This window comes from Emydura macquarii, unplaced genomic scaffold (assembly GCF_026122565.2).
Source record: "Emydura macquarii macquarii isolate MOO-44397 ecotype Brisbane River unplaced genomic scaffold, CSIRO-AGI_Emac_v2 contig_2417, whole genome shotgun sequence".
In the NCBI taxonomy this organism is placed as follows: domain Eukaryota; kingdom Metazoa; phylum Chordata; order Testudines; family Chelidae; genus Emydura; species Emydura macquarii.
The window spans coordinates 570,472-779,993 of record NW_027132554.1 but is presented as its reverse complement, the minus strand read 5'-3'; the positions used below and the strand labels follow the sequence as shown (position 1 = coordinate 779,993).

General features: G+C 51.1%; 3 protein-coding genes and 1 long non-coding RNA gene across 4 annotated transcripts; 3 read left to right on the top strand and 1 right to left on the bottom strand.

Moving 5' to 3' along the window:
• Positions 1-13,235: 13,235 nt before the first annotated feature.
• NPDC1 (neural proliferation, differentiation and control 1) lies at positions 13,236-121,408 on the top strand. The gene is made up of 9 exons (XM_067561476.1): positions 13,236-13,598; positions 75,867-76,010; positions 110,706-110,801; positions 112,064-112,240; positions 112,711-112,777; positions 114,312-114,396; positions 114,685-114,764; positions 115,091-115,187; positions 118,603-121,408. The coding sequence occupies exons 1-9, from the start codon at positions 13,496-13,498 to the stop codon at positions 118,678-118,680; spliced, it is 927 nt and encodes a 308-aa protein (XP_067417577.1). The 5' UTR covers positions 13,236-13,495; the 3' UTR covers positions 118,681-121,408.
• A 14,401-nt stretch (positions 121,409-135,809) lies between these two features.
• On the top strand, positions 135,810-153,923 carry LOC137161968 (POU domain, class 5, transcription factor 3-like). Its single transcript, XM_067561465.1, has 5 exons — positions 135,810-136,978; positions 143,369-143,483; positions 144,135-144,265; positions 150,767-150,931; positions 151,965-153,923. Exons 1-5 carry the CDS (start codon positions 136,379-136,381, stop codon positions 152,220-152,222), a joined length of 1,269 nt encoding a protein of 422 aa, XP_067417566.1. The 5' UTR covers positions 135,810-136,378; the 3' UTR covers positions 152,223-153,923.
• An 11,824-nt stretch (positions 153,924-165,747) lies between these two features.
• On the top strand, positions 165,748-180,813 carry LOC137161989 (uncharacterized). Its single transcript, XR_010922233.1, has 2 exons — positions 165,748-165,848; positions 180,249-180,813. It is a non-coding gene; the product is annotated as an uncharacterized lncRNA (long non-coding RNA).
• Positions 168,561-169,859, bottom strand: FUT7 (fucosyltransferase 7). The gene has a single exon (XM_067561423.1). The coding sequence runs from the start codon at positions 169,857-169,859 to the stop codon at positions 168,561-168,563; it is 1,299 nt and encodes a 432-aa protein (XP_067417524.1).
• Positions 180,814-209,522: the final 28,709 nt, after the last annotated feature.

The following is a 209,522-nucleotide window of genomic DNA, read 5'->3' as shown; positions in this document are numbered from 1 at the left end:
AAATGAATGTTATGAACAAATGCAAGAGAACCAGACAGAGAAACTAGATTAGCCCAAACAAAAAGGGCCTGCTGATATGGATCAAGGACTGTTGAAATCATGTTTGGTAAAAACAGATGATGTGGAGCTGGAAATGAATGAACCAAAATTGGCATGGTGGATTTTAGTCCTAACTGGTGGACAAAATAATGAGGGAATGAACTATGCTGCTCACTTTTCCCCTTTTTGGGTTAAACAGGGACTTGAAAAAAGTCTTGTCTCTCCTCTCATCTTGGATCCCAGCTTGTCTCATCTCATCTTCCCTGCCCCCAAGACAAAAGGAGCAGACGAGACTGAAGACTTTCTTCCTGAGAGGAAAGTCATTAGGCCTTGTGCTTTTGTTCAAGAAACTTTGTTTTTTCATTTGTGAGTCCTGAAAATCCTCAGCCCATCCGTGGAGATACCAAATTACCAGTCCTGCAGAGGCAGATAAGATCCTGTTCTGTCTCCCTTCCTTTTATGTTATTTCTGTCCCCTTCCTTCCTCCTACCCTCCCCTTCTCTCAAATCTTTACTAATCACAGTCACAAAGGTGACTACAGAAGAGTTCTGGCTATGTTTGATGCATACTTTATACCTCAGAGAAATGGGTTTTATTTTCACCAGAGAATTCAAAAACCTGGGGAATCTTCTGAATCTGTTATAAGAGCTTTGTGTGCCTTGGCAGAAATCTGATTTTTTGTGACTGTGAAACATGAAAATATCAGAGATAGACTTGTTATTGTGCTTACAGTCTCTCCCAGAACTTTAGTTAAATACAGACTTAATTCTACATGCAGCTAGCCAGATAACAAAACAAACCAAGCTAGTGAAGCAGCAAAACAAAGGCAAGAGCAACTTGTAAAACCAGAAACTAGGAAGCAGTAAAGATACACAACATAATTGCTAAAAGTAATTATCATAAGACCCCTGAGACTATGAGCGTTAAGTCCCAGACTAAATAGAAAACCTTTCTAACTAAATGGACAAGATTTGGAAATATTCATAGTCCAAGAGATGTGTGTCCAGCCAAAAGTGCAAGATGTAATAAATGCACAAAATATGGACAGTTTGGAGCTGTTTGCCACACTAAGGAAGTCAGGGAACTGATTATTACAGACAGTCAGGAACCGTTGTTTGTGGGATCTACCACATGTGATGCACAGAGCCTGTCTGAAAAGTGAAACTCAATATATATGGCAAAACAATTGACTTTAAAATTGACTCAGGAGCAGACATGATCATCTCAGAAGGAACTTACAATCACCTTCATTCCATCCTGGAGGTGAAATCACCTGAATCAGACCTGACTAACCTTGAATGCCCTATACACATAATCCTATACACTAATACCCCAATACCCAGCTCATACCCTCTTCCCCTCCTTTCCTGACCTTTTTTTAAAAATCTAAAATTACCATCTTCTCCATATTCCTCCCCTATGTTGGAGGCTCAGTACAATTTGAGTTGCTTGACCACTGTCCTACAGGCCTAGCATAGCTTCAGTTGCTTGCTTGGCTATTCTGACCCCTGTAGCATGACATCTTCCAGTTGGCAGAGACTGAATAACACTATAGATGTCTCAGTTTCTGCATAGCAGGCACATAATAAGACAAAATACAGATACTGTATTGCTTGCAGCTGCACATAGATAACGGTGATGGGAACAAGAAGTTATCCTTGAACGTCTGGGGGTACACTGTTTTATTGCCAAGGGGCATGCTTTTACTCCGCCCCTCCTATTATCAGATGTTGTTTTGACGACCACAATTATTGTGGTGAGAATGGAATGTAGTTAAGGGTGGAAACCCAATGTAAGTAATTAGCATATATGATAATGAGAGAGAGATAATTAGGTGAAGGTTGTTTATGGAAGGGTATAAGTAGTCACCACTTAGACAAAGGGGGGGCGCTCCATCAACACCTGACTCCGCCGGAGGTGCTGCTGATTGGACCAGAGGATCCACTGACTCCCTGACGGGGCCCCTGAAGAAAGCCATTCCTATATACAGCCTTCTGAGTAACTGCTTAGCTCTCCAGGCTTAGCGAGTATGATATATTGTAGTTAATTTTAGGCTTTGTATCTAACTAGTATATTTATAGAAAACCTTGCACATTAAACCTTATTGATTTGCAAATCGGGCGTACCATGTCTCACTGGTATCCACACTGATCGCAAAGTGTCCAGAATCAACACCCTAACCATACTATTTTTACTTACATTAACTAAAGTTTTAAAACAAACTGTCCAAAACTGAGGCAAGGGTCAGTCACTATCTTGCTGGAAGGCTGTGTGTGAGAAAGACCATCTTAAACAAACCTTTGAACCAAAACTTGCTAGATTAAGTTCTAGACTTTTAGATGTATGTTTTTTCTTTTATTTCCTGAAACCAATTCTAACTATCAATTATATTTGAATTCACTTAATAGTCTATCTTTTGTTAATAAATTTGTTTTATTTTTTAATCTAAACCAGTGCTGTGTTTTAAAGTGAACTGTTTGGTAACTTCAGTTAAAGTAGCAAACTCTTGAATATTAACGCTTTACAGGAGTAATAGATCTTAGTAGCTGAACTGCCCAGGAGAGAGCTGGACAGTGCAGAATACACATTGTTGGGAAAATTTGGAACTGAGAGGAGGTGGGGTCACGCTGAAAGTAGTAACCAAGGCTGTTGAAAGCCAGAGTGTGACTAATGTGTTGCTGACAGGCTGCTGGGGTCAGAGCTCCTGGACCAGGGCTGCAGCTATATACAGCCACTCAGGGTGTGACGTGCATGCTGGTAGGCTGTTTTTGAGTGGCCCAGCTTGGGAGCTACAACAACACAGCATTGTGAGGCACTCAAGGTTGCGGGGCAAGTGGTGACACAACCCCTCACTGGTCTGGATTGCACCCCAAGATGTGACAGTTTGCTAATGATGTAGGTGCATGTGTAATGCATGTCTCCTTTGATGGTTGGGTGCACAAGTTATGGGTATGTGCTTGTGTGATTGGTGTGCGTGTATGTGATGGTTATATGCATCTGTGATGGCTGTGCGTGCATGTGAAGCATGTACATGTGTGTGCATCTGTGATGAGTGTGCATGTGTGATGGGTGTGTGTGCATGTGTGATAGCTGTGTGCGAGTGTAATGGCTTTTGCATGTGTGATAGTGTTGTGCCTATATGACAGGTGTTTGCATTTGATGGTTGTTCTCACATTTCATGGGTGTCCATGGGTGTAATGGTTGTATTTGTGTGTGGTGGGTGTTCATGTGTGATGGGTGCCCATAGTGTATGCATGTAATGGCTGTGCACCTGTGACGGTGTTTGTGTGAGTGATAGTGTGCATGTGTGTGATGGGGTGTGCACATGAAGTGTGTGCATACACATCTATCATTTATGCACACCCATAACATGCACAAACACTTCATTTGTATGATGGGTATGTATGTGTGATGAGTCTGCATTTGTATCATGGGTAGGCGTGTGTAAGAATTCCACACACTCAGGTCCAAGACACTCAGTTTTATTAATTAAAACCTTTATTTGACCCAAAAACATACTTTAATAGTAAATGTAACCACAAGGTAAGAAATGACAGATGTACAGTATAAGATAACGATCAGCTACATTCTTCTAAGGCGTAGGTAGATCAAAATGGATTTCTCCTATGAACTCTGGCTATGCCTTACAATCTCCCATATATTATACACATATACAAATAACATATTTATTAGTTCTCTTCCAATCACCATTAAGTATTGTGAATATTAAGTATGTTAGCTATACAGTATGCATGTGTGAACTTTAATTGGCATAACTTGCTGTCCTTGCTATTTTCATGTTGTCATTTCTCTTTACCAATGACTATGCACTAATTGTGTGTATTTAGCCAGGTCACTTTGACCTGTTCTCTGCCTACAAGCTTTTAGGAACTTTCCATTCTTCTTCTACTTGCATTTTCCCTAATTGCCTTCTGGCAGCACATTTTGTCGATATGTTATCTTTCAATTTAAGTGCAGCCTGTGTTAAAAACACCCCTCTTTGTCCTATACCGCAGTTTTAAACATGTTTACTCAATAACAAGATCACTTTAGGCAATGTTTCACATTTAGCTCAGGGGTCTCTAGGCCATGGACAGCCTTACTGTTTGTCCAGACTTATGCATCAGACATGACTGTTCTATCAATTCTCAGTAATGTGTGTGCGTGTAATGAGTGTTTGCATATAATGTGGGGTGCATGTGAGGGTGCTGGGTGCTTACAACTGAGGACAATGTGTGTGTGCTGGGTGCACGCACACAGCCATCACGTTTGTACACCCATAATGTTCATAAACACCCACCACTCAATCACACATCCAGCATATGCACACACAAACACAATACACACGCATCCATCACACATGCACACGCATCCATCATATGCAGAGAGCCCTGAGGCTCCTGCATACCCATGACTCATATGCACCCATTACATGCTCACATTCCCATCACCCACATGTGCGCTTCCATCACACACAGATACACAATTGCAAGTGCACAGTCATCACACACAAGCATCCATCAGGTGCATGGGCCCCTCAAAAACGAGCATGTCTCACGTGTGAACCCAAACATGCACAGCCATCACATACGTGCACCCATCACAAACTTGTACAACCTTCAAACATGCACCCAGCCATGGCATGTGTACACATCCATTATATGATTGCATATATGCCTCACAAACGTGCACAGCTGTCACAGTTGCATGCACCCAACAAAAGCGTGAACACATCACGTGACGCACATCCCATGCATACTTTCTGCCCCCATCACAATCACATGCATCCATCATTCACAAGTACATCCATCACCCATGCACGCATTCAGCATGCACATGCATACCCACCACATGCATGTGCACCTGCTATGCAACAGATTCTATCACATTCACACACGTGTGTTCACCACTCGCACCCATCGCACGTACGTGCACACCTAACAGCCACATGAGGAAGCATCGCATGCATGCATCCCCATCAGGAATATTATAAGTGTTTGTTAAGGTTTATTTGGGATTGTTAGGAGTTAGTTATTATGGGATGTTTGTAAGGGGTCATTAGGATTTATGAGATGTTGTTGGAATTATTAGGGTTTGCTAGGTGGCGTTAATTGTCAGCAAGGTGTTAGCGATTGGAAGGGGTTATGTGTTTATTGGGATTGTTCGTGGTTACTGGGTGTTACCCACTCACAGAGTCTGATAAACCCTAGCAGGGCATCTGCATTGATCCCTAATAAATCCAACCAACCCCTGACAGCATCAAATAATGCCTAACTTCTTCTAACAACGCCTGGCATCCCCTACAAATTCCTAAAATCCTAACCATGCCTTATAACCCCAAAACAACCCTGACAATCACTAACGATCCCTGACAACGAACAGCATGATCACTGACATCCACTGACAGCAGCTGTCAAGCCCTAGCAAAACCCAGCAAACTAACAACTCCAGTAACACCTCACAGCCCTTACTAACAATTAACAAAAGCTGGCAAATCCTAACGACCCCTAACACTTTATATGCCAAACAATGCCTAGTAATGCTTCCTACCAATTAACTCCTAATAACCCTGACATATCCCCAATCACACCAAATCAGTCCTAATGACATCACCAACTAATCCCCACCACCACATAACATCCCATAATAACTCCTGACATCTCTTACTAATCCCTAACAATGCTGAGCAGAAAATTAGTGGTTATTAGGAGTTGCTAGATGTTAAACATCCCAAACAAGTCCTTGGTAATGCCTAATAACCCTAGGTCAAAAAGTGCAACTCCTAATAACCCTAAACAACTGCTAAAAACAGGACCCACTTGTAGGGGGCATTAGCCCTTCTTGCCATAGTTTGACTTACTGGATGGTTTCTGACTTGTAGATGTCAATCTGGCTTTAATAAGTCCAAGCGTGACCTGAGATTTTGGCCCATAAACAGCACTGCAGGTGTTTGGTTTGCCATGGCAAGTACCACGTTTTGACATGCTAGCAAGACACATGCTAGCTCTCTGGGCACGGCAGAAGCTAAGTCAGTGGCCCATGAGATTCTTCATCTGAGGTTCCAGGGTTCAAGCCCTGGGCGGGTGGTAGACTTTTAATTTGCATTCTACATGAGGAGCTAAATGAATCCCTGTGCTATCCTGGTTGACCCGCTGTTTCCCAGAAGCCCACGCAGTTTCCCGGAAAAGGCTTGTTTCTCTTGGTAAGCCATTAGGAAGTGGGTTAGCAGCCCAGGTACATGACAATGCGATCTCTGGCTGTTCCACAGCATTCTGGGGCCAGTTCCTAAGAAAGCAAAGGGGAAGAGAGGAGAGAAGTAAAGAGGGGGAGGAGAAAGAGTCACAAGAGAGAGAAGTGGATCAGCTGGAGAGACTCAGTGAGCGCAAGGGACAGTTCTGCCATCTGAGGGCTGAGAGTCACAGGTGTCCCGAGACAAAGGCATTAGAAGGTCCCATGGAGAAATGGTCAGCACTTGGCTCTGAATCCTGTGATCTGAATTCCAGCATCAGTGCTGCATTGGTTTGCTGGCAAGGGCTGAGATCCCTATGGCTCCACCTGCCATCTTCAGTTACACAGGAGTTTTTGTTTTGTTTCCTGCCTGGTTACTCATGCCCGCCACGGAAATGTATTTGGTCCAGCTGGCTTCACTGGAGGGCCACAATAGCTTGGGGCCCTAGAACTTGATAGCACAGTTCGAGTTGCATGCAGCCGTATTGGCTGACCTGATGACTACATTTCTCGCTGCGTCACTGGATGTGTGCATGCTTTTGCCCTTGTGTTTTCCTACACACTTTTTCCCACATCATGCTTAAAAGAAGGACTCACAGGGCAAGGCTTAATAGTCAAGGAAACGCAGAAGGACCAAGAGTCCCACGCTGGAGACTTTTCTACTCTGGCCACCTTGATGAGGTCCTGACACCCCTCAGGGCACCCATGCTGCCAATACCCAGCCGTTCCCAGCCAACTTAAGGGCACCCATGGCAGTGGTGCCTGGCCTCCCCCTCCTCCACTGGCCTCTAGGCACATGGGGCAGTGAAAACCAGCCCCACACCACCATCGACACCTCTGCCAGCCTCAGGGCCCCCATGGCAGCAGCGTCCCCCCCCTTTCCCCCAGCCCTCCCTGCCAGCCTCAAGGCAACTATGGGGTTGTTGCCTGGACACCCACCATCCCCCCGTCTACCCAGAACAGCCATGGGGTGGTGCCTGTAGGACTTGCAGGAGCGGTAGGCATAGCTAGCCATGTGAACCAGGGTAGGCCTGGCCTTGGCAGAACAGTAACACAGCAGGTACTGGCTACCCAAGTAAGCACATTCCTGACCAGGGCAGAGGCCCAAAGAACACCCAGAGGTCTCAAGTAATTAAATGAACAAACTCCCAAGAGACTTCCCGGGCACACACCTAAACCTCGTCAGATAAGGCTGGGGTGACAGGATAATAGTGACCCATGGTATAGATACCCGGACACCCTCCCTCCTCCCCTCGTGGCTCCCAGAGCCTCCCATTGGCCTCAGGGCACCAGTGGCATCCAGCTGCCAGCTTCCGCTTGCCCCTCTCCTGCCATCCTGGGCAACAGCACCAACCTCCCTGCAGCCCCAACCACCCCATCGGGTCCAGGAATCTGGGGTAACCCCAGGGCATCTGGAACAGCAGAGCCTGCCTCCTCCCTCTGCAGCCCCTGACCCTCCCACCCTAACTGCCAGTGCCAGGGTCTGGTCCCCCTACCCCAGACAACTCCATTGCACCTGGGAAGGAGGCATCTACCCTCCCCCCAGGTGGCATCAGATCACCTGGCGTGGCAACACTTAGCCCCTCCACCTCCTGAACCCCCCCCCATGCCACTCGTCCTCTGAGCACCAAGGAAGGTGGTGCATGCCAGCCCACCTGGCCCCAGGGCAGCAGCACCCAGCTCCCCTGCTTCCCCAAACCATTCTCCCGACACCAGGGAGGCATAGCCCCCCATACCCTTCCCCACACACAGGGCAGAGGGTCCTGTCTCTCCAACTCCCAACCTGGGCCCAGGACTTCCAGCTCAGCAGTGCCCATCATCCCCCACCACATCCTCCAGTGCTACGGTCGGACAGCCCCAGATCAGCTGGGGCATCACAGCCTTATCCCATATGCCCCCACCCATCTGGCTGGGCCCAGGGCTTCCCCACAGGGGAGCAGCCAGCCCCTCCACCGCGTGGCCAGCCCTGGGGTGTTGACATCTGGCACCCCTGCCCGTCCACCCTCTCATCCAGTCCCATGACAGATGGCTGTGGTGTCCGTCTGTCCCAACCCCCCAGCTGGCCCAGGGCATCTGGGGCAGCAGTGACTAACCCTCCTCCACACACACACCCCAGCCAGCCCCACTGCACCTAGCTCCCATTTGCCTTCCCCAGCTGGTGGCACCAGTCACCCCCCCACACACTTTCCCCTCTGCTGGCCCCAGGGCACCCAGCGCTGTGGAGGCTGGCCCTCCCACTCTGCCTAGGCTAGGGTGACCATCCTTTCAAAATACAAAAACCAGACACATGCGGGAGCCCTGCCCCCCTCCATGGCCCCGCCTCCTGCTCCTTCTCTTCTCCCTTAGGCCACACCCTTTGGTCAGGCCAGATGGAGCTGGGCAGAGGTAAGAGCTGCTCAGGGAGCCCGGGCCACTGTGGGGAGCCCCAGACCCTCCACCTGCCCTAGGCGAGGGACTAGTGTGCCCATGGGCGGGTCTTGGCCCATGTCCCCACTCCCCAAGGGTGCATCACCCAGGGCAGGTAGATGGTCTGGGACTCCAGGGCTCCCCACAGCAGCCTGGGCTCCCTGGGCAGCTCTTACCATAGCCCAGCTCTGGCTTCTGGATCAGCCATGGGGCAACGCCGCACGGGGAAGAGGCGGAGGAGCAGGGGGCAGGCCTCATGGAGAGGGAGGGCCAAGGCTCACCTCAGCCCACCCACTGGGGAGAGGCTGGTGCTGCCCCTGAGCCTCAGCCAGGCACGGAGCAGCACTGCAGAGAATCCAGGACAAATGCTGTCCTGCAGTCATTCAAGCGGGGATTGGGACATAAACTCTGCATTTGGGGCTTTTCCAGCATTTTTGTTAGCATTGATTATTAGCCAGATGGAAATACACACCTGGATTACATCAGTAGCCAAACCAGTCACCCAGCTCTTATTGCCAATTATACAGAAACAACAGGTGCTTATTTAGTCTCAAATTCCTTTTTTTAAAAGTCGCACTTGCTGAATGTTTGAAAGCTACGAATAAAACCACACTGCCAAAATACCAACAAGTATACAATTCTCACAACCCAATATATTCTCCTTCCTCAGCACGGGGAGTGCAATGTGTGCAGGAAAGGAAATAGAAAACAGAAAAGGAAAGGGACTTCAAAATTCAAAAGGAGATCATGGAACATTTGAGCAACTCATGGGAGTGATCGTGGACACCCTTGCACAGGATCAAATTCACTTGATTCCATCCCCTAGTTGCTTATTGCTTTTCAGATAAGAGATATAGATGTTCCCGAGGTGATAAAGCCTGGCCAGGAGGTGGCAGAGTTACTCTGCGGAAAGGCAGCAGACATGCCCTACTGTAGCTGAACCATGGGGCCGACAGGAAATCCCACCAAATTTTGAGTGTCTTAAAAAAGGCAACAAACTTCAGCTCCCATGAGAATGGGATTAGAGGCAAGGACACAGAAGAACCCGCCCCAAGAAAGCGAATTCCAATGGGATTCTCCATCCCGCTTCTTCATTTTGTAGCTCATAAAGGTTTAATCTTTCTTCCTAAGGTTTGTGACCAGATCCTCAAAGACAGTTAGGTGCCTAACTCCCATTGTTTTCTTTGATTTCAATGGGAGTTAGGCTCCTAAATACCTTTGAGGATCTGGATCTTGGGCCCTTTTATCCCTTTGGTTGGTGAGAAATAAAATCAAGAAAATAAATACGGGGAAAGAAGAGAAGAAGGGTAAATTCATACGTCACCCTAGGTTCTCCAATTTGCACAATTTTGGTTTTTGTTACAATAGTTTACAGAAGTGCCCAGACATGCAAAGATTTATACCTTCTGCTAACACAGCTGCACAGATTTGGTTAGAGTTGGAAGTTTCCTGTTGAGCCTATTTCAGGGTTTTTCGATCTCCTACAAACAGAGCCCTCTCTGAGCAAATCCTGTGTGTGTACCTATGGAACCTCAGAATGTGGGGGAAAGATTGTACAAAGAATTTTTCTGTCTTCCTTGCCCGTTAAAGTTCATGATTAAGGACTTGTCTACACTCACAGTTATGCTGGCGTGTGAAAAAAACACCCCCCCCCCCCCCGACCAACGTAAATTTTGCTGGCATAAGTGCGAGTGTGGACAGTGCTACGTCGGTGGGAGACCCTCTCCGCCGACATAACGGCTGCCGCTCGTATAAGTGATTTTATTATGTTGGCAGAAGAGAGCTACACTAGCGCGTACACTGGCAAAACTTACATCGCTCGAGGGGGTGCTTTTTTTCCACACCCCAGAATGACAAAGTTTTGCCTGCATAACCGTGAATTTAGACAGGCCCTAAATAGATAAGAGCACTGTCACATTCCCTTGAGCCAGAGTTAGGGGATTTCATAATGTCTTGCTTACATGTCCTGTTTTAACAAAGCTCTTCGAGTCGCAATAGAAGATACTGGACACTGGTGAAAATCAGCGAAGTGGCAGGTGACTTCTCTGACGGATACTGGAGGCACTGCACTCAGCTGGAACCTCGCTTGTAATATGTTCTTTTAGACTTTCACCATTATAAAGAGGTCGCCCAGATGAATAACTAATGTAACTGCTTTTTAAAGCCGCTGTTCAGCATCATCAGAGGACTCCCAGGGAGACAACACTTAGTCCCAGAATATGTAAATGTTTAAAATATGAGTAGTTTGGTGACAGCAAAAACCTAATTTATCTGCCATCTGTCAAACAGATTCTCCAATACTGCATTGTGCAGTGGATTGACAAATTAGGATTTAGGGAAAATCATAAACTGAATATAGCTCCCCAGAAAGAGTGCTGCTAATGAAAGACTTCTTTTCCCCCTTACTAATGGCCACAGAGCTTGATATTTGGATTTAGGTTTTTTCCCTTTCTAGGCTTCTCATATCAACTTATTCTCATGTCCACTGCTGCCAGATGTGCTGTGAAGCCGTGTGAGAAGCAGTGCAGTACAGTGGCTAGAGTACTGGGCTGGAGACAAAGTATCACAGGAATTGCTATACTGGATCCAACCACCTACTCCCGTACCCTGTCTCTGACACTGGCCCGTACCAGATGCTTCAGAGGAGGATGCAAGAACGTCTGCTCTGAGGTGGACAATGATGGAATAAAAAGAAGAATGAGGGCTTTATACTTTCCAGATGTGTGGTTCATGTTATGTCATTACTAATGCATCTCTGGACATTTTCATCATCAGTGTAAATATCTCATCCTTTGCTGAATCATGCTAAGCTCTCAGCCTCAGTTCTACCTTATTGCCATGAGTTCCACGGGCTCATTGTGCATTTTCCTGCACCGCTTATTTGTTTTAAATCTGCTGCCTGGGTTCCATTTCCAGTGATGACACTGACTCCTTGGGCTGCTCACTGCCTTCCTCTGTGCCTCAGTTTCGCCATCTGTAAAAATGGGAATAAAAATAACCACCTTTGTAAAGTGCTTTGAGATCTAGAGATGAAAAACACAAGATAAAAGCCAACTGTTGTTATTAGCAGAGAAGCACAACAGGCTGTCACAACGTGGGCAAGCCGCCTTTGACCCATAGTGATCAGACACTTGCTCCCCCCACAGATCCCCCCGTCCACCTCGCAACAGATCCCCTTGATAACGCCCGCCCTGGGCTGATGAAAGAGAGAGGGCCTAGAGTGCGCACCCACCAGGCAGAAGGAAGAACTTGAGAAGCCTAGCTCCCACATAGTGGGAAGGTACCCTGGAGACCTCTGCCAAGGGGCCCTGAATCCCAGAAAGGGGGAGAGACAATGAGTCTGATCCTACTTGTATCTACATGGGGTGAATCAGGAATAACGTCCCTCATTATAATAGAGTTACCCTGGTGTGTGCAAGAAGACAATGAGCCCCTGAGATTCCTTCCTGAATTGGCCAGACAGCTTGAAGCTGATAAGGAGAAAAGATACTCACACCTCCCCACACACACTCCCTCCCTTCCTTCTTCTCCAGTCCATCTCAATGGGGAACTGGAGATGCCAATATTGCTCAGTGCACCAGGATCATGAGGAACCCGAACATTATGCATACTTAGATTGTCAGCGCCTTGCGGCAGGGGCTTTCTTTTTCTTCTGTGTTTGTACAGCACCTAGCACAATGAGGTCCTGGCCCATGACTGCTGCTCCTAGGTGCTACCACAATAATACAATACAATAAAAATAAGAATAATTAATGTGAGCAGGGTGAAACCTAGCTATGAGTTGAGTTAAAATCCCATTGAGCTTGACAGGTGTGAATTCACTCTTCAGTTGACATAGGTATCAGCAAAGCCCTGACAAAAAGGGTGTGTGAACCCACCCAGGAGCTTTTGGCTGAGCAGCATGTGTGTGCACACACCCAGGGAACAAAAAGAAACTGAAAACCAACAAGGACGCAGAGGCAAAACAAGAGAAAGCAAAGCAGTCACTTGTCAGCACGGGGTGACCCTGGGAAAAGCCAGAGAGCGCTTGTAGGCCTGTTGGCAAAAGAGGCACTCCTCCTGTACCCAGAGGAGCAGGACTTGGTGCACATCTTGTGACATAAACAAGGTGTCATCCAAGAAAATACCAGACTCCATCAATTTCTGCTTCCACCTGGAACATGCCCAGGGGCCTGAAATGTGACTAGTCACTTGGGTCGAAAACGGGTAAGGTTCATAATCCCTTATTCAATTAATAAGGTAATTTAACCTTTCTGGTGCAGGTTATCCCTTACTAACCCGGGCCCTGTTCTCCCCACTGGGCTGGGGGTGAATGGAAGCCAGTTCCCAGCACTTTCTGGTCCCCTGGGAGCAGAGAGGGGTCCGGCAGCCAGCACAGCACAGTCCCCTGGGCACTGGCCGCTGGGGAGTGCAGTGTCCTAGGGGAGCAGAGATCTGGGGGTAGGTGGGTGGTCCCAGGCAGTCGTGAGTTGGGGGGCAGGTGCCCAGGCCAGGAGGTCCCAGGTCAGAAATGAGCAGGAGACAGGTGCTCGGCGCAGCAGAAACACCTGTTCTCTTCCCCGCGCACCGGTGACCGGCGGCCAGGCCACCCGGGCGCGGTGGGTGGATCCGGTTTCCCAGCCCCCGGGCCGCGCATGCCGGGGCCAGCGGCGTGCGGGAGGCGCCGGGATTGGTCCGCCCCCGCTCCCCGCCCTCTCCTCCCCAGCCGGCGGCGGCGACGAAGACGACGACACGGCCCGGGCTCCCTCTCCGCCGCTCCAGCTGCAGCCGCCCCCGCGCCCGGCCGGCCCCTGCTGCCATGAGCCCCCGGCGCTGCTGAAGGATGGTGGCGGCCAGGAGAGCGCCTGGCCCCCGGCTCGGAGCCGTCCTCCTGGCCGGGGTGGTCCTCGGAGCCTGCCTGCTGCGGGCGGCCGCCAGCAAACCGGGTGAGGCGCCCGGCGCGGCGAGGGAGGCTTGGCGGGGCGCAGCGCAGCGTGTAACCGCGGGGAGCGGGGGGCCGGGGCCGGGCTGCGCCTCCTGGAGCAGCGGGAGGGTGGCGGGGGTCCTGGGGGGCCTGGCGCGGGCGGAGGGGCCGTTCTCCGGGAGGCTGCACTGACTGAATCCCAGCTCGGCTGCCCAGAGCTGCTGTCTTAACCCCTCCCTGCGCTCCGCTTCCACCGGCTCAGCCGCCCCGGGTGACCGAGCCTGGCGCCCGGAGCGGAGGAGGGCTGAGGAGCGGGTGTCTCTGAGTCACTCACCGTGGGGGAGCCCTCCGCAGGGGGGTTCATACCAGGGCAGCCAGGCTTGGAAGGGGAGGATGGTAGGGAGGGCTAGCGCCCTGAAACCCGGTCCTTCCCGGGGTGCTTCATTGTAAACCTGCTTGTAGCAGTGGGGATGGACCTCCAGGCCAAGGGCTCCTGGTGAGTGATGCACCAGCACTGGGCCAAAAACAAGGGGGGGGGGGGGGAACTCGTTTCTGGAATATCGGTGGCCCTTTCCTATAGGAGGAGAAAGGGGATGGTGACCAAGTCCTGGGTTTGGTTATTTCTTTCCCTAAAATCTTTAACTGCAAGCCAGTCACAATCTAAACCTAACCAATGTCAATCTAAAAATAAACCTTCCTGGGCCTGGCATTGGGTTCCTGGGGCAGAGGAGAGGCAATGGTGCTGCATAGATGGAGCGTAGTATGGCAGTGCAGTAGCTGCTTCAGACTGTGTGTGTGTGTGTGTGTGTGTGTGTGTGTGTACACAGAGAACCAGGAAATCTCAGGAGGATACAGATGTTTGCCTAGTTGGCTGTGTGTGACCGGGAAGACAAGGCTGTTAATGTACAGTATAAAGAATTGTGAGGTTAATACAAAACACCAGCTGTGTGAATTTTAATATGAATAGTTTAAGGCTTCAGAATGTTTGACCCGTGTTTGTCCAAGAGTCTCTCTAAGACTATTAAGATGTCCATGCAACGTGTTGTTGACAAGGTAAAACTCCTTTAAATCTGTGATTAGACTTCAGATTTAACCAGTGGCCCGAATGACATAATATTGCTGGCCTCCACACGGTTCTCATGGGGACAGAAGACCAGTCTTTTCTCTGAAGGTTAACTAAAAAATGTGTGACTTTACCAGTATAAACTTGTAGGACTTCTTAAAAATCAGGTTGGTTTACACAGAAAAACGGTATGCCCATTCCTGAGATAGGGAGCACGGTGTGCATAAGACATTGAGGGGTGGGGGGGAGAATGTTTGGTTTATACAGAAGTTTATTTGTATTTCATAAGCTTCCAGGGTTGGCTTTGTCAAAGTCACTTGTGTGCTTTAGGAGCATGAATTTACAATGAAAGGCAATGTGCTTCTAAATCGGGTAGGTGTTTATCCTCTCCCATGCTGCATATGGGTCTGTTTCGGACATCCTCAAGTTGAATCTGTGATTTGTGGACTCAGGCACTATGCAGCATGAAGAAGGGTGACAGAAGCTGGCCCTTGAGGGGTACGTCTACACAGCCCATGGCAGCGAGCCTCCAAGCCTGGGTCTACAGACTCAGGTTAGCGGGGCTTGTGCTAGTGCTCTACAAAAGAGCTGTGTAGACGGCGCTTTGGAGTTGCAGGTTGGGCTGGAACATGGGCTCTGAAGCCTACAGAGAGGGATGGGCTCCAGAACCCACGCTGCAACTTTAAAGCTCCGTCGACACAGCTAGTTTTAGTGCCAGCGCAAGTTCCCCAGCCCAAGTCTGTCCATCTGGCCTGGGAGGCTCACAGCTGTGGCTGGGTGCGTGTACACTGAGGATATGTCTATGCTGCAGTTAGACACCCACAGCTTGCCCATGCCAGCTGACTCAGGCTTGCAGAACTCAGACCTCAGGGCTGTTCAATTGAAGTGCAGCCAGAGCTTGGAGACTCTCCCACCTCTCAGGGTCCCATGGGCAGCATAGTTATACCCTGAAAAGCATTTAGCTCTTTGCCTTTCTCCACCCCCTTTTCTTATTGTGCAGAGGCCGGGACAGACGGCTGGCTCACCTTTCAGACAGTGCCTAATGGTGCATGGTGGGCTGGTGGTTATGAAGTGGGCTAATGTAGCGGTGGAGTGGCTAGTGACTTTCCCTAAGGGTTTTGATCCTATACATTTATCCTCGCATGCTGGACCTTACTCCTTCATGGAGTCCCATTGACTTGAATGGGATTCCTCAATGGAGGAAGTGTCCACCCATGCAGGGTCAGACCCTGCAGCCCTCCATCTGACCTTTGCATGAGTAGAGGGTAATGTCTGCAGAGGGAGAATAAACACACAGTAATCAGGTCTGAGTTACTTTTCACCGGCGTTATAAGCCGTGCCTGTGATAATTTAATAATAATAAGAGCTCTCTGGCAGTAACGTGTTCAGGTAGGCAGGACGTTGCTAGGAGTCACTGGCAATTAGTGCTGTTTGCTGCAAACTTTTACACTTGGTTGGTTCTGTTTGCTGAAATATTATAAGATAATTGTACCCATGGATCTATTTTCAGACTACTCGGAGAGTATTCATCCGGCACTGGGTCGCATCCTTGTTTCTGAATCAGCTGGAAGGAGCCCTGCAGCATACCTTCTAATGTAGCTTTGTTTAAAAAGCAGAGCTATTTTAACAATCCAGTCTTACCAAACTGTCATGCAAATGTACCAGCGCAGGCCCAAAAATTGCTCACTTACCCCCCCACACCGCCACCCCCATAGTTATGATGACTGATCATGAACAAAATATTTACTCTTAAAAAAAAATTACTCCCTAAAATTACTCATCTTGAGTGAATAGAATTTTGCCAGCTAAAATGATCAAAAGAGGTTTCCCCTATTTTCCTCTTGAAGAAATTAAGTGGGCTTTTTGCCCACCGTAGTAGTGGCAAGTCGGTGAAGGAGCTTGTTTTGTAGGATTCAAAGTTCATGCGTGTGCTGTGTTCTTTTGGAAAAAAACCCAGTGGCTGATTTCTAGGCTGTGGCACGGTGCATAGGAATAGAATAAAAATAGACAGGTGCAGAGCGTTTCAACGCACATACGCCAGTCCCCTGAGAGCTACTTCAATTCCAAGAGTTAATGTATTTGGTCTGTGGAAGTGATGATTTCTGTTGCTTCAGTAGGTTGCTTTTCAGTCAAATGGCAAACCTGTACATGGTGTTTGTAACTTCTGGCTAACATTAGTCATGAAAAGTCAACAAAAAGCCATGCCCTTGGTGTATGGGACACAGAACTTTTACAGTGGAATCAGGTCTGGTGTTAGCGGGTAGCAAGCAGGGCAATTCCCCGGGGTCCCACGCAGAGACAACATGGGGTGGGGGGCATGTGGAGTCACACGCCCCTCCAGATTTGCTGCTTGGCTTATACTGAGCATGCTTGCACGGATTGAGCTACCGTTGGCAGGCATGGGTCGTCTCTGGCCCCATGCTACAGGGGGCCCTGTAAAGCTAAGTCACGGCTTGGTCTTGGGCTTCAGTCCAGGGTGTTGGGGCTCAGGCTTCAGCATGGTGGGGGCCCTCTCCTTAGTTACTGCCCGGGGTCCCAGCAAGTCTAACGCTGGCCTGGAGTGGAAGGTAAGCAGTTTCTGTGTCATTATCAGTAGAAAGTCCCTGAAAGGCATTCTTATTATCCAGGGAGTGCTGGCCCACTGACATTTCACAGTGCCAGTGCACTCCTAGAGGACCTTCAGTGCTGTGACTTAAGTGACCCATAATGGTCCTGTCTAGTCTTTCTCTGCTGCAGGGATGGATGCTGTCCTGCAGAGAAGTGTGGGGGAGGCAGTGGTGGTATAGTTAAGTGTGGGTGGAGGGAGGGTGATGGGTTGGTAAAGGAGAGACTAGACAGAGTGGATCTTCAGATTTTTATCGTGTCCATGGATGATCCTTTTTAGCTTAGTTTGGAAAACTTACCAGACACCTGCTAGCCAGAGGACTTAGGCCCAGATTTGTAACAGTATTTAGGTGATGCTGTGCACAGCTCGCAATGCCTAGCTGATGTAGGAGCCTTGATCTCATTTTCAAAAGCAATCCTAAGAGCCTAAATCCCTTAAAATGATATTTAGGCTCCTAAATCAGTTAGGTGTTGCAAGGTTGAGTGCAGCAGTGCCTAAATCCTTTTAGAAATCTGGGCCTAACTCTATCAGTCAGAGGACGATAGGAAAAATGGGAGGGAAATGGGAGAGAGAATGCTGGAGGGTACATCTCCAGTGCCTTGGCTGCTACCATAACTTTCTCCCAGCAGCAGATGTAATTCCAACCTGTTTCTCTGTAGCCCACAGGTTTTGAAATAGTACTGAATAGTACTGAAACTGACCAGTGTTTGGTCAGTTTCAGTCTGGTGTTGTCAGAAAATGGAACAATGTTTAGAAACAGGGCAGCTTACTTCAGACTTGGGAAGATAGTGCTGCATTGGTTTACACTTAGGTCACAGCTGGAAGATTATTTTAAGCAATAAAGTCTTAATTTTTAAAATGAAAACGTCTGCTGAAGCAGATATATTAGATCTGCTCACTCCTGGGGGCAATGGTGTTTTTTTTCAAGTCCTGTTTGTTGAGAGGGGAGAGGTGACTGCTGATGATCTATTCATTTACAATGTTTTCTGGTGTTAAGACCTCTAGTAGGTTCTGCATAGGAGTCTTGTAGCTGCTAACTGGATGCAGTACCTGGCAAAGCAATTAAAGCACAGTTTCCACATTTCCCAGTAGAAACAATGCCAGGTCTAATATTGTATAAACTGCAGTCATTCCTGTAGAAACCCTTGGTGTTTCAAGGAAGTCCCATGATCTCACATAGTCTTGGCTAGATACAAATTTAGAGCACTGCAAAGCCATAAAGGTTCTTTTGGGGTTATGGGCTTTGAAGTAGAAACCTTTCCCTTCAAAGCTTTCTCGGAAGCAAATCTTCACATGGAATAAGCTGACTCAGCAGTGGAAGCTTCAGGCTTTTGGCATCTCGGCTTACTAGTGATGCTTGTGTCAGTAGTGACACTGAGGAAACAAGTTGGTGGTGAGGTTTTTCTTAGGAAGCTGTATTCAGTAAGGTTTTTAGCTGGAGCTTTGGTGCAGGTGGCAGAGGGACAGAGAACTGTACCCAGGACCTGACAAATCCATCTGCCTACTTGCCACCAGTGTGAGAGCAGTGTCCTTATATCCATCTATTTCTATAGAATTTAAGCTGTCTCTTACAACAAAGTTTCCAGCCTTCATGGCGTGGAAGAGAATGCGCCAAAGGTGAACCAACTGGAAACCTAGGTGGTGATGTCAGCTTCCAGGCTGCTCCAGTGCCTCCACATCTGCAGAGTTAAATTAACCAGATAGATCCATTTTGCTGCTTTTATTCTGCTGATGCTGTGGGCACCTTTCAGTTGCACTCTGCTGCTGATCAGGAAAGCTGAGCAGCAGCAAAGGCAGGTAGTGAAGATATTAACAGGGGACGAGGACCCAAAATTAGAGGCTGGAGGGTGCATAGAATAGTGGAGACTTGCTCTTCTCTTCTACAGCCCGTTCCCCAAACATTCAGGAGGTGCTTGGGAAATCTCAGAAGTCCTCCTAGCATGGGAAGGGTCGGAGGATAAATTGCTCCCCAGGACTTTGCAAGTGGTTCTCTGACTATCCTTCCTATCCCTGACCCCCGGCCCAAACATTTTTGTTGAGGCCTCTGGCTTGTAGGTTTTGTCTGACTAGCACGTGTCTGGAGCACTTTTTCAATCCCTGGCTGTACCCAAAAAGTGTTCTGCTCAACGTATTTCCCTCTCAAACGTGCCTAGCCAATGCTGTTCTCTGAACTGCTTTCTCTTAAATTACTCTCTCTTTTATGTTGTTTGTAAACTGTGTGGGGGTGAAAGGTACGCATGCATCTTTAAAGCTGCCTACCAAGGTGAATAGCAGATCTTCCTATATTCAGAAAAGCACTACTAAACATATATGGTGGGGGAAACGTACATTCCCTGTTTAGAGACAAGAACAAGTAGCTTAAAGGGGAATCTGTCCTCTCCTCAGATCAGCCACAGCCCATATGAAGGATACAGCCTCAAAATACGAATCCGAACACCCAGAGGCTTTCAGACGAAGTTGCAGATTTCCATGGCTTCTCTAGGCTTTGGGTTTTTTGTTTTTGTTTTTGTGTTTTTTTCTTTCCATTTGTCCATTATTTATTTATTAACTGTATGGTGCAAAGCAGTATTCCTTCTTGAGGACTACAGCCATGCCAGGTTTAAAGTTTTCTCACACACACATGACAATTTACATGGCCCAAGTGAATCAGTTCTTCTCTCCTGCAAGCTCAAACCTTCTCTAATATTATAACTGCTTCCATGCAGATAAGATTGTGACATTACACACTGAACTGCAGCGTCTTGGACTAGAAATGGAAAATCTGCACATTTTAATTAATGAAAGGGAAAAAGACTTGGGAAGAGTAATCTCTGCCTTGGTGTCGTGATCCTGATGTCTGAATCCACAGGATGGGAACTCAGGGTGTGAGGTAAAAATGACGAGAGTTCTGTAGCACTTTAAAGACTAACAAATTTAATTTCAGCAGGCATAAGCTTTCGTGGGCTACAGCTCACTTCCTCAGATGCAGTGGGTAGAAATAACACAGCAAATATTGGCACCATGTACAGGAGGCAACATATACATATCCAAAGGGTGTGAGGTGCCATTGGGCTTTTGAAGGTTTTGATTGCTATTGAGCTCTGCTGCTGCAGAGATGCATGCCATGAGATCACAGCCATAGGGGAAGGCGATGTGTCCTCTGGTTGAGAAGCTGTAAAGTATTGTCACGGATTCCAAATTATTGAACAACAGACGCTGAACTGCTTTTTAATAGCGCACAGTATGTGTGGAGGGACTTGTCTTCCAAACGGCAAAGCAGCAGAGTGCTCTGGGGTCCTTCACTTTCCTCAGAGAGTCTGTGATGGTTCGTTAGGGATTCAGTTAGCACAAACCACCCGCAAATGCAAGTGTCATAGGGCTGATTTATTTCAGGTACTTCTGCGTATTGAATTTGTTTTTCCTGGGTAGGTGACTTAAAACAATTTAGCTTCTAAACCAGGACTGGGAGCAGCACTCTGACATTTCATTCTTGGGCGAGGTTTCAGATAACAGGTGCCTCCCGTGTTTGTTTTAGGGCATGGCTGTCTGCCTTCAGTATCAGATTGGTTCTGTAAGAGGGGCAAGAAGTAAATGTGGTATGGGGATACAGGCAGAACTAAATGGGAACTGAATCCTACTTATGTGCTTCCAGATGTGCTGGAGAGGGGAAATTATCCCTGTTTTGGGACAGAGAATGGTTGTCCGCGATGGTTTGGTTCTCTCAGTGCAACATCAGTGAGAGTGAATGTTTTAATCTTTTATAGGCTAAATTAAGAGGTGTTTGGGCTGTTTTCCCGTAATGCTTTTGGCCCTAAAATTCCAGCCATCCCATAGGAAGAGTGTGTCTTGTTGACAGGAAATCGGTGTCACTCAGTGGAATGCACATTGTGATTCAGGGAAATATTGAAAGCCCAGGATTGCAGGTGCACAGTTTACTGGACTGTTCTTGTAAAGACACTTTGACTGAAATGCAAGAACCTCTCCCTGATGTTAAAGCACCCGGGGGGGGGGGGAGCATGGCCTTTATTCTCCTGTAATCCGTCCTCTTCCATCAGGTGTGTCACTTGTGTATATAGTGACAGGGGAGAGTCAGAAATTACTGCAGCTCTGAGCCATGCCCTCTGCCTCCTGGAATGTGCTACCCGGTTCAAGGAAATGGCTTACTCGTCTGTCATGTGGGAACTCTTCTGTGGGAGAGGAGAGAACTGAGCATTTTAAGAGGAAAGTCTTACAATAAACATGTCTTCCCATTTTTAGATTCTGGTTTCTGTTTTTCTGCTTTAATTTTCTTGGTAACTTGGTGCAAATTGCAAGGGACAAAGCTGCTAATGCCAGTCCCCTCCCCTCCCCCTTGATGCCTGAGGGGTGAAGGTGAGGTTCTGTTGCTGAGGAAGGTGGGGAGGAAGACGGGCCTTTATGTTTAATGCACTGGGCTGGGACTCAGGAGATCTGAGTTCAAGTTTCTAGCTGTGCCACAGACTCCCTTTGTGATCTGGGCAAGTCTCTTCTCTGTGCCTCTGTAAAATAGTAAATGTAAAACATTCCTTCCTTTCACCCATGCTTTGTGTGTCTTGTCTGCTTAGATTGAAAGGACTGTGAGGCGGGGACTGTTCCTCTCCCCTTCTCCACCTCACAGGGGGTTTGAGGATAAATACATAGTATGGTGGAGGGGGCCCTGTAAGTACCTCTGATAAATAGCGAGAAGATCCTAGGGACTGTTGTTTTCCCCAGTGAGAGGGTTGGGGGGATGACACAGCTGGCTGGTGTCAGTGGGAACTTATGGGAGCCCTGGTTGTTCCTGGCTGTTGGGGGGAGGGTGCAGAATTGGTGTCTGGGAGTGGGGAGACTCTGAAAACCTGAGACTCCTTTCTTAGAAGTGATCGCTCTGGCAAACTTCCACCCTACAGTAATCCTTGAACTTTGAAACTGTAGCCTGAGCACTGGATTCTGCCAGCCACTTACTGTGCTGTGCTGAAAGGGAAGAAGAAATGAAGGTTTGTGCCCCTTTTTGGCCGTGTCCTGACATGTGTATTTCTCAAACCAGACTTTTATCCTGTTTACATTAGAAATTCAGATGTTACCTGACCTGTTTCTCCGGTAAGGTCACGGCATCAGACATCCCGCAGGTGTAACTTGATTGACAGGGGAAGTGACTTTTTTAGAATGTCTTTGTTATTGGTAACATCTACTGAACTCAGAGTTCTGATGAACAGTTAGGAGAGACTCTCTCATTGGTGCACATTTTAAACCCTGCCCCTTCTGCCATGGTTGGGGGTTCACAATTCACACCCGTGCCATCGAGTAAGTCCTTTAAAAAGACCAGAAATGCCACATCTGGCTTTGTTGAAGTAAAAAGCATGCAGCAAGTGGGAAAGAACCTGCGGTGGGGAAAACCTTTCCAGAGCTCCTTTATACATGATGCAGAAGCAAAAAGGGCACAAAACCCAATTGGCCCTGCCCCCTTTAAAGGAGAAGAGGACCATGGATTAGTACTGACATCCGAAGTGTTTAAAAGACCGAGTTTGTAGCTCTGCTGTAATGCTGAGGAGTTCTAATACATTAAAAGATTGGGGGTAAATAAGGCTGAAAGATATTGCTCCTCTTGTCCTACGGAGAGCGCTTTATTGCTCATCCCACAATTTGTCAGTCTAGGGGCCTTTGCAATTACCCTGCTAGGTAATAAAGTGGTTTTCAGAAAGTAATTCACTGTGACTTGCAAGCTGAGCAAGCGTGAGTGAGAGCTGAGCTGAGCACTGAATGCCTAAGTGTAGGGGGCTGTTCTTAAGATGACTTCTTTAAATCCAAGAAGCAGCGTAGAGGAGAAACTCCAGTCACGCTTTGCTTTGCGAGGATGGAGTCAAAAGAGCTGGGGTTCTCCCTGTTTTCATTGGCCTCTTTAGTCTGCATGGTAAATTGATCGTGATCTAGGACTGTGAAATTGGAGTGATTTGAGAGTGGCTCTTAAGAGAGTGCATGTATCACACAGACAGACAGGCAGGCTCCAGGGTGTAATTACTGCCTTATAATTCACTGTTAACCCTGTGCTACTTCTGCCATTCTGGCTACAGTCCAGCAAGTGCCCTGGTGGGGAAGGGAGTAAGTGGGCATAGGTACAACTTAACTCTTCATTCCTTCTTGTACGTCACCTTGGATGTATGGCACCTCTTAACTAATACTGCCTGGATCCACAACAGGTGAATGGCACAGGCCGTGGGCACTGTACAGATGCTTTGAGGCAGCAAGTCTGGGACTAACCTAGTAACTATGTCACTGAAGTGGGAGCCAGGAGAGGACCTGGGTTCCATTTCTGGTTGGCCTTTGACCACTGGTGCACCTTGGCCAGGTCACTTCCCCTCTCTATGCCTCAGTTTCACTTCTTACCCTTTGTCTGTCTAGTGCGGTTAGATAGAGAGAGAGTCCCTGCCCCAAAGAGCTTGCAATACGCTTGTCCAGGGTTAGTCTTTTACATTTTTTTTAAAGTAATTCTTTTATTTGAACTTTTTATTAAGGCAAAATTACAATAAAATGTTGAGGTTCTACAGGGGACATAACTTGATCCTGGCTTCAGTAAATATTCAAAGAACCTGGCTAAAAATTCTGCTTTGCTGGCTAGGGAGCTGTCCTCCTCCGAGCACACTGACCACATTTCTAAATCCCTATCCTTTTTTTGGTGCTTCTCTCGTGTCCGTCCTGCTTGGTGTGAAAGTTTTCCCTTTACAAGGGCACTCTGTATTGTACTGTACCACAATTCTACAGGAAGAGAAAGTCACATGGTTCCATTAACGTGCAATAGAAAGTCTTGCTGCTAACAATAAAAAAAAGAGAAATTTGTTGTTTTGTTTAAAATGTGGATCCTTTACTGCATTAAGGAAGGGGCTCAAAAGTCAAGGGCACTTTTATTTTTTTCCCCCAAGATCAATGGGGAAAATATCTGAAAGCAAAGGAACCCCCACATCAAACCTCCTGTCCCCTCTCATCTTCATTTCCACCCAGTGGGAGCAAAATCCTGTCCCTTATAATATTTTACTTATTGTTTCATTGTGACGAGAAGGAAAGTGCTGCCGGGAATGAAAAGTCTCTGCTTTAAAACCAAGGAGTTAATGCCGGTTGAGAGCCAGCTGCTACCTGTTCTGCAGTCTCCTATTGCGTTTGCTCTCTCTGATCTGCTTTCAGTCTCACTCTACGCTGCAAAGTCGGCATCCTCCCCCGCTGTTTAGTCTCTCCCTTCAAGTGCTGTATGAAAGGGTTTGCTGACTCCAGTCTCTGCAAAAACATCCCTGTTAAAGGGCCGTCGCTCTGTATAGCACTGAAGGTCTGAAATGGAGTTTGAATAGGTTTAATTTAGCTGACAGATTTCCACTTCCCTGATGCTCTGGGATGCTTTTTGCAGATCATCCAGAGCTTCAGACTGTGTACTGAGTTATGCTCTGTATCCCTAACAGCACCAAGTGGAAGAATCAGTCTGAGAGGGAATCTTCCCTTCTCACTCCTTTTAACATGTTATAGGTACTTTTACATCTCCACCTCTCCATGGAAACTCTCTCTAAAACCCTGGGATTTCTCTTACATCCCAGTTGCTGCTGGCAGATCTTATTCTCACTCCCGATGTGGCTGCTATTTAGATGCAGAAAATGAAGAGGCAGCAATTAGACATGAGAGTGGATTCTAAGGCGGCTTTGTATATATAGTAATTGCAGGAAGAAGCCTTTCAAAATCTATTGCTGGAACCAGCCCCTTCTGTGGCAGATTTACAGAGCGCAGTATTCTTAAGAGGTAAGATCTCATTGGAATTGAAAGGCTAAAGGACAGGGCCCATGGTGTGTATGCAGCAATAAATGACTCCTTCAGCTGTAAGTTGGCAGAACTGTTTTTCCTCCGTAAGTTGGCTAAGAAATTTCCCAGCCTGTGGATTCTTTCCCTGTGGGGAATTCCTCCAAGCCACTGCCTCTTAGTTAGAAATACTTCCTGATGGTATGGGGAATGACGTGGGGGTGAATGGACTTATCTGCAGGGCACATTTGTGATATGGACTCTTATTTCTTTGTTTGTGTTTCAGAACAGCTGGTGGGCTGGTCTTCTGGTGGAAATTGTCCTACCTCCCTTGATTCAAAGGGAGCTATGACAATTAACCTCAGCGAAGGAACTGCCCTGTTGATTTCAAACTCTCACTGAAGGAACTGGTAGCTTGTATTCCCTACTGTAGAGGCCAGCTGTTGTTCCCGGCAAGGAGGCCTGTTTTCCCCTGGTGTGTTTATGAATCTTATTCTCATTAAGATACCGTGGTGACGAGAAGGGTGCCAGTGCCCGTGGAGAGCAGCTCCGCCTTGGTTATAAACAGGCGGGTTCTCCAGCTGCTAAAAGTTTTGTGCTGTGATCAGAAAAGGTGCCTCCCGCCGGACCAGCACTGCAGATATCTGCTGCCAAGTCACTGAAGAATGATCCTGGCTTCCTTCATCTCCTCTACTCCTTAAATCATCCTGACAGGGAGAGCCAGAAAATCATGCACTAGCCTCCGCAGGGAAAGCCCTCGCCTAGCGCGTGAGGCTAGACGGGACAAAGTCCTAGACAAAGACACTGTAAGGAACAGTCCTGTGCTGTTCTCTGGGGGTATTGAAATGGCCTCGTAAGCCATCTAGTCTACCTCTCATTGCACTGCTCTGGTGGAGGGTGAATGGCTTCGTGCAGGACTCTGTCTAGGTTCTTACCGAGTGCCTATCATCATAGAATCTGAGTGGCAGCTGGCAACCTGGAACATCCCTCTTTGTTCTAACGATGTAGCCTCCCTTTCTCCTCTCCTCTCCTCTGTGCCCACCTTTCTACCAGCTGGGTAAATTCTGAGTTAACAGCTGCTAGAGGGAGCATGGGTGGGTGGAATGAGTGAATTAGCAGCAGCAGCAGCAGCTGCTGGAGGGCGGGAGGGTAGGTGGAAATAAATGAGAAAACAAGTGAGAGGCTTCTAGTTCTCCTCCGCTCACTGCCTGGTCTGGGGGAGCGGGGAGCGTTGTCCCTGAGAGACTGAGCTCATCTTAGCATGCATCCGAGAACAAAGCTTCCTTTCCCCTCGGGGGACCTGCCGTGCATGAATGCTCCTTGGGTTGGTGGCTCGGGAGAGAGAAATGGACGACTCTTTGGATTTGTGGAGGTATTGGAGGTTTTGCTCTTCATTAGTAGCGAGGTTCTCTTGTGGCAGCCTCGCTGCACTAATCTATTTTGCTAACTGTCTGCTCTGGCCTGGCAGGTATTTCCTTGATCATTCCCCCTGGGCAGCTTTGTGTGCCTGGCTCTTGCCAAAATGTGGCCCTTTCTCAGCATCTCTGGTTGGGAAAAACCTCCCTTACTTCCGTCCAAGGATTCAGTGTGGAAACCAGTCTGCAGGGAAGGTTTGCCTAAAACAGCTCAACTTCTGGGTCATCAGAGCATTAGAAGAGTTAATCAGCTTATATGTCTCCTTTGTGCTTATTTAGTTACGGGGAGCATTTGGGATAGAGAGATTTAGCATTGGGCTCACTGTAAATGGGGAATCAAATACCAAGCCAGAGAACAACTACACATTGCAGAACTCTTCCTTCTCCCCTCTTGCGAATGTCCATGTGCATTAGCAGGGTTTGCTTTCTAACCCCAGGGGTTGAAATTGGGGCCAGCACACACGAAGGAACAAAGAGGCTCTCGTTTATTTGGTAGCCTCTCCAGCCTCTTGCTGAAGTTAAAGCCAAGACTTCTGGGGAGAGAGCAGAGTCTAGTCTGCTACTTAGTAGGTGTATGAACAGCTGCTTCCTCCATGGAGCCCTGATCTGGGTTGAGGCCTGCAATGACAGGATTTTATACAAGTGACTGTGATTTTTGGGAGCTCAACCTCCGGCATCTGAAAGAGCCTTGATCCCCCCCGAGGGTGGGTGCTCGGTACTTCAGGTCAGGCCTCTTTGACACGTCCCAAGTTGGGCACCCAAACGTCACTAGTGACTTCTGAAAATCATGCCGTAATATTTTAGCTGTTCAGAGGTTTTCTCCCCTTGTAGCAGTCAGAGGGAACTCTGCCACAAGCCTGGCCTCAGTGAGAAGAGTTTCTCCACTGTGGATCCACTTGCATTTGGTCCAGATACTTGGCTACCTACTGGCCCACCCAGGACACTGGTGGCCTCTGATTAATTCCGACCGTTGAATAGTTTCGGGTGCAAACCTACAGCACTTCCAGCCTTGTCTCCTACCTGCTCCCTTCTCTTGTGGCTCAGAAGAAGAGCTCAGAACCGTTTGGATGATGGAAGCAGCAGGCACGGCCCCAAACCAGCGTCCAATGTAGAATCGTATCTGAGAAGGCTTCACCGCTTCCAGAGATCTGACTGAACCAGACCAAACGTACTCTGGAAAATCACCTGCTGAGATGGCAGAGCAGCACTTGTCCCTGTGGACTCCGTTCTCTGTAATCAGCCTCTTGGGGCAGCAGCTTGTTAAAATGATCCCATCCCCCGCCCCGGTTTCTGGAGGGATGCATCTTTCCCGCCCTCGCTGCCACCACTGAAAGTGCCCCTGTGCGGAGGAGCTGGTGGAGTTTGCTCTGAGGTGCAAGCTGGGGTAGAGTCACGCACGTTTCTTTGCTCTTCCATCTCACCCAGTATAACCAAGGTTCTCGTGGCCGGGCCGGCCGGGAGCCGCCTACGTCTGAACAAAACGCCGGCGGCTCAGATTCTTGGCTACTGCCAACAAGTGCAGCTTGGAACCGGGCTGGGGGAGTGGCGTCAAGGTGGCCTTGTGCCCCCGAGGTTCTAGAGTGGCTGTGCCTCAGGCCTGTTCCCCACCGGGGCTCAGAGAAGCCTGTTCTAGGTCATGCTGCCGATAGCATCACATCTGATACCGCAGCTGGTGAGTGCCCAACTCCTTCCCCTCAGCCACGTTTCCTACGCCAGCAGCTGGGGTCCAGGGAGGTGCAGGAGTGACTATGCCAGATTCATGCCACTGAGAGGATCCTAAACTGGCTTTCGGGCTGCTCGGTGCGGATGGTCCGAAGTGGGGGTAGAACAATGAGTGCTGGCTGTGTCATGCCCTGGCCTGGGCCTGAGTGACACCGGCACTGGGCAGCTGCCAGGTGGTGATGGAGGCTGTTGCTGGTTAGCTTGCCGGGTGCTGGGGTTATGCAGTGGTTTCCAGAGAGATTTTCCCCACCTCCTTTGCCGTGGTTGCCTCTTCCATTTGCTCGCAGCCTCCCTTGCTTGACTGGGGGCTCCGGGCGCAGTCAGAACCTGTTGCTGTAGGAGCCTTGATTCTACCCTTACCTGTCAGAGACCAGCCCGTCACCCCCACTGAATTAGCTGCTTGGTTTTCAACGGGCCACGGGATTTTCTGAGTCCAGGGATGGACTTTTCAAGGGATGTCCTGTCCTTCCCCCAGCTTTAACGTTTCGGCTGAGGTACTCCTCCGCAGAAGCTGTTAGTCCATTTTGACTCCCAGATAATTCACCTACATGAGAGACACTGTCCCGCTTCCAGTGCAGTCGTGCTTACTGCAAACACAATCGAAATGCTAAATGGAGGCGACAGGCCTATAATTGGGAATTTCACAATGTGGTGGGAGCCGTAATGAGTGGAAATGGAGCATGTTAAATGTCAAAAATGTGTGTGGTAGTTGCTAGTCTCACACACTGGCTTATCCTTGGCAGGAACCTCCTTGCTGCGGGCTTAGCTCCCTGTACAGAAGGAATGGTGCAAACCTGAGCTATTGGCGCTTCTTGGGTGCACTGTATACGAGGGTGTTGGATGAACCAAATGTTTAACACGCCTGCCTCACTTGGACTGGCGCTGTGTGTTTTAACTCGCTCAGCGGCACGGCTTTCGGTTCATTTCAAAGTGCTAGCCTCTACCTCTGGAGCACGATCAGAGAGGAGTGAAAATCCGAATTTCCGTCCCATGGACACTTTTGCAATTTTCTCCCATCCCGAGTCCCAATGAAATTTCCAGCTATCGAAATCTTTCCTGGAATAAAGCGTTCCAGACACAGCTTCAGTTTGGAAATAGGGAAATGGGGCATTTTGACGACTTTGAGCTAAATGAACCGCGTCAACATTCCTGGATTGAAACGTTTTGAGTCTGTTCAACCTTAAGTTACGTTTGCCTGTGGGTGCTGCGGTGCCTTGTGGGAGTTGTCGTTCTGGTTCCTCGTGCCCTTGCTCTTCTGTTTCCGGGCTGGTCTCTCTGGCTGGACTACCCCTTAAAACGTAGCAGGGAGAGGACCGTAAACTTGGGGAAGGGTTATTTGGAGCTGGGGCTCGTGCTGCTCTGTAGAGAAGGGTTGAATGCAGCAGAGCTGAAGTCATGGAAGAAAGGCTAACTGGGGGCTGGAGCCAGCAAATACGCACTGGGTATAAAAGCAGTGTGAGGGGATGTGGAACAGGTTGTTTTGGAACCAAGTCTGTGCACCTGGAAGAGAGATGGAGCATGGGTCAGCTGTTTCAGTGTAGAGTGCGCTGAGCTTTCCACAGGAATGGCAGGAGTTCGGCATCCTAGAAAACCAGAGGCTGTCCCTTCCTCGCGCCCCCCCACCCCCCCAAAAAAAAAAAAAAAAAAGGAAATTCCACCCAAAAAACATTGGTTTTCCATTAAGATTTGTGTGTGTAATTGGAGAAAAGTACCAGTGACCACATCTGTAGGTAAATTACATTGCAAACTATGGGAGAGACAAGAGGCGTGGGGTAACATCTTTGATTGGACCGAGTTCTGTTGGTGGAAGAGACGTGCTTTCGATCTACGCAGAGCTCTCCTTCAGGTCACCAGCTAATGGAGGGCGGGGGCTCTTGCTGAGGTTCTCAGGCTGCTTTCCTCAGAAAAGTGCCAGGATGAAAAACGGGAAGAGAGTTTGCCTTTATTAAACCAATTCGTTCTTTAAACATAACGGAGCTATAGAGCAGGGGGGAAACGCTCTGGGGTATTTACCTCAGGAAGGCAACGCTTGAATAAAAACAGCCTTGATTCTCTCAGAGACTGCCTGGTATTTTAGAGCATCATCAATAATTCACTCCAGTGGGCTCACACGGTAACGAGCAGGCAGCTAGGATTAAACAGGGGCCTGCGGTGGTTTAGCAGAGAAAGGGCATGGCGCTGAGGGGCAGCGGTGAGGGTCCTATGTGGATCGCCTCGGTACCGCTGCGTGTGGGTTCGTCTTCCTACCTGCTCGCTTAAATTGTGTCAGAGACAAAGGCCCATACGTGCTGCATTGTTGTTGGGAATGGCTGTTAGTTGACACAGAGGGGAGAGGGGTGAATGAATCCGCTGGTGTAACCAGTGCGTTTCGCTAGGTTTGCTGGAAGGGGCTCGCAGTTTATCACTGAGCAGAAGCAGAATTGGGACGTGAGGAGAAACGCCACGTGCGGGATGTGCCGTGCATCCGTGTGAGGTGGGGTGGGGTGAGGGTCAACAGGAATGGTGCGAAGCACCTGTGCTCTTTGCTCAAAGGTGACTGTGGAGTCGAGGCCATTCCAGATGGGGAAAGCCCTCATGTCATTTAGCGAGTCCAGCCCTCTGCCAAGGCTCGAGTGTGCGCTAGTGCAGTGGTGTTCCAGCCTGTGGTCCGTGGACCCCTGGGGCTTTGCAGACTGTCTGATTTCCCAAGGGGCCCACACCTCCAGTCGAAATGTTTTAGGGGTCCGCATCTGAAAAAAGGGTGCAAGCCACTGTGCTCGTGCTTTGTCTAGACTCTAGCCCATTGTAAAAGTAAAATGGGCCAAATCCTCCTCCTGCTGTGACTGGGCGTTGGAGTGGTTTCAGCAGAGCTGCACTGACTGATGGCAGCTGAAGGTTGGGCCCACTGTGAATGTATTTCATGCTGTAAAATAGATTTAGACACCTGTGCTTTGAGACGTCAAAGGCTGGGCAGTGGCAGACCGAGGGGGTGGAGGGAGAACATGCCTCTGCGCCCCCTGCGCGTCATGAAGGGCCAGAGCCAATCTCCACTGCCACAATGAGTGCCAGAAAGCCCCCCAAGAAGGAGAAGGTAAGCAGTGTGTCGTCCCCCACCCCCTCGCAGGTACAAACCCCCCTCCCCGGGGCAGCTGGGGGTGGCACCGTCTGGTGGGAACCAAGGACCCCTCCTGCCCTACAGGGGGGGCACAGATACAGGCTTGGTCCCTGGGTGCCGGAGACCCACAGTACACCACTGAGGCTGAGGAAGGACTCTCTGCCCTCCTGTAACTTGACTCCGTATTTTCTTGTTTGTTAGTTATACGGCGTTAGCACATAGAAGTCCCAGTCATGGAGTAGGGCCCTATTGCGCTAGGCGCTGTACAAACACAGAACAAAAAGAAAGTCCCTGCCCCCGAAGAGCTGACAGTCTAAGTACATTTAGTTCTTCTGTGCACAGGGTATTCTGAGAATCCTGCCTCTCTTCTAACTGATGCTCTGGAGTTAATGCACCCTAAAATATGAAGGCTTATTCGCACTGTGTGTGAAAGTTGCTCTAGGAGGGTGTTGTACTGTGATCTGTTAAAGTCAGCTGTTACAGGTCAGCTCCCAAGAACTGTGGATTGACAAGTGTCTGTTTTGAGTGAAAAAAACATTGCATTGCCCAAAGCTATTAATGCAGATGACTCCACTGCCTATGGAACTCCTTCCTTGAAGCAGTGTATTCCTCTTGCTTTTATATATGCAGATGTGATCCTATTTAGTGGCATCAGGAAAGCAAATATAAACCCATTGGGGTTTTGGTGATGAATCTATAGTTTATTTCTTGGATTGGTTTTATGGAATCCTTATCACTTAGACAAGACTCCTCTAACTTCCATTGTCCTCCTGCCCTTCTGAAGCAAAAGAACAAAGAGGTAGATACATGAAATCCCATTGTTCACTAGTGATGTGATTCACTGGTTTGTGCTCCTGTTCTGAACCATCCCCTGCAGAAAGGGAATATTTGAAAGGTAGCAATGTTCTTGCCCTGAAGCCTAATGGGGAAGCTCCTTTATTGTAGTTACAGGTAATCTCCCAAGCTCTTTTCTTCATGTGCGAGCAAGTTTTTAGTCTTTTGAAGAAATTCTTGTGCTATTAGTTATTCAAGGCTCTGTGTAGAGGTAGCTTCTGGAGGGCAAGCTGTGTGAGCACCAGGAGCGTCCTCTCTACCATGGGCTCTAATCAGTCAATTCTTGAGGCAGAATTACTTCCTGGTCCTCTGCACGCAACCCTCCACTGGAGTTCTGCTACAGCTCTGCAGAGGGGTGATGCTGGTGTCAGAACTGGACACTGGTATCAGAAGAAGGGACAACACTATGCTCTTCTTTTCTTTTTCTCCCTTCCCCCTTGGCAAGTCATCTTGTTTAGCTTCCTGGTGATTCCAGTAGCTGCCTTTTCCCCTCTAAAGTTGAGCTGGAGTGAGCTTATCTGAAAAATCCCATGGTGTAGTGGTTTAATGTTGCTGGCTGTGCTGAATATCCTCTCAGGGGTACATTTCACCATCCAGATACCCAGTGCATGAAACAACCAACCATCCTGATGATAAATGCCAGTAGTTAATGGAAGCTTTCCCTGGAAAACTGCTCTCAAAGGAACCTCTTGTTTAGCAAGTTTAAATCAGTTTTCATTGCTATCTGATTTACAGTGTTGCTTTATCTTCTGCGGTCTCAAGTCCCCTATTCCCTAATGTCTTTCAACTGTAGACATACAAAACTAAGTTTATATATTACTAGCAGCCTGGCACTGCCTTGCTACCCCATACGCCTTCCACGAGTTTGATCGCAGCTCTGCCAGCATGCCTTTCCTGGAGGGCTTCTCTGTCGGGAATGGCCTGTAGGGATGCAGTGGCTGTCTGGTGGCTTTTGGGAGTGTCTGAGAGGAGGTCCCGTGAACTGCTGTCTTGTTCTTCCCCCGATGAGTGAATCTCTTGATCCTGGAAATGGAAATGACATAGCAGTTCTGCTGTGGGTGGCATCAGGGCCGGGCTATGGTTGTCTCATGTGCACCGGTCAGTTATCAAGCTACAGTCAGGAGACAAGTAGTGGGGTTTGGGTCTGTGACAGTCTGTACTCTCATGTTCATCCTTTTTACAAAACTATGATAAAAAAGGTGTATGAAGCATTCCTTGCGAGATATCATTTGAAAACTCATAACCTGCTGAACATTATTGTCCTGGCAAAAACGTGTGTGGCAACATTGTATGTGAAGTTATAAAATTCTGCTGCATGATTTTATTGAGACATGCTCCCAGTTTAGAAAAGCAGGCACAGATCAGTTCCTCAGAGACAAATGGCAAACTCATGCCTCAGCCAGGTGTCAACAGAATCAAATGGACCATCACCTGGTTAAGCAGCCATTCTTTGGCAGGAAGAAGGGTGTGAGTGAGAGATTTACATTTTGGCGATGGAACAGCTGGGGGTTCCTGTGGAAACAGACTGGCTGTTGCCTGAACTCCAGCTGGAGAGAATTCTCAAAGAGGAGGAAAAGATATAAAAATGAGGAGCAAAGGCCCCCAATCACTTCTCTCCCCTCATCTCGACTCATGGCATTAACAACGTTTGAAAGATGAAGGAAGCATCATTGAACTGGGGGAGCGGTCCTGGCTGAAGAAATCCCGCCAGACCTGTTGGAAGCATATGGTGAGAGAAACCTTTTGATTTAAGTTCACTAAGCTTGTTAAGTTAGATATTACAGTAGGACCTCGGAGTTATGAACACCAGAGTTACGAGCTGACCAGTCAACCACATGCCTCATTTGGAACTGGAAGTATGCAGTCAAGCCGCAGCAGAGACAGAGAGGGGGAGGGGAGAACTAACTACAATACAGCAAAAACGAACAAACAAAAAGGGCACATACTCAAATATTGTGTTAAACAAACTACTAAAAAAAAAAGGAAAGTTTAAAAAAACATTTGACAAGGTAAGGAAACTTTCTGTGCTTGTTTAATTTAAAAGCTTAATTTAAGCTAAAAGCAGCATTTTTCTTCTGCATAGTAAAGTTTCAAAGCTGTATTAAGTCAATATTCAGTTGTAAACTTTTGAAAGAACAACCATAAAGTTTTGTTCAGAGTTATGAACATTCCAGACTGAAACGACTTCCATTCCAGAGGTTTCCGTAACGCTGAGATTCTAGTAGTTTTGTGTTTAACCTTTTAATTTCTTTGTTACCAATTCTGACTTTTATGCCTCATCACTTGTAATCACTTACAATCCATCTTTCTGTAGTTAATAAACTTGTTTTATTGTTTTATCTAAACCAGCGTGTGTTTGGATTGAAGTGTTTGGAAACCTCCATTTGAAATAACAAGGTTTGTGCATATCATTTTCTATTAATGAAATGATGGACTTTCCATGAGTTTGTATGGTACGTGGGGTGCCGAGCAGTACAAGACACACATTTCTGGGAACAAGTCTGGGATTGGGAAGCTCCTGGTGTCACTCTGCAATATGATTCAGGAGTGCCTGGCTTGAAGAACTCCAGTAACTCAACTGGGAATCATTTGCATGCTAGAGTCTGCGTGTGAGCAGACCAGGAGTGATAGCTCTCACGGCACAGCAGTGTAAAAGGCACCCCAGGTTAGAGAACGGAGGGGACCCAGCTGTTCAGCAGTCCAGATTGTACCCTGGGTAGTGTTACAGGGTCCAGCTGGGTCAGGATATTGGGAAGTCAGGGTCAGATATCAAGTTAACAGACAGAAGGCAAGTAGCATAGTCAAGGTCAGGAGCCAGAGTTTAGGGTCTGCAGCAAGGTCAGGAGCGGAAGCAAGCAGGGGGTCTGCATCATTGCTCAGAGAGCTCTCCTTCATGGCTTCCTGGTTATATACCAGCATGAGCCAATCAGTGGGCTGTGAGGAGCTGCCACTCAGCCCCTGATGGACGGGTACTTCCTGGGCTTCACAGGGTCCTCCAGGAGCAATCTGACCTAAGCTGCCAAGGGCGATGCGGAAGCATCAGTAGCCCAGAGCCCCCATGGTCCCAGGCTCTAGTCCTGCAGGTGGTGATTCAAAGGGCGTATGTTCTGGAACAGCAAGAGCCTACATGGTCTTATTGCATTTCTAGAAGCGCCCAACACTGAGCCATTTTGGCCTCATTATCCAGGAGAATAAAACAGGGCTCGTCTCCTGAGAGCTCAGAAGGGAGAATATATCTTTAGTAGTCTAATTGTCACTAATACTAGTCACTACTTGGGAGTGAAAATCCCACCCTGACAGAGAAGTTGGAGGGGGACATGGGCATCCCTGCTGAAAATGGCAATGACTAGTAAAATATGTCCCCAACTGAGAATTAAACAGCGCTTAGAACAGGAGGCCAGAGAAACGGGTAAACGCTTGGTGGAAGGGTGGTCTTGTGGTTTAGGCACTGGACTGTGACACGGGAGACCTGGATTTTCAGTTCCCAGCTCGGCCACTGACTCCCTGTGTGACCTTGGACAAGCCACTTCCTCTCGCTGTGCCTCAGCTTCCCATCTGTACAACGAGGAGGAGGAGAATTCCTTTGTCCTGCTTACGTAGAGTGTCAGCTCTTTGGGGAAGGGACTGTCTTACTCTGTGCTGGTACAGCACATGGTGCCATGGAGTTTTGTTTGGGACCTCTCGATGCTACTGGAATTGCGTAACCGAGCTTTGCCTGAGAATATCTGTGGGCTTTCCAGCTTGTCCAGGGGCAGCATCGTCTCCCCATGAAGAGAGGCAGACAAAGGGATGGATAAAGCTTTGCTTTGTATTTGGAGAGCATGTTCATCTGCTGGGGATTATCCCCAGGCCATCCGCTACACTAGAAGCGGGAAGAAAAAGGGAACGGATTGCTGATTGTAAAGTGACCTTTCCTCATGGTGTGGCTCGGCCGTCATTTGCTTTGTGCCATGGTGATTTCCTTGGCTTCATTTCTGGGGATGGCAAGATTTCAATTAATAATTTACACTTAAAAAAGAAACAACCTAGGGTTGCTTCATTTTGCGTTTCAGAGCGGCTCACATCACTGCAAAATCCCTTTTAGTCGCATTCTTCTTCACAGCCATTTAGTCCCATGCAACCATGGTATCTGGAGGGATCCCTTCTTGTGCTTTGAACACGACTGAACGTCCTATCCCTAGATCACTCTTCAGACAGCCCCTGGTTCTCCCAACACTTGACTTTGCGTCGATTCTCTCCAGGCACATTAGGCAGTGGCTATTTGAAAGACCCTAAAGTGGTAGAGGGTGTGTCTAACAAGCTCATTTTGATCATTGTGACTTAGGATAAAAATAAATGAATGTTAAACTGCCGAGCAGACGGGGATTAGTAAGAAACTTTCCCTGGAGGCAGGTTATTCCATAACTGGCCATATAAACTTCTTGCACCTTTGTCTGAAGTGTCTGGGACTGACTGTCTTCAGATTCTGCCCTCAGTTACACGTGTGTCTGTCTGTCTTTATCCCACATGGTGAGCATGAGCCAAGAAGACCCCGTTTTGCCTCTGAGATCCCAGGCTGAGTTTGCAGGCCTGGCAGTTGGTGAGAACATCTTGTTGGTTATGAATGGTAGATGTGCTGGAGTCCGTGAGACACAACGCTACCAGTACAGAGTCATTTCTCAGAGTAGGACGTCACTTTTTGAAAATCAGCTCAGGTGAGAATGTTCCCGGCGGCTGCACTGGGAACTGGAGGAATCTGGGGATGGGCTGAGCTCCTGTAAGCTGTAACAAGAGATGGCAGCACCCAGACATTTTAAATCGAATGGAAAATGTTTGTCCGGGACATGTCTCTGGGCTGAGGCTCCTTTCGGAAGCAAGTAGGGCAGGCTGCGTGGGTCTGACCCCTTGATAGGACAATACCCTTAAAGCACTCTGCACCTTCCAGGTGCTGGGCAGGGAGAACGTAACCCTTCAACTATAGAACAAAAAATTTCCAAGAGGCATTTCTGCTTTTCCCTTCCATTCCGAGGGTCACCAGAGCAGGCCCCAGCACTGTTGCTGTGATGAGGATGAGTCAACCCTTACTGGGATTGCGCTCCTTGCATTTCTTCCTTGAATTATCTCCAGTGGTTTAGTCTCCAGACAGCTTTTACCCTCCCGGGCACAAAGAGCCATTTTAAAAGGAATCTGCCCCATCGCTCGACGGCTGCCAGAGAATAGCGTGAATAGCAGATTGCGTCAAAATGTTCGACACCTCTGGCAAGTGCATTTTGAGCATTTAACATTCTTAATTATTTTTAATAAAACAAAGGAAATCTTGAAACGAAATGTTCTATCGAAGGTTAAAACAAAGTGGTGGTGGTGGGGGGGAGTTTTGGAGTTTTTTAAGGTTTTTTTTTTTTTTCCAACTGCAACAATTTGCCAAAGTCAACATGAATTGAAAACATTCCTGGCCGACCCACAGCTGCGTCTTTCTTTGGCGTCCCCGAAACATTTTCACCCACTCTATTCACCAGCAGCGCCAAGTGAACGTGTTGGCGTAACCCATTGGTGAGAGCGTGACTGCTCCCCTGTCTGTGCCCGGTCCACAAAGGATGAGAGTCTGGTACAGCCTCAGCTGGGGAACCCTTGTGCTTTAGCTCACACTGTAGCAACGCATGCATTTTATCTCTGGAGGTCCCCGGTTCGGTCCCGGTGAGTTATCCAAAAGAGCAGCCATGACCCTGCCCCAGATTTCTTTGTACCCATGCCAGGGCTGTTGCGCTCTCGCATTGGCTTTGACTGTTGCATTGCTTGTTCCCATGGGTGAGCTTGCCCACTGCCTGTTGTTCACCCCCGCCTCCCCCCATGCCTGGAGCCCCCCTGCCCCCCCAGGCAGGAGTAGCGAACCTGTGTCTGATGGTGGAGCATGGCACCCACGCCGTGTGAGTGCTGGCTGACTCTGATCAGCAGCTTCTTTGCCACCGAGTCTCTCTCTCATCATCTGTCGTTGAACTAATGCCGCTCGACGCAGCGTTCCCCAAGGAGTCGATTCCGGGAGAAGCGTCCCATTTGGCAGTGTTTGGGTAGGAGAGGGGAGTGGTTCCTTCTCCTGTCCCAGCCACTGCTGTTCCTGTTCTTTGTGCTGCTTTCCTGTTTGCCATGACAGCTCGCAGATGTTGGGCTCCTGCATTTCCTGCTGCCCTTGGAGCCGCTAAACACACGTCACTAATGAAAGGAAGGAGTGAGGCTGGAATTTCCAATTTGCTGATGGGTTTTGTGTGTGGTGGCAGGAGAGGGGCGGGACAGATTCTGCATCTCTTGTATTCATCATTTTACTCATCTCATTTTTCCTCCCTTTGCTATTGGGTGACCGTCTCTCTCCTCCCTGTCTTTTAACCTGGATGGATCTCTGGAATGATGGCCCCTCACCCACTCTTTAAAAGTGACAGGCACACAGTGTTTTGAATTGTGTGCTGTCCTCCCCTTCCCCCCCAGTTTGCTGCAGACAAAGTGACGTGCTTTTTTGAGTGCTTCTTACTATGCCTGTCTCCAGAAGCAGCAGTGGGAATGGGATTTGTAAACTTATACAGATTCACGCTGCACACAGGGCCCCGAGAGCCAAAACAGTTGAAAGTGGAGGTAAATAAACAGCCTGTGACATACCCCCCCAAAAGTGGAGAAGTGACACAGACCTCAGAAGATATCTGTGGAAGGACTCCAGTGGCGATCCTTGGAAATGTATGTTTAAATGCCCTGAGTAGAGCTGGGATAAGAAGTTGATGAAGTCAATGGGAAACAGAGATGAGGAAGGCTCATTAGATAGAATTAAATCATGTGGGGTGTGTGACCCAAGCGATCCTGACTGGGTCACAGGCAGAGCTAGCTGGAGAATATTTGGCTATGTGAAAAATGTTAAAATTTGGGTGAGGGTTTTTTTCTTTGGAAAGGGCCCGAATTCCAGGGAGCGTCTTTCTTTTCTAACCAGCACCAATTTGTATCGATCAGATTAAAGAAATTGATAGCATAGTGCTCCTGCAGCGTAGTAATGGAAGTATTTTATTTAGAGGCCCTAATCCGAGACTGGCGTGTCACTCTGCTATGCACAGGACAAACGTTTAAAAAAAAAAAAAAAAAAGTCTGCTCCAGACTGGTTGCAGCCTTGGGTGAGTAAATTCAGTATAGAACGTGCTTTGGGAAATATTGCCAATTGTATAAAAATGATTTCTGGGCTACCTGTATTGGGATCGTCTCAGCCATTTCGCCAAGGAAAGCTTGCACGGCTTTTGTTGTTCATGAGTCAGCCTGAAAGCGGTAGAATGGCGTGGACGATTGTTCGTTTTCTCTTGCCATCCATGCACTTGCTCCTGTGACCCTGTAGATGGAAGGGCTGGCTTAGGAAGACCCAGTGTGCTGGATTCAGTCACGTGTTCCTAAACTCTAACGCAGGTGACCTACACAAGAGCTGGCAAAAAGCCATTGGCTCTGCCTGCTTTCAGTGTTTAAAGTGGAGGTGGCCTTCTATTTCTTTTGCTCCGTATTGAGATAGGATCTTGCAGGCGCCCAGCTAAAGGAACACACTGCTTCATCTCTTGAGAGAACTCAGTGAATTGCAACAAATCCATCTCCAACCATATGCTAGCAGTTACCCCTTCTCTCTGCAACGGTAAAACCACCGCTGTCACAGGTCTGGTCTACACCGGCCATGGATTTCAGCAGCAGATACACAATTTACTGTATGTAGCTTGTGTATCGCCCGTCGACTTCCTAACGTCTATTTACCGCGGCATCTCCACTGCGCCATGCCGACAGGAAATGCCTTCCTGTCGACGCAGCGCTACGCTTCTTGCTGGGGTGGATTTACAGAGTCGACTTCCAGGTTCGATTGAGCGAGTCCTCACTGCCGCTCAGTCGAACCTGCAAAATCGATCCTGCACTGCCGGCCGCATAGCCACAAACCTGCCTCGTTAATACAATTTGTCCCGCATTTCAAAGGCAGACTTACAATGGCGGGGAGAAGGGCATAGGTCTCAGACCTCTCTCTCTGTCTCTCTCTGTAACTGTGCCCCTGTCTGGGTTTGACAGCAAAGTCTCTTAATCTGAATAATGGCTGAGAGCAGTTAGGGCGGGGAGGGGTGCGCACGGGGAGGAATCTGATCTTTGTAACTCCATTAGGCTCTGCAGTTGTGATTTACAGGAGCTGTGTTTTCATCTGTCCTGGAGCCTTATGCTCTTCCTGCGAAGCCCGTTAATTCTGTTTCCTTAATGTGCTGGGCTAAATGCCAAGACAACCACCAGTAACTTTTCTATCCAATAAAAGGTTTTAGTGGCAATTATGTGAAATATTTCTTTTATCTGACCTAATGGGGTTCCCTGGCGGAGGCCTGGCTTGCATACTGACTGCTTTAGCGGGCCTGGTCCTTTAGAGGCATTTGAAAATGGGTCATCTTCGTCTCATGTTTTTAATTTCGCATTATTGTCATTCTTGCCTTCTGAAATGCGGTGAAGGCATTTGACTGGTCTGCAGGCGGGTGAAACTGCAGATACTGAAGCTGGGGAGGAGCACATAGGAGAACACGGCAGTCCTCTTAAAAACAAGCCAACCATATTTATGCAAATGAGGTTGCAGGAGACCAAACCCCCCAAGAATTGTTCAGCGCTGGGGTCTTAGTAGGGGGTCTTCCCCTCCCCCCTTGTGGCTCCTGCTCCCCCACCTGGGAAGGAGAGCTAAAAAGGTGAGGCTGGGAGGGGGCATGTGGAATGAGGGATTTGGGGATCTGTCTCAGAATGTTGGGCGAGTTGCTTCCCCAGCTCTGTGCCTCAGTTTCCCATCTGTAGAATGGGGATAGTGATACCGACCTCTTCTGTAAAGGGCTTTGAGATCTACTGATGAAAAGCACTACTGAAGAGCTGAATACTATTATTAGCTGCAACCTGCTTTCGGCCTATCCCACGCTGTCGTGGCTGTCTGCCATCAAGGGCTCATGGAGGGCCAACGCTCCATGTCAGGCCTCTGAAGGGTATGCAAGCCACTCTTTAGAAGTGTGTAATTTTGCCAGTAGCCTCTCCTCACACTCCCCTAGTAATTGGTCCAAGGCACCGTTCCTCTCTGGTCAACTGCCTGAAACACACATTACATTTCTGTGCCAAACGCTGCTGGGGGTCAGGAGATCAGTATAAAATACAATGCCAAATATTCAAGAGTGAGCTTGACTGGGTGTATTTTAACCCTTCTGTCTCCCCGGCATGTCCGGCGTGACTCAAATGTTCCAGAAAAGTTCCTTCCTGTTTGGGAGAAGATGACACCTGTGAAATATCAGGTGGACTGGTATAGGTGTTGATAGATAGGTTGGGTTTCTAAGAGAAAGCTAACGTCGGTCGAACTGTGGCGTTAGGCTGGTCTCCGATTAGCTGATGGTTTCTTCAAACTGAGTTGTCTAGAGGGTGGTGAGTGTGAGTGGCGCGTGCACCAGTTTGAGCAATGTAACATATGGAGAAAAAAAATCTGTTCCCCTTGCATGTGCCTGAAGGGTGCAGTCTTGGTACCCTTCACCAATGGTCTAGGCAATGTGCACAGCTGCCCTCTGAAGGCATGTGCACAAATCCTCCTGCAGCTGAAACTCCGCCTGGAAATTGCATAGTTCTCCTTTGGGATCATTCTCCACTTGCCCAGGGCTTTGACTTCTAAGCTTTCTCCTGTAGCTAAGTTCCTAGGTTGTCCATGTTGGAGGCAGCCTGGTTGCCTTTAGCATCTGTCCATCTCCCAGAGAGACTGCCTTGGTGTTGAACTAAGAAGGAGGTTGACGGGTTGACAATGGCCTGCCTTATTTTTCAAACTTAATAACATTTTGTCCCCGTCTGTGCTTCAACTCCAGTATCCTGGAGGCCTCTGCTTGTTGTAAGTGTCCATCAGCACCTGGAGACCCCAGTCACAGCCACTCATCCTCTTGATTAAATTGGAAGGGTGGCTTTTCATGTGTTACATGCTCTTAGATCCTAATTCTGGGGATCTCAGCCCTGAGTGTGAGAGACTTTTTCCCTCTATTCAGAGGGAAATACAGAATACTCGATTGGTGAATCATTTACTGTCAGATTAACTATCTAGTGATTCAAGTCAAAACAGCTGATCTTCATGGTTAGAAAATGGGGGTTAGGAGAGCTTACCACTGACGTTTTGGGCACACGGGGAAATCTTTTGCAGCATTAACAAAGTAGCTCAAAGAACTTCCTTGTGCAAAATTATACATTTTTCTTCAAGGATTTGTTTTGTAGGTCACTGAACTCTATTCTACCCTCCCTTGGTGGGAAAAGTCCTGCAGATTTTAACAGAGGTGAATCCAGTAAGGCACTAGGGATATTTAATAGGACTATTGAAATGACTGACGGCAGGGAGGCCAAGCGGTTAGGGCATTGGCATGGCACTCATGAGATCTGGATTCAGTTGTCTGCTCTTTCACTGGTCTGTTGGGTGGTGTTGGATAGGTCATGTCAACACTTTCTGCCTCAGTTTCCCCATCTGTAAAATGGGACTAATGACCTTCTTGGTAAAGTGCTTTGAGATCTATGGATGAAAACGGCTATATAAGAGCCAGGTGTTCTATTATTGGAACAGGTCAGAAAACAGAAAAATAAATTGTCAGAAAATTGCCATTAAAATGTGACTACCTTTTAGAACTGATGCTTGTAGGAGTATGGTATCCTTTCTACAGAATGTTAACCCCCCACCCCCATCCTAGTAAAACTCCATACAGGAGCAGAATGCCCTAGTCAATTCTACAGGACTTTTCTATTAGCACGGCAAAACAAATAACCTTCCTTTAATACGAAAGGGTCACTTTTTATATAACTTCTCAGCTGTTGGTTCTTCCATTGTTTCTTCCCCAATTAAAAAAAACAAACAAAAAGTGAGTCTCAAACTTCTTATCACTTCCATTTGGCAAAGAATTTTTCCCTTTGAATCACCAGCCAAGGTCACTGTTATTTATCTGCTTGCTTATATAACCGTCTCCCAGCTATTCTAGTAACAAATGTTTGTTCAGGTAATTTGGTTCTTCCCAGCTAACTCTGAGCAGTAACAAAGCCTGAACTATTGTGCGCCGTTGCACCCATATGAAGCAAAGCCCTGGATATTGGGACTGACCCTATAAAATTGGGACATCTGGTCACCCTAGTTCTTCTCCTTACTGAGCATGTTCTGCCCCCTCACCGCTCCCAGTGCTCACCAGACTGCAAATGCACTGTCTCCGTAGAACAATGGAGCATGATCCGGCCAAGGGCTCTGCAGATGCATAATGACTTTTCTTGGAATGGCAGCTCCTGGCTGGTCTGGGGTGGGGTCTGGCCTGCCACTGGTACTTGCAGCCGGGAGTGTGTGTCTCCAGTACTCCGTGACTTCCCTCTCCCACTGGCATCCAGGCAGCGTGGTGGAGGAAAAAGCCCCTGGTATCAGTGCAGAGATGACAAAAGCCAGATTAGAGGGGAGGGGAAAGGAGTATATTGGGGGACACAGTCTGGTGAGACTATGGGACTGGAGTGGAGAGAGGAAGTGACTGGGACTGGGAGCTGTGGGAAAGGGGGAGGCTGAAATTGCGAGCTGGTGAGGGAACTGGGAGGTGGGGGCTGGGAGCCAGTTGGCTGGGGGGAACTCCCATCTGCTCCCCATCTGTAAAATGTGGATAACACCCCCTCATCTCCCAGGGGTTTTGTGAAGATGGATTGATTCGTATCCGAGAAGCCCTGAGCCAGTGTAGTGACAACAGCCAGGAAAAGCCTGTGAGGAAAGGAATAATTGTGTCTTGGGAGCAGGGTCTGAGCAGTGTGCCGTAAAGTAGGCTTGAGGGCTGCACGTTGAACCGTGACGGTAGAACACCCTGTTGAATGGCTGCTCGTTAACTGAGCACTGTGCGTCCTGTGCCCTGAATGAGGCAGGAGTTCTGTGGGGAAAAAATAGCATGTGATAACACAATTAAAGACTGTGTCGTACATGCACACGCAAGGGGGGGCGAATGAAAGCGGTGCTGACAGCCTGGATTCTGTCGCTTCCGAAGTTTCGAGGGCTTGCCTTTGTAGCTTTCATCAAGTTGTTTTAATGCAGTGTCGTTTTTGGCGCATGAGTTGACTTTATCTTTGAAATCCTGATCCTACGCTGACGAGGGCTTCATAAACGTCCGACTGGCTAGATAAATGGCCTGATTTGCAGTTGTCTTTTGGCTGAAGTATCGCTTGCTTCACTGCGCAGAAAGAGGGAGGCCTGTGAAAGAGTCTGTTGCACGGTCTAATTTTTTTTTAAGTCAGTGTCGCAGTCGCGTTTTGGCAGGTTTGCAAATCAAAACCCCGCGAACGCCGCCCTGCAGAGAGCATCTACGCTACGATCATGATTTTTCACTTCACCTCAGCAGCTGCGGCCTGCACTGGCTTATGCTGCTTTGAAATGCAGCATTGGTGTAGCTGTGTCGGTCCCAGGACAGTAGAGAGACAAGGTGGATGAGGAAATGTCTCTTCCTGGACCAACTTCTGTTGGTGAATGAGACAAGCTTTCAAGAGCCACAGAGCAATTCTTCAGGTCAGAGAACGCTGCCCAGGCTGTTTCCCACAGATTATCAGAGTTTGTTCAAGCAAATGATAAACAAGGATGAAAATGGACAATGTGCTGCCAGGACATCAAGATGCCTTCTTTAATATACCCGAGTAATAACCTCATGCACACAATAGAGGGCCTGGGGATGTCTCATCGAGATGCCGACAGGGAAAGAAATGCTAATGTCTTAGAGTGTGGTGGAGTCTGACTGCACCTCAAGCTGTGAACAAGGAGAGAGAAGTCTGAATTGTGTGGCACTGACTGATTGTAAAGGGCTGCTCTGTCTCATCTCCTCTGCACATTTATACTGGAGCAAGGAGCGATCTTCTGTTTCCCAGTTTGCAGCCACGGCGCGTGGCTGGGTCCGTTCTTCGACCTAGAGCAGAGCTCCAGCACACAAGCTTATGAGGAACCCCTTTAAGGCTGTACCCACCTCCACAAAGAAATCATGGAGACATTGGTGCCGGCCACCACCTTGTTCCCTTGCAATGCCCAAATGGACTCATGCACCTCTCTGAAAGGATTCCATCTGTGGGCCGTTTCCTGCCCTCCAGGAGACTGGCTCGTAGCCTGGCTCTGATAGTTGAGTTGGGTGTTGAGAGCAGCATAAGAACGGCCATGCTGGGTCAGACCAATGGTCCATCTAGCCCAGTATCCTGTCTTCCGACAATGGCCAATGCCAGGTGCTTCAGAGGGAATAAACTGAACAGGTCATCATCAAGTGATCCATCCTGTCACCAGTTCCCAGGTTCTGGCAAACAGAGGCTAGGGACACTTCAGAGCATGGTTTTGCATTCCTGCCCATCCTGGCTGATAGCCATTGATGGACCTGTCCTCCATGAAATTACCTAGCTCTTTTTTTTAACCCTGTTACAGTCTTGGCCTTCATGATATCCTCTGGCAAGGAGTTCCACAGGTTGATTGTGTGTTGTGTGAAGAAATACTTCCTTTTGTTCGTTTTAGACCTGCTGCCTATTAATTTCATTTGGTGACCCCTAGATCTTGTGTTATGAGAAGGAGTAAATAACACTTCCTTATTCACTTTCTCCATATGATTTTATAGACTTTTATCATATCCTCCTTAGTACTCTCTCTTCCACGCTGAGAAGTCCCAGTCTGATTGATCTCTCCTCAGAGGGAAGCTGTTCCATACCCCTAATCATTTTGTTGCCCTTTTCTGTGCCTTTTCCAGTTCCAATATATCTTTGTTTGAGATGGGGGGCCGGACCTGCACTCAGTATTCAAGGTGTGGGAGTACTATGGATTTATAAAGAGGCAATATGATATTTTCTGTCGTCTTATCTCTCCCTTTCCTAATGATCCCCACAGTGTTAGTTTTTTTGACTGTCGCCGCACATTGAGTGGATGTTTTCAGAGAACTGTCCACAATGACTCCAAGATCTTTCCTGAGTGGTAACAGCTAATTGTAGAGCAGTGCGGTCTCATGATTCTGTTTTACACAGCCCTTCTGCATTGCCTTGTAGCTGTCCATATTTTTGCTGCAGGGATTTTAAACAGTTGTGTGGAGGGGAGATTGGAGAGAAATCCAGTGGAACTGCCCACGTTTCAAGCATTCGCTGTGCCTTCTGTAAGGTCAATAAGGGAGTGACCCAGAGCTTCCTCTCCACCTCTAATCGCTAGCATTTGCTTTTCCTTCAGACCATTAACCTCCTGTGAAACTAATCAGCAGAAAGCAATGGAGTGCCTTATCTGTACTTTACTCTGCTCCTCTGGGCTATATTTGTTGATCAAGACCTAATGTTTTTAAAAACAAATCCTGCTATAGAACAGTTTGCTGGGGTGAACCACGGAAAAGTAACTGCCTGTGGCCAGAGTAGCCCATGCACTTGGGACTGGTCTAAAGCCCATTGAAGTCTGGGTAGTGAAGTGCTTCCATGGACATCACTGGGCTTTGCATTGGACCCGACAGGCCCTGATGCATGAAAGCATTTAAGCACATTGACTTCAGTGGCCCTGAGCACATGCTTTCCTTGAAACACGTGCATCTGAGCTTTGATCCACTGGCGACTAAATGAGCAGTCTGAGGCTGAACTGGGAAAAGTTGGGTTTCTAGGATGTTTTTGGTTTGTTCCTCATGCAATTTTTTGTGTGCTGGAGGGATCTCTTCCTTTACTGCGTATCGGTGTGGAAGCACGAGTTACCAGGAGTGCTGCAAGCAGACTTCGAAAGCCTTTCAGGATGAAAGGAGCCAGAGCTACAGATTGGGCTTCACTACAGATTAACTCAGGAGATCAGGTGTGAGCAGCCACACTGCAAAGCTCTGCCCGAGTTACTGGGTCATGGCTGGTGCTGGGCTCCCCCAGGTGTGTTGCTAGGACTACCCAGGGGCATAGCCCCGTTTGTTTGTGCTGCAGTGAGTTGAGCTGCTCTCTGATTCCTTCCCAGTGAACTGTGGGAGAACTGATCTGTTCTGGGCACCTGGGGAACCGGTGGGAAGGTGTATTGGAAGGCTGTCAGAACTGGGGCGATTTAGCTGCATCCTCACTGCACAGCGGGTGGGTCACCAGCCCCAGTGAAAGCAGAACCCGGGCTTTCACCCGCACGCTCCACTTGACCAGCTAACACGGGCTGAGCACCACACGCTCAGGAGAGAGGGTTTTGTGTGTGGAAAGGGGAGGAGGGCAGGGAGGGAAAGGCAACACCCGGGTAAGAGCCTGGGCCAACTCTGCAGTGAAGAAAGACCCCAAGGGGCCCCTGACCTGGAGCTGGATGTGGGGTATGGTCTCCTCTAGATCTGCCAGGGCTTTTCTCTCATGAGCCATTGTGCTCTCTGCTGTTCCGGTTCTGCTCCGATTATTGTGAGATTTTTGGACTGGGATGTGCTGGGCAGATTTACCCCCAAACTCCCTCTTCCCCTCAGCTGCATTCTGCCCCTCAGTTGTTGAGATCATTTCCCTGTGATGACAGCTTCCTGTGCAGAAGGCAGGGCGTCTGTCCGAGCTGGAGTACCTCATCCAAAGCGTTTATTGCATCATTTTATCCGCGACAGCATTAACTATCGAGCGTGTCACAGGCTTTAAAAATGTAACCACCGGCTTGACAGTTCGACTGTTTGTTGTGGCCGAAGGGCTCGGCTCACATGGAAGGGGGACAAACGGCCTCCAAACGGTGCATTTAAAGCAAAGCTTGTTTTTGCAGACTGCACGCTGCATGTGGGGGCAGTGGTCGGTGACCGGGAGAGGCGATAAGCCCCCGAGTCAAGGAGTGGATTAGTCTTTTGTTTCCTCCGTTCCTTTTATGCGGTAACAGCTTCACGTCGCCCGCCTTGTGCTGTCCAACACAGCCTGTCAACGTGGCACTCGCAGGGCTGTTGGCGCAGGTCTCTGATCGTGCCAGCTTTGAGCCTGTTTGCTGACATTCTGTACCGCGACCAAGGGGCGTTAGTGACACACACTCCTTGGCTGCTGGGAATAGGAGCAGTTTTTCTTGACAGGCTGAAAGGTTCTGCTGCTGAGTAAACTAAACCTGTGCACACAGTGTGTCTCGCTGGGGCTTCGTGCAGAGTGTTGTGTCTTTTTATTCGGTTGCAGTCCTATCGATCTCTATTATGATTGCCCACACTGTAACAGACTCAATCGCTAGCACAGCATGTACCTTTCTGAGTCCATTTAGCGGCAGAAAATAGCTCTGATTATGTAGCTCCTAGTGATTTCCATTCATCTCCAAATAAATCTGTGGGTTTTTTTTAAAATCCTCTCCTCTGGCTGCTCAGAATCACCGAGGGCTGGTTATATTGACAGTGCCGGAGGGAGTGAGAACAGTGCTAACTCGGCAGAGCGGCGGGGGAAGGGATCTGATGTGAGCAGAGATGATCTTAGTGTGAGGGAGAGGGAAGTCTAGCGCCCGCCTGGAATCTGGGGCAGATGCTGAGCCCCGTTCTTTGAGAGCGATTAGAGGAGGCCCTGCAGGAATGGGAGCCGTCACAAGGAGAGTGGGGCCGCTCCTGGTGCAGCTTTCTGCCATCGGCATTGTTACAGTGGAGCACCATTGTTCAGCACCTAGGCTTTTCTGTGGTCGAGATCTTTAACTCTGGTGAAGTGGCGACCAATAAACTCAAGTTAATGACCACATTTCGACAAACCTTTGTTCCAGGACGTACCTGATTGTGGTTTACCCGAGGCTGACCCACATCCCATGTGGACTCGTGAAACATGTTCACTAACCTGGGTTAGCTGACAATCAGACAGCATGAGTGGAAAAACCTGAGGGGTGTGGCTGAAGCATTCTGGGCTGTAATATTTTACTGAGGGCTGGAACACACCCGCCTGCACCAAACTAACAAAGATGAGCATTACAAACCAAATCTGACACTCACACCGATTTAAATCCGGTTCCTGGTGTAGGTATTCCAATGCACGTCTGTTTGGAAGACTTTTTGGAATAAAAGAGGGTAAAGTCAGTCTAACTACAGTAGATTTGTCACCTACTTCAGCCCCTTTTATTCTGAAAATAATGTCCCCGCACGCAGACTTGCACTGGAATAACCGCACTGGTTTGAGGAATCCGAGTTAATCCGTGTGAGTTTCAGCCCGTAGACAATAACAACCTCTGCCCCTCCATGGTCCTCAGCTTGGGCGTGCTGCCTGTGGGCCTTGAGCAGGGTCTGGAGGAGTTCACCATCCTTGTGGATGGGTATTTACCCAGCGCGTCACTGTTGGTGCAGTTCTCACCCTCTGAAATCTCATTTTGTTCATGGTTGTGATTAAATCTGTTGTTGCTGTGAAAGCCACCTTGGCTGCAATACGGGGTGAGGGGACAGTCTTGCGTGCTCTCTCTCTGACTCACACGCAAAACGAACGTCTTGGTGAAATTCTGCAGGAAAAACAGGCCATTTAGGAGCCTACAGCCTCTAATCTAGTCTGTCCTATACCAGTAGGAAAGTCCCCATGGTAACCGGCCCTCTTTATCCTCTCGCCCTGTTCCCTGTTCCTGGGGGAAATGACATCTCTCTGACAACCCCTTCTCTGGCACAGGCCTGGTTTTTGTTGGCCAAGTGAATGCCTTTGGCAGGGTTTGCGTGCCTGGGCCAGGCCTCCCATTGGAGCCCCTCAGTGGTGACTGTCTCTGTTCAGGATCCAGTGCTCTTTTCCCCCACCGTCCCCTGCTCTTCTCACCTTTATCTTCTGCTGCCTTCCCCTGGCACCTGCATGGTAGTGAACGGCTCCCTATCCTACTTGCTCGATCAGCACCCCACCCTATCCCCCCCATCTGTGTTCTGTTTGTTTTCATGCACCTGGAGGTTTTCATGCACCTATGATTGCAAGAGCTGGCCCCACTGTCGCCTCTGAAAGCACAATAACAACTCAACCCAGCTTTGACACAGCACGGTGCCTCTGTACCTGGCCTGACCCTCCTTCCCAGGAGGAGGAATGGCCTTGAAACCAGGTCGCAGGGACCAGCGCCTGAGTTCTGCTGGGTGGGGCCGCCGGAATTCCCTTTGTACAATAGCAGGATGTGAGGCTCTGCCGGCAGCTTGGTACTGCACCCTGTAGCTTTATTATTCTTTCTTAGGCCTCCCTGGCTTTCATCAGCAGAAGCCAATGGCCGGTCTCCAAATCTGAGAGGCAGCTCCCTTTTCTCCAGGGCAGCCTACGCTGGCTGGGCTCCCAGTGGAAGAACCATAGGTTCACTCACCATTAGCTTCCAGGTGGGTGATGCCAGAGCTGCTGGTAGAGTGTGCATGTCACTGAAAGAGAAGGGCCTGCGGGGCAGAACATTCACATCCACAGTGCTCTTGTGGAGAGAGAAGGTTGTAAATGGAGGAGAAGACAGCAGGATAGACAAGACGCGTGTTAGGCCCAGAAAGGAGGTTGGCAAAGAGAGGGATTTATAGTTATAGGCTTAGAAGGGACTGCAAGGGTCATCTAGTCTGACCCCCTGCCAAGATGCAGGATTTATTGTATCTAAACCATCCAAGACAGATGGTTTCCAAAAGGAGTCTGGATAGCCTCCAGTGAAGGCGCTACCACATCCTCCCCTCCGCCCCAGGCCGTCTGTTCCGTTGTCCTACTGTTCTTACAGTTTTGGAAGTTTTTCCTGAGATTTAATCTAAATCTGCCATGCTGTAGTTTGAACCCCTTGCCTCTTGTCCTGCCCTCTGTAGGAAAAAAGAACATCTTTTCTCCATCTTTTTTGTGGCAGCCTTCCAAGTATTTGAAGGCCGCTTATCACGTCCCCCCTTAAGCTCCTCTTTTCCAAACTCAACATACCCAGTTCCTGCAGCCTTTGCTCACATGGCTTGCATTCCATCCTGCTGATCATCTTTGTCACTCGCCTCTGGATCCTTTCCAGTTTCTCTAAGCTCTTCTATACATCGGTGACCAAAATCGGACACAGTACGGTCCAGCAGAGGCCTAATCAGTGCCGAGTAGAGTGGTACTATCACCTCCCGTGACTCACATGCTCTACCTCTTAAAGTAGCCTAAATTAGCATTTGCTTTTTTTGCGCCAGCTTCGCATTGCTGACTCACGTTGAGGTTGTAATCCAGCACAACTCCCAGATCCTTCTCTGCAATGCTGCTGCCAAGCCAGTTACCCCCTGTTCTGTATTTGTGCATTTGATATTGCTTCCCTAAGTGAAGGGCCTTGGATTTGTCTTTGAATTTCATTTTGTTATAGCCCAGTGCTCCAGTTTGTCAAGATCCCTCTGAATTTTAGCTCTATCCTCCACCCTTGTGTCTTCTGCAAATTTGATCAGTATGCTCTATACCAGTGGTTCTCAACCAGGGATACAAGTACCACTGGGGGTACGCAGAGGTCTTCCAGGGGGTACATCGACTGATCTAGAGATCTGTTTAGTTTTACAACAGGCTACATAAAAAGCACGAGCGAAGTCAGTCCAAAATAAAACAGTGACCTATTTATATTGCTGTATATCCTATACAATGAAATGCAAGTACAATATTTACATTCCAGCTGATTTATTTTATAATTATATGTTAAAAATGAGAAAGTAAGCATTTTTTTCAGTAATCGCATGCTCTGACACTTTTGTATTTTTTTGTCTGATTTTGTAAACAAGCGGTTTTTAAATGAGGTGAAACTTGGGGGTATGCAAGACAAATCAGACTCCTGAAAGGGGTACAGTAGTCTGGAAAGGTTGAGAGCCACTGGTCTATACCTACATCCAGGTAATAAATAAAGATATTAAGCAACACCAGAGCTGGAACAGATCCCTATGTAAACTCACTGGAGATTTCCCTCCAATCTGACATCATTCCATTAATAGTTGCTCTTTGTTTGTGGTTGTTTAACCAACTATGTATCCACTTAATTGTAGTTCTGTTGAGCCCATGTTTCTCCACCTTACCTATCAGAATCTCATGTGAAACTATGTCATAAGGCTTGCTGAAGTTCAGGTATATTATGTCCAATGCATTCCTCCATCCACCAAACCAGCTACCCTGTCAAAGAAGGAAATCAAGCTGGTTTAGCATGATTTCTTCTTGGTAAATCCACGCTGGCTGCTAGTGATGACCTCTTCATCCTCCAGGTATTTGCAAGTTGAATGTTTTATACATTGCTCTAGCAGCTTCCCAGATATCAAAGTCAGGCTGACTAGTCTATAGTTCCCCGGTTCCTCCTCCTTCCCATTTTTCAAGATGGGCTCTCCTGTCATCCATGATTTTGTAAATATTATTGCCATTGGCTGTGCCATTTCTTCAGCTAATTCCTTCAGCACTCTCAGGTGAATAGCTTCTGGCCCTGATGATTTGAATTCATTCAGATTGGTCAGAAGATCTGACGTATCCCTTACTCATCCCGCTCTGCGTCCCTTCCCCTTTATTGGCTGTGGTAACTTCGCTAGTCGTCCAGTCACATGTTGTTTTTTGTGAGAAGACTGAAGCAAAGTAGGCACTGAGCAGCTCTGCCTTCCCATCGTCTTCCGTTATCAGCTCCCCTTCTACACCGAGCGGTGAACACACGCCGTCTTCCTTTTCTGTCTGAAGTATTTGAAGAACCCCTTGTTGTCTCTAACATTCCTTGCCAGCTGGAACTCATTCTGTGCCTTGGCTTTCCTGATTCCGTCCCTAGACACTCGTGCTACTCCCATGTATACTTCCTTGGTGACACGCCCCTCCTTCCGTTCCCTGTATGTTTCCCTTTTGGTTTTTCGAGAGCTAAAAAGCTCCTTGTACAGCCACATTGACCTCCTGTGGCTCTTTTTATCTTTCCTCTGCATCAGAGTAGCTGGATGCTGAGCCTCTAGTATTCCATCTTTTAGGAACTGCCAGCCTTCTTCGACTCCTTTTCTTCCTAATTGGTCTTTTCCATAGGATCTTGTCTATTATTTCTCTGGTTCAGTTGAAATCCACCTTTCGGAAGTCCAGTGTCCTTGTTTTGCTGTTCTCATGCCCTCCTTTCCATAGGATCTTGAATTCTATTAGATCATGATCGCTTAGAATCATAGAAGATTAGGGTTGGAAGGGACCTCAGGAGGTCACCTAGTCTAACCCCAGCTAAACCATCCCAGCCAGGGCTTTGTGAAGCCGCACCTTAAAAACCTCTAAGGGTGGAGATTCCACCACCTCCCTAAGTAACCCATTCCAGTGCTTCACAACTCTCCTAGTGAAAAATCTTTTCCTAATATCCAACCTAGACCTCCCCCACTGCAACTTGAGACTGTTGCTCCTACTTCTGTCATCTACTACCACTGAGAACAGCCTAGTTCCAGCTTCCCTGGAGCCCCCTTTCAAGTAGTTAAGTCTGCTATCAAATCCCCCCTCACTCTTCTCTTCTGCAGACTAAACAAGCCTAGTTCCCTCAGCCTCTCCTCATCAGTCTTGTGCTTCCTCCCAAGTTCCCGACACCTTCATGTTCACAAATAATTCATCCCTGTTGGTCAAAACCCAATCCAAAATGAACAACCCCCTTGTTGTTTCCACAACTTGCTGAATCAGAAACCTGTCCCCTATACATGCTAAGAATTTGCAGGATGTGTATTCTGTTTGGCTGCAATAGTCTTCCAGTGGATACCAGGGAAGTTAAAATCCCCATTAATACTAGCTCATGTGTGTTAGTTAATCTTATTACCAAGCTCGTAGAATGACTCATCCACGTTCTCTTCCTGATTTTCTGGTCTATAATAGACACCCTCCCACACACACCATAACATCACTACTGTTCTTTTCCCTTGTTATCCTCACCCAGAGACTCTCAGTAGGTCTGTCGACCTCGGAGCAAGTGTATACATTCTTGACATACAGTGCAACACCTCTTTCTTTTTTCCCCATACCTATCCTTTCAGAACAAGCTATAATCCCTCAATGCTGGTACTTCAGTCATGGGAGATGTCCACCAAGTCTCTTAAATGCCAGTTAAGTCATAATTGTCTGCATATACCATGACTTCCAATTCATCCTGCTTGTTCCCCATACTCCTTGCATTGGAATACAGGCATCAGAGAGATTTTGCAGCCTGCCCTGTTGCTTTTCTTCTTGCCTTTTTAATGCAGTTGTGATTTCTAGTCCCTTCTCCAGAAATTATCAGTGAAATCATCAGTGATTCAGCATTGTTCTGGGTGCCTTTATTCTGATTACACAAGGCTCCAGCCAGGTGCTGGGGAGGGTGTGTGCTTAAAATAATTGTAGCTGCAGAACAAATAATTCAAGCCTTTCAATACAGCTGCGGCAGAAACAGACCCTGCCACCGTTGCCAGAGATGCTTTGACTCAGTTTCTCATGGCACGTGGATACAGTCGCAGTCTCTGGGCTGCATCGGTATTGTTGAACTCTTGGGATATGAGTAATATCACACACCGCTGGCGGCAGCAGCAGTGTTACGGCTGAATGGTATAACACCCATGAAGGCGCCCCTCCGGTGGGGGAAGCCGTCCAAATGTGGAAGAGCCTTCAGTGGCATGGGTAGACGTACGTGGTGGAAGAGAATTTCTGGTAAAAGCCAGGGATGTCTGGCTCTCACCTGACAGCGGCCTGACCTGGCACTGGCTGACATGCCTTCCTTGTGCATTCTGTCCTCTTTCCTTTTTTCTGGCAGGGTCAACATGGAAATGAGCATCTAAAGCACGCTGGATCCAGGTGGGATGCTGTTTGGGGTAATGCAGGCTTGGGGTGGTCTTTCCTGATCCTATCACATGTCTTTTAATTTTACTTTAAAAGTCCAAGGCCATGGCTTAGTGCTTTAAGTAGCAGGTTTGAATAGCCAAGACTCCCTGGAACCACTAAATCTCATCCCGGCAGGTTTGCTCAGCCCATCATCTTGACGAGGAGGAGGATTTCCTTGTAGTTCTCACAGGTCTATCAGGGGAGGCTTGAAAAAGCACAACCAGCGTTTTCAAACATAGGGAGCTAAAGCTGGGCACCTGACCACCATATCTGGGCATTAACGTACATCGGCTGAGCGGCTGCCCTCGCTCGCTCCAGGAGCAGCATTGGGCATTTGTCACCTTGGAAAATCAGGGGGTGGCCTTGCTTTCGGCACCGGTGTGTCCTGTGTAGGCAAACGGCGTGTCCTGTTTGCTCTAGGTAGACCCCACTAATCGCCTCGCGCCCCTCATAAATGAGGGGTTTGCCTGGATATCCTTGAGTCAAAACATCTCCTCCTCACCCGCTTTCCAGTGGACTTCTGTACTTGACGCCTGCTCCTACAGTGCCCCCCACGCTCCAGAAAGTGGCTGAATTTCCGGAGCGTCCTTTTATGGGCACAGTTTGCCTTGCCCCTTGGGCTGCTTCGGAACGAAGGGCAGCCTAGCCGACTGCTTAACTCCAGGTAGTGGGGACGGTTGGGGAAAAGCCTCTTGTATTTTGAAGGGGGAGAACTGTATTATGTTGTTACTGGTCATCCGCACTTTCCCTGTTTGTTATATCCCCTCATTTCTGTCTTGCCCTTTTAGACAGCTCTTCAGGCAAGGAGAGCATCTTGCTCTGTCTGCACAGGGCCTGGCACGAGGTGGGCCCTACTGGATACAAGTAGTTGAGAAATGGAAATGAACCGTTGAGAAAAGGAATGGTCCCAATGGCAGACACCACGAAAGGACGACCCGACTGGCCAGCCCTGGTATCTGGATACTTGCCACAGAGCCCCTCTGTTACATGGCCGTCATCTTGCCCCCTCCACCAACCTGTAACAGGAGCCACTTTCACTGCCGTCTCAATACTCTTTGTTCTGAAGCAGATGCCTAGAACTAAGGCGATGTCTACGCTGCACAATTCAGTCGACCCACGTTAGGTCGGCTTACGGCTGCTGCAGCTGTTGCTGCGGTTTCTCATATCCTCCCTCTCCTGTCAGTGGTGCACGTCCTCCCGAGGAACGCTTGCACTGACTTAAGAGGGGCAGGGTGGGGGGCTAAGAGCTCAGGCTCTCTGTTTCCCATGGGCGGGAGCTCTGTACAGAGAGGAGAGCTGAGAGCCTGGGTGGTCGCCAGGCTCCAACTGGGAGCTCTGGAGGGAGCCCACAGCCTGGGTTCTCAGCACCAGGCAGCACCAGGCTCCAGCTGTCAGCACTACTGGGTCTCCCCTCCCCCCCCTCCAGCCCCCCTCAATTTCAAGAGAAGGACCTTAGGAGCAGTGAAATTGACAAGAATGTCAATTTCATGGCTCCTATGGTGCCTGTCTGTACCAGTGGTTCTCAGCCTAATTACCAGTGTGGGCCGCCTGTGCAGCTCTCTGTATTATGTGGGCGGCATCCACACAATACATATACTGCCTGCATGGCCCTGAAGATGTCACACGGGCTGCAGCTGTGCGCTGTTTGGGCCACAAGCCGGCCGTGGGTTCAGAACCGCTGGTCTACACGGACACTGCGTCGCCGGAACTATGTGGACCCAAGCCTTGTGCGTCTTGTTGAGGTGGATTTACTAGTTCAGCATAGCAGGCGGGTTACAAGGGCGGGAGGAATGCTGCCGTGTGTGCGCCTACATCGTTAGCTTGATGTAAGCTGCCTATGTGGACTTAACTTCGTAGCGGAGACATGCCTAACTCGGCTGTGATTATTGTTGCTGTCCTTGGGTCTTCAGTCCAAAAGACTCTTGAAAGTCAGTTGCTGTAACCATGTGGGTCCCAGTGCATTAGAGAGACAAGGTGGGAAGGGCGTAATGTCTTTTATTAGACCAACTTCTGTTGGTGAAAGAGACAAGCTTTGGAGCTACACAGAGCTCTTCCTCAGGTCTGGGAAAGGTGCTCAGTGTCACAGCTAAATACAAGGTCGAACAGATGGCGTAGCATAAGGAATTAGCACGTATTCTAAGGGACCATTCAAGGTGATGAGGCTGCTACTACTAACTAACTACTTATGATAAACTATCTGTTCAGCTGTGTATTTAGCTGTGACACTCTCAGAACCTTCCCCAGACCTGAAGAAGAGCTCTGTGCAGCTTGAAAGCTTCTCTCTCACCAACAGAAGTTGATCCAGTAAAAGATATTCCCTCACCCACCTTTTCCCCCTTGAAAATCAGGGCAGGAGACCTGCCCGGTGTCTTGGATGCAGGCTTGCATGGATATTCTGAGTCATCAGTTTGGCATTGACCAGTCAGGTGCTCAGATGCTGTCCACCCTCAGCGCGTTTATATGGGAGCATTTCCCAGACACTGCACAGTGAAATGTTATTCCATGCCTTGCTTTGCTGAGCAGGGACTGCTGTGATTCTGCATGGCTAAACTAGAAAAGCCGCTTAATATTCAGATGCTAAAACTCAAGCAGATGGGGTGTTAAGACCTAGATCTTTACTTCCAAAGCAAACAAATCTCTTCTCTTGTGACACATATTCGTGATGAGACCTGGACACGTTTGGTCATGGCTGGAATGGGTGGGACCCTTCCATTCACAGGCAGTGTTCCGCTAAGCTCCTGTTGCATATTTTAAATCTGTTTTATAAACAGGACTGGCTCACATGCACCTGATCTTAGAAAGCAGCAAATCCCTCATGAAGATGTCCTGGCTGCCAAGTAGTCTAGAGTTGAAAGGGAAGAGATCAAACTGGTGCGAAGATTTAGCTGTGTCCGTCTGCCTACCGAGCTTCCCTGGGCCTTCCCAAAGCATAATCCTCTCCCGGATAATCCCCTCTGAAGGCAGGCTTTGCTTTTTAGTTCCTGTTCCACATCCTTACTGCCTCCTGCAGAAATGTGGTGGTGAATGCACCAGCTGCTTTGGGAAGCGACTGTCCCTTTCGCTATACGATTCAGATCTCAGGGATTTTAAAAAACGAACTCAAAACATTTTACTGGGCAAAACGCATCTAGTGGCTGGAGCAAGGAGATTGTAAATTTGCTGGGGCAGGGACTGTGCCCGCCCTACTAAAACAGACCCCCCTGATCTCGTTGGGCGCGCTGGGTGTTGCTGCAGAAGATGTGGATGCTTGAATTCTGCTCTTGCCTCTGCCACTGACTAGTTTTGTGACCTAAGGCAAGAGAATTAACCTTCTCTGTGCCTCATGTTTTCATCTGTAGAAATGGGACCACCTGCCTAGCTCACAGGTGGGTTGAGAGTTAGTGAGCAGTCTGTACGGCGCTGAGATGAAAAGCCTTCCCGAAGGGCATGCGGTATGGATTTATCAGATGTCACTGAATCATTGAACACCAGCTGTGTAGCTACCTGTCTTGATTCACCTTTGTGTGTGTGCGCCTGAGCCGCTTCTGATCTCCACGCCCCTGATCACTCAGCCAGAGCCATTACGTTAGAAAAATGAGCATCCTGAGGAACTGTAGAACAGCGCTGGGCACAGGCCATTTATTTTTATGTCCTCTGAATGTCTTCCTCGAGTTCCTGGCTGAGACGGATGAGTGCGCTCATCTCATTTCCAGACCCACTTGCCTCAGGGAGGATTTGTGTCTAATAGCAAGCAGGTTGTTAGTGACTCAGAAATGTGTGTGTTCTCCTCCCCCAGTCAACAAAGCAATTTCTCTTGGTCGGTTCAGGAAAGCTGCAGAATAAGCCCGTAAGCAGGGGTGAGGAGAGCAACCTTTGCCTGTCTCTTAAGTTCTAATGGTTTATTTTAAAAAGCAATGGTCTAATCATCCTGACTCTCTTTGGCACCAGATATAAACATTACCATTAATCCGGGTGAACGCGGGTGCTGATAACGGGCAGGCCATAAGTACTTTTATACAATTTCTCACTGCAGATCAACATTAATTAACTTGCCCATTATCTTAGCATGACCATTTTGTCTGATACAGCTCAACAGCATTGAAATGACTGTTGCGTGTTCCCTTTAGTTAACTAACCGGATGTCATTCCGCCTTCCTCCTGCCACGGCGTATCTTAGTATCTACGTGCTATCTTGGTATCAAGGGTATATTGTTGTAAAACATTTATGTCATGCCATAAACTTGGATGGCTCTTTAGGGAACGCAGACGAGGCACACTGCCCACACCAAAGATCTTACAATCCAACAGAACCTAGATCATGCCCTTAGCATAATCAGAAATCGCTATCCTTCTCGTGAGCAATTGAATTTTGAAAGGTACACGGTCATCTTAAGTCACAATTGTCAATGCTCTTTTCTCATTGTGCTTTTGACACCACAGTGCATGCAGTTCTTGAGTGTATCCCCTGTTATGTAGTCAGTTTCCCAGTTGTGTTTTGTGAGGGTCTCCTAGGGGAACATGGGGGAGAGAGACGTTTAAGAAGGGAAAACAAGATCACATGATTACAAAAATTGGCAGGGCAATTTGGAAGCAGGTGTGGGGCTTGAAACCTCCTCACTCTAAAAAAGAAATTCAGCACAGCTTCAGAGTGACACTGCGTCTTCTGACTTGGGAGGGTTTGAATAGATTGTGTCATTTGCACTTTGGAAAAACTTTTCCCTGAGTCTCTCTCCGGTGTGATACTGAGAGGCTGGTTTGACACATGCAGCTGTTAGTACCAATCTGCTCTGTTACAGCATTACAGCTTCTTCTTTTAAACAGGGGTCTCCTTTTTCAGACTTCTAAAACTCTGCATTGTCTAGGAGGCGCTCTTGGGAATGATGAATTTGCTGCTGTGGGGAGGGGACCACGCAGAGTCTGAGCAACTCTGTGTGTTAGATAAAGAGCTCTTGGGACTGGCTTTACTGTGCTGGACTTTCTCTCGTTCTAACATACAGACAAACCCTGCACACCGGCGGTGCAATTCTGGGCCTATTGAAGTCAAAAGGAGTTTGGGGGCCAGGTTTTCACCCCAGCTGTTCAGGCTGGTGTTTGTACCAACAGAGATTTTCCATGATGTTGTAGACTGTGTTGATCGTGTCGGGGGAGATGTCTCATCTTGATTTGTTTTCTAGAGCACACTTCTATCAGTCGGGCTGTTCTTACAGCTTGCACCTTGTCTGAGTGTGTATAAATGGGAATCATATTTGCATTCCGATGTAGGTGAGCGTGTCCTAGTGCCGAGGGTCTGCCCTAGTAGATCTGCTGTAACCGGGACACATTACTTTGAGTGCATATTTGGTCATGCAACATTTAGTTGAAGATCGCAAGCAGGATTTCATCTCTCGTGGTACAACAGTCTCTCCCGTGCTTGTGCACTGGATTTTGGAGTCTGGTGGTGATAGTAATCATACTGAGTGCTTTTCACTCAGACACCTCAAAGCTGGGAGCAGGATGGGGAAACTAGTGGAGAAATGACTTGTCCAAGGAGCTGGGCGGAGCTGGGAAGAGAACCCAGCTCTCCAGAGTCCAAGGTCAGTGCCTTCCTGATGCTAAATCAGCCTCGCTGTTTAATTCAGTAATGTAGTGGGAAGGTCGTGTGTCGTGTCCCCCCCGGAGAAAGCAGTTCCAGATCATTCCTTTCTTCTCCCAGGGTAGACTTCCTCCTCTCCCCCACCCATACGACTCAATTTTCCTTCCCTCTCCTCGTCTGTGCTCTGAAATGGGAAGGAAGGAGGCCATGCCAGCTAGAGCCGGCTAATGTAATGGCCCCTGAGTTTTAACAGACTTACAAATCCTGGGCATGGAAACATCAGAGAGAAAACAATAATTACAGCAGCCAGCTTTTGTGTCGAGAAAAGTGCTAGAGCGATATGGTCATCAGCGCTCTATTACAGAGCGCGCATCTTTACGCTCCCCAGGACGTGGCGTTTCTGGTTTTATTAAACTGAGTGCGATCTCTGATTGCACATTTAACCAACCTGGAGGCTCACTTCTTCTGCAGGCCCTGTAAATGAAGGGGTGGGTAGGGTAGATGTGCAACCCCCTGCCAAGGAAATGCTCCGGGCAGCCCTGCTTGTATGACACTGGGATTCAGCAGCTGAAAATGCTTCCCCCTTTCTACAGTGGTCCTGTTGCCGTGCTCCCCAAAAGTGAGCTTGGAGCGTTGTGCTTGGTGCGCGAGGGCAAAAGCCTCTCCCCTTGTTCCTGGATTTTTCAGGGTGGCTCTAAATAAACCCTGCGCCTGTGCAGAGTCACAGCTGTTCCTCCAGCGACTAATATCCTGGTTGCCAAGGCACCTGTTCAATCATTACCTTGGCGTCATCCTGGCTGCAAATACGGCTGGGCTGATGAGCTGCTGGGGGGTTTTCTAAGGTGAAAAGCTGCCTCCAGCAAAACTGGGCTGGCGTCGGATGGAGGGGCCCCGTTTTCACTCCTTGTTCCCAGCAGGGGGGCTGTTTCCCCACTTGAGACACCTGCAATTGAGAGAAGAGGCTGTTAGTCATTGTCCCATCTTTCGGCTGCCACTGATGTCCCACCAGGGACCACTGCCTGCTCTTGCATTTCCTGCTGGTTCCGATGGCCCCCCCCCGTTACCTTCTTTTACTAGGCGGCTCCTTGCTCGGCACGTACATGGGGTATCTTCTTGCCTCGCTCGTGGCAGCTGCTAGGGCCGGACGAGGGGATCTTGCTGCTCTGTCCCTGCCTTCCTCCTCCATTTGAGGGCAACTGAAGCATTGCAGACTATCCCAGCTGTGCTGACTACAAAGGGAATAAAATAGCCTTGGCAGGCGCAGATCTGGCGCAGATTACATAGAGCCAGCCTCACCACCGCAGACTGCATGCACTAGATATATATGCCTTTAAAGGATTCTGGTTAAATGCTTCTCTAAGCCTGTGGCAGAAAGGCCCCACACCATCCTCTGCCATTCAACAGGCCCTCTGACAAAATCTCTAGTGGGGGAAAGAAAACCTCCCCTCTTACCCTTCTCTGGTGGTGTCCTCCAGTGGCCATCCAAAGACACTTGGTCAGGGGGGCGAGGCACTTATCCTCCCCTTCTTCTACATGCTGGTGATCAGTCACCAGAAAGCTGCAAGAAGCAACAGAGCCGGACACCTGCCACCTTGCTCGTGATCAGGGGTTGAGCCGTGGAACTCTGGAACCTTGAGTCGTTACAGCTTGAGCGATGGGACCAACCCTCCCGGGTGGGAGATCGGGTCAAACACGGAGCAGGACAGGCATGCGTTATCCTAGGGAATGCACGGGAGAGAAAACGCTGCGAAAGACGCTCCCCTGCCAAGGACCTGCAATAGCCCACGTCCTCAGTAGGATGAAATAACCTTTCCTGGGTTGCGGCAGGAATTCTTAATGGAGTGTTTGGGATTCAGCAATTTAAATGAACTTGGCAAATGTGACTGGGAGATGAGCAACGTCCTCTAAAGCCCTGTGACTTGGGGGATGACATCAGGCCTGTGCGGCCAGCCCTGGGAGAAAGTTTTAACAGGCGGGTTCTGAGCTCTGATTCCCCCCCATGATACTGCGAGCATGGCAGCAGTGTGCGGGATAGAGCCGAGCAATCTGGGAAGGAGAAATGCAGATATAGAGCAGTTCAGTGAGAAGGCATCGAGAGCAGTTTGAGAAGTAACATCTTTAAAGGACTCATTTCTTACTCAGATTCATGGAAACGTTTCGAAGTGCCGCTCCCTGTGCATTGTGGGTGCTGTTACAGAACGTGACAATGCATCGTAAGTACATCAGTGTATCTTTAAGATAACAAATCACCAGCATACCAGGCTTCTTCAAAACTCCAATCCCTCTGCCTTTCCGTTTTTATCCCCTCCCCGCAATCCCCACTGATGTCACATCCCATCTAACCCGTGGATTGTAAACTACCCTGCATGGCACAAGGGAACTATGAGCCGTGACTGGGGTTCACAGGTGCTACCATAATGAACATATATCCCTGCTGCAATATTATAATAAGACCGAGATCTTTTATAGCCCTTTTCCACAGTAGATCTCAGTGGCCTACAAAGCAGAACAGATGGAGAAACTGAGGCAAAGTGATTTGCTCAAGATCACCCAGCAGGCAAGAGGCAGAGTCAGGGATAGAACGCAGGTGTCTGAAGTGGATCCACGGCCTCTGTACATGAATATGCAAGTGTATTTTCTGTAACCAGCTCAGTCTGTGCTTTATTCCTCTGGGCAGCAGCGCCACACCCCTCAAGTGCCCCTGTTGGTCCATAGTTGCTTCATCTGCCAGTTTAATCATAATGGGTCTGACCCCAGGTTTTCCCCAAGGTAGAGGGGTCCGGGAGCAGCGTACACTGCGGTGTTTCTAAACAGGCCCATGACACTGTCTTTACGCTGGTGTCAGCATGTTGCCGTGGGAGGTCTCCTGTGTCAAGATGCGAGTTCCAGCCCCAGCATGCATCAGTTCATTTGAGAATCTTCTTATCTGCCTTGTCTCCCAGCTTGTACTTTTTCTCCCCGCCCCTCTTCCATTTCCTCCTCTGCCCCACCCATCCCCAGTCCACAGCAAACTTCACCACCATGGCCCTATAATGATCTGTCACCCAAACCGCCTAAGAACCTGCATAATCTCCTCAGCCAGGTTTCCAAGGCTGCACTAATCCATTTGCGCTTCCACCCACACTGGGGCATTCATGTTGGCAGCACAATGTTATATAAGGTGAGTTTTCACATCACCTGCAGACTAGTCTGGCTGGGATGCAGCTAGCTAGAAACAATGAGGAAAATAGACAAAAGCTAACTGGACCAGAAATGCTCAGTGAGTGAAATGGTGTGATCTACTAAAACAAAATGTGCTGTGTGACTTCACAATAGTCTTTCTCCTTGTATTTGGATTTATTCCCAGGTTCCCTGTGGTTGCTGTGCTTTTTCCCTCCCCCCCGTCCCAAAAATATGATGATTCCTGGACCGTTCTTGCTCATAAAAAAGAATGTGGGTTCCCACAATCAGTTTAGGTTTAATAAAGCTGTTCTTTGCTGGACATAGTAAAACATATTAAATTTAGCTCTCCTTGAATTTTATGCATGGTGATTGCTACGCCACAAATTCTAATTACCACGATAGTAACTGATTAACAAAATGTAATAGGATAATGTGAGTTTAAATAACAATTGATTAAACAGTGAATATGTAATTAGATCAATAAGTCTCTCTCCATCACTGTTAATCCTCATTAGATGGATTTGTGCAACAATTGTCTAGCTGTTTTAACATAGATAATGGTCTTATTATATCTCAGTTAAACGTTAAGCTTTATTTAAAGGGTTTCCCAAGACCTGTGGAACATGCTGGCTACACTGTTTGTTGTGCTCACAGCGGCCCTCTGCTGGAAATTTACTGGATGTTGAAAGTCTCCGGGCCAGATGTAGAGAATTAAGACAATATAACACAATCTTCCTCTTCTTGTTTTTCCAGTGCAGGATTTATTAGTGGAAACCTTTTTGCTTATCTATTCTCTCCCCTCCACCCCCACAACACACAGGAGGCTAGTGTGGAAACCGCAAGGATCCTTTAAAAATAATTAAACCTGGCAGCCCCATCTCATTTAGTTTCACTCCCCCTTTAATATCCTTCCTGCCTACAAATGCCTTAAATAATCCCTTTCCAAAGCCTCACTTCCAAAGCAAGTCTTGGCTGAGTCTCACATGGCTAACTTCTCCAGTGCCGAGCCGGATAGTGCACTGGACTGGGACTCGGGAGATCTGAATTTGGTTTTCAGCTCTGCCACCAGCCTGCTGGGCGACCCTGGGCGAGTCACGTCCCCTTTCTGCACCTCAGTGTCCCCATCTGTAAAATGGGGATAATGGTACTGACTTCCTTTGTAAAGCACTTGGAGATCTCCTGATGAAAAGTGCTAGGTACGAGGTAGGGATCATCATCAGATGATCCAGAGTCAGCAGAGCAGCTGCGTGGCACAGGTGGAAGCTTTTAGGGGGAGTGCTTTCTTGCAACAAAGGCTGGTGTCATTTCCCCTCTGGGTGTTTATACAGAGAATCATAAGAGCTGGTTTATAGTCCTGGCTCCATCACTGACTTGCTTGGGCAAAGCTCTTCGCACAGCTCAATTCCGCCTCTGTAAAATGAGGGGACTGTTGTTAATAATTTGTGATGTGTCGCTGTAGTTCCATAGCCCCTAAAAGCTCCAAGTCCTCATTGTGCTGGGCACTGGACAAACCCGGAACCAAAAAACTGTCCCTGATGATACTTGCCCTCTTGTGTAAAGTCCTTTGACGTCAACGGATTTAAAATGCTATTCAGGGCCGCAAACGAGGCTTAGTTTTTCATAATCATGAGCCTCTCCTTTTCTTTTAGTGCAGGGGGGAAAAAACGCTTTTATGCCATCTATTTCTGGCAGCCCCCTTCTTAAACACTGTCACCTCTCGGAGATGAGCTCCAGCGGATCGTATCGCATGAGTCACTTGGAAACAGGCAAAAAGCTTTTAATGTGCCTTAATGCCTCCTGTATCTCCAAGCGCAAACCCACTGAGTCTCTGGCGTTTCCCTGCTAAATCATTCACGTTTGTTTTCCTAAACACTAATTCCGCCTGATAGATTCTTAGTGCGGATCTCTGCCACCGCATCCACTGGGGGGGTGGAAACGGACTCCAAGCTGCTCCCAAGGGGCGGTGGTAATGGGAAGCCAGAGAAATTAATTTAAATTGCCAACTTTTCGCCCAGCGTTTCATGGCTGCTGTTGTTGGTTTGGTTTTTTACTAAGAGTGTAGCAGCATTTGCAAGAATCCAGCTCCTACTCTGTGACAAACACTGGGTGAGAAGGCGGTTGATGGAGCTGTGTGTTTGTGACAGATCATTGCTCACTGCTATCACATCCTTCTATTGCTGTGGAAACAGAGTTTTCATGAAAACTGCACGTCAGCCCCAGTGCCTGGCCTTTCTTGTAGCATGTTGCAGTGGTTTCTGCCCCAGTTGTCTGCAGTCTGTGGACTGCTGGTGATCCATGCCTGGTCACATAGTGCGAGCTTTCTTCCTTCTCTTACACCTGCTAAATAGTGTTGAAAGACTCTCAAATGCATCTCTCTCCAGGTCTTACTCCTCTGTGTAAGCTGGTACTGTAGCTGGCGCAGGGATGTTATGGGATCATGAATGGGAGGGCAAGCATCTATGAGAAAATCTTTCAAGAGGTGATGAGCGTTATGGGGAGATCTGGGAATCCCTGTGATAGGGAATCAATAGGCAGGGTAGCAATCTGATAGCTGGCCAGAGATATTCTGTCTTGCTGGTTGTCCTTGGATTTAAACCCACTGTCAGTAACGCACTCTAACCAAATTCATAGGCCAGGTCTACACTACAGACTTAAATCGGCATAATATCGCTGGAGGAGAGGAGTGTGAAACACATGAGCTTATAACAGCATCTGTAGCAGTGCATCCTGGGCTGATGCTCTGCATTCATGGCCTCTGGCCTTCTCCCCCTGTGGAGATGCTATGGGATGAGCTGCCCTGGTTTCCCCACCGTGCACTGGTGCAAGCTTGATTAGTCAGCAGGGTCCGTGTGGATGCACAAACACGGCTGAAACGAGTTGCAGAGTGGACAGCGGATCAGAGGGGAATATTGGCAAATGGCCTTCCAAGCATAACTGTAGCATAGCCGGGGCCAGCGAGGACTGTCCCCATGTTCGTTAGAACTGCTGCCAGACATGTCTTTCCTGCTGAATGTGAAGGCAACTGGTGCTTTGCTGAAACTGCAGGTCTTGGAGCCCTGTGAAGGGGAAGACTGAAGAGAGCTGGTTGCATTGGGGACAATTTAAGCAGCTTTCTGTGTGAGTAATGAAACCACCCTCAGCCAGCCAAACAAGTTGGCTGAGCACGTGTCAGCGGTCAGACATCTCCTGTGCAGAGGGGTCAGGTTGGACTGGGAAGCCCTTTGCACTTTTGAAACAGTTGCTTGTGGTTTGCTGCCTGCAAAACGCTTTCCATCTGTGAGTTGAGGCCCAAAGAGACCCTCCTTACTGAAGAAAAAGGCCTAGATTGCACACAGGACACTTTCATCTCCTGTTCTGGCTGCTTGTGCCTACCAGAAGGGTCTGTCCAGGGCTGTTCCAGGGAGGCGGGGACGTGCTCGAGAGGGTGGGGCCTGTTGGGAGCAGGGGTGTTGCAAGGCAAGCTGGTTGGAGAATGGGTTCTTTTTCCATGGAAAATTTAGACTCCCTGGCAAACAATCAAAAATGGAACATTTCTGTTCAGAAACGCTGCTGTGGTGTCTCATGCCTCTGTTCCCTTTCTATAGGCCAGGCTCCCCTGTTGGACTACATCTTCCATGATGCATCATGGCCTCACTTCTTGCTGAGCTGGAGCAATGCATCATGGGAAGTGTGGTCCAGCAAAGAAGCTCAGCCCCTAAGACACTGGAGGCTTGAGTGAGGCACCTGAACTACAACTCCCATGAGGCACTGCAGCAGAATTTCTGAACAGAATTTATTTTTAACAATTTATTTTTGTTTGGTTTCTGGGTGTCTTTAAACACTGTGTTGAAAAACTAAATGTTCTGTGGAATGCAGACGCCTTTCGCAGAAACCTTTGTCAGAAGAAGCAAATATTTCCATTTAAAAAAAAAAAAGTTTCAATCAGCCCCTGTTATGAGCAGTTTCCAGCTTTTAATCTCTCTCTCAGCCTGCCTGGAGTATCCAGTATCCAGTTGGCTGATTGGTGCAGCTGATTTTAGACTATGGAAAAACAACCCTTTTCCCTTCCCCGCTGAACCATTGTCTCATTACTACGCACTGTGTGAGGCGGACTATTTCTGCCACTATTTTTTTTCTCTGGATCTTTCTCCATATTTTACACAGCTGTGTGGGAGTCTGGCTAGGAAGGAGCCGTGCTGTTTGCTGTACTGATGTTTTGTCTGTGTGTGGATTAAACTTTTAAATACAGTATTCCCCTGTTGCTTCATGCCCTTTGCTTTAAGCCTGTTGTTGCTTTCTTTCTCTTAATAAGCAAATTATCAGGCTCCGGAAGCAGGGGTGACTTTTGTTTTCACCCTCCTAATGCTCTTAAACTCATTGCATTAAGCGCGTCAGCCTTTCTCTAGCCATGGCGTGCAGAATAATATTATGAGCAAATCACATCAAATTACTTCTCTATGTGGGGCTTTGGCAGAGTCTAGCTCGTGTGTCTAATAGGGCCTAACTGGAAGATGTTGAGAAAACATCGCCTGCAAAGTAACTGGTTCCAAGAAATGTGGCTCTGCTTTAGGTCTCAGAGGAAGGCACAGACTTTGTTGCTCATTGGCATCCCCTGCTGGCTGCCTCGGAAGGGGTGGGACGGTAATTGCCTCTGAGCCTTGCAGGCATGTCCTTTTCCTTTGTCACAGACTGGATGTTTTAATGGGCTATGGGGAGCTCTGGAAATTGATGACTCCAATAAGGGAAGCTCTGCTGTCTCATCAGTAGGAGGCAAAACGGTTGGCTCATTGCCCCAGGGAGCTGTCTGGTCACACTCCGGTGCAGAGGACCACCAGTTGGCTCAAACTGAAGTATGGGTATTCGAAGCAGGACTAGTTCTCCTCTGGGGCCTGCCGGCACAGAACGGGTGCAGCTGTTACTGGGCTAGGGTCCGAGGTGGGGCTGTATGCTACAGCCACTGGTAAAACAGACCAGCGTTCCTGTCTGGGTGCATTTCGCATGCACCCTTCACTGGGGCTTATAACGCTCCATGCACACAATAACGCTAGTTCTCATGAACATGCACAGGGGAAGCTCTGGTGATAGCTCCTGTTGTAAGCTGGATCGCTTGCAGGGTTGCCTTCCAGGAGACGCTGGGCTGCTGCTTTGCTGCCGGTGGTGGGGTTCCTGTGACCGTGTGATCAAAACCAAGCAAGAATTGGGGTCCTCCTTGTTTCTGGTGGCATGGAGTTCCGTGGGCCGGGGACCTTGCTGAGGACACCCTGCCCCAGGGGTCTCGCTCGGGGCCTTGCAAGCTGGAATTCAGTGTCACCAAGCCCGTGTCGTGTAGCGCACCACAAAGGAGTGAGCAAGAGCATGGCGGTGAACTGAGCGTGCGTGCCAATGCAGCCGTCATTTCGGACGCTCTCCCCAGCCTCGGGCATGAATTCTGCTAGCCTGGGCTGGGGGTTACCTGTGGAGCGAGCCAGTCCAGAATGCTTGTCTGTGCGTGGAAGAGAACAATGGTCTGAGGCTGTCCAGTTTCTCTAGTGGCTGCAGAACACACCAGAGTTCAGGGGTTGAGGCCAGAAGGGCTTGTGCTGCCTTCAGGATAACAAGCAAACTCGTGGGAGCGTTTCCTGTGGCAGAGCAGGGCTGGGCGCTCACTCGTGCTCAGAGCATGTGACTGTAACCCCAAGGAACCCTTGGAACCGTTGCTGTACCTGTTCTGGTGCAGATCTCACTAACGAATATCTTTAATCTGCAGTGACCTCCCACCAAGCCCCAGCTGCTATACTGAGACTCCTAAAATAGCCTACAGAATGACTTCTTAGTGCCAGGCAGCCTGGTCGTCTCGCCAGCTAAGCAGGCTCATGCTGGTCCATGCTTGGTGGGACCACTCCCGCCATCCAGGGGACAACGCCGGGTGCTGCACAAAGTGATGGTGATTAGTCACTAGGGATCAGTATTTAACCAATGCTCCAACACAGTGCTATGGGTGCTGTGTTGCTGGAAGGAGGTGAGGGGGGGCAGATGAGAATGGACATTAAAGATGGGGCTTGCAGGAGTAAGGGGGAGAAGTGCCATTTCTGGGACAAACTGTACTCCTGCTTCTGCAAATTCCCTCCACCGGTCCATTTGGATACAGTATTCTTCACCCTCTGTTCTACACTGTGGTGCGAGATTGCTGTGTCCCACCCCAGCAGTGGCTGCATTGTGTTGGTGGAAGGGACTGTGGGGCCAGGGGGATGTATATTCTGTGTATGGTTACCAGGAATAAAAGTAGCACTTGAACCATTACAAGGTGTGGTGTTGTTTTTAAATACTACAGTTTGATGGCTAGGAATCCCGGGAGCTCAATGCCGTCCCTCATCCTTCCCCCTGGCTATTTAAATAAGAGCCAGTGTATGGCAGGAAGAGATGCTCCCACTAGAGGGCAGCTCCCTGATGGGTCGTCACAAGCCCTTCTTACGAAGCAGTGATCAGACATGCCTGCCTCTGCCCTGTAAGCATGTCCTGGCGTTAGGGTGATGGTGCTCACAGGGTGGCAGAGAACTGTGTAATAGTCACACAGCTAGAATTAGAGACCACACAAGGTCAAGATCTCACTGAATGTCCCTTCTCCTCCTTAGTAAGTCATTCTTTTGGTACTTACAGGGGTGTTGCGTTGGGCCTAGATTCTAGCGACTTTCCTGTGTATGAGGATAGCGTGGCAAGCGTCGCCATTCATCGGCGCTCCGCACAACCTGCCGTTGCTGCATTAGAAAGCTCTGGGACGGCATCCCCAAGAGGAGGAGGAGGGTCTGTCCGTGCCATGTGTGAGATCAGCGATGCCCTGGGGGGTGACTCTTCTCACTTCAGTGGAATGTTTTGCCGGGTGAAACGTCCCAGCCTGCCTGCCAGTCAGGGTTACCTAGCATGCAGCGAGAGCTGTGTGATGGGGAACACTAGCTACCTGGGCCTGAATCGTCACCTGATTTTAGAGCCGGCTGGTGTCTGGGCTGTGGGTGGTGAATCGTCTTGGTGGCTTTGCAGAGGCAGGTGTCTGCCTGCTTTTTGCTCCAGCAGGGCCCGGGCTGGACTCTGGCACCAGCCACAGCTCTTGCTTAGCCCACTCTCCTAGTCACTCTGCTGACTGTGCAGGAGACGGTCTCCGTCAGAGAGTGAGCCAGATGTGCTGCATGTCGCCGAGCAGGGGAAGGCGTATGCCGGGGTGTTCCTGCTGTTGGCTAGCCGGCCCATCCCCTGCGAGCAGAGCAGAAATGCCACCGCGGCATCGGGTCTTGCTAGGGTTTGGGGCTCCGTTAACATTCCCCTCTTGATAGTTGGGGTTACCGTGACAGAAGTGAAGGCACCGTTGCGAGTTCTGCTGCGGGGTGGCCCTGTCTCTGCAGCGGGGGGCCTTCACTGACCATGAGAACAAGAACCAAAGAATCGACTGGGAGGAAGCAGCAGTCTCCTGGCTGCAGGCGGGCGAGGGGCAGCGCTGCCTGCTGGTCAGTGCATTGAGAGGCAATGAAATGTGGGGAGGGTGGAAGAGCCCCTGTGACGGGGACCGGCTGGCCGGGGGAATTGGATGGGAAGGTGGGAGAGTGGCACCCTAAATAAAGTGGATGCGAACCCCAGAGAGGCCTCTGCCGAGGTCCAGGTTGGCCTTGCCTGGTGTCCAGGGCGCTGGTTCTGCTGGGGGGAGGAGAGGGGGTGTGACAGGGTTTTCTCTCCCTCTCTCCTCCGCCAGATAGAAACCGAAACCAGAGCCGTGTCGAGCCCCCAGGACAGCAGCTTCTGTTTGTTCCCAGCCTCCTTTCTGTTGGTTTCGTGCTGCTTGTGACTAAGGGACATGCCACGGTGCCCAGCTGGCGCACACCAATCCCTTGTAGCCACAGAGCAGGGACGGGCACCGTGCAGTAGCTGAACAGCCAGGCCAATCTGATTCCCCGGCTGGACCAGGGAGAAAGCTCGAGCTGTGTCCTCCCCCTGCTCCCAGCCGCGAGCTGGCTGCTCTGTCACCTGCATCCCTCTGCCTTGCTTCCCTCGGCGATGCTGTGACTGGGTTTGCGAGGTACCCGTCCATCGCCCTGCGTGTCCAGTGGACTGCAGTGTTAGCGAGTGACTCCACGGGCGTGAGAGGGGCTCTGCCAGGAAAGGGACAGGGTCCCTGTTGTGCACAATGGTGCTTTGTTCCAGCTGCCTCGCCCACCCCACCCAGGAGGCGCCGCATTGTCCCCCATGAGGAGCAGGTTAAGCCCAGCCTGGAAGAATCGCCTGTTGTCATCCATTCCCACCCATGAATTACAGGACGATATCAGTCCGTGCCCGTGGAGCAAGGAGAAACGGCTCTTCCGGAGGTCTGGGTGGAAGCAGCGATGTCTGTGTTAATATGAAATAAAAATAACCTGAGGACGTTGTCCAGGGCTGGCACTAGAATGCTACACCCAGGGGTGGTGACGGCATAACCCGGGACACCTGGTCTGTGCGCCCAGCCCTGGCACCCAAAAAGCCGTTTCATGACTGTAGCATTCATTTGTTTACTTTGTTTTATTTCGGGCCCGCGGATGTAATAGAAAGTCAGAGCAGGAGGCCTGAGGCCTAGCATAACAGGCCACGGCGTAAGGCTTCAGCTAAAGGAATGGTCAAGTCTGTTATAAAGGCAAATTAGCAGGAGTCAGGCTGTGAACTTACAACCTCACAGAACCTGGCAAGAAGAAAGCTGATACTGCAAACACATATATTTCCAAATCGTTACTGAAGTCTGAAAATACATATCAGAGGCAGAAGGTACCAGGACATCCTAACACCAAAGAGATAACAAGGGCCACCTGACCCCCTGAAATGACACTTTGATGGATGGAAATGTCTTATACTCTGACAAATAGAGATGTTTTGCCCGAACCATCCAGTGCAAGGTAAGGGATGGTATCAGACTACGTCAAGAGGGTGGCAACTACCTGCGTCGAAGGGGCAGAACGAAACTTGTCTGTAACAGTGTATAACAGAGGGTGACAGAGGGAATGACGTCCGGTCTAGGGGTAACGGAGAATCCCGCCCTTTATTGTGCCGTTCCGTTGTAGCAGAGAACTCGTGTTTGAAGTGTACTTGAAGCACAATGAGAAGCAACCTATAGCTTACAACTGCAATAAACCTGGCCGGGTGCCTTCGTTGCTCAGCAGATCCATGGTCGTGTCCATTCACTCGATCGTGAGTGCCGTCTCGGTTACCTGCGCAGAGCTGGGACAGCACCTACACGGGGGGGGCACACGCACACAGCCTACACTGACAACAGTGTTACAAGCGGAGCTGGTCAGAAAATGGAATTTCCATCCCAGGGGAAATTCTGACACTTCAAAATCCTCCTTTTGTCCCAAACTGGGATGAAAATTCAAACTTTTCTGAAATTGACGGTGTAATGGAAATTCTGGAATATTTTGTTTCCGAAACATCCTTATCGGACTGTCGTGTGTCAATCATGTCAAAGCGTTATAACCTAGTACAAAATATTAAATCTCTATAGAATAAAAATTTAGTTTTGTTATTATATATTTATTAAACTTTTTTTTTAAACAAATTGAAAGTCCAAGTGAAATAAGGTCAAACCAAAATATTCCATCGTAACCCTCATAAAGGACGATTTTAGAGAACAACCTGCCCTCAGGTCAAGTTTCACCCTCCCCATAGCAGTTAGTGGTGGGTTTATGGCTGATGCAGGAGAGTTTAAACCCCCTTATTTTTATTTAACTTTTAAATTTAATTTTAACCTTCTCTAACGGAGCTCTGGATCTTCTCATTACCCATGTCATGTTGAAACCTACTTGAAAGGGGACGCCAGGAAACACTTTTATTGGCTGAGACCGTAGGAAGCACTTCAACTTCGGTCGCTCCTTGGTGCCGACTGGCTGGAAGGGCGATGCGAGAGGGCATCCAAAGGCCAGTTTCTCCTTTTTATTTTTTTGTTTCCTTTTGGGGATGTTGCTTTTTCTTTCTTGTGGTTTGCTGAAGCACTGGCAGTAAAAATGTCCCTGCTGTGACTTTGAGCCCAGAGACCTGGCCCCGCCCCAGGAAAGCAGTTCACCAGTCTACCTTGTGATACTGCTCGAGGCTGTTGGTGGTGACGGCTCAGAGCGGGGAAGCGTTGCACTGAAGCAGCACTGCAACTTCTGAGCTCTTTGGTGGTTTGATCAGCAGCAGGGAACCTGTTCGGGGAGTTGATATTTAGCCACCGACGTTTAGCAGCTTCTTAGTGTTGGGTTTTTTTTATGATGATCCATCAAAAGCAGGCATTGTTCTAGCAGACCAGGGATATACCTTGTGCTTGGCTTTTGTTTAAGCCCACGCCACAGTCTCCTGCCACGTGCGTCTTGCAACTTTATTTTAGGCTGTGTCTACACCATCACTTAGGTCGGCAAAACTTGCGTCGCTCAGGATGTGAAAAACACACACACACACACACACACACACACACACACACACACACACACACACACACACACACACACACACACACACACACACACACACACACACACACACACACACACACACACACACACACACACACACACACCCCCCCCCCCAACAGACATACATTCTGCTGGCATAAGCCGTAGTGTGCATGGTGCTGTGCTGGCAGGAGAGCTTCTCTTGCCGACATAGCTACTGTCGCCCATGGAAGTGGTTTGATTATGTCGACGGGAGAGCTCTCTCCCATCGGCAAAGAGCGGCTGCATGAGGGATCTTACAGCGGCGCCGCTGCGTGGATACAACTGTGCCGCTGGAAACTCGCTCGTGTAGACACAGCCTTCATCTCGATCTTGAACCGCATCTGCCGCACGCTCAGCAAGCTTGCCTGGTGTGTGGCCCTTGCCGGTCGCCGACCCGAGGAGCACAGAGCACAGGGAGCTGTCACCAGCAGCTGAGTCTTGTATTGAAGTGCAGCTAGCCTGGCGGTGGGGCTGCCCTCCTGGATGTAAGCGGGGGGGCACTGCCCGGCACAGGGTGGGGCAGGTGCCAGGAGCTCCCTGGTGTGCTGGTGGGAGGGCAGCTGAGATGGGCTCTAGGGGGAAATGGATTAATTAAGGTGGGAGCAGGGCAGGAGGAACACAGCTCCCTCCTCTCCATGGCTTGGGGGAGCAGCGCTCTGCTACCCCTCCTGGGCTGGGATGGTCAGAACTCCCCCTGCCGGCTGTCTGCTTTAATCCCCGGGGTGATATTCGATGTATCCAGGAGCCGTAAAACCAATACCGTCTATATCCCCCACCCTGGCCGCTGCAATACAACTCACCCCGCCCAGCAGAGAGACTTAGCTGAGGTGCTGGCGTCGCAAGAGGGTGAAATCGGTGGGTGCAGCTCCTACAGAGAGGGCTGACTGGTGGGGCAGCGTGGTCCCAGAGAGCTCGGTAATGGGGCAAGCCGGTGCGCCATGCTGTTAAAATCTGACGTCACCTATCGCCTGAGCCGGGCTGGGAAGTCAAATTAACCCAGAGGACCTGAGACCTCAGTGCTGTTCAATTAGGTAAAAAAAAAACCAGCCATCTGTGCGCAGATCCGGCAGGAGGCTTTTATTGCCACCTCTGGGCCGGCTCAAGTCATGATGTAATTGACAAGTAACAGCTGGTCTGGTGGCCTTGGTCTGTCCCTGGGGCGAGCTGTGCCTCTCCTAGAGAACAAGGCGCCAGAGCTCAGGGTGCGACTCGAGGGCAAGGTGCCCTAGGCTAGTCATCTCCTTAGCAGTTAAACCGCCTCGAAGAGATTGTTCATCAGGATTAAGCTCTTTGCAGCAACGGCTGGTAAATGGGAAGCACCAGCAGAAAGTTCTGCTGGAGCTGGATCGGGCGCTCAGCTACCGAAACGAGGAACGCAAGTTAGCCACGCACCAAGTCATTCTGTAGACGTTGAACTGGCCTCTGTAGGCAATGCCAGGCTGAAGGGTGAAAGCTAGTCTAATGGAAAGGCGTATCTGCAGAAGGGGGATGTGTGCGCTCCTCTGTAGCGCTCACCAGTGCATAGCCTCACGACCTCTCTCTATCCCCGTGTTCCCGTGGGAAAAATGAGGCATGGAGAGGCCTTGACCACAGATCTCGCAGAATCTCCTGATCCCAGTCCTGCGATTTACCCCCAAAATCGCTACACGTTCCAATGGGTCCTTTTTGGCTTTTTTCCCATTGCTGAGTCAAAGCCTTCTCCACGCCAAATCATGCCAGAACATGGTTCCGCTTTGGCCAGCTGGGTGGGTGAGGGCTGGACAGCACCAGACAAACTGGTCTCCCTCCCCATCTCTATTGCGGCGCAGGCTGAGTTTGTGGGTAGCTTTTCCCCCCCAATGGCTTGGGTGTGTTTGGAGCAGACAGTTACTTACAGTCCAGTGGTAGCTTGGATCCTGTTTCTCTTTTCTAGCAATGACAGCAATATCTCCATGGCCTTGTTCCACAAGCTCCGGACGGACCCAGCCGTTTTACCCCGTCCAAGGTACGTCTTGTGAAACTCAATCTCATGTGGATCTATTCTCTCTTCCTTTCCCTAGTGGAGTCCTGTCCGCGGAGCTTGGACTGCACGCTGCAGAGAAGGGAGCTCTGCCCCTCTGGTTCCCACACCTGCGGCCCCTGTCTCCAGCAGTTTGTGGAAGATGAACACGGAAGATGCGTCCAGAGGAAGTGGTCCTCCACCGGTAAGTGTGTGCGCTCAGCAACGGGCCTTCCTGCGGGCTCAGTGCAGACCCTTAGACTGTTTTTTGTGCTAGCCACTGCCTGCAAACTGCCCCAAGTTGCCTTGAAAACAGGGGTTTTTATGGGCTTGTGAAATCATAACTACTGTGCATCAGCGTATTGCCGAGGGGATGTACCATGCAGGTGCTGGCACTGCTGCATTAGTGCTCCTACACATGGCAGAGAGCTGCCTACGTGCTCCATGACAAAGTGCAGATCCCCCTCTGAGCCATCAGGGGCCATGCTGCTCAGCTCTGAATCTCCCCCTGTTTTGCTGCGTCACGTTACTTACCACAGCACAGAAACCTGCCTGTGAGATGATGCCAGCTCTGGTTGGTTGGACGCTGAGAGATAACTGGAGGTGTCTGCTAAACGGCAAGGCGCTGTTTGTCCTTGAACTGGGCGCAGTAGCGGTGAGCTGAAGTAGTCTGTTGGCCATAACTAGGAATGTCCCTGCGTCAATGGGAATTAGCCAGCAGCTCTGTCAAGAGTGACCAAGCCTCTTTGATGCTGAGGTTTCATTGTGTCGGGCATTTATATAAACGTAGAGCCACACTGCTGGTGTTGGTATCTTCCTCTGCATATGAGTAGAAGCTGGCTGGGTGTTGAATTCCCCAGCAAGATGCAAGCCAAGGCATTGCAGAGCCCTTGGAGAAGAATAGCAGTTTGGAAGCTGGCTCGTCTCTCTGATCCTGTCCACAGGGGAAAGATTGCACAAACTCAAATGAAATCCAAGAGCCTTGCGCATGCTGTTGCTGTCCTTTCATCTGGCCCACGGTGGAGCGTCACAGTGGTATTGGGCTGACTCACATGCTGACAGATGGAGGCGTCTTTCCTTTTTATCTTCTGTTGTAACAAGCCGTTAGTCAGTTGCTCTCTGCTCTGTCCCGCTGAGCGTTCTGCCGCCTCGCTCGTTGGGGGTTTGTGGGAAGAGCTGGGGGGGGTGGAGTAAAACAGGGTACATCTGCACTGCAAGCGTGGGGTGTGAGCGCAGCTCGTGGCGGTGTTCCCAGCTAGCTTGCTTGGAGTGGTGAAGCTGGGGGATAATGACCCAGGTTTCCCAGCAGGTTTGTGCAGCCTGCGCTGTCCCTGGAGTAGCTAGACTCCAGCTGGCGTGGCTGTGTCTGCAGTCACCCCCCGAGTCCCCCGATTGCTGTGTAGAAGAGCTTTCCAGTGAGCCGAGCATTTCCCTGTGGTCAGTGCAGCAAGGAGCAGCCTTCCAGATTGTGTGGAGCTGAGGGATCCAGTGAGCAGCAAGGTTCTGGGTATCAGTGACCCATCTTCCTTTGCTCCTGTAAGAGCACAAATCTTGTGCCAAACATGCTCGCCATTGAAGCTGCTAATTACCCTGGAGATGGGGGGCCCTGGGCCTCTGGCAGGTTAGGGGGGCCCTCCTCAGGAGGTCCCCGAGGGCATTAGGAAGGCCTGTTCATGGGAGGGGGGGGGGGAGGATTCTGGTGCTGGGCTTGGAGCGAGAGACTGGGCATCTGGTGCTTGACTTTGCCACTGGCTCGTGGTGTAACCTTGGGCCACTCGCTTACCCCCTGCCTGGCTCCCCAGCTGTGAACTGGGAACAACATCGTGCCCCTAGTAAGCCTCTTCCCTGTGCCAGTGACGAGAACTGAAGGGGCTCCAAAGACAGTCGCTTCCAGCCTTCAGCCCCAGGGGCCCTGGGCGTGGCACAGAGCAGGGAGAGAGAAGATAAGGACCTTCCTCTCATAGGCCAGTTATGAGCCTTTCTGTTGGGGTGGCAGTAGAGCCCTGAGTACCATGGGTTGGACACTCCCTCCACAACCCTCCATGTTTGGACAACGTACCCAGCGGGCTGGGAGAGCTCAGGACTGCTGCTTTGTAACCCCAGGGCAGTATTTCCTGTCGCAGGTGACGGTTACAAGAACGGTGGGTTGATGACAGTGAGAACATGCTGCCGGGGAGCTCTGCCCTAAGTTTCCTTCCTCAGCTGTTCCTTATTTATTGTGCATGAGGCCGTCACAGCTCTTGCATGCACACAGAGCTGCTCTTCATGGTGGTCTCTGCGCTGCCACAGCTTGGGGTTTATTCATTGAATATTGGGGGGAGGGGCATATTCTCCCTCTCTCCGACTGAGCTGCTTTGCCGATCCCTGCAGCTGTCGGCACGTTGCAAGAGGACCCAGTTGCTCAGCACTAGCTGTCAACCTGCATGATCCGGAGCAGTGCTTTCCTGTGCAGAAATGGGGTCTGCCCCGTGCAGAGCTCAGTCTGCTTGGCGTCTGACCGCTACTTCATTCCGTTCTGCATTCGATTGGTTTTAAAAGCTTGGCTATAGCTGACATGATCTTGTAAAAATGTATTTCCCACTGTGCCAGCTGTTACCTGTTCTTTTGCCTTCATACGCTCCCAGGAGGATGATTCTGGAGTGGTTTCCTTTGGATGATTTCAGGCTCTGGCTATCTCGCCTCTGCAGACACTGCACTTCTCTGCCCTAAAGCCTCCTGAGTTTAATCTCTCAAGCATAGACGCTTGCTACAGCCATGGAAGGGGTTTTCCCATCAGTGTACTAAATCTCCTTCTCCAGAGTTGGTAGCTAGGTCAATGGAAGAATTCTTCCATCAACCTACCTGTGTCTACCGCGCGGGCTTACCTTACTTTACTATGTCGCACAGGGAATGACATTTTTCACAGCCCCGAGCGATGTAGCTAGGTAGACCAGGGCTCAGTCATTGGTTCGTGCTACCTCTTTGGATGTTCTTCTTTGATGTTCTTCCCTACAGGGCGGTGCTGTTCTGCAGCTCTTGGAGTGGTTGTCTCTCAAGGTCATTGGACCCATCTCCCTGCTTTGCCTTCTCATCTCTCTCTGATTCATTTTGCACATTGATTGTTGGCCCGTTTGGGAAGCCAAGTGATGGCATCACATCCTGACGACAAAGGACCCTGAGCTCTTCACCTTTTGTCCATCATCCTGTCTGTGCAGCTTAAAAACAACCCTGTATATTATCCTGGCTAATTATTACTGGGCTCTTATCAAACATTTCCAGAGCCCATTAATCCAGTGCCTCCGGGGACCCGTGTACAGTCAGCTGTTTCCTGTCAGCGTCATGGGTGCAGAGAGAAGCATTGACATCAATTCTCTAATTAGATGGCGGATCAGGGGCACTGACGAGCCCACAGAGAAGGAATTGCAATGAAGGTGAGCAGTGGAGAGCCATGGCAAAGGCCTGAGTCTGATGGAGAGCAAGCAGAGGAGGTGGAGATGCATCTCCAAGCCCTGAAGAAAAGATCTAGTGTGAGGAAGGTTAATGGTGATGGGAAGAGAAGATGATGGAAGTGTAGCAGCCAGGGTGACTCGCTGTCTGCTGAAGGGGGGAGGGTGAGGGACTTATGGCCTCCTTTACTCATAGGTTGGAGATTTTGGCCGGGTGAAATATGGACGTAACTAGGACAATTGCTCGGCGCCCTGTGCTGGGATGGAATCCAGTTTAGTTTCTGTTTCTCTGCTATTCTTAATTCTCCACGTGCTGCAGAAATATCAGAGATGATGAGGGTCGGAAGGGACCTCAGGAGGTATCTAGTCCAACCCCCTGCTCAAAGCAGGGCCAACTCCAACTAAACCATCCTAGCCAGGGCTTTGTCAAGCCGGGCCTTAAACACGTCTAAGGATGGAGATTCCACCACCTCCCTACGTAACCCATTCCAGTGTTTCGTTTATCCATTGTAAAGGTGTCAGGGTTTGTAGTCCAATGGAAGCTGGCAGTTTCAGCAGCTGGTAACTGAATGTGCGATTCTAGGCGTGCTCTGTCTGGATTCCCGTCAGCTCTGTGGTGCCTGCTGTAACGTGGGGGAGTGACCTGCCCCTCAATGCTCTGTGGCGCAGGGCCCGGGATATCTGCAGGCCAGGCTTGCTTATGAGAATTGGCCAAGGTAGGCCTGGGCGATGCTGAGGGGCAGCACAGGTGTTGCTGAGGCCACAACCAGCCTGTTGGGTTTACAGCCAGTCCGCGAAGGTAACTCTCTCTTTGCACACCCTGTGTCCGGCTTTCTGGTTTGATTGGAACCCGGGGCCTGAAAGCCGGTTAGCAAAACAAGAAGAGCTCTCCAGGCCGGGAGACTTTGATTTTTCTCTCAAGGTCGAGCTGAGTTGGAGAAGCTCTCAGGAACACTGGGTGCCTTTAGCCCAGAACAACTTGTTTCTGAATGAGTTGAGCGTTGCAGCAGCTGTCTCGGGAGGTGGGGGAGGAGAAGATGTCCTGGGGCACTGCTGCTGGGTAAACCCTGCGGAGGTGGCTGGATTAGAGACGGCCTTGCTTTGAGCTCTCCCTGCTCAGAGCTCCATGAGTTGCAAGTTGAAAAGCCCGGCTGTCGAGGGGGCTCTCGGCAAAAAAAAAAACAACCAAACCAAAAACCCGCTGACTTGCAGCTGAAGGGATGTCTCTGCGCAAGTGCCAGGCTTGTGCCTTCGCTCTCGTGTCGGAACAGCCCCTTCCTACAGACTGGTTCTGGGTTGGGCCCAGCGGGACCGAGAAGGGACTGGTCGGTTGAATCCAAATGCATCCGTGTTCCATGCAGTCACCGGGCTCTGGGGTGACACGTAAAGTCCAGACCAGCGTTTGCGTCTGTTCAATGCAAAGTGATTATCAGCTACCCAACGCCGCTGCATTGAATTCATCTCAGCCGAGCCGGCCATTGGGGCCTGCCGCTCTGGAATCTGCCCTAGCTAGCACCCCACTGCTTGGGTGAGGGCGCACCCCAGTTACAACCAGAGAAATGCACCTAAGACCGGGTTGTATTGGTGCCACAGTGACCCCTAGTGGCCAAGACTAGTAATGCGTGAATGGATTTCCGTAAAGCATGGTGTCCCATGCCTATTACACCAGGAAAATGAACCCTATCGCGCACCCAGGTGCTGTTCAAAGGCCTTCACGTCTTACTGCACACGCATTCTGTGCCCCTGTGCCATGCTCTGGGGAAAGGCTGACCTGAGGCATTGCGAAGACTATAGCTGCTACCCTGTGTAAAGGAGGGCATGGGGATAGGCTGTAGTAACTACTGATTTAACTGCTTTAAACCCAGCAAAGACATGGCCTTCTACCCTCGTACGTGGGTGCAGCAGTACAGATGGCCAGCCGCCAGGAGAAGAACGGCATTCAGTGGATGCAGGTAGGATATTCAAGGGCATGTATGCCAGTCAAAGGTGCCAGTCCATAGACAGCTACTAATACGTATAAGCTGCCGTTGTAGCTATGCACAGGTGTATGAACAGTGGTTGTGTATTTCCATGGTCAAGTAACTGCTCCTGACAAACGTTTGCTACTCAAGAACTCACCCTAGAGTTTTATAGCACTGCTCTGCACAGCGGTGTGGAGCTTGGTGCTGAGTTGCAATCATTTCTGTGTAAGTTCGAACCTGCTTCGTTTGTGTTTTGCTGATCTGCATGCTCTCTGCCTCCCAGAAAATAGTGGCAGCATCTCCCTTTCTTAGCAACCAATGTTGAGAGGCTGGGACTTTCCAAAGCACTCGGCATGGACCTGGTACGGCTCGTATTGAAGTGAATTTAATTTCAGTGGGAGCAGAGTTGGCGCCAATGCGGAGCTTTCCAAAAGCTGAGTTCTGCTGGTGGGATTGCCTTTCATCAGAGCGGGTCAGGGGGGGTAAAGGACCAGTCACAGTGTGCCAAGCGGTGGGAGTCCAGGACCTCATGTGCAGATGCTGTCTCGTGCTGGCAACCAGAGCTGGTGGGTCCTAGCTTCAGCCCAGGGGTGCACAAGGGGTTTGTGTGTCACTAAGTCAAAGGAACAAGTGGGTAATTGGCCACTTACTCTGCTCTGAAATGGAGGCTCAGTTTAAAAGGAAAAAAAGCAATCTTCCGTCCCCCTGCACCCCCCGCATGCGGCACATGCTGCAGGGAGATCTTGCGGTACCCAGGCATCGCTGCTGTCGCAGAGAATCCTGCAGAGCACTTGCCAAGTACTGAACACGCAAGCAGCCTGTGTGCCAGCTGCGAGAAGTCCGTTTCATGGCGCCTCCCCCTTCGTTTCAGTTTTTGTTCGTTTCTGGTTCCCAGCTGATCTAATGGTGACAAGTGTGTGTTAACCAGGTGCTGCTGCAGTCTCTCCTCCACATTAATACCATCCAGCTCTTAGCTCGCACTTTTCACAGTAGATCTCAAAGCTCCTTTACATGGAAGATCAGTCTCTTTATACCCACTTTGCAGATGGAGACACTGAGGCACAGAGTGGCGCAGTGACCTTTTTTCCAAGGTCACTCGGCAGGTCAGTGACAGCTCTGGGAATCTCCTGAGTTCCAGTCCAGCACCCTGTCCACTGGATCACCCTGCTTCTCCTAACAGACACACAACGTGCAGAGCTAGGCTAGCCCAGCCCCCTGGCTGTGAGATTCAGATCAACTAAAATACCATGAAATCCAGTCGCGTCTCTCATGAGCCCCTGTATTGCCGTGGACAGCTCCACTGTAGCAAGTACTTGAGGCTGCAAATTATACCTCCTGTTGTGGCATGCCTGTAACTTGCCCAGAGAGCTGGGGAGGCTAGAACACCTGAAAGCACGATGCTGGGTTTCAGCCACTTGTCAGCGTGCTCATCTCATGTGAAACAAACTCTGCTGGCTCCTGGCTAGAGTCTCTTGGGCTCGTTATCCAAAGAGTAAATTGCATGAGTGAGGCAGCAAGAGAAAAAGAACAGCCGTTAAGACGTCTCTCCTGAGCCTTGCTTTCTGCCATGCAGTATCTGCTCCTTGGTTTCAGTGCACCTGCGAGGGAGAAGTACTGCGCTACAGAAGCGCTTCAGTATCACCTGCAAGGACTGTGGGATTTGCGCTCTCGTTTGCATCCATCAGGTGCAGCTCCAGAGAAGCACCTGCCTCCCCAGGCTTTTCACTCGCTAAGTGGAAAATGGCCTCGTTCGCAGCCTGGCCCTGATCTCTGAGCAGCGACAGGACGTTTCATGGCCAGGAGCTGAAAGGACCCAGACACGCCTGCCTGAGGCCGGTGCCGAAAACCCCACTTGATCTGCTATCCCACTGCAAACTGCTACAAAACCATACAATCTGCCTGCGCTGCCGTCCCCTCCTGGTCCCCAACAATGGGAAGGAGCGTTAACAAGACACCTGCTCCTGAACAGTCAGGCAGGAAGGTCAGGATGTGTAGGCCACTTTCCAGCCTCTGGTATTGACCATCAAGCCAGGTACTTTGTGCCTGGCCTGGTTCAGCAGACTCTAGACTTCAGCCTGGCCCACCATCTCCATACTCAGGGGCTGCTCTTTTGTTTCCCCTCCTCCTCTGAGTGCCCGTCGTCCATCCCTCATGCTCCTTTCTAGGCAGGTAAGCGCCCTGGCTCACGGAACTCATGGCCGCTCTGTAAATTGGCCAGCAGGAGGTGCCCAAGCGGCATTCGCCTTCCACAGGCGCTTAGCATAACCACGGTGCCTGTATCCCAAACCAGAGCTCCTCTGGAGCAGGCGCTGGCAGTTTTATTGCTGATCTTTGGTCTCCTGTGCTGGCACGAGGCAAAATGTTCATTGACACAAGGCTGCTTCCCAGCGTCTTCGTCCCCAAATTCTTCTCTCTGGCTTCCCTGCTTTGCCCTCCCACCCAGGGCTTTGCACTGCAGCAATTGTCCTCCCAGCTAGGGAGGCTGGGACACAGTCCCTGCATTCCCCTCCAGTGCCACTCTTGTTCTGCCTTAGCAGAGGTGATGGCTTAGTGTTTGCTGTTTGCCAACACCCCGGTGCTGCCCGCTCAAGGGAGCAAGGCACGTTGCTAGAGGCCTGAGCTCCAAGCAGATTCTGTTGACCCTAGTCTGTCGGGCTGGCCTCTTTGCTTATATGGAAGAAAAATCCTTTGTGCGGCTGATCCAGGTTAGTTCATCTTCCAGCACCAAGGTGGAAAGGGGCGAAATGGGGAGAAGTCAGGGTTCACCTGCAGCTAGTCACAAAGTTGGAAGGGGCCAGATCTCAGCTGAAGTAAATCAGCACCGCTCCATTGAAACCAGTGGTGTGCCTGTCCCTTTACTCCCGCCGAGGGTCCGGCTGCTAGTATGTTCTAGGGGGAAGCATCCTGCACCTTGCAGGATCTGGGGCCTTATTTATTTAATCTCCCTGCCATCTGCTCCCTGAACTCATGCGCTGAGCGGGAGAACCGGCCAATCTTCCGTGAGCTCCCAGGAATTGCTCCATCTTTTGTCTATTTAATGCCCCGGGTTATATTGTCACTGGAGATTAAAGTGCTGCATTAGCTTCGTTATTTTCCAAAGCCGCCGAATCAGCTGAGCCCCGGGTCTGGTGGGTTTTGTGGCGATTCTAGCTGCGCGCAGGTCACTGGCTGTTGGAAACAGAGGGAACCAGTGGAAAAACACCAGTTTCTAATGGATCAAGGGCATTTAAAGCTTCAAGTGGCGGCCTCCAGAATCCCCTGCAGGCTGCTCCTACCTAACTGTGGGGGCGAGCGTGCAGGGCAGCCCTTATGAGAGCTGGAGTCCTGGCCATTGAGGGGGAGACAACACATGGGAAATGGGGTGATGGGTGAGCATCCAGGCTTCACCTCCTCCTGGGCTGCTGTGCAGTGCCTCCTGCTGGGGGAGGTAAATCCTGCAGGCTGCCATGCTGCTGGCAGGAAAGCAGCTGGGATTCTCTGGCCATTTTACAGCGGATAGGGAAGAAAGGTGTAAGCCGCGGCCCATTGCTAAGCGAAAAGCTGCCACCCTTCAAAGCCCTAAACCCGTCCATTGTTTGTGATCCATGCCCAGTGCTCCCACTCCTAAGGGCTGTTGTCTCGTCTCTGTAGCCCCTCATCTCTGCAGCGCCAGGGGCTGGATGCTACTTGTCTGTGCTCCCTCCGCCTAAGATTTCGTGCAGCTGTAGCCCTCTCCGCCTGGTTGACCCCATCCACCACGTGTCTGCGCCGGTGGAAAGCCCTATGAAAGATGGCCAGGGCAGCAAGGCACCTCCAACTTGCTCCAAGGCCTTGCAAAAATATTTCAGAGCCCTCCTGCGGCAACCCAGTATAAATCTGCAGGAATTCCCTCGCCCTCCGCAGTCCATGTGGGCCTGGAGTGAAGCAGCTGTTGCTGTTGTCTGGAATTCTCCTCCTTGCTGTGGGTTTCATTGATTTGCAAAAGGCTTTTACTGCTTCTTCTGTTCTGTTGCCATTTGGGCTTACGTCTGGACGGCCGTGTGCAGGGACAGGGGCCCACTCTCAGCATAGGAAATTGCCCGTCGTATAAAGGCGGCCGGCCGAGCTGTTCTCGTTCATTAGAAGAGCAAGAGGGGACGCTCAATGGAATTAAACAGCAACAAATTACAAACCTGAGGTTTTTCTACTGCTCCATGTAATTAACGTGTGCTGCTCCCTGCTGTGAGGGGGGGACGACCAAGATCTTAGCAAAGTGAAGGAGGTGCTGCAACGCTTGCTTGAAGAATAATCATTGCCATTACACAGACCAGCCAAAAGACTAATGCGGAGTCAGTAATCTTCAAGGTTCAAGCCAGAGATGATTCGTTTGCTTGGGTCTGGAGGAAATTTTCCAGCCTTTTAGCCCTCGTATCCTGTGGAAAATATTCCCGAGCGAGGAGTTTTTCCCTTTGGGGTTGGTATTCGTGGCTTGGGCGGGGGGGGGGAAGGAAGTATCAAGTCAGTTTCTGTTGTTTGTACCACCCTGTAGATTCTCTCTCTTTGTTGGGAAACCGCCAACCCCAAAGCGTGTGGGGTTGCATGAGCAGTCACGTTTTCCCCAGCCCTGCTGCTGGGTGTGCAGACTGCTCTCCGGGGGCCTTGAGAAAGGGCTGAGTTATCCTCAGAGGCTTTGTTGTTTGCCTGCAGCGCTGCCCAGGCTGGGGATTGTGGAAGGGATGAGAGCTGGGTGCAGGTATAAAAAGCCGTGGAAGTCGGACGTGCGGCGTGGTGCGTTTCTAGCCCATCCGTCACTTGAGGCGACGTTAACATTTCAAATCCCTCGTGCAGGGATGCGACAGGCCCAGGAAATACTCACGGGAGCCTTTAGGAGATGACCTGGAGGCAGACGTGGAACTTTGAAGCTTGCTCCTGTGGCTTTGTCAGGTTGAAAATGGGGATTGTGGGAACTGAGCCCCTTTGTACCGGGGTTTCAAAGGAGAAAAGGGTGTTGGGGTGGGGAGGATGGTTCCTGCTGGGAGCTGTCCACCAGGCCTTGCTAGCCCTCTTGGACCCATGAATGGGCAGGTTTAGAAGTGCACTGAGACACGCCGGGAAAGCGGTGGTCTCTGCGGCAATTGGTCTGCACTGGGGTGACAGCTCTCTAGCTCCTTCACTCATCTGCCTCCTAATAATGCAAAGGGATGTGGTCACCCTTAACTCCCAGCCCGGTCTACACAGTGGCAGGTTCCTACCTGGCTGCTCCATTAACCTTCCCCCCATAGCAATGGAGCAGGCAGGCCCAGCAAAGACGACGAGCCACATAGTCACTGAGTTTCTCTCTGGGTGTGTTGTGTTGGTGGGTTCCCATTCCCCAAAGAGCTGGGGGTTTTGGCAGGATCCAGGGGGCTTTTCTCTTAAAATGCTGAATTGCCTTTTTGTGTGTGTGGTGCCTGTCACGTTTAATTTATTTTTGCTCCCTCTGCACCTTGAAACGTTCACTCCCAGGTGTTTCTCCTTGGTCTAACTGAACGGGCGCGGTAGGTGCTTCTGAACGCACATGGCGATGGGTGGCTTGCAGGGCTCTAGCTTTCTGTGATGGAAAGAATTAAGAAGACGGCCTGCCCTGAGCTGCGTTTCTCTCCTACAAACAAACTCTCTGACCTAGCCCAGCTGTGGAGACTGGAAGGCAGTCGTGGCATGTTTTGCCACCCGGATTATTAGTTGTGTCCCCCCGCATGTTAGCACGGCACAGATGGACAATGTGATGGCTCCCTTTGCTCTGGTTCCCACTTTCCCATAGGCCGGAGGCATTCTGTCTTTAGTGGCTGAAGGATTTCAGTGTGGCAGGTGTGATCAGCTCCATGTCTGCTCTAGAGACTCCAGTTCCGTTCATCTCATTCTGGCATGATGGCTTTTATCTCTTCAGGTGGTTGAATATAAAAGGCAGCTTGTCTTTGCATGGGAATCCCTGCAGTTCTGCATCTCGGAAACGAACCTAGTCAAGGTTACTTAGCCAGGGAACATGGTTTTTTGCCATGTCTTTTTAAAAGAACTGCATCACTACTTGTGGTGTAACATTTCCCCTAAGATCTCACTCCCTATACATTCAGAGAAACAGTACAAATTACCGGGACTTCTTTTGTGGTAGTGCTCGAGCCCCAGTCATAGACCAGGACCCCCTCTGGGCTACATGCTGGACAGACCCCAAACAAAAAGCCATCCCCTGCCCCAAAGATTCTAGTGGAAGTAATAAGTAATACTCTCTGTAATAGTGCAATCCTGTGCCACCCAAAAATGCTGGTTTCCCATGTTCAGACTTTAGTCAAGACTGGTGTAAGCTGAATAACTTGGGCGTAATAAAGCTACGCCGTCGTTAAAGCTGCAGCTGAGTGTCTGTTTCAAGTCTGATCTTTCGGTCACTCATAGACTCCACTGCCTGCTTCAAAAAACAGAGGCTAGATCGGAGTTAGGATTTCTCTCCCAAATGTAAAGGCGACCAGACAAGGAGATAAATCTTTTCAATCAGCCTCCACGGGTGACACTGCGCCGTTGTGAAGCAGGGGCAGAAGGACACAGGTAACGGGTTGTAGTACACAAATGCACTCGGGGCCGGGGGGAGAGACACCCAGTGACAATGATTTGGAAAAGTTCCACGGATTCTTTCTCTGCCACCAGCCAAGGGTAGAACGAGCCTCTGTTGACTCTCTCTGCCCTGACATGCAGCGCAGCAGATTCTCTCCCCTCCCGCCCCCATTCGTCCCTGCCTTGTCTGTTCTGAATCGGCCGTGAGATGCCGAGACCTGGCATAGGACAGGAGCGGGTCATGGCTGTAGAGGGAAGCGCAGTAACTATAAAGTGCATCTTAATATACAGCACGTCCGCCCTGCATAATTCAGGATGAGAGAGAACTTGGTTAGAAAGAACTTGCACTTATTGGTGGCCTGTAGGCGGCAGGTAGCACCTCCTTGTCGCTTTATCTCAACCCTCCCTTCCAGGGCCAATGGCTAAGGCTATGCCTTGGGAGACCTGGGTTCAAGTCCTTTCTCCGCTGCAGATTTTCTGTGTGACATTGGGCAAATCACTTAGAATCATAGAGTTGGATGGGACCTCAGGAGGTATCTAGTCCAACCCCCTGCTCAAAGCAGGACTAACTTCAGCTATATCATCCCAGCCAGGGCTTTGTCAAGCCACACCTTAAAAACCTCTAAGGATGGAGATTCCACCACCTCCCTAGGTAAACCATTCCTGTGCTTCACCACCCTCCTAGGGAAAATTTTTTTTCCTAAGATCCAACCTAGACCTTCCCCACTGCAACTTGAGACCGTTGCTCCTAGTTCTGTCACCTGCCACCACTGAGAACAGCCTAGCTCCATCCTCCCTGGAACCCCCTTTCAGGTAGTTAAAGGCTGCTATCAAATCCCCCTTCATTCTTCTCTTCTGCAGACTAAACAAGCCTAGTTCCCTCAGCCTCTCCTCATAAGTCTGGTGCTTCAGCCCCCTAATCATTTTTGTTGCCCTCCGCTGGACTCTTTCCAATTTGTCCACATCCTTTTTGTAGTGGGGGGCCCAAAAGTGGACACAATACTCCAGATGCAGCCTCACCAGTGCCGAATAGAGGGCAATAATCACTTCCCGTGATCTGCTGGCAATGCTCCTACTAATGCTTAGCTTGCTGTGCCTCGGTTTCCCATCTTCCCTACCTCGTTGGGGTGTGGGCAGGATAAATACATTAAATTGTGAGGTGCCCAGACACTATGGTGATGGGGTCACGTTCGTATCTTAGAGAGGTTGCCCATAACAGCCTTTCCTTGGAACAGGCGTGTCATCTTTGTGCGTCTCCACCAACCCCAACGTGATTCCCGTTGCTGCATGGCGACGTTTGCCTCCCTGTGCTGAGAGGTGCCAAGTTTGCACGCGCTCAAAGTGATGTGTTGCCCTCTGGCCTGGCTTTTGTTTTCCTGCATAGCAGCTTGCGCACGGTGCAAGGAAGAGTACGTCTTGTTCCATCCTCCCCCGCCAGCCCCGAGCAGTCCTCACCCGCGATGGCAGATGATTCTGTGTGGTGATCAAACGCTCTTCTCCTGTGTTTGTTTTTTTGGAGTAGTGCCAGCCTAAACACCTGGGGCAGGCAGCGTAATTGCATTTCCAGGCACAGTGAAGTGGAAATTTTCTCTGATCGATTTGCACTGGAATATGAAAACGGTCTCCAAGGGCAGAGTCCTACCCTGAGTTTTTGGGGGTTTTATGCAGCACCTTCTAGCCAAGTGTTGGTTGTGATGGATTGAGGTACCTGTCTCTCTTCAACGTGTAGAAACAGGGGCATGGAAAGGTCTGAGCGACTTGCCCATCGTGACAGAATTGGAAACAGAGCCCAAGATTTCTGTCCCCCTTTAACCATCAGACCACCGTGTGCTTTTGCAGGGGGGCCTCACGTGGGATTTGAACTTGGAATTTTACACAGCCGAAGTGGGATTTAAGCTACTTTGCCACTAAGCAAATTGGCTTTGCCCTAACCTTAAATCAATAAATAAAACACAGCCTGCGTCCCCGTGTGCCTCTCTGTGTTCCCCTAGTGCCGAGCCAGCGTGAATTGCCCTTGCAGAGACGGGGAAAGGCAGTGAGTGGCAGAGAGGCCAGAGCGTGAATGGGCACAGAGGGCATGTCTGCGCTGCAATAGACGCCCCCCAGGACTGAGTCTCAGAGCCCTGGTCAGCTGCGGCTTAAGATCTGGGGCTAGAAATTACAGTGGAGGCACTTGGACTGGAGCCTGGGTCCTGTGCACCTGTGAGAGGGGAGGGGCTCAGAGCCGGGCTGCAACCTGAGCTGGAACGCCCACGCTGCAATCTTTAGCCCCAGGAGCCAGAGTCAGCTGACGTGGGCCAGCCGTGGCCATGCCACGGGTCGCTTATTGCAGGGCAGGTGTATCTTGGTGATCTCCCTGCTCTCTAAGGGGGCCTCTAAGTCCAGGGCTGGGCAGTATGAGGCAGCTCTCATGGATGCTGCAACTCCACCCTTAACTGAAAGACCTCGGGGCACCGGGCTGGGAGTCAGAAGACCGGGGGTCTGTTCCCAGCTCTGCCGCTGACCTGCGGGGCCAAGCACTTCCTCTTCTCTGAGCCTCGCTTTCCCCATCTTTGTCAATCTTGTTTGTTTAGATTTAGTTCTTCAGAGCAGGGCCTGCCTCTTGTGCTGTATTTGTACAGCGCCTGGCACAACGGGTCCCTGATCTCAGCTGGGGCATCTGGGTGCTACCGTAGTGCATCTCAGAATTAAAGGCCTGTGTGATAGCAATAACCTGTCTCTGGTTTTCATCAGTCTGTAAAATCGAATTGAGAATTCTGTCCCTCCGGTGAAGTTCTCTAGGGTGGTTCAACCCCCAACCCCTAGACAAGATCTCATCCCCTGTTAGATCCCAGAGGGCGCTCGGAGGAAGGGCTGCAGGTCCCTGGTGTAATGTAAGGGGGTTTCCACGACGGTTCAGGAGAATGGAGGGTTTTGGTCTCCGGGGTTTTCAGGCCAGCACCACATCTGCAAAACGGCTGCTCAGAGTATTTCATGAAAAGAAGCCCGGCATTTGGAAGGCCGCGGCAGCTGGGCGGGAGGCGGCGGGTGGGATCACTCATGCCCTGTGCTCCGGTTTGAAGCTTGTATGGCTTTCACAGCCTTGTTTTTACAATCTACGGAGTCAGTTTTTCAGTAGAGACCGGGACTGTTCATCTCCATCGCCATAGCAACCCTGCTCTGTGGCTGGGTAGCAAACAGCCGTGCGGGGTGGGCTGCACTGCCCACGGGTTGGGAGCTCCCTGCAGCTGTTTAAATAACAAGTGAATCCTGACCTTCCGTCTCCGTCAGTGACGTCATGTGATGTCAGCAGTGATGGAGGTAGTGCCGTGTCAGCGTCTGCGTTCGCTGGTGCTGTGGGGGGGGGCAGGAGGGGCAGTGATGTGTCGGTGTATGCGCCTTGGGGCTGGGCGGGATGCAGCGCCGTGTCGCCAGGGGGATGCAGCGCCGTGTCGCCAGGGGGAGGGGGTGTGCAGCGCTGTACGATGCATCCTGCCAGGAGGACACACCAGTGCCCTCTCCTAGCTACAGCCGGCGTTGCCGACATGATTCCTAACTGTGCCAGTCACGGCCCATCTCCAGCCGTCTCTTCGGAGCCCCCAGCTCCTAGCTTCCCACGTGGGGTGGAAGAGAAAATAAATGATCCCCTTCCTCTGCCCCCCCCCCCACATCAGCTCACCTGCAGCTCTGCTCAGACCAGCTGGCACTTTACAGGGGTGCAAGGGGTTTAGGAGTCTAAATCCTATTGCGAGTCTATGGGCTTGGGGGCACCAAGCTCCCTTTAGGGCCCGTTGGGGCTCCCCGACCTTTCCCCGCCTCGTTGTCCTCCCTCGTCCTGCACTGGGGACGGTAGCCCTGGCAGTCCGCGCCACGCAGCCATTGCTCCCAGCCCAGCAGCGAGGCAGACTTTCTAAAGGACCGACACGGGGGATCCGGCTTTCCCTGGTGGAACCGAGAGCGCCCTGGGGGAGGCTGTCCTGTGGAGGTGACAGGTAACAGCCTTCCAGCAATATCCCTCCACTAGCCCATTCCACCGGGGATGAGACCAGGTTCCAAACCCGGGCTACTGAAGCAGAGTGCCCGGCTGAGTCAGTTCCTGAGAGCAAGGATCTGCTGATAGCTGAAACCCTCCGTTAGCCTCAGTCTACAGCCTCTGGATTTAGAAGCGGGCGGGGGGGGGGGGGGGACGATGACAACTGATGGTTACGAAGGGTTAACCATCCTGTGACACTGATCTTCGAATCCCAGCTGTCACTTCTCTCCCCAGGCTTGTCCCTGGGATTGGCTGCTGCTCCTGGCGGCAGAGTGCGGGAATGAGCAAGTGTTCCCCCTTCCAGCACCCACACATGCACGCACTGAGCCAAGAGCACAGAGAATAACACAACTGCCTGCACTGCAGAGCTGCTGCTGGTGCCTTCTCTCTGCTGCCGTAGAACCCTCCTGCTCCGAGGGCTGCGGACTTATTTTTTGTAAAGAATTCAAAGAAAAATAAAGATTCTGCTCAAGATGAAACTGAGTCAAGTTTTCCTCCCCGAGTGCTTGTGTGTCCTGGTGACGGTGAGCGTCAGTGCACCATTGAAGCCTGGATTCTACCACCACAAAGGTAAGGGGGGGGGAGGGTTCCTCTTTAGGGTACCGGGACTTCAGAGTGTGTGGCTGGGGGTGGGCACAGACACAGTCCTTTACTGAAGACAACTGGCAAGTCCGTGTTCTTTCCTAGATCAACGGATGCAGCAGTCACCGTGGATTCAAATTGCCACGGGAGGTACCAGCCAGCAGTTCCAAGTCACCGTTAGCTCATTAGGGCAGGAGATCATCTTTGTGTTCTGTGTCTGCCCAGCACCTAGCGCAGAAGGGTCCGGGTCTGTGGCTGGGCCACCAAGGTGTTACTGCAACAATTTTTTTTTTTTTTAAATAACAAAAGGTTTCCCTGGTCGCGGTGTTGGCTTTCTAAAGTTCACCCTGCCTGGGGTCTTCCATACGTCCAGGCTATTCAATGCAAAAGGAAAAGAATCATGACTTGGTGGGGGCTTCTGCCGTGCGGCTGAAGTCTGAACTCCCTGCTGCCCAGAAGGAAACGGGAGATTTAGTAGAGTAACTCTGGCAATAGTGTGTCAGTCTGATAAAGCTTTATCAGGTATCTCCATGGCTATACGCCCAAGCTGGGTCCAAGCCACTTCAGTTCAAACTGTTCGGATGTTTGTGCAGCTGTTAACTGAAAGCAACCGTTGTCACCTCCTAGCCGGCTGTTGTATTCAGAGCTTGGAAAACTCCAGTCACTAATGACCACCAATGAGGATAGACTTGGTGCTGCCTCCCTGCAGGGGGCTGGGCCAGATAAGAACATAAGAATGGCCATACCAGGTCAGACCATCTAGCCCAGGATCCTGTCTTTCGACAGTGGCCAGTGCCAGGTGTTTCAGAGGGAATGAACAGAATAGGGCAATAATCGAATGATCCATCCCCTGTCATCCACTCCCAGCTACTAGCAGATAGAGGCCTGGGATACCCAGGGCACAGTGTTGCATCCCTGCCTATCCTGGCTAATAGCCATTGATGGACCTATCCTCCATGAACTTATCCAGTTCTTTTCTGAACACCTTTATAGTTTTAACCTTCACAACATCCTCTGGCAAGGAGTTCCACAGGTTGACTGGGTTGTGTGAAGAAATACTTTATTTTGTTCGTTTTAAACCTGCTGCCTGTTCATTTCATTTGGTGACCCCTAGTTCTTATGTTATGAGCAGGAGTAAATAACATTTCCTTATTTACTTTCTCCACACCAGTCAAGATTTTAGAGACCTCTATCATGGCTCCCCTTAGTCGTCTTTTCCAAGCTGAAAAGTCCCAGTCTTATTAATCTCTCCTCATACAGAAACTGTTCCCTAATGTTTCCCTTCTCTGAACCTTTTCCAATTCCAATATATCTTTTTTGAGATGAGGCGACCAGATCTGTGCACAGTATTCAAGATGCAGGTGTACTTAGATTTATATATTTTCTGTCTGTTATCTACCCATTTCCTAATTGTTCCTAATACTCTAGTTAGCTTTTTTTGACTGCCACTACACATTGAGTGGATGTTTTCAGAGAACTATCCACAATGACTCCAACATCTTTCTTTAGTGGTGACAGCTAAGTTAGACCCCATCATTTTATATGTATAGTTGGGATTATGTTTTCCAATGTGCATTACTTTGCATTTATCAACATTGAATTTCATCTCCCATTTTGTTGCCCAGTTATGTTTGTTGACCCCCCTCAAAGAACTCTAATAGATTGGTGAGGTATGATTTTTCCTTTACAAAAGCCATGTTGACTCTTCCCCCAACAAATTGTGTTCACCTATGCGTCTGATAATTTTGTTCTTTACTTTAGTTTCAACCAATTTGCTTAGTACTGAAGTTAGGCTTATCAGCCTGTAATTACTGGGACCACCTCGAGAGCCTTTTTAAAAAATTGGTGTCACATTAACTATCCTCCAGTCAACTGGTACAGAAGCTGACTTAAATGATAGGTTACATACCACAGTGAGTAGTTCTGCAATTTCACATTTGAGTTCCTTCAGAACTCTTGAGTGAATACCATCTGGTCCTGGTGACTTATTACTGTTTAATTTATCAATTTGTTCCAAAACCTCCTTTAATGACACCTCAATCTGGGACAGTTCCTCAGATTTGTTACATGTGGGAATCTCCCTCACACCCTTTGCAGAGAAGACTGATGCAAATAATTCATGTAGCTTCTCTGCAATGGGCTCATCTTTTGTGAGTGTTCCTTAGCACCTCGATCTTCCAGTGGCCCCACTGATTGTTGAGCAGGCTTCTTACTTCCGATGTACTTAAAACATTTGTTGCTGTTTCTTTTTGAGTCTTTGGCTAATTGCTCTTCAAATTCTTTTTTGGCCTACCTAATTATACTTTTACACTTGACTTGCCAGAGTTTATGCTCCTTTCTATTTTCCTCGGTAGGATTTAATGTCCAGTTTTTAAAGGATGCCTTTTTGCCACCAACTGCTTCTTTTACTTTGTTGTTTAGCCACGATGGCACTTTTTTGGTCCTCTTACTGTGTTTCTTGGTTTGTTTGTTTTTTAATTTGGGGTGTACATTTAATTTGAGCCTTTTATGGTGTTCTTTAAAAGTTTCTGTGCAGTTTGTAGGCATTTCACTTTTGAGACTGGACCTTTTAATTTCTGTTTAGCTAGCATTCTCCTTGGGAGGATCTCTCACGGTCTCTTCCAGCCCTACCTTTCTGTGATTGCAGGGGAAGCTCTCTGAGCATGCAGTAGCTACTGAGTGGGTCAGGGGCAATTTTCTCAACTGGGGCCCTACTGCAATTAAGTGCATTAAAAGTGGCAGTTTGATATCATTGCTTGAAAACTTCAAGCACCAGCCAGTGTTAGAGATGTGATACCAGCCAGTGGTCTGGATAGGAGTCTGGCCCCCCTCCACAAAAAAAAAAAAGGCATGTTAATTAGCTGAGATGCCCCTTTATCCTGTGGATAGGGTAGATTTAGATGTCCAAATCCCATTTCATTGAGAGATGAGTGCCTAACTCCCTTTGGTTCCTTTGGAAATCCCACCCATGAGCCAGGGAAGGAAATCCCAAGAAACTCCGAAGAGGCTCCTTGAATTGAACATCCCTCTTGTGTCTAAAGTCTGTTGACTTGCCAGTGCCCCAAGCAGTATCCCAGATGGCTGGCAAGGAGGCGATTTCCCTTGCAGTGCGCTGTGCATTCGGTGGCGCTGGCTGCATAGTCCGTCTGTTTCCCCTCTGTGTTGATTGCTCTGTTTTTGTGTGCATCTGTGCCCGAATACGGGGAGAGAAACGCTGCCAGTAAAACCACAAAGAACAGCGAAGGGGAGGCTTGAGAGCCAGTGTAGCAGCTGGAAGTCCAGGCTGTTCCTTTAAAGACCACATGCAACCATCCGACTCCTGTTCTGCTCAGCCCTCATAAGAATGTCCTGCTGTCTTAGGTTTATAATGGCCATCTTCTTCCACTCATGACCAGGGAAGTCTGCTTGGAAGAACTCCATGGTCTATTAGCAAGAGCACATGGCCATGTAAAACCCTTGTACGGGGTGGGTGAACGCACCCAATGGAAGCTGCATAGGAAAGAGGCAAGCAAGGAGCAACTAAAACCTTGTAGAGGCTTATTTAAAAAACCGTAACGTCAGTCCAGCCGAGTTCTCTTACAGGGTCTGTTCCTGGAACAGGTGGAAAGGGTTGAATTGCAGGTGATCCTGAGTCCCAGTTAGTCAAATATTTGTCACTAAGCTCTAAATGCATTGATAAAATATTTCAGAGGTACTTTAATATCGCATGAAATTAACCCAGTGGCATGAGAAGTGTGTGTGTGTGTGTGTGTGTGTGTGTGTGTGTGTGTGTGTGTGTGTGTGTGTGTGTGTGTGTGTGTGTGTGTGTGTGTGTGTGTGTGTGTGTGTGTGGCAGGCTCGTAGCAATGTTTCCACAGAAGCTGTTTTTAATTCCAAAGGGAAATTGTTTGAACTGTTTTCAATATTACTTATTTATAATCTCATCTATGACTCACGTCCTTGTAACATACAAGTGCCCTGCACACAATATATTTAGTATTAACATCCCTTCTCCCCCATCCAGCATTGTTACCCCATTCTAAAAGGGAGGGAATTTAGGTGCAGAGAGGTGGTGGCTTATCAGAGCTCCCACAGTCCGAAATCAAACCCATGTCTCCTGACTCCTTGTTCTGTGCCATAACTACAAGCCAATTCTTCCTCCTGTAACGCCGACATCACAACCCTGTGCTGATACGTGAGAATCTGAAAGTGAAATGGGCGGGTCTGATAGTCTGTTCTTCTCCGCTTGGATAATGAAAATAGCTATTAAACAAAATGAAAATTAGATCCCTTTAAAGCCACCAGTTTTGAATAACAGCGGTGTTTGTAACATACGAAAGGACCCTCTGGATTTATCTGCCAGCGTCCTTTTAATTCTTTCCATCAGTAGAAGAGCAGTACAGCTCACCACTTGGGGTCTCCCTTGACTTAAACATGTTTCACTTTTACTGTCATTGTAGCTATGTGCTGCACTTGGTATTGTCATTCTAAAGTTGCGTTTAGAGCTGCTTTTCCATACATGCAGGATCTGTGCAATGTTAACCCACTTATACACAGGCCAGGGCAATCTCTGTTATAACTTCTTGCTGCCTCCTGAAGACTAGTCTGGTTTTAAATGGTGCTTAAACTCCTGTTTCAAGGTTCCTTTGTTTAAATGGATGCTAAGAAAGCAGAGCAGCTGCAGCAAAAATGTTTGAGTCAGTTGGGCAAAACGGCATGGGCGGGTTTCCTGTAACGTAATGCATCTCTGTGTGTGATGCCGTAGACTGAAGGTACCCATTTAAAGTCGTGGTCTTCCTTTAGGGCTTATCTAGATACAGAAGTTGTCCTGGTTTATCCTGTCTGTTTAAAAACTGACTTAGTTAAACTCCTGGGTGGATGAACTTGTATTGGTTTTAAAACTTGGTTCGATTGGTTCAACTTGTGCCTGTGAACTTACTGGTGCAAGTTAAACAGAGACAGAGCCGGTTTAGATAGATGAGTGTCCACCCGAATTGCAGCCATTTAATGAAATCAGTTGAACAGAACACCTTTGGTTAAAGCCGTGCGGTTTTTTGTGTGTAGCCCAGGCCCCAGACATTGGTATAGTTTATATCAATAGAACTAAACGGATTACACGAGTCCAAACTTCTGGGCCTGTATTAGTCTAAGCCACTTTGCTTGTGAAGTGTCATGTCCTCATAGCACAGTGTTAGTCCAATAGCTCCTAGTCTATTGCTATTCTTCTCCACATGTTCGTATGTGCAGACGTAACCCCCACGGTGGCTGCTCTCAGCCACTGCAACTTAGCCTGTTGGTTTGTCCAAGCAGAGCAGGCGCGATCTTCTGCTTCAGCGGAGCTGACACCGATTTGTTCTAGCTGGGAATCAGGCCAGGTGTGTGTAGCAGGTTAGGTCCTTACTCCACTGGTTTGTATACAGAAAGTGTCTCATTCTGCAGGCCGTGCAGCACTGCTGATCACATAACTTCCAGCCCGTTGGCTTCACGCCATTTGAATCACCTGCTCCCCGAGGCTGGAGACGTGCCAGACAGGTGGTTTTGCTAGCGGCCATTGGAATGGGGCCTTCACTGCTCTAGCCGCTGCTGCATTGGTGCACGCTCTTCGTATCCTGCGCTGATGTTTCGAAAGCACCCGCCAGGGACATGGGTCTTTTCAAAGACATGATTGCAGTGAAAATGCTGAACGGTGATGGTTGTAGCATAACTCTGGAGGTACAACTAGTGTTTCTCCTCCAATCTCTTCCCCCCCCCCTCCAGCTCAGAGGGCTCTTGGCATGGCCAGATATAGGGCACACGGGATCTCCCAACAAATCTGCCTCTAAGAGAGAAAACGTAGGAGAGTCCGCTTGAAAAATGCCTGAGACAGAAGCATACCTGTGCAAAGAGCAATGTTGCTGTGGGCTGTGCCAAAGCAAATACAGGCAGCCGAGCACAGTGTGGCCCTTCCACATCTCCGAGCGATTTAGCTTGGCAGGACACGCTGAGATCATATTCCTCAAGCGAGTCTCTTCCGGGCTGGCAGAGGAGAAGCAGCTTTTTAAGTGCTTGTGAAAGAGGGACTGAGACCCCCATGTAGAGCCAGGCGTGTGGCATGGACCAATACCCACATACAGCTCTGCTGATGTACCGCTGTCCTGACCGGTAGCGCCGCCTGCTGGTCTGGTCTGGAGCAGAGACTACTGATCACATCGTACTCGGGCTTTTTAGCTATGTTGTGAAGGAGAATAGAATCGCCTCCTCCCCCACAAACTCAGTCACTTCACAGCATAACCAGAGCCTGTCTTTCTAAATCTGTCTGTGGGCAAAACCTGGACCCATCACTCTCCTCCGGTGTCAGCAGTGGTGATAGCTGCAGTGGAGACGGGAGGCAAATACCTTATTATCAGGGTTTAAAATCCCTGCAGCCTCTCCACACTCCAGCTCTCACCACAGCCTTTACGGCCGTGACCGATGCCAGCGGAGATGCAGGGATACAGTTTCCACCTACGCTGGCCCACTGAGCCTCCTTAGCCTGGCTAATGATGGGCAATGAAAGATGCCTTTGCAGTCAGAAGGGCCCTCGTTGACAAGCATGGTGTGCCCAGGAGACCTGGCATGTCCTTGCCGCACCGGTTCGGGGCACGGCCCCTGTAAAATCTAGTTGCCCTGTTCAAGGAGAATGCGGTTTCATGGCCACTAGAGGGAGGAAGGTGCATGCCACAAAAGCAGGCTTCGCAGAGTGTATGGTGACAGGGCTGGCAGAAGGCAGAGCTATTCAGGATGCCTCCTGTTGCTCCTCTTTGTTGGGGTGGTTAGCGCAGTAACAGCTCTCCAGCAGGGCACACCAGGCCCCTTTCCGTTTCCAGGCCTTTCCAGCATGGGCTGGTGAAAACATTTGCGTCCCTGAAGGGGGCCGCAGGAGGCCGTGGCTGCAAATCCAATTTCGAAGTGGGTGCTTTTGTGCTCACTTGATTGATGTTACTTGGCCTCCTTGTAGCCTGCCTCCACGAGGAAGTTGCACCGGTTTAACTCAAGGTGTGAATTTAAACAAACCTGATGCAACAGGCTGTGTAGATGCTTTTACTTTTTAGTTGAAGCCAGGCTGATTGTGGTATAACTTGAACTGATTAGGAACAGGTTTAAGGTCAGCTAAAACAAGCCTCTCGTAAACCAGAATCAGAACGTCCACGCAGGCGTCTGCACCAGTTTAACTTAAACTGGTTTAAAACCAGTTTAGGTTAAACGAATGCAACTGGTGTGTGGAGACAAGGGCTTGGTTCCCACTTTGTAGAGGAAAAGGGCTCACTGCCAAGAGGTGTAGAAGTGCAGTCCGGGGGAACGTAACCAAACTGTGCTGCTGGCAAGGATGCAGACCGTGTGCATGTGTACATAGCAACCTAGACCGTAAATTGTTGACCTCCACTCTCCTGGGGCCAAATCTTTTTGTTCCTTTCCCTGCAATCCTATCCGGCAGCTCCAGAGGTATCCGAGGGGTTTCTCCTGGGAGGCTGATGTGTTGGGTTAGCACGGTTGCAGCACAGCTTTACGGAGCAATGAACAAGGAGATGCACGCGATGCAGAGCCGTCCCTTGGCAGCTGTACACGAGAGAAGTCGATCTAGCCTGGTGTAATCGAAAAAGATTCCCCCTCCAACGTACAGCACACTTGCCAACGGCTCTCCCTCCGCGGACATGGGGCCGAGTCGCACACCTTGGCGATAGGACCTGCAGGGCTGAATGCTCCTTTGCTTGCTAGGTGCTAGTCGGTGACCCTGAGTCAGTCTGATGGAGGTTGATGTCCCTGATGTTCTGGGCTGAGCGTGCACCATGTTGCTTCGTGGAGCCCGCAGGAGACGTGGGAACGTTCGTATGTGCTGGCCTTTCTAGTAATGTATGGAGCTGAGGTTAAAACCAGCCCTTCTTCCCTGCAGTGGGATTACCCAGCTGTCTACACTTAACCTACTTCCATATAGCTATGTCAGTCGGGGATGTAACACTGTTTTTCCCCACCAAAGTTACATCTGTGTGAGCCCTAGTGCAGATGCACTCTTACACTGGCATAAAAGCACTTTTCCTGGCATAGCTTATGTCTCTTGGGGTTAAAACTATGCTGGTGGAAGCCCTTTTTTGCTGGTATAAGCTGTGTCTACACTAGGAGGGTTTGCTGGAATAGCTGCACCGGTATAGCTATGCCAGCAAATCTTTTCTAGTGTAGACAAGGCCTGGGACTTTAATAGTGTAAACGGATGAGCTAGGAAGGACACAGGTGTTTGTTCATTGTTTGACCCTAGAGTGAACCCTCGGGGTAAACCTAACCAGGAACAAACATTTAGGTCCTATCTGCACCAGAGTCCCTTTGTTTTCAAGGAACCAAACCCTGGGCCAGATCCTCAGCTGGTGTACGTAGCATCATTCCATGGACTTCAGTGTTCAGTTCGGATAAGCCAGGGTGAGTTTGTGTGTGGACAAAGCTGGTATCCTTCGTTCATCACTCCAGCAGTTACCTGAGGAAGATCAACGTTGCTGAAGCAGCTCAGTGGGAAGGAAATAGGGATGTGCCTCTGTATCTTTGGAGGGACAGGATGAGTGTGTCGTGTCTATGAACATGGAATTGCATTGTCCTAAGTTTTACCTGCTGCAGGAGGGCTGGTGTGATAGCAGCACTGTGACGGGACAGGCATCACAGGAGGCTGGAAGTGTCTCCTTAGGACATGTCTACCCTCGCATGCTTACAGCAGCACAGCTGTACCTATGAGAACTCTCCCATCGACATCATGAAAGCAGCTCAATGAGCAGCGGTAGCTATGTGGGCAGGAGAGTTCTGTGCACAGCACGCTGTCACTTATGCCAGTGAAACTTAAGTCGCTGGGGGGCGTTTTTCACACCTAATTTTGCTGGCATAAGTGGTAGTGTAGACATGGCCTTAGACTGCTGTTAATGGAGAGGAGAAGGGGGGAGATAGAGACTAAACAAGCCGTGTTCTTGCAAGGATGCAAGATGAGAAGGTTAACCACAGTCAGAGAGTGAATTCAGCCACTCGTGCTCCCAGTTTAGCTTTTTCAGAAATCTCTCACCCCTTCCTTCTCTGTAACCTCTTCCGCAATACGACGCGTCCTGCACTAAGGAGAAGCCAAGGTGCATCCCAGGAGGCTTCACGCCAGCTCAGAGCGTGCAGTGGCACTCGTGCAGGCCAGTGCTACAGGAAGTACTTACATGTTGTTCGACCCACTGAACTGGCCTCGCGGCCCCGAGTGGGAAGGAGGGGAAGGAGCCACAGCACCGGCCTTTGCCCTCAAGGCAGGCTCCTTTTGCTCTGTAAATACTTGACACAACCCGGCACGTGGTAGGCAAGCAGAGAACAGCACACACTTCTGCTCTTATAACCCGATCCCATCGTGCCAAAGTCCTACAAGGCTGGGGATACTAATACTTGGAGCTTATGGGTTTTTTCATCCAAGCGTCCTCAAGTGCTTTGTAGTGCTGAGTGAATGATCATTAGCCATATTTTACAGATGGGGAAACTGAGGCACGGAGCGATGGTGACTTGCCAAAGAGGGGATTTCACCCAGGAATCCTGACTCCGAGTCCCACGGCTAACACCCAGTTTGTTGGGGATGAGGCTGAATTCATCAGTGACTATAAGGATATGGCGAAAGGGCAGCTGGGAGGGAGTGTGCTTACCAGTGTGGGTGGACAAACACATGCTCGTTCCACCGGAGCTAGTGAGCTAAAAGTAGCCGTGTGGCTGCAGCAGCTTGGGCTGGCTGCCCAAATCCCTAGGGGCTGGGTGGGTTTGCACGGGGGGGTGGGTACCTAGCCCACGCTGCTGCAGACACACCACACTGTTCTTCGTAACATGCTCACTTGAGCGGAGCTAGCATGTGCCCGTCCAGCTGTGCTGGGCTGCACTTGACAGCTGCACTGTGCAGGTGCGTAGGGTGTAAATGAATGTGCGACCGGGTAAATCACGGGCTCTGTGCCTGCGCTGGAACGGTGTGTGGCGTCGGCGTCGGCGCGCGGGAAATGATTGCATAGGCTCAGTCTAAGGCATCGCCCAGGCCGCTGTTATAAGCAGGGTTTGGGGGCTGCATTTAAAGCCGTTCCGTGGCGTTCCTGCTGCCACAGTGGTTTCTAAGGTGGCTTGGCTGGGTGAGAAGCTGTGCGCCCGTGTTAGACTATTGATAGCCTAGGATGGAGCATGGCTTGGTGTTCGCTCTGCCAGGGGCTAGGCGACACGAGACTGGTTCTGCAAATAAACTCTACCGGCAGAGCCCCTCGGTGTGGACTCAGCGTACGCTGACAGAAGGAGGTGTTTTCTGGGTGGGGTAACATTGCCTATTGACGTTAGCTATGCTCCCAGAAGCACTCTTCTGTCAGCATAGTTGAGTGGGTGTGTATGTGGGGGGGGGGGGGGGGGGGGGGGGGGGGGGGGGTCTGTGCGGGTGTGACACCCCCCCTCCCCCCCGACTGACATTTACACTATAAAACTTTGTAGTGTGGATCTGGCCCCAGCCTCAGAGGCTGTGCTTAAACCCCGTTCCTTTGAAGGGACGCTGCCAGAGGTAGTCTGGCCCACAATTCAGCTTTAGCAAAACTAAAGGTTCGTGAAACCTTAGGGTGACCGATTTTATAGGGACAGTCCCGATTTTCAGGGCTTTTTCTTATATAGGCGCCTATTAACCCCTGCCCCATCCCCATTTTTCGCACGTGCTGTCCGGTCACCCTATAAAACTTAGACACAATAAAAACGTTTCCATACTTCTTTAAAAATTCCAGTGGAAGCGTGTCTTTAACAAACCTTCCCCTGCAGCGCGTGGGCCCCAACCATTGCCTCCCTTTTGCTAGGTAAAAGGAACCTGGACGTGCCTAGAAATACCATGTAACTGAGCAGCCTGGTTTGATTGGCAGACCTGAAAGAGAAGCAACAAGCAAACTGCATCACTAGTGAAATGCTAGGTAGATTTAAAAAAAACCCCAAAACTTCACTTTAAATATCCTACCTCCAGGACACACGCCCCATTGACTCCACAGGCAGCAGAAGCAGGCCCATGGTGAGCGCACTGTGTTTCAAAAGATACCCTGTAGGATTGCCCTGGTACGGAGAAATGCTTATAATATTTCCTAATGTAGAGACAACCCGAACATTATCCTGATACGGAGCTGGAAATCCTTGAGCCCTGTCTATGCAAGCACTTAACCCTTTGCCAGCTGTAACTACTGGAGAACAGGTGCTAAATGTGCTAGAGACAGCCACGTTCACCATAGCAGTAACCCTGGCTTTGCCTTTAGTAGTTCCTGGCATGGGGGGGCGGGTATGTTTGAGTAGATTCTCCTCCTTCCCGTTCGTGCCTCACTTATCCTGCCAGGAACTGACTCGGGCTTGCCTGTGGGGTGACTGTGGTTCCTGTGACACCTCCTAAGAGAGGTAAAAGCTTTTTGGGATCCGAGCTTAAAGTTCCATTGTGTTTAAAAGAAGTCCTTTTGTCTTCCCCAGCTGATCCTATGGTTCTGCACCCTGATGGGTTGTCTAATCGCCCACATTTATTTATATAGATGTCAGATTCATCCCCTTTGAAATACACACCTCTGCAGTAACATCTGCACAATAGGGTAAGGTGGAGTTGTGGAATGTGCCACGTTTCAATAGATCTAGACATATAAGGCTGCCCCTCTGGACTGAAAGAAAAACATTTTAATAAACACAATGCAATGCAGAATGGAACTTTGTGGATTATAGTCACTTTTAAAAAGCAAATTAGAAAAGTCACTTACATGGATGTCATATGAGCTAAATGCAGGGGCTGCTTTCTTTCCAGGCATTTGGATTTCATATTCTCTGCTCTTAGCAAGTTTCATGCTTAAACGTAAACCTGTGTCCTAGATTCGTAATTCATTACATCTGAGCAGGTACTGACCAGTCTGGGTGCTAGAGCCTTACCAGCTAAAGAGCACGTGCTGATTTCCAAAGAGTGCCAAAGACAAAAATCACTGCATAAATAGTTATTGTGTTGATAGAATCCGATGTAAAAGAGAGAAATGATTTATTTCATGCTTTCTATCAACTCTAAATCTAACCGAAGGGTTAGTCTTCTTGCTGCTCTACCAATAGCCTCCTCTGATGTCATCTAAATAGATACAGGTTGGATGAGCTGATGCTGTTGGTTTTTAAAGAGAGAGCTCCAGTTATACAGTCTGTGCCCTTGTGTATATTAGAAACGTTGCACCAGTTTAACTAACCAGATACATTTTTAAAATCCATTTAAACTTGTACAAAACCTTACACATATGCCTTTAAACTAGCATAACCCTCACTTAAATCTGTCTAGCTTGCAACTCAATTACATTAAAATCAATGTAGTTAAGCTGGTGCATTTCTTATATAGACAAGGCCACAGAGAGGTAGTGAAACTGGTTTCTCTTTAAACTGATTTTAGATTGATCCAGCTAAACCCTGTGCAAACATTGAATGCAGGTGCTCTTAAATCAGGTTAACCCTTGCTTAAATTAGTATAGATTAAGTTGGTAAATCTGATGCAGTATTGTCAACTCCGGGTTTTCAAAAACCATTATTCAGGCCCCTAGAATCACGAGACTGCCTTAAAAATTATGCAATTTTAAAGAATAATAAATTTAGGGTTCTTTTTATTTTCCTTCCAGTTTCTGAACCTTTAAGGGTGCACTTGAGTCAGATGTTCAGGCTTTTCTCTGCAAACTTGAGAGCTAGAAATATACTTCTTTTAAAATGGAAGCTGAAATTCTCAACAAATGACATGACTGGGAGCTGGGGTTTAAGGAAAACACTAAATATTGTGAGAAACATGCTGTAGTTCAAAGAGGAGTTACCTACCTTGGGGAAATTCTCTGGCCTGTGTTACAAAGGAGGTCAGACTAAGTGATGGCAGTCCTCCTTTCTGGCCTGGAAATCTGTGACTCAGAACTCCCAGTACAATGGCTAGAGTTGGCAAAGCAACAGATGCAACGTAGATTGACGGAAGCAAGGGTTAACCCAGTTTAAGGGCATCTACTATAAAGATTTGCAAGGCTTTAACAAAATCAACTTTCAATGTTTGTGACTCCTACTGTCTCTGTTTTAAATCACACTGAAGTCAAGTCTCTGATCAGCTGGACTGGCACAAATAGCAATGTTGAGTCATTGGGATTAGGTTTTGGGGGTGGGGAAGGGGTTCTATTGAACAAGAACACAGGGAGGGAATTGATGCTTATTTCCAAACATTCAAAGTGACAACAAATTCCAAAGGGGCCTTTAATTGCTATAACCTTGAATTATCCAGATGCTGAGCCTGCCTCTGCCCCGCTTCCTCTTTTGTGTGTTTTGATTCATCCTCCGAGGCTCCCCACTGAGGACAGCCCTGGCTGAATGAAGCAATTGAGAGGTAGAAAAAAAGAGAGGGAGCGTTTAACATCTTCTGGCTTTGAAGTTGAGTTTAATCCTGTTAAAAGCCTGGTGCCTGAATAGCAGGCTCTGATATGCGTCTGGCGAGCTCTCCCTGAAGTCGAAAGCAGTGAAACAAATGCCAGGGGTGGGTTGGTGTGTGTGGGGGGTGGCTGGGTGTGTGTGTGTGTGTGTGTGTGTGTGTCACACGCACCCAGAGTAGTGAAAGCAGCCTTTGCACAATGAATCAAAAACAAGCACTTCCCAGCATGAGTTTCACATCATGGGGTTTGGCCAGGCCCGCTTTATTTCAGCAGCAGGCAGCGCATGGTTGTGTAACTGAATGACTTGTGTGAGCAGTGTTGGAACGTCTTGTTTTTAAAGCTCCAAGGATGATACTTGGCTGTAAACGTATCTGCCTCTTAATATTCCCCCTATTTAACGTGGATGTTGGAGTAGCACCTAGAGGCCAACCAGGCCAGGCCCCGTCATGCTAGATGCTGTACAAGTACACCGCCAACAGCATCCCCTGCCCCAGGGACCTCACAATCTAGAGACGTAACAGACACCCAAGTCCGGGTGGGAGGGCGGGGGGAGATGTGCACAGTTCTTAGCCAACCAGTCGCAGACGCAGGTTCTGTATTCCTAGCAGCACGTGAGAGAGAGCTGGTGATTGACCTTCGCTAACGAAACGGAGTCAGAAATGCCCCCTGAAAAAAGCAAGATGGCCCTCGTCACCCAGCAGGTGTGGGTCGGTGGGAGACCAGCTAACGCGGTGAGAACCCGGGAGCAGAGCGTTGCCACCTCTGGACGGTTTGGGAGCCGTGTCGATAGGGAATGAGGCCAGGATTGCTCCCAAGGGATGATGGGATGGGGCGTGAATGGGCAATTGCCCTATAGACAACACCCCGGACCTGATCTTTCAGAACCTTCCGTGCATCCGCAACGCCCATTAAAGTCGATGGGATCTGGCAGCTGTGCGAGGTGTGGCTGACTGCACAGCGCGCCCGTCTTGCATCCAAGAGCCGGGCTGGCTTAGCGCCGTCAGCCCCCGATCACCCGTAGGCCGTGCCCGATCACACATTTCCCTTTGGAAATGTTTTGCCCAGGACAGTCTGCTGGGGGAGGGAGCGGTGCTCCAGCGGCCTGGGGTGCACCCGTCAGAGGCGTATCCCACAGGAAAGCGCTGCCCTTCCCTCAAGCCCTGCTCTCTTCTAGAAGGCTTGTGACCCACAGATTACTGAACATAGAAGCACAACTGGGCATAGAGACTGGCCCTTTTCCCAGCTGGCCAATGTTCTCTGCACGGACGCACCCTGCCCCGTGGTGCTCCTCTGGGGAGGAATCCCTTTGTCCAAGCCAGGAGACAGCATTAAGGCCATGTGCAAACCTGAGCTTCATTGCCTTATCGCGGGCGACTGTCCCCCCCACTCCCTGCATCATGTCGTGTATCCCACCTGGTCTGCAAGCCTCTGGGCAGACCCTGTGCCTCCCACCTCTAGGGGGCTATGTGCAAAGAGATGCCAAGACCCCAATTCCTCCCCACTGGAAACAGGTAGAACTTTCCTAGCTTCCAGACAGCTCTGTTGGCATTTGGTTGCAAAGCATCCTGCGGGGCTAAAAACACAGTTGTTAATAATCCAATAATTGAGTCCAATGCCCACCTCCCGCTCGGTGGAGAGGCTGCGGGAGCCCAATAGGGAACGCATGCTGGGCCCAAGCTGACTGGCGGCCCCCACGGCTTCAGTTGTTGCAGTTCAACGGGTCCCCCTCTCAGTGTGAGCCTGCAAGGAGCTGCAGTCAGCTGGGGCGCTCTCCACGTTCGTGCCGCACGCCTGGACGATGCTCTGGGCTGTAGAAGTGTGGGGGGGGCGTGAGAGACGGGGAGCCCTGAGTGGAGCCTCTGCCCTAAGGTGTGCGGGGTGCAGCGTGGATGCAGGTTTAATATCAGATAGTGGCAGCATTAAGGCAAATCTCCCCCCACTCCTCCCCGAGGGGCAGGAGGTGGGTTCTGTGTCTAACTCAGGCAGTGGGAAACTCCCTGGTTTGTGATTCGCTGTATCCTCTGGCTCCCGGGGTGAACGGAGGCAGGGTCAGCAGGGGGGCAATGACCCCTAGGCCCCACTTTTGGGGTCTTCATGTTAGCTTGCACCCGTGATTGGGTAGACCTTTTGGACCTGGAGAACGCCGGAGTTCGCAATCTACCCGCTTCCTCCCCCACCGAGAGCTTGCAGATCGCCCTGCCTTCTGGGCCGAGCAGGAGGTCCATTGTGAACGTACAGACTCTGGTGTGGGGGGCTGCGAGGGCCAGTGACCCTGCCTGGAGAGCTGAGGCCGGGGGGTGAGGGGGCAGGACTGGATTGCAGCCTCCTGTCACTGTTGGGGTGTTGGGCCCCTTTCCCCACCTTGGTCCCCTTTCCCCTCACTTCTTGTGAGTTTCCCTCCCCCTCCCTCATCTGTCGTCATGTCTCCTGGTGTCTGTAACTTCAGAGCCGGGACAGATCGCCTTCTCTGTGCAAACAGCCCTTAGATGGAGGGTCTACGGCCCCAGGCACCCCGTCCATTGCAGCCTTGCGGGAGAGGCCTGCTCCGAGGGAGGGCCCTGACCTCCGGTTATTGACTTGAGAAACATTATTGCGGGTCCCCTTTCGGGGAAAGGCCCTTTCACAGTGTTCCCAGGAGGCATTGCTGCTCCCCAGACTTTCATCACTTCAGTTTCCTCCCTTGGCTGGCTCTGTTTCACAACATCCTCTGGTTTTCCCTTTCTACGTAATTTCTGGTTCACCTCAATATCCAGTGGCCTGTGTGGCTGACAGACTGTGTCTCTTGCAGGGCTGGGGAGCCAGGCGAGCGTTTGTAAATAGAAGGGAGGGAGGGCGGATGGACATGGAAGGGGAACATTGTCCCAGCAGGAGAGGAGGACTCCTGGCTTCTTTTCCCAGCCCTGTCACTGACTTGCACCTTGGCCGCGTCTCGGTGTGGTTCTGTGCCTCAGTCGCCCCCTGTTGCACAACTGGGGAGAATGCCACGCCTGTGGGGGCTGAGAATGCGGATGTTTGGGAAGCTCTTTGAGACCCTCTGATAAATAGTGCACGCTCCAGCCCAGCACACAACCGACAAGTCGTGTGCACACACAACCATCAAACGTCTGGCAGTGAGCCCAGCGAGATCAATAATTCACGCTCTCGCTCACACACACACCCCATTGTGGTTATCTAGTCTGCCATCCTCTCTGACACAGGCTATCACATCCCGCCCAGTGGCTCCGGTATCGAACACCTGCCTGAGCCGAGAACGCTGGGATGAGGGAATAAAATGACCCCACCCATCCCAAGAAGCACCTTGCGCCTCTCAACCCTCCTCGGCCCCCAGGAAAAATTGGGCTTTGTCAAGCCACGGGCTGGTTTTGGCTTCTGGAGCGGGAGGGGGGATTCCAAAGTTGAGAATCCTTCATGTAAAATGTCCTTTCATCCAAGGAGCTTGAGGAAGGGCAAAGTGTCTTCACTCATCCCCTGCCCCGCCCAGGAGACACTGTCCAGTGATGATCTTCCATGGGAATAAATAAATTTAAAATCCTCTTTGTTTCTCAATACAAAGATGGCCTCTTCCTCTGCTGAGTGCTACCAAAATGGTCACCGGCTCCGAGGGCTTCCTGCATGCCCCCAGAAGTTCTGATGACAGAGGGCGAGCTCAGAGCAAGCCCCAGGGAAGATGTCTCCAGAACTCCAAGGGGGAGTGTCTAGATAAATATCCAGGGTCCAATATGCAAAGAACTTGGTCAGCATCCATGCTAGGGGCACGTCTGGAGTAGGGGAAAAGGGTGTGCTGTTATCGAACACAATTTTAAACAGGACTTTGCATCTTGTATCAATAGAGCAAGTTGTGTTTAAAACATACTAGTTGGTCCCAGTCTGCCCTACGAGTCCTAGAGCGTTGCCTCTGATGCCCAGCCACGCATCCGGCTCCCTCGCCGGCTGTTTGATTTTGAGAGAGAGACACTACAGTCGCTGCTATCGCATGTAAAAGGTTTCTACCTCTTCGTTTGTTGTCTTTCTCCAACAAATGCAAAGGGACAATTCCCAGGGCGCTTCTAAACAGACCTGTTTTTCTTCTCAGTCAAATATTCTTCTTGGCTTTTTGGTTAAGATTGGGTGTCGCTTTATGACTTTTCAAACCAAACGCTGCACTTTAGGATAATGTATGCATTCTATCCAGATGTATAGAGTTTAAAGAAAGAGTTTCTGAATTTGATCATTTTTAACATTAGCTTTAATAAAAATGTATATCTGTTCTTACTAGTTCAGTGTCTGATACGCCCTGATAGTCCCAGATAAACCCCATTAGATCAAATCCATAAAGGCAAGGTCTGGCCTAACAGCTATGATTGCAATGTAGGAAATCTGTACACAAGGCTCTCCTTGACTGTGACTTCCTTTCTGCTCACCCCCGCCTTCTGATTCCATTGTAGCAGTGAAATATTTCCAGCCAGCCAGTGGGATTTTCTGAGTTGGGCTTAAAATCTCTTTCAAGAAGGGGGAAGAGGTGAACGCTCCCAGCCCCTCAACTCTGGGCTTATCTGTGTGTGTTTTGGGGGGCTCAGCCATTACAGGACTGGGGGAGGCAGTGAGAATTGCCTGGCATTTGCCAATGCTTCTTGTATTGGGGGCCAGTTTACTGCTGCTGGTGAGACACTTGCTAGGGAAGTGGATGGGTGTTGATTCGTCTCAGCAGTTCCCTCGCCAGCTAAAGGTCCAACCCTGCAGTCCTAACACAAGTCCCATAGACTACACTCACCTATGGGCTGCAGGATTTAGCATCCCTATTAGCAGCAGAGTGTTTCAGACCTGCCTGCTGGTGGATACTGCTCCCGCGGGAGCTCTGAGTTCTCATTTGCTCTCAAGCCACAGAGCTGGGTTCTTGGCCTGCATAATGCGTGTATTGCTGTGGGCAGCTGACCATTCCTTTGGGCGTTGTAAGGACCCGATGCGCCGTGGCAGTGAACGTTACGCTGGTTTTCTTTTGTTCCTCAGGGAGAACTTCTGTTCCCAACCTAGAAGAAGAAATCGACTTCTTAGCCGACGTGCTGGCCAGGCAGGATGCGGCTCGCCTCCATCTGCTCCAGGATGGTGAGTCCAGACGTTGCCTTCCTGCTCTCCTTAGCCTTTTTTCTCAGTCACTTCCATGCAGTTGCACTGCTTTCCACGGCCAATGTTCAGACTAGACCCCTGGAACCAACAACTCAGACATTCCTTGCAAAGGCCGAAACCTGGGAAATAAATAAACGCACCCCCTCCGAAATGTCCTGCTTAGGAAAGGTTCAGTTTTGCTCTCCCTGTTTTAAGTTCCTGTCCTGAATGACTAGATTTCCAGGGAGGTGTTCCTGGCATTTCCTGGGTGGCTGAGTTGGGGAGAAAACAGGCCATGGAGTTTTCGTTGCTCTGCCAGCATCATATGATGGGGCTCCTGAATTCAGCAGGAGCAAAGCCAAGGGCCTGGAGAACACTTGCGCTCGCTCATTTGGAAACAAACTCGAGACACTCATCCTCTAGGCATGGCAGGGCAGGGCAGGCTAGTGGTTAGAGCAGGGGACCGGTGTCTATTCCTGGCTCCACCACAACTTTGTGTGACCTTCGGGAATTCCCTTAACCTCTCTGTGCCTCAGTTTCATGATTTGTAAAAGAAGGATGACCTCTCCCTTGAGATTCTTAGATGAAGGATGCTCTAGAAGTGAGCATGTTTGATGACTGGCACAAAGGCAGGTGCTTTGTGGGAGATACATTCCCTACATTGGAAATTTTGTCTTCTCTCTTTCCCTTTTCCATCCCAAGAACCGGGATTTCTTGCCACCTACCCTCATTTCCCAACAGAAGAGGTGCCCAAACTGCTGATGCCAAGGCAATAAACTTTCCTTTTATGGCTGTATTTTATAATGGGGGGTGGTGGGGAGGGCACAGAGTTGGAATAAAGGAAAGCGGCTGCTGACTTCACATTTCTTTGGTAAGTGATTCCCCCACCAGCTATGGGGCCCAATCCTGCAGTTGTAACATGCGACCCATGGAGCACGGTGGGAGTTAAGTTCCCCTAGGGGCTGCAGGATTTAGCCCCTCTATTAGTAAGGGGTATGTTGCAGGCTTTCCAGTTGGTATGTTACGGGGTTCTGTGTTGCATCCTCGTGAACAGCAAGACCATGCCTCCTGGTCAGCAGTAAGACATTAAACACCATTGGGGGTAGCGAACTTGGGGCATCTTCTCTGGAGACCTTTATTCTTGCGGGACACAGCAACTGGTTTCGCCTCTTTGCCCATCTCTCCGCTCCCTGCCCCCGAGCTGGGTGTTGGTGGGACACGCTGCGTCTGCTGATGCTCTTGGTCTCTGCTTTCTTGCGCAGAGACCCTGGCCCCGGCAGGGAAGCACCCTGAAGCCCCGGGGGTAAGAGGGGAATCCCTCCCGAGGAACAGAGCGAGCCACAAGGCTGTGACGTCTCATCCCCCCGCTACCACCAAGCCAGTGAAGAGCTCTCCGGTGGAGGTGTTCCACGTCACTTCAAATGACATCCTGATACTCGGTAGGTGCAGGCGTTGGAAGGGCAGGATGGGCCCTGGATTGGTGTAGCACCCCTAGGCTTGCCACTGTGTCTGTGAGGGGCCATGGGGCAGTCGGGCTGTGAAGAGGCGCTTTGCAGCTCAGGCTGGACTCTCCTGGAAGTTCATTGCGCTTCCCAGTGGGGGAGATGGAACTCAGACTGCTTGAGTCCCGCAACGTTTGCGTCCATGGGGGTTTACCGCTGTACGTACCTGGCACGATAACTGTACCAGAGCTGCTGCGCTGTGGGTGCATGTGAGCAGCAGGTCCCAGCAGGGTTACAAGGCACGGAGGGGTTAGTTCTCAAAAGGGCAGCGAGGGAGCCCCCACCAGCAAACCATCACAGCCCATAAGGACCCTCTCTGTCCGTTTTCTGCCGTCTTGGTCAGTAACATCTGGGTGGGCTGAACCTGACCCGCTGACGATCTCTGCACTGTGCTCCTTCCTCTGCAGGGATGATCGTGGCATTCTCGGTCGCCGGCATCATTGCTTTAATTGTGGCTGCGATCTGCTGGTGCAGGTAAGTGGATAGGGACCTCGTCCTGCAGCAGGGAGAGTGGGCCCCGCGTCCGGTCAGATACTTAACACCCATCGCTGTGTAAGGCACAGTGGTGATGGGTGCTCCAGAGGCAGGGGGGATGGGTGTCAGCTGCTTGTGAGAGTTTGAAGGCAGAGAGATGCTGTTTGCTTAGATAGACGGTAACTTGTGACAGCCAATAAATATATTCTAGGAGACAGACAGGCTCCTTCCGACACTATCTGATTCCTTATTGCTTTGCCGTGACACTTACATCCTGGATCAGCGTCCCATTATGGTAGAAAAGCCAGTGAGCTTACCAGATCCATAAGGATCCAGGGTAGCCACCATAAACCAGGAAGCCTCCTGCACTGCTTTCCAGGGGCAGATCACACATCCTGGCCCAGTCCACGCAGCCCTGCTGAGAAACTATGCTACGATTTGGGTCAAACTGTTTTTCAAATATTTGTTGTTACTGTTTAAAAAAAAAAAAAATAAACACAGAGAATTGAAGTGACGTGGCTGTTGCCATTAGAGATACGCAAAGGGAAACTCAGGAGAACAATCCTGGTGTTGGTTTGGGTTTTTTAGAAGCATCATGGCCTATTTTAAGATAAGGGGTCTCTTTCTTGTGGGGACTAAATCGTTCACACCTGCCAATCACTCCGAAGATGCAAACGTCACAAAGGCTGCATTGATCGCAGGTGGTCACTAGAGCCCTGTTAAATGGCTTGACGCTGCAATGGATGACGTTCACTCGAAAGAACCTGGGCGCTGCTCGGCTGGATTAGCCCAGTGGCCTGTCTTTGACAGTGGCCAGCCCCGGATACTTCAGGGGAAGGAGCAAGAAACCACGTAGGAGGCCCATGTGGAATAATGTGTTTCTCCTGAAGATTCCCTCCTGTGCTCCAGCACTGAGAGCGATGGGCTCACACTCTAAAGCATGAGATTTAATATTCCTTCCATCACTCATTTGCACGAGCTACGGGAACTCCGTTCTTGTTATCCATATCAACCTCTGGTCCCTGAGGTCTTGGCCTCAATGGCAGCCTGTGGCAGTGAGTTCCGCAAGTCAGTGAACAAATTTCCCTTTATCGGTTTTGAATTTCCTGTGCTCCATTCCACTGAACACCCCCTTGTTCTTGTGCGGTGGGACAGGGAGAACAGAAGCTCCCGATCCGCCTTCTCCAGACCGTTGATTACACCCGGGTGCTCCTGACCCGGGCCTGGCCTCTTTGCTTGGCTCTAGAGAACAGGCAGGCCATTGAAATGTACATGATTGCTTCTCTCCAGGCCTGGGAGTGGGAGGATTGTGTTTCAGTGCCCCCTGCATGGTGAGAACCAGCCAGCTCAGCGCGTGTGTAGGGGCCTGCCCTGCTGATTGAGCCCAGGCCCTTAGGTAGCTCAGTATAGGGGCGAGGTTGGAATTTGCTGCTGCAGCCGCAAGCTGTGGTAGCTTGGTTTTGAGGGGGAACGGTTGAAAGGGCTTGTCCCTTTAAGTCCTTCCTGCCTAACCAGAGCCTTTTCCCCTCCGTAGGCTGCAGAAGGAAATCAGACTAGCTCAGAAAACGGACTACCCGGTTCAGAAGCTGCCCGGCCCCCTGCCGTACGACAAGATCTCGGTGAGCTGCTTGGGGCCTGTTGGCCGTGTGGTCCATTTTTGTCACTTGCAGTTGTATTTGCTGAGCAAGCCCTGCAGGGGTTAGTGAAACGTAAAGGGGGGGGGGGGGGCATACAGGTATATTTTTTTAAAAGTCCTCTATAAGACCCATCTCTCATTCGATGCTAAAACCCATCTCTCATCCTGGCCTCTGTCTGGGCTTCAGTCTGTATCGGAGGCTCTGTGGGCCATGGAAAGCGAGCCACTCTCTGGAGTCCTGTGTTCACATCTCCTGTTTTTTCTTTTAAAGCCTGGGGATCAGAAGCTGGCTCAGAGCGCCCAGATGTATCACTACCAGCACCAAAAACAGCAGATGCTCTCCATGGAAAAGTAAGTGGCTCCTTCCCGCTACCAGAGAAAGAGCAGCTGCCTTGCCTGCTGCCGGCTGTTAAGGAGGATCAGTCTGGAAGGAGGCTCACCCACGTCAAGAGCAAGGACCCTGAGCTCTCTGCAGAAGTTCCCAGTGCAGGAAATGCCTGGGCAGGGGGAGCGGGTGCCTGCAGGATGGTGCTGTGAACCCCCAACCCTGTAGCTGGAGGGTGTGCGTTGCTAGCCAGTGCTGGGTTTGCATTGTTGCCACTGGAGAGTTGTTGAATTGAAGAGGAAATTGCCCCTGTGGATTTCACCCTCATATCCACGTGCCTCTCTCTTTTCAGGCATAAAGAGGAGACCAAACTGCCAGACTCAGCATCCTCTGACGAAGAGAACGAAGATGGCGATTTCACCGTGTACGAGTGTCCGGGGCTGGCTCCTGTAAGTTGGCAATGTGTGTGCCTCCTCTGCCCCTCTCTGCAGGAGTCTCTCAGTGTGCTCTTGCAACAATTCAGCCTCCGAACCTGTGTGAGCTTATCTCGGGAGCCACAGGGGGCTGCCTAGACCTGACCTAAGACACTGGGCGGGTGGGGAGGAGAAACGGGACCTCTGCATTTGGGATGAACTTCCAGGCAGTTCTGAGATCCTCTCCCTTAGAAAGAAGGATTTGACTGGTTTTGCAATGAGACCTTTTTCAAATGGCCCTCGTGCAAAATCTCCTGCTTGAGATCCCGACCCCCACCTCCTCCCGACTTCCCCTCACGCAGACCAGGCTGCAACCAGTGCCCGATTCAACCTAAGCTGAAGGCGGCCCCCCACGACGCTTCCAATGATCCTCTTCAGAATCCAGACCCTGCTGCTTAGTAGAGCCGGCGGCTGGAAACTTCCCCACGAAACGGTTTTCCCGGCGGAAAATGCCGCTTTGATGAAACCCGAATGTCTGGCGGGAATGTCTCAGTTCAGTCGAAACTTTCAAAGGGAAATTACCAAAGTCAAAACCGAGGGTTGGTCTTCCCAGGAAATGCGACATCGTAGACGCTCACTGCAGGGACAGGAGGGGTTCTCCTGTCAGCGTGTCAATCTGCCTCCCCAAGAACATTGTCTACACCAGGGTTAGGTCGGCTTAACTATGTCACTCGAGGGGTGGATTTTTCACACCCTGAGTGACGTAAGTGGGTCAACTTAACTTCCCCGGTGGGAAAGAATTCTTCCGTTAACCAAGCTACCGCCTCTCAGGGAAGCTGATTCACTATGTGAACGGGAGAGCTCCTCCCATTGCTGGCGCTGCTTCAGCACCACTGTAGCATTTTGAGTGTAGACAAGCCCATAGCTATGCATCTGTGGTGCAGATGCAGTCTCCACTGATGGAATGGGCTGTCCCGTCACTGTAGGAACTCCATCTCCCCGAGCGACAGTAGCCAGGTCAACGGGACCTAGCCGCGGCTATGCCTGGGGTTAGATTAGCGTAGTTACGGCCGTGGATTTTTCACACCCCTGAGCACTGTAGCTATGTTGATCCAATTTTAAGGGTAGACCAGGCCTCAGCCTGCGGGTGGAAACCCAGTCACTGGTTGTGCCTGGCATTGCTTGTTCTGAATCTCTTCCCCACTGCTCGGCAGTGAAGGCGCTTCCTATCTGTCAGCTAACTAGGCCAGGGGCCCGGGGTGATAGTGATTAGATCAGGCAAGGAAACCGGGTTTGCTCCCCCTGAGATACTGACCAGTGTAAATGCCCCACATGGAGTTTTTGTGGCTGATGTACTGTAAGGCAACCTCAGGTGCGAACCCCCCGATTCTTTTCCTGGGCGGGGCTACTGTCGGCCCCCCACCCATGGCAGCCCTTGCCAGCCTTGTTCCAAGCCGGGGTGCAAAGAGGAGCACAATGCATCAGAAAGGGAGCTTTCGTGCAGCCTTTCACATGGTAATAGCTGTCCCTGCCAGGCCATCAGGACCTAGATTAAGGGTCATCCTTACATCTTTACAGCCCATTAAAGGGCGGTTTATCGCACGCTGGCAGTCTGGGGACTAAACAGCCAGTTCCTGTCGGATTCTCAGCTCCTCCGCACTGCAGAGTTGCAAACACTGGCTCACGGGTGGTTTTTTAAAGCTGGCCTGCAGTGGCGTCCCCCGTCCCCCAACCGGCTGCCATTTCCTCTCCCCTACTTCCCCGCTGAGAGACGTCAGCCGTGTCCATCTCGGAGAGTCCCAGCTGGGTGCGCTTTCTCTCGCCTCCCCCAGCCATCGTATAGGGCAGCTTGGTCCGGGGCTGCTCACTTACATCTCCTGGGAAACTTGGCCAAAGTCCTGTGATCGACACAGCCCAGGCAGGTCAGACTGTTGTCAGCACAGGGGGGGTGGCAGAATTCAGGGGCCACTGGAGCCTGTACCATCTACATGCTCGTGCCCTCCCCAGCCCTCCTCACAAAGCCAGGATGGGACCCAGCCCCGGGAAGTTCCATAATCTGCTCCTCCCAAGGAAATGTGACGTCTCTCGGACAGGCTGTGTGGCCCCGTGGATAGAGTGCAGGATGGGAACAGCTGGGTCCCAAGCCCAGCCATGCCTCTGACCTACTGGGTGACCGTGGGCGAGTCACTTCCCCCATCTACGCAGCAAAAAACCAAACCCCGCAGCAGCGCGTCTCAGAGCCCAGGGCTGCAGGCTCAGACTCGGACTTTGCTGCTGAAAATAGCTGTGTGGACGGTCCCACTCGGGCACTGAACGCGGCGAGGAGACGGGTGTCATACCCTGAGCAGGAATGTCTACCCTGCTATTGTTAGCTCCATCGCACAAGCCTGAGTCTGCAGCCCTGGGCTCTGAGACTTGCAGCCACGGGTTCTCCTTGCGGTCTCAGGGCATGTCTACACCACAGCAGCACCATAGTGTAGACGCTTCCTACATGGATGGAAGGGGTTTTCCGTTGATGTAGGTAATCCGTCTCTCCAAGAGGCCATAGTAAGTCAAGGGACGAAATCGTCCGTCGACCTAACCGCAGCTGTACCAGGGCTTGGACTGACATAACTACGAAGCTTGAGAGTGCAAAATTTTTCAGAGCCCTGAGGGTGATGGCTGGGTCTCTCACTGTAGACCAGGCCTCCGGCCGGTCTGTGCTACAGACCTGAGACGTGATCCCGGATCCGTGCAGCTGTGCCAGCAAAGTCCCTCCTGCAGACGCAGCTGCAATGGCAGAATCGCATGTGGACTGGTGTCGCTTGTTTCGCTCATGAGGGTTGGCTGTGTTTTACCGGTGCAAAGCGTCAGCACCAGGAGGGCTCTGGGGGTATAGTGTGTAAGGACAGCTACACTGGGACAGCTCTCCTGGTGCAGGCACAGCCTAAGGCGCGGCCCACACTTAAATTTGAGGTTGACATAGCTATGGGGGAGATGCAGCTAGGTCAATGGAAGAATGTTTGTCATAGGCTGTGTTACACAACGGGGCTATGCGTGGCTGTGTTACACAACGGGGCTATGCGTGGCTGTGTTACACAACGGGGCTATGCGTGGCTGTGCCACTAGAGTCCCTGTGGCAGACGTGTGGCTTCAGTTTCCCCTCCCCCTCTTTGAGAGTCTAGTCTGTTTAAACTGGGAGCCCTTTGGGGCAGGACTCTCTCTCAGTGGCTGTCTGTGCAGCGCCTGGCACCACACAGCCTTGATCTCGGCCAGGGCGTCCAGGCACGGCTGTGATCCGATCGCTAATGAGTGTAGCACTGCTGCACTGACTGCTGGGAGGATGAGCGGCGGAGGCTAACGTCCTAACATCAAGTGTCTCCGAGTGAGGGGAGGCTGAAATAAGCTGCTGTGACCTCTAACCTGCTGGCTTCTCCCCCTCCCATCTTCTTTCCCCGCCAAATCTCTGCAGACTGGAGAAATGGAAGTGAAGAACCCCCTCTTTGACGACTCTTCCTTACCCCATCCGAGCCCCAAGTCGCACCAGTAACCTCGCTCCTGCCCGACCTCGCTACGGACTGGGGTGCAGAATGCCAAAAACCTGACCAGGCAGAACTCCAGAAACTCGGCTCCTCCCAAGGGACTCCGGCCGTGACTGCCGCTGGGTGCGCGGCGGCTCCCCGGACTCGGCCGCCAGACTGTTAGACCCCCTCTGTACACACCAGCCAACAGCTTTGGGGGTGCGGGAGGGTCACTGCTGTTTCCAGCTGCTCATTGTTCTTTCTGTTGTGATCTTGCCCCTTCCCTGCCCTGCGTTCTGTGCATTATTTCAGCTGCTTGCTGCTCTCCGGCAGGGCTGGGAGCTCTGGTTCCCTGGGGTAGAAGTGGGCAGCTGGTGGCCGGAATGATAGCGCAGAGGGTGGCAGTGTCTTCACTTTAGGGTTTGTTTTGTTTGTTTCTTTTGGGGGCTACAGGTGATACTAGTGATAGAGCAGGTGCAAAGGGGTCATGGGAGGGGATCAAGGAGTGAACAGGGAAAGTGTCCCACCCTCGCACATGCCAGTGTTGCAGCCCCAATGGTTGCCCAGGGGAGCAGAGTTGATGTGTACGGTGGCTGGCACGGCCGCTGGAGCCCAGGAGCTGGGTTGCTGAACAGGTGGGAAACTTTCCGAGCAAAGTCTGGTATCGATATCGTGGAAAAGAGCCACGAGGATCTAGTGACAGGATCCCAGTGCGTTCCTCCACCAGAAATCCTCTCCAGCCCCGAGCGCCCTTGGTGCCCAGGTTACATGGCGTCATGCCAAAAGCAGGAGCAAAAGAAGCCGGGGGTGGGAACTAAGAAATGGGAACCAGACCTCCCCAGAGCCCATCCCAGTGAGCAAAGGGGGGATACCCCACCCCAAATCACAGGTGTATCTGGCTTCCCATTTGGGGGACTCTAGACCCCGGTGCCTTTGTCTCTCTGTCCATGGGAGTTGGGGTCTGATACAGCAAGTTTGCCCTATCACTGAATTCTGCTGTGATGCAGGTTTTATAAACCCATGTTTGTAGCATTTTCCACCAAATAACCTGGCCAGGGCGCACACACCTTTCTGGCCATCTCTTCTCCTTTGTTGTATAAAACGGTTTGTCCAATAAACCAGCTATGCAGGTTTCTGATGGTGAATTTCTCAGCCGGCCCGACTTTGATTCTCCCATTAAAATAAGTCTCTGGCCTCTCTGGTTGATTTCATCACTTACTGTGGGACAGAGAGCTATGGAGTAGGTGCACAGAGAGACCCCAGTGCTGTGAGTTAGTTGCTGGAAATGCTCTTTGATGGGTCCCTTCTATCATTCTTCACTGGCCTGGCTGTCCTGGGAGCCAAAAGAAAAACCACCATCTTTGTGCGGTTCCTATGGAAAGAGTGAATTCCATTTGCTAAACCCCAGCAGTGAGTAACCTTTCCGGTGCCACCCCAGGGAGACGAGAAGGCCCAGTCTCTTTAATGGGAAAAGCCGCAGATGATCACTGGTTCGGAACTTTAAACTGGGTAACTTTTAACCTGTTCTCAGTGTGGCCTGGGGAGGGATCACGCAAGGGGCAAACAGCAACAGTGGAGGCTTACAGCTTCTAACTGGAGCTTCTCCTCCACCACCCCCCGCCACAGGGCGGTGTGCTGAATGCCAGCAACCAGGCAGGGGAGCCTTGTCCTGGCTGCTTCAGAGAGGGTAGTAGCAGGATGCAGAGATTATTCCAACCACGGCCTCATTTGCACACCCGTTCTCAGCCAAGCTGTGCCGGTGTCCCATGGCGGTGAGCCCTTTCGCTTAGCAAGCACGGGCCAGTGCACCTATGCAATCTTCTTCGCTCAGCGGCTCTCAGGAGCCCAAGGATTACACCCCGTTGACCTAAAATGGGGCAGATTTCTATTTCTCTTGAACTGGAACACAAATGCCTGGCCTGCCTATGGAGCGTTGCATGCTGGGCTCTGGAGTCTTTGTGGGATGCCTCTGTGCTAACGATGAGGACAGCCTCGGGCCCCATTGTAATACTTCCCGGGGTCCAGCTACTCTTGACTGCCATGGTAGCTCACCTGTGTCTCTGCCACTTGTGAGTGTCACTAGCAGGCCAATCACAGTCCAGGAGAGGTAAAGTTCCACCCGTTTTTGAGGGTGCAGTAGGGTGCAGTGCATTCCCCCCCACACACACACACACCGAGGCTTCCTTCTTTGGCTGTAGAGGCCTCCATGGACCCCCAATGCTGAGCCCATCCAGCGCACACAGCAACATCTGAATTGCCACGGATGTGGCCCAAAGTTGAATCTCAGGTTGTTTCACTCACACGGCTCCACATCCAAACCCCATGCATGGAAGGCTGAGTTCACGCTGTAGCTTCCTCCTGTCACCCCTCACATCTGTCCCTCAGTCAACTGTCCGGAGAAGAGCTGGAATCTTTGCATGTGTATGAGACACACGTACAGACCTGCAGCGAAGAGCTACAAGGCTCGGCCACTAGTGAAGCAGACGGCACCAAAGTGCCATGGGAAACACACTGTGCACGGCAGAGCCTGGGTAAATTGCGTAGCACCCTGTGGCACTGTGTGTGTGAACAGCTGCATGACGATGACACAGCTGGCTGTCGACCAAAGCCTCGATCGCAAGGTTTTATGGCTAAGTTGTCACTTTACCGTTCCGTATCCTTACTGTAGTCTGTTAATGTAGATTCCTGACACTAAACCACCCTTGTTGTATGGACTGTATTTTAAAAAGAAAGTTTTATTAAATGATCATATTTCAAGCCAATGTACAGTGTGTGGTGTGTGGGAGGGGAGCTCTGGTGCTGCCTCTTGGTTTTAGTTTAACAAAATCTATCCACAGCCCCGTTCCCCTCTCAATACTCTTGGTTGGGGGGTTCTACGGCCTGCCTAACTCCATCTGGCTCATGCTTTCTGGAGCGCAGGGCTAAAGGGCCTTGCCAGATAGCCCTTCAGCTGCAATCGAAGTGGGATATGTTGGCTACAGGGGAAGGAAAACAGGCAAAAGTGATGGAAATTACCCGCGCACTCTTTCGTATACAGTGTAACTGACATATGGTTTTTCCTTCAAAATCGGGCTTAAAGAATCGACTGTAAAGACACACTCTGTGCTTAGTGGGCAGAGTGTGCCAACGCACCCATGATAGTCCCCATTCTATCCCTGTGAGACTCCCTGCCCGCACCGCCAGTCAGCAGGCAAAAGCTGCAGGCCAGTTCTTGCGCTGTGTGTGGGGTGGGAAGCCAGCAAACTAAGAATCCTGGGTCCTACCCCAAGTTCTCGAGGGGAGTGTGGTATAATGGCTACAGAACCTTCTGGTCCTGTGCTCTGCTTCTATTCCAGGCTGCCTCTGGCTCCTCCATGGAACCTGAGTGCCAGCAGGAGAAACTATGAAAGCACAAGAAAGACTGTTTCCATGCTCTCAGTTCTGCATCTGGTGCCACAGTGCACCAGGAGGAGCAATTGCAATGAAGTCCTGGCAGACCTGGGCTGAAGCATGCTCAGTGCAGACTGACTCTTCCGCTACCAACAAGTCTCTACCGTCCAATGTAACCAGCAATTTTCAGAGGTTCGTGGCTCCTAAATTTGGATGACAAGAGGCGCCTCTGATCCTGAGGCAACCCCTCTGTCCAATTACAAGTCTCTACTCCAAAGCCACTGATGCTTCCCAGAGTGGTCTTAAGAATTTTAACATGAGCAAAATGACATTTTCCCCTAGTGTCGGTTGCAGTGTTGGTGTCATCATATTGGGCCCAGAATATGCGAAAGACAAGGTGGGTGAGGTAACAGCTTTTATTGGACCAACTCCTGTTGGTGAGAGTGAGAGACTTTCAAGCTACCCAGAGTTCTTCGGATAAGAACAGCACTGTAGCTGGAAAGCGTGTCTCTTGCACCAAGAAAAGCTGGGTTAAGTAAAAGTTATCACTCATTCACTTTGTCTCTCTCTTTTCCCTAATCTCTTTCTCTGAAACAGCTGAACAGTTCCTGCTGAAACTGCCCAAAGAAGTTCAGCTTGAAGCAAACAGCAGCCACGGAAAACTTTAGCTGGAATGGTTTACATTTTGCAATGTTGTAAGCAACTCAAAACAGGGTCTCATAATGGAAAGTACTGGCCAACCTTAACTGTCGGTGGTGCTGCCAGCATCGCCTACACTGACGGCCCCGCTTCAGCCAACAGACAGCATCAAGTCTGAAAAGTGATCTCTTCCCCCCTGACTCCCAGTAGTACGACGCAGGAAGAAGACGACGACCCAGGAAGGTTTTGGTAGAAATGACTCTGTTTATTCACAGTGCAGCTGTTTCCTTTGCAGGCTTGACTTACTTCAGGGTAGTTTTTTTCTGGTGTGTGGAGGTAACAGGGAGTCTTGCACAAACATAGAAGAGGGCATCACTTAGAACTGAAAGTGGCTTTAATTTGCGTCGCAAAGTCCTTCTGAAAGCCAGGACCAGGGGTCAGTGCAGGACTGCATTACATGCACTTCTCCAGGACTTTGATTTATAAACAGCCCATTGACTATTCGCCCACTCACCTATAACACATTGTTCTAGATGTTCTGTTTAATCTCTTTATTCCTAGTTGTACCCTGCTATGCTATCTCCTTCCCTCCTGGGTCTATACACTGCAATGCTGGGAGATGGCTGTGATGTCCCCACTTCCTTCTCTAATTAGTCATTGTTTAGCCAAGCTAAACATATTAATTCCTTTAATCTTTTCTCCTTAAATCAATCCCTTTGGTCATTGCATGCTAACTCACACTGATCCACTCAGTATTTGTATTCTAGTAGCATGTGGAGGGCAGTGTGTCATTGGTCTCTCTTTAGCGTATCAGGTCTGTCATTCTGTAACTTAGTTTAGTAAATTGGCTTTGCAAAACCGGGGGGGGGGGGGGGGGGGATTCTTTTGACTGAGGCTTGGCTACGCTCCAAAGTTAGGTTGACGTAAGTTGCCTTGATTCCACATATTCGTGCATGCGTCTACACTCAAATTTATCGCCTCATAATGTCACCCCGTGAGAGTGACACAGTAAAACCACCTCCACAAACCGTGTTGAGCCATGGTCGACCTACTGCGATCAACCCAGTGCGAGCGTAGACCCTACGTTGTATGACCTACGTTGACCCTAACGGTCCTATATCAAGGCCAGGGAGGCCAACAATCGACTGGGTGCGGCACCAGAGCCCTGCCACTTCTGCAAGGAACGGATTGCCATGCTTGGCAGAGACTCCATCAGCATCCTGCAGTCCACTCGGGATACTCTGGAGGAGCCTGAGACAGAGACCCCTGCCATGAGGAGAAGAGGGGCGGAGGGGGGGACGCCAGCCATCCTGCAAGCCAGGACCTGTTTGAGACTCTGCCACAGTCTCCAGTCCCGCCAGGTGAGCAGGGATGAGCCTGATGAAAGGGACGGGAACTCAGGTGAGAGTGTGCCTGCATTTTTCCTTACAGTGCTTCAATTGAAAGCTGGTGCCTGCCCCATCCCCAGGCTAACCAGACAAAGGTATTGACTGTTCGTTGTTTTACTTCGCTGAGAAGCAGCAAAGGTACAAGAGAAGCAGAGTTTTGCATCTGCTGTGCAGTGCCCCCGTTGGGTTAGGCGGAGGTGGGGGATGAGGTCCTGCAGAGCAGTTTATGTACACACGGAGGGTCCTTTTATCCTCCTGAGAGATCTCAGTGAAACGTTCAAGGCGCTGCTCTGCGATCCTCTACTAGGAAGGGCTCCCTGATTTCTTCCTGCATGGTAAGACACTTTCCCACACTGCTCTGCAAGGAGTTCGGTGGCACCAGTGCAGCAAACCGGCTCGTGGCATACCGGCCCGGGATGCCTGTAGCAGCTGAGTGCAAGATCAGCTACAATCACTGTCCCTGCACAGGATTCATTGCCATGGCCCTAGATGTGGACCCGTGGAAATAGTGGCCATCATTTTGTAGCTTCACACAACAAAACCCTTTGTCCCCTCATCTCTGGTGGGCTGTGCTTGCCCAGGCTGGGTTGGAGATCAGTGCTGTGCTGAGGCGTTCCACGGGAGGTTTGTCAATCAGCATTTCTTATGAGAAGTGTTTATGGGAATAAGGAAAGGGAGTTTTGGAATGTATCCTTCCCTTTCCGTTGTGCCTGTCAATTCAATAAGAACGGCCATACTGGGTCAGCCCCACGGGCCGTCTCGCTGCATTTCCTGTCTTCCGACAGTGGCCAAGGCCAGGTGCTTCATAGGGAATCAACAGAAGAGGGCGATTACTGAGCGATCCATCCTGTCGTCCACTCTCAGCTTCGGGCAGTTAGAGGCTTGGGGCACCCAGAGCATGAGGTTGCATCCCTGGCCCTCTTGGCTAATAGCCATGGATGGACCAACTCTCTGTGAACTTCTCATTCTTTTTTGAACCCAGTTACAGTTTTGTCCTTCACCACATCCCCTGGAAACGAGTCCCACAAGGTGACCGTGCGTTGTGTGAAGAAGTATTTCCTTCTGGGGTTTTTGGGTTTGTTTGGTTGGTTTTTTTTAAAGTTTGCTGCCTGTTAATTTCCCTGGGTGACCCCTGGGTTGTGTGTTATGTGGTAGATCTCGCTGTTTTTATCAGCAGCTTCTGTTGTGGAAACCTTGAGGGGTGCCCCCTCCACACCCAGAGAATGCTTGACCCTGAAGAGAAGAGATAAAAGAGGATTCGGGAGGGTCTCACAGAAAAAGATTGTGCAAGCCGGTGTTGTATCAGACCAGGAACGCTGGGCTTGGAAGGCCAGTATGCCAGACAGCATGGAGAAAGACAGAGAGAAGAGGAGAGAGGGTCAGAAGTCCCACAGCACATAATGGGTCTTCTCAGGCAGCAAAGCCAAATGCTGCAGACTGGTTGACCTACTGGTCCAAAACTCCTGGATTCTCCACCCTTTGCAGTCCTTGGATAACACCACGGCCATATGCTCCCAGAGCTGCATCCTTACCCCTAGCACCTCACCCCAAGCTGGCCACAGCAAAGAAAACTACATCTTCACATCTATATCTTCACATACGCTGAGCTGGGAGAACCAGAGCTGGTGTACACACAGCCACACCTGGCTACATATAAATGTTTCTCACCTTTCAAGTTTTAAATTATTACCTGTTACGTTGCAAATCTGTGTAGCGCTGACGGGGGTTTGGTTTTGCACTGGGGTGGGGGAAACTGCAGGAAATCGAAGTTCTAATTTTGGAGAATTAAATTCTCTTTATTAGTTCACAACAACCATTGCAGACTGCATCGCGGCAGTCAAAGCACACAGGGCTTGTAAATGCACCACAGCATTCATCTTGTCGGGAAAATACCCAGTTCTATTTATAAATGCATGACAAGCTGAGACCGAGCCCACAGGAACTGTGCTCTGGAATCGCAGCCAGTCAGCACTCTGGTGCTTTGCAGCCTGCCCCCTCGGGTCTCCACAGGCCAGTGCAGCCGTCTGCTGACTCTGGCCTCAGAGGGTCCAGCAGCCCAGCTCTGCCAGAACTCCCCCTGTGATCCCCCCTAGATGGGACCCTGGGGAGTTCTTCCATGCACCCCGCCTTGCAGTCAGAAGCGATTCACAGCCAGGGTGGGCATCAGAAGGGTTTATTAGATCTCAGGATCACAGCGTAGAAAGGTTTTGCTAGCAGCTTAACTAGGCGTTACAGCAGCGACCACCTGAGGAGCTCCAGAGCCCCCCTCCTTGGGCTCTGCTCCTGGGTGAACCCCCCCGCAGGGCACTGGCTCTGCCTTCCAGGCGCCCATCACCCCTGCAAGCCATCCCCTTGCCTCTCACCAGTTCTTTGGAGACAAGGTGGCCACTCCTCTTGGTCTCCACCTGCCACAACCTGTTGCAACGGGTTGGGCCAGGGCAGGGGTCCTGGCTAGGTCTGCGTACGTGTGGCTAGGGAAAGCAGATCCACCCGCTAGTGGTCTCTGACATGATCACACATCCGAGTCCCATCACCGAAATACATGAGTAGCATATGGGGAAACTGAGGCGCGCACACAACCAGCACTCAGAGAAAACCCCAAGAATATCTCCACTGCGTCACACAAGCACTTCACCCTTCCTAGCGGCACCCAAAGGGCCAGGCCTCGAGAATGCTCCGGCAGTGCACGCTAGTCTGGCTGACTGCTGAAGTGCTCTTTCAAAACCTCCCTCGACTGCACGGTGCCACACGGGGCTCTTGTGATAGCCCTGATGTCTGCTGTTCAAAGGCAGCCAGGCGCGCCACCTCCGTGGCAGCTTTTCCTTTGCCTCACAGATGTTCTGCAGGAGCCAGCAGGCCGCTGTAACCAGTGGGATGGTTTTTTTTTTCCTGTGAGATCCAATCTACTGCTTTTCTCTGGTTTCACAAGCAGTGGATCACGGGAGAGGCTTCACCCATATCAGTGTGGGCTGGTCGGGGAAGGTGCATGACGCTCAGGTCTTTGAGGACAGAAGCCTGCTCACTGAGACGTTCTTTCCCGCGCAGTGGATCACCGCTGGCGATATTGAAGCGCCCAGGGTGATTCTGGGGTACCCAGGCTACCCTTTGCACGTTAAACTGTAAACTGGCCACCTCAATAGCAACAAGGAAAGATTCAACCACTGGCTCGGCAGGTGCAGAATGACCCTTGAATGCGCTTTTGGTAAACGGAAGGGATGCTGGCCTGTGTACGCAGCCCTTTCTGCTGATGGTCTCTGTGGCAAGGCGGGTGGGTGCCAATATAAGGATGTTCATGCCAGCTTTTGCCCCACCACAGTTCAGGAACCCTATCACTGCAGATCCATCCACTGAGTCCTGCACATAGCCAAGCGTCACAGCTCTGTGTACGATAAATGGCCCCCCGCACTTGCATAACAATGGCCCCCACTGTGGATTTTCTATCTCCATAATGGTTTCCCACTGACCGTTCTCCACTGTCAATGCACCTCTCGTTCTAGTGTCCACGTGCGGCTGTGAGATCGGCACGCAGCTCCAGGGAAGAGGCCTTTCCCAGCCAAAAGTTCTGCAGCCACTGCTCGTCATCCCAAATCTGCATTACGATGTGATCCTGCCAGTCAGTGCTTGTTTCTCAGGCCCAGAAGTGGTGTTGCACCATCTGCAGCTGCTCCGTGAGTGCCAACAACCACCTTGCGTTGGTTCTCCCTATGTCCTGCAGCAATCTGTCCTCCAAGAAATCCTCATAGCCGAGGTTGGTGCGGTACTTCCTGCAGATCTGCAAATACAGAAGAATCGTATGTCCTATATTTGCAGCGTTCGTCAGAATAAGGCAGAGCTCTGTGGCTTCCATGCTTCTTCCAGAGACCGACAGTGCTGCAGGTTTGTGGGATTTTCAGAAAATGGTGTGAAAATTATGGGCTTGGGATGGAGAAAGTTGCGGGCTGGGAACTTGACCTCTAGTTCCCAGAGATCTCTGAGTGAGCTATCACTACCCCACAAAACATTGCAACGTTGTGGCTGCGTGGTGCCAGGCAGCGCCACATGTCACGCTGGGCTACCACCCCGTAGTGCACCGTACGTCAGACACAAACACTTCTGGTGAGGACACACAGAGCTGACAGAGGCAGCCAAGTATGCACCCGCTCCAGTGATGTGCAAACGTTGGCGGCTGTGCGCCGATGGAGTGAATGTCGACCACAGCTTGTAATGCAGACCTGGCCTGGGTCTCAGTTCCGTTGCACTAAAGAAGCCCGCAGTGCAATCTCTGTTCCTGGGCTACACTTGAGTTAGCGCTGTCGGTTCGGTTAGGAGTGTGAAATAACCATGCCTCTAAGCCTCCATAGCTATGCCTGCAAAAGCCTTTATTATGCCATCCCAAAAAGCATTTTGCTGGCATCCCTTATTTCATTCAGCAACAGATTTGAGCTAACCCCCCTGGTTAACATGGGGCGGGGAGGGGCTAAGGGCGGGGTCACAGACCCAGCTAAACAAAATTAAATCAAGCCAGGTCACTGAGGGGGGGTGCACTTGAAGCACTTCCTGGCATAGCTACAGCTGCAAACGCTTTCTGGTGTAGACAAAGCCTCAGTCACTAGCACTTGCTATCCAAATGAATCAGAGGCTATGGCTGGGCGAGGGGATCCTACATATCGTCATCTCTAACTGCACTGCACAAGACAGCGTGGTAGACAATGCAGCAGAGCACAGCCACAGTCGCAGACTGTAGCTGGAGGACTAGATTTGCAGTTGTCCCCGTGCATTACTCTCTGAATGCCTGGGCATCCTTTCGTAGCTTGATTTCTGTTCACCAGGATCTGCACCAGAACAATAGTTTTGCTGTATCATTTTTTGACATGACAAGTTTTCTGAGGTGGGGCCAGGGGAAGTCAGGGAGGAGCAGCTTGTGTGTGGTTTGCTTTACTCTAGAAATTAGTCTTATCTACATCGAGGGTCTACGTGGTTCTAGCAACAAATTTTTTGGTGGCCTCAGAGTGCGGCCCCTCAGCGAGAGCCTGCCCCGGGGAAGGTGGGTTGGGAACTCACGGACTCCCAGGCTCCCCATGCCCCAGCCAGGTGGGGGCAGAGGAGCTGCCCCGGGGAGCATCCCAGTGACCAAACGCTGCAGCCATCTCACTAACAAAAGCCACCTCTAGTGCCATGTGCACTGGCCCCACGGGTCTCCAGAAGTGCTGCCCGGAGCCCTGGAGAAGACTGAGTGGTGCAGGGCACTGATCCCTGCTGGCAGCGCCGGCACCAACATCAAGGTGGGGCAGCTCACTGCCCTCAGTAACAGCTGCAACGGGCGGGCACTGTAGGAGGGGCTGCTGCTTTGCCCCCCTGCTCCCCGTCTCCGCCCGTGCGTTGGAGGTTGTCGTGGACGGTGGTGGCCAAAAATTCTTCGGGTGGCCGCATTTGGGAAAAGCTAAGTAGCGATGCTGCCTTAGCTGCATTGGAGTAAAAGCCCGAGTACTGCACCAGGGATAAGTGGGTTGCACTGATGCAACTTGCTGCCTCCATCCACGTAGCTTTAGACTGAGTGTTTGAACTGATTTACCAATGGAGACACCAAACCACCTCGCAACTTGCTTTTCCTGGAATACCCTGGAGAACTGGAGACTAAGCAGATGCTGTCCTGTCCAGGCAGTGAAATCCCTGAGCAAGTGAGAGGGGAGGGGATTTTTAGTCAGTTTTTCAATTTTAGATTCATGGATTTAAAAGCCAGAAGGGCTCATTATGACCATCTAATCTGACCTCCTGCATCTCCGAGGCCAGATACCTACCACTGATTGCTTCTGCAGCAAGCCCATCATGCTCTAGCCCAGAAGTTCTTTTTAATAAAGACTTCCAGTGCTGGAGAAGCCACTATGGCCTTACGTAAATGTTTACTACCCTCCCTCTTAAACTTGCACCTTATTTTTAGTCTGAATTTGTCCAGCTTCCAGCCACTGGATCTCATTCCGCCTTTTGCTACCTGATTAAAGAGCCATCTGTCAGAATCTTTTCCCAGCTAGGGACTTGTAGAAGGTAATCAAGTCGTCTCTTAGCTTTCTGATCGCGTTTTAATCTCCCCTCTAAGGAATGTTTTCCAGGCCTGAATCATGCTTGAAGCTCTTAGCCGAACCTCTTCCAGTTTTTCAACATCTTGTGAGTGTTGACATTCTCTGGTGATGGTCTCACTAATCCTGAATACAGAGGTGAGAGATCACCTCCCTACTACGACTAGATATTCTTCGGCTTATCCACCAAATGATTGTATTAGGGCTTGTTTACGCCTGTGCTTCTGCCGGCAAAACGTTTGTCGCTCAGGGTCCTGCTGACATAGTTACCACCCCTCGTATAGGTGGGAGGAGAGCTCTGCCCCACTGACATAGCGCTTATGCTGGCAAAACTTATGTCGCTCAGCGGGGTGTTTTTTTCACACCCCTGAGCGACAAAAGTCTTGCCGGCAGAAGCGTGAGTGTAGACGTCCCCTTAGCTACAGCATGGCACAAGGCGCTCGTGTTCTGTTGGTTATCTCCCATCACATCTAAGTCGGTTTCAGAGTGGCTGCTTTCCAGGATACAGGCCCCCATTTTATTAAGTGTGACCCACATTCTTTGTTCCTAGCTGTACAGTCTCACTTCTTATTTGGCTGTGTTAAAATGCAAATGGTTCAGCTGAGCCCACCTTCCCAGCCGATCCAGTGTAGTCTGTATACCTGGCCTGGCCTCATTATTTCACTCCACTACTTTGTATCCTCTGCAGACTTTACCAGTAGAGAAGTTGTTCCAGTGGTTTATTAGCCTCCCTGATATTAAAAAAATTGCACCTTATGTCCAGTCTGACTTTGTCTGACCTTCTTCTTGATGGAGATACTGTATTAAGACTCTCTCTAGATGAAGATGGCGGGACACAATAGACTGGGTTTTTAATCACAGCGTGTTGAAGATGGTGAGCTTTTATGTTTGTCTGGCTTAAATCCTGATGCTAACAGAATTTCTCCATCCCCTAGCCCGGCCTTCAATAAGGAAATTCACACCTGTGCAGTTTAATCCAATTATAGTGCTGAAAACTTCTGTTTGCACGAGGACAGCACATTGACAGTAGGGCACTGTGCTGGCATAATTAGCGTAAGAAGGATGGGCTAGCGCAGGGGTAATCAGTTATTTTTTGGCAGGTCCAAGTGTATAGACTCATGGACTTTAAGATCAGAAGGGACCAATATGATCATCTACTCTGATCTCCCGCACAATGCAGGCCACAGAACCTCACCCACCCACTCCTGTAACAGACCCTGACCTATGAATTTCTTGGTCAAGGTATAGTCCAGGGCCAGATTCCAGAGAAAATAGTACAAAAATAATAACAATAACGATACTAATAAATACAAGGATTTTGCGGTCCATTCAAAAGCATCTGGCAGTCTGGATTTGGCCAGCTGTCCGCCTATTGACTACCCCTGGTCTAGCAGGCCCACGGGCCGTGGAATTCAAGAGACTTGGGTTCAACTAGCAGTTCCGCCACAGACTTCCTATGTGACCTTGGGTGAGGCACTTAACCAGCCCTGTGCCTGAGTTCCTCACCTGTCCAACGAGACTTCTCTAACCCCTCTGTGAGAGAATACTCCTGCAAGGTTCCAGTCTATTAGTGCTTGAGGAGATTCAGATTCTCTGGTGAGGGCGGCCCTAGAAGTGCACTGAGGCAGTTACAATGGTGTGAATCTTTAGCACAGGGCAGGACAAATCTAAAGCTGACACTGTATAAGCCCTACACCGTCCTCGAAGTGTTTCATTTCATTCTGGGCTCAGAAGCGACAGGTGTCTTGTCTTTCACCAGGTGTCATTAAACTGCGTCTGCTCAGCTAACCCCTTCACTTCATCCTTTTGGAGCAAAACATAACTCTGTTTAGCGCAGACTGGCTTTTAGCAGCGTTTGCTAAAAAAGCATTTAAAATGGATTGGCCCCCGGGAGCCTGGCTTTTGTTGTGGCACCCACCAGGCCAGCCGGTGTGAATGTCAAGCTCTCCCTCTGTGAGCACAGCTCCTGGCCAAACTTTTCAATAGCACCTAGTGTGTCGGGGGGGCCTTGTCTGAGGGCCCCATCTGAGACACTTCAAGGGCGCCAAGCATGCACCCTCTGAGACCAGGCCTTCTCAGGGGTGTCTCCAGTTGTGAATTCGAGTCTGTCTTAGCTAGTCAGATACTGCTTAGGGCATGAACAAGGCTCCACCATTCCTCCTGATCTTGTGCCATTCTTAGTATGTCCTCTATGTAGCTAAGTCTAACACAGTTCTATGATGCTGTACCTTTGCCCTCTGACGGAGGGCTTCCTTTCGTCTGCCCCTTTTGTGTCCTCTTCCAGCTGCCCTTCGTCTCGAGGTGGGCACCAAACATCTTGGCCTGGTGCCCAAATGCCAGGGCATTAAGATGCAGTGGGGGGTGTGAGGGTGTTTTACCAAAGCGAGTTACCACTGGCAGGCTTTGTGAGCATTGTGGCAAACTCATTTCTGCAGTTCTTCGCCTAGCAAAACTCCCATTGGTGTCAGTGGGTCTTTGGCCGGTTTGGGGACCTCAGCTCTTGGGCTGGCATTAGAAGATGGATTTATAGGGGGGCAGGCCTACAGTCAAATGCATATCTCCGCCTGCGGCAGCACGTCTGTTGGAGCCCAGCAGGGGTTGTGCGCTTTCCCTTTGGGGAAATGCTACTTTCAAACACAATAAATGGCTTTGGCTAAACGGGACCGGGCAGCTTTTAGCAGCAAAGAAGGTCCAGTCACTCAGCGCGAGCAAGCTGAACCGAGCCGCTCCAGTCCCAGGATGACCCCGGGGACAATGACCGCAACACCTTCCATGAGCCAAGAGAATCACCACATTGAAATGTAGAGCGAAACCCCACTGACCCACTCAAAGAGTGCTCTGCACAATGGGCCGCCCTTCTACAAAGAGCCGGTTCAAAGTCAACGGCTCCCCTTCCGCTGGGTCCTGTATATGAAAGGGGAGCTGGAATGTGCCTGAGCCGCTTCCAGGCAGGATGGGTTGATGGGCTTCCTGCGGGGGATGGAGTGAAAAAGCAGGTTGGGGGAAGTCGGAGGGGGGCCAGGCCACAGAACAATAAATCAAAGGGAAGAGGGCGATTGTGGAGCTGAAGGATCTTCTAAAAATGTCCCTTCCCCAGCTGGAGCCTGGGAGGAGTAGAGGAGAATCCCTTGCAATTGGAATCCTGCAGCGTCGCTTCCTCATCGCTCACAGTGAGTGCAGGGCCAGGGATCTGGCAAAGCCGGCTCAGACTCTGGCTTCAGCCATGCTGCGTAGGCATTGCTGCACCTTCCTGAAGGGGTCGTACCCTGAGACCCCATATGTGAGACTGGAGTTAGGGGATGCCAGGGTTTTCTTTCAGACCCATCCCTGGTGCAGACATTTTCCAGGAGACCAAAGAGTGCAGTCCATGGCCAGCACCTGCATTCACAGGGGCTGAGTGTGTAGGCTTTTAAATAGAAATGGATGAATGCAGCTTAGTCCAGCGAGACTGGAAAGAAAAGAACCCCTACACCCAACTCCTATGCACCTCACAAGACCCCATTATATTCCCACCGTTTGTTCATTTCTCCCACTCTGCTTAATTTAGGCAAGAGTTCTGTGGAAAAATAGCATGTGCTCATGTAATCAGTTACTATCATAAAGCACAAGAGTGCTGAACTCAAGTTCTACAGGAGTTTAATTCTGGCATTTCTTAACTCCTGGGTGCCTGACTTTGAAACTTTAATGTTCTTTTACTGTCTGATGGTTTTTGTTCGCAGTGAACCCTTTATCTTGCAGTCGTACCAACCCAATCAGGGCTCGTGGCGCTAGGCGCTGTACAGATACATACTGAATTGCAGCCCTGACCCCAGGGGTGAAATGCTGCTGGTCCCACTGAAGTCCATTGAATTTTACTGGTGATCTCAGCAGGGCTGGGATCCCACCCCTCTGTCTGATGTTTCTGCAATTCGGTGCCACATTTAGGGCGTTTTTTTTCCTGAGGTGCTGAGCACTTTGCAGAACCCATTGACCTCAGCTGGAGTAAGGACACTCAGCGCTTCTGAAAATCAGGCTTCTTATCCCCACTACAGGCAACTTGTGCCCACTAGCAATAACCCAAAGCAATTGTATAAATCAGTAACAGCCACCCCCTCCATTCAGACCCTGCGAGTGGCTCAGTCCCAAAAACAAAGGAAATGAGCTTTTCAGACTTATCTCTTTGCCATATCTCTGAGTGAGAGACTCCAAAGAAAGAGAAACAGCAGTTATCAACCAGGCAAGTTAATCAATAGGTAAAGTCACTGGTGGTAGACTGGGGCCCGGCAGATACCATGCTGCTGGAGCTGGCCTGCTTCCACATTGCCCAAGCTTCATCCTGCCCAGAGACTGGCATCTGATGGGTGCATCTCCCTCCCCAGCTGCAGTGCAGGGACTGTCTGTTCGTGATGGAAGGCAGGTGCTGATGCATGTTAATGATGTAATCCATTGACAGGATAATCCTATCAGTTGCCATTAATATGTTGAAAAGTTACTTTGGGAGCAGAGGGGAGGGGTTTCGGGAAGTGTAATAAGGCCAGGCTCAACAGCACCATTGTCAAGTGGCAATCACAACAAATAAATCCCCGTTAGATAGAGAAAATATTGACTGGGTCCCATTGTGCGGCAGATGGGTGTGAGTGATAGCAATGCTCATGATCAGGTGAGTTTAGAGGCAAGTGACCAATAAAAGAAAACAAAAGACCCAGGCCCTCCACGTACCTGCAAATACCTCCCAAGAAAACACTCTGGAGAGATCATCCCCCTCTCCAAGGGACTCTGATATTTTGCAATCATAGGCTGGAAATTCATTCATCAGGGTGATGAAGGGGGGGATAGGGAAGCAGTGGTGCCGCTAGGAAGTGGTGCCGGCTGCTAAACATGTGTAGGGTGCACCCACCCTGATTTAATCCTGGATTCTCTGGGAGAGCGGACTGGGGAAGGCAGGGTATCTGCCAAGGCTGCCTTTCTAACACCCGGTGGTAGATCTCAACTCATGCTCTGCGGCCATGAAAGAGGAAGTCCCGCTCTGTCAGACAGATTGCTTGTCCCATTTTCCACACAGGAACAAAGGTCTGATCTGCTATGGCAGTTTATCAGCCACCTACTGCTGTAACACATCTGATAGTGGTCAGCCCCAGTTGCTTCAGAAAAAGACCCCATGGTGATCAGTAATGGACTAACCAGCCCGTAGGGTTCTTCCTAACCCGGGTCAGTTAGTGGTTGCTGTATGCCCTAACGAAGGAGGCTTTCAATTCCCTCATATATATTTTTAGTCCTAGCTGATTGTGATTGTTCTCATCCTTCATGTAATGCCTCATCTTTTTAAAAAAAAAAATCCTACTAGATTCTAAGCCTCAGTAAAATCTTGTCGCATTGAGTTCCACAGGCTAACTCTGCGCTGCATGTTAAAATATTTGATTGCATCACTTGTAAATATGCTACCTTTCATTTTCATCAAATGCCCCCTCATCGCTGTGCTAGGAGAGAGGGTGAATCAGAGCTCCCCATTGACCTTTGTTAGACACCACTCCTTGCAAAATCAGTGCAGGAAAGGGCAAGGGTTTTGCAAGATGGCCTCAAACTGCTGGGGTCATTGACCATCCAAATAGGTTTGCAATTGCAATCTGTCATTCCCCCCTCCCCCCCCCCCCCCGGATTCCAACCCAGGTGCAAATGGTTTATTGCTCTGAATTTCCAGGAGCCAACCTCCCTTGGAGGGATCCGACCTTTTTAAACAGGATCCAAGAAGAAGGCTTCCCACCACCAATAAATGATGCAGCTGGCCTGTTTCCTTTCCCTTCTCCATTGATGCCCTCACAAAACCGTGGGGGAAGTTAAAGAGATGGGGAGAGGACGAGGGGGGATTCCCAGGGGCGGACTGAACTACTTCTAATCAAGGTGGTGCAAGATGCTATCCCCCCACCCCCAACACACACCCACCCACCCACACAAAAGAATCAAGTTCATTTACAACCTATTGGTGTCAATTGTCTTAAAGGGGCCAATCGCCGAGCAGGGCAATGCCCAGAGTGATCCCCAGCGGGGAAGGGGGAGCTAGGCAGGAGCTCGCCCCTCGGCTGGCTTACAGCATGGAGGGGCTTTGCTGTGGCCCCCACGGCCTCGCCGTCGCCCGGCCCCTTCTGTGAGCCCGCTGCCACCATGCCCCCGCCGCCTGCGCGCATCTGTCGAGGACTCGCGCCCCGTGCCTAGGTCCGCTCGCCGCTGGGAGAAAAGGGGGGGCCCCCATGGAGCCTTAGGGGGCTCCGAGCTCCCCGCCTGTGGGCAGCCTGGGGGAGAGCATGTTCACCCAGGAGGGGCTGCCCTCCGCCTCCTTCGGCCCCGGGGCTGGGCTCCTGCCGGAGGGGAGCGCCCCGTTCGCCAAGAGCAGCTACGGCAGCCTGGGCCCCCAGCCGCCCTTCTTCCCCTTCAAGACGGAGTGCCAGGCGCCCGAGCTGCCGGCGGGGGAGACCGGCCCGGCTAAGGCCTGGGGCCCTTTCCCTGGCCCGGAGCCCTCCAGCCAGCTGGGCGGGCCCGGGGGACAGCCGGACCCCCGGCTCCCGGGGAACAGAGCGGCCCAGAGCGAGGAGCCCGGCCAGGAGAAGGGGCGCACGGAAGGCTCGCCAGATGCGCCATGCGCCCTGCTGCCCGCCGGCCCCTACTGCGCCCACCCCTGGAGCAGCCCTTTCTGGCCTGCCCTGGCCGGCCACAGCGCCGCGCCCGCCGGCGGCCCCCTGCCCGGCCAGCCCTTCCCGGGGGTCGGGGTTTTCCCGGGGGCCCATCACGCCCTCTGCCCCAGCGCCCGGCACCCGGCCTCCAGCGGCCTCTCCAGCCTGGGCAGCAGCGGCGGCTCCAGCGGCGCAGCGAGCGAGGGAGGCCAGTCCAGTGACAGCGGGGACGAGGTAAGGATCCCTTCGGCCCCTTCCTTTCCCCTGCAGCCCCCTCCCCGAGCCCGGAGTCAGCCCCTGCTCTGCCAACCGGGCCGCTCGGCTTTTGTCCCCCCATTCTGCCGGGGAGGGGAGCGGGGATTCGGGTTCATCCCTCGCTCCATGCCTGGGCTTTAAGGGTGTCCCCCCCCCCCCCCCGATCTGAATCCCTGGAATCACCCCCTGCCTGGCTTTGGGCTGAGGCCGGAGCCCCGCAGGTTGCAGGGATGAGCCTGGATCCAGCCTACCCACAAATGGGGCCTCCAGCGTAACCCGGCCCTGGCCCTGCCTTTGGGAAGAGGAGAAACGGACACGTTTTTCTTTCTCTCTCTCTCTCTGTCGCTTTTGGGGTGACCTTGTCCCCCCCCTTCCCGGAGAGCCCGCAGGTCTGTACCTGCACATCTCTCCTTCTGCAACAGCAGAGCCGCTTCCGAGCCGGGATGGCTGGGAGGGCCGGTTTCTCCAAAAGGAATCTGTCTATCCACAAGTGGCCAGATAGGCTGTTCTGACCAGACTGTGGCATGTTTGTGTTGTGTGTGGTTGCGTGTGTTCTCTGGAGGTGGGGGCCACAACCGCAGACTGAAAGCGCTGTCTGCCTTTTAAATATGATGGGTCAGATCCTTGTCTGATGTGTAAATCAGAGCTACGCTGATTGACACCTGTTAAAGACCTGACTCTGTGTGTGTGTGTGTGTGTGTGTACACGTGTGTTTGTGTACTTACGCATATATCCGCTTTTAAAAAGTATCAGGGTGCTGTCGGATGATTCATATGCATTTATCCAGACTTTCAGCTGACGTTTGAGTCCCCCCCTCAAAATGGAGCGACCCTTGCGCTGTAATGCCAGTGTAGAGATTTAAACTTCTCTGTGTCTCACTCCAAATAATCCTCATTTGGATCAATAATCATCTGTAGAACAGGCGGTTGTATCATTCTCCCCGTGTAAAGCGCTTTGAGATCTGATGTGCTCTGTAGGAGCTGGGTATTATTATAGAGGGATGGATCAGGAGAGCCCGCAGGGATACAGAATTGTTTGACTGGGGATTTAAAGACCAGCTGAGAAGCACCCGGCCAGAGACAGCCGGGAAAAAGGAAGGACAGCAGGTCCCATGGGATGAAAGCTTTTTGCATTGCAAGGGGGGAAGTTATAACACTGTTGCACTTTGCTGTGTAAATGGGGGTTTAGCTACATTCCCAGATCATCTACAGCTTCCCTACCTCTGTCTAGGCCTGTAGTTCTGAAACTCCTGACATCCGTTGCTGCACATCACCTGTCTGCCTTTGCTTCTCTCTGTATTTTCCTTTCCATGTTTTGTTCTTATTTCCCCTCTTCTGCTTCTCCATGAGCCACCTGTTCTCAGTCCCCTCCCCCAAGTCTTTAGAGTATAAGGCTGGAGGGAACCATTAGGATCATCTAGTCTGACCTCCTGCATAACAGGGGGCAGAGAATTGCATCCCGTGATGCCTGCAGGGAAAAGTTTACAGCAGTGGGCGCCTAGGAGAGCAGACCTTCCGGATGGAGGATTTGAACCTCGCCAGGCACGTGCCCAGCCAGGCTTGAGTCTCACCCCTTTAACCTTTCTAGCCTTATGGTTTCTTCCACTCTCCACCGGGCACTCAACCTTTCCTCTCTCCCTCAGCTCAGTCCCCTGAGGGTTTTGATGACCTAGTGTCTTTTCTGGGGCACCAGCATCCTGCCCACAGCCGGTGAAGGGTTCATAGTGGCCTGTGGGGTTTAGTAGATGGGTCATTGCCCGTTGCACCAGCTGGATGTTCTTCAGAGCTGCTGCTGTCTATGTTCAGTCCAGCACAGGACGGTGAGATCATGGGGCTCCCAAATACAGGGGTCACCATGGCTGGGTCCTCCTCTGTCAGGATGAGGAAGAAGCTGTTTCCGGCCTATCTGGGAATCTAGTAGCAGCAAGGAGTCCAGAAGGAGTCCTGTATGTGAGTTCACCAGAGGGCAGTGTTGTGGTCTTCACCTGTTCTTCAAAACAGGTTCCCACCTTTGTCACCTCTGCCCAGGTTCAGGAAGGAGGTTGAGTTCCCGGGTATGCTACAGAATGGAGCAGCCGCCCACGCTTAGTGCCATGTCTGGGCCCCCCATGTCTGCCAGACATTGGTACTCTTCCAAGCAACGGCTTTACCTTGGGCTTCCTCTGCTGGCTGTTGCAGAGCAAAAATATTTAAATGTCTATGATCCTCCCTCAGTGTGACAGTTTGGGTTCAGTTTTCTCTTGGACGGCGTAGGATTCTGTACGTCTGTGCTCTTAGCTCTTCTCTGGCTGCAGTTCATGTGCTAGTGCTGCCTGCTTCAAATACTTTCATCGGCGTGACTATTATTAGCACCACTTATTTTAAGTGGAATTTTAAAAATCCAGATATTTAAAATGTGGAGGCCAGCTCCCTCCAGATTATAATCCTTTAAAAATTGGTCAAATCCCTGACTCACAGGTGGATTACGCTAAAACAATTCAGACTTAAGCATGTCCAGGCTGGGGTTTGCACCACTTTAACTAAATCAATCAAAAAAGGGCTATTAGAGGAAACTGGTGCACACTGTCATGTGTAGATAAGCCCTGAAATGCTTTAGTTGGTCCTCCAGAACAGCCAGGGAACAATTTGACATTCCTGGTATTTGTAAGCAGGAAAACAAGAAAGAAAATAATAAATCCAAGGAAAAACTCTTTCCTGGACTCTTCATTGACAAAGAATTTTTAAGGGCCCTGGGTTTGGTTTGGTTTTTTGTTAACGGCCGCTCTCCTGTACATGATGTACCATTGCCCTGCGGGGCCTTCGCTTGGCATGGTGACTGTATTTGCAAAAACAGCTGACTTCTCAGTAAGGCCATGAACCAATTAATTAAACCTATTTCATAAACTATTCCGCAACAGTTCCAGGTGGGGAGAAGGGCAGTTCGGAAAACCTGTGTGTGCAAAAACCTGCCTGGCCATTTTGTGTGTGTCATGGACGACAACTCTCTGTGCAAACCTTTCTGAGTGGTCCCAGTCTGATCATCTACTGCCCTGGCACGTTGTGTTGAGACTTACACCTGCGCACCACAGGTGTAACAAGCCATCATTCGGATTGCCTGGATTTGTGTGCCCCTCTGCACAGCTGAAAGTGAGGTAAGGTGCAGGAAACGGGGCCCATGATGTTTGAATCTCTGTCTTAAATAGCAGCTAGTTGCTTACTAGGCAACTGCTGCTGTCCTGCAAGTTGTAGCAATATAGTCAAGGCGAGCTGGTTGAAAGGTGTATATGCACCTTCTCACAGCAAAAGTTTTGCTGCTCTTGGTGCTGGGTTGGTTGCAGCCCGTCTCTCTTCCAGTGTGAACTCCCAGGGGCTTAGATGAGTTGTGTTTTTTTTTTTTATAAAGCGTGGAGGAGAAAGTAGGGTTTTGATTCCTTTTTGTTTTGTTGGGCAGTTGGGCCCAGGTCTCCTAAATACCACTGGAAGTTAGAAACCTAAATACCATTGGGGATCTGGGCTTTTCTCCTGTTAGCACCGAGGAGAGACTGGCAGTGGCTGAATCCCTATTAGCTGACCACTGGCCGTAGCTGGTGAGACCGTCTCAAACATAGCACACATGAGGATCTGCTGCTTTTGGAGGGTATTGATTGGAGCCCCTCTGCCGGAGCTGTGCTTAGACTTTGAGCACCGCTCAGTGTGTTCTCGCTGCTGCCTTCCTTGGGGAAGAGAAGACCCAGCAGCCAGGTACTCCCCAAGCTTCTCAAAAGAGAAGGGAAGATACGTGGCCGGTGTATATTGGCATTGCTCCATTGCAGCTTGCCTACAGCAGATGGGGATCTGGCCTCCAGCTCCCCCGCCAGCTGGGAGTACAGTGGGACAGAAAGTAGTGGAGGAGAGTGGGACCCATTGGGCAGCTTGTTCCAGGGTTGGCAGGATGGTGCAGTGGCCAGGGTACTGGCCTGTTACTCCATGTTCAGTTCCTGCCTCTGTCATAGACTCCATTTATTATGAACCAAACTGTAGAATGAGCTTTTCAACAGATCCACTCTAGCTCAAACAGAAGTTATGAGCCTGATGCAGAAAAATCTCTGGCCTGTGTCATTCAGCAGATCAGAGCAGATGACCAGAGAGGTCCCTCCCGGCCTTTGAAGCTATGAAACAGCGAAGGCCCCTCCTGCTCTGGGAGTTGAATTGGATTTTACAAAGCTGCAATAGACAAAAACCAAACTCTGGCCAATAAAGGCTCTGGCCCTGCAGAACTTAGGCTCACGTGAAAAGCCGCATTGACTCTGATGTGACTACTCGTGTGCTTAAAGTTAAGCATGTACCCAGTTGTTAGCAGGAGTATGGGCTGAAATTGTATTTTTGTTACAAACATTTCTTTTAGTGCCATAAAATCTTTGTCCCTTCAAAACAAAACTGCTTCTGTGTAGTGAGAAAAGATGATCCAGCGAGTAGGATGCTGGTCTAGAATTTGAGAGACCTAGATTCAGTTTCCTGCTGCACTTAAGGCACTCTGTGTGACCTAGGGTAAGTTAATCAGGGCTTGTTTACGCTGACAGGCCTCTGCGCCACTGTTGTGCTTAGTGAAAATGCTGCCTCTGCCTGATGGGAGAGATTCTAGGTACTCCACCTCCCTGAGAGGTGGTAGCTATGTCAACAGGATGCTTATGATTGACATAGCACTGTCTACACCCAGAGCTTGACTGGCATCATTGTGTTGCTCAGGGGTGTGGATTTTCCTAGCACTTCCTCAGTGGTTTGGGGAGGATTGATACATTGAAGTATCTGAGCACTTCATAACATTTAATGATGGTCACCAGAGAGTGTTAATAACGAAAAGTGATTGAATCTTCCAGTGCGTTAACAAAGTTATTGTCAACTTCTTTATACAGGCAGGCCAAAATTTTGAAGTCCATAAAATACTAACCGGGGGATTATCAACAGCATCAAAGTGATTTAGGAGCATAAGTCCTATTGACTTTGCAAACTCTGATGGAGGAATGTGGCCTAGTCAAAGCATTGTGGCTTTTTGACTTGTGGACATACAATGTATCGGAAGAGGGTGTTGGTTGCTATTCGTCTATCAGTTGTTTGTGGTGTTCTCACCATGCGGCTGGGAGTAAGGCCCTGGACTTGTTTTTTTACAATATAGATGAGAGTTTAAAGGCTAAAACGTCTTCATAGAAAAAAAACTCCATATAAAATCTGAAATTCTACTAACAATTACGAAACTCCTTAAATAAACCATTTTAGCCACTTAAGACTATAGATTAGGAAGCAGATAAAGAACTAGCAAGGTAGCACTGGAAAGGAAACAGCTATAAATGACAAATTGGGTTTAAATACAAAAACCATTTTCTATTCTGTTTTATCGTGATTTTTATCCCCCACCTGTCTTGGGCAAGTCACTTTGCCAACCCTTTGGGAAATGGAGACTGCTGCCCTGCTTCCCCCCAGGGTGGTTTGTGAGGGCTCAGTCGCACAATTGTGTGGCACTGCGGTGACTAGGGCCAGCTCAGTGCTGGGGTAGATAGAGTAGGTGAGCGGGGAGAGACTTCTCATCCTCTCTGCGAACGGAGCCTAGGAAATGTATCCTGGGTGGGGGGATGTAATGGGAGGAATATTCTAGGGCATATTCCAGCTTCAGTCTCTCCTTGATGAATCCCCATGGACTAGATGGCCATCCCGCTCCCTGATTACCCGGATTGCCCACTCCCCGGCGTGGAGCAGGGAAACTTTCACTGGTGAATGGGGGGGTGTCTAAGGACATCCTGCAATGTCTGCAGAACGAGAGCTTTCATTTTTAAAAAGGGACTGACCTTTTCAAGCGTCCCTTAAACAGCTCAGCTGCGATGTCTCACTGCTGACCTGTGTCACCCCACAGCCCCCCAACACGCACTCCTTGCTCTTCTAGCGCTGGCTCGCCAGCCAGACATCTCCCAGTGAGTGGGACGCCGTGGGGGTGCATGTTTCAATCTGCAGCCAGGCGGGGGGAGACTGACGGACGGTCTCAGCAGTAGTTCTGCTGTGAAGTGGAAGGAGAGCAGCTTGCGGCAGCAGCCCGCTTCTTGGATCCTAATAAAGGTCTTGGTTCAAAGTGGTTCCGTCTGTAGTAGTTTGCCGGCCCCGGCTGCCTGCAGGATGCTGGTTTGTCGATGTAAACAAACACCTGAGGACATCACAGTTCACACTCCTCCTGCCTGCCGGGAAAGGTAATAGCAGCCGTGGACCTGGGATCCATCTCTCCCCAGCTTAGAGTTGCACCTGTCCCTAAGTGTCTGAGTGAATCCACCTCTCTCCTTTCCAGCCCCCACCTCACGTCCCCTCCCCCCCGGGTCCGGAGGCTCTTTTAACCCCTCTAACAGGTGTGGTTTTTTGCTTCCTTTGCCAGGACGCTACTCCCACCTCTGAGGAGCTGGAGCAGTTTGCCAGGGACCTCAAGCACAAGCGCATCACCCTGGGGTTCACACAGGCTGATGTGGGGATGGCTCTGGGGACTCTGTATGGTGAGTGTTTAACACCCCCCACCCCCACCTCTCTGCACATCTGGTCCCTGTGGGGTTGTCTCTTGGTGCAGAAGGTGAAAGATGGGGGCTGGGTCCCCATTGGCGTTGCAGCGAGCCCAGTTATTCCGGGGGTGACCCCAACGTGATGCTGTTACCTGGGGGTCTGTGCTATCCCTGTTGCCACCTTGAGGGGCACCCAAAGGAGGGGAGGGATTCCCTCCCAGACATCACACCAGGAGATGGGGATGCTGGGGGGGAAGAGAAATTCTGTGGGGCAGAGTGAGCAGTGCCAGGGACTCCTACCAGCTCTATGGGAGTGGGGGAGACTCAAGCACCCCCAGTCCCCATTGAGCCCTCACGTAAAGGGGGAGGGGCAGAAGAGGCCCCTCCTCCTCCCAGATATCGGGGGGAAGGCATAGACCCCCATGATCCATGCCCTAGAGGTGTGTGTGTGTGTGTGGGGGGGGTGTCTGGATGTGTGTGTGTGGGGTGTCTGGGGTGTGTGTGTGTGGGGGGGGGGGTGGATGCTGCACACATGGGGCAGGTAGTGGGCCGGTTTCTTTCCTCTCTGGCTGGTGTACTCTGGGTGGCACAGGATAAAGCGTCTGGCCGCTCCAGGCCTGCAGCGAACGGTGCCCCTCTCCCCCGCAGGGAAGATGTTCAGCCAGACGACAATCTGCCGCTTCGAAGCGCTCCAGCTGAGCTTCAAGAACATGTGCAAGCTGAAGCCGCTGTTGCAGCGCTGGCTCAATGAGGCAGAGAATAATGACGGCCTGCAAGTGGTAAGTGGGGTGCAGAGGGCCAGAGCGGGTGAGACCGGGGATCAGGTTAGCCCAGTGGCCAGGACTAGCTGCTTCTGAGCCAGCCGCAAGTGTCCCCATAATGGGCAGCTATAGAAGTAACCTAGTCACAGGGCAAAGTTCCTTCCTGACCCCCGGCAGTCAGAGCTTGATCCACGTCAGCCGGGCCCATCTCCCTTCTGCAGACATTTTATCCTTTCTGCTGTGACTGTGGAGAATGAGAACATCCAAGATCTCCAGTGAATCCTGCTCAGCCTTGGGCTTTGCTAATCTCTTGGGGCAGTGAGTTCCACAAGTCAGTTACGCACCAAGGGGTGGTGGGGAGGAAATGGTATTTCCTCATGCCGGTTTTAAATGTGCCGGCTTTCCGTTTCATTGGCTGGCCCCTTGCTCTTGTGTTCTGAGGGAGAGTGGAGAGGAATGCCTGATCTACCTTCGCTTTTTCCATTCCTTATTCTGCTCCCCCCCGTCACTTCTCCGCTTGCCAGTCTGCTTTCTAAACCAAAGTCCTAGGATGAGATTCTTGTTAGAGAATTTACTTCCCTACAATTCTCACCCCTGAGCAGCCCCAGTCCTCCAGAAAGGGTCTGAGCAGTGTAGGGGGGCTGGGAGAGGATTCCTTTGACCCAGGCACGGCTGGTGACAGCTGTATGGCTGCCTTCCAGCGACCCCGGCTAGGAGCGTGCACCAGGGGCATGTCATACTGCAGAAGTTTTGGGCACAGGCTGCAGCCTACAGGGCAGCCCCCCCTCGCCTTCCTCCCCGGACAGCAGCTGTTTGCAAGGAGGGGTTGCAGAGTTTTGTTAGCAGCTCAGTCACTTTCTTCTTGCGTTCAAATTTCTTGTCTGATGCCACCCAGTCCTCATGAGGGTTGTGTCTTTATCAGTTTGCTCCAGCAGCTCCTCTTTCAACAGCGGCTCCTCCTTATGACCTGAGAGAACAGCTTTGGAGTCTGGATCTCTTTGACCTCCACTGAGGCAAAGAAACTGTAACTTCTTCGCAAGCTCCTTATCTTTCTTAATTGCTTCCTTTACTTCCTGGTTAGGCCAACAGACCCGTCTTGCTCTGAACTGCCTGGAGAAGGGCTCATCAAATTCCACTTTAGCTCTTCTTCCTCCCACCTGGCAGGGAAGGGCCTGGTGTTGAGGGTATTAGCAGAGCTGCAGATTTGTCACGGCATTTTTTATCAAAAATCCCAGAGCAGTCCTGGTAAATTTAGTAAGTCCCGGCTTTCGGGGGGCAATGGTAAAGTCGCTTAAACTGGGAGGGTGTATTTGGAGGTTGGGGGGGGGGGGAATCAGGTCCTGCCCCCAGTGGTGTTACATGGGGGTGGTTCGGTCCTGCTCTTGGCAGGTTATCTTGCCCATCCTGTGCTCTTGTCCCGGCTCCTTGTTCTGGCTTGTTGGCAGGGTCCTCTCCCCGTGATGCCCTCCCTTGCGCCCTTCCTGGCCACAGAGCTGCCGGATCACCTTCCCCAAGCTGGGCTGCGGTGGGAGAAGTGGTCCCCCAGCCCCTCAGCCTATCAAATCCCAGAGACACAGAAAAATCGCAATGCAAAGAAAAGTCGTGGTATGGGTGACATTTTTACCACTGTGACAATCCCAGGTATTGGCTATCAACAGACCAGCGGGTTGGCCTGCTTCCCAATGAGCTGCGACTGCACCCATGGAAGAAGGCCTTGAACTGACTCTGTTAGCAGTGGGGCGGGAGGGTTTCTCTTTGGAAGGGAGCAGAGTGAGTGAGGACTTTCACTGTCTAGCGACAGCTTTAACCCTTGCGACTGGAATCTCTCCATCACCATCCCAACCGCAACCTGCCAGGGTAACCCGGTCCCTGCCACTGGCCTAGCTGGAGAGAGACCTTTGCCATTTACAGCAGCAGAGTTGCAGTATCTTGGATATTGTTGTGCCAGTAGGGGGGGCAGATGTACTTGTAAATAAACAAGTCGCCGATTGACCAGAATGCCATGGGATGGAGAGTTTCCAACCTTTCGCAGAGGTGGGAGAAGAGCGGGAAGAACTTACAATAATTGTTTGATGGGGAAATGCATCAAGATTCCCAACAAATGTAATTTGCAGCTAGACATCGCCACAGCCTCCAACAAGGCGATAACAGCAGGTTTCTGCTGTCGTGGGTGGACATGGAGAGAACCCCCCTTCTCTTTAAATGTCATAGCCATAGTCAGAGGAGTGAGTTAGGAGAGATGGGTTGGATCACCATCTCACGAGGGCCAGGGGCTAAATCCAAGACCATTTTGCGTATCTGGGGAAACAACTTTTTGTTGAGCTGTCACAATCGTCAGCTCCTTGTCTAGGAAGAGTTTGTGCTGACAATTCCTGGGGCTCAAAAGTAACTGCTCTGATGACCTGGGATGTAAATACAGTGAAACCTTTTTGCAGGGAAGTGGTTTTTTTCCGTGCACATAACTTCACTGACTGCAGAGGTTCCTTATTGAAGGAGGTGGGTACCTGGCAGAAGGTCCTCTGCACCCCTGAGCCTCTCCCACACTCTGCAGTTGCAAGGGGCACAGTAAGGTTGGCAGGATGGGGCAGACTATTGGAAGATCATGGGTGAAATCCTGGCCCCATTGAAGTCTATTCAAGTTTTGCCATTGACTTTAGTGGGGGCCAGGATTTCACCCCATATCCTCACTTCCAGGAGCAGCTGCAAGAAGGCTGAATGAAAACCAGGGATTTCTCCTTTACCCCTGTGGCGTGGTTAGCAACTTCTCCTGCTCAGCCAGAAGAAAGGAGGAGTGGGAGGTGATACACCCCTTACAATGCAGCATTTAAATCCTGAATGGTGGGTCATAAATAACTGCTGCACTCCAGGGGTGGAATAACACAGCACAACCTACTTACAATGCAGCGTAGATTCTCTGTAAGGGTAAGGAATGGGATTTCACTAAAAGGAAAGGAAGATCCAATGAAATTATTGAAGGAATTTGATCGTGCTTTCATAGAGGTCAGTGGCAAAATTGGCAAGGTGAATTTACAGGCTCCAGGCCTGTGAGCAGGTCCCGCTGGGTAATTATTCGAAAGCATTTCTGGCCGTTCCGAGGAGCGGGTTGCTCAGCTCTCCCTGCACACTTTTGCTGTTGGTGCTAGATACGGTGATGAGTTCGGGGCAGCAGTTTGCGGGTCAAAGGAAATGCAGCCCCCAAACACTTTGGGTTTGGATTTATTAAAAAAATTACAAAACCTTAATATTAATAGAAACATTTTAATGAAATCCTTTAAATATTTGACCAATGAATTGATCACCCTTTATAGATAAATGTATACTTAATACAAAGGGCTAATAAATGATGATGTAAGCGTGCTACAGACATGAATACTAGATGTTTTAGATCAGTGGCTGCACAAGGGAGCTGCTGGCTAAAGACCCATGCAGAGCGTGCTGCAGGCTGCTTGCTGCACCCAAGGGGACAGGAGATCAGCGCTCCCCTCCCCCTGGCTGTTGCAGGAAGCACAGCAAAGTGCTCTGTCTGGGTCCATAGGCGCTGGGGTCCCTGCTGGAGCACTGATTTCCTGTCCCCTGGCTGCAGAAGGGAGCTGCTGCCTAGGGTCCCAGGTGGAGCACACGCTTCCCTGCTGCATCCAGGGGGATGGGAGATCCTCCTCACTGAACTCCTTCCCTCTGGCTGCAGCGGAGGGAACGGGGGGCTGCTGGCGGAGACTGGTGGCCCTTCAGGGTGGTGTAAATTATATTTGTGGCCCTCGAACCAAAAAGGTTGGGAACTACTGTTTTAGATGGTTGTATAACTCGAGCTGGTTGAAAAACACATTTCCCCCCAAAAAAAGATAGAATGAAAATTTTCCATTCCCATTTTTCATGGGAAAATTCTGAAACTAAATACAATTTTCAATTCAAACCGAAATTTTTGTTTCTGTCCCCCACTCTCTCTAAATTTTCAAAATGTCAGATTTGGGGGAGCTGCATCCCCCTTTTCTCTCCCCTTCTCTTCTTTTTTGCCCCTGGAGATGATAGAATTGATATTACAGGTTTTTTTCACTTTCTTCTTTTTTTTCTGTTCCTTTTTCCACTTTTAATTTTTTTCAAAACTTCTCCAACTTTGGAAAAATTACTGAATAGGAAAAGGGAAGTGAGGAAAAAGTGGGGGATAAAATAATCCCTTAGACATCATCCATCCTATTTCATTCAGTGACCAAAAAAAAAAAAAAAAAAAAAAAAAACATAGAAAAACTCACATCTGAAATGGCAACTTTTTTTGAAAATCAAAACTTCAGTTTGAAATGAAACAAAACATCATTTCATTTTGCAGTTTCCCACCAAATAAATAAAAAGTTGAAAACACTTTCCTTCCCCTCCTCCTCCCCCCCCCCCCCCCCCCAATGGTTTTGATAACACTCTTTCATTTGTTATTTCTATAGGAAAAATATTTTTGGTTGGAAATGTTGACCAGCTTTAGTTACGAATTTCAGAGGAAGATGTTAGACGCAATCTTTTAGACTCTATATGACAATTGTAAACTCTTTGGGGCAGGGACTGTCTTCGGTATTGCAAACCCTCGGCATTCAGAAATCATGAGATTAGCGTAAAAGTCACAAGACTCTTACAATAACACTGTTGGAGTCCTGTTTATTCCCCTTCTGGCTTCTGAGCCTTTAGGCAGCTTTCTTCTAGTTTTTTGTTTGCAGCCAAGAGGGCTAAAAATGTCCTGAAAAAAAGAGAGCTGAGATTTAAATGTATTCATATAAACTCAAGGCACTGGGGCTTAAAAATCCCCACTGAGGCTCATGATAAAATCACCAGCATTAGCAACACTTGCTTGGTATAGACACGGACGGTGCCTAGCATGGGAATGTTCTAATTCTACAGATAATAGGAATCCAGTAAACACGCAGCATGAATGAAGGGAAGTCTTGCTGAAGCACAGAGGTGTTCCAGGTGTGCTGGTTTTGCAGGACGGAGTTTAGGATGAGAGGGATTTGAGTGGCGCTAATCCAGGATAACAGGAGATGCTGGGGATTTTTTTAGTACGATGGTTTCCCATCAAACTGAAAAGTGCCTGCATCTTCTTTTCCCCAAAAGGAAAAAAAATCTGTGGTGTGGCTTATTGTACCCTGGGCACCTGGCACTGTGAAAGCCCCTGGCCACTCGCTGGTAGTCCAAAAGGCCCTGCTAGTGGAGTGGTTTCTGCTTCCAAGCCATCCATCATTACTAGCCCTCCAAATGCCTTGCCTCTTCCCAGGGAAGCTCCCTACTTGTGACAATGACAATGTGTGATGGGAGCCACTAAAATGGGTGACGGGGTGAAATGGGGAGCATTGCACCATAATTGGCAGATTATAATGGGCTTTTGCTATGCAGCCTGTTTCCGAGACTGTTTTCTCACTGTGTGAGTTAAATAAACCAGTTGATTAAAAAGGAAACACGAAGAAACAGAAATGCCACCAGGTGCAACCATATGGCTCAACGGCAGCATTTGAACCTGGGCTCTTCCAGTTTCCCAGCATAGTCCTCTGCCATTTGAACTAAAGAAGTGTCTGTTAGCCAGCAAGTGCAGCCGCCACTCATGGGGCTGGAACTCCCACTTTGCCGGTAGGTTACACCGCTATTGCTGGCAACAGAAGAATGAAAATCCGGGATGGTGAGGGTTAGTCCTGCAGCATTGTGCTTAGAGCAGGAGAAGAGGGTGTTGAGATTTCTTGATTCCATTCATGGCTTTAGGAGGGTTAATAAAGCAGTGATTGGATGGAGGCTAGCCAAGGATGTGGATCTGATGCATTCTTTCTGAAAGGCAGGTTGGCCAAGTCTTGGCTCTGTCGCATTAAGTCTACACAGGGGGAAAAAAAAAAAAACCCAAAAAAAGAAAAGCCAGGAACAGTGAGTCTCAGCCAGTTTCTACACAGAGCCGCTGCCCAGGCTTCAGGGCCTGCACTAGAACATCTACACAGCTGTTAATAGCACCGAAGTGTGAACCTGAGTCTGAAAACCTAGGCTCTGAGCTTGCTGCCATGGTTTTTTGCTGGGACCTGGGTTCTGTTCCCAGCTGTCCGGGAAGTGACTTTGCACGGCCTTAACTTTTTTTTTGTAAAACAGGTGGAAAGATACAGTTGTGTGGGCTGTGGGGAAAGCCACCACAAATCAAAATGAAGGCAGAAAAATGCTATGCCAGATCACTGTGTCCCCCTTTACTCTGCTCTTTCTATGTCTCCAAGCGTTGCTCTGTCCAGTCATTAAACAAATGCAGCGTGCAGCCAAGTGGTGTTTGGGAAGGACTCTCAGATCAGCTGGCATTTTCCCTCCATTCAACCCTGCCTCTAGGAGCTGGGTGGTGGTGGCTTTTGACAGATCTGCAGCACATTGGATTGATATTTCTCAGCACTGGCCCTGTGCCCCTCTCCCAGCCAGGTGTGTGCGCCCCGAGGAGCTGGGAACAGTGTGATGCTCCACAGGGACACCCTGTAACCAAGTGCCACGGCTCTTGCGGGTTTGTGTCTCTCTCTTGCTTTCCAGCTATGCAATGCAGAGCAAGTGCTGGCCCAGGCCCGGAAGAGGAAGCGCAGGACCAGCATCGAGAACAACGTCAAGGGCACGCTAGAGAGCTTCTTCCGCAAGTGCGTGAAGCCGAGCCCCCAGCAGATCTCGCAGATCGCGGAAGATCTCAACTTGGACAAAGACGTAGGTTTAGTTAGAGCCTCCCCCGTGCTGGGGAGAACAGCAGGTTCAGAAGTAGGGCCCTTGTGAATGACACTAGCGCCTTCTCTGTTGGGGCACCTCTAAGGTTCAGTTTATGGCTGGTGGAAAATTTTCAATCAAAACTTTTTTTTCCAGCAGAAAATTGGGATTACGACTAAACCAAATTATTCACAAAAAAGTCTGTTTTCCCAGGATTTTTTTTTTTTTTTGAGGTGGGAGGTAAACAATCCAACATTTTCATTTTGGAAATGCTACCATGGTGCCTCATGTGAGCTGTAGTTCAGTTTCCTCATGTCCCTGTTCTCCTCTGAGCTGGGTTTCCCAGCCAGACTACATCTCCACACAGGCCCACGATGCACCACCTCCATCTTCAAGAATGGAGGCCATGGTGCACAATGGGTGATGTAGTCCAGCCAGAGAACCCAGCCTAAAGAGGAGAATGGGGGCATCTGGCACTCAAACTACAGTTCCCATTAAGTAGGCACCATGGCAACTGAAACTCTTTGGTATTCAATTTTCTGCCCCCAAAAATCCAAATTTTTCCATTCAAAATGCAAACAAAAACAATTTATGGTGTTTGTTTTTCACCTACATTTTCCACTGTCCCCCCTGCCCACCCACATCACTCCGCCCCAATTCAGGGATAGTTCATGGATGCAGTGAGGTTTACAGGGTAGCCAGATCGCTGCCTGATCTGGTGGGTCCCAGCAGGTGGGATTAGACCCACGACTGTCTCAATTAGTGGATACACTTGGGGCTCTGCAGAGACCCACCCCTCTGGCTGGCAGTCCAAGAGCTCCCAGCTAGTACTGCCGAGCTGGGAGGAAGCGTAGGGTCTTGGGTGGAGGGAAGGCAGAAAACATCCCACTGGAAAAGAACCTGAAGCTCCCAAATGGTCTTGGTGCTGCTGGGTGTTTTGTGCCTGGCTAGAGGTGGAGCTGTGGGGGGCACCTCCCCGAGGAAGAGGTTCTAACGGCCCATCTCCCCTTTTGTTCCTTCTCCCGTCTCTGCCCAGGTGGTGCGGGTCTGGTTCTGCAACCGGCGTCAAAAGGGCAAGCGGCTGCTGCTGCCCTTCGATGAGAACGAGGGAGCCATGTACGACATGAACCCAGCCCTGGCGCACCCGGCCCTGCCTGCCGCAGGGAGCTCCCAAGCGTATGCCCCAGCCCCCCTGGCCTCGCCCGCTCCCATCTACATGCCAGCTTTCCACAAGGGCGAGATCTTCCCTCCAGTTTTGCAGCCGGCGGTCTCCATGGGGAACAGCAGCAACTGAATGCGGGGGCCGGGGACTCCCCGGGAGCTGGACGGAAGCGTCTCCTTGGCAGTGCCGCTTGGCTGGCTCCCTGGAGAGAACAGCGCCCCAGAGATCCTGCCCGCAGAGGGATCACCAGCGCCGTTGTGCCCCAGACGCCCGACTGGCCAGGCTTTCCTTGTTTGTTACTTGCCTTTTGTGGGAGGGGAGGGGGGCAGCAAGCCAGGCAGAGGGAGCGGATCCCCTGGAGTGAGTCCCCATCCTTCCCACTGATCTGAGTCACTCCCCTAGCTAGGAGTCTGCTCTCCCCACCGGGGGAGGTGCTTCCCCTCCTCCCCCCTCCAGCTGATCTACCTGTCCTGTCCCTCCCCCCTGGGGGGCAGGCTCCTCTGGAAGACAAAGCAAAACACAAAGCCCCCTTTGTAGCCATTTCTAATTGTAAAAGGATCCCCCCCCATCCCTCTCTGCTGCACACAGCAGGGCTGTGCTAACCCCTGGGGGTGGGCACCCCAATGCAGTCTGCAAGACTGGGAGTTTCCAGGGAGCCTAAGAGAGTTAGGGTGCCCATTGAGTGCCTATGGGAGTTGGGCCCTTAGGGCTCCTTGGAAAATCCCAGCCTGTATGGCTCAGCCTTGCTCCGGTGACACGCAGACACATCTGTAACTGCATCAGCTCTCTGCGTCCACCAGGCGGCATTTTCCAACGAGAAAATGCCTTGAACAAGGGCAGCCTCCCGTGTCTTTAATGTGCCTTACCCACCTGGCCTGACAGCCCCGCTCTTACCCCAGCCCGGGGCCGGACGAGCTCCCAGGTAGCATAGGGCGCTATTCCGCTAGCGTCGAGGGGCGGGTTACTCTGCTGGAGGCATTCCGAGGCCTGTAACGCCTCAGTGTCTCCAACCTGCTGGAGAGGGGCTGCCGTGAACCCTTAGATCCTTGTTTCTGAATCCAGGCAGGTTCTTTGCCGTTAGTTACCTGTTAAATAACTGTTCGCCCTCGGGGTGCTGATTTTTTAAGAATGTCCCTCTGGTAACGAGAGTGTCTCTTCGGGGAGAAATAAAATATGTGGGGCAGAAAAGCGAGTTAACCCTTTCATTGCCACTCGCTTGGCTGGGGGTTGGAAAGGCTGGCGGACCCCCGGTCTCTGCTAGATGCTTCAGGGCTTTGACTCGGGACCTGGGAGCTTTCGTCAATGGCTCCCTGCACGAGGCTAGCCCAGAGCCGAGGTGGAAAGGGACAGGAGGAAGGGCGAAGGTGCGTCTCCCACCCCCAGCTCTGTAAGGCTGTGGTTCCAGGAGCGTGACGTAACCTGCGAGTTGGCCCCGCTATGATGGAATTACAGCTGGGAAGGGCGGCTGAGACAGTTCTTGTTACAATGCAAAATGTTTTCTATCAAACCTACCTCCTTACAGACCCTTCTCGAGAGCCCGTTGGTTTGTCCCAGGCCAGGGCACACTTTGTATATATGGACAGATTCTCCTTCCCAAAGCGCACTCTTGTAGCCCAGCATGTCTGCTCAGGGGTCAAACTGACAGAGAAAGATGGGGCAAGCTCCACCCCCAGACCATCTCCACTCCTGTGAGATGCCGGAATGGAAGGCCATGCTCAGAGGATAGTGCAGATGTTCTGGATAAGACCATCTGTGCTCTCTGGGCTGGGCAGGGTTCAAATACGCTGCTCAGCTCCTCCACTTGGCTCTCTCTCGGGCTGCCCATGCCTGGCTGGGCAGCTTGGGCTTTATTGCCTCTTGACTGGCAATAAAAATAAGCGGTTGAGAACACAAGGACGGCCATACTGGGTCAGATCAATGGTCCATCTAGCCCAGTGTCCTGTCTTCCAGCCATGGCCAATGCCAGGTGCTTCAAAGGGAATGAACAGAACAGGACGATCATGAAGTGATCCAGTCCCAGCATCTGGCAGTCAGAAGCTTAGGGACACCCAGGGCATGGGCTTGCGTCTCTGACCTTCTTGTCTAATAGCCATTGATGGACCTATTCTCCAGGAACTCATCTAATCTTTTTGGAATCCAGTTATAGTTTTGGCCTTCACGGCATCCCCTGGTAATGAGTTCCAGGGATTGATTGTGCCTTGTGTAAAGAAGAACTTCCTTTTGTTTGTTTTAAACTTGGTAACCCCTGGTGCTTGTGTTATGTGACTTCCTTCTTCGCTTTCTCCATGCCATTCATGATTCTATGGACTTCTGTCATATCCCACTTAGTCACTGTTTTTCCAAGCTGAATAGTCGTCTTATCCATCCCTTTCCTAATGGTTCCTAATGTTCTGTTAGCTTTTTGGACTGCCCCTGCATACTGAGTGGTGTTTTCAGAGAACTAGCCACAGTGACTCCAAGATCTTTCCTGAGTGGTAGCAGCTAATTTAGACCCCATCATGTTGTATGTGTAGTTGGGATTATGTTTTCCAATGTGCATTCTTTTGCATTTATCAACATTGAATTTCGTCTGCCATTTTGTTGCCTACTCACCCGGGTTTGTGAGATCCCTTGGTAACTCTTCACAGTCTGCTTTGGACTTAACTATCATGAGTCATTTTGTATCATCTGCAAACTTTGCCACCTCACTTTTCATCCCTTTTTCCAGATCATTTATGAATACGTTGAACAGCACTGGTCCCAGTATAGATCCCTAGAGAACACTGCTATTTGCCTGTCTCCATTGCAAAAACTGACCATTTATTCCTACCCTTTGTTTCCTGCCTTTTAACCAGTGACTGATCCAAGAGAGGACCTTCCCTTTTATTGCATGACTGCTTATTTTGCTTAAGAGTCTTTGGCGTGGGATCTTGTCAAAGGCTTTCTGAAAGTCAAGTACGCTTTATCCACTGGATCACCCATGTCCCCATGATTGTTGACCCCCTTCAAAGAATTCTAATAGATTGATGATGCATGATTTCCCTTTACAAAAGCCGTGTTGACTCTTCCCTAACAAATCATGTGCATATATGTGTTTGACCATTCTGTTATTTACTCTAGTTTCAACCAGTTTGCTTGGTACTGAAGTTAGGTTTACCAGCCTGTCATTACCAGGATCGCCTCTGGAACCTTTTTTAAAAAATTGTCGTCCCATTAGCTATCCTCCAGTCATCTGGTACAGAAGCTGCTGTGATAGGTTACATATAGTTATTCAGTAGTTCTGCGCTTCCGTGTTTGAGTCCCTTCAGAACTCGGGTGAATCCCATCTGGTTCTGGGGACTTGTTTCTGTTTAGTGAATCACCTTGTTCCAAAACCTCCTCTACTCACACCTCAGTCTGGGACATGCCCTTCCCCTGAGGGTGTGGCAGGATTTATCTCAACTGTGATAACATTTCAAAGCAGCGTCCACTTCCCAACCCTGCGCTGGGCCACTCTGCATGTGTCCCACTTGGGGGGGGAGGGGGACTCCTGCATCTCCCTCCCAGGGAGAACATTGGGGATGGTGCCAGTTTGGTCCCCTCACTCACTTTGACCTCTCCCTCTTCTCACCTTGTATTTAATGCTGGATAGAAAACAAAGTCCCTGGGAGAGCTGGGTTCTGTTCCCGCCTCTGCTCACTGTAGCATGAGATTATTTCAAACCACTTACTGTAGGACCTACATAAAATCACTGTTGTGTCCTTGGGTGACCCCTGCAGCAAAGTAACATGATTTTTGTTGGGGGCAGGCCCTGTCTCTTACTCTGTGTGCACAGCACCTAGCACAATAGGGCCGCCATTTATCCCAATAGGTTAAAATTCATTCCTAGCTGCCGTGGGGGGACCCGGAGCTCCTAATTGCTATGGGTAGCCCTGCAGCTCCGAGCCCCTGTGGCGGCTGGGAGCCCTGAGTGGTGTCCCCTCCCCCCCCCCCAATGTCCCGATACTTTACTGTTGCAATCTGGTCACCCTAGATTAACCGCATCCACAAAGGCAACAGAACCCGGTGAAATGCCTTGAAATGGGGCATCTGTACTGCTTCTGCTACAAAATCCTGGCACTGCATCACAGCCTCAGACTTCTGCTGCTGTGGCATGGCAATATCTTTTCACTGCGGTTCTGCTGAGGGTTCAGAAGAGCCCCAAGAGCGATTAAAGGATTGGAAACAGTGGAAGGCTCACGGAGCTCAATCTCTTTGTTTTAACAAAGATCAGATGAAGGGGTGATTTGATCTGCCTATAAGTACCTATACAGGGAACAGAAATTTGCAAACAGAGGCCTCTTCAATCGAGCCAGCGAAGATATAACACGATTCAATGGCTGGAAATTGAAGCCAGACAAACTCAGCCTAGAAAGAAGGTGCATATTTTTTAACAGTAAGGCTAATTAACCATTGAAACAATTTACCGAGGGCTGTGGTGGATTTCCCATTACAGGACACTTTAAAATCAAGATTGGATGTCTCTTTAAAAGCCAGGCACTAGTTCAAGTAGGAATTTGAGGGAAGTCCTGTGGCCTGTGCTTTCCAGGGCACCAGATTAGATGATCACAGTGGTCCCTTCTGACCTCATAATTTATATATAAAATAATAGCAATGGACTTCATGCAGTCCTTGGCACCTCTTCCTTTTTGGCACTAAAACTCTGAGCAGGATCGGGGTGGCGGGTGGGGTGTTAGTTACAAATGTTGTTGGTTTCCTGTTGTTAGGGAGGCAGAAAAGGGTGTTGGTGTGAGGAGCGTCATTCTCAAGCTGGAAAGACTTTTAACCACAATTGAACTAGTGTCAAAACACTTTGCTCATTATCAGCCATGCACATCATACCGTCTCGGCCATGCCCTGCTGTCCAGTGCTTTCTCAGGGGAAGGCGCATCCTTTCAGCCCTACCCGGCATCAGCAAACCCAGCCCCTGCTGAGAAGTAGCAATGAACTCTGCAAGCCAACAACCCGTTCACTAGTGGCTAGATTATGAATGGAATGCAACCTTATTCCATGAGCAGGGCCATGTAAATCAGTGGAGCCAGAGGCGTACGGTGCTCCTCGGCGGGAAGCAGGGTCTCAGGATCCAGCCCTGAATGGAGGCTGTGAAATGATGGCAGCTCTTCCTGCAACCTGCTTTGAAAACTCCTTTTGAACTAGACTCACTAGTCAATGCGTGGTTAGTTCTGGAGGGGCTGGACTGGGGAGGTGCTATTTCCGTTGAGTCGTCCTCCGGCAAAAAGCCCCCTTGAAACCAACAGGGGATTGCTAGCATGACTAAGTGCCAGGCCACGAGTGTTGCAGAAGCAGCACTTCAGCTATTGTAACACATTGCTGCCGTTTCCTTTGGCTGTAGACCCATTGTGCAACTGGTGTTTCCAAACGTCAGGGGAGTTATTTCTGAAACCAAAGTGACACAGTTTCTGTTCCGATCATTGATGCTGTGGCATGTTGAAGGGATCAGGCTCCTCTATCTTCTGGCTCATGGGCGCATCGTTGTAAGCAAGATGGAAGAAGTCTTTCTTCCACGCTCCTCAGCACTGATCAGTGTCAAGACTGCGTCCAGTTCTGGGCCCCACGCTTTGGGAGAGAGGTGGACCAATTGGAGAAAGTCCAGAGGAGGGCAACAAAAATGATGAAAGGGCTAGAAAACATGACCTGCAAGGAAAGATTTTAAAAATGGGGGTGGTTTAGTCTGGAGAAGAGAAGAGTGAGGGGGACGTAAGTCTTCAACTACGTAAAAGGTTGTTATAAAGAGGAGGGTGACAAATTGTTCTTATCTTCTGAAGCCAGGACAAGAAGAAATGGGCTTCAAGGGCAGCAAGGGAGATCTAGGTTACACATGAGGAAACATTTCCTGACTGTAAGGGTAGTTAACCTGGAACAAATTAGCTACGGAGGTTGTGAACTTGCCGTCACTGGAGGTTTTTAAGAACAAGGTAGACAAACACCTGTCAGGGATGGTCTAGGTCAGTGTTTCTCAATTAAATTTGGCCGTGGAACCCTTTTTAACTTCTGCAGAGTCATGCGATACCCTCCGCTGAAAAATCTGGGACATCTTCCCCTTTTCAGCGGCGTGCTGTCAGCTGTTTTCGGCGGTGCTGTCAGCTGTTCATTGGCACGCGCTGTCAATTGTTTTCAGCGGCGTGATTTCAGCAGCTTTTGGTGGCGCGGTTTCAATTTTTCGCGGAACCCTGAAATTCATCTCGCGGAACCCCAGGGTTCCACGGAACACCAACGGAGAAACACTGGTCTAGGTAATACTTAGTCCTGCCTCAGTGCAGGCGACTGGACTAGATCTACCGTGCCCTACATTTCTGTGATTCAATGAGACTTCATAGCACTTGGTATTCTCTATTTGTATTACGGTAGAAGCGAGAGGCCCCAGCTGAGATCAGGGCCCCATTGTGCCAGGCACTGCACAGACACTCGTTGCCCTGAAGAGCTATTATCAAAATAGACCCAGCAGATAAAAGGTGAGAGGGGAAACAGCGGCACAGAGGTATGAAGCAACTTGCCCAAGATCACACAGCAAGTCAGTGGCAGAGCCAAGCTGAAAACCCAGCTCGCCAGTGCTCTACCCACTAGACGGCTCTGCCTCCCCACCACGTTGCCGATCAGTTTGAGTTCCTCCTGGTTCCAAAGCACGGAGAAAGCGGCAGCTCAGCCAGTGTAGCACTATTGCATGAGCCCTGCACGCAGCTCCCAACGTGACAGCTCTCATGTTCACACTGTACAGCAACTTTCATATCCCGTCCTTTCCAGAAGTATAACATGGACGTACAGGATTCATCTCTGGGGTGCAGTCCCGCTGGTGTTTTAACAGCACACAGCAATGCCGCATGCTTGTGAAGGGGAAAAAGGCAAAGCAAAAACTACACGTCCAAGTGGAACTGGAGGGAGGCATTCACACAGCAGAACGTAGAGCTGAAATGCCGCCTGGACGTTGGCTTTTGCTCCAAAGACTGCATTGCTGTGCAGCCCCCTCCCACTGGTTGCTGCCATTAATCTTTGCCTCACCAACTATCCACATGTATGTGTGAGCTGGTGTGAGCAGAGAATGTGTGTCTTGTTGCTGCCGTTCAGCTAACTACGTTTGACCATATGCAGATGGCTTTTCTAGTAAGCCAGTCTGTAAGGATGCTATTTCCATGGGTTTTGCCTCTCTGGGCTAGGCTACACTAGAAGCGCGCCACTGTAGTGCGTCTGGTGAAGACACGCTATACCACCGGGAGAGAGCTCTCTCGTTAGCACAATAAATCCACCACTAGCTGCGCTCAAAGGAGAAGCTCTCCCGCCGACGTAGCGCTGTGCACACTGGCGCTTAGCTCAGGGTAACTGACGTCACTCGAGGGGGGGGGTATTCTCCCCCCTGAGCCACGTACGCTATAGCGAAGTAAGTGGTAGGGTGGCCGTGGCCTCTGTCTTTCAGCTGCACTTGGATTGTCTGTTCAGGTAGGATTGCTGAGACGCATCCTTTATTCTTTCAGCAAACCTGCCGTGGGGTGTCACTGGTCTGTGCTAACGCAGCTGAGCGCGATCGGCGTGGAAAGGAAGTGGGGTCCGGCTACGTTAGCGTCTCTGCCTGGCAATGAGAAGGGAGCACAGAAACCTTTTGCTTAGAGGGTTTTCCACATACTGTAGATTGGTGTGGACAGTTTACGAGCATCTGCCTGATTCCTGCTGGTCTATTTGTCCTGGAGGCGGGGATGCAGAGGGAACGTAATCCTGGACCCTGGCACTGCTGGCATTGCTGAGCGGGAATAAGCCTGGTGGACACTAACAGGTGCCAAGCCAGGAGGGACCATTGTGTTCATCTAGTCTGACCCCCTGTGTAACACAGGCCAGAGACCTCTCCTGAATTAATTCCTGGAGCCGAGCTGTTTGAAGAGCATAATGTCTTGGGTTTTTTTATCTGCAGTCATTTCTTATCACCTTAATGCGAGCACCTCACAGGCAGTATTTTGACACCCTCCCAGGGGAGTATTCTCCCCACTTCACAGATGGGGAAACTGAGGCACCGAGCAGGGACGTGATTATCTCAGATCACACAGTGAGTCCCTGCACTCCTGATGCCAAGGCTGGTGGGACTGCAGGGTCCTCACACCCCCTACCCATCCCCCCTGCACATGGACCAGCTCTCCAGCAGGAAGGGCTTTGGGGAGGGGAGAAGGAGGGAGGTGGGAAGAAAAGGGAGCCCGCCCCTCTTCAGAACGAAATGCGGTGCAAGGCTGCTCTGGCGCAATCTCTCATCCCGGGCTGGCGTGGCTCCCCAGGGGCCAGCGATATCCTGGGGCCACCTGACCCGGCAGCTCAGGGCAGGTCTAGGCACAAGGGCAGCACCGCCGGCTCTGACGATGCCTGCGCAGTGACAGGATGGGGGCCGGGGCTGGAGACGGGCTGTGATGACAGCCCTGCCTGGGGCAAACCCCCTCTGAGTGACTGCCTGCCCCGCCTCGCGGGGAAGGACAGCCAACCACGGCTGCTAGAGGGCGATTGCTTTCGCCCTCTCTTGCCCTCAGGAGCTGACCCCGTTCTTCACAGGCAGGGAGGGACGGCAGGAAGGAGGGAAATGCCCATCAGCCCAGGGCCAAAACTCACCTACCCAATCCGGCTGGGAGTGTTGGTCCCAGGACACAGGACCTGTCTACACTACACATGCTGTGCCAGCGGGGCCCCCTAGTGGAGACGCTGCCTATAGGGACACAAGGCGTTCTTTGGCCGGCATAGCTACACCCCTGCTCTGCATGGCACAAAATATTCCGGCAAACGGCCTCTTGCTGGCATAGCTCCGTTGGCTGGGGGGAGGGTGTGATTTTGTAGAGTAGACTAAGCCCTTTCCTGTACCCACACACACTGGGGATGGACCGGAGAACTTCAAAACTCAATAGACAGCCCCATAAAAGAGAACGTAACTCTTTTTTAATTATCTCATGGTTTTTGGGGACTGAGTCAGAGTTTCCAAGTGCTTTGGCAAGACAATTGTCTGCCTTTCCCCCGCCCTCCTGCTCACACCCCCGAGAGCGATCGTCCCTGCTGCTGCAGCCGTCCACAGTGGCCCTAAAGCCCCCGGGCTTAGACTCTGCCTGGAGCAGGCGCCGCCTAGGCTGCCTCCCTGCACAGAGCCCAGCGGCGGGGCACGCGTGGGACCAGGGAAATCCCCAGCGAGCAGCAGAGATTCTGCTCCAGGTTGCAGAGCTGCTGTCACGAAGAGCCGTTCCCTGGGCTTCCTAAATTACACCCGGGGACCCCAACCAGTCACCTTGGCTCAAACCCCTGCTTGCCATGGGCTGCACTTGTGTGTGAATCCAACCCCCAGTGTCTGTCTGGTGCAGGGAACGGCAGCCTGTAGGTGTTTGGAGCTGGCCAGCCTGTTGTAGCACACCTGGGGCAGCAATTCAGCCCCTTAGCCGCGTGCAGCATCTTCTCTCTCTCTCTCTCTCTCTCACACACACACACACACCCCATCTCTGGGGAGAAGAGAAGCGGCTGGAGGAGCTGACGATCCCACCTGGGGGAGGCCGCGGTGGCTGCGGAGCTGGCGGCCCCAGCGAGGAGATGCTCAGAAGGCCCGGCGCCGGGCTGAGGCGGCTGTGTGCCAGCTCGCATGGCATAAACAGGAAGGACGACGCTGGGTCGCCCTGAGCTGCCCTGGCAGAGGAAGGCTGATTCACCCAGTCTCAAGGCAGCGCAGAGCGGAGGGGGTGAGAGACGCCCTGCCCTGCCCTGAGGGGATGAAGAGACACTGGTGTTGCTAGGGAAAGGTCACCTTGGGCTGGGCAAACACCGGGGGCCTGATTCTGTCTCACGAGGGCTGGGCTTGCCGCACGCTGCCCCACAGCCAACGTGCGTGAGGGTGGCAGGTCGCCCCTGACGTTTGCTCCTGGCGTTGCGGGCTGGCAGCTGCAGGTGCTGTGACCGACAAGGTGTTGGCGGGCAATGCCTGGGGTGTGCTTGCCAATTCCCTGTCAGAGGCCCAGACCCAAGCCCTGGGGGCTGATGTGAATGCCCAGGTTCCGCTGAACTTGGTTAAAAAGCGAAGCCTTCGTGCCCCATTGGCAAAGGCCTCTCCAGACGGGGCTCATTGCCACCTGCACGCTGGTTTGCTGGGGCGTGCGGCGCTCGCTGGTCAGAGCGTGACAGCTCCCCGCTATGCCTCAGCCCCACAGGCCGTGAGGCTGTCCCAGCCCTACCCGGGGCACTAGCTGCACTAGTCGGTCCTTTTAGCTCTGGAAGTCTCGGGTTCAAACCCTGGTGTAGCAGCCCCACGAGCAGGAGGGTTACAAACCTGGCTCGGGTCCCCTCACTCGGCTAGCTTGTTAACGCCGGTAGCGGCTCTGCGCTGAGAGGAAGCTGTGGGGTGTGATGGCCGAACGCCTTTCAGAGCCCCCTTCCCCATGGGGCTAGGGCTACCTGGCGGGGGGCCGGGTTGTGGTGGTGGCGGTTCCTCGTGAGCGCCGGGGTGGGTTGTGCACCGAAGGGTGTCTCACACAGCCTGAGAACGCCGTCCGGCTGTGTCGCTAATTCCTTGCCAGGAAAAAGCAGCATGCTAGGCCTGCTGACCGAAGGGGCCGCTCCGAGTGTGTGTGAAACGGCCCAGCCGCAGTGTGGATGGGAGGTGTGACACACGTCACCCGGCCGCGGTGGTGACAACTACAGCCAAAGGCCTCTCCATGAGACACAGGGCTGGGGCCCTGAGGGGAGCTCTCTGGGGCTATGGACACGGACCTTTCAAGGGGTGCGGAGGGGCGGGCCCTGTTCCCGACGGTGTATGTAGCTTGTGCTAAGACAGGCAGCTGATGTGCTCGCTGCTGAGGCCTGGTGCGTGACCTGAACGCGGGGAAACCCAACTGAAGAGGCTAAAGAATAAAAAATCCTCTCCGGTGACAGGCGCCGCACCCTCACGGGGTACCTCCCGGCGGCCTGAGCGTATATTTAACTGGGATGTCGTGTCCCCCTCCCGCTCCCCCACTCGCAGACCCTTCCAGGGCGGCCCCGCTGCAGCTGGGCACTGTGGTTTCCAGCGCAGCTCCTGCCAGCCTGAGCGAGTGTGAAAAGCAGCCGCGTGGATGTTGTGGCACAGGTGGCGAGGCCGAGCTGCGGCCCGGTTGCACCATCGACCCCACTCTGAGCAGGCTAGCTGGAGCAGAGCCAGCAGGCGTCTGTCTGTCCTGGCTGGGAATGACGCCTGCCGGCTGCAGTGCAGACACACGCTAAGGAGCTGGAGCAGCCCATGCACTGGTTAGAGTGCGGGGACGTGTGACATCGCAGGTAAATATTATTCTGGTGTTTGGATTAGCAACACAAACGGGCTGCTGGCTGGGCTCTGGGGAAGCTTCAGCCAGTGCCTGCAACCCTCCCCCCTTCCCCATTTCCTTAGGTAGGATTTAGACGGGCACTCGCATGGGCTAAACATTCGAGCGATCCAGCTCCATTGCCCAGGGCTGTGAAAAATGTCATGCCCCGTGCGACGCAGTTTGGTTGCCCTAACTGCCGCCGCAGGCTCGGCCAGGGCGACGGAAAAAGTCCTCCATTGACTCAGCTATGGCGGCTCAGGGCATTGGATGAAGTACATGGACAGGGAAAAAAACCCGAACCCCTGTCACTGTAGGATGCACCCACAGTACCGCAGCACAGCTGCCGCGCCGTAGCTGAGCCGTTGGGGTTGGAGTAAGAGCGACTGACCTAGTTTAGATAACGTGTCTCTGAGCATTTTGGAGCATTTACCCGCGTTAATGAGTCAAGCATCTCAGCACTTGGGGACATAGGGCTGGGGCTGGCCCTGTTTTACACACACAGCAACCAAGACACACAGCCCTTGAGTGGATTGCATTTCCTGCCTTTGCCAGCCATCATGCCCACGTGTTTTGATTCCTAGTGCCTTGCTGTAACCACTAGACAACACTCCCTCTCAGAAAAAGAGAAATCCAAGGGGTGTGTGTCCCTGTACTGTGCTGTATTTGGCTGAAGGCACGCACACAATTGTGAAATATTATAAGAGGGGCTGTAGCCCTGCCTATAGTTTAGCCTGCCTAAGACTTTACATTCTAAGCCCCTGTTTTTGTTGCTTATAAGTGTGCCGAACTCTAACCATTTGCACTGATATTCACCATGCCCCAGCAAGAATCTTATTTGGAAACTTTCAGCTAAACCAGTTCAGCCATTTCCGAGAACGAGATTTAGGGACAAAAATACGCGGCTTTGCCCATATTAAAAAAAAATAAAAACCAGGCAGCAAAAGTTAGGAAATGCCATGGTGAGAAGTACTTGTGCACCCTTAATTCGCTTCCCTTGCGCACAGGCATTCTGGGACGGTCCAGACTGAGGTGCTCGCACATTACTTTTCTACAGGCCCTCTGCCTCATTCAGTGCAAAGGATGGATGCTCCTCTGGGGATGTCTCGGGGTGTGTAGTGAAGGAGTCTGTTGTCTCTAGGCGCCCTTTCTCCTTTGTTGCAGAAGTTGGAAAGTGTGTAGTGAATGAGACAGAGAATTGCAGGGGGAGACGGGACGGTCCCATGCACAAGGCAGCTGACTGCCACCCTGGAGAACTGGAAGCAATCCCTTTCTCTGCCACAAAGGGTCTGTGTGACGCTGAGCAAGTCAGTGACACAAAGCTTTTCACAGGTGGCCACTAATGGTGCGTTGCTCATTTTCTGGGTGCCTGACTCGAGCCCCTGGGGTCTGAGTGCAGAAGTGCGCAGCCCTCTCCGCGGCAGTGTGTTGCACATCTGGAGCACTGTAGACTGCTAAATACGCTGGAAAGCCAGGCTCTAAGTGGCTCAATTTGGGCACCCAAATCCATGGACATTTCTGACCGTAATCTCACTCTGTGCCTCAGTTCAGAAAATAGCTCCCTCCCTTCCCAGGGGCATTGTGAAGGGAAATACACTCATGTCTGTGAAGCACTCCAGTGCTATTGCAAGGAGAGCCATCAAAAAGCCCCTAAGGAAATGGAATAATTCTGCCTTCCCAGCCGGGTTTGAACAGTGTGCAGTAAACAAGGCCTGTGGCGAAGCCCTCCAGGCTCTAAGCTGTCCCACGGAGCAAAATCCAGCTCAGCTGGTTACACAAAATTGCGTGTAAAAGACAGCAGAAGCTAAGACAAAAAGTGGTTTAGTCCAAAGAGAGACGTCTCCTGATCCTGCCTGTGGACTGTGTTAAAACCACGGCTGGGAAGAATGGAGCCAGAAATGAATGGGCCAAGTTGGTGCTGGAAGCTTGGCCTGATTGGAGGACAAAACAACGAGAGAAAGGGGTGGGTTGTCTATCACCCCTTTTTGGGGTGCTTCTAAAAACTCTGGGGAAAGGGTCAAATGGCTGAGAGACGGATGGGCTGAAAGGAGCAAGCTTCAGCATCATAGCTGCCACTTGCATGGTCCCCTGGACCCCAGGATCCCCCATGACACCGCGCCTTTGCCATCCTGACTCGGAGAGATACCCTGACCAGACCTGGCCAGAGAGACAGGGACCTGGGACCCACTAGCTCTGGCTAAATCCTTCCTGAACCCTGTGATGAGTCATCCGTGAGCCAGAGTCCTATAATAGACCCATGCCCATCAACCAGCATCCAGCCAATCCACAAGCAAGGGTCTAACCAGGTGACCCCGAAGCAGGTATATAGGTTTGATACTGAGCAGGTTGCCATATTGCTACCTTGCTGGGAGAATTCCCAGCTGCCAGGGAGGTCTGCCAGACAGTCCCAGCCTGTCCCACGCCAGCCTCAGCCGGCCCCAGGGCTATCCTGACAAGCACCACCTCAAAGGTAAGAATCAGGTTCCCCTGCCCTGTGTCCTTTTCCTTCCCCACCAGTGGTGTACCGAGGGGGTCAGGTCCCCGGGCACTGGCCTGCAGGAGGGGGCACTGGGTCAGCCCTTCATAACGTGCGGGGGGGCAGGAGGCTCTGAGGGGAGCAGAGCTTCCTGCACCCTCTGCCTGTCGTGAAGGACCGACCCAGTGCCCCCCTCCCTGCTGGGGGGAGGCTGCCCCAAGCCCCATCCGAGCTGGCGCCGGGCTGCAGGGGGGAGAGGCGGGCGCCGTGCACCAGGCAAGTGCGGGGAGCCAAGCCTGCATTTGCACACCCCCCCACACACAGGTACAGACCCCCCTTCCCCAGGGCAGCTGGGGGGCGGTGCTGAGACCCCTCCTGCCCTACGGGGGGGGGGGGGGGGAGCATGAGACCTGGGGGAACAAATGCAGGCTTGGCCCCTGGGCACCAGAGACCCTCGGTACGCCCCTGTGCGCCATCTTATTTCCTCTCTTTCCTAGTCTGACTTAGGCTGAGGCTGTTGGTTTTGCAACACTGCTGGGAGTCTGTGATCAGAGAGGCAGCTGAAAGCAATGCCCAAAACAGCCCAGTGCTGGTACCAGGCTGCTGGGTCTTGGGGTGGCAGAAAAGACAGCGCGGGGCCTGTTTGTAAGTGAGAGTTGGCACTGGAGAGAAGCTGCTTTTTCTGTCTTTGCCGGTCTTTTCTGCCCTGGCCCTTTGCTGTGTGTGTTTGGCTCGTTTTTCTGGAAAAGAAGCAGGATCAAACTTTACCAACAGAGCACCTGCCCATCTCCCCTAAGGTCCCTTTTTTCCCCCCAAGAGGAGAGTTAATTACCATCTTTAATCCAGTCTACAAACATCGGGGCTGGAGCTAGGGGTGCAGGGGATTCTGCCGCACTCCCTGGCTTGAAGTGGTTTCCATCATATACAGGGTTTACAGTTTAGGGGGCTCTCAGCACCCCCACTATAAAAATTGTTCCAGCACCCCTGTCTACAAAACTGCCAGGAGGGGATGTGGGGGGTGTTCCTCCCAAAAACGCTCTGCAGATAAAGGGCATGAGGGCTAAAAACTTTACTGAATACGTCACATTTCAAAGGTTTTAATGGCTTTTCTTTTCCCTGGCTCTTTAATAAGAGGTGCTTTTAGTGGTGCCCATTGCCATGGGACTCAGCCGCCCGAGGCCTGTGTACTCCGAACCCACGCTACGTCTAACTATCTAGTGCTGTGCGGTAACAGGGTCGCGCCGATCCCTTTGCTTCTCTGGGCCCCTTCATTCCACTGCCAGTGACGCCGTAGGGCTGGCGCTGAAGGAGGGTAAAATGCAATGGTGAATAAGGGCTCTTTCGCCAAGCACCATCTGTCCTGAGCGCCAACCGAGGCAGGAGCCGGGTGGAAACTTAATGGGAACTGAGCATTCAAATTAGGTGGCTTTGAAAAGATCAGCCTGGTTTTCCTGTTGTGATAAACTCCCCAACACCGACCCCTGGGGGGGGTGAGAGAGGAGCCATCTTTTGGGTTTGCCGTTCCTTTTCAACGATGCCTCTCGCGAAGCGACTCTTTCTCTGAATGCGTTCCGGGCTTGGGCCGGCCGGCCCGGCTGCCGGGAGCCTCACGTCAGAATGAAAGCAGTCTCAACGGCTTCCTGTCAGAGCAGAAAAAAGGAGTGTGAAACCACAGCCCTCCCTCTATGACTCGTCCCCAGCACTGAACAGGCTGTGATTGCTCTTGAGAAAGCGTAGGTGCCCTACCGGAGCCCACCATGCCAGCTCAGCCGCGGCCCCCCTGAGCAGCGCGGCTGGGACTGACTCAGGCTATGTCTACACTGACGGCAGCAAATTCGCCGCCGTCAGATCGACTCTGGAGCGGTCAGTGCAGACCCGCTCAGTCGATCCAGAAATGGAGGGATTACGACCACCTTCTCAAGTGCGCTGCGTTGCTGGGAACGCGGTTCCCGTCGGCGCGGTGCAGTGAAGACGGCGCGCAGAACAGAAGCACAGCAGTCGACAAGAGTTACTCGTGTAGCTTGTGTAACTCTGGTCGACTGCCGCCGAATCGCTGAGGTGAGTGTAGACAAACCCTGAGCAGAAGCAAGGCGGGAAACCTCTCTCTGGGCCCCACTGCTCCTGCCCTCGCCACAGCCAGAACCGGGGGCTCCAGCGCTGGGAAGAAACGGACCACACAGCGGGGACTAACAAATTGGAGACCTTCCCTCTTCTACCTACCCGGTTTCTCACACAGGTGTCCGTCACTGGGGCATCTGATCACCTACCCAGAGAGTAGAGGGCCTTCCTTCTGCAGCTCGGGCTTGCTGGCATCTGAAGGGCATTTGAGCCCCACAAAGTTCACTGATCTCCCCATCTGCCCCACCCTAGCACTGAAATACAGCAATGCAGAGCAGGGGCAACGGTTACCCTTTTCCCCCCGGCTTCACTCCTCTGCCCCATTTATTCCTGAGGGGGGGAAAAGGGGAGCAACTAGTCATTTCTCGCCATTCCCTTAGATGGCGATTGGCAAATCCTAATTTTCCAGCCTGGCAGAGGCTTGCTGCCCTCTCCTTGCCGGCGCAGAACCCGCCAGCCTGCGGAACTGCAGTCACAACACTCGGCGCACAGTGCCATTTATTTTCAAGGCACCGGTTGGACCTCACAACAATCCTGTGAGGTAGGTAAATATGACTGTCCCCTTTTGACAAAGGGGGAAGCTGAGTGCTAGTGACCTGCACCAGGGCACAGCTGGGTCTGATGATCAGGGCACCTGGCTCCCAGCCCCAGATCCTGTTCAGTAGGAGCGTTGCCCTCAGACACCCCACCAGCGACTTGTCTGTGTGGTCTGTCTCCTTCTGAGTCACCCTTCTTGGCTAATGCAGACACCCGACTCTGAGAAGCTCTGCTTGCTCCAGCCTCATCTTCTCCAGCACTGAACCAGCTCTCCAGGTTGGGGTAGATTTGCCCCTGGGCCAGGTGGGGGTACGTGGTGCAGATGGTGCAGAACCGTTCCCGCCAGTCTGTGTAGAGCTTCACCCCATGTCTCTTCCTCCACTCGAAGAATGCCTGGTAGCGGCTGGAGTTCATGGTCTTCAAGAAGCTCGCCAGCTCCTTCATGGAGCTGAAGTCCTCGATGTGGATGAATGAGTCTGCAGGGATGAACTTCTCGTAGTTGGCTCGAGGGGGGCCTAGCACCACCGGCACGGTGCCGGCCAGCAACGCATTCCTCCACAGCTTCTCGGTGATGTAGTCTTGGTGAATGGAGTTCTCAAAGGCCAGGTAGAACTTGTACCTGGAGGTGGTCGGCAAAAGACAGTCCCGGCACAGTGGCTTCTGGTTTGCTTTCCCATACACGTCCACTCGGAGGTGCCTGGACAGGTCTCTGTAGACCTGCACTCTCGTCTGAGTGCGATGGTAGTTACTGATGACCCAAGACACCAAGCCAGTTTTGGTTGGGATGTCCACGCTGGCTGATGAATTGGCCACCAGCTCCCCGTACGGCATGAAGATATCTGAGTCTCGCCTGTATGTCATGACCCAGTTGAAGGTTTGGTTCCAGCCAGCCAGTGCCTTAGAGTTAGTGGGGGACTCTAGGGTAACCCACACCCAGTTTTGTCCAGGAGGCCTCCTTTCTGTTGGGAGACTCACCTTGCCCAACTGGAGCTCCCGGTGATGGAACACCACAACATCTGCCTGGCTAAAGAGCCTGTGATCCCCTGTCAGCTGGCAGCCCTTGATCCTGTACAGGTCTGCACAAACGTCCATGCTGAAGTTTGGTGCATGGTGGAAGGGCCAATGCCATATCAGGACTGTCAGGGGCTTACTGTGCCTCAGGGCTCTGCCAGGGACCTCAAATTGGTAGCCAAGGAAATGTAGGTTCCAGAGAATGGCTGCAAATATTGTCGCACTGGCCAACACCTTCAAGATAGGCAAGGAGCAAGTTCTTATCCTCAGCTGCAGCTTCCATTGCGCCTGCTGGGCCGAGCTGCTGGGTGGGTTGGGTTGGCAGAATTTCTGTTTCATCAGCAGTGTTGAGTCCAGCCCCTGGAATGGAGAAGCGGGATGGTAAAAATCAGCCTCCAGAGTATAACAATGCACCTTCTGCAGCCGCCTCCTTTCAGTGGCAGGTGTCTGAGCACAGAATCATAGAAGATTAGGGCTGCAAGGGACCTCAGGAGGTCATCTAGTCCAACCCCCTGCTCAAAGCAGGCCCAACTCCAACTAAAGCATCCTCTCAGCCAAGGCTTTGTCAGCATGCTGGTGCGTTGGAGGAAATTCAAGGGGACACAGGGAACTAGCGGATGGAAGGAAAGGAAAAGGGGCTGATGTCACTAGCACAGGTCCACGTTGTTTACAGAACATGGTCACTGATCTGGGTGATGGGGGTTACAGGACTGGGACCCTTCTGCCATGATGTATCCCAGCCCAGTGCTGCACTGAGGTTTTGGGGGTTACATTTCAGCAGGGCTTTGCAGAGTTAGGAAGTGCTTCCCACAGCCAACTGGACAGCAATCTGGTGCAGCTCAGCCTCCGAGACTTAGAAAGAGACTGGCCAATGCCTGGGAGGGGGAGAGAGATTGTAATCTAGCAGCTGGGACCAGCAGTTTGGGCATGAGAAGAGCCGCAGTGTATATATAGATGGCTCTGTTTTCATTTTGCTTAAGGCTTTAAACAACATGAAGGGGATGTGGTCACATTCTGGAAGACTTTTATTTATTTATGGTGGTTATAAATATGATACTCCAGAAAGTGTTTCTGCAGCACCTGGGCCTCTGCCATTCAGCACCAGCAGCAAAGCGCCATGTCCGGCCGCAACAGCCCTGGTTTGAGAGTCTCTAGCTGCTGAACGCCCCCAGATGCACCAGCTTGTCCGATTCCCCTGCCCACATCCTCTCCTTTATCTCCTGAGAGCGACCAGCCAGAAAACACAATGGCCAAGGCTAGACAAATTCAGACTGGAAATAAGGGGTGCATTTTTAACAGAGAGGATAATTAACCATTGTAACCATGTACTCAAGGTCGTGGCGGATTCTCAATGTCTAGCAATTTTTAAATCAAGATTAGTTTGTTTTTTTTGCGGGGGGGGGTTAGATCTACTTTAGTTCAAAAGGAGTTATGCTGCGGAGGGTCTCTGGCCTGTCTATACAGGAGGTCGGATTTTGATGGACCTTTCTGCCCTTAGAATCTATCACCAGGGGCCATTGATCTTGGGAATCCTGTTTGAGTCCTTGTTCCCACGGGCTGAGGTCCAGCACTGCTTTTCAGTGGAAGCTGAGGGCGCTCAGCACTTTTAATAATCAGGCCCTGGTGTCTCAAGATGAGCATCCAAAACCCGAGACCACTTTTGAAAACATGAGGGAGGCTCTGCCAGTGGTCCATAAAATCACGACTGGTGTGGTAGAGAAATCTTGTTTACTCCTTCACACGAGAAGCAGGGGTCCTGCACTGAAATTAATAGGCCGCAGCTTTAAAACAAACACAATGCCTGGTTACCTGTGGAACTCATTGCCAGATGATCTTGTGAAGGCCAAACTGGGTTGAAAAAAGAATTGGATTAGTTTCATAGAGGATCGGTCCCTCAATGGCTATTAGCCAAGATGGTCAGGGACACAACCCTGTGCTCTGGGTCCCTAAGCCTCTGACGGCCAGAAGCTGGCAGTAGGTGACGGGATGGATCACTAGACATTGCCCTGTTTTGTTCATGCCCTCTGAAGCACCTGGCACCAGCCACTGTCAGACAACAGGACACTGGCTAGATGGACCTTTGGTCTGACGCAGTATGGCCATTCTTACGTGTTTTGTGCTGTGGTTCAGATTATTTAACCTCGTCTCTGGTTCATTCTGCACACACCAGTGCCAGCACTGGACAGTAATACTGTCTGCACCACTCACATAGGGTCCCATAGGAGCGCGCAGATCCCACTCTCTATCTCTAAGGGGGGGGAACTGAGGCACGGGGAGAGGTAGCAGCTTGTCCACAGTCATGCAGAGAGTCTGTGGAAGATCTGGGAACAGAATCCCCAGTCTCCTGCCGCCCAGGCCTGTGAGCACACTGCCTTCTGGGGCCGTTACCAGAGAATACTTCTTCCTCTACTCTTTTAAATGCAAATAACATTTTTTTAGGCAGCAAGATCAGTTAACCGAAGCTTCTCTCTGTGCAGACGTAGGTTGTGGCAAGCTGGGGTGTAAATCTACAGTGCACCAGCTTGCCGTGCATCGTCCGTGTGGACCCTGTTACAACACACTGAAAGTTCCATAGTGCACTTTGACCTGTTGTTGAGTGAAATTGCCTGTGCAACCTTAATTCACCCCCCTTGTGTGTGTGCATTTTGATAGTCTTTAATTAAAGACTGTTTTTTCCATAAGACCCTAACCTCCTTCAGAGCTCAGGATGAGCTGCACTGGGGATGGATCAGCGTTGTGTAGCAGAGAACATGGTCTGTCAGATTCCCTCTGCTTCACTTCTTGCAGAAGTTGGAAAGTGTGTCGTGGATGAGGCAGGGGGATGCAGGAAGAGAAGGGATGGCCTTATGGTTAAGGCAGTTTAATGCTGCCCCGGAGAACTGGATTTGATCTAACCCTATGCCACAGAGGATGGGCAGGTCACTTACATGAAACTCTTCACAGGGAGTCGCTAACTGTGTTGCTCATTTTCTGGGTGCCCAGCATGAGGCTCTCGGGTCTGATTTGCAGAGGTGCTGAGCGCTCTCACACTATGTTCAAAGGGCAGCTCCCGGTGACTAAAGTGCTATGTAGTGCTAAGTACTCTGAAGAATAAGCACAAGGCATCTCGATTTAGGCACCCAAAACTAATAAATACTTTTGACCTCTAATCTGTTTTAGCTTCCCATCTACAAAATGGGGATAATACTCCTTGCTCCACCCGCCCCCACGGCATCTCACAGTGTGGTGAAAATAAATTGACTAATGTCTGTAAAGTAAAGTAGACCGATGCTCCAGTGAGAAGCGCTGTAGGAAAGTCCAAGAGGAAATTAATAGTTTGAATAGTGTGTAATAAATAAGCTTTTGGGCTATACGCTGAAGGAGAAGAAAACAATATATTGAATAGCTGCTTATTTATTGAGTGCCAACTACCCTGTGCATTGAAAGAGGTCATAGTCTTGTGGGAAAAACGGCATTTGATCATGCAGCTAAAGACTGTATCATAATGCGTATGCATAAGGGGATGAGGGACAAATCAAGGTTGAACAGGCAAACTTCGTTCTGGCATTTACTAACTTCAGAGGACTTGACTTTGCAACCTTAGTAACCTTCTTTTACCGTCATTTTTGCATGTGTGTGATGGATATATAGACGTGGGGTAAAACATAGGGGAAGAGGCAGGTGAACTCAGACATTTTGTTGCCCCGCACCTTTGTGCAGTCACTTACATCAATACAAAGTGGGTGTCAGATCAGAATGGCAGCATTTTGCACTGCTGTAACTGACGACGCAAGCAGCAGTGCAATGGAGAATCGATTCTGAGGCCTGACCCGCACTGAGTTTGTGTCCTGGTATAACTGTCAGTAAGGGCTGTACTGATAGTTATTCCAGCAGAACCCCTACTGCTGAGAGAACTTTATAGCGGTTTAGTGTCTTTCTACAGTATAGCTTATTCTCCTTCCTGCATAGCATTTTACTACACTGGTGTAGTTAAAGTGATACAATTTTTGTGTGTAGACAAGTCCTTAGAATTCAGAATCTTTGAAAATTAAGCACATCTTTGATTTATTTAGCTTTACAGAGCCTCCCCCTCCCGACTCCTATTCTACGCTCCATTCCATGAAAAACACGTATTCCAAGTCTCCTGGAATAACCACAATAAAGGCAACAAACGCTGGAATAGAAATAAAGGCAGCCGCAATACGCAACTGTGCTGCTATTCCCTGCAGGTCGGCAGTGCCTGAGTGGGTTTCTGTGTTTGTGCCAAACGTTTTGTTTGAAATGTCCTCCCGGCTTTAATCTCTCCCCACCTGGATGTGCCAGCCTGTTAAATCGTTTCACATTTTGCACATGTGAAGGACAGATTTTTTCCAAAGAGCCCAGAGCGGGATTTCCAAATACTCAGCATTCTAATTAGGAGTCCAATTTTTAAAAACCAGCTCAGCACCCAACGTGCAGTGCCTTGGAGAATCTGGCTTCTAGGGACAAAAATTTTCAAAAGCCCCTAGCTGCTTAAGAAGCCAAATTTCACTGAATGTCAATGAGACCTAGGCTACTAAATCACTTAGGTGCCTGTGGATTTGTTTACCTTTATTGCCTACCTGATCTGCTTAAACATGGATTGTATTGATTTATTTTAAAATCCTTTAGTCCGTTTCATGTTCTTCCCCCACTTCTGGAGAAAGGCGGCTTCTGTGTCACTTTCCATTGACAGGAAAGGAAGAAAAGGAGGGACCTATTTCTAGACAATATAGTAGCTGGGATTTAGTTACAGAAAAACTCACATATGTGAAGAGATGGGAAATCTCTGCCCCTTTGGATGCTCTATGTGGAAGATACAGAAAGAGCAAATGTTAGGTGGCAACTAATCTATGCTTCAGTCAATGCAGGATCGTTCCCTATAATCCAATCTCTGGTGCTGTATTAAGTTACATTTTCAATAAAAAGCACCGGTGCATCCATCAATCCCTTTGGGAGGCTATACCACAGTAGAATGGATCTCACTGGTCGGCTTTTTTCACCCCCTCTCTCAGATCAAACCCTTACTCAAGACCGAGAGGAAACGGGAGCCTGGCTCAGGGGTTCACAATTTGGCCCAGCAAGATTTAAATTTTACTTTCCTTGAAAGGAGGGAAGGTGAGCCCTTGGTTCTGGAGCCACCTCCTGGCGATGGGAGATGTCTGAGGCAGAACTGAGTTTGAAATAGACCTCCTTCACACGTCTCTAGGGTTAGAACAATTGCTTTTCACTGTACGTCTCAAAAGCCAGATGGCTTTCTCCAATTTCTGCTTGCCATCAGTCCTCGACGGACACTGACTGAATAAAACTTCTGGTTTTTAAGTGCAATTCAGTCCTCACCTCCTGTTAAACTTGACGTTTGCTTCTCTGTTAAAATTAAAATGCAAAGTTCTCTTGTTTAATGCAGCATTGCCCAGCATTTGTCTGATACTTCATCGAGGAGCTGCCCTCGGAGAGCTCTAGTCACTGATCTTGCTGCCTGTTATTAAAAACCAGTACACGGGTGAAGATCCTCTAAACACGGTCCACAATGCACCAACTTCTAGCTCTCTGACTGCCGTGTTTGTGGTTGCTACGCTAGCATTGATTTCAGGCAGCTGCATGAGCTCATAGACTTACCCTCTGTCAGTAGCAGAAGAACCGTAGTGTGTCCTGGATGGTTTTTCCTTCTCCCCTTTGTCTGCTGGGTAATGCTGAAGGAACCCATCCAGCGGCCGGCTCTGACTGCAGTCTGTGGTCACCCTAACTTCTGCTTTTCTGTGGTTTCACCATCTCCTCTTCCTCCACAACTTTTCCTGTTGCTTGTTCAGCTGTTTCTAGAGAAGATGGTTTCAATGCACCCAGCCACTCCCCACCAGGCTCTGCTTTCCCCTAGATGCCAGCTCTGAGAAGCGGTGATGGGTTTCCAGGGGGGCAGGAGAAGACAGCATGACTGATGTGAGAAGTGTGGGAGACAAGGTTCCCTCTGTCCTTCCATCTCAAACCCTCCGTTAGTCCTGGTAGCCTGTGACGGTAAAGCCACACAAACACCACACTCAATAAAAAAAAAAAGTTGTGGTTATTCTTTTCCTGTTTGTTTTTTGCAGCATGTCAACTCCTGCCTTCCCTGGCTTGATGGGGATGTTAGGGAGATGCAGACTGGTCACTTTCCCAGTCCTTAATCAAGGAGTTTGGGATTTACATTCCCAAGAAAGAGGTTTTTCTCTCCAGCATTTGAGTTAACTAAAAGTTCACAAAAAACACCACCCAAAATGTCTTCCCCTCTCAGCTCATCATGTTCCACTTCCTCGGTATCATAATCCTGCTAGTTTTCCAGCCAGCCATGGAGTCTTCCAGGCTGTATTGCTCCTTAAAATAGGAGCAGGGAGAAAACAGCCCTTTGAGCCTTTTCTCTTTCTCCTCCTAAAGAGGCAGAAATGACCCAACCCCTTTTTTAATTTCTTTGCATGTCATCTTTAACATCATTGGTTAAGATTGGCTGGAGATTTCTCTCTTCCTCTTTCACCCCTCCTTCAACTGATGAGTGTGTAGGAGGGGTGGGGAGGGGACATACGAGGTACAAAATGGGCTGCAAAAGAACTCCGCTTTGGAGGGCTGTGATTTCTGATGTGTTCTTGGAAGCATCTTCAGTAGCTGTCGGTGCAATGCGTTAACTCTTTCATTCCCACACACAGTAACTCTGCGCCTCCTGTGGGGGGGTTAGTTACAACAGCAGCTACTGGGGGGGCTCCCGTGGGAGGAAATGAGTGAGATTGGTTGAAACAATCTCTTCCCTTTCAGCCCTGGTTCTGCCCCCCAGCCAGCTCCCCCGCACTGTCTGAATGCCTGAGAGAGATTCATTGCAGGACTGACTAGGTTTTAGTTTAACCTGCCCCATCATGAATGCTAGATGAAGAATGGCTGCCGGCTACGGACCAGTGAGCTCCCAGTAAAAATAACAACCCGGCCCTGTTTTTATGTGCAGGGTGCATAGACCTTTAAGAGGAGGCGCATGTCGCACAGGGCTGTGCGCTCTGGCGGTTGGGTCACGTTTCATAGCGTCTGTGCGCCATGGCTGCGCTGTGCTCTCTGTGAAAGGGCCGTAATGTTGCCCCCGTTCAGCCTTAATCCTATCACCTAGTGTCGCTGTGTCCTGAGGCTGTGAGGTCTGTGCTGCTGCCGGGGCCCACGGGGCCACGCAACAGTGTTGGCCCCAGAGAGATCTGGGTGTGAGCTTTGCTCCGCCTGTGCGGGTGAATAAATACCACATGCGAATACCTGCTGCTTATATCGCACGTCTCATCTGCAGGTCTCAAAGCACTTTGCGAATGAGGGCTGTATCGTTATCCCCATTTCACAGATGGGGAAACTGACACAGGGAAGGGAAGTAACTTGCCCAAGGTCAGGCAGCAGACCCGTGGCAGAGCTGACAATTGACTCCAGATCTCCTGAGTCCCTGTCCGGTGCTGTATCCACGAGGCCACGCTGCCTCTAAAGCTGATACCTGATCCTTCCTGCCCTCTGTAGGGCAGTGATGGGGATTGCCTAGGCATGGGATTCATCGATTCCAAAGCCAGAAAGGACCACTGTGAACCTCTAGTCTGACCTCCTGTATAACCAGGCCAGGGAGAGGGGAGAAATGGGTCAATTGCCTAGGGGCACGGTGATTTAAAAGGGCCCGGGTGGATGGGCTAGATCCCCATCCTGCCTCTTCCACCATTGGCCCTGCCCACACTACATCCCCACTCCAGGCCCCGCCTCCTCCCCTGCTTGCCACCGTGTCCCTCCTTTCCCCCCCTCCCCCCGCTCAGCCCCTTTGCTGCTGCTTGCCACATCTCTCTTCCCCCTCCCTGCTCAGCCCCCCTGCCATCGCTCACTGCCTTGGGAGAAGGAGGGAGGTGGATGAGAGGAGGGGGGCAGTGAGGAGCAAGTGGCGGGGCTGAGTGGGGGGTGGGGAGGAGGGAGGGAGCAGGGGAGGGTGCATGGCCTGGGGTGGAGCAGGGGCGGGGCCTGTTGTGGAGTGTGGGCGGGGCTGCAGGCGGAAGAGGCGGGACACAGAACTAGCCTCCCCAAGGGGAAGCTTCACCCGGGCCGCCGCCCATGGTCGTAAACCTCAACTCCCCTTTCTAGGGGGGCCATTGACTGCTCTGTCCTGGGGCCTGGAATACACAGCAGGCCTGTGCCAGAGAACTGCCCTCACCCAAACCACTCCTAGAGCAGATCTGTTAGCAGCGCATCCAATCTGAGTTTAGAAACGGTCAGTGATAGAGAAACTACCTCAACCCTCGCTAAATTGCTCCCGTGGTCATGGAGCAGAGCGTAACGGCTGAACTCAGCAGGGTTTCACCCACGCGCTGGAGTTCCAGAATATTTGCCCAGCCAGCCGTCTCCTGGGGCAGGTAGCATGTGGTAGGGCAGTTACTGGTTGAAAGGTTCCGTGCAGAAAGATTTCCCTCCTGCATGTACGATTTAGTTGAAACCTATGGTTTTTCTGGGTTTTTAAAAAAATTTTTTGCTGGAACCGTCAACCCCGATCTCAAGTTTCTGTTTTCGTGGTGGAGCTTTCAAAATAACATTTAGAAATTACGTGAAACAACTTTGTTTTGCCTTGAAGCGTCCATTCAGTGGAAATCAAAAGGCGAAGGGCATTGTGAATGAGACAGAAAGGGTGTAAACGAAACAGGAAGGGTGGTTGTGTGTTGAACCGTTGGGCCAAATATTAGTAGAGGGGCACAATGGGTTTGAAGCTTCCCACGGGGCAGTGGATGTTTTTCATCCAAGTGGAGATTTTTAGGGGCGGGGGTACAAATTTTGGGAGAAATGCTGGTTTTTCTGCCTAATTCATGTGGTTCCTGCAGTTCAGGGGGTCACAAACCTAGCCAAAAAGCCCGTAAAAACTGAGCTGCATGGCTGAGGGGCACATTTTAAATGCTGTCATATGGCAGTTGCTATGCTAGACCCTCTCGCCCCTTTATTCAGGCCACTTTTAAGCAGCAATTCCTTGTAAGGGGATTCGTAAGAAATCAGTGTCCAGCCCTGTATGCCCTTGGCCCAGGGCCCCTACGCAGCCCCAGCTGCAGCAATTCTGCGTGGGCGCAGGCTGGTGCTCTAGGTCCATGTGTCCTTGCGTAAAGCACCTGCCCCTCACCCAACAGCCCCGGGAGGGTGCAGGCTGGCGGGCTTCTGAATCAAACATCAATGTAGTCATCAGTGCCACCTTCTATGTCCTGTCTCAGTCTGACTGAAAACAGGATGCCAGGCTCGTTGGAGAGCCAAGTGACTCATCCTGAAACTGGTGCTGGCGGCATCTTCACCCTCCCCAAACCCCGCTCGAGCTGCTCCCCTCCCTCGCCCCCCCCCCCCACTGCCAGCTTGCTTCTGTCCTAGAAAAGGAAAGGAGAGCAGGTGTGGGCCATATACAGCGGGGCAGGATTTCTGTTCCCCCACAGCTTGCCCACACCAGTTCCCTGAAAGTCCCGGTCATGCCCCTCATCAAGGCTCTGTCATTCTGTGCAGCACAGCCACAGCTGGAGCGCAAGGCCCCCATTGTGCTAGGTGCTGCACAAACACATAGGGAGAGACAGTCCCTTCCCCAAAGAGCACCCGATTGCAACAGGCAAAGGGTGGGAGGGGAAACTGAGGCACAGAGACATGACTTCCCCCAAGGTCACGCAGCAGAGGCAGAAATAGAACCCAAGTCGCCTGAGTCGTGGTTCAGTGCTCTGTCCCCTGGACCGTGCTGCCTCTCGGATGCTAGATGGGACCAGCCTGCTGGGAATTGCAAGGCCCTGGCAGTCATGGGGACAGCGGCCCAGGAGGTCTCACGTGAACACTGGACTCCCTCCTCCCAAGCCAGTCACCAGGCATTGGGCTCCCTCCTCACGTAGGTTTCTCCACCCCTGGGCTTGCTCGGGGTGACTGAGGCAGGACCTGGTCCCGGGTGTTTCGGATGAAATCTCTTCAACGGAGGAGACCCTGGAATTCCCCAGGCCCTGCTGGCCAGACTCATCAGCTCCTGCGTGGCACCAGAAACCAGCACCCCCGTACTGCCTTGCCCTTCCTATAGACCCTCGGCTCCTTGAAGTCACAGGAGAGGCCATAGGAAGGGATGGTCAACTGGGGATGTCTCTTGCCCCGGACTAGCCGCCCCTTCATCAATCCAGGGGCTGAGACCTGGGAAAGCTCAGGGTCCGCCGTGAGGGCCCCTGTCAGCCCTGCGGTGGGGTGGGGTCTGAGTCCGGCGGCTAGGGGACGAGAGTTGGTGGTACAAGCCGTCCCAGGCCTGGCACTAGCCAGCTCTCGTCACCCTGAGAGGCCCAGGGTTTCGTGGACAAGAAAGGCCAACCTCCCCTCTCCCCACTGGAGGGCGCTCTGCAGGGTCGGGGCGGAGGGGCAGCGCCACCCACGCGAATTAGCAACCGTGCATCCTTTCCCCAGAACTCAATCCAGCGCAAGGGGATTTTTTCCTCACCGCTTCAGGCAACTCACCCCCTTGATCTCCTCCCCCAGCCCTCGGGAGAGTGGGAGCCCCTTGGCCAACCAAAAGTAAGAGCTGAGAGGAGCTTCCCCCTGGCTCAGGCAGCCTCTGGCCCTCAGCTCACGGTCTCAGCCGCTCACAGGTGCCAGGAGTAGGAGTAGGAAGTGCTGTGCGGTTCAGGCAACGCCCCCAGCACCCTCTGAGGCCAGACCCAGCTCTGGGTTGGGTGTTTTTTCCTACCCAAATGTGTGTCCTGTTTCCTGTTATCTATGCAGCAGCCCCCCACCTCTGATGTGTGAACCAGATACCAGGCGCTGGTGGCTTGCAGGCAGCCCAAATTCCGCCTCGCTGGGGGGTGAATCATCCCAGGCAGCTCTCCTGACCACACGCTAAGTCACACGTGCAAGAAAAAGGAGGCGGCCCCGGCTGTGCCCCAGGGCCTGGGCAATGCTGGGCAGGAACGATCAGAACAAACTTGTGGCTGCCTAGGGTCAAAGCTTCAACACTACTCCTGCTGAAGTAAAGGAGAATCTCCATTGGCCTATGGTGGTATGGGGCCCATGACACACAGCGGAGGGTGTTTTAATTCCACCTGATGGAGAGCAGTGAACTGTGGGAGGCCAGTTAAGCCCACTAGAAAACGTTACCTGTGGCTGGGGCAAAGCCACATGCTTTTCACTGCAATTTTAAGGGGTGAGGACATGCTCCCTCTGGAGGTGGGTTCCCCACCAGGATGGGGGACTGTGCAAACAACCTCCTGGAGCCCGCTGGCTTTCACACAGCAAGAGACTGCCTTGGCAGGTCTCTCACTCTCCCAAGCCTTGCTCTGGGGGAGCTCATGCTGTGAGCTGAGCGCTTTACAACTCACCCTTCCCTGGGAAAGATCTCAGTGGCCTCAGCTAGTTCTAGGTGACCCTCATAGCCCTTGGGGCATGCACAGGACTCGAACTCAGGTCTGCCAGCAACCAGTTACTTCCATGCTGCTGCCAGGCAGCCTTGGCAGAGGTGTTGTCAATATACCACGCAGCTGGGGACCGGGAGCCCGGTCATTGTGGGACGGGCCATCCACAGCAGAGATGACTGGCAGCTCCTCCCCTGACCACGGAGTGGCCCGGGCCTACTATTTAAGCCTGGAGAGAGGCCCAGGAGTTGTCTGTGTAACAAGGCAGGTCTCTGACCAGCGGCTGAGACAGACCCTGCCTTACTTCCAGTTCCTTGCCCTGCCCCCGCCCTGGTTCCTGACTGTTGATTCCAGCTTAACCTACCCCCATCTGACTGCCTGTGGCTCTAACCACTGGACATGACTGCTCAAGCCCCAGTCCCTGACAGGCTTGCACAGGAGCAACTCATTGGAACATAGGACAGTGCTCCTATTATGGCGGGGGGGAAGTGTGTGTGGGGGGGCCCTTTGGGCTGGCGCTCACCAGCACCAAATCCACCAAGCTGGGGCAGAAAGGTGGGGGGACAGGGTGGCTGAAAACAAGAAGCTGCAGCCTGGGAGAGCCCCTAGCTCCGGGGCCTGGCATTGTGCTGCTGCCAACTTCAACTACTGGCAGAGGGTGCTGCCCACAGCTTGCTGGGTGAGACTATGTCCCATTGACTTTATCGCTTCTGAAAAGGGGACGTAAGTTCCTAAATCACCTGGGTACTTTTGAAAATGTTACCCTGTGTCTGTCATCCACAACTCATCCTGCACGGGAATCCCTTCATGTTCATTCCTTGCCAAGGAAATTAGCAGTCCACTGGATGGTCCCAATGGCAATCCAGTTTTACTGGAGCCTATTCCACTTGGACAAAGAGGGGGCCGACTAACTCCAGGGCTTAGCAACGGGACACAGAGCCTCTCGCTGCTAGATCATGGGCGGCGCAGTAGTGGCCAGATGTCACTGCCATCTAATCGATGCTGCATTGTTGCACCCTGTTGGTCCCAAAATATGAGCGAGACGAGGTGGGGGAGGTGAGATCTTTTATTGGCCCGATGTCTGCTGTGAGAGAGAGAAGCTTTCGAGCTGACACAGAGCTTGTCCTCAGGTCTGGGGAACGTACTCAGGCCGCGTCTACACTCCAGACTTGTGTCACATCAAGTTCCGCCAGCAGTCAGCTGCCATTAGTAGGTTGCTTGTGCACGGGCATACTTGGCTCCTTGTGTCAGCAGTGTGCGTACGCACGAGGAGAGCCTGTGTCGGTGCAGAGGGCGGGGCACCATGGGTAGGTACCCCACAGTGCAGCTGGCCGCCGTCCAAAGCTCTGGTTTGGCAATGCATGATGGGACCAAAATGAGTTGCGCAAGGGGGGACTGGAAGCATGCGGTCAATTTCCCAGTTTGCAGCTGTATTCAGCCCAGAATGTTATTTGTATCCCATCAGTTTTTACCTTTTTTTTAAAGTCCTCCCAACCCAGGCAGCCCTCCTCCCTGTCTGCCATCGCTGACAGAAGAACGGAGCCTGCACAGCCGCTGCTTAATTTGTAATGCAAGAGTGGCCGGGGCAATTAGGGGCCGGGGCTCAAGCAATTTTTTTCCATTCATTACTGATGCAGCAAGCCCAGAGGCGCGGCGCTATGAACTCCCAAGCCTAGAGCTGCCGGGGCTCAGTCCTGACAAGCCCCGGCACAAATGAAGCACTGTGCACGGCGCTGCACTATTGCAAGCACAGGGCACACGATGGTGCGATATGGGCAGAGCCGCCAGCCGAACTGACTGAGTGGGGGACATGAGGGTTTCTTGGAGGACAGATTGCTGCGGGGCACCGTGGGAACCAATTCGAGGGGGTTAGTGGTGTTCATGGAGCCGCGGCAGGTTGTGGCGTGCTGCTGCTGTAGAACAGAAGTTATGCAGGGGAAAGGCCGGTCGTGTCCATTTCAGCTACACGCAGGCCAACCGTGGCTGTGACAGGTCAGTGTGTGTGACGCTGGCATTGTCCCCCGTTACGTCCTGCTGCAGCTCCTTTTCCTGCGGGGATCCTGGCCTTTCTGCTCCCCACACTGCCCTGCTCCAGGCCGAACGCAATGGTCACCTTCCAGGCCCTGTGCTCTCGGGCTGCAGCTGCCCTGTCTTGCAGGATCTCATTGAACGGGTCAGCCCGAATCTTCTTCTCTCCTCCTCATCTGGCTCAGGCGTTCCATGGGGGGAAGGAGGAGACCTTGAAGGCTGCAATGGCAGCAGCCGTGGTGCCTGCTCCCCCTCTCGGCTCGCAGCCTCGGTGCTCCTGGGCCCTCTGTGGCCCCGGCCACCGCTGTCCCCGGGGCTCCTGGAGGCCCTGGGAACAGCTTTGGGCCCCGGACCCAACCACAGTCCCCCGACCGTGGCCCCACTTCCAGCCCCAGCTGGGGGAGGTGTGAGAAGTGCAGACAGGGGTAAGGGAGGCGCAGGGGTCAAAAGTTTGAGGACCACAGGTGAAATTTCGATGCAGAACTCACTCTCTATGTTCTGCCAAAGGTTTAGGCGCTACAGTGTGACATCCCCCCCCACTGCAATCCGGACTGGTATGTAGCTGTGTCACCCCAATGCCTCACTCCTGGACTCCGACTTACCCCGCTTTGCTGTGTGAACCACCCACTCCTGGATCGGCCCACGCCCAGCCACCTGTGAGTAATCGGTTCCTGGCCTAGTGAAGGAGCGCTTCTGGCCAGCCACTCATGGGATTGACCCCCCAGCCACCACCCCCAGTCCCAGATGCAACCCCGGGAACTGCCGCCTTGCAGGGTTCAGTCATTTCCAATCAGCATTTCCCTGCCCCACTCCTTCTTCCCAGGGGTAAAATGGGATCCCCCTTTAGAACTGGGTTCCTGCCCCTCCCGCTGAGACTTATGGCCCATAGACATCGGTGCCTGCTCAAAAGCATCGGCCGTTTCCCTCACGGATTCCAAATCCTTCTCCCATGGGCTGTTCCTCGCATCCTCCGTACACGTGCTCAGAAATCGCTCTTGCACTGTGAGGTCGAAGAGCTGGTCGTACGTGTCGCCACCCTTTCCCTTGATCCACTTCTCCAACAAATCACATAATTTCTGAGCACCTTCGCTGTGATTCCTACATTTCATACTGTGCACTTCAGGTGTGATCTGACACCTGTACAAGACCGCTCTCTTAAAGGCATCAGACCTTAAAGCAGGGGTGTCAAAACATCCGGCCCGCGGGCTGGATACGGCCCACCAACCTTTTTGCTCCGGCCCCGTGACATCTTGTGGCGTTGTCCTCTCTGGCGGCGTTGTGCGCTGCTGCCACAGAGTACAACGCCGCGCGATCTCGCGCCGCCGCCAGAGAATACAACGCCGCTCACGCGCTGCCATGAGATCTGTGTACTCTGGTGGCAGCGCGTGGAGCGCTGTGTGCATGAGACACAGTGCTCCAAAAGGCAGGAGAGGGACAGTGTGGTCCTGGGGCATCGCGCAGTACTGTAATTCTGAATCATTGATCGATTCTTTTAATCGTAAAATAGTAATAGTTGTAGAAGTGAATTTACCGCGGGATTTATATCGCTGATATCTAGCAAATACAATCTAATGCTACATACAAATGGTGGTGCCTGGTATTTCCATCTCTGGTGTGTATGGCCCACTTGAAGTACATTTAATTCAAATCTGGCCCGCCATAGCAAATGAGTTTGACACCCCTGCCTTAAAGCCTCCTCAATTGGCATCTCATTAAACACAGACAAAGCTTTGCCCGCCAACTTCGCTCTGAGAGTGGGAACTTTCTGCTCCTCAGGAATCTTGTGCCCTGCACAAAGCTTTTCCAACGTGGTGAGCAGGACACAGCTCATCAGAGCTGAGCGTTTTAGATGTGGAAGGAGACGCTGGAGCCATAGGGACACCTGGGATGCTCCCATGTCTGTCTATCATCTCCAGCTGGTATTTCCTCTCTCTCTCTTTGTCTTCCATGATTGTCTGGTGGGCTCTTTCTTCAGCTTCCCTGGTTTTCTGCTCCTCTTTTTTAGCTCTCACTGCAGCCTCTTTAGCTGCAGCAAAAGTCAGCTCTTGCTGTTTTAACTCCAAGGCACGCCTGTGCACAGCTTTCTCAGCTTCCTTGGCTGCAGCTGCCTCTTGCTGCTTTGACTCCAGAACACGGGGTACAGCTTCCTCAGTTTCCCTCGCCTCAGCTGCTGCTTTAAGCTTCATTTCTGCTTGCCACTTTTGGAACTCACGTTCTTTCTCTTGGGCTTATAGCGGAGCAAACTCCAATTTTGCGGCTGCCTCACTGCCAGACATGTCTGGGTTTCCCAGTGCTTATTGCCCTCTCCCAAAACAAACAAACACAAACTGTGATGTGATCTCCTGACTGTTCACAGCCACTCCACTTAAGGCTCACTTCAAATCACCAATACCAGCAGTGCTCAAAGTGTGAATCTCCGTCAGAGCGACAAGCTGTGCATATACCTGGTGCTCACTGCGCCGTCCCCCCCTGGTGTGTAGCTGTCATATATCAATTCTTCACTCCTGGGCCCCGACTTACCCTGTTTTGCTGTGTGAACCACCCACTCCTGGATCGGCCCACGGCCAGCCTCTTGCGTGTAATCGGTCCCTCACCTAGTGAAGGAGCGCTCTGGCCAGCCACTCATGGGATTGACCCCCAGCAAACACCCCCAGTCCCAGATGCAATCCTGGGAACTGCCATCTTACAGGGTTCAGTGCTGCACACTGCACCCTGCCAGCCCATTTACACTTGTTCGTCATTTTATCAAAGAAATTGATGTGCCCCAGCTCTGTCACGCTAAGGCAAGTCTCTGCACACGCTCAATCCACATGCACCGTTTTAGATAAAGCAAACAAATAAGTTTATTGACAACAGCAAGATTTTAAGTGAATCTAAGTCAGATTATTAATAAGTCAAGGAGTTAATCACAATTAAGTAAAAGATAACTCACATCTTAACCTAAGAAGAATATGCCAGTCTGTATTCAGCTTACCACACAGGCTGGTTGTGATGCTTCTTGCAACCAGGCCCCCGCCTCCCTGTGGGTAGATTCTCAGTCTTTGATGTTGCTTAGAAGATGGTTTCTGGGGGGAGCCTAGGGACAAAGATGCCTCAGCTTTTAACAAGTTTCCCCAGTGCCCCCGGGGTCAGGTGATCGGCGCTGTCCGGCAGTGGGCGTGATTTCTCCCACTTTGACAAAGTGCTCACAGGCGCTTAGGCCAGTCCATTGTTCCTGTATGCAGGCCTCTGCGGGGCGTGGAAACACAGCTCTGTGTTCATCTGCATCTATTCCAGCCATGTGAGACACACATCTGGGGGACATGACGCAGCAGAGTTTCATATCTGTACATATGTGTGACATCGCAGGGAACCTGCTACCACAACGATGATGTTCAGTGTGCCATGAGCATTTCAAAAACACCTTACGTGGCATACTTGGCATCAGGCCATACACGCTTACACTGTCAGGGGGAACGTGAATGACACGCAGGTCACACCACAAGGGTGTACATGGGGTACAGTGTTGGAGTCCCTAGGGACAGCTTTGGCCCCCGGACCCAACCACAGCCCCCCGACCGTGCCCCCCCCCCAGCCCCAGTTGGAGGAGGTGCGGGGGGTGCGGACAGGGGAAAGGGGGGCGTGGGGATCAAAAGTTTGAGGACCACAGGACTCTGTTCATTATGGAAAGTGAAATTTACGATGCAGAACTCACTCCCCTTGTTTCGCCCAAGTTTTAGGCACGGCAGTCTCACTTCTGCTTGCGATGGCTTGTCCCTGGCGCCAGCCACAGCCCAGCTGTGGTGAGTGCAGCCTGCTGGGGGTTGGGGAAATGCTCGGTTGTGTGAATCTAGTAGCACAGGGCAATGACACTGATCTGTGGTGCCGTTTTCCACAGGCGGGGTGATTTTAGCTGATCCCGCGCTCCTACGGGTAACAAAGGCACAGAGAGCACAGCTGCGGCTGGCACCCCGAAGCTGCCTAGCCCCACATGCTGCTAGCCTGTGTGCTGCAATGGGGCCTGCCCGCGTTATCGCTGAGTGGCGTGGGAAAGCGTCCTACCGCGGAGGAAGAAATAAAGCAGCCCTCCCTAGAAACCTTCAGCAGCGGATTGCAGAGTGTCTCCGTGAAAGTTTCCGAGAGCTCCTTGGAGGCTTCAAGGGACATCCAGGGAGCTGTGGGTGGTGGGGTCTCCGCTGAGTAAGGCATGCAGTTCTTTGTGAAAGCGGCAGGTCTGGGGCTCAGCAACGGATCGATTATTGGCCTCCCTGATACGCCTGCTGCAGCTCCTCGGCTTTCACGCAGCACTGCTGCTGGTCCCTGTCATAGCCCTGCTCCTGCATTCCCTGAGCAATCTGCTCATCGATGTCCATGTTTCTACAGCTTATTCGGAGCTGGGTCTGCAACGCCTCTTCTCCCCACAGGCCCAGGAGATCCAATAGCTCCGTCTACTCCAAGCTGGAGTTTGTCTGGAGCATGTAGCCCCACACGGTCGTCTGGGCAGTTACATTCAGCACTGGAGAGCTGCTAGGTGTGCTTGCCAAGCCGGGCAATCAGGAAAAGGCATTTAAAAAATGCACAGGGCTTTAGAGGGGAGAGGGAGCTTCTAGTCTACGTGACTCTTGGGCAGTTTTGTGACCAGAGAGGTCAGCGTGGGGCATTGTGGGACACTTGCTGGGGGACGGGTAGGGTTGACATAAGTAACGCAGTGTCTGCACTTGCACTATGTCGCCCTGTGGACATCGACCCTGGCTCGATGGTGTGCAAGGAGGTGGTGTCACTCAGTTGGTGTAATGGGGCACTTACATCGGTGGGAGACAAAGTCAAGTGTAGACACATGCACAACTAGGTCAATGTAAGCTGCCTTGTGTCGACCTAACTTTGTAGTGTAGACAGGGTGGAACAACCATTAATACCCTCCAGTCATAAAGGGGGAAAGGAAGGGAGGGAAAAGAAGGGGGGTATCAGTGGGTTATAGATGGTGGTAATAAGCCATGAATTCAGTGTAGCTATTCAGGCCATGATTTTGAGTGTCTAGCAAAGTTATGAATTTAAGCTCCAAGGCTCATCTTTTGAAGGCGTTGTGCAGCTTCCCTTTGAGAACGAGCACTGAGAGGTCAGCCATAGCGTGATCGCTTTGGGAAAAGGGTTCACCCACAGGGAGGAGGTATTTTTTGTCCCATCATTTTCCTGTGCGAGTTCATTGGAGAGTATAATGATTACCTGGCCTCACCCACATAGTTGTTAGTGGGGCAGTTGGTGCCCTGGATGAGGTACCCACATGCTGCGATAGGCATGTGTAGGACCCAGGGATCTTGAAAGGTGTCTTGTGGCAGGTGTTGGTCGTAGCAGCGGAGATCTGTTTACAGGTGCTGCGTCGAGTTAGCATGTCCTGGTCTGTGGGGAGCCGGCTTCTGCTGATGCACTTGGAGGCTGAGGGTTTGTCTGAAGACCAGAAGAGGGTGTTCAGGAAAGAGTGGGATGCGGGCTCCATCGAGTATGGGTTTGTTTTTGTTTAATGATACCCTGTATGGGTTCCAGTGTGGGGTGGCAGGTGACACCTAGGGGTGTGCGTTTGGAGGAGGTTTTATTTCCATACTGAAGCAGGTTTTGTTGGAGTATTTGTCTGTCTGTTCCATGATGCCATCTACTTCTCCTGTGGAGTGTCCTTGTTCAGTGACGGCAGTTTTAAGTGTGTTAAGGTGTATAACCTGGTCTTTCTTCTCGGGGCATATTCTGTGGTATCTGAGTCCCTGATTGTAGATTTCTTGGTGTGTTTGTGGTGGCTACTGGATCTGTGAAGGTAGATGTGGGGATCTGTGGGTTTCCTGTATATAGCTGTCTGTAGGATTTCATTGTTGAAGCTGATTATGGTTTCCAGGAAGCTGATGTTTGGAGTGAGAGTGTTCTAGAGAGAATTTAATGGATGGGTGGTAGTTGCTGAAGTTGTGGTGGAAATCTATGAGGGAGTTTGTTGTCTGTACAGAGGATGAAAATACCATTGCTGTATCTCAGGTAGATTATTGGATTCATGGTGCATTTGTCCAGAAATACTTCCTCAAGGTGGTCCCTGGTTGGCATACTGGGGAGCCATTCTAGTACCCATGGCTTTGCCCATGGTTTTGCCAAAGTACTTGTTGAATGTAAAATTATGGGTAAGGATGAAATGGATGAGTTTGGCGATGTGTTTGGGGTGGATATCTGAACGTTGACCATTGTCTTGTAGATATTTGAGATTCCCCCTCCCCCTTCCTATCCCTTATAGTTGGAGGAGTGTTAATGGGCCATTTCACGTTGAATGGACCCTTGAAATATGTGTTAACTACTTATGCTAAACCATCTGGTTCAATCTGACACTCTAAGTAGCTTTCCCAGACCTGAGGAAGAGCTCTGTGTCAGCTGGAAAGATTGTCTCTCTCACCAACAGAAGTTGGCCCAATGAAATGATAGTACCTCTCCCAGCTTGTCTCTCTACTTACCATCTAATGGCATGGTTGGGGGCCTATGTGACATGAGTTTGTTAGGTCTGTGGACTGGAGTCCAGATCACAAAACCCACCATCCCACAAAACCCACCATCCTAGGGGGTTGGACTAGATGATTAGATGGCCTCCTTGGGTCCCTTCCAACCCTAATCTTCTATGATTCCAAAACAGGATCTCAGCCAACCTTGGTTGAAGACACTGCAAAAGTGGCTCTGGGTGAGCTGAGAGTCTTTAGACAAGAGAGTAGCTTGTTACATTTAGTCTGTCGAAAGCATGTGATGATTTAGTTTTATATGCAACTATTGTTTCCAATTTCCTTCCTCACTGTTGCTTATCCTTGTGTTCACTATCAATATATCTCAGTGCTTTGATCTTAAGCCAGGCGCTGATCCTGAGTCGACTCACACAGGTCAGTGTGGACACTTGTTGTTCTGGGGAGAGCAGAGCGGGCATTTCTGTGAGTGTTCAATGGAGAAGGGGCTGGATATCAAAGGGACTTGGGGTCTGGGGGTACCTCTTGTTAAACTGCTAGGCAAAGCGAGGGCTGGCAGAGCCCAGAGGAGTGCGCTTGCGTGGCTGACAGGCTGGGGGGGTGTCAGGGAGCCGACACCCCGTGAAGCACAAGTAAGACGCCCTCTTGCTGGAGGCAGGAGGGTAACAAGGTGACTCTCAGTCCTGGGCGTCCCCAGACACGTCACACTGATACATGGAGCAGATCGATACCATGTGGGAGGGGCGGTGAGGTAGCTGAGCCATGAGGGCGGGCAAGCTCTCTGTCTACCTGTGACAGGCCCAGCTAAAGAGACTGAGGCAGATCCGCCTGGGGATAAGTGATTGCCTACGTAGCAGGGCAGTCATTAATTAGTTAGGGGCTTAATAAGGCAGGGGATAACACAGGGAGGAAGCCTCTAGGGAAAGAGCTGCTCAGGAGAACTGGCTAGAAAGCTATTCCCGGTGCGGCTCTCCCTAGAGAACAGGCTCCTGGGGAGAGGAACAGTCCCCAGAACAAGAAAGAGAGATCCTGAAGGGAGGGCTTTTTGGGGGTGCTGGTGGGGGAGCTCACCAGGAAAGGAAACCAAGTGTTCCTAGGTGGGTGAGGCGCCGGAAGGGAAGAGTTATGAACGCCAAGTCTCAGCTAAATCTGGTCCCAGTGGAAAGATTTCACGGGTAGCAGCAGCAGCCCCAGATCAAAGGAATTACGTGCTGCTCTGAGGAAGGGTGATCATGGTTCGACCTCTCTGGGGACCTTGACCCACCTTTCCCAGCTGATGACGTGAGGCCCTGACTCCAGAAAAGGATTCTGGGTCATGAAGGTCTCACTGGCCAGGGACCCAGACATAAGTGGGGTAGATGGAGGTTCACTCACGCCCTTCCCCGTCCAGCTAGCATTGTGGGGTGGAGGCCTATCTGGGTCTTGTTTTGCCTTTGGGATAAATAAACTAGACCCCTGTAGGGGCACTGCTCCGTTATACATAACCCTCCTTGGACTTATTGAAAGCCACCAGGGTCAACTGAAGCCGAGAAGTAATTGTAGCGCTGCACCAGGGGAGAGGCCCCATTACAGCAAGAGACGGGCAGGAGGGAAGGCATGTTTAAGGGTCCAGTTCATCTTGGCAGCAGGCAGGTTGCCGAGAGAGCAGGCTGCACTCTGGTTAACTTTCTTGTGACCCAAAAATCTTTGACCACCCCGATCGGTTGGGTTCCCTAATAGCCTGTCTTCATGCTTCTCCCTCGGCCTTGGTTCTCCATCTTACACACAGAAATCAGAGGTTGGGTTCCCGAAGGCAGGAAAGGCACAACACAGACTTTGTTTAGTCCAAGCTGCTGCTCCTAACCGGACTCCAAAAAGTGTTGCTAGACATGCCCTCAGATTGCTACTCAGCTTGCAAGGCAGGTCAGCGACTGTTTGTAAATCAGGAAGTTTAACTGAGCAAGCAGCTATTTCTGACAGAGAACTAGCATCGATGTTGTTAACCTCAGCCAATGAAGCCTTCCGCACTAGCAGGCAACGTAACGTGCAAACGGCTGGCAGCATAGGTGCTGACTCTTGGTTTGGCTGGTGGGTGCCCTGCCCTGGCTCCACGCCCCTCCAGGGTCGCACAGGGGCAGGAGGCGGCAGGCTGTGCTCGGACATGAGCCCCACCCAAGCAATCCTAATCCTGCCCCTGCAAGTGCAGGGGGTGGCAGGGCAGGATCGGGACTTCGGGGGGAGTAAATCCATGGGCAGCAGGGTCAGGAGGCAGCAGGCTGGGGCTCGGGTGCACAATTTTCCAGCCAGGGGTCCCAAACCATCCCACCCCCTCCCCAGCCCTGGCCCTAGACCTCACCTAGCCAGGCTCCCTCTGGGACTTACCTGCTGCCGTTGCCAAAGGAGGCACAAATTAATGCAAAGGGGGGAGCACTGCAGGTGGGTGGCCCCAGTCCCCAGGTGAGCAGCAGGGACTGGTGGCGCTGGGTGCTAATGCTCAGCGTGGCAACCAGCCTAACCCTAACCCCTTAAACTGCTTTTCTTTCTGGTTATGGAGTGGGGGTAGCTTGAGAGTTGGGCCCCCTCCCTGGCTGGGTGCTGCCAGAGGTTGGCGGACTCTGCCAACAGCTAATCACCCTGATCATCCCAGTGGGTGCTGAGCACCCACTATTTTTTTCTGTGGGTGCTGGGGTCCCTGGGCATCCCCAAGTTGGCCTATGCCTGGCAGTGTTTACTTGAAACCCCCCAACATGTTAGCGGGTGATCATCCTGCTGTGAAGGGGTTAATTGGATTCTGCTGACTCTCATGACCGCACCTGGAGATAAGGGAGGTTGCTGTGGGTCTTTAGACAGAGGATCTAGGGTGGGGGCTGAGTGGTTCTGAGGGAGGAACTGTAGGAGCGGCCCAGGCTGGGTGCAAGATCTTAGTTGGTCTTTGTTCTGCTATTGTTAATTTCTGTGTTAAGGGAGGCAAAGCTGAGGAAAGGGGTGAGCTGGGATTCAGTTTGTGGATTGTGTCTAGAGCAGGCTGGGAATAGCCCCTGCTTTAGCACTGTCATATTATAGCACTGGTGGTTCAGTCTAGCTCCATGATCTAGCGGAGAGAGGGATCCTGCTCTCAGGCCTGACAAGATGCCCCAGTCCTGTCTATCTGGAATCTTCTGGCCCAGGATCTCGTTCTCCTGTATTTACTCCTTGGAATGGAGCTCGGCTGCTTTTTCTTTTGTGCCATTAGGATATTGTGGGTGATGGGCTGACTCCCGCTCACATTCGCTGCGCAGGTAATCCAGACTCTGGCCCTGGGGATGGCTTCACTCAGCATGTGTCTTGGTAGCTCTTCTGGGATGTCGTTAGGCTTGTATCTGCGACTGCATCATGATTTCCTGTGACCAAAAATAGGAAAAACAGGGCAGAGATGCCAATCTAATCTGGGAGATCTGGGTGTGTGCACAGCCACAGAGAGAGACTGGGGCATATACAGCCCCTCTTGAATAGAGGAATCAAATATTTGCTGGCAGCGCCTGTCCTCTGCTGGTGGATTGTAGAACTTCGCTTAATTTTTTGGTTGGCAGGTAATCAATCACTTGGCTGCAGTTCTGTCGTCTCCTGCCACTTTTCACTTTGTAGTTAAGGAAATACTTTGGGTACAGATTTGGTTGATTTGCTCAGGATTTAATAGCGCTCAACTTATGTTGGAATTGAAGCATCAGGTGCATTAAGAGAGGTGGTGTGGTCCAGTGGATGGGGCAGAGGCCTGGGTGTCAGGATCCCTGGGTTCTTGGCACTTACTCACGGTCTAACTTTGGCTTCAGTGATCTGTGACTCAGTTTCCCCTTCTATCAAATGTGGATGGTGAGACGCTGAAGTGCATTTGAAGACCTCTGGAGGAAAAATGCTGCATTGTTGTTGGTCTGTGTTATTACTGTGACACTGTCTGCACCGTCTGGTGTCACTGTAGCATTGCACTTTGCCATTCGCTGAGTCTCCACATCCAGCCCACCGTTCTTCAGATTCTTCCTCATTGTCGAAGTTGGCCACTTGCTTGCTTTGTCAGACGCTCTGAGATACCAGAAGGGAGAGGTGTTTATTGCCCCTCACGGTGGGGTGATGAAAGGGAAATGCACCCTGCAAGGTTGCTACACAGCTCCTTTTTACTCCTCTTCTCCCTGCTACAAGAGTCTATTTCTGCTCGTGCAGCAGTGACAGATGTGTTTACCAAGGGCCAATCAGTTGCACATGTGAAAATGCACGGATGCCACGGGGGCTTGCACAGGTGTCGCAAAGGGCATCATTTCTAGACGCCCTGTGATGGAGTTACTGCATGAGATGACAAGAGCCCAGCTTTGCTTTCAGATCCCAGGCTGAGTCTGCTGGGCTGGCAACCTGAGAAAAAATACCCTTTTACCTGCCAGCTGAACCCGGGTTTATCTGATTTACAGACCCAAGGTCAGGAAGGAATTGAGCAGGGATTGTTTGTTAATAATAAAGTTTAACTCGCTTTTTCACCTGTGGATCTCAAAGAGCTTTACTGAAATGGCTTAGCCTTATTATAGGCGTGGAAACTCAAACTGAGAGGGCAAAGGGACACCATCAGCTGGAAAAAATAACACTGCTATCAAAAATGTTACACCCACTTTTGTGATGAGTAATCCCTATGATTCCTGCAACCGACAGCCATTAGGGATATTAGTATTTTTTCTATTCCTTTCCCTGTATTCACTCGGGTACAGACTTTCTGCTCCTGGTCTCTCTCACACACCCTGGTCCATGCTCAGCGGTGCTGATCTCTGGGATAGAAGCACTTGGCTGCTCCAGATCACAGCTTTAGGTGGGGTCCTGTAATGACCCTGATCCAACCCCCATCCAAGACTCACAGGGAGTTTTCCCATTGACTTGGAAGGTCGTTAGATCAGGCCCCGTTCTTCAGTTGGATTGTCTCATTTGGGCAGGGCCCCGGGTGCTCTGCTGTCACAGACTCCACAGGGTCTGACGCAGCCCGTTCTGAGGGCCCCCGGTGGGGGAGAGGGCAATGCTTGGGGTATAGAGTGGGAGCTGCCATCAGAGACAGGGAGAGCCTGGGCTGGAGGCCCAGAGCGTGCAGCGGAGGAGAGCATTAGAACAGTGCGAGCCATTCCCTGTCCTCGCCGGGACGAGGCTCCTGCAGAGAAGACGGAGCCGGGGCCAGCCAGCACGCCCCTGGAACACAGAGCGCTAATGCCTGCTGAACGCTCCAAGAGGGGAGGTGACCAAATGCTGATGGGGCAGAGGAGACCTGCTGCAAGGCTGGGGGAAAGGGTGCCAAGATCAGGGTCCCGGGTTTGTCTCAGCTCAGGCCCCCGTTATCTCCAGGTCTTGAGACCTCTGGGACCCTCCGATGAGCCTCTCTGGCCCTGAGCCCAGGAGCAGCGAGGACCCAAAGGAGCGCCAGCTCTTCCGTGCGCTGGGCTCTGCTCCTACAGCCACGTCCTGCACCAGCCAGATAGCTTCAGGGCAAACCTCACTAGAGTCCACTCCCATCCAGCCTGCAGGTGACCGTGCCTGGGCCGGGAGGGACGGCAGCAATCATCCGGCCAAATGCTGCTGGGGAAAGGCCCCCTCGGCCCACCCGAGGAGCAAGCAAGAGACTCAGGGATCCCCTCAAAGCCACCTGAATATGGGGTCAGGCTGCGTCTCCCACAATCTCTCCATGCTTCCCCACGCACCACCATCGCTTCTGTCTTATCTGGTTTGAGCCTCAGCCAGTTCCCCCCCACATCCACGTCCCTATCTGAGCCAGGTCCAGAGAGAGCCCAAATACTGAGCTGTCCAGGTCCTGTGAGACAGAGCTGTGTGTTATCTACCCCAAATTATCTCCCTGCCCCCCAGACAGGCCTTCCAGGGATGCGCAAACTGGACTGTAGCACATCTACGGACTCATCCCAGACAGACAGCCCCCGGACAGGTTTCTTAGCCCCTCCATGCCCTAGGATTTCCTCGTGTGCTGTGATGGCTGTCAGATTAAGGCTATTCCACAGTCCCATCTCGCAAAGGCCTGCCTCTGTTGCTCGGTTTTTAAATGGCTTTTGTGACTGTAACCACATGCCTTTGTTTTCTTTCCCTCCCCTCTATCTGGAGGTTAGATCAGCATGGCTGATGGGCCGCACAATGCTTCTTCCAGAAGTTTTTGAATAATGGAACTTTGTTCCAGGACAACAGGCGGCTTTGTCGAGCGGCAGGGCAGCTGTTCCAGAGCAGCTATTGAAATTCGGTCTCCCTTAGCAACAAACCTCATATCTTCTGCAGCCAAATACGTTCCCCATTTCTTGCTTCTGTAGAAACAGGGGAGAGAGGGCGATAGAGAGAGAGAGGGATGGACTGAAACAGATGGACAGAAATAGTAATTAGACATCAGTGGATAGATAACTATATGCCTGATCCAAGCCTATTTAAGTTCACAGCACACACACACAGAAGTTAGATAAAAACATCAAATGGTTTTGCTGGAAGGTTGCTATGTAACACTGCTGTATTTCTTAGACTTCAGAACAAAAACACCCGAGAGCCCCAAACCAGAGAGAAACAAAGCAGGCTGCTCCCTAAAACAGAAGCACAATTCACCTCACCTTACTTAAGACAGGCTCTCTGCAGATCTGACTGTGGTAGGCCCAAGTTGCACACTTGCCTACAGAGCCCGCTGCATGCAAGCTGGACCAGAAAAAAACCCTAAAAATTTAAAGTGGCAGCTTACAAGTGTAACACAGTTTTCAATAAACCATATTATTGGAGTCAGCAGGAATCTTTCCATTGACTTCAACCGGCTTTGGGTCAGGCCCAGTGTTAGCAAGAGTAAGATAGGAATTGCGGACAGAAGGACAGATGTGGATGACTATGGACATGTGTCCAGATGCCTGGGTTGGTCTCATCCAGACCAGGCAAGTGGACACATTTGTTCTGATCCAGCCCAGTTGGATTCAGAGGCATAGTGTGATACTCAGTAGTGGGAACAGATGTTGTGAACTTGGCTCTGGTATAGCTGGCCCTGAATACAACCAGGAGCCCTGGGCATGAGCAGCTATGGAGCGATGATTGTGAATGGCGCGAGAGAAGGAATAGAGAGAAATGGGCAGAGAGGGGATATGAGACACCGATGGATAAACAGAGAGTTTAGGCGAACAAGAGAGAGAGAGAAATGCTAGACGCTGCGGCAGAAGGTGTGGGACAAATTTAAAATACTTTCGGATGACACTTGCCTTTCTGCCAAGTGTTAGCGGCTGTCGGGGCCTCGCGGGTGGGTTTGCCATCGGAGGAGAAATCAGTGATGTGGAATCTGGGTATTTTCCCAGTGCAGCTGATTGACTTATGCTGTGTTCACCTGTCCTGGAACAGAGGTGGGCACGTAGGCAACCTGCTTTCTCACCCAAACACCTGTGCCTGGTTCCCAGGAGTGTCGGAGCATCTTTCTCTCTCTCTTTCCTTTCACAGGCTGAGAGCAGACACTGCTAGCCCAATCCCTCTTGTATCTAAGGCACTATGACCATCACAGCTAAGGAGCTCTTCCCTCATGTGGCCCTAGGTCCCACCCTTGCTGCGAAACGCCTTTGGACCTTGTCTGGAGTGGGAAGTAGCCATTCATGTAGCTGAACTGGTGCAAGCCCCTGGTGTAGACAAGAAAAACCGTGTCGGTGGCTCCTTCCAGTGGTTCCACCGTGGATAGTGGCTTGAAAGTCTGTTGCTGCCACAGCGGTAATGGACTTTATCCTTTAGCTCAAACAATAGAGGTCCACGTTTCTAGATCCCGGGCTCAATCTTTGTAGGCAACCCAGCCAGAAGGGTCGTTAACTACCTAGTTTCAAGCAGAGAATAAACTCTGCCAATACAAATTGTGTCTTATCTTGTCTCGGGGTTTGCACTGGTAGCTAGTCCTTGATGGCGGGATCAGGGCAGATTCCCAGCGTGTTCTCTTCCTTTGGTTCCCATTTACCAGCATCCTGGCTGCTGCTTTGCACCTGGAGCTGCATTTGGCGAATGAGTTCTGTGATGGAGGATGGTCTGTTTATAGACTAAAACCCAACCCTTCCACTGGGAATTAGGAACAGAAATGCCTCTGAGAATCTGGGCCTGAGGCCCTCCTACCAAGGGGCAGAGCTAAGTGCTCTGGACTGTAGAGCTCTGGCGGGCAGACAGTCTGGATCAGCTCAGGAGGACGGAAGGGAGAGAAACTAGGGGGCTTGTCTCTATTTTGGCTAGTGACGCCTTTTCTTATTTCACCATCTTGTCTATTGAGTTGCTCAGTGATGGTCACTGTGTGGTTGCCGCCTGATATGAGCTGTTGGGAACGCAGCCCCTGGACCATTTATCTGAACACGAGTTTCTCGGTCACTCGCACCCTGCACCCACTGCCAGGCTTCCTGCGGCTCAGCACAATCACCTTACGCTGACGGCTGCTGAGTTTCTCGCCCTTCTTTGTACTGTCTCTAGCATCAGTACCTTGTGGCCTGGAAGTTGGCACTTATCCTGGAGTGTGTGTGTCTTCTAGTGGCTGGAACATGGCCGTCCTGCTCGTATGTATATCGTGTCTGATTTGCCAGTGGCGCTGGGTGATGGCGTGTGCTCCACTCACTGGCCCGGAAGGGGTTAACATAGTCCAGCTGGGCCAATTAACCTATTAGGCTGCAAACCCAGGGACTTTAGACTGAGAGGAGAGCCCTAGTCAGGAGAAGTTCTCCTGTGCCGGAAAGGGGAGGGGCATCTATCAAGCCAGGGGGTTGGTAGTAGAAAGGGGCTGCGGGAAGGAGGGCTGCAGTCGCTTTCCCTGGGACAAGTTTGGACCCCCAGCAGACTCAGGAGATGGGGCTTGGCTAGAAGGGTGGAGAACATGAGCCTGGGCTAGGTCAAATAGGAAGTAGTCCAGGGTGTGGCAGAAGGTCCATGCTAGTTTAGGGGACCCAGTTTAGGGGGTGGACCTAGGTTCCCCTAACAGCCACTGACCGAGTGGCACAGTCTGGACAGTGAACTGGCAGACTGTTCGGGACTGTTCCCTCTAGCCACTGAGGGCGCGGCGCAGCCAGGGCAGTGGACCTGCCTGGGACGGCACAGAAGATAGCGACAGTGCCCCAGAAAGGGAGGGCGATTGTGACTCGGCCAGAGGGCTCAGCCATGAAGACGAGGCGCTGCAGATCCTGAGGATCAAAGGTGTGGCCGCAGAGTGGGAAAGGGAGGACGGACCCAGGATGTGCAAGAAGGGGCCTGGCAGAGCTACTCCCCAGAGGTGGCCAGCCGGAGGCGCTCCAGCCGCAAGCAGAGGTCCCCGTGGCAAACTGGCTTTCCCTGTCTGGATAGACGCCTGTTTGCACCTGATGGCCGTGAATTTAGACTCCGCCCAGGTCACTATTTTTAGTGTGCTAGCGTGAGTCTGGGTACCTGAGCTGGGAATGACCCCTCCAGCTCCCTGCAGGGATATGCTCTGTCAGTCACCTGCCATCAGAGGCTGACTCTTGGCCAGGTCTGATTCCACCTAGCAGAGGCCAGAGGTGTCCATACACACATGCTGCCTGCCTGCTGCTCCTCGACTGGAAAGACAGCGGCGTGGATGGGCTGGTTCCAGGCTGGGAAAGCTGCCGTGTGAGTTCTGAGCTGGCTGTGAAGCCCCTAGAGATGCTGCAGCTTGGTGAATTTAGAGCCCTGCTCTGGCTGGTTGTTCTTTCCTAGCCACGAGTTTAATGCCATGCAGAAATACGGACTCCTAAACGCCCCCCTCCTGCCCCCCGTCAGCGTCTGCCGCGGGCCGTGCCCAGCTGGGATCGCCCGGGCATGGCACAGCACTTCCTGACGGGAGGAGGGAAATTGATCCTTTGTGCCACCACGTGCTTCTGGCCACGTTCAGGTCATTGTGCGGTGAGGTCAGCGCAGAACTGCCAAGATTCACTGGGGACAACCCCTTCCCCCACTCAGCCGGGCCCCGGGCCCCGGGAGGATTTTGAACTGATGACGTAGCTACTGAAATTGCATAAATCAGAAAAAAAAAGGGGGGGTAGGGAGAAGGAAAGCAAACCCAGGGCAGGCAGCGTTGCTGCCAGCAGCGATCGCTCACAATGGATCTGCGTGAAGGAATCGGAGGCGATCATCCTGCACCCAGCACTTTCGTCGCATGCTGCTGAAGCAGCCCGGAGAAAAACCCAGTGGAGGCAAATTGCGTTGGGCAAGCCTGGGGGAGGTGCAAGTAGACACACACGGGCAGGGGACAATTGGTCCTCGGCTGCAGTTTCTTGTCCGGGCCTTTGTGTCCAGCTGGGGTTAGGCAAGGCCCTTGTGGTGAGGCCAGACGACATCGCGCTGGTGCGCCGGGCGCGTGATGGCCCCGATGCAGCAAGACACCTCCCTTGGACGATTTATCCAGCGGTGCTGCTCGCGTGCGTCGGTTCTTCACTGGGTGGGGCACTTCAGCAGCTGGAGGGGGGTGGGCTCACTGCTGCCTAGGATAGGCTGCTTTGTTTCAGCTGGAGGGGACAGGGAGGGAGGTGGTGGCTGGAGCATTCCTGTGCCCCGGCTAATCTACACCAGCGGTTCTCCACCTTCCCAGACTACGGTACCCCTGTCAGGAGTCTGATTTGTCTTGTGTACCCCAAGTTTCACCTCACTTAAAAACTACTTGCTTACAGAATCAGCCATAGAAATACAGAAGTGTCACAGCGTAGTGTCACTGGGAAATGGCGACTTTCTCATGTTCACCGCGTAATTATAAAATAGATGAATTGGGATATAAATATTGGGATATAAATATTGCACTTACTTATATCTCAGGGTGATACGTGAGCCAGCTTTTTACTTGGGAGCCGGGTCTGAAGCCTGAGCCCCCGGCAGTGGGGCTGAAGCATGTAACTTAGCTTCGTGGGGCCCCCTATGGCGTGGGGCTCCAGGTAGTTGCCCTGCCTGCCATCCGCTAATGCTGGCTTTGCACTTGCAACTCCCTAAATCCATCCTATCACCCCACCTGGGGCTGCAACCCCCCGGTTGAGAAACACTGATCTAGATGAGTTGAGGTACCCTCTGAAAGAGCTCTGAGTACCCCAGGGGTACATGTACCCCTGGTTCAGAACCACTGATCTACACCCTGTGGGGGTCCAAGCACAGGCGCACAGTAGGTCAATGATTCTACGCCGACCCCCCGCAGCGGAGGAGGCGGACGTGGCAACCTCAGTGGTGGGGAAACCATGACTAGCGTTCCCTGGGTTCACACTGGGCACGTGCAGAGGCTTAACGTAGGCATTCGCACGGAGTCCTCCCATACCAGCATCATCGCTGTTGCTGTTACTCATGGTTTATACCTAAGTAGTGCTGAGAGGCCCCGATCTGGGTTGAAGACCCATTGTGCCAGGCGCTGTACACACAGACTAGAACGGTAGTTCTCGACCTTTTTTGGACCAGGACCCATCTGTAAACATGGATGGCCAGTCCCGACGCGGTAAATAGCTTCAGTAGAAAACTGGCCCCAAAATACTTATTATATGTAACAATAATAGTAATAACAAGTTAAATCCACCGCCAGGAGCAGTGCAGAAGTAAGGGTGGCTATACCAAACCCTGTCCCCCTTACTCCAGCAGCAGCAGCACTGCCTTCAGAGCTGGGTGCCTAGCCTGCAGCCACCAGCAGCCGTGGAGAAGTAATGAGGGCAGTCCCATTGGTATACACCGTGCTAACATACGGTAAAGCACAAGCAGCAATTATCTTTAAAAAATTGTATGCAAAATACGATCAATTTTAAAAGTTTGTCTGCGACCCTTTCAGCCATTCTTGCAACCCACTTTTGGGTCATGACCCACGGTGTGAGAAATGCTGGACTAGAAGATCCCTCAGTGTAAAACCCTTCGGGATGAGAGGTCGTGTAGAAAACAAGAGTCACCCTTTGCTGAGTGACAGCAGGCTTCAGGGCCTTGCATGTCAGTTTCCTGTTGGAGGAGAGATCAATGGGGCAGAGTCTGGGCATGTTCTTAGTGTAACTGGTTTACACTAGACACAGCAGTCCTAGAACAGAGGTACAAAATTATAGAATCATAGAAGATGAGGGTTGGAAGGGACTCAGGAGGTATCTAGTCCAACCCCCTGCTCAAAGCAGGACCAACCCCGACTAAACCATCCCAGCCACGGCTTTGTCAAGCCGCAGCTTAAAAACCTTAAGGATGAAGATTCCACCACCTCCCTAGGTCACCCATTCCAGTGCTTCACCACCCTCCTAGTGAAAAGTTTTTTTCCTAATATCCAACCTAGACCTCCCCTACTGCAACTTGAGACCATTGCTCCTAGTTCTGTCATCTGCCACCACTGAGAACAGCCTAGCTCCATCTTCCTTGGAACCCCCTTTCAGGTAGTTAAAGGCTGCTATCACATCCCCCCTCATTCTTCTCTTCTGCAGACTAAACAAGCCTAGTTCCCTCAGCCTCTCCTCATAAGTCATGTGCTCCAGCACATTTTCATTGTCCTCCGCTGGACTCTCCAATTTGTCCACATCCTTTCTGTAGTGGGGGGCCCAAAACTGGACACAATACTCCAGATGTGGCCTCACCAATGCCAAACAGAGAGGAATAATCACTTCCCTTGATCTGCTGGCAATGCTCCTACTAATGCAGCCCAATATGCTGTTAGCCTTCTTGGCAATAAGGGCAGATTGTTGAATCATATCCAGCTTCTTGTCCACTGTGACCCTGAGGTCCTTTTCTGCAGAACTGCTGCCTAGCCAGTCGGTCCCCAGTCTGTAGCTGTGCATGGGATTCTTCCATCCTAAGTGCTGGACTCTGCACTTGTCCTTGTTGAACCTCATCAGATTTCTTTTGGCCCAATCCTCCAGTTTGTCTAGGTCACTCTATATCCTATCCCTGCCTTTCAGAGTATCTACCACTCCCCCCAGCTTAGTGTCATCTGCAAACTTGCTGAGGATGCAATCTACCCCATCCTCCAGATCATTAATGAAGATGTTGAACAAAACCAGCCCCAGCACCGACCCCTGGGGCATTCCGCTTGTGACCGGTGGTCACAAATGGTGGGCAGACCGATTCCATCTTTCATAGATCTCAGCCAAAATACCAACACCTGGTTCCCAGGAAGCAAGTCTGCTCTCTTCATTCATCTCTCTAACTAGAGTCAGTTCTTGGGGAAAACTCCCCCGCAAGAGCACTTCCCGGAAGGGACTGTGTCCCAAAACTGACACCAACGCAGTAATACTTCACAAGCGGAACAGAGCTCCCCCACTAAGGGGATGCCTACACTTCCAGCTGGAGGTGCAATTCCCAGCTCAGTAGACACACGCGTGCTCGCTCTGAGCGAGCTTGCGTGCTAACACTAGTATCCCTGACCGGCGTGCACTTGGGGTGACTAGCCCCCACCTCCTTTTGCGCTGCCATGGCTACATTCTATTTTTACCACACTAGCTCTGATTCTGTCTCCTCGAGCTGGGAATCACACCCCGTGTGCACCTTTAGCAGAAGAACCGGCGAGGCCGATGTGTAAGAGCGCCCTCTGGGGATGCCCACCACAACGCTATTTTTGTCAGTGTTCCAGCACGCTGGTGATTTTGAAACCAGCCTCCCTGCAGTGGAACAAGGAATCAGAACTGAAACATTTTAGTTGCTTTCGAGATCGCTATACAAAGTTAGAAGCGTGGGAACCAGCCAAACGGAGATCTAGACGGAAAAACCTGCTGCTGCAAATAGAGATAATTTAGACAACTGTCCAAAGAAGCGGCCAGACCTAGTGATGAGCTGATGTTGTAACTGGCCGGTGAGCGTGTCCCAGGTCCTGCTCTGTGCCCAATCCACGCAGAATGGGAGTCTGTTGCAGTGCCTGCTAGGGAGCATTGGCTCTTTAGTTCAAGATGTGGCTTGTGTGAAATTCAGTGGAAGCTGGGCTTCTGCCTTAGCCTCTTTGACACATAAGGCTGGAATTTTCAATTTGCCTTCTGGAAATGTTTCCCTGGAGCTCATTTGTATCTTTCTGTTCATTTGTATCTGTCTTTAGACTGGTGTGAACAAGCTGTTCGAGAGAATACAATTCTGTGACTGTAAAACATTAGGGTTGGAAAAATCAACAAAGTACCCCCCCACTTTTTATATGATTAGCTTAAAACCTGATAGAACCTGGTGGTTGTGCTACAGTGTAAACTGCTGAAATTAACATTAGCTCCTGGACTGGATGCTTGTCCTATTTCAGTCACAGATGGTTTTTATAATCTAAAAGTAGAGAGTTTTAATGGAAATACCGATAAAAAGGTTCTAGCAAGGTATTGGTGTTAATTACCTACATTCCAGTAGCACCTAGATTAGAAGCTGCACCTGAGATCTGGGCCCCATTGTGCTAGGTGCTGTACATACACAGAGCGAGAGACAGTCCCTGCCCCAAAGCTGAAATAGACAAAATGTTGAAGGACAGACAAAGGGAAGTGACTTGGCCAAGACAACACAGCAGCTCAGAGGCTGATCTGAGACTAGAACACAGGTCTCCCAACTCCCAGTCTGCTGCGCTATCCACTAGACAGAACTGCCTCCCTACGCAGTGGCATGTCATGGGTCTCCGGCACCAAGGGATCACACTTACATTGGTGCCCACCCCCATCAGTGGCAGCGCCCCGCAGGGGGATCTGCAGGCCTGTTTTCCACTCTTCCTCACTCCTCCTGTCGGTAGCAGCAGCAGCAGTGGCAGCGTCCCACATGGGGGGGATGGGAGTCTGCAGACCATTTTCCATTCTCCCCCTTTCTCCCCTCTGTCGGCGGCAGCAGCAGCGATGTGTCCAGTCTCCCCCACTCCCCCCAGTTGGCGGCAACAGCAGTGTGGGCAGCGCCCCGCTTGGGGGTCTGCAGGCCTGTTTCCTACTCTCCCCCTGCTGTGGGGGCGGCGGGGGCTGCCCGGCAGTGGGGGTGGACGGTCATGACAAGCTCTGGTCTCTGCGGCTCCCTCCGTGTGCCCAGCACAGGGGCGGAGAGGCCGGGACTATGCCCTGGCTGCCTGCGACAGGGGTGGCTCCTCCGAAGAGGGCCTGGCTGGCGCCCCCCACCCCAGGCTGACACCTGGGGACATGCCCCTCCATCCCCTTCTCGGTATGCCACTGTCCCTAAGCAAGCTAAATCGATCAATCTAACAGCTGTTTTTTTCACTCTTCACCCCTTGGAAGTCTGGAATTAAAATCGGTTCCCCCCCTTCAAGCTGGTTTTCTCCACTCTGCCCACCACCTTCTTCACTGTAGAATGGCTCATGAATCCTGGGCTGCGCTGGGCTGTTTTTATCGGAGGCTTGCCTGTGAGAACTGAGCGAGGCGGGGTGGATGGAGCACACTCCCCAGAGATTATTTCTCTTGGCTCCTTTCCTTCCACAGCCCTCTGCACTCAGCCGTGTTCTGCGCTCTCCTGAACTCGCCCGTGGCGGGAGTGTTATCTGTGATGTCTTGATGGCTGGGTTGGATTTGCAAGCTATCATGTTAAGGGGCGGAGGGGTGGTCCCTGAGCCTGCTGGCAGACTGGTGCGCTCTGTAGTGAAGCGTGGAACTAGGAGCAGTTGGTCTGGAAAGATTTGCCTAGAGTACGGCGGGGTGAGTTGTGACTCTCTGCTATACAAGCAGCCTGCTTTGTCTCGCTCTGTTCTGGGGTTATCGTTCTGAAGTCTAAGACCTAAAGTCATGCGACGTTGTTGCAACCTTCCAGCAAGAATTTCTATGTTTTTATCTGACTTCTCTGTATCTGTGTGCTGTGAAACATAATGTGCAAGGGACAAAGCAGCACCAGGGCTCATGGGTTTTAGTTCCAGCTCTGCAACTGACTCCCTGGGTGACCTTGGCCAAGTCAGCCAACTTCTCGGTGCTGCACTTTCCCCAGGCAGGACATGGGGACAGTAAAAGGCACCACCCAGAGGCTCAGTCTTGATTGCAAAGCCCTTTGAGATCCTGGCCTGCTGCATACTAGCCACGTGCAAAGCGATCCTGTCCCATTCTGCACTGCACGCGTGCTTGTGGGGAAGGAGGAGGACCTGGCCTTTTCAGTCCACGCTGCCTGTGCCTCTGAATTCCTTCAGGGGTCACCTTCCCCTAACGAGGCAGGACTGGTCCATTGCTGCGGGAGATAAGTCACATTATTTATCCCAGGGAATATTTGCAAAGTGAAGCCGGCTTGGCCCCCTGGGAAGCATCTTTCAGATACTCTGGATAGGGCCGTTTGTCATCCTGTCAGCACACAGATCAGTCAGAGATGGGTGGGAGTCCCCCATCCAGGCTGCTGCTGGGAAACCGACCCCGGTAGAGAGCAAGGTGCTCGGCACCCGCTTCCGTACACCAAGAGGCCAGGGCATGATGGGGTGTGATGCCTGAGGCGTCTCTCTGTCCATGCGGGGATGATTGCTGGTGGGATTCAGCTCACAGAGACCTGGAAGTGCCCTGTGGGGCACGTAGCCTATTTCCAGGTCAACGTGGGGCTATCCCTGACTCCCTGTGATTCAGCCTCAGCTGAGCTGGAGGGGAGTGAAAGCCCGAGTGGGTAGAGGTGTGGTGCCTGGCGGAGAGCAGTGACAGGAAACCAGGTGCCAGTAGCTGTCCAGAGCTGCCCGTGGGGGAGGAAAGAAACCTCACCGGACGGGAAGTCAGTTCACTGCTAATAATAATAGCAAGCTCCAATCAGCAGCAGAGCTCTTAGCTCCTTTGCACAAGCGAGCAGCATCATTATCCCCATTTTACAGATGGGAAACAGGGCAAGTCACATCCCCTCTCTGGCCCTCAAAGTCACCCAGCAGACCTGTGGAAGAAGCCAGGTCTCCTGAGTACCAATCCATGCTCTGTCCACTAGACCACACTGCCTTCCAGCTTGTCCCTTAACACAATCCTGCTCTTACAACCCCCCTTTACCCTGACCCCTCTCCGCCATCACTCCCCATCAACAGCTCCCCACGGGGGTGCTGCGGTTCTACAAGCAGACCAAACTGTGCCCGGGAACCCATCACCCCTCGCAGCCTGGACTTCCCCTGCCAGGGGCACCGTTACACCAGCTGCCTGGCCACCAAACCAACACTCCTCAACCCTGCTTTCGGTAGGGGTCACAAACCCACCGCTCACCGCCTGCAAACCAGGGCTGCCACGCACCGTCACGTACGGCTCTGGGAGTGGAAACCGCCGTCTCCTCCGCTTACCTAGCCACGGCCCTGAGAAACGCCATGGCCGAGTCTAACATCCCACTCTGGCAACCCTGCTCCTCCGTGGCTCTCCGACACCAGATGTGCGCCACGGCTCGTGCCCGTTTGCCTGCTGCCGCGCCGTTTGGCTGCAGCTCTTGTTCATTTCTTCGTCAGTCTGTGGCCACTAATTTGTTTAACTTTTCTGTACGGACGCAAGTTCCCCAGGACCCATCTCTTCTGCCCAGTTCAACCCCTGCTGTGTGCCACAGGGGAGCAGTGACAGGAACCTGTCGTTTGCTAACACTGTGGCCACCAGAAGCCATGGAGCTTGGGTTTGGTTTTGAAGGCTGGCTCAGCCTCGGGGGATAACACTGTGAAACGTCTGACATCCGTTCACATCCCGTCAAGGCCTCTTCTGATTTCATTCACTGTCTGATACAGAGAAAAGTCTCAGGCCACCCTGCCAGCTAGTATCATGTGTCCTTGGGCATGGCCTGTCTGTATTGTTTACATTTCAGTTGTTAACCACTTCCTGATTTTTTTTTTCACTGTTAGTGTGACTTGTACCAGGGGAGCAGCCAGCTGCTCCATGGAGCTCAGAGCCCCGCTGTGCTAGGTGCTGGACGGACACACGGTGAGACACAGTCCCTGTCTCCAAGAGCTCACAATCTAAACAGACAAAACCTGGGAGGGAGAACTGAGGCACAGACTTGCCCAGCAGGTTAGTGGCAGAGGTGGGAATAGAGCCCAGTTCTCCTGATGCCTTGGTCAGTGTCTGATCCGCTAACACACCGCCGCTCAATTGCCTTTTACTCAACTCGTTCCCCTCTCGGTTTGCCTTGCCGGGGATTATTCCCCATGGCTATTACTAGTGTCCTTTCCCCAGGCTGTTACTCCCAACGTAGCCCTGTGCTGATTTACTTTCCCCAGTGCTCACAAGTGAGCCCCCCCATAACGACCTTGGTCCGATCTGTCATTTCATCACAGCCTCTGTCGCTTGGGGCTTGGATTTTTCCATACTGCAGTTAAAGACCTAGGGTCTGAACTGTTTTGATACTCAGACCCACTCTCCCGACACCCACACACCTAACGGGCCTCCTGTACCGCACAGGGCCCGTGGGCCGGCCTGCCACATTACCCAGGCTCCCATGCTGCCCCATCTCCAATCTGCTCTGCGGACGCACAGGAGCCTCCTTGCCCTCCTGCTCTTCCCTGCACCCCATCTCAGCCCCGTCCCGTAGCTTGATTGGCGCTCCCAGCTCCCCACCGTGCCTGTGCTCTCCTGCCCCGCTGCAAGGTGTTCCCTTCGCTCCCCCATCCCTCTGCGTCCTGCTCTCCGGCTCAGCCCTGCAGCGCACCATTGGAGCACTGCCCTCTACTTGCTTCTGAGCCCTAAGCAATACATCTGTGCTTTTCTCCAGCAGAGTCTCTCTGGCACGAACGGTGCTAGCCTCTCTGCTGCGCTGTGTTGCTTTTGGAGACATTCAGAAAGGTAAGTCCCCTGCACACTAAAGCTTGTCACACTTGATGGACGTGGCTGAGACATCAAAGCTCAAAAGTCAGGAGTCAACACGCCCCATCTCTAGACTTATTCCGCAGCAAGCGGGTTTCCGTTGGCTCTGCTGCACAGAAAATATGGCATGCAGGTTAGCGCCTGTCCGTGATCGGTGGCTGTCTCCCCTCAACTTAAATATCTCAGCTGCTTTAGAGGGGAGTTTTGTTTTGGACTAGCGCCCGAGTCCCTGCATATGCCTGGCAAGACCGCATGACGTCGCCACCAGAGATTATTTGCTAATTCTTTTCTCCCGTGCTAATTGAAGCTGGACAGATCGGATTGTAATGGTATTTTTATATTAAAACAAAACTTTTGGGGGCTGACGTGAGATGAGACAGCTGAGACAATTCTTCCACAACACCCATTTTCTATTCAGTGCTTGATATACCACATCCAGGGTCGTTGCAAAAGTGCGCGCATCTTGGATAGACCTGGACGGACTTCCTTCAAGGAAGACCAGAGCCCTTCCCCTGCGAATGGGCTTTCAGTGCAGAAACCTGAATTCTGCCATATTATTAATTGTTTGTGGTATGATAGCCACTAGACGTCCCAGCCATAATCAGGGCCTCATGGCACTAGGTGCTGGACAAACATAGCGGAGAAACCATGCTAGAGTGGTCACCATCAGCTACTGTCAATGATCAGGAACTTGAACAACTTTTGGTGAGCCAGCGATTTATTTGTGAAGGTCTGAATCACAGGGAGTCCATAGAGAGGGAAAGGGGGTGGTTTGAGCAAACAACCCCAACTAGGGTCTGAATCCTGGGTCTGACAATGACTCCCGGTAAGCGTTTTCTGTGCCTCAGTTTCTCCATCTCTAAAATGGGTGGAGAGTGGAAGGCAGGCCCACAGGTTAGGACACTATCTGAGGAGTTGGGAAGCCCGGGTCCATGGTCTATCACAAACTTCCTGCGGGACCTTGGGCAAGTCACTTAGCCTCTCTATGCCAGTTCCCTATCTATAAAGTAGGGCTGAGAGCACTTCCCTGTCTCATGGGGGTGCTGTGAGGATAAAAATACATCAAGCATTGGGGAGTGCTACCGCTGGAAGGCGATATAAAAACCAGCTAGGGTGGTGCATAGATTGTATAGACATGCTAGAGGGAGCAGGGACCTAGAAGTTTGCTGCTCAGGCTAACAATGTAACCTGCTTTATTTCTGAACTCTCCAAACACAGACAGCCAACTGCCCCAAAAGGATGCTGGGCAGTCTCATCTGTCATGCGACACCCATAAAGATTCAAAGAGTTGCTTTCTTCTGATGCTGAACAAGGAACTTTCTTACAGTAAGGAACCCAGCACCACCCTGAAAGCGTCTCCTGCCTTGGACCTTCCCCAGGGCCCTTCTTCCTGCCACAGATTTAAAGAAGCAGAGCACATGTGCTCACAGAGTCCAACAGGGAAAGTAGGGCCAGGTTTACAGGTGCTCTGCAGCTGCTGGCGGAGCCAGATTTTCAGAAGTGCTGGGCACCCAACATGCCGAGTTTCTTCTGAAAAGCTGGGCCATAGGCTCCAAA

Excerpts from the sequence above, each read along its gene's own strand:
- NPDC1 (XM_067561476.1), top strand. The coding sequence starts at position 13,496 with ATGGTGGCGGCCAGGAGAGCGCCTGGCCCCCGGCTCGGAGCCGTCCTC. Across the intron at positions 13,599-75,866 it reads GGCGGCCGCCAGCAAACCGG|TGGAGTCCTGTCCGCGGAGC; the intron begins GTGAGGCGCCCG and ends TCCTTTCCCTAG. Across the intron at positions 76,011-110,705 it reads GAGGAAGTGGTCCTCCACCG|GGAGAACTTCTGTTCCCAAC; the intron begins GTAAGTGTGTGC and ends TTTGTTCCTCAG.
- LOC137161968 (XM_067561465.1), top strand. The coding sequence starts at position 136,379 with ATGTTCACCCAGGAGGGGCTGCCCTCCGCCTCCTTCGGCCCCGGGGCT. Across the intron at positions 136,979-143,368 it reads CCAGTGACAGCGGGGACGAG|GACGCTACTCCCACCTCTGA; the intron begins GTAAGGATCCCT and ends TTCCTTTGCCAG. Across the intron at positions 144,266-150,766 it reads ATAATGACGGCCTGCAAGTG|CTATGCAATGCAGAGCAAGT; the intron begins GTAAGTGGGGTG and ends CTTGCTTTCCAG.
- FUT7 (XM_067561423.1), bottom strand. The coding sequence starts at position 169,859 with ATGAAACAGAAATTCTGCCAACCCAACCCACCCAGCAGCTCGGCCCAG.